This window comes from Peromyscus leucopus, chromosome 17, assembly GCF_004664715.2.
Source record: "Peromyscus leucopus breed LL Stock chromosome 17, UCI_PerLeu_2.1, whole genome shotgun sequence".
Lineage (NCBI taxonomy): Eukaryota > Metazoa > Chordata > Mammalia > Rodentia > Cricetidae > Peromyscus > Peromyscus leucopus.
Genome location: NC_051077.1, coordinates 23,970,613 through 24,241,730, shown reverse-complemented (window position 1 = coordinate 24,241,730; position 271,118 = coordinate 23,970,613). Strand labels below are relative to the sequence as shown.

The following is a 271,118-nucleotide window of genomic DNA, read 5'->3' as shown; positions in this document are numbered from 1 at the left end:
GTTTATTTTATAAGTGGGTTCTGGGACTGGCGGGACTTGGCGGCAGGAGCTGGAGAGAAATTCTCCAGCTACAATAAATTGTTTCTGTGACTCTAATCACCTCTAACTTACCCTGTGGTGTACTTACAAGAATGATAAAATATGTACAGAGAAACATTTGAAGATGATTGCTAAGAAACCAAGCACTAACAGCTAATAGCCTGTTATCTGAAATATCCACTGTCACAATTGATCTTAATTGTCAACTTGACTAGATTAAGAAACACAGTAGTTAAGCACACCTTTGCTTCTGTCTGTAGGGATGATTCTTGAGACATTAGACCATGAAACCTCTGATGCAATCAGTGAGTTAATGCCTTAAGTGTTAATAACATGATGGCATTTTCAAGAGTTAATGATAACATAGAGATGGAGTCTAACTGGAGGAAGTAGTTATACAGGGTGTATCTTGGAGGCAATAGCTTGTCCTTCTTGTTTTTATTCCTTTTCTTTTTCTTCATGATGTGAATTTCTCTGCTCTCCCCTCCTCACCATTATGGATGGAACCATTTAAAATCCTGAAACAAATTAACTCTTCCTCACTTAAGTAGTTTCTGCCAGGTACTTTGGGCAGAGTAATAACAGAAGTAACTAATAGACACACTATCCACACATAAATGTAGTTTCAGACTGAAAGAACTGACCAACAAATATTCTTTCCCAATTATCTTTAATCATCTCCACCTTTACAAACACTGTTTACTAATGTTTCTTTGACCTTTGAGAGAAGGTAAACTCTGTATCTACTCAAAAGAGTGGCTCTTTAACATTGACTAAATCTTGATGTCTGCTTCTGACCCTTGGACATTGTAATTTAACTGATCTAGAGTTCATCATGGGTACTGATTCTTTCAAAGGTTTATCAGGTGACTCTGATACAAAGAGAGGGGTGAAAGTCACCACTGCTTCCATCTGTCTATGGAAGTTGTACTCATTACCTACAGTAAAGAAAGCTGTCCCATTTGCCCAAGTTGTGTATGGTTTCAGTTATAAACCTCATTTACCTGTACAGACTCTATCTTTCAGGAAAGCTCAGAAGGGTCCAATGTACTTCAAGCTTGCAGGACTCATAGAGGCTCATAGAGACTGGAGCAAAAACACAGACCCTGTATTGATCTAAGCTAGATTCTCTGCATATATGTTATGGTTGTATAGCTTAGTATTCTTGTAAGACTCCCAAAAGTGAGGGTGAGGGTGTCTATGACTCTTTCCTGTGCTTAGATCCTTTTCTTCCTACTGAATTGCCTTATCCAGTCTTGATATGAGCACTTGTGCCTAGTCTTATTATAACTTGTTATGCCATGTTCAGTTGATATCCCTGAGAAGCCTACTCTTTTTTTTTTTTTTAAGTAATGGAAGAGGAGTGGATCTGGGGAAGGGGGAAGCAAAGAATGGACTTGGAGGATTAGAGGGAAGGGAAACTGTGATTGGGATATAATATATGAAAGAAAATAAAACATACAGACAAGTTTTTAAGAAAAAGAATATTTGGTTAACCAAATCATTTGAAAATTCTTAAACAGGCTTATTAAGTAGTTATTGAGCAGTCATATTTTGAACATGATTCAGTGTCAAATAATAGAAACAAGATGTCATTAAACTCCACAATGTCCCATTTTCAGAAAAAGTGGGAAATGTAGTAAGATGGGGCTGCCTTTGCTGCAAGAGAATATAAGGTAAACTAAGTCACAGATCCTTCCCTAAATTTAAGTTTATTGATGAGGGAAGTCCAAAATGAATTGTTACAGACAGGAAAGAAACTTTGCTCTCCATGTGAGGACAGCTGCTGCTCACATGTCTGGGTCGTGCTCTCCATGTAAGAATAGCTGTGCTCACATGTGCTCATAAGGAAATTGATTCCCAGTCCAAATTGACAGTGTTTTGTGCTGTCGTATCAGTAATGAGCAATTAGTATCTGTGCATCCATGTGTCCATTACAGTGTTTATTCCAGAAGTACAGTTGTAATTGGGGTTTTCTTCTCCCATCATCCTTCACGACTAAGTGTTACCTAACTGGGTACCTCGATGTTACCATGGTATTAGTGATATACCTGACCCATTGCCACAAAAAGGTCAAAGCTATAGTGTGGAATTTCTAAGCACATTCTGATCCTTGCACCTGAAATTATATAAATGTAAGACTTGGACCTATTTTTTTTTCCAAAAGTACAGGACACAACTGTATTTTGATCATTAAAATATTTCTACAAATGAGGTTTGCATTATCAGTTCATTTTCAAGTTATATAATCTCCCCAAGAAAGATTCATAAAAAGAGAAAACAGCCACTATAGAAGTGGCTACACTGACTACATGTCCCCTGAATGTCAAGTCTAAGATGAAAAGCAACTTCATTAATGATACATCTAATTATGAATTTGTTAGTATATTTATTAAAATATATTTAGTATGAATCAGATTATTTTATAGCAGGAAAAACTCTATGTCAATAGCCATTAATCAAATGTCAAATAGAAGGCACTCAAGCTTTCTTGCCTAGAGACGTGTATAAAAATTTAAAGGCACAATAGCTCTTACTACTCTTTATCCTGCTTGGGCAAACTAGTCTGGACAAGAGCTAATAACAATTTGGTTATTTTTTTCCACTGAGGTTTTCCATTTTTCTGAGCAGTGCAGAGTAGACAATTACATGCTTTAAAATGCTAATATACCAAACTTCATTATTTATGAATCATTTTCATAAACACAAAATAGATCCTTAAGGACAGGGTCACTGATGCTCTTCCTAAACTAATGAGTGAGAGTAACAAAGGATACAGGCCCAGTGTTGATGGGTACTTTGTTGCTCTATAAAACAGCAATGGAAGTGATTAAAATACAGAGGCTAATGAGCAAGGAATGAGCACAGAGACCTGATTTAATAATAGAGCTGATGTTCACAATTCTAAGACATCAGTTTTTTTTAAAAGAACCCATTTTATTCCTGTTAGAGTTGCTAAAAAACAAATAGATGGTATGCATTTCTGAGACTCAAATTTGATTGCTTTCAGAGGATTATGATTGTGACCAGGTGAATCACTGTAACTGGATCCATGTTGTCCACTCCTCCATCCTCCAATTCTAATGAAATGAATGAAAATGGTTAAGTCAATGGCAGACCCTTATAATCCCTCTAATATGTTTTATGAAGCTGAGCATGGTGACCCATGCCTATAATCCCAGATACTAAAGTTGCTGCAGGAGAAGGAACTCTTAGGAGTTCAAATCAGACTGAAATGCTTAACAAAATTCTCTCCAAAAGAAAGAGGAGGAGAGGGGATGCATATCAGTGACAAAGCACTTTCCTAAGATGCATAAATACCTGCATCTTAGAAAATAAATACACATAGAGACATACAGACACAGTCTCTCTCTCTCTCTCCCCCTCTCCCTCTCCCTCTCCCTCTCCCTCTCCCTCTCTGGAATACAGACCATAACTTCAGATGGCTAGCACTCAAGTAGCAGTCTTGCAAATAAACCAGTGCCCTGAATAATGCTGGTGACATACACTGAAAACACTATAGATGAGAACACTATACATGGTAGAGCACTTGTTGCTCCTGAGTAAGAGTTGAGAGCATGGAGCAGACATCAAATCCAACCAGAAAGCAGTTGGCTGCACATTATGCCTTTATTACACCAGTTGGTACATCTTGCCTCATGGGTCAATACTGTGACATGCAGTGTTCAGCACGGAGTAAGAACATCAATGTCTTTTCTCCTCAAACTCACAAAAATCCACCTGCCTCTGCTCCTGAGTGCTGGGATTAAAGGCATACATCACCATTGCCTAGCTTAGACCACTTCTTTCTGTTTTTTTTTTTTTTTAATTATGCTGGTTTTCAAATGCAACAAAAGCTTCTATCATACTGTGTCGAGCAAAAAAGAAGGTAAGTATATACGCTGTTCATATATTAAGATGTGAACTGTCTCATTTGTTCCACAGTGAGGTTTCTACGATCATTATATCATTACCATGGTGTGGTTGCTTTAAACGAAGATCATGTACAGCAATAAATGAAGAAAATGACTATGTCTACTATTTATTTGTCCTCTGTGTTTATTAGGAAGTTTTGTTAAATATGTCTGTGTCCAGTTGGCTATATAAAGGTAACATTAATATGATCTATTACTGCATTAAGAACATTGAGTTCAGAACAAAACTGCCTGATGTGTCTTTTCATATGCAAATTTTAGCAAAAGTTTCTTGCTGCTTTCTAATTCTCGCTGTTATATTTATGTAAAAGTAATAATTTATTCATATGTGAATATGTATGCATATTTTTTTTTCCTTTCTGAAAAATAAGAAGTAATGGCTTCAAGGTCTTTTATCCCATCTTTTTATTTTCTTAGTTAGACATCTGTTGCTAGATGACAATTAAATTGCTTGTTAGCGACTGGAGAAAAAGACCTTGAAAATATTTTAAGTGATTTTTATATGTTCATACCCTAAACTGGAGGGATAAATGATTAAAATTGTGCCATAGAAAAGACTGACTGTTTTATCAGCACTTGCACCTGTCTTCCTTGTCCTGTCCACTAGGGGCAGTCTTGAGCAAAGTTGACATATGAACCAAGGTTAAGGCTAGATTAGAGAGATGCCCTCTATAGTGCTAAAATTGTCTTTTCTGAGTGACAAACTTAAGGAAGATGCAGAATCTTATGCCCGAAGAATATACTTAACATTAATTTTTCTTATAGAGCATAGTCTCTTACTTGGGCTCTTAGCAAGAGGTGGCATCTTTGTGAAATTGTGGCAAAGCTAAGGGTCAGGAAGTCAGTTCAACTGAAGAAGCAGCTGTCTCCATCAAATCCAAAACCAGCAATATTGAATATTGAATAAGGTCAGCTCTGCTTAAAATCCCATAGTGGAATTTTAAAAGGAAAAACAAAAAGGACATTGCTAATTTTTCAGAATATTTATATTGTGAAGGGCATTTTCCATAGGTAGCTTTTATCACCACCACCATCACAAGAAAAGCTTATTTGGCCCACAATTTACCTGAAATAAAATATGTAGTCACAGAGTACTAAAAACTCAACCTCTCATGAATGGTACATGGGGATGGTTTTACTTGTGTTTGTGCTGTCTGCTTTTAACACTGGAAGTAGAACTGTCACTTTCTCATGCCTTAGGATATCCCATGGCATGATGGAATCCTCCAGCAAGGTCAATAGCAAGGACATATCTCTCAGAGAGCAGTATGTAAATACCTCTGATTGTTACTTACTCAAGGAAGCTGCCTGGGCATAGCTTGTCTGTCCTCTAAAGTTCTAATGATAGACTTAGCTTCCTTCATTTTTCTGGACAATTGTAGTATATAGAACCATAACATAAGAGCAGAGAACTGAAATTTTATTTTTTTGCTTAATACTTATAAAATCCAGGACAAATTTCCTAATCCATTAATACCCTCATTTCCAAAACAATAAAATAGAAATAATAATAATAATAGCCATTTAATCTGATCATAGTGATCATTCAATCAGTATGTGTAAAATTCCCAAAACATTATTATTTGCTATACTATAAGTACAAATTGTCAATTTCCTATCTTTTCATTTTAATCTATAGCAAAACGAACATTCATTTCCTTTGGGTGTTTGTGTAAAGGCAGAGTAAGAAAAAAAAACAAGAACTTATATAGATTATTAAAAGTGAATGTTCACTCTCTTTTTAAAGGCCAAGATAATGAGACCTGAACTGGATTACTGGTGAGTTTGGTGCACTTACAAAGAACGGGGTTGATTGGATAGGATTAGGGTGAGGCTCATTAGAACAAATGGTGAACTAACATAGGAGATGCTAATGATGAAAGACTAAGTGAGAACTATGATTTTCCCATGACCTTATTTGTCCACACTGCACTGTCTTTCAACTAGTACCAGGGTGATCTGACATGACATGGTGGCTTCAATGTAAAGAAGGATTGTGGTGAGGTAGAATGGTAAGCATTGGGTGTCTAAGAAAAATGAATGGGGAAAAGTAAGAAAGGAGCAACTTTCCCATGGCTAAAAAAATTTGAGTGCAATGACAAATTCACAGGTCAGTCGTGGGCTTTGGCAGTTCATGTTGCCTTTCCGTCATGATCCAAGTCTGACTTATACAGTTTTACATCTTATTGTTTCCAAAATAGAATCTTATAAAATGAATCACAATATCAAAGCAGTCACCTAATAAATTTTGGCACAGGGGAGACTGCAGAAGTCACTGTGAATCAAATGGTAGAAGTTTCCATAGAATGGTGGCATTTAAACCGGCCTTTACATTTAAATATTATGCATATATAAACAAGACTCTACCAGGTAAAAATATCTCCCTCTATTAGAGAAGAGGAAGAATGGTCAATTCTGAGTGGAATTCCTAAATGTGGTGGTTATAGAAAATAAGATAAAAACAAAAAAAAAAACACTGATTGGAGTGATATTGAAAAGCCTTTGAGGACACAGATGATACTTTCAAAGGACAATCAATGAGAAGTTCCTAAAAGTCTTAAGAATGTATTGGGAAGTCTACATTAGCAGCAAGCAAGAAGTGGCATGCTAACAGCAAAATGAAGCAAAGTCAATGCGGAATGTCAGGAAGGCACTGATAAGAAAGTCAGCTAATTCTGGTCTGAGAAGTACTCAAGCGTTGTAGTTAAAACTCAGGATTTGGAGTCATGGTGGACTCGGTTCAGTTTCTGGACACACTTCCTGTCCTTTGGCCTTGACCAAAATTAGCTGTAAAGTGAGGCAACCTCATTTGTGCAGGTTTGTGTGTTTCTGTGTGTAGCTCAATAAATGTTTGCTGTTTTCCATCAAATAATTACCGACTTCTTTTTCCTCTAGAAAATGAGGTCAGTAAAACCAAAGATTTTTGTCTCCGATGGTTAATTAATATATCCCAGCCTCTAGACTAGTACTTAACACATAGCATTTCTCTAATACTTAATGTGTTTAGCAAGTTATTTAACAAACTATAAAAATAGCAGTGTTTTGGTTAGATAGAAAAGTCAAAAGGGGAAACAATCTGGAGGCCACATAATGAAGTATCTTTCTAGTTCATTGAATTTGAGTTAGTATGAGTGTTACTTTCTAGCAAGCACCCATCCACTGACCTACACGTGGTCCTCTGCTTACCAGACAGACCCAGTTACCAAATCCGTCATCCACTAAGACCTAAAATGTCATGAACTGTGTTTTCCAGTCATTAGCAATCTGGGAGAAGCTGATTCTGGGCATGAGCACAGCTTTAATAACAAGGACACAGAGCAGAGATGTTGAGGATATTTTGGTTTATAGAAGCTAGATATGGAGCCATCCTGCTTCTGAAAAATACCCACCACTTTCTTTCCTGACTCATTTTAGTCCCAGTGACTCTTTTCATGGTGCCCCTTTGAAAATTAGACCGATCATTCACTCAGTATTTGTTGACAAATTATTTCATCTCATTCTTTTAATTAATTTGGGTTGGAAATTTAGGGAAGACAAATGGAATTTTTTTAAGTCAGCAATAATTTCATTCATTATTGCACTGAAATAGAGAAAAAAAGTTGGGAAGGAAGAACTGTTTCATAGAGTGATAAGGCTGAACATATGATACTATAAATGAGCAAATCAAATAATATTAGTCTAATAAATATCTCAGGAAATATTAGTTATCAACAATTAAAACTGTGTGAGGAACACAACTAAATTGAATAGGCATTTATAAAATCAACAGTGGAAGAACAAGTCTGAAATAGATTTACAGAGAACAAATGCTTTCTTACTTGAGTGAAGCATACATGTTTTATATGCATGTTAACATTATGCAATGATAACAGGCTTAACATTTCATAGTCCCAGAACACCATACACTTAATTGAGTGAAACAGGTTAAAATGCATGTTTCAGAGATTTAGTGTTTGTGAAACAAGCTATGGCCCAACCCTCTTCCCCTACAAGGATAAACAAGATGTAACAGCTTGATAAATCACTGTCACCTCTACAGTTGGGCCAAAGATAACAGATACGGAGGCAGAGGCCCCATAGGAAGTTGAAGATGAATGGTGTCAGATGTTACCTTTAATGGAAAAAAAATACTTGGAGTGCTCTGATACTTGGGCTGCTTCCTTGAGGCTCTCATGAAATCCTTGTTTTGAATTCCTCCAGTTCTGTGTAGCTCAGCCCAAGGGCTGCCACACAGTCTGTTTTCAAGATGTTTGTTTTCCTTTTTCAGGCTCCTATCCATAGGCACAATTCATTGAGACAGGGAAAAAGTTCCAGTAACTGAGCTGATAAACATAAGGGTCACTAGGCAAAGGCTGGCTCCATCCCAGCTACCCTTCTTCATGCCCTTACCCCTGACCTTATTCTGTAGGCTTACTTTCAGAGTTTATAGTATATGAAAAGACTGAAAGATATAGAGGACTGTGCCCAAGGATGCATGGTGGAAATCATATTTTGTTGTAAAAATGGTTCTATATTCTTTTATTATAGGTTTCTTTGATCTAGACTTTATAATGCTTTTATTTTATTTTACTCTCTGTGGATTTAAAAGTACATTTTCTCCAGAGCCAAATGATTGACCATTCAGTTCCAATTAAGTTTCTGTATGATGTGTCTTAGTTTTTCTTTATATATATATATATATATATATATATATATATATATATATATATTACTGTGATAAAGACCATAAGCAAAAGCCAGGACAGGAACCTGGAGACAGGTTTATTATTATTATATAACATTAAAATTCCTATAAAAATGTGTCCTTTCACTCTGATATACTGAGGCTGTATATTTAATCTCAACATGTTTGTGTTTAGTAAATCTATTTCCAGCTTGTTTCCCCACAGTCATATATTCTTAATTTATAATTCCCCCATATGCTAGTTAGTTTTTGATCAATTCGACCCAAGCTAGGGTCATCTGGGAAGAGGAGATCTCAATTGAGAAATTGTCTCCATCACATTGGCCTATAGGCAAGTCTGTAGGACATTTTAATGATTAATGATTGATGTGCAGAAGCCCAGCCCTGCTGTGGGATATCTTTCCTTATGCTGTGAATATGTGTGGCTTCCACTGAATAATAAATAAAGCTGTTTTGGCCTATAGCAAGAAAGCTTACAGCTAGGTGGGACATCCAAGCACAGATAGAGAAGAAGGGTGGAGTCTAGAGACACCAGTGGCCTCCGAAGGAGCAACAAGATGCCAGCAGACCGGCAATGTCACGGCCATGTGGCAACACACAGATTAATAGGAATGGGGATTAATTTAAGATGAAAGAGTTAGCTAGCCAGAAGCTGAAGCCACAGGCCATACAGTTTGTTATTAATATAAACCTCTATGTAATTATTTTATAAGCAGCTGTGGGATCGTGGGTGGGAGAGATTCATCCAGACTGCTAGGCAAGGCAGGACCAGAGAAATTTCCATCTACACAGCACACTGTGTAAAGTGCCTCCTCTAGACAGGTGGTCCTGGCTTATATAAAAAAGCAAGCTGAACAAGTCATGGGGAATAAGCCAGAAACAGAATTCTGCCATCGAATGTGTGTTCTGAATGTGTAAGCCAATTAAACCATTTCCTTCTCAAGTTGCTTTGGTCATAAAGATACAAATGTGGAAACTTATTTTGAAATTGATTGACTTACATTCTAAGAAAGTTATAAAGCTGTCATAAAGTATTTCCAAGATGTTCCAATTGTACATTTCTTCCATGAAATGATATTGCCAGTGTTTGATTTAGGTATAAAATCATAGATACAATATAATTAGTCTGGAATATTTTAACAGAATTAGAATAAATTATATTTGTATACTCTAAATTGAATTTTTAAGGGTTGACCAAATGGATTCCTTTTTTTTTTTTTTTGCTTTTTAAGTCTTCTTATAGTCTATTAAAGAAGTTGAAAACTTCGTGTTCCTCTTCCTCATTAGATAACAAGGACTTGCTATATTAATGGAGAGAGTTCTAGGCATGGGAGGGATATGGAAGCATGTGGCTGTGATATGCTTTCAGTCCATTTAGAAAAGACATAAGATACTCTGAATAAATTCTGCTAATAATTTACTAAACAAATGACCCTAATAGAAAGTACCCCTGGTAGCAACTACTTCACCTTCCTTGTTTCATGGAATGTCATATATTAGTCCCCAAGAAATCATGACCACAGAAGCACAGACCTGGTCAATGCAATGCATCCTACCTCCAAGGTAAGAGCCATCTACTCCAACCTTACAATTTCACTGTAAAAGCAACCTCATGGTACATAACAAGCTCACTGCACATGGGCTAACAGTCGTAGTGAACCCAGAGGTACAGAACACACACAACTACGTTACTTGCAATCAAATTTGTTACAGATACACAACCAACACCAAGGAACATAAACCTAGGACTCACAAGCCCATTCCTCATTGTTCAAAGAATTAGCAGGAGCCACATGGCACAGCACTTGTGCATGTCTGTCTTGAAGGTAACTAAGGGAACTCCAAAGGCAGTCTACGGAGCTTTACATCCCACTAGCTCAGAGCGTACTAGGCTAGAGCATGCAGGATATCTAGTTCCTAAGAGAGGACTGAGATATAGCCTGGGCTTTCCTAATCAGCTTCCATTGTGTCTTAGGATCTTGCATTTCCAACACATTCTATGATGATTCTGGAAATCCAAACATGTGAACGGGGTAGTCAAAGGCCATCTGGAGAACTGTCCTGCATGGGAAGGGGAGAAACAAAACAAGTTCTCCATCCATGACAGCTCAGGTGTTGTCCATTGCCCTGTGTTGAGCACAGGTAACATGAATTTCAGTTGGGAAAAGGCAGGTAGAAAAGAAGGCCAGGAATCATGCTAGGACCCAAGTGGAAGCCTCTGGTACCTACTACGAAAAAGTCAGAAGAGAGAAAGAAGCAAAAATTAATCTTACACATACTGTCTCTCTGACCACTTTCCTAGCCAGCCAGTGGGTGATTTCAGCAATTAATATTTGCTGAAAGAATGAATAAACACACTTATCTTCTACAATGCCATGTGTAGCTGGAGAGTTTTCTCTCCGTGTCTGCCAAGCCCTGGCAGTCCGACAGCCCACTTATAAAATAAACACACAGACGCTTATATTATTTAAACTGTTTGACCTAATGGCTCAGGCTTCTAGCTATCTAGTCCTTACATCTCAAATTAATCCACTTCTATAAATATATACCTTGCCACGTGGCTCGTGGCTTACCGGCATCTTCACATGCTGCTTGTCATGGCAGCGGATGGCATTGTCTCCCTCCACCTTCCTGTTCTCTCAATTCTCCTCTCTGTTAGTCCTGTCTATACTTCCTGCCTGGCCACTGGCCAATCAGTGTTTTATTTATTGACCAATCAGAGCAACACATTTGACGTACAGACCATCCCACCACAGCCATGACGAAATGATTACTCCTCACTTTACTAAGATGTTGAGGTCTCTCTGTTCAACAATTGTTCATTCATAGATTTGGGGGCATTAGATTTTGTGTTAGACACAGTGGCATAAAGAGGGTCCCAGTTTATATTCTGTGAGAAAGTAGACCTGAGAATTTGTAGGTATGCTCTGCCTTTGTACCGTACTCAGAACATTAAATAACATTTACAGGACCCCACCTTAAAGTAAGAGAAGTTAGATATCCAAATCAGAGCCTCTTAGAAAAAGTACCTTAAAAGCTCTGCTCTTTCTATTACAACTCTCAACCCAACAGTGGAGAAAGTGATATTGACTTCCAGAACCAATTTTGTGTAGAAATTCCAGGCAGGTAAGGAAGGACATGAATGGTGTGGGGGTCACAGAGGAAGCAGGAAGCCTAGACACTCAGCATGCCCAGAATAAGAACTCAGGAGATAGCTGATAGAGGATGATGCCACACTTTGAGATAAAATTATACCCACAGAGGAGGCTGGGAAATCAAAAGAAGCAGGGAATTAGAATCGAACAATAGAAATTAAAGCAAAATTAATCAATTGTAATCAATTCCCTCACCTTTATGACAGAATTCACGTAAAAATAGTTTTCTTTTTTCCTCTCTTGTCACACACCCCCCTCACATGCCAGAGTCCAGTAGTTCAAAATTCTCCTGCTAAGGGTCTGGAGAGATGCCTCAGAGGTTAAAAGTACAGATGACCCAAATTTGATTCCCAGGATCCACATTGGATGGCTCAAGACCACTTTCAGCTCTGGAGAGGTACAGTCTATTTTGTCATGGAGTACTATGTCTAGCAAAGCCTGATGAACCAATACCTCTAGCCTTTGCAGGCACCTGCACTCACATGCACCCCACCATGCATGCGCGTGCGCGCGCGCGCGCGCGCACACACACACACACACACACACACACACACACACACTTTGCTTCTGCTTCCTATTATGAATAGTTACTATCCAACAAACTTCAACTTCCCAGATGTCTCCTAGGAATCCCTGGGACAAAATAGATAACAGTATACATAATGTCAGGTATCAAGGGCTGTGCTCCCTACTTGTTACAGAATCCGACTCACACTGAGAAGCCCAGAGATCCATCTTGAGGATCAGAGTCTCTTGTGAATCTGAGAGCTGGGAATGATTATGCAGTGGTAAAAAGAAGCATGTTTTATTCAATTTTTTTAAGGGGGGCAGGAATTCTGTTGAAATGTGTAAGCTATTCTCTAGTGTTTTCCATTATTAAGTGTTACATGTTGTTGAAGAATTGGGTCATGGGTCTTTGTGTGGCACTTCAGACCTAACCAAACTACCATGAAGACTGGAGAAGTAGCTAAGTGCTATAGCACTTTTTTACCACGCTGGACCCTGGGGTCAAGCCCAGCACCTAAACATTTAATTATTACTTAAAAATTATAAGGAACTGGGATTATCCTCAGATGTTTTGAGAATATCTTACAAATGAGTGTCACCCCAATGGGGAGGATGTTTTCATATACATAAAACTGGAGTGAAAAAAAATTGATATGAGTAAAGGGCTGGTGGCCCCTCTGTTCATTTTTCAAGACCCTGAAAGCAAAACAAAATACTAATTCTTTCCTCTTTAAAAAAAAAAAGGATAACTCAAGTCTTCAAGTGCCTTAGTTCTTTTACAAGTCTTGTTTCAATCCAAATAGTCCCTGTGTCTGTAGAAAATATGACTAAAGTGTTCAGCTGTAAAATCACAGTCTCCTATGAGTGAGTACATACCATGTTTGTCTTTCTGAGTCTGGGTTACCTCACTCAGGATGATTTTTTCTAGATCCATCCATTTGCCTGAAAAACCTCATGATGTCATTGTTTTTCTCTGCTGAGTAGTACTCCATTGTGTATATGTACCACATGTTATTTATTCATTCTTCATTCATTCTAGATGAAGGGCATCTAGGTTGTTTCCCGGTTCTGGCTATTACAAACAATGCTGATATGAACATAGCTGAGCATGTGCCCTTGTGGTATGATTGAGCATTTCTTGGGTATATGCCCAAGGGTGGTATAGCTCTGTGTCTCGGGGGAGATTGATTCCCAATTTTCTAAGAAAGCACCGTATTGTTTTCCAAAGTGGCTGTACAAGCTTGCATTCCCACCAACAGGGGAGGAGAGTTCCCCTTGCTCTACATCCTCTCCGGAATAGGCTGTCTTCAGTGTTTTTTATCTTAGCCATTCTGACGGGTATAAGGTGGTATCTAAGAGTCATTTTGATTTGCATTTCCCTGATGATTAGGGATGTTGAACAATTCATTAAATGTCTTTCAGCTATTTGAGCTTCCTCTGTTGAGAATTCTCTGTTTAGCTCTATAGCCCATTTCTTAATTGGATTGTTGGACATTTTGATGTCTAATTTCTTGAGTTCTTCATATATTCTGGATATCAGCCCTCTGTCAGATGTGGGGTATGTACTCACTCATAGGAGGATACTAGATGTAAAACAAAGGATGACTAGACTCCTACTCACAACTCCAGGGAGGCTACCTAGAAAACAGGACCCTAAGAAAGACACAGGGATTACCCAATGACAGAGAAATGGATGAGATCTGCGTGAGCAAACTGGACGTGTTGGGGGGCATTAATGAAGGGCAAGGGTCGAAGGAAAGAGAGCTTAGGGTAGCAGGAGACCCCAGCTGAATCAAGAACAGAGGAAAAAGAGACCATAATAAATGAAGACCCCCATGGGAATAGGAAGAAACAAAGTGCTAGAGAGGTCCCCAGAAATCCATAAAGATACCTCCACAATAGACTGCTGGCAATGCAGTCGAGAGAAAGCCCGAACTGACCTACTCTGGTGATAGGATGGCCAAGCACTCTAACTGTTGTGCTAAAAATCTCAACCAATGACTGATGGAAGCAGACGCAGAGATCCACAGCCAGGCCCCAGGTGGAGCTCTGGGAGTCCAATTGGTGAGAAAGAGGAGGGACTGTATGAGTGAGAATTGTTGAGACCAAAATTGGAAAAAGCACAGGGACCAATACCTAAACTAGTGGAAACACATGAACTATGAACCAATAGCTGAGGAGCCCCCAACTGGATCAGGCCCTCTGGATAAGTGAGATAGTTGATTAGCTTGATCTGTTTGGGAGGCATCCAGGCAGTGGGACTGGGACCTGTCCTTAATGCATGAGCTAGCTGTTTGGAGCCTGGGGTCCACGCAGGGACACTTTGTGCAACCTGGGAGGTGGGACTGGACCTTCCTGGACTGAATCTACCAGGTTGAGCTAAATCCCCAGGGGAGTCCTTGCCCCAGAGGAGATGGGAAAGGGGGGTGGTTTGGGGGGTGGGGAGGAGCACGGGAAGAGGGAGGACCGGGGAATCCATGGCTGATATGTAATATTAAATCAAAAAATCACAGTCTCAAAGCATTTAGAGCCAAAGAAGTGTTAGAGGTCATCTGGTACTGTTGTCATTAACCTTTGGGGAATGAAGAGATTCCAAGGTAATTTAGGGGCTCGCTCCCTGAAAATGCACATGTGCATATTAATACTAGCTGTGCACAGAGGTTCAGGAAGTCAGGGAATGTCTTTATCCTCCTCTTACCTGAGTAAGAACTCTCTCATTCCTCTTTCTCAGAGTTCAATTTTCTTGCCTCTGGTTAAATATTTAAATGATAATGGAGCAGAACAAAGAGCAGGCATGTGAATATCTCACCTACATCCGATTAGTGTTAATACCACATTTCACCAACTGCAAGAGCCTAAGAATCCTGATTCAAGTCAACCAGCAGGGTTTTCTTCATTGTTTAAATTGTTGTATCTTCTTTTTTTTACTTTTATTGTATTTTTTTTTTGCCTTTTACATATGTCTGTTCATTACATGTGTGCTTAGTCTCTATGGAGGTCAGAAGAGAACATCAGATCCCCAGGAACAGGAGTTACAGGTAGCTGTGAACCACTGTGTAGAAGCTGGAAAACTAACTCAGGTCCTCTTTAAGAATAGCCATTGCTCTTAACCACTGAACCATCTCTGGAGCCCCACCTGTTGCAGGGTTTAATGAGTATGCCTCATTCAACCTCTCTAGTAACTTTTTGATATATTTACTTTTGAAGACATTATCAACTAGGTAATAATATTTTAATTAATTGATATTTCTGATCTCTTTTCTTAAAATTTTAAAAATAGTTTTATTGTTGCTTTGAAATGTCAAGGCAAAATATCCCTTTAAGAAAAGAGTCTGATAGAGAAAGATAAAGACCACTCACAGCAGGAATAATTCTTGAGTATCAGATGTTCATGCTACTCCATCAAATTGCTAAGTTTAGAGTAAAATGAGATCCTAGAATAGTTGTTAATATATCTAGGGCAGCATCACTTCCACTGACATCTGAACGAGGATAACCTAAAATAGGCAAGCATTATCGGGGTTTCTGATGATGAGGTACCATGCTTACCTTAAATCCTTAATACAAGGATTTAAAGAAAGTGTCTTCTAGAACCAGACAGCTATAGATTCGCCCATGTTTCCTCAAAATCGTAGAGATTATCTATGTATTAATATGCAACTACTATCTTTTTCTTACTTTAGCAGAGGGAAAGTGTGATGCAGTTCTAAGTGATGCACACATGGTCTTCCTCTAAGGCTCTTTTTCTCTTTTCTAAGGCAGGAGTCAGGATTGCCAAACATTCCCTCTGCTGTTGTTCTTTGCTGATGCCCTTGTCATTGACTGGGGGAAGCACTGAGTTGTTGTTGTTGTTGTTGATGATGATTTTTCTGTCATCTCAAGGAGACTCTGAAGCCTTGTTCTGTTGCAAAGCACAGTGGGCCACACTGAAAAAAGCTCAGTGAATACCTCTTGGATTACTAATAGAAGCATAGACATCAAAGTTCTGCCTACTTCATGAAGAGCAAGCATAACCAAAGAAGCACATAAAAGCTTTACTAAGAACTAATACTCTGGGGGATTTTTCTTTTTTCTATGCCTGCTTTAAAACAATTTGTCATGGTGACTTCTGCTTTACTAGCAAAAGAAAAGAAAAGAAAGAAAGGGAGAAAAGGAATCATTACCCCTTTAGAGATAACTAGATTGGGAAAGTAATAAACTTATAGATTCAGTGGACCTGATAAGGATATTTGAGAAAGGATATCTAATGGGTTTGACAGAAATTAAATTTCTCTTTTTATCCTTCAGCAAACCAAGGAGATTGATTTATTTAGCACAAATGACATAAATAGGGCTTAGATAGAATTGTTCTGAGACTTCATGCAGTATTTATAGGTGGTTTGATTAACATTCAGGACAAATCTTAAGGAAAGATATGTCAGAAATCTCAAAGATTCTGTGTGTCCTAAGATTCTTTGCCTTTTCTATGTTAAATACAATGTATGGTGCATAGTATAATGTGTGTGTGTGTGTGTGTGTGTGTGTGTGTGTTCATACACATACATATACACATGTACATCTTAGTAAGGGGTTGGGTGATGGTTTGAATAAGAACAGCCCTCATAAGTTCATGTATTTGAATGCTTAGTCATCAGGGAGTGGAGCTATTTGAGAAGGACTAGGAGGTGTGGCCTTGTTGGAGGAAGTGTGTTACTGGGGGGTGAGTGTTGAGGTTTCAAAAGCCTATGCCAGACCCAGTTCTCTCTCTGCCTGCTGTCCATAGATCAGGTTGTAGAACTCTCAGCACCTTCTCCAGAACCATGTCTGCCTGTCTTCTGCCATGCTCCCCACCAAGATGATAACGAACAAAACCTCTGGAACTATAAGCATGCTCCCAATTATGTTTTCTTTTATAAGAATTGCTGTGGTCATGGTGTCTCTTCACAGAAATAAAACAGTGACTAAGACAGATTATATGTCTGCAGGGGTAAGAATGCATATGTGCTGTCGAGGACAACCTCAGATGTTGTTGCTCAGGGCTCATCATCATGTTTGAGAGACATGATCTCATTGGTCTGTGTCTCTTTTATCTAGCTAGATGGGCCCCATGGATTGTCCTGTCTCTGCCTCCCCAAAGCTGTAATAGCAAGCAATGCCCCACCATGCCATCACCACACCATGCCCAGCTTCATTCTCATGGATTCTTGGGATCAAACTTAGTTCCCCATGTTTGTGCACAGCAAGGACTTTACTAGATGAGCTATGTCCATGGTTGATAGTTTCTTTTAAAAAGATTTGTCTATGAAGCTTTGTTGAGATATATTTATACTTATCCTATGTTCATATTGCTGAAGTCTATAGAATTGTCTTCTCCAGTATCAAGTGATTACATGGGGGCCTTTCTGTCAATTAGCTCTTCTTTTAATCTGCCGAAGAATTGGAGACCTCATTGCTGGAGATTTATTCTTTAAATTTACTTCCTTACAGTTGAAATTTTGAAAACAATGAATTAACATCTTTCAGAATTTCTTGCAGAGCAGTTTTATATACATGTTGGAGGATGTGTGCCACAGCATCTTTTAAACATATTGGATGCAGGTGTATTTTTAGTTATTTTTTTTAATTTTTGGTTTTTTGAGACAGAGTTTCTCTGTGTAGTTTTGGTGCCTGTCCTAGATCTTGCTCTGTAGCCCAGGCTGGCCTCGAACTCACAGAAATCCACCTGGCCCTGCCTCCCGAGTACTTGGATTAAAGGCATGTGCCACCACTGCCTGGTGCAGATGTATTTTTAAAGGCATGTTTTCAACTAGTATTGAAGACACAATTCATTATTAAGGGATACTCTCAATTCACTCACATTACTGTGTGACAATTTTCTTGGTACTTACACAGTCTGGGGATCAAGGCTCTCAGTGGTGGAGAAACCTGTGTGAAGGTACCTGAAGGAGTGAAAGAAAATCAAGAGCTGTGGAATGTGCTTGTTTTGTAAAGGATGGGTGGCATCCCCAAGCCCCGTCTCCTCTTCCTTTCTTTGAGAGACAGAACATGGAGCATATGCCATTATCCTTATGATGCACTGATAGAAGTCAAAGGAACGACAGTGGCCTTTAATAGTTATTGAACATAAACCTGTACATAGTCATGTTGAATACTTGTGTGTCTTCATGGCCAATGACTTCTGAGAGGAGAGTTGAAAAGGAAAACCCTTGAAAGCTAAAGAGACTGAAAAGATATAAGGGTATTGTTTTGCTTTGAAGCCATTTTTTTCACATTCTAAAGAGGTCTAAACACTGGAAGATCTGTCTATTCTCTTCCTAGAGACGGTCCGTTTATATGAGAGAGAGAAAAGGAGTCATCAGTTCCTTAAAAGGAAGGCTGGGCAAATGTCTAGTTCTAGTGTGAGCAAACAGGTATAATAGTTCACTCTGTGTGTGTGTATGTGTGTGTGTGTGTGTGTGTGTGTGTGTGTGTGTGTGTGTGTGTGTGTGTGTGTGTGTGTACACTTATCTGCTGACAGTTTGGCTATGCCAGCCTGCCTACCTGCCCTTGCCACCTCTTTCTCAGAAATCAAGCTACACCTCTGATCTCTTAGCTCTATGGAAATAACAGGAATTTGAACATGCTTATCTCTGATGCTGAACAAACTACTCTTGTCTGCTCCTGAACAGGCGTCTAACTGTGGCCAGGCTTCCCACCAGCTGGGAAAATGATAAAAGTATGGGTTCTCTCAGCTCTCAATCTTCATCTCTGACTGGCCTGCTCTAGGGTGCTGCCTCTACTCTCTTCTTTTCCTGCTCAAGCCCCCATCACATACTATCCATATCAGCTATCACACCTACTCTTCCCTTTAAATAATTCTATTAGTATTTTTATGTTGTATGTGATGCCTCCTACCTCCCGGCTTGTCATACCCCCTCTGGGATGATGTTCTCTCCCTTCCCATGCTGTCCCACCTTGAGGACCTACCATTGCTCCTGTAGTTGTATAGTAATCTTTCTCTCTCTGCTGATGAAGCTCATTTTGAAGGTTAATCGGTTTGCTTCTGATCCAGCAGGCTTTGGTAGCTGTCAAGATTAAATGGGCATTAGAAACTTACCAAGGCTTTATTAGGTCCTAGTTACTGTTTAGTCATGTGTACAATATCATATTTTTCTTCACAATAGCCATATAATGCCAACATTAGGACTAACATATAGATGAAAATTGTAGCTGGATTTTTCTCCAGCCCTGCCCAGCCCCACAGACCTCCACAACCGCTTATGAAATAATCACTCAGAAGCTCATATTAATTAAACTGCTTGGCCATTAGCTCAGGCCTACCACTGTCTAGCTCTTACACTTAAACTCAGCCAATTTCTGTTAATCTATATGTCGCCATGTGTTCCATGGCTTTACCTGCTGACTTTACCTGCTGCTCCCTGGATAGCAGGCTGGTGTCTCCTCCCCTCAGCCTTCCACTTCCCAGAATTCTCCTCCCTCTTTGTCTCACCTATACTTCCTGCCTGGCTACTGGCCAATGGGTGTTTTATTTATCAATCAATCATCCACAGCAGAAGATATTGAGGTTCAGACTGGCAGGTGATCAGCCCCAAATCACACACCCTGCACAAATTGCGATGTTCTTTTAACCAGTTGGACTGGGTCATCATCACAGTATTAAGCCATAGCTGTTCTCAGTAGGTACCAATTTTTCTGTTTGCCATTTGATGTATCACTAAAGTGGTCCTCACTCAGTAGGTGTTCCATAAACATTTCTTTTGACTGATTGCTGTTCTGCTCTCACAGTCAGGAATATAGATAAAATACTTGGAAACCAAGCTTCTGTTAAAAATTCAGTAATAAAACAGACAGATTTAATCCTATCGTTCATTCTTGTATACCTTTCAAAGAACATTTTAGGGGCGTATTTAGAAGCTTTGACACAGGTTGAAAACACTTGGATTCATTGTGTCTTATATGGCTCATGTTTCAGCCAAGCTCATTCTAAATTGAATGAATGAAAAGTGTCTGTAGTTATACACTAAGCACAAGTAACATGGCAAGACCTAATTCTTTGCACCACAGTCAATTTAACCTTTTTCTAAGAATGTGATAAACATTAGAATTTTTTGGCTTACTATAATACAACTAATGAACCAAATTTACAAATTGAAAGAAAAAATATTTAACTTTTAGTACTTGATAATTTACTGAAAATCCTCCCCCTACACACATAATTTAGACTTTCTGGACAGTGAGACACGTCTGCTTCTGGCAACACTGATTTACTTTAAAAAGAAAAATGGGCATCAAAGAAACTCCATATAGAATTTATCTTCTTCTTGACAAAAATAGCCATTTGGGCAAAAAACTGTTCTTGCCTGGACTGCTTGATTGACTGGACATGCAGGATCCATAGGAAGGTGACCACTGAACTTTGCTTGGCAAAATGGTCCTTCAGGTTCCTGCTTCGCAGAGGAAACTGCCAGACATTCTACAGGACACAGAGAGAAGTGACTGAGAGACCCTAGGCCTGTGGGCTAAAGACAGATGCTCCAACTTTACAGAGGAACTTTGGATGACTGTCAGGCTGCGGGCTGTCTCTGTCTACTCTTGCAAGACTCCCGAAAGTTGCTTGCATCCTTCTCCCATTTCTCAGGTAATATTATATCCTTCTGATGTCTTTGATGTAGTTGAAAAATAGATAGTTATAATTTCCTTAGTTATGATAAAAGACGAGTTAGATATTAAACCTTAGACTCACAAGTATAGAATAGATAGGATATCTTCTTTAATTTTGCCAAATACAGATAGACTAGATATTATAAATAGACTAGATATTGTAACTATAATTCTTGCTTGATCATTGTTTTGTTATATGTAATTTTACTATGTTAAAGTTAAAAACTTCCTCTTTGAAAAAAAAGGGAAGTGCTGGGAATGTCTTTCTGTATGCTGTGGTGTTGCTCTGATTGACTGATAAATAAAACACTGATTGGCCAGTAGCCAGGCAGGAACTATAGTGTAGGCGAGATAAGGAGAGAGGAGAATTCTGGGAAGTGGAAGGCTGAGTCAGGAGACGCTGCCAGCCACCTCCATGAGAAGCAAGATGTGAAGGCAGAACTGGGAAAAGGTACCAAGCCATGTGGCTAAACATAAATAAGAATTATGGGTTAGTTTAAATGTAAGAGTAGGTCAGTAATAACCTTGAGCTAATGGCCATACAGTTCATTAATAATATAAGCCTCTGTGTGTTTACTTGTGTCCGAGTGGCTGCAGAACTGGTGGGGGATAGGGATTTGTCCTGACCACTGGCAGGCTGGGACACAGGAAAACTTCAGCTACATACCACAATTAACTATGTTAAAATGTACAACTTAATCTTCAATCTAATCTATAGAATATAGAGTTTATGAGCACAGTTTGGGATATATACAGAATAAGACTAATTTTTAAAATAAATGCATATTTTAGTGATATGAAATTGTTCTATGCATTTCTAAAATTTACAGCAGCTAAACAACAGATGTATAATAAATTTAGATACTGGCTAGATGGCTGTGGTAATTAATGCCAATCTAGGGAACAACTTCAGCTAATAGAAAATATAAGCAGAGGTTTTAATTGGACTAGAGGGGCTCCTAGTGCAGTTAATAATAGATTTTTAAACACACAAGATAAATATCCTCTAGTAACTTCTTTCAATAAAACAATGAACACAAACATCTTTTTATTTAAAGGCAATCCATATATTAAAGGTTAATTTGTATTGAATTCATAACTTTAGTTCTTGTTGGTTGAAACATTAATTTAATGTCCATGGGGCCTATCTATATTTCTAATTAGTAATTTGGCATTAGTATGCAAGGAGGCAATTGTATGCAAAAGGGTATGTGTTTAATTTAGCGAGAATCATTATCATTTTTTCAAAAAGCAAAATCATAGGAGTGATGGGAATTTTTCTAGATGCACATACTTAAATTACTAATTTTAATGTGGTTTAGGATAGTGCTGGTAATAAATATAAACTTGACACAACCTAAAATCACCTTGAAGAACGTATTTATGAGTAATTGTCTAGGTCAGGTTGACCTGTCTTGAGAGAATATTTTGTTTGTTTATTAATGTCAGGAGACCCAGTCCATTATGGGCAGCATCATACCTATTGAAGGGGGTCCTGAACTATATAAAAATACAAAAAGCTACTTAGTGAGAAGCAATGAGGAGCCATGGGTGCGTTTATCTCTCTCTGCTCTTGATTGTGAATATGATGCTTTAACTCCCTGCCTTGACTTCCTTGAAATGATGTCTTTTTTTTCCACCAAGCTGCCTTTGATAAGGATATTTTATCACAATAACAGAAGTAAGACTAGGACAAGTAGGATCGCTCTCCCTCTTTATAAGAAATTATTATAAGCTATATTAATCAAAAGTACCACTAGGCTTAAAAATTTAGTGATCTGCTTACCTTTCTCCTTTTCCCCATACTATAACCACTCTTTACTTTTACTTATTTTAAAATGGTGTAAACTATGCAATGCTCAAATCCATTATTCCTAGAAACTCTCCCTTTGGCCATGGATGTCTTAATCTTTTTCATGATTTGCTTCAGTTATTGCACTTTTCCTGCTTCATCAAAGTTTCCCATTGAGAGCACTTTAACTTCCTGGAACTGGAACCGGATCGATATTTGGGTTTGGACATAAAAGCAAGGACTGAGTCATGCAGTCTAGAAAGAGCAATGAAGGAAGATGACTCTTCATGATCATGATCCATGGCTGATTATCTAAATGGAGCAACTTTTCAGCATAATAACTGTGGCTTGATTGAAATTAAAAAAAATCTAAACTGCAAATTATTTATAATGTCTTCTTGGTATTGATATAACTTGGGAGCAAAATGGGTCAGAGAGAGGGCACTTGTTTATATGACTGCATGAATGCCTCCAAGAATGAGTTTCAGAGACATGATTTTTGCAGAGACACTAAAGTAAAATTTACTGCTTACAATAATGGAATATGTGAGAGTGTTAGTGTATTAATCATGGTTCTCTGGAGTAACAGAACTTATAGAATGAATTTAGATTAGAATAATTTACAGGCTGTGGTCTAGCTAATTCAACAATGTCTGCCTGTAAACATAATGTTTACGAATCCAGTATTTGCTCAGTCCATGAGATTAGGTGTCTCAAGTGGTCTTCGGTATATACTACAATCCCAAAAGAGTAGATTCTAATGCCAGTAAAGAAATGGACTTCTTAGTAAGGTCAGGGCAGGCAGGAAGAGAGCAAAAGCTTCTTTCTTCTATGTCCTTGTTTAGGCTTTCAGTAGAAGGTATGGCCCAGATTAGATCTAGATTAAAGATCTGGATTAAAGGTGTGTCTTTTCTGCCTAAAGGTCTGTATTAAAGGCACATCACATCTTTCTACAGATCCAGATTAGAAGTGGATCTTCCTCTCTCTTCCTACTTCTTCTTTTTTTTTTTTTTTTTTTTTTTTTTGGATTTTCGAGACAGGGTTTCTCTGTGTAGCTTTGTGCCTTTCCTGGGACTCACTTGGTAGCCCGGGCTGGCCTCGAACTCACAGAGATCTGCCTGGCTCTGCCTCCCAAGTGCTGGGATTAAAGGCGTGAGCGACCACCAGCTGGATCTTCCTACTTCTAATTAAGTAAAAATCTCCCACAGGTGTGCCCTCCATTTTTGGGTTTTAGTTCTAGATATAGTCAAGTTGACATCAGGAATAGCCATCGAAGCTAGCAAAATATCTTCAGAGAACGGGTAAGACTAGGTGAGACAAGCCACATTCACAGACAGTGGTCTGTAGATGTGAAAACAGAGAGTGAGTCTTGACATATAAACAGCTACAGAAACTGGTATCTCCAATAAGTAAGAAAGAAGTAAAGCCAACAACAACAACAAACCCCTAGCTCATGGTTAAAATCCATGTCAGTTTGTAATGAAACCTTCAACTCTTCTTTGCTTTCATATAAACTTAGAGTAAAAATATGATTGAAAAAAATACAGTTTTATTCAAAGACAGATAACTAAAAACTACCTAAATGAAGGTGCTATAGAAAACCAGGATGTTCAAAATAATGCAAAAATGTTAAAAGTATAACAATACTCTCCAGAGAATGGTTATTATAGAACAGATATGAATTTTAATCACATTCCTTTCAGCAATGTTTTTAAAAAAAAAAGAAGACTCAATTTATTCTAAAACAGGAGAACTACAAAGAGAAAAACAAATTCAGATTCATGATAATAGTGTAATAAAAAAAAGATAAAATTTGAGTGGACTGGCAGATGTCAGAAAAAGAGTAATATTTCCAGAACCAGAACACAGGGAGATCTGGAACTAATACAAACGCAAACTGGCATTGTGGGTTAGAAATGCAGGAGTATAAAACAGCAAAACCAAATGGAACTTAATATAAAACTAAAGGAATAAAAATTAGACAGTAGAAATGTAAGTAAGATGCTATGTCTATAATTAGCCTGACAAAATGAAGCAACCACACAATAGAATGTTCTTTAGACATTGAAGGTTTCCATTTGTAAAATTCCACTGTGCATTAGAAAAAATAACATCAATAAATAACTCAAGAGTTATTTGATTTCTTTAGAAAGATATAATCCCTTTTCAAGTATCAGCAAAACAAAATTCACTTATAATGAAAAAACTTTATTACCCAAATCAGACTTACCCACTACACCATTCAGTGCTAGAAGCTAACCAGACAATAGCTTTCAAATGGTCCCCAGGGAAAAGACAATAATTGAGAATATTATACATAGTAGAACAATGGTAGGAGAATTAAAAACAAAATCAGAATTGTTTTGCTGAACATAGAAAAAGCTGTGGCTGTTGATACTAAATCCATCTGTAAATTTCAAGTAAACGGAAATTATAATTACATAATTGAATGGATGTCTTAGCTTTTACAGCCAAGAAATTATACATTGTAGAAGAGCGCAGAGAAAGGAAAGGAAAAAAATATAAATTCATGCTCATTCATCTTTGTACAATTATAATTAAAAATATCATTTAAAATGAGAAATCAAAAATAGAGTTGGAAATAAAAGCACACAATTAATGGAAGACTGGTTAAATAAGTTACAGTATATACACAATGAAATTATAGTATACACAATAGAGAAGCATACGATAACATTAGTAAATAACTGGCAAGTATGAGAATAATGTGTAAATGAAAATTTGTAGAAAATTGATAAGCAGTCTCCCATCCAAGTACTAACCAGGCCCGACCCTGCTTAGGTTGGATAAAGCACAGGGACAAATAACCAAATGAATGGAAGCACATGAACTATGAACCAAAGGCTGAGGGGCCCCCAACTGGGTCAGGCCCTCTGAATAGGTGAGACAGTCATTTGGCTTGATCTGTTTGGGAGGCAGCTGGGCGGTGGTGCCGGGTCCTGGGCTCCTTGCATGAGTTGGCTGTTTGAATCCTGGGACTTATGCAGGGACGCTTGGCTCGGTCTGGGAAGGGGGGACTGGACCTGCCTGGACTGAGTCTATCAGGTCGATCCTGGTCCTCGGGGGAGGCCTTGATCTGGAGGAGGTGGGAATGGGGGGTGGGCTGGAGGAGGGGGAGGGGGGAGAGCATGGGAATCTGTGGCTATTATGTGGAACTGAATGGTGTTGTAAAATAAAAAATAAATTAAAAAAAAAAAGAAAATTGATAAGCAGAAAACAAGACTTGGGAGGCTGACATGAGCTGCAGGAGAATTAGATGTTTTTCTAATTCAAACTTTTTGTCCAAGCAGGAAACTGCAATTTAAATATTTAGCACATGCATGTAGTGATGATTTTCCCTCTGGCGTTTGTTTGCTTGGCTTCTTTTCCTCCCTTAGTGGCAAAACAAATGGCATAATAAGACTTAATGTGCAAAGAAAGAGACAAAAGAGAATGTTGCAGCTTTACTGGGTTTGTTAGGCAGCCAGCATCTAGCACGGTTGCCATCAAGTTATAAATAAGTGGCATGCATGCCATGCCAACCTTCTGTCTCTGGATTACAGCTAACTGGAAGAGTTGAATATGAGGTATTAGCCTTCACTATGACTTGCTGTGTATTTTTCCAAAATAAAAAAGTCTAATTCCCATTTTCTTATATATTATTCCTTTGTAAACCAAAAGCAATAGTCAAGGCATGAGCTTCTAATTTAGTTTTTCTTAGAAAGAATGTCCATGTGTTCAGCATTGAATAAAATGAAAGCTAAGGAACACACTTCAGCTATTAGAAATTTGCAAGGACAACATGAAGAAAACAAAAGAATCCAGCAATCATTTCAAATTCAATAGCTGTGTGTGTGTGTAATATATATATTTATGTGTATAGTATGCATCTATGGAGGATAGATGCTGATGCTTGGTTTCTTTTATCGCTCTGTACCTTTTATTTTTTGACATAGCATCAATGAAATAAGAGCTCAGTGACTGGGTAAACTTACTGCCATAAGCCCCAGGGATCTACCTGTCTCTACTTTCCCATTGCCACCAAGCCCAGCTTTTACATGTGTACTGAGGATCCAAACTTAAGTCCCTAAGTCTAAGTATTTTATTGAGGCATCGACCCATTCTTGACTTCAATGGTATTTTTAAACAGTGAAAAGAACTAGGGCATTACATCAAAAGTGTAAGAGCATCTGCAGGTGATGGTGTAAAACTCAAGCTACAAACTAAAAATAGTATTAAGCTATAGATTAGTATTCAAGGGCTGCCATGATTAGGTGGTTTAGAACAACAGTGTGTCTTGTCTCATCGTGTTCTAAAGGCCAAAGGCAAATGTTAAGAGGATCAAGCTCCTTCTATGGGGACAGGGGATGTGTCTTGGGCGTCTTACAAAGCTTCTAGTTGCCTCCCATGATGCTTCACTTGCAGGTAGCCCAGCCCCCCTCCTGTCATCTCCACCCTTAGCGTTTCTGCCTCTATGTCCAAATTGCTCCCCATCCTCCTTTATGAGGACATCAAACAAATGGATCAACGCCTGCCTAAATGACTATAACAGAGATTTAATTTCCAAATTGCACTTGTCCTTCAAAACAGCATGGAATATCAATGTGTTTTAGGTGGTAAGTGACACAATTTGACTCATAGTCTATCCTCTATTTCCCAGATTCACAGCCCAGACATGCTGAAAATATGCCTACTTTATTCTAACATCACAAAAATGTCTTCTTCATCTCAGAATTGAGTTTCACATACACACTATCAATATCAAGTCAGTGTCCCAGATTTCATCATCTACATTATTCTCACCAGTTATGGGTAAAATTTGGGGTATTATTCACTCTGGTTTAATGAAATTATGACTAAATGATAAAACCAAGGAAAATGATTCTGTAAGAATTCCCATTCAAAAGATCTAAGGTCCAAGACCAAATGTACAATTCAGCAACATCTAAGGATGAAAAAGAATTTTAAGTACTATTACTGTAAGACAGTTTTAAGCCTAAATCCAGGATGAATAAAACTCATTTCAAACTCTGATTACTGTTGTTTGAACCCCAGTAAAAGGTAAGGATATAAGCATTGCCTCACCCTACCCAAGAGGTTCCACACTTAGACCTAGTTTTAACTACTTACTTAGAGAGAGAGAGAGAGAGAGAGAGAGAGAGAGAGAGAGAGAGAGAGAGAGACAGAGAGAGAGAGAGAGAGAAAGAGAGAGCCTGTAACACTATAATTTATTGGAACATATTATGAGAAATGCCTTGCTAGTACATCTTTTTTTTTTTTTTTAAAGATTTATTTATTATGTATACAGCATGTATGACTGCAGGCCAGAAGAGGGCACCAGATCTCATTACAGATGGTTGTGAGCCACCATGTGGTTGCTGGGAATTGAACTCAGGACCTCTGGAAGAGCAGTCAGTGCTCTTAACCTCTGCTAATACATCTTGTATGTCAACAGCTCTTGGTGTGAACATATGTGAGGCTTTATTGTTCAGTAAAATGCTTCCCAGTCTTGTACCTCAAGCGATGATGACCGATTCTATGCTAAAGTGGACTCTGCTTGCTCTTGTTTGGGTGTTCATTAACACTCACAGACAGCAGCAACACTTCACCACCAAAGCAGGAGAAAGCAGCTCAGATAAAAATCCAAGCCCAGGATCATTAACTGTTGAGCCAAGCAGAACACAGATGCCCCACGTGGGTGAACAGAGCTTTAAAAATAGCTGTTTTATTTATTGATTATGGATTTTATAAACCCAGAGGCCTACATTTTTAGGAAAAAATGCAATGGAAAAAGCGTTAAAAGATAAACTATGATAATTGATGTTTATCTATCATATGCTTACTGTTTGGAAGGGGAGATTATAGCTGAGGGACAGCCGGCTGGCTGAGTCCTGTTAAAGTCAGATAACCCAAATGACTCAGAGCTTCATGAATTTAAACATTGTCAATGTAGCCCAAAATGCTATTTCCTTGCATTGCATTCTTAAGTCCCTAAATTTTACAAAGAAAATAAAAGCACATATTTTTAAAAAATGTATACCATGTTGTGGACATGTCTTAATTAGCTTAGAACCAGGAAAGATGTACCTAAGATGTAATGTAATGTAGAAGATGGCACACGCAATTTATTGTCAGATAAAGCTGAGTCACATGAGAGAAATTTGCTTTAATGTCTAATGTGCATTCATTTTTTTTTTCCAACAAAGAGGTCTTCATTGTTTTAAATTCTTTATTTTGTTGCATCTTGAGTTAAAAATTAAACTCATGGCTATCAATCATTTTATTAGCATCATTCATTATACATTGTACATCCAAAAGAATGATCTTAAGATTATGGAATACTTGGGCAAAAGATAAATGGGAGATTCTCTCTGTAACCATTTTTTAATTCCTTTTATTGTAGATAGATTTTTTTCTCATGTAATATATCCTGATTACAATTTCCTTTCTCTCTACTGCTCCAAGTTCCTTCCAACCTCCCTTGCATCCAGATCCACCTTCTTTCTGTCTTTCATTAGAAAGCAAATGTGTCTAATACATAGAAATAAAATAAAATAAATGTGGCGGTTTAAAAGAAAATGATTCTCAAAGGGAGTGGCACTACTAGGAGGTGTGGCCTTATTGAAGTAGGTGTGCTCTTGTTGTAGGAAGTGTGTTGATATGTACTGAACCTCTGAACTATAAGTAAACTACCTTAATTAAATGTCTTCTTTGTAAGAGTTGCCATGGTCATAGTGTCTCTTCACAACAATAGAAACCGTAAGTAAGACAATATATTATGATAAAAACTAACACAACAGAATAAACAAGAGAAACAGGAAAAGAGCCCAGGAAAAGGCATAAGAATCAGATATAGACATGGAGACCCATTTGTTCACACACTCAGGAATCCCACAAAAACATTAAACTGGAAGCCTTAACATATACACAAAGGACCTATAGGGTAAGAAGGGAGAAGGAAATATATATATATATATATATATATATATATATATATATATATATATATATACACACACACACACACACACATACACAAAATAAAATAAATATAAAAACTAAAAATTGCTATTGTCATTTGCTTCTCTCCCATGGTAATAATTGTAATTCTTAGAAATAGTAACAGGAGAATTAAGAGGTCATAACAGCAAGAACATAAAATTTGAAGAAAGCTTAGTTACTAGGATAATGAATATTGATTAGCCTATTGTATTCAAGTGAATCATTATAGAGATGACTTTTCTCTCTAGTTCCTAGATCACATAGAGTCAAAATCTGGTTAAGTAAGGCAGGGGTCAGTTAAATTACAGATACTATAACCTTTCATTCTAATTCAAGAGTGGCAGGAAATGTGTTGCCTGCATTCAAGATGGGAATCTTCTGGTAACTATGGAATGGTTATGTAATAGTGAACACCTCCAAGGATTTTAAAGAGTCCCAGCACAAAAAAAAAAGAATATAATTTAAGTCTATTAAGTTGATCCTCATATATTGCTGATGAATTTTCCTTTTTTAAAGAAAACACATTATTGGTGGCTCACTTGATGCTCATGCAGAGGACCCCAGCTTGGTTCCTAGCACCCACATGGCAGCTCACAACTGCCTCTGACTCCAATTCTAAGGCATCTGATGTTCTCTGATGACTTCTGTGGGCAGTGTGCACACATGCTATATGTACATACATGCAGGGAAACATTCATACACATGAAATAAATAAACCTTTTTAAAATATACATTGTTGAGTTTTAAAAATGCTTATTTTGATTTTGCACATAAACAGATGTTTTAAAGTAATACATGAGATGATCATTGGGTAATTCATGAATTATATAATTGAATACTACAAATAACTATTTTTCACAGGCCCATACATGATTATTCATTTCTGTGAGATAATAAAATTATTCTTCATTCAACTGTGCTCTGAATTATTGTTAGTGTACATGTATTGGACTTCATTGGATTGCTCTTTCTAAAATATAGCTGACTTTGAAAGCAAATCTTTAATTGTAATAATTAACTCTTTTCTCTAATACCAAAATAATATAAAAGAGGGAAACTTGAATTTTTTTCCTTAGTGCTTAAGTCAATATTGAAAAGGTTTCATGTTCTTTTTTAAAATCAGATTATTTCTTAATGGAAAGAAAAATATATAATTCTTAGAGGAAATTTGTAGCAGAAATGTTTTGGGTTTTTTTGTTTGTTTGTTTGTTTTGTTTTTTTTAGTGTCCATATGGAAATCTTTAACTGGCTGCATGTCCAAATTCATTTTGATTTGACTACAGGATTAGAAACATGATTTTTGACAGTTAAGTCTATAACCAGTTACTTCTCTCTAAATAATAGAGGCTTCCTGCCTTGTTTGCACTTGAGTAAAAACATTATATATGCAGGAAATTTACTGTGTCAAAGATCTCTTTGATATTCTATATTTGTAAATGTTTCAGAGTTCAGATTTTGATAAACAAAATAATTCAATATGCCGTGAGAGTTTTTGTAGATAGATTTTTTTTTCTTTAGGCTGTCAGCTCACAAAAATTGACATAGAGATTTGTTATTAATTATGAAAGCTGGGCTATAGCTTAAGCTTGTCCCGCTAGCTCTTATAACTTAAATTAATGCATTTATATTAGGCTACATTTTGCCTCGTGGGTTTTTATCTGTCTTCCATCTTGCACCTCTGTGTCCTAGATTCATCTCTCCTCCTCTTTCTCTGTCCGGAAGTCCCACCTGACCTCTCCTTTCCTAGCTGTTGTCTATTTAGCTGTTTATTAAACCAATCAACTGGCGCCTTGGCAAAGACATATCTTCACAATGTACAAAAGGATCCTTCCATAGGAAGTTTTCATTTAGAGTAATCTCCAATAAGGAATGAGTTCTCTCTAGCACTATAAGACAATGATTCTAAACAATATGGAACTCTAGAAACTTGATAAAATGATGCTATCATATCACAAAAGCATCTTTTTAGACTTTTAAGTGTGAGCAAGGCTTTTGAAACCACACACTCCAAACTCTCAACTATGCATAAGATTCAACTGAGGTTATAGCCATGAAAAAGTAAAAAGAGAAAAAACAAAACTGGGCTCCAGAAGTCTGGATGTCAGTAAAGCCCATTGTTCTGTTCTACCATTGAATCCTAAAGGGTCTTATTAATAAAAACAAACCTGGAGCCAGGTATTGGGGTGAATGCTGGAAGATCAGAGAAGCAGAACAAGCCACAGCTTCCTCACCTCCCCAATTCCTCATCTGATCCTGTTTCCTCAGACTGGAAGCCTCTGAGTCCTCATCCAAATGGATCTCAGCCAAACTGCTGCTCAAAAGCCTAAAAGCTTAACCAGGCTCTAGTTCCTGGTTTTCATGCCTTATACACCTTTCTGCTTTCTGCCATCACTTCCTGGGATTCAAGGCATGAGTCACCATGCCTGACTGTTTCCAATGCGGCTTTAAACAACTCACAGAGATCATGATGGATCTCTGCCTCCAGAATGCTAGGATTAAAGGGGTGTGTGTGTGTGTGTGTGTGTGTGTGTGTGTGTGTGTGTGTGTGTGAGAGAGAGAGAGAGAGAGAGAGAGAGAGAGAGAGAGAGAGAGAGAGAGAGAGAGAGAGAGAGAGACCATTTTCTGGCCTCTCTATCTAGTAGCCTTTCTGTTCTCTGACCACAGATAAGTTTATTAGGGTGTACAATTTTTGGGGGAACACAATGGCACCACATTAAGTCTCAAGTCTGGATGAGCTCTAGAAATTTAGCATACTGCAAAACTAGAATAGATGATGATCTAGAGCACCAACGCAGGTTTAACCACCTTTTAAGTGACAGGTAACATAAGCAGAAACCAAAGTATTAATTTACATTTAAGGGTTTTACTTAGAAAGTCAACAAGGAAATTGAATTGGCTGATCTGTGCACTCTAGCACTCTTCAGAAAACCCACTGCAAACAGCATCGCCAAATGTAACTCTCCAAAGAGGGCCTTTTGTGACATGCTTTACTGGGCTACAAAGGTAATTTGTGGATTTTTGTCCAACATTTTTCAGTAAAACTGACACTTTAAAAGACCACCAATAGCCTCCCAAGTGGCATATGCCACGTTCTACTCTGTTTTTATTTCACTTGAATCATCAACAATAAAGGACAGTGGGTCACCACTCTGTCTTTGAAGCCATTTTTTTCTAGGACCCAATTTTCCTGGCTTTCTAATTGTACAAGATGTTCCAATGATTTGTTTGCTGTTCTTCATCCTTTCTCTGATCTCTTAACACAGGGTCCTAAGAGCCCAAGGACAAACCTCACACCCTGGGGCAGTGTCTCTCCAAATAAGGTGCTGTTTGGTTCCACACAAGTAGCCCACCTGGGAAACCTGTAAGGAATGCAAATTATTAAGTCTCTTCAAATACCTAATTAATCAGACCCAGAAATTGGGATTTTAACAAGAATCGTGATTCTATTAGATAATAAAGTGAAAAACATTTCTATTCAGGATCTTAGTGTCTGAACTTAGTGTACCAACTGAAAAATGTGTACTTTACTTTTATGTGTTTGTGACTTGGTCCTATGGAAATCTAGGTTTATACGTAGATTGCTAATTGGATCTTTCCATTTAGATATGTAATATGAATTTACCTGTCAAACTAATCTAGTGACAGTATGTCCACTTTCACTCAGTTTGTAGTATTTCCACTTTCTGTTAAAAAATGGATCTGCTTTCCAGTTGCTAAAATGAGAAATTTTAGAGGTATAATTGCTCCTTCCTTTTCCTACTCAAGCCCCATATCTGATTTAGCATATAATCCTGTTGGATTTCAAAAATAGACTCACAAAATGTCCATAGATTTTTTTTTTATCTCTGCTGCCACTGGCCATGTCAAGTGACTAATCTGTTACCGCATCTGTACAATAGTCTCATAATAGGTTTTATTTTTCTTATCCATCTGGACTAAGTTCAACCAAGCAGCAACGTTGATTTCCATAAAATGGAATTGTGAATTGAGTTGCACTTTGATGGTGTAAGTGCATGTATAAACTCAATCCTCCTACAGATACCATTGGTAAATTCTGAACACAAAGAACAAAGTAAATAAAAGGAAATAAAATTGTCCTTGAACTCTCTAATGCAAATGGAGGGGGTATACTGTGGGAAGAAATCCAACCTGGATGAGGGTTATTGCTTTGACCCAATGAAGCGTTTTCATCCAGAGCAGACCATCAGCATGGAAGGTTAAAACTCCTTTATTAAAAATGCATCTGAGATACAGTGGAAGAAATATTATGGATTAGAGGAAGGCAGAGAAGAGTCTAATCTAGTCTAGTCCTGTATGGGAATGAACACATGACTAGAAAAATGTTTTGAAGAGATAATGTATTTTTTTCTGTAATTTATTTATTTTATGTGCATTGGCATTGTGCCTGCATATATGTCTGTGTGAAGGTGTCAGATTTTGGAGTTTATAGACAGTTGTTAGCTGCCATGTGGGTGCTGGGAATTGAACCCAAGTCCTCTGGAAAAGCAGTCAGTGCTCTTAACCACTGAGCCATCTCTCCAGCCAAAGATAATGCATTTTAAATATGAAAAAATATAATTTGGTAGTTTATTGAAGAAAATCTAACATTAGATATCATATACCTCACACTTTCCACTCCTAGAAAACAAGATTCTTCCAAATCTCAAGTGAAATCCGCTCTCTCAATTTAAAACACTGTTCTTACCCCCATTTCCTGCCACCACTCCCATGCATGTCACTTACCTTTGTTTTCCCTGGGGATTACTACCTTATGACATTTACTATGTATGCAATCTGTAGAGCCTCACTAAACATAAACTTTGGAAATGTAAGAATTTTGATCTATTTCATCCCTCTCTTCCCAGGAACAAAAAAGTCTCTAGTAGACACAAAGTACTAAATAGAATTTGATGGGTAGATGAATATCCATCAAGAAGTAGCCTAGGAATCATGCACCACAAACCTGGATGAAACAGATAGACAATATATTTTCCTGTTAACTCTGCATGTCTCAATCAGTAACCGTTAAGCTGTTACAGGTGATGCAATTGGTCAGAGGCTACTTGTAGATGTAACCAACTGTCTTATTAAATAAGAAACACAGAACCAATGTAAAAGAGAAAGCCAAGAGGTCAGAGCTCAGAGCTAAAATCTCACCCTTCCTCCTGCGGTGGTCCCAACTTCCTGAAAGAGAGCTATTTCTCTGTGTGTGAGTCATTTCATAGTCCTTATTCCTTCTCATTGGTTGTAAACCCAAACACATGACTGCCTCGTCACTGTCTGTATGTACAGCCCCCCAGATCTTAAAGGCATATGTCTCCAATGCTGGCTGTATCCCTGAACACACAGAGATCTATGGGGTTAAAGGCGTGCGCCACCACTGCCACACTCTGTCTATGGCTCTAATAGCTCTGACCCCCGGGCAACTTTATTTATTAACATACAATCAAAATCACATTTCAGTACAATTAGAATACCACCACAGCTACTTTTCTCTGTTATAAACTTGGATCCATTGTGTTCTTTAGGTGTCTTAACTGAATTTGAGGTGGCAAAATTAACAGTGTCATTGGTGATAATAGGTAACATTTTCCCCTCAATCCCACTAGTGATTTGACAAAAGAATACCTTCCTTCTAACTATACCACAAATGAGAAAAAAAATGAGGTGTTGGGAGGTAAAATAGCTTGGTAAATGCCAAATAGTGGTTACAACTCAGTCTGAACTCAGACTCGCATTCTTAAATAGATTGCTTACTCTGTTAGACTTCTACTTACTTAGTCATATTAATTAACTTTTTTTTGAGAGAGGGTCTTGCTATATAGCCCAGGCTGACCTGAATTTGAAATCCTTCTGCCTTAGTCTTTTGTGTGCTTGGATTACAGGTATGTGCTGCCATGTTCAGCCTGGGATTATAGGCATGCACTGTCAGGCTCAGTTTGTTTATAAGCAGTTTTATTTTCACAAATTAATCTTCTAAGATTATAGAAAAGGAAGTACACTGCACCCTTTTGAGCTAAAGACAATGAGTGTAGATAAAGTCCACAACATCTACAATATCAAGTGACTAGTTGGTGGCAAGCCAACTGGGCCATTTTTAGTTGAAGAGTATCTGTCTATTTTTCCATGAACTACAATTGGTAATATTCATGATTTCTTCCAACATGAGTAGTTTGTATTTACCAAATGACAACTTATATCTTTGGCAGGCTTGTGACTAATTCTTGTTTATCCCTGGTAATCAAATGTGGTAAAAGCCAGGGCAAGTCTTGAAAAGAGAGCTGCAGGTAGAATGTAATGAGTCATTTTGAACAGTGAAATGTTCTTTATTGGCAATACATGTCTTCCTCTAGTTAAAATTGATCATTGATGTCTAACCCAGTAACATTCCATATAGAAGGATATAAAATTATAGTTATACATATACCTTCAGAGAATTCCTAGTGAGTTTTGGTGTTGAGGAATAAGGAAATAAACTTTACAACCAAGAATACCTTGAATTCCATCATGCAAAAGGTAAGTTCCTGAGACTAAAGAATTAGCTCTGTAGTACAGCACTCATCTCTCACAAGTTCCTGTGTTTAATCCCCAACACTAGAAAAAAAACAACATTGAGGAAAAAAAGGAATGATTTCTCCACATTGACTTGTCTTCAGAGGAAAAAAATAAACATATTCTACATTTAAATAAAGCCTTCTTCATTACCTTAGAAATTATGCACAAAAGAAAGAATACAAGTGAAGATGGGGTAAAGGAACAAAAATGCACATTTGTAAGGGAAGAAAAACAATAGTATTTAGTTCTGAAGAGAGAATATGTGGGTTTGTCTTTTTGAGTCTGGGTTATGTCACGCGGGATGATTATTTCAGACTCCATTTCGCTTCAGATTTCATATTTCTTAGCAGCTGAATAATATTTCATTATGTCAGTGTACCACAGTTTTTGTTATCCATTCATCAACTGATGGACATCTAGGCTGTTTCCATTTGCTGGCTATTGGGAGCAGGGCAGCAATGAACATGGATGAGCAAGTGTCCCTATAGTAAGACAGAATCCTTTGGGTGTATGCCCTACAGTGGAATGGCTGGATCCTGTGGTAGATCTATTTCTGACTTTTTGAACAGCCACCACACTCATTTTACAGAGGAGTTGCACCAGAGTGCACTTGCACCATCAGACAATTAATGATCCTGTTCCCCTACATCCACGCCAGCATTTATTGTCATTTGGGTTTTGTTTTTTGTTGCTTTTATTTGGGGGAGTTTCTTTGTTTGATTTTTGTTGTTTTTATCTTAGCTATTCTGACGGAGTAAGATGAAAATTTAAAGTAGTTTTGATTTGCATTTCCCTGATGGCTAAAAATGTTAAACATTTAAAAAAAAATCCATGAAATATTTGTATTTCTTTGTTTCGGAGCCTCCATTTAGTTCCATGCCCAATTTTTAAATAGATTGTTATTTACTTGGTCTTTAGGTGACTTTTTGGTTTGTTTGGTTTGGTTTGGTTTTATTGTTTGTTTGTTCTGAAACAGGGTTTCTCTGTGTACCCTGGCTGTCCTGAATTTGCTCTGTAGACCAGACTAGCCTGGAACTCATAGATCTGCCTGCCTCTGTCTCCATAGTGCTGGGATTAAAGGTATAAGCCACCACTGCTAGGATAAGTTGTTTTCAGCTTGTTTTACAACATAAATACTAATCATCTCTTAGATTTGTAGCTTGTTTAAAAAAAAAAGTCACATTCTGTAGGCTGTGTCTTCACTTGAATGATTATGTCCTTCAATAAACTGGCTTTTTTTTTTTTTAAGTTTCATGAGGTCCATTTGCAAAGTCCCATTTGTCAATTGTTGGTCTTAAGACCTGAAGTACTAGAGTCCTTTCTATAAAGTCCTTTGCTGTACCTGTAAGTTGAAGCATATGCTCAACTTTATAGTATAATGAATCCAGAGGATGATCTTATGTTGAGGTCCTTGATCCATTGGTGTTCAGTTTTGTGTGGAGTGAGAAATAAGGGTCTAGTTTCATCTTCCACATGGGGAAGTGTGGGTTTTGAGGGAAGGGGGAATAGAACTCAGGTGGTTTTATGGGGGCAAGGTGAAAAATGGGGCGAGAGAGTTAGTTAACTGTGGGGATGGGAGGGCAAGGCAGAGAGATTAAGGGGAAAGATAATTAACACTGAAATCCTTTGAAAGGCCATATGAAATCATATAGTACAAGCTTCCTGAAACATATACATATATCATATGTGTGTACATGTGCTTACACATGTATGAATATGTGTATATATTTTATCTATGAATTCACATCATGTTACCCGATAATACTTCTTTCAGATGTCATAGGCTGTCAAATAACAAACACAGCACCAGGTATAGGATAGGCCTTTTTGAGTTGTTGGTCAGTGTGGTACCACAGACCCACCCCCAAATATTAAAGGCCTTGCTCTTGATTATGCTGCAGGACTTGTTGGCCAGACCCTGTCTTTTGCTGTATATAGCACACAGAGGATGGAGAATATGTTTTCTTAAGGGATATAGGCTGTGAGAAGTTGTTCATGCTCCAGAGAATGATCATATATCTATGTACATATAAGCAGGAGTGGAAAAGGAGGTATGGTGCGGATTATGGGTGAGAGAATGGTGGGTAAATTGAAGAAAACACATTAAACCTACATACATATACATACATACATATATATGCAATTCTCAGAGAAAAGGATAAATTGATAAATAATTTAAAGCATTTGTTCCATTTCTATGCAATTATTACTGTTACCTTTTAGAAATTCAAACTACCAAGGAGAAATTGTCTCCCAGGTACTATGATGCTTAAATTTTCTTTTTATTATCCTTGGTGTCAGTCATGGGGATTTGGGGAACGGAAAGATCTCTACACCCTTGAGAGACTCATTTGTAATCACCTGTCAAAGGCAGTGGTTGAGAGGCAAGAATGAAGGAAATGATTAGATTCGAGTGTTACAATCAGTGTATCTAAAAACATTACATTTTGCAAATTTTGTGAAAACTAAAAAAGAATATATTGAAGTATTTCTGAAAACAGAAATGAAAGTACAATAATCGATACAAGTCAGCTTTAAGGAAAAGCAGAAAAGCAAGTTCAAAAGAGATTTCTACTGAAGTCACACAATAAGATGTGTAAGCTTTATATGAGGCTTGCCTCTGAACATAGGCTCTTTGGTCACTGAGAAGGATGATTACTATGTTCTATCAACTTAGAAAAGAAAACATTTAAGTTTGTCTTGATGTCACCTCATGACGAAATCTCAGAATATGTGGTTTCCCTATGTCTTAATGTGCTGTTGCTGTGACGAGGCAACAGGATCCAACAACTCTTACAAAGGAGAGCATTTAATTGGGGCTGGCTTACAGTTTCTCATCATGGCTGGAGCATGGTGGCCTGCAGGCAGACATGGTGCTGGGAAGGTAGCTGAAAGTTGTATGTCTAGATTTTAAAAACCTCAAAGCTCACCCCCAGTGACATACTTCCTCCAACAAGGCCAAACCTAGTATCCTTTCAACAGTACCACTCCTTGGTGACCAAGCATTCAACTCCATGAGCCCAGAGGTGCCATTTTTATTCAAACCACCACACAAGACTAATTCATCCTAACTTCATCTCTGTTTTTCTCTAAGGTGTAAGAACTTTTATCTGAGGTGTTACAGATACCATGACTGGTATTCATCCTCTGCTTTCTCCTTTCTTTGACTCTGCAGCTATCCTTCTCCATTCTGTTCCTGAGCCACCACCAGCATGAGTTGCAAGCTTAGACCTGGTTCTAGACCCACAAAAGCTTACCTGCTTTTCCTGCCTTTCACATTTCCACAATTTATTTTAGAACTATAGATTGGGTTTCTGGGAGAATTCCCTGAAACACAATTTAGGAACACAAGATCTTTAGTAGGGATGAACATCTGCCCAAGACAGCAGAAGCAGGCAGGATTACCAAGACAAATTATAAAGCAGGTCTGATACATCTCACCTGTGAGCATCATCTGTGAGAACAACTGCTTTTGACTTAGCTGACTTCTCAGCTCTTACCAAATGACAAGAAGGATGTTATCTTAGCTGAGGCAGCTTCCTGTATAGACTAACAGTTACATCCTGTCTAATGAGTCCATTGCCAAGGTAGGCAGCATCTGTGTTCACACCTTGACTATATTATTCACACACACACACACACACACACACACACACACACACACACACACAAACTTAGTATAGTAAGGAGGAGAAGACTTAAATAAATGACTTTCTGGCTACCTTGGCAAATTAAATATTGTTGCCTAGTCTCCTTTTTTTCCCAAGCCATAATCTCTTCACATCTTCTGATAGTGAATTGTCCTGGTTCTTCTATATCTTCAGCCTTTTTGTGACTTCCTACACATTCTTTATTGCCCTTTCTAATCTGTCTTTGGTCTGTTCTCTACAGTTCTCTCTTCAGCTCACCTCTTTCCTTCTGTGTTGGCTGTCTGATATGGCAGGATGGCCAAAACACAGGTATCTAGAGAATTAGAATCAGACCAAGAAAGAATCTCAGTACCAGTGGCTGGGAAACCGGGAAAGTGACTTGATTTTCAGCAACTCTGTTGATAAGATTAGTGTAACATTCAATTATAGATGAAAACTTTATACAATGAAAAGAAATTAAACAGTTAAGATTTGCTTAAGAATTTTTTTTCCTTTGATATAAACAAAAGAAAGGGGCTGGTGAGATGGTTTATGGATGAAGACGCTTGTTGCAAAGACTGACAGCTTGAACTTGGTCCCCAGCTTCCAGACAGGAGAAGGAAAGCTCTGATTCCCGCAAACTTTTCTTATTTATTTATTTATTTATTTATTTATTTATTTATTTGTTTGTTTGTTTTGGTGACTGTTTATTACAGCATTCACAGTAAGCCCTGCTGGATAAGAAAGGAAATGTAGCCTATAACAAATTTTACAGTCACAAAAATGTCAAACTAACGTTTTACACTGCTGTCATACTTGTGTTGGCAAGACAGTCCATTAACATACAATCCTTAAAAAAACATGTACAAGGCTCAACTCTCCAGGCTGTACCAGATGCTGTCCTGTTTACACTGAATTCTGTTCACCAGACACATTATCATAATCTAAATACTAAAGATTCTCATGAATCACTGCAAACTTTCACCCAGCTTTAACTCCATCCACACTTTAAATCCAATAGGATTAAAGACTGAATACTTCCAACCACTTATTACACAAAATTCAACAACTTTCTGTAAGAAGCCATGATTCCATGTTCTATCCATTAATAAAAACTAGTATCATAGGTGGCCTTGTTGGGATACAATCCCCAGCCCTTTGGAGTAAGATGGATGAGTTTGAGGCCAGGGCTATGTAATGACCTCACCTCAAAACACCCTAGTCAATACTGTGCATTTGCTTCTTTCGTCTGCCTTTTCTGGATGTTCACCCTATCCAATTTTCATATGCCAGCTAAGCCTTGTGCCACTGGTCACTCATTCTCCCAGGAGCTCTAGGAACTTTACAGGCAGCTGGCATTTCTATGCATTGGCATTCACTTAAAGTAAAAACTGTGAATACACCAAGTTTTTATTTTGATCTCCAAATGCACATCATGACACATGTGCACTATGGAATGCATATGCTCACACACACACACACACACACACACACACACACACACACAAGCAAGTAAATAATCTAAAACTAAAAAACAATTTAAATTTTAGAAATATTCATGTTTAATAGGTTTATAGTGAACAAGCACATCTGAATAATAAAGCCACATCTGAAAGTTGCAGAGAAATCTCCCAATTATCTTTCATATGCTCTTCTAAAATCTCTACAGTGTTTAAAAATGTATCTTCATTTACTACTGAAGGAAAATCTCAGTTCATAGTACCATCTCTACAAATTCTAATAAAGGCAGTGATAGTGGTCAAATATTGATACTTAAATAAAAGTTATTTGGGGACTAGAGTGATGGGTCAAAGGTTAAGAGCACTGGCTGCTCTTGCAGAGAACACTCTAGTTTGGTTGCTAGCACCCAGCTGGTGGTTTACATCCATTACTAACTCCAGATTTAGGAATGTGACATCCTTTTCTGACCACCAAGGACACCATCCATGCACATAGTTCACATACATGCAGAACACACAGTCAAGACACTCATATACATAAAACAAACCTTTAAAAAGATTAACCTGTAGCTAGAGTTTTCCTGCCTGGCCCACAGTCAGGATAAATCTCTCTCACCCACCAGTCCTGCAGCCGCTCAGACCCAACCAAGTAAACACACAGAGACTTACATTGCTTACAAACTATATGGCCATGGCAGGCTTCTTGTTAATTGATCTTATATCTTAAATTAACCTATTTCTATTAATCTGTAAGTTACCAAGTAGCTTGTGGTTCACCAGTATCTTAACATGTTGCTTCTCATCACAGTGGCAGGCAGCATCTTTCTGACTCTGCCTTCCTGTTTCCAGCATTCTTTTCCTTTGTTTGTCCTGCCTATACTTCCTGCCTGGCTAGTGGCCAATCAGCATTTTATTTCTACAGAGCGATATCCACAGCAACTACCTTTGTGGCAAAACTGACAGAAGTACTGAAATATTAGTAAAAGGCAGAGCATCTTTAAAAATATATTAGTAGATGTGAACTAATCAAGGAGAGGGAAAGTCAAAGAAGCCAAATGCACCAGGTAAAATATCATTTACCTTTATCTGAAGTCATGTTTATGAGGTCTTCTTCATACAGTAATTTTCTATACATCTAGTGTTGTGATTTTGAATTATAGTGTGAAACAGGCCATTACTTTTCATGTATCACTATTTGAAAGAGACATTTTTATCTGAATTACAAAATGGTGCTTTTTTGGGTCAACCTTTATGAACTGGTTTATTTATAAATACTCTGATCATTATGCATAAATATGGCTCACTTTGGCATTGTATTGGTCACTTTTGTTACTGGGGGAAAATACCTCTAAAAATGGTTTGAAGAAAGAAAGATTTGTTTACACCTATAGATTCAGAGGGTGTTAGTCCATGACCTATGGATTCTGTGGTTCTACCTTTGGTGAAGGTGTGCATCACTGTAGAAAAAAAAATCATTCACTCATGATGGCCATAGAGCTAAGAATATGACAGAGAAGAAAGAGCAGGGCATAAGAAACATCCTTCCATGGAACATGACCTTCTTCCTCCAGCTTAGTCACAGGAACTACTTTTCTCCTCCTCCAAAACAAAAGTCATCAAATATAAATCTATTAAGGATCTAATTCATTGATTAAGTCAGAGCCTTCGAGATCCACCAACTTCACCAAAGTTAATGTCATGTAGCAATCATCCCCAATGTTTGAACCCCGTGGGGGATATTTCATATTCAAACTATAATATTATATAGCTGTTTATCCTATGGCTACTTCATAATGCAAAATATATTAATTCCATCTTTAGAAGTCCCCCAAATGTTAAGAGTTGCAACATTTCTCAGGAAACTAAATCCAAAGTATCTTGGGAGTCTCAGTGCAAGCCTCAGCTAAGAGTCCTTGTGGAATGAAAAACAGTTCACAGACTTCAATACAATGGCATAGAGATAACATTTTCATTACAAAACTTAGGAATGTCATCATAGAAAGAAGGGATAGCAACAAGATGACAGCAAGTCCGTCAGGACAAACACTAAATTCTATAGCTGCAATTCTGATATCCAGGATACATGGCTGTGTGCTCAAAAGAGTTTGGGCAGCTGTCTGTCTGGACTTCCTGGATGCATGCCCATATGGCCTTTCTCTTGGCTGACTCTGTCTCTCTCTGTACTTCACTTGCCAGAAACTTATAATCTTGGCCTCTCGGACTTTCTGAAGTTCCTATTTCATCTTCCTTTTCCTGATAACATTTTCACACATTGCCCTTGCAACTACCTCAGCAACTACCAGAAGAGATCCCAATCCTGCTCCATATCAATCAACTTGATTACCAGGCTTATCCTCTTTGAATAAATAGTTCCATCACATTATAATACTTGCCATTTTGTATGCCTGAAAAATAATCATCACACAATAACAAGCTCTTTTGCCAACATAAGAAATAGGCAAGCACCTTTGGAACATGGCTATTGCAGTCCTTGGATATCTAGATGGATGAGCACTGGGGAACACTTCTATTCTATAAATGGTGTTATGCTACTACACCTTGGAGCTCAGGACAAACTCTTTCCATTGAGATAACACCCATGGCACCCTCAAGTCTGAAAATCATAGTTGGCTGCTAAGTTCAGAAAGCCTTCGTCTTTCTCACACTTCTTATGAGAATAATGGGGCTTCATTGTGTTACCCCTAAAATCATCTTTTAAAACCCCATCCTTAATTGACTCTAACTTTATCAGTGCTTCTTTTCTGGGAAAACTAGAAGACTTTCAAATTATTCCTTTCTCCTTTTGATTCTAGCATCACTAGAAACCTAGCTTAAAGCAGACAACGATAACCATGCACCACCTGAAGCCTTGTCAGTCTTGAAATTCCCTCTGCTATACCAGGTAGTTCATGTTGTTTAAGTTCAGATTCCCACAGGGTATGGTAAAAGTTCTTTATGAGAATATCATACACATGGCCTCGACTCATTCCCAATATGATCCATAATCCCACATGAAGTCTTCAAAGATAGTTATTACCCATTTTCTGATCTCCCAAGCTCTCACCAGAATGTCCCACTAAGCTCTGCTTATAGCACTGGGAGGGTGATCTAACTGGCTTCTGCCAACTCTTCCCGAAAGTCTGGTTCTGATGTCTTCAGAGCCACACCACCAAGAGCAGTGGAGACAGCCCCACTTCTTTGACACCACTTTTCTGTGTTAGTTTCTTTTCATTCCATCTTGATGGAGCACCTACCTGAGAACTTAAAAGGAAGGATTACTTCTTCTGACTAACACTTGCAGTGGCTTCGGTCCATGCTCACTTGGTTCATGGCTCTGGGTCCATGGCGAAACAGATCATCCTCACAGAAAGGATGCCATGAGTGACTGATTTTCTTCAATTAGGGCTTTCCTCCTATGTTTCAACCTCTTCCAATATATCCACCATATTATGGGTCCATCCAAAAATTAACCTGTTGGGTAGGCCAGAACCCCCACTATCTCATCTTTGATATGTGCAGAAGCATCTCATCTGACAACCAAATTCCCAACCCATAAAGAAAAGATGGGGCTGCCATTAGGAGCCAGGGCTTTAGTATCTGAACTATCTGAAGCTACAGTCCAACATCTCAGTTTACCAGCTTTGAAATGCTCAACAAATTGCTTCAACTTTCCTCTTCTGTCTCTTAATCTAGAAGATTGAGATAATACTCCGCGAACAGATTTATAAGGAATAGATCGAGGACTTGTGTAAAATGTTTAGCTAGGTTTGGACTACAGAAAAGATTTTAAGCTGCTTGTCATTAACAAATAATATCTATAAATGATATTCAATACATATCTAGTGAGTGATGGAGGGAATAGTACATTCTATCAGGGCTTCAAAATACACAATATCAATAAAGTAAATAGGAACCATCTACCAACACCATATCAGCCTAAGTCAACTGACTAATTTAATAACATAAGCACAGATACCATGTTTTTTCTTATCTTTATTCTTTCATGATGCATGTTGATGTTTTAGATGCTTCTGTATTATGTAGTTGTGCTTAATACAACATTTTATCTTGTGGACAGGGCTAAGTAAATGCTGAATGATCACTTATAAGACAGCAACAGATAAAATAAATACATTGTCTGCTCATATTATCTCTTGGGCATTTTATATGATTGTGTAAGTATATTGTATTGTTACCCTTTGAGGTTGTACTTTGCAAGTTCTGATTTCTTTATTCTCCAGTTCTATGCATATGGAAGAAACGAGGCAGGACAGCCAGGAGACATCATGAGCAACCAGGATACTCATTAACAATTTCACAGTGGATACTTCCAAATAACAAACAGAAAAAAGGTGTCTTGTGTTTTTACGAGTGAGAGATACCACACATACCTCTGTTAATAGCAGGAGTCTGCAGTGAAAAGCTGTCCCTTTCAGATAGTGACAAGATTATAAAAGGATTACAGCTTGATTTATTACCTCAAGTTCCAACTTACTAATTAGCAATTTCAGTCTCTGGCCTTCTCATCTTAGTTTTTATTTTCCAACCACATAAAAGAGAGAGAGAGACGTTGGGTGCAGCCAAAATAGAAATAAAGGTTTCACTCTTGTTCCCTTTCATGTGTAATAATATAAGAAAGCCAGTGCCCCTGGGTGCTGTAAATCCGCATCCTGCTATAAACACAAGCTCAGCATCCACTGTGACTGTCAGCTCCCAGCACCATAGATTTGAAGGATGCTGAACTATATGCTTCATGCCAAAGCATACAGCTACTCCAAGAGCTTTTAGGTGTTGGGGAAACTCTAAATTGAAAGTGTCTGTTTCTTTCCAAGTGCTAGAAATAAAAATTGTGGATCAAAGCCTTACTGGAACATCTTGTACTGAGAGCAGTACCAGTCTGAGGGAAATTACCATATGAATAAAGTCTCCCAACAGGTAGGGCCAGCAACTCCAAGGATTTCTGGACATGAGAAGACAATTCTTCCTCTCCCCTTTGGTCACCCATTACTGGGTGCTTGGAAGGTACTTTTGTTCAGTTATGCCTCATTTCCTTGCTGTTTGCTTGAATTTTTACTGCTAGAAATAATTTATAAGAGAACCTAAACTGGCCATTTGGTAGAATAGTTTGCTAGAATAATTAAAATACATACATTGCTATTCCTTCCATTATTTCCTCAACATTTTAAGTGTTCTCAGCCTCCACTCATACAAGAGGTAGGCCAAATCAACGAATGAGCCTTTCTCCTACCCTTCTTTAAACCTTCGTTTGACACAGTATCCAAATCTATTGAGATAATCTTGGAATATAACTCATTATCATTGGCAAAACCAAAGAGAAAGCCCTATAGGTTCTTCTAAGCTTCCCTAGGTTACACTTGTTCAAACAGTCATTCATCCTAATTGCCATTCGTGGTGACAGCTTGCCAGATGCAAGAAGAGAACTGCCTCATTGAAAGCTGGATTCAGTATGCTGGTGCCTCCTCTTCTTTTGACAGTCTTGCCTTAAAAAGCAATTCAATTTTCCCCAGGCCTTTCTATTTATGATCCCATGATGGCAGTTAAAGTGTACATCCTCCACATTCAGTATTCTATAATACAATTCATTCTATATTTTTCCCTAGAAATAATGCCAGGTTTGCTCTTCTATAATTTGTAGTGCTCACCTTTAGAAAACATTCAGAGACATTGTCTGTGAATTACTTAATAAGGTACTGAGCTGTAATTTATCTGAATCAAGAGATTTGAACTCACTGTTGAAAGAAAGAGAAAACAAATGAGCAGAATGTCATAAGAAACAGGATCTGCCCCATGCTATGAATCCACAATTCTGCCTAATGTTTGTTCTGGGAATAGGTAAAGATTATCCTGTGAAGATCACAGGCAGATAGTTCTATTCTGAGTTTTAACTGCTCTTCCTATGTCTCTCCTTGCCTCGGCTGAATCACCTTTATATATTTCTAGGTTTGAGCTTTAGAATAGTACTGATGTATTCAAGAATTTTCAGTAGCTCCTAATAGTCTGTTATTATATTCCTCAAATGCATATCTATTACTCATTATCATTGGCAGATTCAAGACTCAATCTTGAATACTAAACATCCTTTCTAATCATCTCACTAGAAAAGTGCATCTGATTCACAATATTGATATCTTCTCTCCTCCTCCTGTTCCCAAGTGCTGTCAGGATTATGTCTATGTATTGCTTCTACAGATTTCCCAAGAATTCTCTTATATCTATGTTAATAATCTCTTCATTCTTCAATATTACCTCACATGTAATATCTTCTGTAATGAGTCACAATCACCTTCCTTCAGAGGTTTTTATGTATCAAGCATTTACCATTTATCCTTCAACTAATATACTTTTATATTAATTTATTATATTGCCTCATTCCCTATGTCAATATTACCTTATAGTAGTAGCATTTAACTTGAATGTGTCTTTGTATAACTTGTTTCTAATGAATTTTACTATCAGTTCTGTAATAATTATAACTAACGCATAACTTATATTTCTCTCATACTCAGCAATAGTTAGCACAGAGCTAACTTGACTATTAAGTATTCAGTAAGTACTCAGTATTGATTTCTGGCCAACTCCAGTAATGTGATATAATATGACAAGATTCCACTGACTAATCACTACATCAAGGGTAGGTTGGAATATCTCTCTCTCTCTCTCTCTCTCTCTCTCTCTCTCTCTCTCTCTCTCTCTTTCTCTCTCTCTCTCTCTCTCTTTATTCTTTAAGTTTTTCAAGTCACATTTATTTATTTTTGTATGGGTGAACATAAACCAGGGCATGCAAATGGATGCCAGAAGGCAAGCTGAGGAAATTCATTTATACTTCTTCCACCTCAGGGGCAGCAGAGCTCAATCTTAGGTCTTCAGTCTTGGTGGCAAGTGCTTTTACATGCTGAGCCATCTCAACAGGCGTTGGAATATTTGATGTTTCAAGGGAAAGATTTTTGGATAAGGCAACTCTTTGGATAATTAAAACAGATGAACCAAAATGGTTGCTAGTACATGAGTATTCCATTTGAACATTAGCATATATTTTTAGTTTGATTCTTGGTCCAAATAAATAATGTGGACTTGAGCAAGTTAAATCTTTGAAAGTGCATAAGCACCAAATCTTCAGAAAGAACATGAACTAATTTATAATTAATTGTATATTTATTATCAATGCATTGTGTGACAGAATTTAAATATCCAGCATTTAGATTTGTGTCTTTTATGGAAAACTTTAACCCCTTTATTTCCACAAATGGCTAATCTAGATAGATTTTGGTTTTTTTTCCTGTGAAGAATAAAATAGTAAAAAAAAAAATACAGTAGCAATTCATTTGAATAGTTTGTGTCTTCCTCCATGCATGTAGGTAAAAGGCTTTGTTGTTGTTTTTATTGTGAAAATTAGTGTTAATATTACACCCACTCTAACACAGTCTACAAGAAAGTCCAGCATTAAATTAAGTTCTTAATTTCTTAATATTGATGAGATATATGTTACTTCTATAGTGTACTAAGTGATGCTATGCAATATTTTTTAGGTGAAGTCCCAAGGCACAGATAAAATGTGCAGTAGTGTAATATAGGGATGTTATTACATAAACTTCTATGTACAGGCACTGCTCTAAGTACTTTTCGGGTGCTGATTTCAGTTAGTCCTACCAATTTTCCAATACTAGATATTCTTTTTTTGTTTTGTTTTGTTTTTTTCTTTTATTTTATAATTTAATTTAATTATACATATCAGGCACGGATTCCCTTGTTCTCCCCCCTCCCCCTCCTTCCCCCAGCCCACCCCCCCCCATTCCCATCTCCTCCAGGGCAAAGACTCCCCTGAGGATTGAGTTCAACCTGGTAGATTCAGTCCAGGCAGGTCCAGTCCCCTCCTTCCAGGCTGAGCCAAGTGTCCCTGTATAAGCCCCAGGTTTTAAACAGCCAACTCATGCATTGAGTACAGGACCAGGTCCCACTACCTGGATGACTACCAAACAGATCAAGCTAATCAACTGTCTCATTTATCCAGAGGGCCTGATCCTGTTGGGGGCTCCTCAGCTATTGATTCATAGTTCATGTATTTCCATCAAGAAAGACACAGGGATTGCCCAATGACAGAGAAACGGATGAGATCTACCAGTACTAGATATTCTTAACATGAGAAACTAAGACACAGAAACTAAATTAGCTCCTCAGTGCCATAACAAATAGCAAATTTAGATTTTTACATTCAAGGCTACTGATTCCAAAGTCTGTGCTCTACTCCACTGTATGGACCCAGCATGATATGTTGCCAGTGATAAAACTAAATGATTGATGACTAATATCAAATAAGAAAAAGAAAACTCTTGCTTTGGGATTTAAAAGCTGCTTGATTTATTCCAGGAGTGTATATATGATAGGTACAAATAAACATATTGATTAAAATTATTCCATTTGCCCCTGTATGTCATAGATTAAAATACAAAGACAATAGATTTCTTAAAAATCATATAAATGATGACATTTTATGTTGACTTAACTCTAAGAATGAAATGTCTTTTAAAGTCCCAGCATCTTCCCATTCATGCCAGCAAACGGGCAGTGAGGCAATTATTGTCACCTGATCCAGTATGGTAAATTATAGAAACAGCTGATGTCCAATCTCTCAGAAGGGTTCCAGAAGTTCACCTGAAGAGGGAAAGGATATTATTATCATTACTGTAGAACTGTGAGTGGCACAGAAGGAACAACTCTCTCAAGTGGAAAGCTACTTCAGATAAGGGAAATTCCAAATTAGATCACTCAGACATTTTAGCTGCACTGATGAACTCTTGAAGCAAGTATGACATGTAAATCCCCCAGGGAAACCAGAACACTGCATCCTGGTTAAAGAGCATCATTTAAAATCATGGTGTGTCTTACGTTACAAAAGATGTTGGAATCAATGGGGTAAAGCAATATGTACTTAAGATAGCACCACAGCCTACTAGCAATACGTTTCTGCTGTTTTTCTATTGGGTGTTATTTGAATTCCCACTGCCCTCCACCCCAGCAGGCTGCCATTTGATGGATCATTGCCATTCACTGAGGCACAAACGGCTGAAAATGGAAACAGCTTTTCTGTAAGAAATTAAGGCAGAGAATGAGACAGCAGAATACCTAATGTCATCCTTTGGCCTCCAGAAGTACACACACCCACATGCATGTGCACATGTATGCATACACCCCACATATACAAAGTATTATTTTCAAAAATAAATATTTTAAGATATAGCAGTAAAAATAAAATCAACTTATGGTTACAATAAAAATACAGCAGAGCTGCAGCCTCTGTGCCTGCAGCCTTATTCCCTTGAGACAGGACCACACACTGAACCTGAGGCTCAGTGATCAGATAGGTTGGTTGGCCAGCAAGCTCCTAGGATCTACTCCTCTCTGTCCCGTGCCCAGCTCTAGCATTATAGGCCAGCTTTTATGTATGGGTGCTGAAGATTGAAACTCAAGACCTCACAATTACCCAGCAAGTGAGCTCACTCATTGAGCCTCTCCCAGCCTGAGAACACTTCGTTAAGGGGAAAGTAACTACATTATAATCCAATCATTTCTTTTTTCACAATTTGGTAATTGATAGGTATTGGTTGTGTTACAGACTTTTCCTAGGAAGTTGCAGCACATGCACATCCATTCACCCCAGATAAGGAGCCCACAAAAGAGCTCCTATCACCAAAGTGGAACTTGGTGAACCGATGAGTTTTATTATTGTCACTTACAGGAATATGGGTGAGGGGGTTACAAGAGTATGAATGACTCAAAGCCAACTGTATCATCGAGGCCCATCCCCACATAGACGACAGCTCACGAAAGTTGAACATCTGGAACATACTACACAGCCTGCAGGAAATTCAACTGGTCAGAGAGCATCCTTTGCAGGTAGCTCAGTTGGTCTGTACCTCTTCCAGGCACCTAAATTTGTCTCTGCTTCTTCCAGGCAACTTGGCTTGTCTGAAAGTGAGTCTCAAAAGTCTTTACTGTTTATATTTGGGAGGAAGGGGTCTAGTGAATCTGGTCAGTTTTAGAAACTTTCTGAAGCTCTTTTGAGTCATTTACTTTATGTCTTGAGTAGCTTCCCTGCAGGATGGAATGTTTTGCTCTCAGAGGAAATTGCTACACATTGTTTCAGTGTGCAAATTCTCCTTGATTTAAATATTGACTACAAAAAAAAATAGAAGATACATAGAAAATCCAACGGCTTATCTTTTTGCACGCCCCCCCTCTAAATTTGCTCTTTCAGATTCTTTTGAGCCTTTTAGTATACAGTGCTCTAGCAGAAGAGGTTGTTTTCCTTGCTTACTTATGTATTTGCTTTAAATACAACAAATATATTTTGTAGCAACAAATACATTTCAACCTAGTGTGTACTTTAACACTGACAATAAAATTAAAACTTTTCAGCTGAGTTGGATGTCCCCAAAACCAATGAAAGTAGTCTTGCATCCTGTGCATTTTTTTTTTTCCTTTGAAAAATAAAAGAATGCAAATTAAGGCCAGGAGAAGACCTGGGCAAATATTTTAATGTAATCATTGTCAAAGAGATCATAAAGCTCTGTGTTCATCAAGTTGCTTCATTTGTTTTTTCTTTTATGACAGAAGTCAATAACTGAGAAATAGCTTGGCCAATTCAGGTGGCAGGAAATTGGCCCCCTGGACAAATGTGGCAGCCGTCATTAACACTTTTACCTGAGAAAACTCTCCTAACACTTACTCTACTAGACAAGAACCATTCATATAAAAATTTGTCCATGCATCCTACCACTTCTTTGCTCCCCTAGCCAGTCCCTTCTTCCATTCTTCTCAAATGGAATCTCAGTGGCCTTTATCTCTCTGGTTGCTCACTCCTCTACTTCTTAGCTCTGACTGGCTCCTCTGGGCTCATGCTTAAGACCTGCAGGGCTGGTCAGACCCTGCTGACACTCAGCATACTACATAGTTCTTCTTCCCCAAGTGCCTATACCTCACTGCATTGCTTACATCCAACTTTGTAACAGTGAGTCCCAGGGTGATCCAAAGAAAACTGCTAAAGATTCACGTCATCGCTCCTCCCTCCTTCCTCAGCATCTGTTCCTCCTTTCTACCCACCTCCCTGCTGCTGGTTTTGCCTGAGCCCCAATTCCCTCTCTCTGTCTCAAGCATATTGTTCCACCAAGTCTCCAGCTTTCTTGCCAAGTACATCTTTCTACTAAAACATTCTCAACGGATCTGCTTTTATTCCCCTGTTTCACCGAGAAAACTGCTAAAAACACATACTGGTGCTTACTGTCTCTCATTCATCTCTTTCCAATTTTTCTTAAAAACATTACAGCCAGTACCACATGATATGATAAGTGGACAAGAAAGACAGGTTTAGATATGGAATTCCTAAGCCAAACTACAATGTATATCAGAGTCACTGGAGGTTTAGCGAAACAAACTCCTGGCCTCCACCCCAAGGTTCCTTAATCTCTGATTTGGGATAATATGGAAGATTAAATTTCCAAGCTTTCCAGTGATATATAGTTCCTGGTCCCAGGAGCACATTGGAGAAATGCTGTCCAATGATCACTACTAAAAGACTGGTCCTTCCAGGAACAGAAGCAGCCCTGGGAGTATGAAAGAAGCTCAGAATCTCAGACTTTATACCCAAACTATTTTATTTACTATATATATTTTGAACTGGGTGATTTAAAATGCTGCAGGTAGTTTTCATGAATAGTAGCTTTGAAAAGTTGATGTTCGTTATCTGTGTTCCCATTGAAAAGCATTCTAAAATATGAGATGGATGCAGTCTTTCTCTAGAAGACTAGGGAAGTCCTGAGCTGCCAAAAGTAAAGACAACCAAATTTGAGCAGCATTAAATAATAGTAAAATTAAATAGTATTAAATAATAGTTAAATAATTTCATTTCCATTAAAAATATTTTATCTGCAGCAATCAGGGCAACTGCTGGCTTTCAGCTTGGAGGTGGCTGCAGGTTTATTCAATTCCAGCTGCCTCCATCATGTCATCCTACTTTGACCTCAAAGCCACATACCTAAGGTAAGACTGGTGCCATATCTGCCTTGGCTCCCAAGATTCGTCCCCCAGGGCCTGTCTCCAAAATAAGGAGATGATGACATTCCCAAGGCAATTGGTGATTGGCAAGGCCTGAGGATGAGAGTAAAACTGGCCACTCAGAAAACACAGGTCCACACGAGGTGGTACCTTCTGTCTCTACCCTCATCATCCAAGCCCTCAAGGAGTCACCAAGAGACCAAAAGAAGCAGAAAGACATTAAACATAGTAGAAATAACACTTTTGAGGAGATTGTCAACATTGCCAGATAGATGAAGCACTACCCAAAGGACATTCTGCCACTGTCAAGGGGATCCTGGCTACAGCACAGTCCATAGACTACAGTGTTGATGGCCACCAATCTCATGACATCTTAGATGACATCAACAGTAATACAAAAGAATGTTCAGATAATGAAGCAACGAGAGAAAATATTTTAATGAAAGATCATCTGATGCCAGGCAGTGGTGGCATATGCCTTTAACCCCAGCACTCGGGAGGCAGAGGCAGGCAAATCTCTGTGAGTTTGAGGCCAGCCTGGTCTACAGAGAGAGATCCAGGACAGGCATCAAAACTACACAGAGAAACCCTGTCTCAAAAAAAAAAAAAGAAAAGAAAAGAAAAAAGAAAATCATCTGATAACCCTCCCCCAAGAAAAAACAAACAAACAAATCTTGTCATTTAAGAAGACAACTTTTTCAGGTTGAAGAAAGTAATCTCTGGAAGCCCTGTGACCCCAGAAACTTAAGACCAGCAAAGGGCAGTGGGCCAATGCTAACATAAATCAACCACCTGAGCCTAGACATGCCCAAAATGGAGACATCATCAAGCAAATGTCCAGCAGCTTCTCTGGCATCATAATTCTTGGGGAGCCAGGGAGACTTATGCATGGTTTGTTATTATTTACTACATTATCAGCCCCATGGAAGATGTAATCATGACATGGTCAAGAATAATGAAAGATGGTACAAAGAGTAAATTTACACAGTTTCATTAAGTAAATGACAAGGACAGAAATAGCTAAAGATACAAAGAAGAATGTTTTCTGCCCCTGTAGTTTTTCTTTCTAATACAAAACTTTGTGGTGGTTGAAAAAAATGAAAAGATATAATACACTGAAATATCAAAGTAAGGATGTCCATTTCATCCTCTGTCACTCAGAATAAATGGTTTTTAAAATTGATTATGTACTCATTATGCTTAGTAGCTTAAAGTAAAATGCAGTGTAAAAATAACAAAACAAAATTTATGTTAAGTCTATGCAAACATTCTTAAGTCGTTTAAGGAACATGTTTTATCAGGTAGAAATATATACTAAAGAGGTGGTTAATTGCTATGTAAACAATACTAATGCAGGTGGGAAAACAAAATATTTCTAATCTCTCCAAAAACATGGACTAGTACTTAAATAACACAATCAAGAGTTAGTAGATGTAAGAGGTTTTGAAGTTACAATAGTATAAATATTTTTAAACATTTATTTTTTTTATACTATTGGCTTTTTCACTTAAGTTTTTTATTTCAACCTAGCATAAGAGGTATATAGTTTATTTGTTTTATTGTCACAACTAATTCTTTAATTCTCATTTTTTGTGTGTGTATATGTGTACTTGTGAATGTTCTGGTATCTACAGGCACAAGGAGAAAATAATGAATTCCTAGAGTGGAGATGCAGACAGTTGTGAAATGCCTGATGTGGATGGGGGAAACCAAACTGGGGTCCTCTGTAAGAATAATGAGTGTTCTTAACCACTGAGCCATCTTCAGCCCCAATGATTTTTGCTTAATAGGACTTTTTATCAATTAGAAGTGTTTTTTATTTCAGAAATATAAGACTGAAAGAAATTATAGAATTTTATAAAGTTATCTTATGCCCTAACAACAGATTTATAGTAAGAAATTGATTTGCATATGCCTAACCAGAATAATAACACTAATGTTACTAACACAAAAGTACTTCAATGTAATACTTCCTTTTTTTTTTTTTTTTTTTTTTTTTTTTAATTTTTTTTTTATTTTATTTTAGAGCTGAACAAAGATGTTGCTATGCATAAAGTACCAAGGCAATACTTCCTTTTTAAAGGTTTATTTATTTTGATTTTATGTGTATGAGTGTTTTGGCTACTTATAGGTCCATGTACCATGTGCATGCCTGATGCCCCAGCAGACCAGAAGTAGGTGTTGGATCCCCTGTATTTGGAGTTACAGACAATTTTAAGCCACCATGTGCATGGGATGAAACCTGGGTCCTCTGGAAGAGTTGCCAGTGCTCTTAACCATTGAACAATTTCTCTAGCCCCTAACTGTAATATTTCTTATTGTATTTTCCTTTCCTGGGAAAGACTGATTAAAAATGGCTATAAAGGTAAGTTTCTGAACCCACCCCTCAAACAGAAATGTTTTCAAAAACTGAAGTACTTTTTGAACAACTAAAAATGTTTCATGCTTTGTTGTTCAAGCGGTACATCAATCATGGTGACTTAAGAAAAGCAAACACTCTGAATACAGAAAGAAGCATCAGCATTGACTGCATTCTTGAGTGTAATTCTTACATCTTCCCCAAGAAAATGTTTCTCTAAATTGCTTGCAAAAAAACACAAATTTACCTAAGTGAACCATAAGCAAATACTATTTTATCTAGCAATTGTTTATAGGACACAGTGCACACATGAAAATCCCATATTCTTTTTCCCCCCTTAATTTTAGTGCTGGAATGACCACTGACTGAGCATACCTGCAATTAGCAGTTTTCTGCTACATTTAGCAAAATCCTAGGCAAATGGTTATACAAATAGATTTCTCTTTTAAGAACATGTGTTCCATTTGAGTTACCTGAGAATTCTGTTGTCTGATTAATGTTCTTCAGAATGACAACAGAACTATATGACAAGGATATGTATATCTCTACACACACACACACACACACACACACACACACACAACACACACACACACACACACACACACACTTATTTGCTTGATGCACTTATACAGTTATAACCATGTCCTCATGTGAAGAAAATCTTGAGTCCCCATTTACTTTGTAAAGAGAGGAAATAATATTTGTAAGGATGTCTTATCACTCTTACTATTGTGGGAGCTACACAAATTTCAGTACCAAGGCTGGAGAATGTCCATGTTTCCCATCCCCATCAACTCCCCCTTGGCACCATCCTCAATCTCTCAGGGCCCATTGTTTGTCTTTTTAAAGCTTCTGCTCTGTAAACTCCATTCCTTCAAATGCTGCAAGCACACTCCCAGCTTCTATCTTGTTTGTTCTGCCTCCCATGATGCTTTGAACATTCTCCTCAAGTCTCTAAATTCCTCCAGCCCCATTTTGCTGGCTAAATCCAAAGCCACTTCAGCAATTTTCAATAGTTGTCCCAACAATACCCTACGTCAAAGACCCAAAGTTCAAATCCATTTCTTAAAGCTGCTCTAACAAATTGCCACAAAATTAATGTTTTGGTCATATATTTTCCCCTCCCCCAGCTCCCCCCTGTAAGATGAATTGTTAAAGGTCTTATTAATTAAAAACCCAGAGCCCGATATTGGGTTAAAGACCAAGAGATCAGAGGAATAGGAAAAGCCAAGGCTGACCTCACCTCACCAATTCCTCCAAAGAGACCTATTCCTTGTATATCCACACCTATATGCGTTTCTGTTCTGCCAACTCACTTCCTCTCTCTGCCCAGCTACATCACTTCCTGCCTGTCTGTGCAGGCCTCCAGACCTCTATGGCTAGTGCTGGCATTAAAGGTGTATGTCACCATGCCTAGCTCTATTCCCCAGTGTGGCCTTGAACTCACAGAGATCCAGATGGATCGCTGCCTCAGAAATGCTAGGATTAAAGGTGTGTACTACCATTGTCTGACTTCTGTGTTTAATATAGTGGCTGGCTTTTTCCTCTGAACCTCAGATAAGCTTTATTAGGGTACAGAATATTTTGGGGGATGTAATATATCACCACACCCCCAGCTCCTCCCCTCCTCTCTACCCACTCAACCTGGAGTTTTCTCTCTTGTGTCACTCTCTGTATGTCTCTGTCTGTCTCTGTCTCTGTCTCTCTCTCTGTATCTCTCTCTCTGTATCTCTTTCTGTCTGTCTGTCTCTCTGTGTCTGTCTGTCTCTCTGTGTCCGTCTGTCTGTCTCTCTCTCTTTCTCTCTCTCTCTCTCTCTCTCACACACACACACACACACACACACACACACACACAAACACACACACACATACACACAGTGTCTGTTTTGTGTTGACCAGCTATACCTTAGCATGGGGTCTGGCCTGCAGTGTGATTAATATACCTAATAACACTCCACATTTGTGTGTGTGTGTGTGTGTGTGTGTGTGTGTGCTGATTTTCCCTTTGATAGCAGATGTTAATTACAAATAGCCTCTTGTTTAGAAGGTGGAACCTGTGTCCCTATCTTCCTTTCAGTACTAGGACTCTGTCTACCTTGCACTGAGGTAGGTCCTTTGTGTGATGCCATAGACTCTGGGAACTCATATATGCATTAGTCCTGTTGTGCCTGGAAGACACTTTCTTTGTAGTAATCTACCACCTCTAGCTCTCACAGTTTTTATGCCTGCTCTTCTGCCTATATCCTGAGCCTTGATGGGGAGGGATTTGATGAAGGCATCCAACTGACTTAGGAATAAGTACTCCTAGCTCTCTCAATCTCTGCTCATTGTCCAGTTGTGGGTCTCTGTGTTAATTCTCACCTACAGCATGAAGAAGCTTCTCTGATAAGGCCTGGAAGGCACTGATATATAGGCATAGCAATATGTCATTAGGAGTCATTTTATAACTATGTTCATTTAGCAAAATAATAGTAATGGGTTTCACCTAGGCTCGTGACCTATCTAGTCTCTAGTTCTTTACCAGTGTCAGATATGGGTTCCATCTCAGAGTAGGCCTTAAATCCAGTCAAAAAGTGGTTGGCTAACCTCACAATAATTGCCACAATTGCACCCGTGTATCTTGTAAGTAGGTTGCTATAGTGGCTTATAAGATTTGGAGCTGGGTGATATTGGTGATTACCTCTGTTGTCTGGTAGTGTATAGAGTACCTCAAACATCATTAATGCTATTCAGTAAGAGTAAAGCTTCTAGTTGGGTACCAGCTCAACCATTTTTGTGTCTGAAGATGTAAGCATTGTCTTCAGCAATAGGACCCTACCATCAGGCTGTAGAGAGAAAAAAATAACCTTGGCAATAATCCATGATTTTTGGGAAGGTCCATGGCACTCTTTTTTTTTTTTTTTTTTTTTTATTTTTCGAGACAGGGTTTCTCTGTGTAGCTTTGCGCCTTTCCTGGAACTCACTTGGTAGCCCAGGCTGGCCTTGAACTCACAGAGATCCACCTGGCTCTGCCTTCCCAGTGCTGGGATTAAAGGCGTGCACCACCACTGCCCGGCCCCATGGCACTCTTTTAGTCAATGACTCAACACAATGTAACCTTTTCATGGTACTGGATGTTTTACCTGTTAACATAAGATGTCTAGTTGAGTGATTCTCTCCCCAAGCATATGGCGACACCATTTAAATTTAAATTCTTTTCATGTATGTGTATTTTAGAAAGATTCTACAGTAGTAGGTTTCTATCTTACTCTTTATTACTGTGAAGAGACATGACCAAGGCAGCTTATAAAAGAATGAATTTAATTGGGGACTTGCTACAGTTTAAGATGACAAATCCGTAGCCATCACGTCAAGGAGCATGGAAACAATCAGACAGGCATGGGTCTGGAACAGTAGGTGAGAACTTATATCTTATCTGCAAGTTGAAGACAGAGAAGGAGAGAGGGAAAGAAGGAAACAGAGACAGGGAGACAGACTGTGCATGGAATCAGCTTTGGAAACCTCAAACCCTTCCCCCAGTGACACACTTCATCCCACATGGCCACACCTCCTAATTCTTCCCCAAATAGTTCTACCAACTTGAAACCAAGCTTTCAAATAGATGAGCCTATGAGAGCCATGCTCATTGAAGTCACCACAATTTTCACAAGATTTTTTTTCAAAATAATTTTAGTGTTAATTGTCTCTCCCCATATCAGCTCTTTTAATTTACCCTGATCTCCTATTCTTCTCCCCATTTAATCCTAGTCTAATTTCCCCTTTATCTTTCCATACACAAGTACCTTGCAGTTTACAGGTTAGAAGTACAAAATCAGTGTCAGCAGGCGCTAATTAAAATGTTATCAAGATGTGTTCTACCAGGAGCTCCTAGAAGGAATTTCTCCCTTCATAAGCATTTTAGCTTTTAGAGCCCATCCAAATTCCTTAGTTCAGGGCTCCTTCCTGTCCCTTCTACTGATGTCCATTATGGTATCTTCCTCTCTGATGATCACCCTCTGAATTCCACCTATGTGTATCTTTACAATCACTCTGGTTTACAGAGAAAAATTCAGGGTAATCTTTGCATCTCAAGCTCCAGAATCATCTCTACATGGTCCATTTTCCCACATAAGGAAAGTGAATTCTAGAAAGTTCTTTTTGTTGAGTTATGGACCTTGTCTGACATCTGCATAGATGAGTTCCATTAAACTCACAAACTAAAGTCCTTATTCCCAATGGGATTAAATTGAAAGATGGAACTTTGTAGTAATTAGGTATGGGCAAAATGGTCACAGAGTGGAGCAGTTGTGATGAGGATAGAGCCCCATGAGAGGAGGTATCGGAGTCATCTTCATCTCAATCTCAGTCCTTCTTTCCCAGCACCCCTAGAAATCTCTTTAGAAATTAAGTGCAGTAAGATCTCCAATTTGCCATGTTTGTGCCTGTGCAATGTGTGTGTGTGTGTGTGTGTGTGTGTGTGTGTGTGTATCTACATACTTGAGATTTGTATTTTATAAACTATTCCTTCAAATGTTCCATGGTTACGCAAACTTCCTACCTTTGCTTGGCCTGTCATAATTTGAAATAGAAGAGTCCAAAGGATCAGTTTGTCTGTAGTCTAACAGATAAAAAATTTTTAAATAAACAAGAGTGACTTCTGAATAAAGAAAATTTTTATACTGTCCTTATGTAACCCAGACTGGTTTAAAATTCATGATTTTCCTGCTCTAGCCACCCAGCTGTTAGGAATATAGATGTGTACTACCATGTCTGGCTTAAGAAAAACATTTTTTGTTTTTTGGGTTTTTTTAAGATTTATTTATTTATTATGTATACAGAAAAGGCTGCCAGATCTCATTACAGATGGTTGTGAACCACCATGTGGGTGCTGGGAATTGAACTCAGGACCTCTGGAAGAACAGTCGGTGCTCTTAACCTCTGAGCCATCTCTCCAGCCCAAGAAAAACGTTTTATAAAGATTTTTGTGAGGGGCAAGAGAAATGGCCCAGTGGTTAAGAGTACTCAGTGATCTATAGAGGACCCAAATTCAGTTTTTACCACCACATAGCCATTCAGAACCATCTATAACTCCAGTTCCAAGGGATCTGCTGTCTTCTTCTGTCTTCCAGCAGTAACAGACACACAGGTGGTACACATTCACACGTTCATGGAAATAATCATACACATAAAATAAATGTTTAAAAATATTTGTGAAGACCCGAGATGTAGCTCAGTGCTGGAAAATCTTAACTGGGCATGTGGTACGGCCCTGAATTCCAACCTTAGCACTGCAAAAACAAAACAAGATTTTGCAAATATTGGTGTTTCTATTCCTTTTGCAGTCTACATAATAAATCTTTTGGAAGACTTACTAAAAATGTGATGGTATTCACATGGGGGCCATGGGCAGTCATCATTTATTAATTCCATGAACTCCTGCCTTACATGCTGACTGCCTGAGACTCTTCTGCCCTGACTGTGGGATTTCTCCTTGTGTCTCCCATACTTTCTAACACTTTATTAAAACATGCTAGAGTTGTGCTTAGTATTACTGCTGTCCACAGGCCCTAATTCCTTATTCCATGCATGTGTTAACTCAAGATTCTTCCCCAAGGACAGTTACTCTGAAGCAAGGGCTTAAAGGTAAGACAGAAGAGTCAGTCCGTTCATTGCCTCTCAGTTCCACACCACTAACTCCTCAAATCTCTACCCATCTTTCCACCTGCTCACAAGGTTTAGTGGCCTCTGAAAAAAGTAGTAAAAATGTATCTCTTAAAAGTTAAGGAGCACAGCAGTCATCAGAATCACTGGACTGTTTAAGAGACTGTGCAGCTAATTCAATGTCTTCATTAAATGCCTCTCTGTGGCAATCCTGGAGTTGATGGCTGTCTTGTGAACTGTCAGTAATTATTGTAGTTGCAATTTTATTAGTCTTGGGGAGCACAGTTATATTTTCTGCCATTTTCATTTGCAGGAAACACTGTTGTGGACTTTTCTCCCCCTCTTCCCCCCCCCACTTTGGTTTTTTGAGACAGGATTTTTCTGTGTAGCTTTGGAGCCTGCCCTAAAACTCACTTTGTAGACCAGGCCAGCTTCCAACTCACAGATTCACTTGCCTCTGCCTTCCGAGTGCTGGGGTCAAAGGCATACACCGCCACACCCAGCATGGACTTGTCTTAATTCATGAAATGAGTTCAGACCACCCCAAGCATTACAATTAATGAATCCACACCAGTCAGCAAGACCTCATTTACAGAATATGTGTGGTCCTGGTTCTGTACTTCCAGAATCTTACCAAATAAACTCAACTTCATGTTTAGTTATGTTCTTCACTGTGAATATTTACTTTTGTTTTTTCTAATTATCCTTATAGAATAATGAAATTTGGGTAGACTCAAACACACTTTAAATACACTCTTACAAAATTGTGCCTTTCGCCTGTGAACGTGGAAGCCTGAAGCATGTCTCTGTCACCGCCACCTGTGTCCCATGTCCACAAGCTTCCATATGGTCCCAAAATAGCACCACTAGCTTGGAACCACCTGTTTAAACATGTGAGTCTGTAGACAACATTTCATATTCAGACCGTAGCATCTCTTTCCCTCATAACAGTATAGAATCCACAGTCCTTTTTTTAAAAAAAAAATATATTTGTTATGTATACATCATACATCATATTGTGTGTGTATGAGAGAGAGAGAGAGACAGAGAGACAGAGACAGAGAGAGAGAGACAGAGAGAAATCAGTGGGCATCTCTTGCTTTTCTCCCTCTACCTGTGACCACTCAGATCATCAGGCTTGCCATTAAGAATCTTTACTAATTGACTAATTCACTAGCCCAAACCACTGTCCTTTAAATGGGACCAAGTCCAAATTGCACACTAGGAATTCCTTGTCTCCGCTGCACTGCGGTCAGAAAACTCACGTTGACAAAGGAAACACAGAGTCACATGGAATGGCATCCCGGGAAACGTCTAATCTCCTTACTCAAATCTAACCTTCATGCCCTCTGGCCCTCTTGGTATGTTTTCCTAACCCTGTTATTCTGATATTTCCTGCTGTGGTTCTGTCAGGTCATCTCTCTCTCTGCCTCAAACCTGAAACAGCTGATCTCCCATTCTCATACTGCCCTATTTCATGTCAAAAATTGTAGTAAGAGGAAGAGAATGTCCAAATATTTTGATTACTACCAGCATTGGTTACCTTTCACTACATCTCCCCATTGGGGCAACTGCTCTTCTCTGTCTCCCAAAGCTGAATGTTCTACTTGGACTATGGGTCCCATCCTTTCCCTCACTCTGGGTCCCATCCTCTCCATCACTCTGGGTCCCATCTTCTTCATCCCTCTAGGTTCCACCATCTCCCTCACTCCAGGTCCCATCCTCTCACTCACTCTGAGGATTATTTTAGAAATCCTGCCTTTCTTTCTCAATAACTGCATTCATATATCATTTATTCATACACACACATTTTCACATAGGTGATTATAGATAGATGATAAATAGGTTAGATAGATATTAGATGGATAGATAGATAAACACATAATCTCTTAACTTAGCATATCTTTCTAGTTAATGTCCATTTCCTTGCATCTTTAAGGGAAAAAGTTATCTAAGTTCATATTTCAAGGTACTGTTGCACTCTCTTGAGCTGTCATAACTCCAATTAAGATCTGCTGAATTTGTTCTTAATGAAGTGGTCAAGAATCTTCAATTTCTCAAATCCAATAGGCAACACATAGTTTTCATTTGACTAGTAGGAGGTAAAGTCTGTGTATTGTTTGAAATTGCACTTACCAAAATTGCTAAAGACAATAAAATACTTTTTGAGGTATTTATTACCCACTTTTATTTCTTCTGTTGAGAACTCTCTGTTCAGATCCCAAGCCCATTTTTTGAATGGGTTGCTTCTTTTTTTCACTCCTTTTTGAGTTCTTTATATATTCTGGACATTAATCCTCTGTCAGATGTATACCTGGCAAAGAGTCTTTTCCATTCTGGGCTTCCTCATACCTGCTTCTCTGCAGAAGCATTTGAATTTCATGGTATCAATCATTGGCCTTCATTTTTAGGCAAATGGAGTCCTATTCCTAAAATCCTTTCCTACACATACATCATGTAGGGTATTGTCTATGTTTTTCCCTAGAAGTTCCAGTGTTTATGGTTTCACATTTAGGGATTTCCTCATTTGGAGTTAGTGTGCAGGGTGATAGATACGGATCTGATTTCCAGCTTTCTTTCAGAGACTGTGCTCTCTGCCTGGGATACTGAGTGGCATTGCTCATTTCTAGGGCCCTTCAATGTCCTTCTGATGTCATTCTGTCATAGACAGCTGCCATGACCTCTCTATATAAAATAGCATCATGACCCTGATTCAGTGTCTTCTATTACCTTTAAATTGTTTATTTTCATCCATCATACGGGGCACTATATTTTCTTATTAATTTATTTTAGTTTTGCCTCCTGTAGAATTTATACTCCAAATATTTCAGGTCGTCACAGTTTTGTCCTAGGTGACCAAAATAGTATAGAACTAACATAAACATTTGTTTTATGCAATGTCAGATAGCTAAAGCAACTTCTAGTGATATTGTTTGAGATTTTAAATCAGGAAAGCTAGAATCTTAGGGTTTCTGTAAGAGCCAGATGGGAATAAATCAATAATGTATAAAATTAGGAAAATTTTACATTTTCACTTTTTAAAATGATTTCTGTATGATAGGGTCACAGCACTTCTGTTTTCAGGAACTGATGAAAAGACACCTGACATTTTGGGCATTTAGTATTACAGTTGGGCCACTTAGCAGGTAGCACATGCTGGGCTAGGAGTCGGGAAGGCAGCAGGGATATCATGTAAGCTCCTTGCAGGAGAAAGCATCGTGAAGGTAGGTTACAAGCAGCACAATCAAGGGAAAGCTACAAAAAGGCAAATTTCCCATGAGCCCCTTGGGCCTCTGTAAGTCTGTAAGCAAGCCATGACTTGTCCTTTGTCCGGGAGGAACCTTGGGCATGGAGATAGTGTTCCACTGTACAACAGAAGGCAAGTTTACTTCAGTTTTGGAACCTAGCATGTCTCCCTCAGTTTGTTTAAGCAAGGCTGCAGGGTCTGCTTCTCTACAGCCTACTGCATGTGCAAGTGCTTACTGGTATTCTTTGTGTTTGCCTGTGGGACAGGGAGAACAGGACATTGACAACGAGGTACAAATACTCTGGCTATTGCTATTGATTAAAAGCAACTGGCTTTTAGTAATGACCTTAAAAAGTCAAATGCCATCTACCCACATCCTTGAACTTGGGGAAGGCCAGTTTGTAGCTTGTATGTGGAATAAGATTTCAGAACCACAACAGTCATTGACAGTTTTGACCACAGGGGTAAGACACTGAAAAAAAAAAAAAAAAAAAAAAAAAAAAAAAAAAAAACAAAAAAAAACATGACTTTACTTTTCTTTTTTCCATGTGCATGTGTTTTCACATGTATATGGCACCTGTGCATCCATGTGCATATTCGGGTGGAGTATGTATTTTGAGAATATAAAAGATGAGAACTGTGGACTGGTAGTGAAGATTTGTGAGCAATCCATGGAGATGGTAGTAGACATTTTGACCAAATTGAAGGGGTGATGGAACAATAAATTTCCTTCACTACTGATTGTTGATGAGAAGAAACTCAAAAGTTAGATGCAGGCAGACAGTACTGGGAAGCAGGCTCTAAGCTATCACTAAAATGGGATGTTATTGCAGTTCACAACCATGTTTGGCAGAGAAACATGCTAGGCAATATGATGGCCAGCTCAGATCCACTGCATTGTAGAAACCCTTACTAAGCCTCACCCTAGGCTGGCAAACAGAGTAGGGTAAGTGTTTGAACTTTGGCTGGTTCTCTTGGAATATGGGAGATGGAGTATAATAAAGGAAGAATGACAGTGGCTGAGCCATTGTGCTGCCCAGTCTTTCCCAGTTCGTTAAGCTAGCTGGCTGCCAATGCACCTGGCTTGAGGATACTTTGAAAGCAGTTTAAGGACTCAGATTGTTATTTCTATTGTTTAGGTTTTTTGCTGTTTGCTTGTCTTCTGTTTTCCAGTGGATGCTGGTTTTTTTCTTTAAGAAGTATTTTCCCTCTCAAGAAACTTACTCTGTGATAGTGAAACTCCTCGGGAAAACTTGGAAGAGGCACTTGATGAATGCTCTGGTTTTTCACTGCTGTGATTTGACTTAAAAGCTAAAAAGGAACTTCTGGGGTGAAAGAGAACCAGACCTGATGAAATCTATCTCCCTGGGAAGTTTCCCTAATATGATAGCTGATCTTCATTGCCAGCCTGACTGGATTTAGAACCATCTAAGAGATGACGAGGCACAACAGAGTGTATCTATGAAGCATTTCCAGAGAGAACTAAAGGTCGGACAACTACGTGATGCGATTGACACCATCACACAAGACAGAACCAAAGGGGGAAATGGGGAAAACCATCCAGTTGTTGGTATTTACCTTTTTCTGCTTCTAGTCCCCCATGAAGAAACTTATCGTCTATTCTCTTGAGCAGTCATGGTGTTCTGCCTAAGCATATATAGTGGAGTACCATGTACTGAACCCTTTGGGACCATTCCCCACTTTAGTTGATTCTTTCAGGTATTTGATCACAGTGGTAATAAAAAAATAACTCATCTCGCCTTTTTGATTTAAAAAAAAAAAAAAGGCCAGAGTCTAGCCAATGTTAGTGGTACACAGAATTGCAGGAGGTCGCATCAAAATCAACTCCTTTCCAATGTTGCCTTGCTATACACCACAGGAGCCTGAATTTGTCAGAGGATGGGAACATGGTGGTCTTGGCTGGAGAGCAATGTGGCTGAGCTGCTGATCCCAGAGTTCTGTGATAGAAGCAAGAGGGTCTTGCATCACAATATGGAGTGCTAGAGAGAAGAAAACACTGGGAGCTAAGCTAAGCTACTAAGCTGCTGTGATGTTGCGTAAGGTTCAAGGTACAATGACTCCCCCACCTCTACCCCAATCTATCTCCTCTTATGTCTGTATGGCTTTCTTCTTCTTATCTCATAGAGCTTAAGATTGCCTTAAATTCCCTCTGTAGCTAAGAATGACCTTACACTCCTGATTCTCCCACCACCACCCCTAGAAGGGCTAGGACTATAGCCGTAGACCATTGTTCAAAGTTCAGTCTTTATCTCTTCTTTTACCTCAGCTGGATTAAAGAGAAAGCATAGTTTTAGTGGAGTTAAAGTGTCTCTGTCCTCATCATGGAATCAGGATATATAGAATGGTTAGAATTTTTGAAAAAAAGAAACATCAGACTTCCCTGGCATTCTCCTCTGCTGACCTATGGCAGAAAAAAAAATGTTACTGGATTCAGCTAATGGGCTTTGGAAGATGTTCCAAGTGGAAATAAGAAGCAAATGTGAGCTGCCAGGGTGTTCAGTGTTCTTTTGTAAGGTGTTTCCAAGTCTAAATGTATGGGAGACATTAATGTATTACATGATTATATTTCCTTGGTGGTTGGGCACTATATTCTTGTCTGTCTTGTCTGGGAAGAGCTGAATATAGAGAACATCTAATGAGGTACAGAAATTGTTATGACTCTTGCATCCCTCTCCTCCCTAAGGCAAAAAAATATCTCACATAGCCTCTTAGAAAAGAAAGGAAAACCATTTCCTTAATGAAGGGTTTGAGGTAGGAAGAATTGTAAGACATGCAATAGCTCAGTACAAAAACCTCTAATAGTTAGAATAAAAACAACTAACAGTAGTTCACAGAGAATTCAATCACCAGTTCCAGTCAGTTACTGCTCCCATAACCTGGGAAGTTGTAGACATTGTGTGTGATTGACCCCACTGAGCAGATTGCTAACACTTGCTGTGTGGTCTTCTGCATTGGCCATCTCTATTTTCCTGTATCCAAGGACCCTGGCTACGTCTCACTTACACGGCAAGGTCTCCCACTAATGCTGTTAATGCTCCCCAAGGTGAACTTGAACCTCCCCTCTATTTACCATTAGTCAGTGAGCCAGGGTTTATCACTAGTGCTTCAATATTCAATTTCCAAAGTGTCCCCTATATCCATGGTGTCGCCAGTCAGAGCACTCATAAGTGTTATGCTTACCGCCTCAAGTATTAACACACACTTCTTCCACCAGGGGTGATGGACAAACCCTGACAAAGTGCAGACGATTACTTATAAAGCAGTGGTTTTGAACTGTGGTTAGATTTACAGTGTTGTCTTGCAGTTGGAAAAACTGCAGTCTCTCCAGGGCCTAATACATTATTGGACACTTTAGGAATTGGGGCCTGATTGGGCTCTTTAGAGAATAGAGGCTGATTGCACTACTGTGCTTAGCCCTTTAGAAAGCCAATCTGTCAATCAGCTCCTTTTGAATAAGGCCAGAGTCAGCAGTCTCTGTCCGTTTTGGAGTCCTGTAACCCTAATAACAGCTTTGAATGACCCACGCTTTGCCACATTGAGCCTCTGGTGAAGACAAATGGCTTTCATACAGAAGTTCCTCTTTCAAGTTTTGTCATCTTGTCATTCCCTCACTGTCACATTTTCAATTCACAACTGGGATCCCCGCCACACCTGTACACTAATGGGTTGGCTGATTTGAGTCCAAACAGCATCTCTTCAATTACTAAGGCTATCCATTTTTGGTGGTCCTATAGGAAATGAGCACCATTCACTCCAATCTGTGGCTCTAACCCATGGCCAGTCTCTGTGCTCTGGACAGTAAATCCTTGGAGATCATTGTTACATTTTTACTGATGCCTACCTACACTATTTCAGTGGCCTAAATGTTTGACATGTCACTTAGAAAACTACAGGCCAGCAAATTCAAGATATCTCTCCTTGAGAGCTAGAAGAGGGGCAATGGTTCACAGCTACAAATTATAGTGTTGAGATAGGGCTATACAGCAAGGCCCTGATTTTTGGTGAAACCACTATAATTAAGCACCCAACCAAGTCTGCCCTACCCAAACTGTAATTTTTCCCATCAGACATTGAATGTGTCCACCAATAGATCCTATATTTCTGGTGCAGAGGCTGTTGCTATGAGGTTGTGGTTCCTGCTAACTATTGGTTAGAGTGTTGCCCATTGCTGGAAGACTTACGGATCCTCTTGTCCCTTTTAGACCTGCTGGTAGTGCTTTACCACTATTCCTACGATTGCAGGTAACATTATTGCCACTCTGACATCATCATTTCTGGCAAACAAATGCCATTTAGCTTGAAGAATGAACAGAAAGGACAGCTATGACTGACTGACTTTATACAAACTCAACAAGCACCTTCAGCCAGTTAGGAAGCCATGTGAAAAGTCCTAAGAATATTTTAACAAAAGCAATATAGGTAAGACTTGGCACCCAGACTGTAAGTAATGGTGTCTTTTCAGTGGGAACTCTCTTACTTTTCTCTTTAGACACAATATTTATGAGTAGGCTTTAGCAGTTTTCTGTATCTTGGGTGTCCTCCAATTAGAAATCATGGGACAAAATTGATCCCTGACTTCTGCTGAAGTGAACCATGAGGTTCAATGTGGTGCTAAAAAAAAATCATCAAATTGGTTTCTGCTCACTGACCATGGTTGCTTTAGACAGAAGGATTGGGCCAGTGTTTTCTATTTAGAGGACTATCCCAAGTCTGTGCAAATGCTAAGACATGCTGGATTAATGCCTTGAACAAGCCAAAAAGTCAATACAGAAGTGGATGGCTTTTGAGATCTGTTTAGCTAGTTGGGACTAGGAACCCAAGGAGCTTGTTTGAACTCACTAATTTGACTTGGAGCATATTGGTTACTGAACTCAATCTAATGCTACATAAGACAGATTGGAAAGGAAGTATCCCCAGCTCCTGTCAGTCAGGTTAAGAAGAATTGCTCTGAATTGGCCTCTTCATGAAACTTCCATCTGAAGCCAGAATGGTAAAGTAATGTGGAACAGGTACCCTAAGAAGAGACCCCTTCACAAGACCCTCACACATCTTCATATCTGGTGAGAAATATTCTAATTTACTCTGTCCAGAAAACAGGGAAAGTAGAGAACTTTGCTCATTCTGGTACAAAGGACAAACATGTTACTGTTTAGAATGGTAAAGACAGTGTCTGTTCTAATGCTGGCTACTGATTATAAAAACAGGGTTGTCAAAACTTACATTTCCTCTTCTGTATCTATGGCTACTCCTGTGAAGGTGTCCTTTGGTCATCCTTTGCTGCCTGTCATCTAACATTAACACTCAGGAAAACAGGAGAAAAATGAAGTTATTATTTTGACTAACAAATGTGGTTTATCTGACTAGTAGCCCAATGACTTCTATTTCCTTCCATGCAACCGTAGCAGGACAGCACTCACATCATTCAGAGTTCTTCACAAGTTCCAGTAGATGCAAGTTATATATTAGCCCGATGCCTCTACTTGAGAGAAGTTGTCCTGTTTATATGAAAGTGTATCATCTGGTTGATTTTAGAGGGGACTGTGGGAGGTTCAGTAAGAAACATCTCTAAAATGATGTTAGGGTAGAGGCAAGAATAAGAGTTTCTAAATTGGCTGTATTATTGCCAAAAGGTTTACTACATTTAAAAAAATGGATGAGTTGTCAGAAAGTAAGATGATTAAAAAGAAAAAAACAAGGACCGAAGAAAGAATAGTTCTCAGCAGCCAAGGTCCTGTTGAGATCCTGAGCAGTTCCATAAGGACCAATATGCAGCCAAGTTTCTATAGAGTTACCACACTCCTACAGTTTAGATGTGCTATTTGTTCAGTAGTTGATGTGGTGAGGACCCATCTAGCCTTACGCAGAAAAAGCATCAGGGTTCACCAGGATTCACTCAAGGAGAAAGAGGGGCAGTTATCAGTTTTCTGGTTTTGTCTTTCAGAGGAAGCATTGCAGACCACATTCACTAACCCATTCCAGCCACATCTGCTTGTTCTGTTTCATTCATAAAGTATGAACTTTCTCCCATTATAGGGGATCTCACAGGCCATTCTTTCAGTTTGATGTGTTCCTTCCTGTGGTCTTTATCTTGTACCTCCTAAGTCCATTCAACAATCCTTAGGCAAGATCCTACCTGTGACATTTGTTCTCTGTTGTTTAGATAAAGTAAAAGCTAACAAAAAAGCAACTGTGTGTTAATAAAAATTACTGTTCTCAAGGATGACTGGACCCTAATAGTTGTGCCAGAAACCCCATCCAAGGACTGAGGAATCTGGATGCAAGGCCCCGGGTGGAGCGCTGGGAGTCTAATTAGTGAAAAAGAGGAGGGTTTATATGAGTGAGAATTGTTGAAACCAAGGTTGGATAAAGCACAGGGACAAATAACCAAATGAATGGAAACACATGAACTATGAACCGAAGGCTGAGGGGCCCCCAACTGGATCAGGCCCTCTGAATAGGTGAGACAGTCGATTGGCTTGATCTGTTTGGGAGGCATCTAGGCAGTGGTACCAGGTCCTGGGCTCGTTGCATGAGTTAGCTGTTTGAAACCTGGGACTTATGCAGGGACGCTTGGCTCAATCTTGGAGGAGGGGACTGGACCTGCCTGGACTGAGTCTATCAGGTCGATCCCAGTCCTCTGGGGAGACCTTGATCTGGAGGCGGTGGGAATGGGGGGGGAGTGGGCTGGGGGAAGGAGAGGGGGGAAGGAATGGAGAGAACAAGGGAATCTGTGGCTGTTATGTAGAACTGAATAGTATTGTAAAATAAAAAAAATAAAAAAAAATTACTGTTCTCAAGTAATTTATACACTAGTGGAATATGCGAGCACAGACTATCCAGTACACAAATAAACGACACAAATGGTGTTTCAAAAGGTAACAAATACTACCAAGAAAAACGAACTAGTGTCTTGGCTAACTTATTGTCAGCCTGACACAAGCTTGAGTCTTTTGGGAGGAGGAACTCTTGAGGGAAAACAAAAGGCTTCATAAGATTTGCCTGTAGGCAAGTCTGTTGTAAATTTTCTAAGTTAGTGTTTGATGTGGGAAGTCCCATTGCATTGTTGGTGGAACCAACCTTAAGCAGGTGGTGGTCCTAGGGTATGTATGAAAACAGGCTGAAAAAGCCAGAAGCAAACCAGTAAACAGCATTCCTCCATTGTCTCTGCACAGGTTGCTGCCTCCGGGTTCCTGAATTTCCTGCTCTGACTTTACTCAGTAAAGGACTTTTAAACTGTAAGGTGAGAAAAATCATTTCTTCCCCCAAGTTGCTTTTGCTGGTTTTTCATAGCAATAGAAACCCTGAGTGTGATGGTTATTCTTAGTTGCCAATTTGACTACATCTGGAATTAACTAAAACCCCAAAATACCTGAACACACCTGTGAGGGGATTTTTTTTCTTAAATCATTTAAAAAAGTAGGAAGATCTACTTCTAATCTGGGTCTTTGAGTTAGGAACCCACACTTTTAATCCAGATTTTTTTTTTTTTTTTTTTGAGGTGGGAAGACCCACCTCTAATCTGGACCACATTTCCTGCTGGAAAACTATATGAAAATCATGGATGAGTGTTACACAAAATCTATAATGATCTTATAATAAAAAACCCAGAACTAGATATTGGGGTAAATGCTGAAAGATCAGAGAGACAGAGGAGCAAGCCACTGCCATGTCTTACCTCACCAACTCCACAAATCCTGTCTGAAAGCCTGAGTCTTCAGCCAAAAGCGCTCTCAGTAGAAAAGCTTTAGTTCCTGTCTCCTGATGCCATATATACTTTTCCCCACCCAGCCATATCACATCCTTCCTAGCACTGGGATTAAAGGCATGTGACTCCCAAGTACTGGGGTTAAAGATGTGTGCCACCACTGCCTGACTCTGTTTCTCTCTTAGACGGAATCAATTTCATGTAGTCCAGTGTGGCTTTGAACTCATATCTCTGCCTCCTGAGTGCTAGGATTAACAGTGTGTGCCACTACTGCCTGGCCTCTATGTTTAATCTAGTGGCTTGTTTTGTTCTTTGATCTTCGGGCACATTTTATTAGGGTACACAATATATCACCACAGAAGAGAGATGACCCCTCTTTTTGTGTGCTTCCTGCTTCTCTCACTAGCAAAGCATGTCCATTCCTTCTCTGGCATTAAAGCCTACTTCTTTGGGATTCTGGCATATATTGAAGACCAGCAGAGACATCCAGTCTCATGAATTGAACAATTACTATATTCTTGGACCTTCCATAGATAGGCCGCCATTTTTGGATTGCCTTGACCACAGCCCTTAAGTCATTCTAATAAATCTGTGTGTGTTTGTGTGTGTGTGTGTGTGTGTGTGTGTGTGTGTGTGTGTGTGTGTGTGTGTAGAGAGAGAGAGAGAGAAAATCATTCTATAAGTTTTGTTATCCTAAAGAACTCTGAGTAATACTCTAAAACAGCCAGAGGGAGCAATAGTAATAGGTAATCTGGTAGTTGAGGGCGAAATTCTAATAAAATATAGGAAACATCTCATGAGTAACATGAGAGCAAAGAGCATTACAGGTTAGGGAACAAGTGATGTATAGATATCTGGAAGAAGCCAGGTCAGGGTCAATTAAGTCAGAAGTACAGAGGTCTGTGCTTTGATGAACTTCAGGACCAGCAAAGGCATGAGGTAGAGAGAGGGATAGAGAAGGAGCAGAAGTCATGAAAGTACTGAAGCTGAATCACACTGAACCTCAGCATCCTTATAAAGAATATAGGAGTTCCTATGTACCAAATGGAGTAGAGTTCATAGATTCTAACAAGATGGAATGATGGGTGATTGGACTGACAAAGGAAAACAGAAAGCATGGGCAGGACACAGCTTCAGTTGTGTTCTCCTCTCAGAGAAAGTCAGATGGCTACAGACACAGTGCAGAAGTAAAAGGATGGCATATATAGGATTGCAGAAAGTTTCTCTTCCAACAGAAGGAAAGTAGCATAAACAGATTTGGATAGATTTGGTAATGAATAAGGAAAACTCCTCCTAATCACATCTACATTTTTAATGAAACAAGATCAGAACTCTCCGTAGATGGTGAGAAAAAAGTTGTAGAGCTTTGTTTAGAACTAGAAAGAAGTTGACTAGAAGGCTTCATACTGTTGCTAGTAGCATGAAGAGTCCTCTGGAGGTTTGCAATCCGTAGTTTCTTGAGTCTCTTTACTGAGGTAGTAGATTTTTTTCCAGGCTAAATTCAGTGCCAGGTATGGAATAAGCAGGTAATTTATAACCCACCATGGATATCATCCCTTAGAGATGTCTCTCAACACTCTGGAGGGCCACTCAAGAACACGAGCATACTTTAATTCTGTGCATTGTATCGAGTATTTTGTTGTTGACTTAGCTTTCCAAGTAATACGTTTTTCCTCACGTGGAAGGATGAGAGAAGAGCTGTTTGCTTCTCTCACACAGCAAAGTTTGAAAATAGTGCTGGAATAAAGTAAGTGTTTAAATGTTCATTCCCTTTAAGACTACATCGATATAGGTGTTATGTGAATACAATTTTTGGCTGAATAGAATTTCTCTTGTTATTTGGAAAGCATAATGTAATGGTAATAAATAGTCATTGATTCCACAGACCACCACACATTTCTGCTTATTTCTAGCTTTTTATATTCTAGAAAGGGAAAAAATTCACATGGACAGTTCATTATTGAATTTCTCCCTTAATGGATGAGTTTTTTTTTCCCCCACTGGGAAAGAGGAAGGGAGGAAGGTTGGCCAAACAGGTGATAAGAATGGATCCATCTGTGGTTGGAAGCAAAGGTTGTAAGCTAGAGGGGTAGAGTGATAGATAGGCCCTTTTCCTGCTGTGCTGATAAATTGGCATGGTAGAAGCCAGGTGCAATGGTTCAGGCCTGTGATCCCAGCACTTGGAAGGCTAAGGCAGGAGCCATGATTTTAAGGCAAGCCTGGACTACAGTGTGAAACATAAGCTCAAAAAAACAAACAACAACAAAAGACCTATTAACATCTCAACCTAACCAAGTAGCAAACATTTTTAAAAGTGAAAAGCATAGCTTAAATGAGCTTTATTATTTTTTTTGTCTTCAGTTATTTTCCTATGTATAAGATAAGAGAAAGGGATTTATAGTCCAGTGTTAAGGATTTAGTAAAAATATATTGGTAGGACATGAGACATAGCGGAGTCCCTAATCCTACCATGCAAATAGGAATTGGACTGGATGATCTTTTATTGAGTTTGCACTTACATCAATGCTGGATAAACATGGGCATGTATACTAACATTAAAACATTCAAAGGGTACTTTCTACCATTAGTGCATAAGTGATAGGATTAGTTCTGTTTATCATTATAAATGTATACTTAAAAGCAAATTATTGGATTTGTCTGTGTAAGTATACATGACCATATTCATGGAGCTATCCATGTGAATACATGTCATCTTTGAAATTTCCTTCTCTAAAAGTGTGCATTGGTATCTCTACCATGGGATGGGAAAAAATAGAACAGATGGTAATGGTGAGTTCACTGGTAATTCTTATATAATATTTATTAGAAGCAATTTATGAGCATTGCTCTAAAATGAAATCTTTATTCTGTCAATCTCTGTCAAGAGCTGAAACATTTTCTATGCCTACTCTCATCTAATCCATTCTTCACATGGTGGTCAGAGGTCTGTTTTAAAAATGGAAATGTTCCTTATGGCTGAACAATACTCTGTGTGTGTGTGTGTGTGTGTGTGTGTGTGTGTGTGTGTGTGTGTGTGTGCAGGCATGACCACACAGGTCAGAACAGAAGGACATTGGACATCCTGCTCTATCATTTCCTGCCTCATTCCTTTGAAGCCAGATATAGTGGTATGAATGAGAATGTCTCCAATATAGGCTCATATGTTTTAATGTCTGGTTCCCAGTTGGTGGACTGTTTAAGAGGTATTTAGGAGGCTTAGGAGATGTGGCCTTGCTGGAAGAGATGTGTTAGTGGGTTGGGAGGGTGAGGTTTCAAAAATCCATGCCAGGAACACACTTTCTCTGTCTCTCCATCCATCCATCTATTCATCCATCCATCCATCCATCCATCCATCCATCCACCCACCCCCCCATCCATCCATCCATCCATCCATCCATCCATCCATCCATCCATCCATCCATCCATCCCTTCTCTCTCTCTCTCTCTCTCTCTCTCTCTCTCTCTCTCTCTCTCTCTCTCTCTCTCTCTCTCTGTCTGTCTTTCTCTTTGTCCCGTCCTCCCTCCCTCTCTCTCTCCTGCCCCCACCCCTGTCTCTATCTCAAAGATTAGATGTAAGAGCTTAGCTACTGTTCCAGTGGCCTGCCTGCCTGCCTGCCTGCCAGTCTGTTGCAACGCTCCCAACCAAGACAGTTATAGACTTAACCTCTAAAACTTTAAACAAGCCCCCAAGGAAAATGCTTTCTTTTACAAGCTGCCTTTGGTCATGGTGTCTTTTCATGGTAACTGAGACATTAGAGCTAGGCAGGGCCAGTAAGCCCCCATAATCCTCCTGTCTCAGACTACTACAGCTCTGGGGTTACAGGCACATGTACCTCCACACCAAGCCTTCTTTTTCTTTACCACCTTCTTCCTCTTCTTCTTCTTCTTCTTCTTCTTCTTCTTCTTCTTCTTCTTCTTCTTCTTCTTCTTCTTCTTCTTCTTCTTCTTCTTCTTCTTCTTTTAGACCAGGTTTCTCTATGTAACAGTCCTGGGCGTCCTGGAATTCACTCTGTAGACCATGCTGGCCTCGAACTTGGAGATCTGCCTGCCTCTGCCTCCCAAGTGCTGGGATTAAAGGCGTGCGCCACCACCTCCGGGCCACACCAAGCTTTTCATGTGTGTGCTGGAATCTGAACTTGTTCTCATCCTTATGCAGTAAGTATCTTACCCATGGTGTCATCTCTCCAAACCCTAAGAAAATTTCTAGTTTAATATAACTCTCGGTCAATCCTTGCTTTTCTTTCCAGTGCTATTAGAGTTCTATGCAGGACATCATCTATGCCAATATACTTAAGTATGCTTTTCTAGTGCAGTGGTTCTCAACATTACTAATGCCATGACACTTTAATGCAGTCCCTCATGTTGTGGTGACCCCCAACCATAAGATTATTCTGTTGATATGTCATAACTGTAGTGTTGCTACTGTTATGAATTGTAGTTTAAATATCTGGTATGCAGGAGATCAGATATGTAACCCTCACATGGGTCATGACCCATAGGTTGAGAACTCCTGCTCTAGTGGTTTCAAGGTTTCAGCTCTTAAATGAAGGTCTTTGACCCACTTTCAGTTTATTTTTATCCAGGGTGAGAGATAGGAATCTCATTTCATTTTCCTATATATGGACATTGAGTTTCCTCAGCACCACTTGTAGAAGCTCTTTTTTCATCATCATCATCATCATCATCATCATCTTTTTTTGGCATCTTTATCAAGACGATTGTAGCCATTTACTTCTAGACTCCAATTCTATTCCATTGGTCTATATGGCCATTTTTGTTCCATAACATATCCCCCCTCATTGTTACTCCGTTTTTATAGCATATTTAAAAATCAGAAATAATGATGCCTCCAACATTGTTCTTTTTGCTCAGTATTACTTTGGCTGTGGGGGTCTTTTGTGATTCCATATGAATTTTAGGATTTTTTTCCCAGTTTGTTCTCTTACCCCCTTCTCTGCCCTCCCTTCAATTTGTCTTGTTGCTTATTTAATATTTATTTTATGTACAATCACATGTGTGTATCTTGGGGGTGGTTTATGCATGTATAACATTGCTGGGAAGGTAATGTCTGATCCCCTGAAGCTATAGTTAATGGGTGATTGTGAGCCACCTGACATGGATGTTGTAATCTGAATCTGAGCCCTCAGCAGGATCAGTATGTGTCCCTAACCTCTGAGACATCTCTCGAGTTCCCCTTCCCTTTTGTTGAAGTTCTCACTCTGGCCCAGGCTGACTTGAAACCTGTGACACTCTTACCTCCTCCTCCTGAGACCTGGCATTATAGACCTGTAGCAACATATCCACATTCATTTATCTCCTAGTTCTTGGTATTTTGATGGTGAGTGCATTGAATCTGTACACTTGCTTTTGGTGATATGGTTATCCTGGAAGTATGAGTCATTTACAGGAAAATTAATGAAGTAGAGATCATTATGTTAAGCAATATATACCATATGCAAAAGACAAGTATCACGTGTTTTGACTAATAGTGAAGCTAGAATAGTTTTTCAAAAGGTGATGTGAAAATAGTAAAATAGCAAAGGGGCTACTAGGGTTCAAGGGACCGAGGGGAAAGGGAAGGGAGGAGAGACAAAAAGAGCATTGTGGAGATGTTAGGTATGACCCAAGCATGATATGTACATATATGAAAATATCAAATTGAAGCTCACTAATATGTACAGTTACAGTAATAATTATAATAATAAATTCAAACTCAAATCTAACGGTGCCAGTCTCTATTTAAAAGCCTCAGCAAGTTGCTCAGTAGTGATGCCTTGAAGATTTTCAGGATCCTTGATAGTATGAACCTCAACCCTGACTCCACCTCTGTGGCCCGCTTCTTGTCTTACCCAGGGGGGACTAACTTCATTTTCTCATCGCTGCACTCTTTCCTCTCGTTTAGGTTTCTATGAAGAGACCTATGGTCTGGCCATTCCCAGGGATCCATCATGTATCACAAGGAATTTTTCCAGTTCTCCTTCCCAGATGCTGGATGTTCATATACTCACAAGCAGCCAGAATTTTTTTCACTGTGTCCCCTTTTCTTTTTATTCTTAAGTTCTTTGAAAACAGGGACTATGGTCTGATATGTTTCTTGTAATAACCCTAATGTGTTCCATCAAGCTTAATTCATGGTAAATGTTCCAGATACCATTGCTGAAAAGTATACATTTTGCCCATTGTAAGAGATTTAAAATAAATTATTTTAGTTACCATTCCTGTCCATAGAGAGATAATGGGCACATATAGGCACAGATTATTTTTACTACTCTTGGGATGGTTTGAATGTTTTGAATGTTTCCAGTTCGTATCTCACAGCATCATTTCATTAATGGCTTCAATTAGGCATCTGTGTGAGATCCTGTCAGGTTGGTAAACAGTCTCTTAAGATTTACTGGCTGTTAAACCAAGTGAATCTACAGTTAAAAGACAGACCTGATGTTAGCAAAATGGACTGGGCTTCAAAACATGAAGAACCATTCTTAGAAATGCTGTGTTCTATTTCCTCATGTGGCGGTGCAAGGCTTGGCTGCTCTTCCTTGTGGGATGGCAGAGGTTATGAGATCTGTTCTACAGTACGCTGAACACTGTAGACAGCTTGTGGTATACATACTTTCTCCCTCTGAGCCAGTGACATGAGCTGCCTCAGTGGAACCTATTACCACATTATGAGTGACACAAAACAGAGAAGGATTTTCACTAAATGATCTGAGACTGAGGGTGACACCGTTTCCTCGTGGTTCCAGACATGCTCAAGTGATGACACTGATTCCATTTCCATGAATGACAGGAGGTTTTTAAACAAGCATATGTGAAGCTGAGCTAGAGGGTTGAAATTCCTGGCAACAGAGGGAACGGGAGGTGCAGTTTGCCAAAGCCATCTGCTTAATTTCCCTAATAATCTAACACCTGCTAGGGAGACTCATCTTACACCCCAGTTGGCTGAGAACTGTGGAAACAGTAAAAATAATTTCTCTCAAGCCCACACCCTCATCACCAGGAGAGTGGCTTCCAATTTACCTGTTCAAACTAAAAGGTCCTCATCTCTCTTAGGAGCATCATCTCTGAGTTGTTAAGCTCTGGTTCCTGTGTGCCTGCGGGGTCTTTGGAACATCCTCTTTGAAAGAAATGACTGATTAAATGGCAGGCATTTGAGAACAATAAACCATTCACCTGGCAGGACTCCTCATCCATGTTTCTAGCACTCATGACTGGAGATCTGGAGGAAGTCCAGAGTAAAAAGAAAGCAGGTTCCATAGATTACATATTGACCAAGATCAAATATGCCCTTCACCCAGACATTTTCTCCCATGGTCGAAGTCTGGAGTGAAAGAATGCAGGTGATATAATGTAAAATTTATCCTTACTTAGATTACATAGTGACCAAGATGAAATATGCCCTTCACCCAGGCATTTTCTCCTAGATATTTTTGGCTGGTTTTCAAAGATCCTCATAATCATAGTTTGTTAAAGACCCAATCACCCTGTGTGGAGGGGGAAACAAGGTTAGCGGACAGACAGGGTGAGCCAAGGCAGTCAGCATGCTTGGAAACATTCCTTTTCTGAATTAGTCTATATTTGTAGAAAATAGAAACACTTAAGTAGCCATAATTTACCAGTTCTGACTGCTTTACTCCATCCAAAGGATGACATTCTTTAATTGAATTTCAGCCTGGCACACATTAGTTCTTTAAAAAAGGACAATAATTATATGAACAGTGTTTATTAATATCATTTCTAATATTATTTATAACTGATGCATAAAAGCACAAATATATATATATGTATATATAAAACGTGCCATATATGTTCCCTTCACATATGAGCTGCCTAATGTCTACATCTACATCAGGTTAGATATACTATCTTCTTAAACATTTATCATTTCTTCAAAGGTTTTTTGAATGAACAACACATTGGTATACATAAAGCAAATTTTATATTTAATACTAGTGATGGGAAGAGGATGTTGAAGGGGAATGAACAATTTAATAATAGGTTTTTTTGTTCTGATTGATTTTTGTTGTATATTAAGACCCAATATAGGCAACAGCTCCTTGGAGGTAAAAGCACTGAATTCTATTTTTATTTTTGGAAATATATGTCACAGAAGTAAAATTATTTGGTTATTTTGAAGAATATATATACAACAGGGATTGATAGTAAATTTTTTTCTAAAAACTGTTTTCACAGGCATCATAAAATCATTCAATTTATCATTGCAGGAAATATAACCAAAGATAAACATATAAAATCTACTGACAGGTTTTCACACAGATGAAACCATCATCTATTGCGATTTTCATTAGACTTTATATCCATGCCTGTTTCATTGCCAAGGATTAGTTGGGATCCAGTATTAACCAGTGTATTCACATCATCATTCTATGTAATGCATGATGGTAAGTATAAAAGCTACTCGTGAGAATGCCTTTTCAAACCATATTGAAATGAGTCTGGACCAACACATCCTCTGCTATTTTGGTAATAGCCATTTAACAGCTATAAGGTGATACTGTGGTTTTCTCCTACATTCAACTAATGACAAGTAACTAACACATTTTCACATACCTCTTGGCCTTTTATAGGCCATGCATTAGATGTGTTCATACAGATGTTTGGTCACTTTTTTAAATAATTATGTTTTGAATTATAGATTGAATTGTACATGTTTAGGATGTAACCCTTGTTCTGACATATGACTTTCATATATGTTGTTCTATGGATTGTCTTTTGCTGTTGTTTCTCTCATGCAGGAACTTCCTGGTGTGATGTGGTAGGAGGGGGCTGTGTTTGTTATCTGTGCTTTGGGATCATGATCAATAAGTCACTGCCCAGAGCAACATCACAGAGTGTTACTCCATGTTGCTTCTAGTCTTCCAGTATTACTCTTACATGGAAGTTTGTAATCTACTTTCAGTTGACTCCGTCTCTGCATGTGGATAATCTCTTCTACTCGTCCCATAAATCAAAGATACTGTTCTTTTCCCATCATGCACTCTTGGAACCTTAGATATGTGGTTTTATCTCTGTGTCTGCTTTCATGTTAGTACTGTGTTAGATTGATTATAAGTTTATCTTATGTTCAAAATCAGGTATTATAATGCCTCTAGCTTTGTTCTTTCTGTCTGAAGTTGCTATACCTCTTCAGATTTACTGTTTCTGTTCAAATTTTAAGATTGCTTTCCCATTTCTATGAAAAATAACACTGAAATTTTGATAGTGATTGCATTGTCCCTGCAAAGAGCATGCTATGGACATATTAATAATATTAATTCCTTAAGTCTATAAACACAAGTAGTTTTTCCATTTACTTGTTTTTTTTTCACATTCCTTCTCGATCTTTTATTGTCATCAGTATACATATCACTCATGTCCTTAGTGACATTTACTCTTAATCATTTAGTTTTTGATGCCACCTTATAAGGGTTTTTCTTAACATCTGTTTTCAGAAAGTCCATTCTTAATCTCTCAAAATATTCCTTTTTTATTTAAATTTATACTACTGATTAATTTATCAGTTTTGCCATAATGAGATTGACCATGTGGTTTTTGTTTGTTTTTTCCTTTCAGTTTGTCTATGTAGTGGATTACATTTCCTGATTCTCAATATGTTGTACCATCCCTGCAGTTCTGGAATGAAGCCTGCTTGATTATGGTGGATGATCTTTTTGATGTGTTTTGGGATTCTGTTTGCAACTATTTTATTGAATATTCTTGCATCTATGTTCATAAGGCAAGTTGGTCTGTAAATCTCTCTCTCTCTCTTTTTTTTTTTTTGTTGAGTCTTTATGTGGTTTGGATAGCAGGGTAGCTGTGGCCTCATTAAATGAATCGGGCAGTATTACTTCTGTTTCTATTTTATGGAATAATTTGAGGAGTATTTAGTGTTAACTCTTCTTGAAAATATGGTAGAATTTACCACTAAACCCATTTGGCCCTGGGCTTTTTTTGGTTGGGAGACTTTTAATAACTGCTTCGATTTCCATAGGGGTTATTGGTCTATTTAATTGTTTATCTAATCTTGATTTAACTTTGGTAAGTGGTACCTATGGAGAAATGGTAGAGTTTCCAATTTTGTGGAGTACGGGTTTTTAAAGTATGACCTTATGATTCTCTGGATTTTATAAATGTGTTAATTCATTTCTAGACGTTAAAAATAGTGTCCTCTAAATTTCTTGCTTTCTCTTTAGAAGGGAAAACTCTATAATTGTTACAATATAAACCAGGATGATAATTTAAATAGTATTTTCACATATTTTTATTTTGTATGGTATTTATCAATTAACATTATCTTTTTCTATTGCTCATGCTTTTTGAGAATATATTCAATACTGGAGCAAAAGTATGATTAAGTAGAAATTTCATTAAGTGTAATATTTGTTTTAAAATTGGACTTAATTAGTTCAATTTGTGGCAGAGGAATAGCTAAAGTTTATGGTAAAATGACGAGTATTTTGGAAGTCATATGCCCAAAAACTATATTTGATTTGAAAGAAGATATTCTTTGAGTTATATCATTTGATTAATGGAAATTTTAAGCTATTCTCTATTTTCATATTCAAAATGACAAAACGATGGCTGACAAAACTGAATAGTTGGAGACTAATTTATTCTTTACTAAATGCTAATTTAGTGTCCACCATCTGCTAGGTGCAGTGACATCTACTGACTGTATGAAACAGTGGAAATAAAGGGACATTTTCGACATAAAGGAGGGACATCAGACTTTGCATATATGCTGTGGAGAGCATTTTCTTATTTTCCATACACTAGTAAACATTGAATTTTTTTTATAAATAACTTGTTTATTTTTATTTTATGTGCATTGATGTTTTGCCTGCGTGTATGTTTGTGTGAGGATGTCAGATCTTGGAGTTACAGACAGTTGTGTGCTGCCATGTGAGTGCTGGAAATTGGACCCGGGTCCTCTAGAAGAGCACTCAGTGCTCTTAATTGCTGAGCCCTCTCTCCAGCCTACCATTGATGATTTTAAAAAGAGAGAAACATGATCTTATTAGGATGAATTGTGTTGTTGTGGGCACAGTTGGAGAGGAGAGTAAATTAGAGCATAGGAGTGGAACTGAAAGATGGAAGTAGTAGAAGGCACTTCAACATCTAAGTGACAGACAACTGTGATCTGGGGTGGGCTGAGAAAAATGACACTCTTATCTGTTCCTTTCTTTTTTCAGTTACAAACTCTATATTTTTTCCTGGACTTTAGGTTTTCCAATTTGGTATACTTCCTATCTTTAAAGTATGTCATTATGATTCTCTGGAATTCCTCGCTGTCTGTTGCTATTTGCCCTTTTTTGGTCTCTAATTTTATTCATTTGGATCTTCTGTTCTTGCCTTCCAGTTAATTTAGCTAAGAGTTTATCAATGTTATTGATTTTCTCAAAGAACCAACTCTTCATTTTATTGATTTGTAGTTTTCTTGTTGTTGTTAGTTTGTTTCGATTGATTTCAGCTTTGAGTTTGATTATTTCTTGCTGTCTATTCCTTTTGGGTGCAGTTTCTTTTTGACCTAGAGCTTTCAGGTATGCCATTAAATTATTAATATGAGATCTCTCCAACTTTTGTATGTAGGCACTTAGTGCTACAACCGCCCCTCTTTGAACCATCTTCTTTGTGTCTTCATTGGGTATGTTGTAATTTCATCTTTAATCAAGTCTAAAAAGTTTTAAATTTCTTTATTAATTTCTGTCTTGACCATTTTTCATTCAGTAGTGAGTTGTTCAATTTCCATGAGTTTGTAACTTTCTGGTTTTTTTTTTTTTCTGTTGTTGTTGATGCCCAGATTTAGTCTGTGGTGGTCAGATAGGATGCAGGGGGTTATATCAATTTCTTGTATTTGTTGAGACTTACTTTGTGTCTAAATATTTGCTCAATTTTGTTGAACGTTCCATGAAGTGCTGAGAAGAAGGTATATTCTTTTGTGTTTGGGTAAAATGTTCTGTAAATATCTGCTAGGCCTATCTGACTTATGGCATTGTTTAGCTCCATCATTTCTCTGTTTTGATTTGTCTGTATGACCTGTCTGTTGGTGAGAGTGAGGTGCAAAAGTTACCCACTATCACTGTGTAATGGTCAGTATGTGATTTACCTATAGTAGCATTTTTAATGAACATAGATGCCCTTGTTTTTGGTACATAAAGGTTTAGAATTGCAATATTGAACTTGTCTTTTGATGAGTATGTAGTGTTCTTCCCCATCTCTTCTGATTATTTTTGAAGTCTATTTATATTTGAGGATATTAAAAGGGTGACATTGGCTGGTTTCTTGGGTACATTTGTTCAGAATATCACTTTTTATCCTTTTACCTTGAGATGATGCCTACTCTTGATGTTAAGGCATATTTATTGGATGCAGCAGAAGGATAGATCCTGTTTTCACATCTAATCTGTTAGACTGTGTCTTTTTACTAAAGGTTTGAGGCCATTGATGTTGAAAATGATCAATGAGCAGTGTTTATTGATTCTTGTTATATTGTTATGGTGTGAGATTTTTCTCCTTCGTTTGATTTGCTAGCCTTGTGTTTTCTTAGGTATATTTAACTTCTTCAGATTGAAGTTTTCCTTCTAGTGCCTCTGTAGAGTTGGATTTGTATATAGAGACTGCTTAAATATGGTTTGATCAAGGAATCTTTTTCTTTCTTCATCTATTGTAATTGGATGTCTGGGCTGGCATCTGTGGTCTCTTAGAGTGCTAGAACATCTCTGCAGGCCCTTCTGGCTTTTAGAGCCTCCACTGAAAAGTCGGAGACTATTCTAATGAGTGAGTCTGAAGGTATGTTACTTAAGTCTTTTTCCCTTGCAGCCTTTAACATTCTTTCTTTGTTCTCTACATCTAGTGTTTGCTTATTACCTGTTGTGGAGAATTTCTTTTCTAGTCTTTGGTGTTCTGTATGCTTCTTGGAACTTGATAGCCATCTCCTTTACGTTAGGAAAATGTTCTATGATTTTGTTGAAAATATTTTCTGTGCCTTTGAACTGGGTTTCTTCTCCTTCCTCTTTTCCAGAGGTTCTCAGTTTGTGGGTTGCAACCCCATGGAGTCAAATCACAGAAGTTGCCCAAGACCACCAGAAATATAAGATACTTACATTATTATTTATAACAGTGAAGTATCAGAAATTTACATTATGATTCATAACAGTAGCAAAATTACAATAATGAAGTGGTATGGAAATAATTTTATGATTGGGGTCACCAAACCATGAGGAACTGTATTTAAGTGTTGTAGCATTAGGAAGGTTGAGAACCATTGCTCTGTTTATATCATTCATAGATTTAGTCTTTACGTGGTGAACCAAGGTTCCTGGATATTTTATGCCTGGATTTCTTTTTCTTTTCTTTTCTTTCTTTCTTCCTTTCTTTCTTTCTTTCTTTCTTTCTTTCTTTCTTTCTTTCTTTCTTTCTTTCTTTCTTCCTTTCTTCCTTCCTTCCTTCCTTCCTTCCTTCCTTTCTTTCTTTCTTTTCTTTCTTTCTTTCTTTCTTTCTTTCTTTCTTTCTTTCTTTCTTTCTTTCTTTCTTTCTTTTTCTTTCTCTTCCTTCCTTTCTTTCTTTCTCTTCCTTCCTTCCTTCCTTCCTTTTTTTAAATTTAACATTTTCTTTGACAGAAGTAGCTAGTCAATCCTGACTTCAATGCCTGAAATTCTCTCTTCCATTTCCACTACTCTATAGGCCAGGCTTACCCCTGAAGTTTTTGACTTCCTAAATCTTTCATTTCCAGTTTCACCTTGGTTTGGGTTTTCTTTAGTGATTCTATTTCTACTTTCACGTCTCGAGCTATTTTCTTCATTTCATTCTACTGTTTGTGTTTTCATATATTTCACTAATGAATTTATTCCTGTCCTCTTCACAATCCTTGAACATACTCATATAGGCTATTTGAAGTCCTTATCTTGGGCTTGAACTATGTTGAATTTTCCAGGGCCTATTGTAGTAGGGTTGCTATGGTCTGGTGGAAACATATTTTCCTGTTTGTATTACTGGCTGTATTTTACTCTGGTGTCTAGGCATCTGGCTTTGAGATGATTGTAATTCTAGGTGTTTGTATATGGTCTTGTCTTTGTTGGGTGGGTGTTCCATCCCTTGGTTTCTGTTTTGCTCTCTAGATCTTTTGAGGGTGTTGTGGCTGTTGGTTGCTTGACAGGAAGTACTTCTGATTCCCTGACAGTTGTTGCCACTGGTGGTCCTGGTTAGAATGTATTGGGAGCTGACTAGAAAGAATGAAGAGAGACTAAAAGGTGGTTGGTGAGAGGGTTCACAGGAAGGAGGAAAGCTGGGTCTGTCACTAGGATCTGTGGATTTCCCAGGGAGTGAACTAGAGACTGAGGATTAGACCCCTGCAGATGGTCTGCTACACAGCTGGGGATAAGACTTGGGAATTTGCAATGCAGGACAGGAAAGAAAGTCAAGATGGCCTTCCTGATTCACTGGCCTACTAGTCAGCTCTTCCTAGTAGAGCGTGCCTCACATAGAGGGATGGGGTTAGGAATAAGTCTGGGTCCTTTGAAGGTCTGAGGAGTCCAAAGGGAATAGAAGTAGCACTGTACCACATTTTCATTATCCATGTGTTGGTTAAAGGCATTTCTATAGCTTCTATTTCATAGCTATTGAGCTATTGTAAGTAGATTAGCAATGAACATGGCTGAGCAATTATCTGTGGAGTTGTCTGGTCCTTTGGGTATATGCAAAGACATTTAACTTTAGGTTTTTGAGAATTTTCCACACTGATTTCCATAGTGGTTGCATCAGTTTATAGTTACACCATTATACCAACAGAGAAAGAGATGTTGTCAGTTATTTTGTTGATATTGCCATTCTAACTAAGGTGAGATAAAAATCTGTAAGTTTTCATTTGCATTTCCACAGTTGATGGGAACAAGGAAAATTCTTTGAGAAATTTTTTAGCCATTTTGTAATGCATTTGAGAGGTCATTATATGTTTAGATAAATAGCCCATTATATATTTTGGTCATTTGTTTTCTTCACATCAAGTTTCTTTGGGTTTGTTTGTTTGAATATACACATATATATGTATGCATATGTATGTATGTATGTATGTATGTATGTATATGCATATATATGGCTTCTTCTGCACTTGATTTTGTCCTTAGCCGTGCAGAGCTTTTTAGTGTTATGAGGTCCCACTGGTCAATTGTTGATCTCAATTTCTGAGTAAATAGAATTCTATACATCTAAATCATGTAGAGTACTGCCCATGATTTCTTCTAGTAATTTCAGCATTTGAGACTTCACTTTGAGGTTTTTGATTTACTTGGAGTTAATTTTTGTCCAGGATAATAAATAGGGATCTCATTTCCTTCTATATTTAGACATCCCATTTCTCAGCACCATTTGCTAAAGACACTTTTTTTTTCTCCATTGTATGTTTATAGCATCTTTGTCAAATATCAGATATTTGTTTGGGTCTTATACTTTGTTCCATTGGTCTTAGTGTCTGTTTGTGTACTGGAGACATATTTTTTTATTATTATAACTCTATTATATATCATGAACTCTGGAATGGTAATCACTCTAGGCTTGTTTCTTTTTACTCAGTATTGCTTTGTATATCCAAGATATTTTGTGGAGTCATAGGAATTTTAGGATTTTTTTTTTTTATTTTTCTGTGAAGAATGTTGGGGATTTTGACTGGGATTGCATGCATCTATAAATTGCTTTTGTCAGAGTGGTCATTTTCACAGTATTAAGCCTACCAGTCATTGAGTTTGGGATGTCTTTCTACCATCTAGTGTCTTCCTCAATCTTTTTCCTCAGAGATGTCAAGTGTTTTTGAATGGTTCTTTCACATCCTCACTTAGGTTTATTCCTAGATATTTTATTTTCTTTGAAGCTATTGTGAATTGGAAATGTGTCCATAACCTCCTTTTCAGTGTGTTTGTATTTGATGTATAGAAAGGCAACTGATATTTGCAAGTCTGTTTGGACCCTGTCATTTGTTTTTGTTTTTTGATTTTTTTGAGACAGGGTTTCTCTGTGTAGCTTTGCGCCTTTCCTGGAACTCACTTGGTAGCCCAGGCTGGCCTCGAACTCACAGAGATCTGCCTGGCTCTGCCTCCCGAGTGCTGGGATTAAAGGCGTGCGCCACCACCGCCCGGCTGGATCCTGTCATTTGGTTGAAGCAGTTAATCATTTCCACAAGTTTTCTGGTAGAATTTTTGAGATCCCTTTGTTTTCCTTCTCTTTCCTTATTGCTTTAGCTAGTGCTTTTAGAACTGTATTGAAAAGGAGTGGGGATGGTAGGAAGTCTTGTTTCATTCTTGATTTTAATAGTATTGCTCTACATGTTTCTCTACTTAGGGTGATATGTTCTATGACTTTGTCACTTACAGCCTTTATTATGTTGTGGTATGTTCCCTCTAGCCCTGCTCTCTATGGGCCTCTTATGTAGGCATGTTCAATTTTGTCAGAGGTTTTTTCATTATTTATTGAGATGATCCTGTGATTTTTATATTTAGGCCCACTTATATGATCTATTACATTTATTGCCTTGTTTGCATAGAGCCATCCTTTGTATGTCAGGAATAAAGCCAACCTGGTCATGATGAATGATCTCTTTGATATATGCCTGTATTGTTTGCAAATATTTTATTTAGCATTTTTGCATCTGTGTTCATCAGGATTACTAGCCTAAAGGAATTTTGTTTTGTTTTGTTTTTGTTTGGGAATAAAAAAAATCTCTACGTATTCTTTGACTTCTAATTGAGAAAGACCAGTGTGATTCTGAGAAGGAATGCCTCACTTAGTTATTCTTCTGTCTGCTGCTGAATCTGAAGCTTACCATTGCAGCTAGACTGACTGCCTGGGAGGTCTCAGGGATCCTCATATTTGTCCATCTTCAGTGCTAGGGTTTGGGCTCAATTCGGCCACCACTGCCCTTCATATAGGCTTTTGACCTGCAAACTCAGGCCCTTAGGCTTTCATAGCAAGCGCTTAACCCACTGAGCCGTCCGTCCTCCAGCCTCTGCGTTGTTTTGTAGATGAAATATTTTATTCGAATTCTATTATCTTCAATAAATAGCAAAAAGAACTGGGTATTGAAAATAAATAGCCAAGGCATAAGTTTTAAGAGTTTTAGTTTTCCAAACTCTTCAATGGATTCTAAGGTGTACGCCTTTAATCCCCAGTACTAGGGACTCAAAGGCTGGTGCATCTCTGTGAGTTCAAGGCCATCCTGGTCTACATAGCTAGTTCCTGGACAGCCATGGACACACAGTGAGATCTTATCTCAAAATAATAATTTCCTTTTCACACTGGCCTTGTGTAGTCACTAAATTAAACCACTTTGAATTACAAGAGTAAATCTTCATTTCTTGGTTTTGTGTATTTAAAAGGTTAAGGTCTTATTAGCATACTCATTTACAGTTTTAGTAAAACTGATTTTTACCACCTGTGACCTGATGCTATCATAATGTTTACCGTTTATGTTTTTTAAACACATTATTCCCATTTTTCTTATTTTCTGTCCACTCTTTTGATGGCGTTAGATGGTCTGTATCATCTAAAATGATATAATTAAGTGATGCTTCTTACTGAATTTAACTGTTCCAAAAATTCCATATGTATCATTCCTAAAGTTTTATTATATAAGTCATAACTTAAAAACATTTTTATAGAAATGTAATGTGGTAACTATTTCATTTTTTGCTTAGTTTGTCAAAATTTGATAGAGGTGTTAAAATCTATTGCTAAAATTTTATTTTTAGTAATTTCGTTTTTATTTGTAGCAGTTGTTCCTTGATGTGCCAAATAAAATATCGTAATACACAAAGTAGCAAATACACTGTTATTTGCATTTTACTGTTTTTATGTTTGGTAAAAAATTTGCTTGTCATTTAACTTTAAATTTAGTTTTTTTATTTTCTTTGTACTTTGAGAACTATATTTTATGCAGCTTTCTAGATGGATAATTGATCTATAATGCGCTACACACATTGGAGGCACACAATTTGATGTTTTTGCCGTGTGTTCATTTCCTTATGCCCCTTTCTTTATGCCTTTCGTCCCTGCTCTTCATTTCTTCTTACAAACATCACACACTTTCTGTTATTATGGATAAGTATGTTTTCTTGATCTCTACTGTCGTAGAGTTTCCATTGCTGTGATAAAACACTATGGCCCAAAGCAATCTGGAAAGGAAAGGGTTTATTCCACCTTACAGCTTGTGATTCCATCACCTGGGGAAGCCAGAGCAGTATTGAAGAGCAGACCATGGAGGAGTGGTGTTTATGGCTTACTCAGCCTGCTTTTTTTTTATAGCTCCTCGGACTACCAGCCCAGAGGTGGCACCACCTACAGTGAGCTGGGCCCTTCCACAACCATCATTGATCAGGAAAATACCCTACACACTTGCACACAGGCATTTTGTCAATTAAGATTCTCATTCTCCAGATGACCCTAACTGGTGCATGTTGACATAAAAACCTAGCCAGTATATCTATGCATATTTCACAGTTTCTTTTCTTTAGGTTTACACAATTCTTACAAAAACTTCCCATATCCTGTGTGTAGTAATGGTTTACCCCTTTACACTGTTCAGTTGCATTCCAATGGATAAATGAATAAACCAAAAATTGTTTATTCATCTGTCTTCTCATGGAGAGTTTGGGTTATTCCGTTTTTATCTATTACAGATAAAGCTGGTGGTAACATACATTTTTATATACCTGCACATTTTCACTTCTCGAGAAAATACCTAGAAATAGAATATCTGGAATATATGGTAACTTTAGGTTAGACTTAAGCAAGTGTGAAAATGTATTTCAAAGTGGTTATATTATTTTAATGTACCCTAGATATGAATAACAATCTCAATAGTCTCAATATTCCTTAATGTTTCTCCCAATACTTCTATGGTTGATTTTGGGAATTTTAGTCATTCGTTATCTAAATTAATTATTTTTATTTTTATTTTATGTGTATGGATGCTTTGCCTGCCTGTATTCCTGTGCCCTACTTGGAAGCCTAATTTCTGTAGAGACAAGAGGGCATTGGATTTCATAGAACTGGAGTTATGAACAGTTGTGAGCTGCTCTATGGGTGCTGGGGATCAAACCCATGCCATCTAGAAAAGCAACAAGTGTTCTTAATCTGAGCTATTTCTCTAGCCCTTCTTTTTTGGTTTACATTTAAAAAATTCCTACCTATGTATTATATTCACATCAATTCGGAAAACTGAGATCACCTCACATAGATAAGAAAAGTGGAAGGTAATTTTTTAAATTTTCTTTTTTTTCTTTTATAATTTAATTTTACATATCAGACACAGATTCCCTGTCCTCCCTCCTCGTGCCCTCCCCCCAGCCTTCCCCCCCCCCCGTTATTAATGAAAAAGAAAACAATTCTTTGTTATTGAGAATAGGAGAGAAGAAATTGGCTTAGAGAAATGTTTTGTGTAAACACTACAGCACTTATTTTAATGTAGTAGCTTTTGTTACAGTTTACGGATATGCAGTTGCTCCTCCCAAGAATGTCTTTAAAACAAATCATCTTGGTTTGACATAGGTCTGAGTGTTGATACCAAGTTATGTAATCAACTTATAGTGTTCTATTTCTTCACCTTTTTTGGTACCCAGTATAACACTATTTTTAAAATTTTTGTTTTGTAAATTTGGTGTTATATTTCCTTTGTTTGGGGCAATATAATTCATTCATAGGATCTGTGATATTTTTCTTATAAAATATTGTAACAGGAGTCAGAGTTACTTATTGAGAGTACATTATCTCATTCAGTGTTTCTTCAGGGTTGCTACTCAATTTGACACTATCCTCAGACCTCCAACTGTTTAGCTTCTATCAAAGATGGGCTTTCCTCCACCATACTGAGTGTTTCTAAATATACAATCTCATGAAGTATATAGTTTCATCATTTTCCTGGTACTTTCATGATAAATGCAGCTATAACTGAAATGGGATGTCCCCACTTTAGTCTTAGTGCTAAGGTATTGCTAAAGTCAACTTTATGTAGATAGAATACAGTAAATGAAATATTCCTTTGGATTTTGTCTTAGTTAGGATTTCTACTGCTAGGAAGAGACACCATGACCACAGCAACTCTTATAAAGGAAAACATTTAATTGGGGCTGGCATATAGTTCAGAGGTTTAGTCCATTATCTTCATGGTGGCTGGCATGGTGGTAAGCAGGCAGACATGGTGCTGGAGAAGGAGCTGAGTGCTCTGTGTCTTGATCCACAGGCAACAGAAGGGGACTGTGAGCCATATTGGGCATAGCTTGAGCACATGAGATCTAAAAGCCCACCTCCATAGTGACACACTTCCTCCAAGGTCACAACTACTCCAACAAGGCCACACCTCCTAATAGTGCCACTCCCTGTGACTAAGCAGTCAAACATGGGTGTATGGGGGTCCATTCCTATTCAGACCACAACAGATTTGATATTCCAATACAATTAATGTAAACTAAGAACAGAAAATTTATCTTTAGTTGTTCTTTAACAACCATGTCTGTCTAACATGTTAACTTCCGACAGCAGCTCAGCTCTTTATAGGCTTTTCAATAAAGAAAAGGTACATTTGGAAATATACTTAACTATTTTGGCATAAAATCTCGGTACATAATTGCTCCAAATGGTGGCCCCAAGTCTCTAGAATTATAGTTACATATGTATATTAGGATTAAAAGGGAAGAGACAACTTACTACATTAACATTATTTCTGAGTCCTTTTACTGGATTCAGCATGGTGATGATAAATGTTGGAGTGGATTCAAAGAGGGTCTGTTTTTGTGTTTGTAAACACATAGTTTTCTTCCTTGAGTTGGATTTGAATTTAGTGCCCTAGATTTCAGGTGATGATTATTCAATAAGTACCCAATATTATTAGAACCCAAAGATTTGTCACTTGTCTCCTTGTTTTTTATTCTCTGTATCTTATTCCATTTTTATTATTAGAATCCTAGAAGAATAGCACTGTTCAGGAATAGTTAGCAATATTGGTCATACTTTCTTATCCAGGTCAATGAACAACAGTATTCATAATGGATGGAATCAGTCAGGGCCTCTGTAAATCAGGCAGCGTAAGTAGAGGCAGAAGCAATTTCCAATTATTTGGGAGTATGGGTGGTGGCAGAGTTTCTCTTTGTCACTGTGGATTTGGAATGCCTGAAGTTGATATAAAGGCATGCTCCTTTGGGGATGGGCCAGGGCAGGGAAATGAAAATATTTTGCAGGGCCTTTTGTATTTATACTACCGCTGAAGGATATCACCAGACGGTTGGGGCTTTATGCTTTGAGGAAATAGGCATATATTCCTTGTTGACTATTTTGAATTCAGTTAATCTGTACTGACATTACGCTAACTCTTCTGAGAGATACATAAACTATACTTTGATAGTTCTTATTAAGAAATTTCATGAATTCATAGTGTTTGATCAATTCATGAATTGTGTTTATATACATATCTAAAAATAAAACTACCAAAAATTAAAAGGAATAGTTTTGAAAGTGGATGGCTGGCATCACAACCCATCAGCTTTCAAATGTACCTCTTTATCACTGTCTTTAGACATGTAATGTTATACTTATATCATCATTGTAATGTAGTGAGGGTCAAGGCTTCTATTTAATGGTGCTAAGCTCTTTAGTAACTGTAGCTATTTTGTGTTGACTGCAATTTTAAACTCATTCATTAACCCACTAAATGGCACAATTTTTCTTATCTTTTGTAACATGCTAAATGGTCTTAATCGAAAACCCAGAGCCAGATATTGGGGTGAAAACTGAAAGTGAGTCAGAGAATCAGAACAAGCCACAGCCAATCTCACCTTACCAACACCTCAGCCTCTAGAGCGAAACTTCTGTTTACTCATGCCTTACATACCTTTCTGTGCCCTGCCATCTTACTTCCTTCCCAGTGCTAGGATTAAAGGCATGTGTGCTTCCCAAATACTTGGTAGCAAAGGCATGAGATCTCAAGTGCTGGGATTAAAAATGTGTACCACCACGCCGTGCTCTGTTTCCATTGTGGCCTTGAACTCAGAGAGATTCGGATGGATCTCTGCCTCCTGAGTGATAGGATTAAGGGTGTGTGCCACCACTGTCTTGCCTCTGTGTCTAATCTATTAGCTGGCTCGTCCTCTGATCCAAAGACAAATTCATTAGGGCACATAATATATTGGGGTACACAATATATCACCACAATCTCTCTTCCCCACTTGTTGCTCCCTCTCATTGCAGGTCTGACTGAATAAGAGCAGTAAGCAGTACCCACACAATAGCCTCAAGTTACTCTGTCTCAAAATTTCTCCCACCAAACAAATGACCCCATTCCCTGTGCTTTCAGTCACTCAAATCCTTAGGGAATGGTAGGGCTCAGTGAGGTTCTTTGCCAGCATATAATTCAAATGGCCCCTATCCTAATTCCTGATAGTGTCCCGTCTAAAACCTCCTCAACAGGACCTCTACTGTTGGTGCCTCAGTTATCATTCTAGTCTTAGAAACGCACACCAGAATGGCCCATTAATTGCCATTTACATCATTCTAGGACTCTTGTAGCTTGGAATTTCAAATTATTCCACATCTCTTCTATAAACCACTTCCAAAGTCTTACTAAGAACCACATGGTCAGATTTATCCCAGCAACAATTCTGTTGCTGAATATCCATTGGATGTTTTTGTTACTTTTTTCCTTGCTGTGGCCAAAGTACCAGTCAAGTGTTAACTTATCTTGGCTTATGGTTCAAAGGGTCCATCATGGCAGGAAGACATTTTGCCATGAGTTTGAGGTGGCTGGTTCCTTTATGTCCATAAACAGGAAGATGAATGGCGGGGCTCTGCTCATATTCACCTTTTTTATTCAGTTTATGAATTCCCCAGCCCATGGAATGATTTTTATCATATTCAAACTGGCCATTCCCAGTTAAAGCTTCCTGGAAACTCCCTTATAGACACACCTGGGTGTTCTCATCATGATTCTGTAGCTAGTCAAATTGTCAATGCCTATTAACAATCACAACAACCTAGTTCCAAAACATTTTTCCCCTTCAAGAGAAACCCACAAATAATTAAGCATTTACTTCACATCTTCTCCTGTTACTAAGCCCTACACTTCCCCCCAGGGGCCCCCGCGCCCCCCCCGCCCCCCCAACACCACTCCCCCCCACCGGTTAAGTGCTAGTCTAATGATGAAAGTAGTGGTTAGTTTTGTCAATTTAGCACAGCCTGGAATCACCTAGGATGATAGTCTTAGTGAGTATTGTCTGGATCAGAGTGACCCATCAGCATGTCTGTGGCCGATTGCCAATTGTGTTAGTTGAAGTGGGTAAACCTGCCTATTGTGGGTGGCACCATTCTCTGGTTCAGGGCCCTGGAATATATGTGACTAGAGAAAGCTGTTTGTTACAGAACCACACACTCGTGCATTCATTTTGCTCTGCTCTTGTGTGTAGATGTGACATACCCAACTTTGTGAAGCTCCCGCACTGATGGACTAGAACCTGAGGTTATGAGGTAAAAAAAAAAAAAGAAACCCGCCTCCCTTATCAGTATATCAGTGCCTCACCCTAATATTTACTGCTGAGTAGTCTTATACTTGTCCCAATACTGGATGGATATTTAGGTTATTTTATGTGACTGGTATTTGTGAATGCTGTACTTTTTGTGCATAATTTTTTGTATAAATTATTTTTAATTCTTTTAATGAAATCCAAGAAACAGATTTGATTGCTAGGCCATATGGTAATAATATGTGTATACTCTTGAGAAATCACTGAATTATTTCCAAAGTAGATCACTGTGACTTTCCCACTAGCAATATATGAAGGCTCTTATTTCTCCACATTGTCCTAAACAGTTCATGAATTGTACATATTTTGTAGATTGCAAAGTGGAATTTATTGTAATTTAGATTAAAACTTCCTTAATAAATAATTACTACAATTTGTATATTGTATAATAATGTTTAATAAAGTTGATTGCTCATTTTATTCCTTACATCTTTTGCAACAAAGTAACTAACACAAATTGGATGGCTACAAGTAATAAAAACTTAAGTTTTATTATTTTAGAAATTACATGTTGAAAGTCAAGCTCTTAGGGGTGCCATGTTTCATGTGAAGTCTTTATAGGAATCCTTCACTTCACTGATTGGCTTTGGGTGCTTTGCTGGAATTCATTGGAATGTGGATACATTTGCCAAGTGTCTGTTTTCTGAGAGTGTCCTCCATATCTGTCTGCACATGAATGTCTTCTTATAAATTACATTGGACTAGAAGCCTACCCTCTTTGCCATCACCTCATCTTTCCTGACTATAACTCTATCTCCTGTCTTCAAATAACATCACATTCAGAAACACTGAGATTAGGATTTTATAGCATCTTGGGGCATGTGTTAGGCAAAGACTTATACAACTCAGTCCAATGACCAAATGTGGTTGTCTTTGTAAACTTACCTTTTCCTCTCTAGAATATCTACAGTACAGAAAGAAGTGGTGAAGGCGAGAATCCTTCATATATTGCTTTATATCTCTCACAGTTGAAATGTGATGTCAGCTGCATGCTGTTCAGAAATGTCCTTGAAAACATAAATCGAAGCTCTTACTTTGAGTTTCAAGCATGTTGAATTTTTACTTTTATTAAGATCGGCTATGGAGACTCTTCAAATGCTTTTTATCGTGAACTGAGAACATCATGAGGGGGCTTTCCCTGGGTTCGGTCCTCAGCTCCGGAAAAAAAGAAAAACAACTGAAACCCAGAAGCTAAGTTAGCACAAGTCCTTTTAATCTTAATTCTTGAGAGATATGTTCACGGGTTTCAGTGTGCATCATAGCTAAAAGAAAGCTTTGTTTGTTTGTTTGTTTGTTTGGTTTTTTGAAACAGGGTTTCTCTGTGTAGCTTTGTGCCTTTCCTAGAACTCACTCTGTAGTCTAGGCTGGCCTCGAACTCACAGAGATCCGCCTGCCTCTGCCTCCTGAGTGCTGGGATTAATGGCGTGCGCCACCACCGCCAGACTTAAAATAAAGCTTTAAATATGACTTAAAGTTAGATTAAGATGTTTTTGCTAATAGCTTGGAGGTTAAAAAACAAACAAACAAACAAACAAAAACCTTGGGAAACAAACTAAAGTTTAGCAAAGTATATAGCTAAACGAGGGACCATAGCATACACAGCCTAGTTAAGGTCAGGGATAAGAACAAAGCAGCCCAATTATTATTAGCTGATGTGCCTTTCTTGTTAGAATGGGATGGTACTCAGAGATGATGATTAATTCCTTGTACCCATTTCTGCCCTGAGCTTCCTGATATAAAAAGCTATTGATGGATGGGCATGTACCCTGAGGATTTAAAGTAGAGATGACTAATTGTTTTCATATATAAATGTTTAGATTTATGATCCTTCTAAGATTTCTTGTAAGATTACCTTTTGAGATATATAATAAAATGATTGTTCTTTTCTTTGTAACTGCAAAATGCAGCCTGCCAGCAAGAACTGGCTGAGAAAAAGACCTTGTTTTCTTACACTGTCAGTCTATCACAAGTTTCTTGGATATGAATGCATGTGGGTTCTTGGGATAATTTGTTTTTCATCTATAATATGTAGGATGTTTAGTCATGTAAGGGAAATGAGAAACATGTTTTTAACCTGTATTGATTATATCATTCACTTGAAAAATAGAATGTAACCATATTGTAATTTTTATATTGCCTGAAAGATTTTTTTGTTGGGATATATAATCTGTAAAGAAAAAAGTAAAGACATGGGAAGAGAGAAAAAAGAAAGAACAGAGAAAGACCCCAAGAATGTGTGTGTGTTTTCCCAATTTTGCCAGCCCCAGACAGTTAAGTTGAGTGATAGACTCCACAGGATCCCACTCAAAACCCGAAGTGCAGGAGGCTGGTCCTCATGGCAGCAATAGTCACCCATTCTAATACCCTTAAGTCTCAGTTTAAAACTTCCTTTTCCATTCTCCTGGTCCCTTCTAGTTTCATGACCTATACTCACACTCACTTTCACAAATCTACATGTAAAAATCAGAAGCTAGTCTACAGTATGTGTATTTCTGTGCCTGGGTTAGTTCACCTGATATACTTGATATAGTAAGTTCCTAAATCCATCCATTTTCCTACGAATTTCATACTTTTCTGGGTGAATACGATTCCATACACTACTTTTCTATCCTTTCAGATATTGATGAATGTACAGGATGATTACATTTCCTTGCTATTGCATAGAGCAATAATAAACATACATGTGTTAGTATCTCTGGTGCAGAATACAATCCTTTGGGTATATTCCCAAAAATAATATAGACAGGTAGGTCATGGTCTAGTATTAGTCTTTTGAGAAACCTCCACGTTGTCCTTTCTTTAAACTGTCGCTGCCTTTTAAGCCACAGCTGTCTAAATCAGCAACTGCATCTGCCATTAACAGCAGCAGTCTGGCTGCAAAGGTCACAGCTGGAGAGGATTGGATTCCCTCAGCTACTTACACTTTCAAAGCTACCCAGGGAACTTATCTAAATCTGTCTCTCTAAAGAACTCAAGATGCAAAGGTTGAGGTTGAATTCTCCCCAGAGAGGCTGAATAACAAGTCGCTCACCTCCCCCTCCTAGCTCTCATCTCCCCAAAAAGCCCTTGTCCTTCTCCTGGCCCCCACTTAAAAGCCCTTCTCCACCTGGCTCCTCCCTACCACTTCCTGTCAGCTAGTTGCTGACTCAGCCTCCTGACTACAGGTGAATTTAATCAAACTAATGTTAACACATCTTTGCATCATTAAACAGATGTTCCAGAGCATAAACAAAATGCACCTTAAAATAACATTCTACAACATCTCCACGTTCATTCCCATAGAAGATGTACCACTTTATATCCTCGTCTACTGATAACAGTCATTCTGAATAGTGTGAGATAGAATCTCAAAGAAGTTTGAATTTCCACTTTCCGGATGGCTAAGGATGGAGAACACTATTATTTATTACCGTCCAATTGATTTTATTCTTCAGAGCATAGACTGTTTAATTCAGGAGCCCCTTTCTTGATGAGCAGTTTGGGTTTCTTGTATTTGCACTTTTTTCAGCTCTTCCGATATTCTATATATTAGCCCGTCTCAAGTCGTGTTGACAAAGATCTCCCATTCTGGCCTCTTCTCTATGCTGTCAGGTTTTCTTTCTCATCCGCATCTTTGCTTCAATTTCAAATGCATGATTCTTTTTATTGAAAATTTCCTCTTAGTATTTTAAGACTATGGTTGAGTAATCCAATTGTTCAATTCTTAGGGTTATTTTCTAAGCTAACAGTCTTGCATTTAGTTTTTGTCTATGTTGATACCTTGAAATGTGTTACCTATGTTCTTCTTGGTATTTCAGGTTTTAAGTTAAACATTTTGATCACATTTGAATTTTGATCATTGATATGGATCTAATTTCATTTTTTTTTCAGGTGGCTATTTGGCCAATACCATTTTTTTTCAACAGGCTCTGTCCAGAATGCTCTTTGACACCTTTGTCAAAAACTGGGTGACCATAGCTGTGTGACTTTATTTTTGGGTTCTCTATTATGTTTCACTGGTCTATGTCTGGTTTTGTGCTATCACCATACTGTCTTTGTCACTAAGACTCTGGGGTATAATTTGAAATCAGACAATTGTGATACCTCTAGCAATGTGTAATTCAGCTCTCTAAGATTCCTTTGCTGACTTTTCATTTGGAAGCTCTATCTAAGTATCAGAACGGGGCACTGTAACTTCCCGTTATAGGTTCAGGACCTATGGGTCCTTTATCATTTGCTTTCTGAAATCAGTAGCAACAAGATTTGGTGCATATATATTATTAATCTTCATGAATTGCTCTTTCTATTAATATGCACTGATCCTCCTTTAAAAATCATTGTTTTTATTTATTTTTTATGTGAATGTGTGGGAAGTGCTTATGTGTTTGTATGCATGTTCTTCCATGTGTGTGTAGGCCTAGCTGATGCTGATAATTTTCCTTAATCACTCTTTAACCTTTTTCGTCAAGGCAGGGTTGTTGTGCCCAGATCGTGACCCCCAGAGAGACCACCAAAGACGAGCATGCCGGAATGCAAAAGCAAGGTTTAATTCTGGATATCCAAAAGCAATACAAGCCTAGGCAGGGACTTCGTCCAACAGATCCAACTCAGTGGAAGCTGGAGGAAGCGCCCACCTGTCTGCAAGTTCAGTTTTTAAAGGGAAAAGTCACAAGGTTACATCATTTAGGGGTGCTAGTACAGGTACAATTCTGATTGGCTTGTGTCTAGGAATTCCAGAAATCACAATTCAGTTTTCCTTCTAAGGAAGTAGTTGCCCACCACCATTTTTCATTGGCTGCCCCCAGATGGGGGCATCTGGTGATTACACAGTCACTATGGAAACTAGGGTTGGGACATTCTATGGTCAAGCAGTTGCCTAGGGGGCCAGGGAGAGGACATTCCATAGTCCGGCAGCCATTACCTCCTGACTCTCTTGTGACTCTGTACTTTTACACTTCCTGGTTTCTGGAATCTGAACTGACTGGTTTCAGTAACTAATGGCCTATTCCTAAAAGGAGAAATCTTAGGCCTAAGTTTTAGGGTGAAAGCATTCATTTTGGTCTTATTTCTAAGATGGCTCATTTTGGTCTCACAAGGGTCTCCCAATCAATTCAGCTTGCTTTGGGGATTCATGGCTCTGTTTTCCAAGGCTGAAATTACATATGGATCCCTCTACCTACCTAGCATTTATGAGATGTCTGGGTATCTAAGCTGTACTCCTCATGCTTGGGCAGGAAGGGTTTTAGCAGCTGAGCTGTCTGCCCAGCCCTGTGGCAGTCCTGCTGTGGATATTGCTCTATATAAATAAAACACTGATGGCCAGTGACCAGGCAGGAAGTAGGTTGCCAAGAAGGAAGTAGGTGGGACAAGGAGAGAGGAGAATTCTGGGAAGCAGAAGGCTGAGGAGGGAGACACTACAGCCACCGCCAGGACAAGCAGCATGTAAAGACTCTGGTAAGCCACCAGCCACGTGGCAAGGTATAGATTTATAAAAATGGGTTAATTTAAGATATAAGAACAGATAGCAAGAAGCCTGCCATGGCCATACAGTTTATAAGTATTATAAGCGTCTGAGTGATTATTTTATATGTGGATTGTGGGACTGCGGGGCTTGGGGAACCTGGAGAGAAGCCCTCCAGCAACAAATGGTGCCCAACGGATCGAGTTTCCACCTTAAACCTGAGAATATTTAATAACCAATTCTAAACAGAGCCAAAACCAGGTTCCTGTTTCTTGTCTCATACTGGCAGCTAGACGCCGCAAGATGCAGGTTTGAACACTGGCGGGTTCCTGGTCTGTGCATTTGACTGGCAGTATGGCGGGAATGAGGCGTCTGCCAGCGGCACATTACGCTGGGTGGTAGATTTAGTCTTTACTAGTGTTTAAAAAAAAAAAAAAAAAAAAAAAGAGGTTTCTGGGCTACATGCTGTTTTGATAAAAGCTTAGACCCACTATTTCTGAGAGTTGATGACTCCCAGAGCTGGCGGAAAATGTACCACTGCCATGTTGGGAAGCTGAAGTGGGCGGAGCCAGCAGCCACAGTGCCTTTTCAGTCTTAGAATGGTGCAGTTTAAAGCAATAGGCTCAAGGTAATATAAAAAATAAGCCACGTAAAGATGGCTACCACACAGAGAATCTGGATTATGTTGTCTTTGATATTCGTAACTGAAGAAAAACATTTGATTACAAAAGCTGTTGAGTTATGCCAAAATGTATATTTTAAAGGTACCTTGACTTCAAAATTTGGATTTAAGGATATGTTGCTTTGGAAAAGAGGTTCTGCTTTTGTTTCCACAGAAAGCCAGAGGCTGTGGATTTGTTCCAGATTAAGATACACCAGGTTTCACCAGCCAAGACCCCCTGAAAGGTCTCCGATGACACCAAGGCCCAGATGATCCAACATCCAGAGCAGTTTCAAGGCAACTGGTTCACACAATACAGCCTCACAGACTACCCAATAGGCCTAAAATTTTCTTTGCGTCCCCATAAGATACAGCGCCCCCCTCCAGCAGGAAGTAGTAAGAGATGCTACGCCCAAATTCCCAAATATACCAAGCTGGCTTTAGAGGTGGAATTGGCTTACTCCTCCTCTAAACCCAGACATATTGCTTAAAAAAAAAAAAAAAAAAAAAAAAGGTTAAGAGATTCTTGTGTCCCAAATCAGAAGAGCCCTCTGGTGTGGGACAGAGAAAAACCAATATTTTTATTTAAAATAGGTTGATTATAAATGTGATCTCTTTCTAAAAAAGAAAAGGGGATATGATATAGATATATAGGAGGATATAGAGATGATAAAAGGGTAGATTAATGAACCTACTTTTAAAGAACAACTTGTTTAAAATGTTTTACATTGGTATAGATTTTAATGTTTTACATTGGTATAAATTTTAGTTTATTGATACAAACTTGAAGTTAATTTTGTTATACTGTATATATATATTTCTATTCTTGTTTGAGGTATTATGTTTAGGTAACTCATTTAAAATTGTAAAGGATAATTAAAAAATAGATTAATAATTAGTCATCTATGATAATCATATCTGTAACCATGTTAGTTAAGTCTTCTAGGTATACATAGATATATTTCAGATAGATAGGTAATCTTCAAACACTTCATAGACCTAGAGAATATGGCATTTAAATAACTTAAAATTCTGTTGACGTGAGACACAATTGCTCCTGGCTGCACCAATTGATCCCGAGAGAATGTTGGGCTTCTAAGACATTTCCATTTGGAAGTTTGTCTTTTTGGCACAAAATGGCCTACTGGGCAAAGAACTGCCCTTGCCTTGACGGCTGACAGTACAAATGCAATGCTGTCCTTTCTGGACAAGCGGGACACAAGGAAAGCGACTACTGTACTCTGCCAAGACAGGGTAAGATGGTCTTTCAGAATTCCTGCTTCTGAAAATGGTCTGTCAGATACTCTAGGTCTGTAGCCAATTTGAATGCAACAACAATGCTGAGAAACATTAGGTGACTGTCCAGGCTGCCAGCTGTCTTGGTCTACTTTTGCAAGATTCCCAAAAGTTGCTTGCAGCCATCTACCATTTCTCAGGTACCATTATGTTCCTTCTCAGGTCTTTGATGTGGTTGAAAACTAGATAGTTGTAATTTCCTCAGTTATGATAAAAGATAAGTTAGATATAAAACCTTAAACTCACAAATATAAGATAGATAGGACATCTTCTTTAATATTGTAACTGTAATTCTTGCTCGATAATTGTTTTGTTATATGTAATTTTACCATGTTAAAGTTAAAACCTTCCTTTTTAAAAAAAGAAAAAAAGGGGAAGTGTTGCGGATATTGCTCTATATAAATAAAACACTGATGGCCAGTGACCAGGCAGGAAGTAGGTTGCCAGGAAGGAAGTAGGTGGGACAAGGAGAGAGGAGAATTCTGGGAAGCAGAAGGCTGAGGAGGGAGACACTACAGCCACCGCCAGGACAAGCAGCATGTAAAGACTCTGGTAAGCCACCAGCCACGTGGCAAGGTATAGATTTATAAAAATGGGTTAATTTAAGATAAAAGAACAGTTAGCAAGAAGCCTGCCATGGCCATACAGTTTATAAGTATAAGTGTCTGAGTGATTACTTTATATGTGGATTGTGGGACTGCGGGGCTTGGGGAACCTGGAGAGAAGCCCTCCAGCAACACAGTCCTTTTTATCTGTTCTGAATAGTTGGGCATAACTTTATCAGATGAAAATCATGACTTCAGCTTGGTTGTGACTTCCATTTGCTTGATATGGTGATTTCAACATTTGGTTCTCAATTTTTAGATTCCTTTGGAAATTATATGAGCTTCAAGACAATACATAGGGATGCCAGTCCACTTACCCTACATATTCAAACTCCTTAATTATTTCCTATGACTTTATAGATTGATTGGCCTATTTGTAGTCCATTTCTTCCTATTAGTATTAGAGCTTTGCTCATTTGGACGTGGTTGATTCTTTCCTGCTACTCTCATTAAAAGTCTTTTCTCTTGTATTCTGTAAAAAAAAAATGCTTTTTCTCCTTGTGTTCATAATTTTATTTTAAAGTTGAAAATATGTTAAGAATTATTTGAGAATATCATACAAAATCTTTTAGTAATTTTTACCTCTTGCCATAATTCTGGACAGATAAATCCTCTATCCTCCCCTTACCTTTCCACTCAACTTTGTGTTCTTCTTTCATTGAAAAATAATCAAAACACCGATCAAGTCAAACTTGCTTCACATAAACTCTTTGGATGTGTGAGGATCCACTGTATTGTGGCTGACTTATCAGGGCTACACCCTTAGAGAAAACAGATCCTCTCTTTGAGCAGCTATTTATTGCCAAAAGCTCCTTAAACAAGAATAAAACTTTGACCTATCTACCTCCACTATACTGGAATTTTCTCTCGAGATTGCCCAAGTCTTGTGCATGCTGTTGCCACTCCTGTGAGTTCCCATTGCAATTTCCCAGTTATGTCCAGAAAAAGACTGTTGCTGCAGTCACCCATCACATCTGGCTCTTAAAACCTTCTGGACTCCTCTTTTGTAGTGATCCTTGAACCTGGGGAGGATGGTGTGATATATATTCCATTTAGAGCCCAATAACCCTAAACTTTATATTCTCTGCCCCTTGACTAGTTGTGGGTCTTAATTTTAATCTCTATCTACTGCAAAAAAGAGTTTCTCTGATGAAGGTTGCGAGATGTATGGATTTATGGGTATTACAACACATCATTTGAGTCAGTTTAATGCCAAGTTCATTTACCATAATCAATGTAGGATCTCCCTTAGGGTCTTCGACTTTACTAGTCATGGTTTTGGCTCTAGAAACTATGCCAAGTATGGGTTTCATCTTGTGCAGTGGGCCTTAAATCCAATCAGTTTCATCTTGTGGAGTGGGCCATAAATCCAATCAGAGTGCTTGGTTACTCCCATGGTATTTATAGTACCATTGCACCAATGTTCATGTTTTGCCAGTCTGGTCTTTAGTGTAGTTTGTACATTTCACAGCTGGTAAGATGGATGATCACTTTTCTCCTCTACTGGTGTGCAAAGCACCTTCCAGCACTGTGAAAGTTAGCTAGTTGGGATGAAAAATCCAGGTCAGTGGCAGATTAGTTACTTGGTTACTTCGTTTCCTGTCATTGAAGTTTGTATTCCCATGCTTGGCTCAAAGTGTTTATCAGTGGTAGGTATGTGTTTTCTGGTAGTCTTTGTGGTCCTTTATGTATAGAACCATTCCATGTACAAGAAAAGGACTGCTTACTGTATCTTTATCCCCTTTATCTCCTTTGGTCTTACTAAAGGAAAACTTCATATGCTATTTTTGAACAGGAGTCAGGAAGAGTGGCTAGCCTAGACTTGTCAATGTTTTTAGCTGAAATGCTTTGCAGTTTTCTCTAATTCATGTGATGTTGGCTATGGGCTTGCTGTATACTGCCCTTATTCTGCTGAGATATATACTCTGTATCCCTAGACTCTCTAGGAAATTGATCATGAAGAAATGTTGGATTTTGCCAAAGGTCTTTTCTCCATCAAATAAGATGATCTTGTAGTTTCTGTCCTTGTCCCCGCATCTTCCTCTCCTCAAGACAGTTCTGAGTTAATGAAACAAAGGGAAGACTCTTGGCACTTTCTTAGGAAGAGGGATTGTTCTGTTCCTTCCTGAACTGGAAATCCACATCAGAAATGCAGGCTGCATCTTCAAACATTACTGCCAACAGGGAACTATAAAGGAAGAGAAGTAAGATGCAATGCTGTTATCTATTCTAATGGGTTCAAGTTGCTGCTGGATTGATTAAGGTATTTGCTTGGTTGCTAAAAGCCTGTTTTCTAAACTTCCAGCCAAACTGATCCTGGTAGTTGTGTCAATTTTTCTAGTGTTTAGTGGAGGCACGTATCCCTTGAGTTTCCTACCTTTCCTTTTCTGTATCTAACACCCACTGGGTAGTATACCAATGGCACAATTTTCCTGTCTTACTCTTAATGTATTTTAGTGTTTTTTTTTTTTTTAAACACATTAGATTCTCTGGCTACATGATAAAATATATGCATTGGTTCCCATATATGTGTTCAATTGGAATGTGAGAAAACTCAGAAATAACAGATCCTCATGAATTATAGGGAGTCTGGGGGCTACATGACACACATGTTTGCTTTAAGTGTGAGTATTTATAATGCCCACCCTTTTTCAATTGTTAGTAGGTATTACTAGATTTACCATTGATCTGATACAGTATCGGTTTGCTAAAATATGACAAGTACTTGTTTTAGTATTTTAACCTTAGTGGGCTATTTGGATGTCAAAAAACATTAAGACTTTAACTGCACATTGAAATGTTTTGTGTCCAGATGGTCTGGCTAATGTGTTTGCCCCTATGGCCAGAGAGTCTTGAAATACAATGTATATTGTCACTGATCTTAAAACAATGATACGCCTTCATTTATCTTTAGAGGTCAACACAAGAATATGTGTTAAACTCTCTGTTTACAGCCAGGTCTACTTTCTCCAAATCACCATGCCTGTAGAATTATAACTGATGAGAAATATTATTTTATTTGTAAGAGAAATTTATGGCTAGTACATACTATTGGGTTTATTTGTTTGCATACATAATACAAGGAGCACTGTGCTGAAGGAAAATCCAACAAGTTGACCAGCAAATGCCATCATAAAATGAAACTCCTTGAAAGGGGATTTTTCTATCATGATTTTTCTCTCCTAGAAGAAAAGTCATTTTAAAAACTTTTTAAATTCTAGTGAGAGATTGTCAAATGTATGATGACTTTTAATGAAAATTTTCAATACAGTGAATATAGGCTAAAAGTGTCAGACCCCTGGAACTGGACTTATAGATGGTTGTAGGTCACCTGATGTGGGTGCTTGGAACCCAACCTGGATCGTCTGGAAGAACAGTCAACACTCTCAACTGCTGAACCATCACTTTTGTTCCACCTGTAACTTTAAGTTAGGAAATTAGGGAAAAAAACTTTAACAAAATAGATTTTTTGTTATGTATCTATGTTTGAGTATGTGCACACACGTGCAGGTGCTAGGGAGGTCAGAGGCATTGAATCCCCCTGAAGCTAGAGTCGGCTCTTGAAAAATAAACGTAATTAACTGACTTACTTTTCATATTGAGGAAATTGCTAAACTTTGCCTGGAAAAACTCTTACAAATATAGGATAAGGAAATACCTACCTCCCACCTCTATCACATGAGCTGAGGGTGACCTGGCTGTGCTCATGGATATAAGGTCTAGAGCAAGCAATGATTTGTTTTGCCAGTATCATTTAACTAACTGCATAAGTAGATAATTTTGGGATTTAGGCAACAATTAAATTTAATTATAATAAATATTTGTTATTTGTAAAGTTTGGCAACAAATTCTATTTACATTCTCTGAAGTTCTGAGTCAATTAACTTTAAAACTATAGAAATAATAGATGGATACACAATCACAATTACAATTCAAATGATAACTAGGGATAGGCATCAAATAGATGCTGACATTTTTCATAAATGACATCAATACCGAATTTATTGTCTGTGAACTGAACTAAAGAAATTATGGTTTAATAATAGATTTAAGACTATATAATAAAGTTAATATAGTTCTGACTATGTAATTTCAGAGAATATTACCATGTTTTGAAAAGATAACATACACAACTCTCCTAGGATATAGCTCAATAAACTTGTATATTTCCCACTGTTTTAGAAACTCATAGGTACAAAATAGATAAACTCAGTGGCTATACACCATGTTCCTATTTGTGACTATACAGCTGAGATTGCCAGTGGACAAATCACTCCACAATTCTGTTATTCAGATCTTAGTGAAAATTAGTTAATAAGCTTTTAAAAATGATAAAACTTACTGAATCAAATAAATATCTCCTGAATTCATCTCCAGTTGTAGTACAGAGTGAAAAAAATAGGCTTTAAAGTTTGAAAATCTGATTATAAGCACAACTTATATTTTGGTTTTCAGCTGCAACGCACAGAAAATTTCTTGTATTTCTGTCCATTTAGAAGATGTGAGGAATGAACACTGTAATGTATGTGGATGTGCTGCATAAATTTAAGTCAGTTCCAAAGGTAACAATGGTTATATTCCTATATTTGTTTTTGATTTTTTTTTTAAATTTATTTGAGCCATTCTAGGAAAACTGTTAATGGATCCCCAGGGCATTCATAAGGCAGATGCTTTCACTAAACAAAAGGAAAATGACCATAGAAGATTAGGTTTGATCTCCTAAGTCAGAATTTCTGAACAATCCTTCAAGAGATGGAGAAACAGTAGGTGACAGTCATGATGTTCCGGTTCTACTGCCTGATTCCATTTGAGTCATGGTGACACAGTGCATGTTTGAGGCTTGGGTCCCCCAAAGCTCCTTTCTCGAGGATAAGGATCTGAACTGGCATTGACATTATCCAGCCCTTTGCCCTATATGCATCATGGTATAGTTATGGTAAGAAGAACAAAACACTTTTGTAACAGTGCACGTCCTTTATAAGTGGAACAGCAGTAAGAATGTCCACACGACATATTTCATGCAGAGGCTCTATCCTTGTACAGTACTAATAATTCTTTTACATACATTCCATGGATTCCTTTACTAACATGTGGTTTCTTTACTAAGGAGCAAACATAGTTCTAAAACGTGAATTCATAGTTACACTGTTATTTATTTCACTCCAGTGGCATACACTGAGAATACTGAAAAAACACTTTGATGTTCCATTGTGGATTACTGAATGTTACATATCCACTTTTATAAATTAAATTCTTTAGGAAAATCCACAGTTTAAAAAAATTTTACAAGAATAAGCTAGCGTATCACAATCAACAAAGAATGAATTCAAGAGTTCCAAATAAGATAGCGTTGGGATCCGCTTCTCTTCAGAGTAAACACTCACTTTATGCAAATCCCACTCGGCTTCATTTAATTAAAAAGCTGAAAGAGAAAGAAAATTATTACACAAGGAGCAAAAGAGAAGCACAACAGCTACTTATCCCATTCTAAATGAGCTCACACAATGTAACAATGCCATCATCATCTTCAGCTAATTGAAACTTTGCTATTAGGATCCGTCTGATTTTGAAACAAGTTCCTGTGACAGGGTCAGGCTTCCAGTGAGGACTGGGTCAGAGGTGACCAATATGTGCTAGGTGAGCAACAGCAACATGGGCATCTAAAATGAAGATTTAGGGGAAATAAAGGGATGGACCTAAATAATACCTACGTTTGAACTTCTTGAAGGAATTTTACGTTCTACTGAATTTATAATTCATTTGCTTATATAAAATAGTAATTAATTACAACCTTGCATATAAGCCACTCTTAAACTAAATATTAAAGCAAAAATGAAATTAATGATTATTGCAGCTGAGATGTTAGAAAACTGTTCAACCTAGTAAGTTTAATATTTGGATGTTTAAATTATATCCTGGCTTTGTCTTTCTGAACCTTTGTTTCCTCGTTAGTGAATAGAACACTTGTTGTGGTAAACAAAGTTCTGTCTAATGCTAATGATGTTTATAAATGCTTAGATAAAACGTACTGAGAGATATACTAAATTTATGTATATATAATATCTTTACATATACAAGTAAAACATTATATATTGCTTTGATATTATTTTATAATTTCTGATTCTATAAATTGCTGTGGGATGTTCTGTATGGCATATGTGTTGCTCTGATTGGTCAATAAATAAAACACTGACTGGTCCGTGGCTAGGCAGGATGTATGGGCGGGACTAACAGAGAGGAGAAAAGAAAGAACAGGAAGGCAGAAGGAGTCACTGCCAGCCACTGCCTGGACAAGCAGCATGTGAAGTTGCTGGTAAGCCACAAGCCATGTGGCAAGGTATAGATTTATAGAAATGGATTAATTTAAGATACAAGAACAGTTAGCAAGAAGCCTGCCACGGCCATACAGTTTGTAAGCAATATAAGTCTCTGTGTTTACTTGGTCGGGTCTGAGCGGCTGTGGGACAGGCGGGTGACAAAGATTTGTCCTGACTGTGGGCAAGGCAGGAAAACTCTAGCTACAATAAATGTAACGTACATATAGTAGTTGTAAGGTTTAATAGTTTTTAGAGAATTGTTAAAGACAGAAAGTATGTGCTTTTGTTTTGGGGGATAGCACCTGATGACTGCAGTAGACAAGTGTCTCCTCTGCAAGGAAGTGATTGGTCATCCCTCTGGGTACAAACCACAGTTGCCACTGAATCCACACAAATGTCAGCAGCAGCTGGCCAGGCAGAGCTGTGCTACGCACATGCACATGCCCTCACTGGCACTCTCTGTCCTCAGTGACAACTTGTTCAGAGGGTAAAGCCACCTTGAGGAGTGAGAGCTAACAGAAATCTTTATCGGATATTGTGTGCATGTAGTAAACTTGTGCTTGTATGCATATCAGCACATGGGTATGGGGGCCAGAGTCTGACATTAAGTCTCTCCCTGATTCACTGTCTCTCTTAGTTTATTGGCTCTGGGGAATTCTGTCTCTGCTCCTGCAATGCTGGGGTTACAGACAGCCCCCCATGCTTGGCTCTGTATGTGGGTGCAGAAAGCACTCTCTTTGCCACAGACTTTTAATTAGAATTGAACAAGGGGGACCTCAAATCTGAGTTAACTGTTCTTTTCCTTCCTTCTCCTCCCACCTCTCTGTGTACAGAAGCTGGAAAACAGTCTCAGCGTTCCTCAGGCACTGTACGCCTTTTTTGTTTTTTCAATTGAACAGCATCTCTCACTGGCCTGTAACTTACCAAGTGGCTAGGCTGGCTGGCTGGGTAGAGAACCTCACAGATCTGCTTTTCTCTGCTAGCCCCACCAATGCCTCTCCATAGCTAACTCTGGTCCTGCTACCCACTTCACCCATCAGAAACGGCTCTCATGACTCTCACATGTCTGGAAGTCTCTATATTCAATTCACCAGGACAAGTACCCACCACCATGTCCTGATTTGTTTACATAAGTTTCCGGGCTCAAACTCCTGTCCTTAAGTTTTCATGGCAAACAATTTACTGACCAAGCCTTTGTTTTGCTTTTAAAGAAATTATCTGAAAATTTCAACATATAGATCAGCTAAGTTAACATTTTATTATTGCTAAAAATATACCTCTATAAAGGCAAAAACAGTTAATATCACCCTTTATATTTCTGTGCCCTTTTAGAACCAGATTTTAAAAAAAAAAAATCTATGGTACTTAGATTGACACATTTTCAGAGTAAAAGTAATTCTGTGATTACACTATTTTTCTTAAATTTAATTTTTACGCATATTTTGCTTGCATCTATGAATCTCATACATGCCTGGTACCCAAGGAGGCAAGAACAGGTGTTGGATCCCCTGGGACTGGAGGTGCAGATAGCTGGGAGCTACCATGGTGCTGGGAATTGAACCTGGGGCCTCTGGAAAAAGCAGCTAGTGCTCTTAACTGCTGGGCCATCTATACAGCCCCCTGTGATTACATTCTTACTATAAAAATTGACTCATGACCGAAAGATACTATCTGTTCACTCTGGGGTTGTTTTTCCAATGATCACAGTTAGGTATCATTAGGAAATGACAAGTGTAACCAAACTAATCATTATTAAATGTCTTATACTAAGCAATAAGTCAAGTTAGTAAAATATTTGCTTGTTTTCTACATATGAAATATTCATTTTCCTTAAAGAATTATAAAAATTATACCAACATAGTGTTCAAGTATTAGAAAAACCTCAGTTCAACACTGACAAAACCTGCTCAGGGGCTGGAGACAGGGCTCGGCCGTTTAGAACACCTGTTGCTCGAGTTTGGTTCCCAGCAACCATATGGTGGCTCACTGTCATACATGCGGAACTCCCGTTCCAGGGGATCTCATGCCTTCTTCTGAACTCTAGGGTTACCAAGCCCGCATGCTGTGCACATATACACATGTAGCAAACATTCATACATATAAAATGAATCTTTAAAAAATGCTTCTTAGAAAAGTACCAGCTGTTATCCTCTGGGTAATCACTCAGAATTGAAGATGGAATGCCCAAGATATGTTTTAACATGAATGCAGCATACTGAATACATCACACTGGTATCAACATTCCATGGTTAGTCTTAGTTCTATCTAGCTTGATCTGATGTATCTTTTTTCTTTTATCTGTGCCTGCCTAACAATGTTGATATATTATCAAACAGTGTAACAGTTCTTTTACACTTATACTTTGAATGGTGCTTAGATATTTTCCCTTACATTATTTATCATAAAGATGTATAAATGTTTTTATATTGTACTTAAGGCTAAATTACCAAATATTGAACATATTTCTCTTATTTGTATTCTCCAGGGCCATTAGTTTTCTGGAGGAGCAAGAAGCTGCCTTGGGTGCCACCTTATGCCCTGCTGTCCCCGTAGTACTCTCCATCAGGAACAGATCTCACGGTGGCAACAGGACTCTGCATTTTCAGTGTTGACTCCTGGCTGGCTGGTAATGATTGAACATACACTCTGTCAACCGAGGCAACAGTATAAGCTAGAAGCTAATGAGCAAGGGAGTGAACTGTTCACATGGACACTGAACACCAGGTAAGAGACTTGTACAGCTATCCTTAAACACTTCTGTTCCTTTAGCCTCAGGTATGTAGCTATGCTCACACTGTCTCTGAAGCGTTACTATTGCTCAAGGTATGTACGGGACACCGAGAAATAACAGATTATAATGTTGAATGGGAGGATGATCTCAAATGCATCTTTCTTTATGTTGGTTCTTTTATTCATATCCAGGATACAGAAAAACAAAACAAACCAACAAACACTGCCCTTAGCTTCATGAAGGTAACATTCCAGAAGCACACTAGTAAGTTCATTACTTAAAATTCAAAATAACGTTTTATAGAACATGATCCAAATTTTCTCAAGTCACAGCCTCCCCTTTTAAGTCACTTTTAAGCAGCAGTTAGCAAAGTGCTACAGATCATCACTGTTAAGGACTTGGCACAGAAGGGTGCTACAGGAAGTGGAATGACAAGCCATGTTCCTCACACTTTTCTCTAGGGAGAAAGTCCCAGGCACAGAGAGTGTCGCTAAAACGGCAGCAGTGAGAAAAGAATATGAGGGGACCAGTCCTTTAACAGTGTAGGACAAAGATGTGGGCTGAGTACAAGGACTCTACCGTTTCCAACTCCTACGTCAGGGAGGAGCTGGAGAAAACATCCTTTGGGATGCAGAGATGATGCTGAGTTGGAGCATGTAGAAGCAGCTGCTCAAGTAATTATTTAGTGCTAACACATCTGGCAGTGAGATAATAAAAAAAGAAAAACAGAGGCATGATTGGCATGTTAAAAATACAGGGCATGAAGATTGAAAGGAAAAACTAGTCACTTATGTGCTATAAAGGTCAAAGGTTTATCCCGATAGTCACACCCCCATGAGTGCATTCTAAAATGCTAGGAAACAGTGGTTCACTGTTCCTCTTGGTTTTTACCTCTCCACCTCTTCCTGATGTTTTGAAAACCCAAGATGTACACAGTGTTTTGGACAAATGCATTTTGGTCCAACTGGGAGCTAATGAAGTATTGAGATCTTTGACTGCATGTAATTCCTCATTCCCTGCTCTTGATGTCCTCAAGGCAAGGGAAGAGTCAGGAGCTCTGGTGGCCGGGGTGGAGTCTCTGACAAGAGTCACATCTGTGCTAAAAGGGATGCTATCAGGTTTCTCTTCCAACGTGTTCAGGGGGAAGAAGGACCTCAGGTCTCCACTAAGTACAGTGAGGGTTGGCTCTTTTCTTTTTTCTTCTTCTTCCCTGACTTTTTTTTTTTTTTTTTAAATTTTTGAGGCAAGGTGTCACTGTGTCTTCAGGACTTGCAATGGGCTCTTGATCTCTTGATTTTCCTGTCGCCCTCACAGTGCAGGTGGCAGGTGTACCATACCCGACCACTAGTTCAACTTCCCTTCCCTGGAGCTGGTGCTTTCTTTCACTGAATCAGGTTTCTAACAGTATGCAATCTTCTACATTTACAAGTGTTAAATGGGGATGCTATCGAGAGTAATTACTGTCCTTAGCCAGATCTCATTAGCCTAAAGTCCTGAGGCTCGTTCCTTACTAAGAGTCTAGGGAACCCGGGAAAGTCTTCAGCTCTGAAACAACTTATCCCTTGAAGAGGTCTAAAGAAATTCTGGCCTTTATTAGGAATAAGAGACCCCAGGGAAGGAAATTTCTCTATTTATAGTTACAGAAGGTAATAGCTACCAAGTTTAACTACTGCAAGGTCAGTTCTGTACACAGTTTGTACAGAGAGGCATACTCAGTAAGAATTTGGATGACCTGACTATTAATAAAGCCGGCATGTGTGAAATACCTTACTTGGACCAACTCCTCTCTGCATTAGTATTGGTCCATGGGTGAAGCCCCGGGTAGAATAAGAAGCTCCAGTGCACCACAGAAATAACTTTCTAGGGTACTCCTCTGTTCTGAGATTTGAGTAGTTAGAATGTATGGTGAAGAATTCAGACACTATTCTGAACTTTTTATTAAAATGATCTTGGACTTATTTTTATATTAGTACTAGATATTAAGAATTGTACTGTTAGCCGGGCGGTGGTGGCGCACGCCTTTAATCCCAGCACTCGGGAGGCAGAGGCAGGCGGATCTCTGTGAGTTCGAGGCCAGCCTGGTCTACCAAGTGAGTTCCAGGAAAGGCGCAAAGCTACATAGAGAAACCCTGTCTCGAAAAACCAAAAAAAAAAAAAAAAAAAAAAAGAATTGTACTGTTAATAACAACAGGGATTCGGCTACATTTTTTTCCCTAGGTGGAATTAAAAATTTTTGTTCACCAATTTAGTTTTATATCCTGTAAAGTGACAACAAAATAAGTGAACCAAAATGGAGGGGACATGTTTGTACATTATTATTCAAACAACACATGTTAGTTTGGCGGCAAACTAATGACTATTGGTGTCATCGGAGGACTTGTCCTGGTAGCTGCTAAGTAAGGCAGTGTCAGGCTGCACTCAGCTTATCTCAGTACCTACTCACAATACAGCATCTAATGTAACCTAAGTGTTTGCAGGGTGGGAAGAGGCAGGCTCAGAGGGGATGAAAAGACTAGCCTGAGGTGAGGGAGTTTAAGTGCCAGGGTCCAAATCACATCTTCTCACTCAATGTCCAGATCACTTTCCTGAACACCACAATGAAATGTAACAATACGGAAAAAATAATCCTTAAGATTTGATTTCCATCTGCACATTATTCTTTTAAGATTTAGACTGAGTTATTAATCTAGACAAGAGAGGCAACAAAAGATCATGAGAGCATCCCCTCTTTTTCTGCACCATCTGCCTGGGCTCTTACCCCACTCTTCAGAGCTAGAACTCAGCCTGAGAAGGCAGCACCACTACAATTCGGTCACTATCATGCAATCTACGCAGAAGACCTTTCTGTATGTTTACAGCTCCGGATTGTGCATTTTCCTTGTAGATGAAAGGTGGATATCTGAAATGTATAAATGACTACAAAATTTGTCAACCCTATATATTACAAGCCTCTTCCCCTTGCTAAGCACATTCAGGCTCAACTTTCCTCTAATTTTAAGTGTCTTTCATTTCTAATTGCTACTATGAAGTTCCTCAATGGAATGTCATCACACACTTTAATGGTATTGATAATAACTCAAAATCAACTCCAGGTACCTTTCTAAGATGAGAGGAATTTTTTGGGCCCACTATATATACCAAAGTAACAGACAGTCTGCTTGTTATTTAACTATCTTTACATAAATTCTCTTAGTGGTGTGGGGCAAATGTACATCTCCAGGTATGTGACTCGCATGTATGAGAGCTCCTAGAGTGGGACACAGTTCCAGACCAGTGCTCTTCACTCTGTTCCATGGTTCCTCTGTATTACCTTAAGGTAGACAATGTTTTGAGGAAAACAGGTTGAATTAACAAGTATATGATAGCACCTACTATGTGCATAGTCCTCTGTAGACACAAAATGTGTCAAGAACTGTTCCCCAAATAATCTTCCAAAAGGGAAAGAAATGAAATGTGGATAAATTGTATATAAAAACTTAACAAAACAATGGAGTGAAGCGATATAAAGTAAATGCTCAAGTGCCTGGTGCAGATGAAGAGAGGTGAGGTGAAGTCACTGAGAACCAAGAGCACTTCAGGGACTTTACATTTATCCACATACAATTCTGAGGTAGGTATGTATAATCTCATATAAAGAAATAGCTAAAGATATCAGAACAGGTGCAGAAACCAGACACTTTTAACTATCTACCTGTCTCCAACCCCCTAAAAGTACATCAGAGCTGAGCAAAAATGACGAGGAAGTAGCTAATTCTAAGACTACATTAGTAAAGAGATCTAAGGTATTTTAACCAGATTTTGTGCAACTATAGAGGTAGAGCTCTTATTTCAAGTGCAAAAATGAGCCCCAACCTTGCATTCAGATCTTCTGCTTCTAATGATTATTTTCTCATTATGCTACTGTGTCACTCTGAGCCAATTAAGCCTCCTCAGACAGCTAACTAACACAGTGACGGAATACAGAGATTTCATGCTTTCTCCTACTACAGTAGAGACTTTGATGATCCACAGACGTTTCTAAGAGACATCTACAGAAAATACTTGTGAGTCTGAGTGCCAGGAGAAAAGGCTGAGAAGGTAATTATCTCTAAGTAGAGACCACCATCCATCCATGCCAGCATCCTCTTCTTAGAGAACAGAGCAAGGGGGAAAGTCAGTTCTTATTCAATATATAAATGAAGTCAGTGCTATCAGCAAAATGGCTTCAGAATTATGTCTCAGATGGTAATTAGATAAAATCTCTAAGAATCTTGGCATTTCACTGGCAAGTTTCAAGGGACTCTGGAGCCCAATTAAATTCATCAAAAGGTTCAGTGAAAATCTATTCTTTGCTCAAATGAATTATGTAAATATGAACCAAAGCTGTTTGGTGTGCACTGTGAAGAAAACTCCTTTTAGAGAGAAGTAAAATATGAGTGTCAATATTTATATCAGAATTAATGACAATTAGCATTAAACATTTATAGAGTAATTAATTACTACTATACACTGGTATTATAAGTGATTTACATATATCATCTCATATAAATAAAAATGTGGTCTATAAAATTGTCTTTATTTGTAAACAAGATCACCTAAGGTTAAAAAAGTTAACAATCTGCCTATGGTCACAACCAGACTAGGATTCAAGGCAAGTCTACTTGTTAAGGTTTCAAAAGCGACCTGTGAATTTAGTTAGTATATGGAACAGGTTGGTGCTGCAGACCACTCTTAATACTAACAAGAAGAAGCCTTAAGAAAGCAAGACAGGTATTTAAAGTAGACTTTTATGCTTTAAGCAGGTACATATGAAGACAAAGAAAATAGAAATTTTAAAATTTGTGTGAAAAAAATGTGTTGTGTGGGCCCACTTCATTTAAAGTACAAATGAAAATGAATAATCAGGAAAGGATCACTTCACATAGAGGAAATGAAAGGTTATAGAATATAATGGAATGAATTAAAAATTGTGAGGAAAGGAGACACTGGAATGAAAGGCAAAACTTGTAGGAATTCCTAAAGAAGACACTGAAAAAAGAATATTATAACATACACTCAAGATAGTAATTTCCTTCTGAGTATCCATGAGTGGGCTGACCCTCCTCCCCACCGCAGCAGCACATTACAGGGCTGGGTGCTTGGAAAGGCTGCCTCCTGCTCCTCACTCAGACCTCTCGCCAGGACACCCTGGTTCCCAGGCCCTCAAGCTTGCCAGCTTTCTTTCCACTGATTCCTTTGCTTGACAGCAACTCCACAAGTGTTTTCATCTAATCTACCGGATTTCATACTCACACCACCAATTCTTTAGTATGATTTCTACCTCTGAGTCATTTTAAGAGAGTTCGTCTACATTTCTAGCCACATGAGTCCAATTCTAGAATAGTGGAGCCTTCACAAGGAATGAGTCACCGTATAGAGTGAAAGCTCAGCTTCGCACTGGAAACAGGCTAAGCAGGCAGGGACTTGATTCAGATGGTCCTACTGTGTGCAGGATAGTATAAAGGGAAGGCTTATGCTAAGCGTTCGAAAACCTTCCTTCCCCAGTAATTTCTACCTTTTGCCTAGTTAAAAAACAAACAAACCAACCAGCCAACCACCACCACCAAAGCCTAAACCAAACCCAGAGCAGTGGAGAGTTACTGTACTAAATAACAATCCCTTACAAGTGTGCGCACTGGAAAACTACTCGTAGTAAAAATAGTGCTGTCAAATCTAACGCTGTTATAAGTAACTACATTTTTTTTCCTTTTCGTAGACATCACATTTGTATCTACATAGGATATAACCTCTGAATACAATTACATGCCCTGATACACAGGGAAGCTATATTAATTTTCCCTTTACACTTCCTTACTGTTAACTAAGTAAGGTTGAGAACTTCATGACGACTCCTGCTAGCTTTTATAATTTTTAAAACCAGAGAGGTATTCTGTTATTGTTTTTGTTTTTTTGATATATTCTAAATGCTACACAGATAGGAATCAATTGATTTTTAAATACTTCTGCATTCTAGATGAAAGACCAAAACATTGTTTCTTTTCATATTCTGCATCCCTTATAGACCACACATGACAGAATAATATAATTAATTTAACCACCTCACACACAGAACTGAAACTGATGTCTGATAGCAATACAATGAAGAAATGAGAGATTCTGTCTGTTTCACTTTTTCTTTTAGAATGTGTGTTCCTGAAAATGTCTAAAGACAGATGATCCTACAAATCACATTTAATCCTCACGTTTCTCCTCCTCCCTTAATAGATTTCTTTTCAATGATTGAGGCAAGAAGAAAATGAACGAGAAAGGTCCAACTGAGAGACTAGTGTTGTTGCTCTAAGAGTGCTACAAATCTTTGGTATGGTCTAAGCAGAATCATTCTCTGTCCATGCAGGGTAAATATGTAATGTATGATGAGGGTTTATTTTCTATCACAATATTAGTTTTCCTAGCACCTCAGCAGACATGAGCATCAAACTCTCTAAGGAAGGATACAGAGGGCTTTTATGTTCTCAGGAGAGAGAGAGAGAGAGAGAGAGAGAGAGAGAGAGAGAGAGAGAGAGAGAGAGAGAGAGAGGAGAGAGAGGAGAGAGAGAAAGAAGAAGAAGAAAAGAAGAAGAAGAAGAAGAAGAAGAAGAAGAAGAAGAAGAAGAAGAAGAAGAAGAAGAAGAAGAGAGAAGAAGAGAGAGAGAGAGAGAGGAGAGAGACAGTTAAGTTTTAAACATGGTTCCTAAACAGGGAAGAATATGGTCAAGAGACAAACACTTAGAAGTAACCAAAATGATAGCCCAGCACAATGACCGAAAGATGCTTTAGTGACCGATACCCAACAATAATTCTTAGAGTGAATCCCCAGTTCTACCCACTTCTAACCTTGACACTTGGTGAATTGAAGATCTTACATGATTTTCAGGATGATGACTTAAGAGTGGCCAGAGGTAAGGTTTTAATTTTTACCTTTCAAGTTGGATCTTCTATTTTTGGAAAAGTTACATGTCTGTACTGTTCAAAAGATGTTGCAATGTTTAAAGGACACTGAAAAGTAGATTATATGAAAAAGCAATCTTGAAAATGAAGTCCCAATTATGCAAAATAACAAAGAGAAGTGATTGTGTCAAAGTCTGTTCCTTAAAAGTCATTTTGCTACCTATGTATATACACATGCACATGCATTCTAAAATGAAAATACATTGGTACCAAGAACTGTCTGATGTCTCTGCACAGTTCATGATGCTAAAGAAATGTTGAGTGCCCAGACCTTGCTTAACAGTGTTTAAAAGCAGAGGGCTAGTGATTTGGACCCTTACATTATTAACCCCAATTAACCACTGAAACACAGTTTAAAAAGAAAACATCCAGATTACTATAAATGTCTCACCTGTATGGATAGCCGTGATACTTTGAACGAAAGATTGAAAGTAGAAAACTGAAGAAGAAGACCACCAGGCCTAATCCCACGAGACAAATTACTAGGAAAAGAGACAACATTGTTAGGGGCTTAAACATGCAAATGTCGGTGCTTCTGAAATGCATCCAATTCCAAAATACTTACAGGCAATAGTTCAGGCACATACAAGGACCACAAATCAGATAATCCACAATACAACGTATTCATTATTTTCCACGTTCTTCTCAATGAAAATGTACTATTTGGGGCATGAAAACAACAAAATTGACTGATCTAAGACTTGTGGTGATTTTATTTTATAAAGTCCCAGAGGGATCAAAACAGAACCAAATGTGAGGACAAGCCACAAACACGATTTGCTGGCCAAGACAGCAGGAACATAGCACTTAGCAGATGCTAAAAAAAAAAAAAAAAAAAAAAAAAAAAAAAAAAAAAAACCTCTTCCCAGACACCCTGCAGTCTTCACACAGAAATATAATTTTAGCTATTGGTTTCATGATTGTCTCAGTAGAGACCATGTTACTTAGAAATACTACATCTCAGCAAACAAAAGGCTAGGAACAAAATCCTATGGGTAGGAAACTGTCCTTAGTGAAAGCCAGGGAGGAAGAGACCATCCAGAGCATGTCTCGGTGTCGGAGTGAGGGAGCTGTGCTCTTTATGACAGAGCAGAGGCCATGTTCCATGTGCAGGCTTTCAACACTATTGCAGTACTGGAACCGGACAGCAGGGACAGTGCTTTCTCAGTTCCCATTTCCTTCTATTATAACTGGGATAGGTGACTAATGAAACATATTAGTTGCCCTTTGCATATACATATAATATTTAAATAACAGTCACTGCTATTAGTACAATTAAAATCTGCTTCTAAAGTTTAAGCTGTATACCCAATTAAATGTAGACATACTTAGAATAAAAAAGGAGGTGGTGGCCCACGCCTTTAATCCCAGCACTTAGGAGGCAGGAAAATCTCTGAGTTTGAGGCTAGCCTGGTCTACAAAGTGAGTTCCAGGACATCCAGGACTGTTACACAGAGAAACTCTGTCTCCTAAATCTGTCCTATAGAATTAGACATTAGTGTTACCTAAATATCAGTTATGAATAAAACATTTGAAAGATAATTAATATACATTTGTTAGTCTGAGGGAATATTAAGAGAGTGACACAATGAGATTGAGACGTTAAGTGAGAAGAACACCGCAGTCAAACAGATCCCTGCTTCGACAGTGGGGAAGGAGCCGGGAGGAAGGGTCTGACAGCAATCCTGAAATGTGAAGTGGTCCATGCAGTTTTGTTAGGAATATGAACAGCTGTTCACAGTACAAATGATAAAACATCAGGAACATTTAGTAGCAGTCAGTCACAGCTTCTGTTGTGACAACATTGAACTGTTAGCTTCACATGACTACTACCAGAGAATAAAGTAAAGCACCTTTTAAAAAAAACTGTATCATCTCCGAGTATGATTCATATCAGACCCAGGATACATAGCATGTAAATTTCTTACAGCTATCTCACTGAGCTTAGATAGTTTCGTTTCATACCTTCTCAAATACAGTATTGACCACATACTCTTTTCTTTCCTACTTTCTTAGGGTACCATTTAGAAGAGGAATGGAACAATGGAGAACGAGGCTCCACATCTGTGATCAAGCAAAGCTGATGGACCAACGTGACTCTCTGCAGTGAGAGCAAGGCGCTACTCCTTGAATGGAGGAGCCCGTGAGATAAGAGCAGGAGGAAGGCCTCACTGAGGCCCGCACTCTTCTTCTCCAGGCAGAGTGACAATCCCAGCAGTTGTGCAAGTCAAAACCCTCTCTTTCTTTCTCACATGCATCCCAGCCTTCCAGTCCACACATACAAGTTAATGTGGAGGTAAGGGGAGCAGGGGTTACACACGGACAAAGCTTTCCTAAACTCTGTATCATAGTTGTGAGATTAAACAACTCATTACACAGCTCTTACTGTAATTTAGATGGGGAGAAATAACATTACTATACAACCACATTAAGCATATGGGCTCATAAAAATGCCCTGCCAACCCCAAGAACAACATTTGTTTATGTAAAAGATGTTACTATGCTTAAGGCAATGTGCTCAGTTCTGAGTCTTTTTGTGTTAGTGTAGATAGCATCAGAGTACCATTGAGGCCAGGCTCAACTCTATACTACCTCCAAACATTTCAATACTTCATGCTTGTAAGTATTCAGAAGTCACTATGGCTCTTTTTTTTTTTCTCCCCAAGACAGGGTTTCTCTGTGTAGTTTTGGCGCCTATCCTGGATCTTGCTCTGTAGATCCACCTGGCTCTGCCTCCCCAGTGCTGGGGTTAAAGGCATGAGCCACAGCCGTCCAGCCACTATGGCTCTTTTATACACACTCATAATACTTCAAAGTACAATAAGAAAAAAAAAAATCTAGATTTTTATTTTAAATATTTTAATGAATTAATATTCTTTTTGGGACCCACATGCTTTTCATATTTAAATTTAGGTTGTAAAACAAGTTCAGCAATTATACAACAAAATGGGTTGCTGCAAACTATAGCTGTATTTACTGAATGATCTGTTTTAGAAAGCCATAATACTAACTCTGAAAAGTTCCAAGGAAGGACACCAAGACTCAAGCCTTGTCCTGTCCTGACAACTTTCACAGGGCAGCAGATATTCCCCATATTCTGCCGTGTTTGCATCAACATCCTTCACTTTAAGAGTTAATTTCTGTCCACAATCCTTGGATACGGAACAGTCCCAACAAAGGACAAAAGCTAACTTGCTTAACCTAAAATGCTGGCATCCAACAGGGTTGCAAATTATGGGATAGCAACAGAAGAGCAAAGTCCCTGGAAAGGGAAGTTCCTGCCTCTCCTGGAACAGAGATCCCTGTGGTCTCCTAAATGTCAGTAAAAGACATGGAGGGGATTGGAAGGGAATCAAGTATCTGTGCACAAAAGAAGCTTCAGCAGCAGCTCCCCCATCTGCACCAGCTTCGGTGAGATACCTGAGTCTCATGACATAAAAATGCATCGCTGCCAATAAAATCTCTGAAGACTGACCATCTGTGCCGTGAGGAGGTGCCAGCACAGAGCGGCTGTAGCAGAAATGGGACAGAGCAGCTCTGACAGGGTGACGCCACCTCCCCGCCTGTGCACGCAACTCAAAGAAAGCACTCAGATGCCATTTTGGAAGAAATGTTTTCAAGTTCATTTTGCACACATCAAATAAAGAAAAAAACAAGTAAACCAAAATCTTAACTTCCTTCATCACAGACCTCTCGTCCTAGGGAAGTCTGTGTTTACAAAAAGTTGTTCTGTGTCCCCTTTGAATTAAATAAATCCTAAGACTAAAACAAAACAACAGATATGGCAACATAAACTTACTCCGTCTTTTCCCGACATCCCCTTTGGAAGTTGCTGCTTCATTTAGAAGAACCATCCCCATGGTGATAGCAGCATCTACAGTAGTTGTCAAGGAAACCATAGATAGGTACGAATAAAATCTGCTATTCTTTTTTTCCTGGGTCTGAATATAATGTTCCAGAACGGATAAAGGACAAATGTGAACAGGTGATTGACAATCAACTCTTTGTATATTACAATTACCAATCTTGGAGTTTGCTTTGATTTTTCAGACTTTCATTAGCATATATGAATTATATAGTTTTTAAACATTATAAAATTTCATGTTTTGCGTAAAATATATTCTATGTTTAGTTACAGTGACACACATTATTGGCAATTCTAGATTAGAATGTACTCACCAGGATTTCTTTTTCGTTTTTCTCATTGTTACAGCATGTCTGCATAGGTCTGTAGTTCTTGAATTTTAAAAGTATTACTCCGTAGAGTCTTTAGTTCAGGTACCAAGAACAGTCATTTATACGCCTTATACAATCAAGCAAGCATATTAGGATACAATCTGACCAATTGAGAAGGACCTTGAGCCACTCACCTGACATTTTCAGAATGAAAAACAACCATGCTGTTGATATTCCTATTCACTGTCAACTTGACTAGGTTTACAATCACCACGTAGATAGCCATAGCCCATGGCACAAGGGGGGTGGGGGAGTGGGTGTCTTCTGAGGTCTAGTGGGAGAGAAGACCCACTCTGAATGTGGCAGCCCCATCCTATGAGCTGGGATCCCGAGCAGAATAAAAAGGGAAAAGGAAGGAAGCTGGCTGAGCAGCAGCAGTCACCTCTCCGCTTCCTGACTGCACATGCAGTGTGGCCCGCTGCCTCATGTTCCCACTGTCCTGCCTTCCTTGCCATGATGGACTGTGTCCCCTCCCAAAGGGACTTAAAGTAAAGTCCTCCCTAAGTGGCTCTCATCAGTTATTTCATCACAGCAGCAAGAAAAAGGACACTACTCACTGACTTAATGTCTACTTACAACTGTTAATTTACTCAGACCAGATGCCAGGTGTTAGAGTGATGGGCATGTCATACCATTCAAACACTTTTGAGATTATCTACTGCTAAGATTTTAGACCTTACCAACTCTGGAAATATACAGTATGCATCTGTTCAAATGTCAAATCAATTTTAAAAAGTTAGAGAAAAATAAAAGAATTGTAGCTCAGAATTTTTTTTCCATTTCCTTAATTATAACTTCCTTGTCTTCATTTTTCCTATCATGTACGTGAATATGGCACCATCAAGTATGTCTCTTGATTCATCCCTAAATAGCAAAAGCACAAAGGGTACTACTTGGCTGTGTCTATACAAATAAATGGAGGAAGTCAGAGAAAGTTAGGTGGAGTATTATTCCCACACTGAGTTAGTTTCCATAACAACAGTATTGAAGTTAAAGTTATATTATTAGTATTTGAGTTAGTGCCAAGACTCATTACCCAACATCTGGATGATAATACCCAAGTCTTCAAGTTATTCTTTTATGTTACCATGACCTCTCTATGTAAATGATTGTCAAACTGTTCCAGCTATTATAGCACTGGAACCTTTTCTGGAAAAATAAACTAGCAGACAAAACTTTGCTAGAGGCTGAACATTATCAGAGATGTATCCCCCCAGCACTGGGTAGTGCTGTCTGTCCCACCCGACACCATCATACACCATGTTCCCTCAAGCTTTCAAGGGAGCCTTAGCACAGAGGCATGAGTCGGCTCAAGTCTGAATGTCACTGAATTCGGAGTGTCAGTCACAGATCTGGTCTGGTCATGAGAACTGTCCTACAGAGTTAATGTGAGAGTCAGTCTACAGACTGTAACAATTCATTATTTTTAAAATGTTTTGGACAATCTACTGTGTGAGATCCTCTTACTCTGTAATTCCAGAGTGCTAATAATACATAATGGAAAATGAATTAAAACTGTCATTTCTGTTCAGAGACAGGGATTTCTAGTGTTTGGCTCTGCTTTTTGTTATAATTATTTTAAAAATACTATTGTTACAAATGAATATGACTGATGTTGATCCTTAAGGGAGTTTTATTTTAATCTTTTTCTATAACACTCATTTATATTCAAATATAAATTATATCCTCTACATTTACATATGTATTTAATCAAAAAATTCATACAGAATTGTGAAGAATTTTAACCAAAATAAAACCTTTGTGAATAGTAAAAATGTAACTATAATGTTTAGAATTCTATAGGTACTCAAACCAAAGCCAATATTAATTTCACAATTATATCTGACAAATAGCAATCTCAAATCTGTCCATAAAATTGTGCATAAAGTGATAGAAAATTATGTCTTCAAAATGAAAACCCAGGCAATTTTAATGAACATAAAGCTATATGTAAAGACAGTCTCAGGGTCAAATGATACACAGAGAACACAGATGTTCACTTGTGTTTCACAGAGACATAACCTCAGTAGAGAGTGTATCTTGGTGGTATAAGGACCTGTACAAACTACAACTGTCCACTTGTGTTTATAAACACCCACACACTGGAACCTCCATGGAAAGTGTATCCTAGTGGTGTAAGAATGTGCAACCCTAGCACTAGGGAAGCTGAGCAGTAAGACTGTGACTCAAAGTAAAAGAGCAACAGCACTTGCCTGCTGGGTTCACCCTACTGGGCCCGGGGTTCTGTCTTCTGTGTGAGAGAAAAAAATGCAGGATGTTAATTCGATGAGTTTTCTTTTATTTTTACTATCCTTTACAGTGCCGAACACTGAATACTGCACATCTCATCTGAAAAGCTTTTGGATTTCTTACAAATTGAAGATTTCCTGATAGAAGATTCTAAGATTTTTTTAAGAGTATAAAATACTTGATTGCTGTGTCTCAAGGCACCAGGCTGTTCCACCACCACCACCACAGTTTCTCTTACAGACAGTGCTGCAAAGGATTGCTCTTTACAGGACTTTTTACATGGATGCACACATCCCCTGCACCCAGCCACAGGGCATTCGAGGCTAGGCATGTGTACTTTCCAACTTGTTAGCTGTAATGCTACTGCTCTGGAGGAAGAAAAGCGTCTCCATTTTCCTTACCTGGCATGGAGTACTGCTGATACCAGCAAGCTGTAAGGAAGCAGCAGCAGCACCACTCGAGGCTGGGCATCTCTGCCATGCTTACTGCTTCTGTCATTTCTCTTCTGCCCAGTTAAGCATCTGGATTTGCCAATGGCTATGTCTCCATTTTGTTCTGAATACTAGTTGAACAAAGTGTTATACACAGACTCTCCTACTTTATGTCTTTGGCGTTTATTTCATCACGCAGAAGTTTTTACTTTTAATGTGGAGAAATTCATGTTTTGCTCGTTTTCTTGCTTATGAAATGACTTTCTATCTCTAGGTCTTCAACTGTTCCCTAATCTTTTCTTCTCAGAGCTGTAAAGGTCAAGCCACCCCACTGTCCTGTCATGTCCCATCATCCTGTGTTCCCCTACCACTGCAACCCTAGACCCCAAGGGACAGGAAAACTTCTTTTGTTGAATATCTTACAGATGTTGATGCAGGTACTATTACCAGTTTGTAAATAAAACAACTGAAGCTTACAGAAACTCTAAGTAAGTCACTCAAAATATGCAAACTGGGCAAACTTAAAAACAGAAACAAAGTGACAGAGAGGTCTGGGACAGTGGGAAAATGGTGATAATGGGGGGAGAAAAGCAAACAGACCCAGCATACGATGATGCTGAGTACCAGCGTAAGATGCTGAATGCCACACTATTTCCATAAACACAAAAACGTATTTCACTATCTGAAAACATTCATATTAGATTCTTAGAAATCAATTTACAAATATTAAATTCCTTCTGAAACACATAGACTATGATCTGGCATTATATGCTTCTACTTCACATTGAAATCAAATTCTCAAAATATTCTGCAGACTAGAGTGACAGAGTACTTACCAGATAAATTATCTAAGAGTTTCTATGTAGAGATAATTCCTATTAACCAAGCAAGAAGGGACTAGAAACATAAGGTTTAAAATTCCTATTAACCAAGCAAGAAGGGACTAGAAACCTAAGGTTTAAAATTCTCAGGTTTCAGGATGTTAGAAATTTAGTGCTAAGTGTATACATAAGGAATTACTATCACCTCCATAAAGGGATTCCTATGAATTCCTAGAATTATTTACTATAATCTAAAAATCTAAAATACCAGAAGTCTTAATATACAAGTGACAAAGCTTTAAATGTCAAAAGAATGAGGCTGAGGGGAAGCATGAGGTATGGACCACAGTGAGCAAGGTTATTCTGAGAGAGCACCAGAGCTTCAGCCAACTCCTGAAGATGGTGACTGCATTACAAGCACCTTCCACCTCTCCTGCAGTGGTTTCCCTTGATTGTACAGCCTATTGAGCCATGTGTGACCAACCTCTCAACAACGTGGGTGGTTATTCCCCAATCTAATTCTATTGATTAAATATGTTCTCTGACAGGTTTCCAATGTGCACATCCTTCTGTTTTGTTTTATAACCCACTGGCTCATCTGTGACCACAGGTTTGGAACACAGTGGGCATACAAGTGAAGACAATGACCGTCTATCTCCAAAAACCCATCAGTAGCCAAGAGTTCACCAGGAAGGGAGAACCTCATGAGCCCCTCCCTAATCCATAACCAACTCCAACTTACTTCTTAACAAACTCTATGTCCTTGGACACCATTCAAAGCCCTTCTTCTGGGCATCACAAATACATAGTTCCTGGCTGATATCCTCAATTGACTTTGAATAAAGTCTCTTTGCTTTTCTACTCACATTGGATTTCTTTCAACATGCCTTTATGTTGACAAAATGAAAATACTTAAGGATAACTTGTAATATTGAGATACTAAAAACAGAAAGTCACCTACAATATACAGTACATTTATATGTGGAAAACTAGTCATATAAAATAAAGTGACAGAAGTTATTACTAATAAAGCATAATTTTTTCATGCTAAATGAAAATAAAATATTATGAATACCTAACTTCATCTCGTTCCATACAAATTCAGAGAGATGATGAGGAAGAGAAACATAATTTTTAAAAAAAGCTAATCACATCTATTCTTGGGGTAGTAAAGTTGTAGGTCTTTGTTTTCTTTACTGACTACAGGTTTTCTGTAAGGTATAAGGCCTAAAGATGTAAATACTATTGGCTATGCATCCCACATAATGTCTGTTGCTACTACTCATCTAGCTGTTTTAATACAAAAAATGGTCACAAAAGTGTGACTGTGGCCAACACAGCTTTATTCAAAGGGCTAGCAGGTAGGGTAGATTTTGCCTACACTCGTCCTAGTGTGACACCAAAATAATCATATAGACTTAGAATTTAGGACCACTCTTTTCACTTGAAATTCGAGTGTCTGTCTTAGTAAACCCCTGTGCGTACAACACTAAGGAAGAAAGGTTAACCCAGAGGGATGACTGAAAGCACGTTGTGCATAAGCCAGAGGTCAACTACAGTGACAGCATCAGGTCGCAAAGAGGGACAGCTGCCTTCTTGGGTTTCTGTGAAGGCTAATTTTCTAGGCTTTTAACAGAACAGAGGAGCTAGACTTAAAATTTGCTGGTTATAATGAAGACATACAAATTAAAGGACAATGGCTATAAATCTCACCAAGCTCCATCCTCTCTATCAGAACAGTTCATGAAGAATAAGGTAACTCTCACTCTTTATCAGAGAAGCTTCTCTATGTGCAGGTGGAGACCATTACAGAAAACAATTCCTACATAAAACCATAGCTCTCATCATAAAGGGAATTAAAGATAGTTTACTATGGAAACATTTTTTTGAGTGACTAAAGCCTGAGAACATAGATTTAGATTACCCCAAATTCTCTGTTCCAATATGGAAGAAATTTCACAGTTTTACAGAACAAAGAATGTCATAGTAAGGCAAGATAAAACTAAATAGTGGGTACATCAGATTGACACAGCAAGAAGCTTTTCTATAGGATGAAGATGCTACTCAATGACATTCTTAGCTTACTTTCTTACCTAAGGCCACTCTAGTAAACAGCAATGTTTTGCTTTTGAAATTAGACATTACTAAGTCAATGAACACAGTAAGCTGAAATTACATGCAATTCAATGTATGGATCCAACTGTGTCATCAATAGAGAGGATAACATGACACAAACAGATGCAGAAGATAAGATGGTCAACATGGTTTGGTGAATTTCAGAAACACAGCGTTTCACTTTCCTGGCATAATAAACTAGACATTTAAAAACTCTTTTCGAACCTGTTCTAAAAGCTTAGGCCTATAAACAGTGTCTTTTTTAAAACTAACCTGTAAGTGAACAATTGGAAGCCTTCCATCTCATCCTAGAAGAATGAAATTATTTCAGCATTTTCCAGTACAGATTTTATGACTATAATGATACCAAGGGCTGTATTTTCCTAATCATCTATTCTTTTGTCATTTAGACCAATAAAATGCATCTCTGTATTCAATTTGTGACTAGTGAAATTCTAAGGGGAAAAATGAAATAGAGATTAAACTAGTGGGTTTTTGAATCCTATGCTTTATGTGTGCTATTTCATCTAGTACACATAGAAGAAAGTAATATATTTTTGTCCATATATATATATATTATATACACACACACACATATATATGTATATATATATACAAACACACATACATTCATACATACATATATATCCGACACACATTTTGCCCTTTTAGTAAGCTCCCATTAGAGGAAAATCATTTACACACACACACACACACACAGAGAGAGAGAGAGAGAGAGAGAGAGAGAGAGAGAGAGCATAACACCTAGGCAGAGGTAATCAATGAAGAGTAAAATCAATACTTTGAAATTTAATAACCAGTAAGAAAGAGAAATTTATAATCTACAAATGATTCAGCATAACAGAAAATACAGTGTTACAGGAAGTAATTACATGGAATTAGAAAAATTTGTTTTAAGGTTCATATATTTTAAAAGCCCTGATATTTACTGCCACAAAAATAGCAATCTGTTAGCATGCATCTCTTCTTTACCTTTTCCAGGTTTTCCAGAACCTCATATTTTAAAGGATACTCAGTACCAGAATGATGTGTGACTCTGCCACAAACTGGGCCTGGCTGCTCCCATGGATATAGCTCTGAAAATGAAGAAAATTAAAAATCACAAATGGGGAAAAGTAACTGGTTCACAAGTCTGTGAGGCATATAACCCATACAGTAATCTACCAATTAAGCTCCTACTTATAATTCTTTTGAGTAACTTCTAGTTAACGGGGAATAGATTATAGAGTTTAGATGATGTTACTATAAACTGTAGAAAACAACTGGATAGCAAGTCATCTCACACGCATAAACTTTACTTCTTAATAACACTACACACACACCAACACATGAAGCAGTGACTCTAGCAGAGTTCCTTGGAAAGACACTGGACAGAGTAACGAAACAGTCAAGCAAGCAAGTTTTTTGCTTCTTACTGTTTTTAAATTGGCCTGCACAATGTCCAGCCATTATTTGCTACATCACCAACATTTGGGGTAAGGAGTTAGCCTTAGAAAGGAACATACGTTACTAGCCCTGAAGCACTCTCTGTTATGATCCCTTATGAAGGTCACTGGTTTCTGAAGTTGCATTATTATTTTTAATACTTTTGTCGGCACTAATACAACGGATTTCATTCTGGCCTTCTCATGCATGTGCCGCTGTACTCTCTTCTACCAAGCCACCCCAAATGCCTTCCCTGTCCTCTCCACCCCCTATTGCTAGTGCCCCCAAATAGTTAGCTCCCTTTTCTGGGTAGTTGCTTTAAATAGTAGTCCTTGCCTTGTTTTTTCATGTTGGAGGAAAAAAAATACAGCATCTTGTAATACAAATAAGCATTCTAATTTTTTATATCATATATAACACACAATTATGTTATTTGAGTTTCAAGAGGTCCTGCAATTTCTTTTGTTCAATTTTGTTTTGTGACAACCAACAGCAGAAATCTGTGTGTTTTAATGAGAAGTACACTTAACAAGGGACCAGATTATTCCTTCCTGGTGCTTATCTTTGGATAACTTACAAAATAAATTCAGTATTCTCCCATCAGTAAAATCAGGAACTCTTATTAGATACCTCCTAGGTCTTTTGAAGTAAAACTTACATTGTGTCATCAGTGTTGTTTTTTTGGTACTTTATTCTAATTTCTCCAGTATTTTATTTTTTACTGTTGTTGTGTGTATGTGCATGCGCACACAATGTGTTGGGGAGGGACCACATGTCAGGGCACACTTGTGCAAGTCAGAAGACAGCTCTGTGGAGGGCGTTCGTTCTTTCCATCTTTGCCTGGAGTCCGGGTTCAAACTCAGATCACCAGGCATGCTCTGCAAAAGCTCTTACTTGCTGAGCCATCTTGTCTATCCCGTATTTTCAAGTAGTCTATTTTTTGAAATTCTTCTCTCATACATTACATCCCAACTTCAGTTTCCTGTCCCTCCACTCCTCCCAGTCTCCCCCTACTCCCTCTCTTACAATCACCATTTCCCTCCAGAAAAGAGAAGTATCTCCTGATCTAACACATCTGTTTCTACTTCTCATTCTAAGTACTTCATAACAGAACTGCCTCATTTGTAGATGGGTTGTTGTGTGCCGATGTATTCTTCAAGCACAGTCTCAGGAAAGTCCTAATATTAGTCACTTCTAATTCACTCATAAGATGATCTCTAAAATACTGTCATTTATACTCTTTTCTGACTCTATTTAATATTCTTACGTGGAAACTACTATAACTGACAAACATAATCTACGTGCTAATCATATAAGACGAATCCTCACAAATATGTGACACTGGCAAAAAATTACTTAAAAAACAAAACAACCATCCAAATAAATACTACAAACTGTAGTTGACATCAAGTCTGACTAGAGCTAAGATTCAAAGAACCAACAAAGAGTAAGTTTTTATTCTTTTATTAATTTAATCATAAAGATAATAAGAATTATATCCATAATAGTATAGTAACAGCTACTTTTATGGACTACTCATTCTGTCTAAGGCATTTAAGAATTCTACCTGAAGCTTGCAGAGGAGTTTTAACAGCCCTATAATGTACCATGATTTATTACAGCCATTTTATACATTTTATAGAAATCTCCAGGTTTTTGCAAGCTTGGGGAGTTGAACTTTGGTCTTTGTGATTCAAAAGTTGGGCTTTTATTCTACTGCAATACACTGTCATTTGCTGCATGTGTGATAAAATGTGTAATTTCCTACTTTAATCTTTTAACAACCAAATAAAATAGTTATTACCTGTCATCTCCCTATGATAAAATGGAACTTAGAAATTTAATTCTTTGCTCAACATTGTACAATTAGTAATTATCTTCATTATATCAACAGAGTTAAATTTTTTTTAAAAAATTAATCCTTACTTGGCAATCAGATAAGCAATTGTTGAAACATAAAGAAATTAAAGTCAGTATTTATATAACTGCCTAAAATAACTGAATATATCAGTTTAGTACAATATGCCCCAACTTATGTAACAGTTATTGCAAGGCACCATGTCTATTTTAGAATAAAATGAGGAGAAATTCAGGCATTTTTTAAGTGAGAGATTTTAAAACTCTCCTGCTTGTTCTAAGAAACAGAATCTTCTCCAATAAAGTTTCTGTCAGGGTCACTGAGGAGTTCCCACCGAGGAGAAATGACCCCATGGTCACATAACCCCTCTCCATCGGATCACCCTGTCCTCTCGAGGGACTGTCTCCACTCATTTCTAGGTTGCCACTCTTGATTCTGCTCCTCCACTGGATCTCTTCCTTGAAGATTATGGCAGCCCCTGCTTTCCAGTACTCAGTTACCTCCAAACTCTGGGTGTCCCAGAGATCCAGAGGCTTGGCCCCTGCTTTCCAGTTCTCAGTTACCTCCAAACTCTGGGTGTCCCAGAGATCCAGAGGCTTGGCCCCTGCTTTCCAGTTCTCAGTTACCTCCAAACTCTGGGTGTCCAGAGATCCAGAGGCTTGGGCCTTTCTTCTGTACTCCCAAGGCATTTTTACCCAACTAAGTACTTCAGTTATTAAATTTGTACACATGGCTCTCGCATTTGCTTGCAGACCGATAAGATATCTAATTCCACTTCTACCAATTGCCATTAATAGATCCCACCTGGAGATCTGAAACTTACAAAGGACTAAACAAACTCTTGTTACACTTTCCTTTCCACTACAGAATTTGCGATTTCTCTCATCTCAGGAACAGCAACTTGATTTCTCCAGTTGTTTAGGCTAAACCCTGAAACCATCTTTGCATCCTTCCCCCCACTCCTCTCCTCTCTTCCCATACATCCCGCCATTCAGAAAACACACCGGGCTCTACTTTTTAACATCATTCCCAATCCAGCACTGTCAGCACGTACAGGAGAAGCTGCAAAGGTGCCTATGGGAGAGCCTAAGATTTACTGTCAGCTTACTGCAAGGACACCTTCATTCTCTTCACCGCACCCCATCAGTCTACCTGCCAGTCAAATTAATCCCGTTTAAAGCACACCAGATCCTACCATTACCTTGCTCAGAATCCTTCAACACTTTCCAAAATATGTGTAGGAAATCTTACCACAGAATGCACTGTTTCCAGTCACAATACAAAGACTTGTGTACTTAACTCCAACTGTATTGGAAGGAAGGAAAGAAGGGAGGGAGGGAGGGAGGGAGAAACCAAACAGGTATACTTGGGCCTTAGAGTTATGGATTCATAATGGATATGCAGCATCTGAGGACTTCAGAGAATGTTCTGAATCTGCAACTATCTATGTACTTTACCATAAACACGTCAACTAAACTCAATTATCTCAACTTTAGGAAGAGAAAAGGAGAATGAATAATAGATTAAATATAAGAATAATAAATATAAGAATGTTCTATTAAGTTATTAATATAGTATCTATCTCTCTAGAGCAAATAAAAATACTCAAGAATGCACCACTAAAACAGCTTGTAATTTACAAACATTAAAGAAACATGTTTAAGTGCTTACAATTGACAAATTCATTGTATTTTTCACATGTGAAATTAGTGGATTGAATTGATAATATTAAAACTTTAGGATTTAATTAACTAGAATGATCATCAGGCATTGATTTAGGCTCTTAAATTCACACATTCAACTCCAGAACATGGCCAGGAAAGTCCAACCATGAGAGTGGTGGCACCCACTGAAGACCACAAGGCAAAAAAAGGGACATAAAGACAGATATGGATTCTGCCACTCTCTCTAGAAACTCCAACTCATGTCCTTTGTCTATAGATGGCTGTCATCATGCTTCATTGTGATTAAACTAAGATACACAGCTTTAATGGTTCTAAAGATTTGTATTTAACTGGTGCATGCACTTTCAAACTCTCTGAGAGAAAGACCATCAATCATGATTCTTTTCAAGCTAAAGCAAGGTATCCATTTACACAGTTTTCCTCATTTTGAAGAGAGAAGTATCACAAGCTAAGTGTAATTTACTCCAAACTGTATAGTTAACTTACGTTTATAACGGTACTGAATATGAAAGTCAGTTGAAGAAAAAACTGTACTATCTTTGCCATTATACATATCCATTTTACCAGACATTTGCCAAAACATTAGAAATGTTGCTCACTCACTGAGAGTACTGATAGTTCACAGAACGTGTAACATAAAATTAAAAGAACAGTTCATACAGATCATCCACCATAGTCATATTACAGTGGTCCTAGTCTTATTTAGAATAAAAATTCATCAGCCTTAAGTTTGCACAGCAAAACATAAAAAGACATGGGATTATCTATTTTCCTAATTTGAAATTAGTTTTTCTATTTTAGTCACAGGATTCAAATGGAAACTATTGACCACTGGCTTATGTATATTATTAGACATATAAAAGCAGATTTAGTCTTGGTTCAACTCTTTTTAACACAGAAAAACATATCCTTTTAAGTTTACTCAAGCCTCCTATACCAAGTTGATATCACCCATGCAATAAAAGATAAGGATTTAACTACTCTTAGAAACCTCAACAGAATCTGTTTTAGTTAAACAGGTTTTAGAAAATGTTGAATATTACCCTTAAGAAGAATGCCAAAAACTATGTGGAAAAAAATACAGGCCAACATCTATTTCTTTTCCTAAATTCTTTACTAGAAAAAAAAAATCTGTTTAAGCCAGTATTGAGATATATGACTTTATTTTCTTCATTTGTATACATGTGCTATATTTTTAAAGATACATTTAAAATATCAAGGTTACACAACTCTCCATGGCTATGATGCTAGTACTTAGGAGGCTGATGCAGGAGACAGTTGGAGGCTAATCTGGGTTACACAAATTCAAAAACCAAACCAAAGCCTACATGATAGAAATAGTTCAACAATATTAGGTTACTCAAGTAACAGTTTGTCTTATTTCCAAGTTAAAAAAATCACAGAATATCTTTGTCGTGCCTCCCCTCCCCCCACTTTTGACTTTTTGAGATAGGGCCTCACATAGCTAGCCTCAAACTCACTTCACAATGTAGGGGAGATGATGACTTTGAACTCCTGAGCCTCTTGTTTCCATCCCAAGTGCTGGGATTATAGGTATGTACTTCTGTGCCTGGCTTACTCATTTCTTTTCTTCAAAAGCAGCTGATGGCCAAAGGACCCAAGTACTTGTCCAACACTGGAAGCATTGCTGTCTTTCTTTCCTGCTCCACATGAATTCTTCCTGTGTAATCTGATGTAATTTTCAGTCTACCATGACATAGAAGTTCTTTCCTCCTCTTTGGATGCATCATGCCAAGTATTCCAGTGAATTCCTGTAGCCTGTTACAACTGCTTATTTAATACCTTACAATACAAGGGAATCTTAGACTCAAATCTAGACTTGAAATCTAAGAAAATCTATCAGCTACCTAGCATGTGATTTAATTTCTTTGTCAGTATTGAAATTATTACAATAGCGAGAGAGAGAGAGAGAGAGAGAGAGAGAGAGAGAGAGAGAGAGAGAGAGAGAGAGGAGAGAGAGAGAAACATATCCAATAGACTTCAAGGATGTCAGCTCTAGTTGCACGGATGTGGAAAAATAGATTGGCTTCTAATATTTAAATTTGAACTTAAATTCATTGACTTTAATCTTCTGCTATTTAAAACCTTTGGAATTCACTTTGGTTGCTGGGAATTTTCTACTAGGAGTGTCCCAGCATTGCTGATGGACCCCACAGCCTATAGAAAATGAAAGGCGTTTTTCTTTGTATGAAGGAATTAGACTTATTATGTGCCTCAGTGTGCTCAGAAAGCCCAAACAAACAAACCATCATGAACTGGGGGTCGGGGGTGGGGCAGAACCACAGGGGCTGGAGACTGAAAAGTCCAAGATCAAAGTACCAGGAGGACTAATGTGTAAGAGGCAATTGTCTTGCCTCGGCTTCAAGAGAGCCACCTTCTCACTGTATGGTCACACGAACTCCTCGGTGAACTGTTAGTTGTGTGTGTGTGTGTGTGTGTGTGTGTGTGTGTGTAGCTTCTTTCTGCTCACAGAGACACCAAACCTGTAAGATAAAGGTCCTCTCTTTATGACCTTCTCACCTCTACTTCCTGAAAACATGACTTCTAAATATTGTCAACTGACTGCTGTTCATACGTCAACATAGGAAGCCATGCGAAGGGCAGCATTCAGAGCACGGTACTTACTGGTTCCATGTCAGGACACCATTCCTAACTACCATCCAGGAGAGATGCAGGATGACTCTCTGGTCTTCAGATTCTTTTGTGTGCCAAGTTATTCAGAATACATAAAATAAATAATACTATTTTCTTTTCAGTTTCTCAGAATACTAGAGGTCAAGAATGGATACTTTTGTTCTGTAAAGACCGGGCAGACAACTGATTGCACTTTGTGCTAGCACTTTTAAAAACTTTAAAGGTAGTCTTAGAATGAATGTCCCACTGTGTCTAACTATAATCCTGCCTAAGGGAGAACCAACTGAGCCTTTAGTAAAAAGCATGTAAACATAAAGCAAGAAAGAGAGGAAGAAGAAAGACAGGATGGGATGCAAGCAGGCAGGGTTGAGGACACATCCTGGGTCACCAAGATCACTATGCAAAATACGCCCAAATCCCTCACTGGTATTCTAATATAATGTTCCTTTATCTTGTACAGCTACACATTTCCAGCTCTATCCTTGGAACCTCCTTTGTATTCCTCAAATGACATCAACTTCTCTAGGCAGGATTAATTTTTACTAGGGAGCTACAATGCAGAGCAGATGAGCCGGAGATAATAAAATGGCCAGGTCAAGTCCTTCTGGGTTCATTTTAAAAAAGAGGGACAAATAGGTATTATCTACCTTCAGTGTTTGATTTCCCTAGAGGTTGTTCATACCCTGTGCTTGAACTTTCTATGCATTTCATTAAATAATGGGCCCAAACTAAAAGTGATAGAAACTGTAAAATTAAACAGTTCATGAAAACTGTGGTAAACTCCAATTATTTGCCACTAGACGTACTTTATAACTGTCAACTCTTAGTAATAATCTCAAATCTATTGTTACCTGGACATTTAGAGGCACTTTTTATTATTCTTCCGAGCTAAATGACCACAGCACAAAACCTGACTCAGGCATACTCCCAAAGGGTTCTGTAATTTTAACATCCCCCCCTTGATGACTAAAAAGGCTGATCATTTACTTAAGCAAGTATTTCTCAAAAGAAGTCTCAAGTTGTGTATGCATGAAATTTACCTGAGATACATTCTAAAAAAATATTATGGGTTTTTATAAACAGGGTAGAGCATTTAAGAAATAGTTGGTGGTGGGCCAGAGTTAACATTTCATTATGTTAGAGGCTTTCTGGAAAGGGGCAATGTTATAATCATGTATTTTAGAAAGGTTAGAAACTCAGAAGAAACATTTTACTAGTACATTCTTTAACACAATCAACTGTCATGGCAAATGTAGGAATTTGGAGTTCATATAGAGTGATGGTTGAAAATTGAATAGAATCAACAGTAGGAAACTACCTGACATAAATCAGAGACGTAATATTGTCTTAGCTAGGATTTCTATTGCTGTAACGAAACACCATGACCAAAAAGAAAGTTGGGGAGAAAAGATTATTTAGCTTACACTTTGATCTCACTGTATATCATCAAAACAAGTCAGAACATGAGCTCAAACATGGCACGAACCTGGAGGCAGGAGCTGATGCAGAGGCCATGGAGGGGTACTGCTTACTGGCTTGCTCCCCATGGCTTGCTCAACCTGCTTTCTTATAGAACCCAGGACCACCAGCCCACAATGAGCTGGGCCCTCCCACATCAATCACTAATTAAGAAAATGCCCAACAGGCCTTTCTTTTTTTAAAATTTTATAATGTAATTTAATTTTATATATCAGCCATGGATTCCCTTGTTCTCCCCCCGACTGCCCCCCGCCCCGCCCTCCCCCCAGCCTACCCCCCATTCCCATATCCTCCAGGGCAAAGCCTCCAACAGGCATTTCTACAGCTGGATCTTAGAGAGGCGTTTTCTCATTTGAGATTCCCTGCTCTCAGATGACAGCAGGTTGTACCAAGCTGACACAAAACTATCCAGTGCAAACAGCAACCGACAAATCTCTAAGAATTCTGATTTCAGTAATCATGTTTAGTGTTCAGATTTTCTAGCATAGTATAAGAGACAGAGTGAAATGGCAGGGAGTCAGAAAGCAAGCCTACTGTGGACTGAGTCCAAAGGTACACTAGACGCTCTTAACAGAAGACTAAAGAAATCCAATGTCTGCTTAGCTGTTGCCCTAAGTCAGGCAGGATCTAATTCTGACCCCTCTATGGAAATGTGTTGGCCTAAACAGGGAAGTAAATAACGCTCACTCCTTTAAAACTTTACCTGAATGACAGAAACAGACTAGCCACACAGGTACTGTGAGTAAGAGAAAAGCAAACTCCAACAACAAATAAACAGTACTGGAGAGATTCTAAGCAGAGTAAGCTCAAAAAGCCAGAACCTGTCTCTCTTGAGACAATCAGTCAATAAAGACAGGCAGGGCTAGAAAAGTCCAGGGAGAACAGAAAATCCCGAGCTAAATGGTCAAGGACAGCTGGAGGAAGGAGCTGTCTCTGAAGAGCCATTTGTCCCTTTTGAACAAAGCAGGAGCCACGGCCATGTGAAGACCTTCTAGTCTGCAGATGAAGAGACAAGAGAAGGCAGGTTCATCGGAAGAAGAAAGGTTCAACTGCAAAGCACAAGCTGAAAGGCTGCTGTCTCTGAGTCACCTTCCAAAGAGTTTGAACAAAGAACTTTGTTGGGGACACTGTTCTCTACTTACAGATTTCATTTTAGTCAGTAACAAAAGAAACTTTGAAATGTATTACATCCTTACTTTCATAGAAATTTCTTTCTTTACTATTGTAATAAAAAAACAAAAATGACTTGTTACATTTCTTTGCATTTCAACACCTAACTGAATAGCTAACAGTGAAATACTGTGACTATGTAATCAATAATGTAAATGATTTTATAGCTTTGTCACATCAGGGATTCATGACAAGTGTAATTAATTAAATTTTGAGTTTTAATAACCTTTTTATCATGGAAAATAAACAACTATGGGAATTTCTGTTTGTTTAACTTCCATCCCAGGAAACCAAGGGTCTAGCAAGCAATCTACCACTGAACCAAATCCCTAACTTTGATCTCCTTTTATGGACCTGTGAGTAAGGATTTCGGCCAGGTTCTCAGTTTTCACCTCACAGTGTTCTCTCTATGGGGAAAGTCATGTGTATAATGAATAATGCCTGGGTGGTCAGGCAAGTTTTTTCTTAATAGTAAATCATTTATAGTAACTGGTAGATGGCTCATGAATCATTACTTTGATTTGTATTTACTGTTGGCCGCTGCCTCACTGACTACAACTTATGCCCAGTGTTTGTCCCATCACACCAGGCTGGACTGTCTGCTACTGTACGTCTCCTATTACAGTACTTCAGGTAACCGGGTTGTACTGTTGAGAGTCCTTATACATTGTCTTAAGAACAACGCTCCTACATTTTACACAAAGCCAACTGCTTCCAAGATCCAGTGTCATCCTTTTTTTTTTCCACCTAGTTAGGACTACTACATTCTGGTTAACCAGTGTGTGAAGACACCGCCTCTAAATATTGACTGCAGATTCACCCTGACATTTCATGTGAAGTACAGTGTGACAGCACGGTAGATGAAACCTGCCTAAGAAATGAAAATGACACCAACAAGGATTCAGACAGTAGACTCATAAGACAGTCGACAATGTCACAGCTTTGCAGGTCTCCAGACTAGATGTATCTAATAATGAATGTTACTGGTTGAGCCTGCTAACCTACCCAATGAAACCTTACAGTATTGACATGGTTTTCTGTTTTTAAGGCTGCCTATTTAAATGTTAAATATTAACAACACCAATCTTTGCTTTTGCCTAGTACACCATCAGTAAGAATCCATATGTATGAGTAAGAGTATGAAATAGAAGTTCTGCTTCTACCCTAAAGCTATAGCAGTGAATGCAGTACTTACCTTCAAGAAAAGTTCCACAGGCTCATTATTAAAGGGGTTGTGATCCTATACCAGACAGTATGGAGTAGGCATGCTCTATAACTAACCTAGTTTCCTCACCTGTAAAATGGGGATAAAAGACTTTCTCATTCATATGATTGTTTCAGTGCCATCAGAAGCTACTGCCAAGACTATTGGTTATTTATTTATGGGAGGGAACATAGAGAAAGTAAGTTGTTGCCCACTAGAAATCTCACCCAATAACTAATATTCATGGTGCAAGAAGAAATTTTGTATGTTACTAGAGGAGAAAAATAATCATCAGTATTACCCAGTTACATATCCTGTGACTTAAATAAGACCTGCCTGCAAGATATATGGGGGCAACAGTAGCACAGATATTATGGAGTTACCCCTTTTTACTGGGTTTAAGGCCCAGTACATGAAATGGAACCTATAACTGACTGCTAAAGTGATCAATAACCTGAGACTAAGATTGCTCATGGGCTTGGGGGAAAATCTAATACTATCATTCTGCTATAGAACATAATAATAAAATGACTCCTCATCACATATCGCTCTACCTATAGAGCAAAACATTGCTCAACACTCTTCAGACAAGCTTCTTTTTGCAGTAGATGTTAATTACCAGAGATCTAAAACACCAGAAAGCACAGAGAGTGATATACTTTGGAGCACTCAATCCTAAACAGGGTGTCTTTATCACACCCCTTCCTTCAAGACTCATCTATGCAGAAGACGGGGTCGAAAAATTTAAGAGCCTGAGGTGATAGATGATTTTAACGAAAGGCACCCTCTCTACACAACAGCACTAATATAGATGACCTCAGAAACTATGACAGCATGCACAAGACCTGCACAGGTTCAAATCAGATAAGATGCCAACGCTAAGAAGGAAAAACAGACACAAAGTGACATACTTAACCAAGAAGCTTACTGCAATTGGTATCTGCAGAAAAAAAGGAAAATAAGTTTTCTCTAAAGGAGTGTTAGTGCATTTTTCATCAACCACATTCCAGGAACAGGAGTACTTGGCCAATACACACACAAAAAAGACACTCTTTTTGGGGGTTGCATCTTTTGTTTTGGCATTTTGTTGTCTTAATCAATTTCTGTTTTTAGTTTATCTGTTTGGTTAGTTTGTTTTTATTTTATGATTTTTTTTTTGAGAGAGACAGAGAAAGAGAATGAACAGAAGTTGGTATGTAAGTAGATGAGGGAAGATGGAGAGAATGGACTGAAGTTGGGTGTATAAGTAGATGAGGGAGGAGTAGAGAGAATGGACTGAAGTTGGGTGTGTAAGTACATGAGGGAGGATGGAGAGAATGGAATGAAGTTGGGCGTGTAAGTACATGAGGGAGGAGTGGAGAGAGGAGAAAGAACTCAAGAAACTAGACATCAAAATACCAAACAATCCATTTTAAAAAATGATATACAGATCTAAACAGAGAATTCTCAATAGAAGAATCTCAAATGGCCAAAATATAGTTAAGGATAATTTTCTTGATCTATACTACCTACCAAAGTTAAGTCAAGATCAGACAATCAATTTAAACAGACATATATTCCCTAAAGAAATAGGATAAGTAATTTAAAGTCTTCTAACAACAACAAAGGACCAAGATTAGATGGTATTAGTGCATAATTCTACTAGATATTCAAGAGGACTTAACACCAATACTCCTCAAATTATTACATAAAGTAGAAACACAAGGAACATTATCCAATTATTGTAATGAGGTCACAGTTACCCTGATATATAAACCACATAAAGACCCAATAAAGAAAGTCAATAAACCAATATCCCTCATGAACCTACATGTAAAAATTCCCAATAAAATACTTATAAACCAAATACAATAACAAACAAAGATCATCCACCATGATCAAGTAGGCTTCACTGCAGAGACACAGGGATATCTCAACATATGTAAATCAATAAATGTAATCCACCATAGAAGCAGACTAAAAGACAAAATCCACATCATCTCATTACATACAGAAATGGCCTTTTACAAAATCTAAGACCTCCTCATGATAAAAGTCCTGGAGTGACTAAGAATACAAGGGATACACCTCAACACAATTGAGGCAAGCCCACAGCCAAAATCCACCTGAATGGAGAGAAACTCAAAGCAATTCCACTAAAATTAAGAACAAGACAAGGTTTTCATTCTCTCAATGCCTATATTATATAGTACTTGAAGTCTTAGCGACAGCAATAAGACAACTGAAGAAAACAAGGGGATACAAACAGGAAGGGAAGAAGTCAAAGTATGTTTGCCAGTCTTAAGTGCTTCTGTCAGTAATGACCTAATGACAACCCCCAGCTATTACCACTCTCCATCTAATCAACCACCAAGTTATCTTGTTTAGATTTCTCACTTTAGAGGAAGACTAAGCACTTCCACACAACTGATCCTGTCTCAGTGCCGAGCATATTAAGCTTGGAGTAAGGGTTCTTTAATATATATTCTGAAATCTCTTGACTCTTACTCAAAGTTTCCAGGCGACCATGTTCATGAGTCTACTGCTCAACAGATCCTGAAAATAAAATGCCTCACACAAGCCACTCACAGACCTTGGCAATCCAGGACAAATATCTCTTAATTAATGACTCAATAAATTAAAGGTCTACTCAATACCTGAGAAGGGCTATACTTCAATGAATAAGAAAAAAAGGAAACATGAAACAGCACATTTGCAGAAAAGCAGCATGTAGGTGTAAGTTAACTAATCATGTAAGGCATTCACAAAATCTGTGCTTTTTGGTGTTTTTGAAACAGGGTTCCTCTGTGTGGTTTTGGTGCCTGACCTGGATTTTGCTCTGTAGACCAGGCTGGCCTTGAACTCACAGAGATCCACTTGGCTCTGCCTCCCTGTGCTGGGATTAAAGGCATGCGCCACCACCACCCAAAACCTGTGCTTTAAGAACTGTATTTGGTAAACTGAATTTTGTAAGACTTAGATCCAAACCTGCTCTAAAAAAAATTGTCGCTTTGTGTCGCGTTGACTTGTAACCCCCATTTTACCTCTGCCAAGGTTCTTCAGGTTGTGTCATAGTTGCACTGACGTTTATCATGGAATGACTTATAATCTAATCATTTCACTATGTTTCATCTTGATTTTAAGGTCAGAACACATTTACCTGTTTCAGCAAAGATTCTCCATTTGTCCATCTCCATGATATAGCATTTATTGTTTTAAAAATATTATGATACTTAGTCCTTGTAGTACTAAATTTCTACTTTAGTCACAGCTGATTTTATGTCATAGTGATGTCTGTATGAATCTTAAGTCCATACTGCTATCAATTTGGGGGAAAGATACAATTTATATAGTCTGAGTTTGAATTCTTTGTTGCTTTAAATAAAATAACCTTCAAATGATTGTTTGGTAGTGTTTTGTGACAACATAAATATAAAATTATCTTATGCAGCATAAAATAAAATGATTACATAGATATATGCATACTTAGAAAATATGAAAGTATCTTCTTTATTTATGAAAACAGTTCAAGAATGGTGATGCATACTTTAAGTCCAGTACTCAGGAGGTAAAGACAAGTAAAACTCTGAGCTGGAGACTGTGGCTACTACATGCTAAACGTTGAATCAAAAGTATATTTTCACAGATGTTTACAAAGCATATTATATTATTAGTAACTAGTACTTTTGTATATTAGTATAGTTGAATAATGATTTTCAATTAATATTTTACTCAACTGGATTTAGTGAATACAGTTCACTCTTTAAAGTCTTTTCTTTATAGGCTAAAAGATTACTTACATAGTTCATACTTTAGACACTGTTTAACATTAGTTAATATAATCTTTTTTAACGTGTTTTCAAATGGACTGAGTCTTCAGAAAGTTGATTAAACTGAAATTATCAGAGAAAAAAACATGTGTGCACTTATCATTCATGCTAGGAAGGAAGTACAGCCTTGGAAATTAGTCAGCATGAAATATCTGTTTAGGATTAGCATCAGATGCCTTAGGGGAGCTCACAACTCTTCACTAGTATAATGATTTCACAGTCAGATTCTGTCAGCTCGAGGTCTTGTCCTACAGACAATTCAGTATCTTTGTGATAATGTAAAAATCTAAGGAGATTAAACATCGTATGGCTGGAAAGAAACCGAGAAGCTGCTACTCACTGCTCAATCAGCAGATGATGGTGATAACATCAATAGATTGGTAGATTTCAAAAATGAAACTTCAGAACAAAATTATTGTACATATTGTTATAGTTATTTACATAAAGTTACTTCATAGGTTAATTAGCCAAATCTTTGTGTTTGAAGAAAGGCCTAGAGAACAATGTTAATCTTCCTATACACAATCATGGCATCCTTTTGGAAATAATTATGTAGACTAGAGACACAATGTAAAAATATACAATGGAATTAGTATATGCATTCTCTTTCAAGTGCCCTTTATCACCAACAAGATGCAGAATGAGCTAGGCAAGTTTACTATAAGGTACTCTGTACAAAGTTGCTGCAGCTCCCCTGAGTAGGTACCTAACTCCCTCCCAGGTAAAGCTTCATCAGGAGCAATTTCATGAGGAAAGCATTAACATGCAACAAGAGGAGGGAGGGAAGGGATGAGGAACCCAACACTACTGACTGCAATTCTTACTGTTACCTTCCAGAACAATCATGATCATATCTGATTTCACTGTTCAAAGGAATCATCATAACTATTGCTGGATGTATGTACAGAAGAGCACAAAGAAATCTGAAAGATTCATATAAAACTGATAGAAAATGAGCAACCAAAGTGACACGTTCTACTATTCGCAATTTTTGTTATTTTGTTTTAAACTTTAAAAAAGAACATAAAAAGGATTCTTTAGGATAAATTTTTCCTCTTTTTTTCTTTTTTCTGTCCTTGTTGGTCATAGAGCTCACTTTGTGCATGCCACAAAACCACTATCCTACTGGACTATATACTCAAGCCAACATATTTTCTCAGACAGGTATATATTATTACCATCAATATTGACAATAGTAAGGCATAATAAGAATTGTTTACAAATGCTGCAGATAAATTACATTTTTTAAATGACTGAAAAATATTAATCAAAATAAATTAACCTAGAAATAACCAGTATCGGCTTGATGGTACAGACAACTCTTTTAGGGCTCATAGAGAAGATAAACACACCTAAATTGACCTTAAGTGAAAAATGAGAAGGTAGGACAGTGGTGTGCAGTCACAAACTTCAAGAATATACATGGGATATATTAAATTGAAATCTTTGTTTTCTCAAATATTTCACAAGTGACAGTTAAGAAGACAACAGAGCTTAACAGGATGAGGGAAGGGCAGGAAGGGATGGTGGACGAGAAGGGAAGGTCAGGAAGAGATGGGTGAATGGGGGCAGAGACTGGAGAAAGAGACTTAATAGTCAGTTGGTATCCATCTGAGTGAGGGGGGGGGGAGAATAAGAGAAATAAAAAAAATCAGGTCAGGGTTGAAGATCAGAAGAGGCTAATAGCAAACAAGACCTCACTTCAGAACTCTACCTTTCAAGCTTAAGGCCTTGTTGTTGGAAAGTTACAGGATCTGATGAGTGTCAGGAAGTTTCTAAACATGTGTTTTATACAGTGGGAAGGCAGGTACAGAATTTAAGGGAAAACATTAACACAGAGACAGCACACTAAATGTATGAACCTATGGGTCTGCCAAGGAAAGGGAAAGATCTGTTTTAAGTGAGAGCATTAGAACAATTGGCTAATCTTTACTAGCTTTTAAGACCCCTGGATCATATTTTTTCAATTAAGTTATTAGGAGATTCATTCAGATAGTATATAGAACAGATCAATCACACTTTCTAATGTGAGTACAAATGATACAACATATTATTCAATCTAACCAATATAAATATGGCAATACAAGGAAACTGCAAGTCAACTTATTTTTTTCTCTACAAAGGGCTGAACAATTTTCACACATTTACTGGAATTGGTATATCATGTGTTTGCTGCTGCCATTGTTTTCTTAAAGTACAAAAAATTAGCTTCATATATGTTTTTCTGTAGATTCCCTAAATATTTTAAAACTGACTATATTAAGTTGAGAAAAAAAGTATTCATTTTACATATATTCTCATTTACATATATCCTTATCATTTTAATTCCTATTGAAATTTTTAAATGAAAAATTCTTTTAATATATAGGTAAATATCTGTAAGCAACATTATCTTTATTGATATAAACTCAGGATGATTATATAGTTTACAAAAAGAGACTTTTTATCTTACAGTATTTTTCTGGCCTGTCCCATCTTCAAGAATGCCTATCCTGATCCCTTGCCTAGAAGAGCAGGTTAAGTAACAACTGCCCCAGATCCATCGGTACACAGTAACTTGCAATGGGGTTTTATTTGGAAGATGTAGACAATGGTCAAGTATCCTTGGAAGAGAGAGCAAAGGACATTATAGTAAAAGAAGAGCTGGTATGAAGATGGAGGCAGAGACTGCAGTGGTGCATCAACAAGTCAAGGGACGCCAAGAACTTTGGACCACATCAGGAAATAGGCAAAGCTATGATTTCCCCAGAACCTCCAGGAGAAGGCAACTTCGCCAGTCTACCTGCATTTGCATGTCTGGTCTCCTGAACTCTAAGAACACAGGCGTCGTGTGCTACACTATGCAGTGAATAGTACTTTGGCATGGCAGCTTTAGAGAGTCAATACATCATCACCCACTTGCAAAATCCCAAGAAATGTAAGAATCTGGGCTCTGACATTTCTCCTTCCTTGCTTTCTGTATTCACATGCAGAAAGCTGTTGTTCCAGTTCTGCTAGCACAGAAATAATTTCAACTTGATGTTTAAGTATAAATGAGCTAGAAGGTGGATGTATATTATCATATTCTTTCCACCCTAAAACTGTGAACACATCAAAAGAAAGGGTCATCATTCTTTAGTGCCCAATATTCAGAGGGGTTGGTATAATAGATGATTAACTATTACTTGCAGAAGGATTAAATATGACAATCTACACATCTTAGAAATTCTTACTCTGAATTCAGTCAATGAAAAGAGAGTATCTGAAAGGCCTTTCACAGGACTGAACATAAGAAACCAAAGTCCAACAACTTCAAACCAACACCTGCATTTTCAATGTGTACTTACAAAACTCACTGATAATGTCTTGGGATAATCATCTTCTAAATAGCCATGCTTTATAGTCAACAATTATTTAATTATTTTGTAAGGCATTATGAAAATGGCTGAATCTCAAAGATAAGAATACCATCTAAAATTAGGTTAGCTGAACAGACTTTTAGTATACTATTAAACAATGGCATTGGGCTTTTGGAAGTACAATACTTAAAACCACAATAAACTAATTATTCTGGGAAAAATATAGAGCCAACTCCCTCAAAAGACATATCTTTACTGTTTTTATGTTGTTCTGTGGGGCTGAATCAATTCACGGGCTTCCTTATACCTTCATTTCAATTTCAAATGCATAAACTAGAAAATAATGTTCATTTGAGCATAACTTTCCTCAGTATTTTAGTTTCCACAATGTTGAAGTGATCATTCTTAGGTCATATTCTTGTGCTTTCAAGAGTGCAGTATAGTTGGGTTTCAGCCACACAAATGGAAGCTATGTAAAATTTACTACTGTATTCATATTTTATATTACAACCCGCATTTCAACATGAGCAATTCAAACTGTCTACTCTCTTTAAACAAATAACACGTTCTACTTTTTTTCATGTCTTATAACTGGAAGTGCCTCTACTGACAGTTGAAACCATTTTCCATTATCTGCTTGGAGGAGAAGAAGAACACAGTCATCAAGAAATATTCGAAGGGCTGGAGAGCTGTCTCAGTGGTAAGAGCACTGTTGTCCTTGTAGAGGGCCACATTTGAGTCCTAGCAGCCACATGGTGGCTAACAACTGTCTGTAACTCCAGTTCTGGGGGATGGTGAGGCCTTCTTCGAACCTCTGTGGGCATCACGCATGCGTGTTGTACACATGCATACATGTATGCTAAATACTGGTGCACATAAACTTGTTGTAGGGAGGTTAAGCAGTTTTCCCTAATAGGAAATAAGATTTAAGAGCATGAAAGAAGGGGTCCCAGCAGAAAGATAAGCTGCCCTCACATTCACTGTCAGTGTGACCGCATGCATCACCACTGGCCCAAAGCAGTGGCTACAGGAGAGATACACCAAGCTTATTTTATAACATATTACAAACCATTATGCTGTACAACACTTACATTCAGTCTTCTGAGACACTTTCGACCAGAACATGTTAGAGACAGCCTAATAAGAATTATTTTAAATGTAATTTGTTAGTTGTAACATTACCAAAAAATAGTGACATAGAAATTTTCATACAAAGCTGATATAAAATAGGTTTATGTAAAATAGCATACATTATATTATTTCTTGATAGTCAATTAATTTAGTGGAATACTATATTCCTTCTAATTTACCTATAAATGGCTTCATAATACTGAGATGATGAATTAGTTTCAATAAGAATGGTTTAAAATTGTAAAAATTACAGTTAGTGTGTACACATGGAGGGGGTGTACATGCATATACACAAACAATATGGCATATAGGTGAAGGTAATGAGAAAAACATATAGAGTTCCCCCTTCCACCAATGGATCCCGGGGACTGAATTAGGTTGTCATGCTTGGTTCTGAGTATCATTACCTTCTGAACCAGCTAGCAGGCCCTCTTTAGCAATAATTTTGTTGGCACAGCATGTATAAGCATAGTTCCAAAGTACGTGATTTAAAAGTATCAGTTGCACCATGCAGCTCTAGTCAACTTCACAGGCAAAGAGCAAATTCATGCACACTTCCTTGCATCACCCAAGCCCCATCTCTACATTCCTCCCCTCTGCACCGGGTGACTACAGCTCCAAGGCCTCTGTTCATGGAGGGCACAGAAAGAAAGCATGCAAATGGATCATTTCCAGGTGTCCAGAAAGAGACGGGTCATGAAAATATAAGTATCAGTAGTAATGTAAATAGTAGCATGCTAATGAAATTAAGTCCCAGGGTATACAACTCCAGGAAAACCTAGGAAATTATGTGACAAAAGATAGAAATAATGACTTAAAAACAAAAAGGCAAGAGTCACCAGACATTAAAATAAGACAGAAAAATAAACTGATTTGAATTTAATTGTTGTGTGATAAACTCGTTTTATGAATTTAAGGATATCACTTAATCCCACTAATTCCCTCTAGACCTGATATTTCAAGTGATTGGAGTAAAGACTTACAATTGTAAATCCTACAGTAAAGTTTAATAATGTGAGAATTAAAGGTGTGAGGCTGTAGATATAACTTTGCAGGTAAGGGCAATTCAAGGCTGAAGACCTAAGTTCAAATCTCAAGCATTCACATAAAAGCCCAACTCATTAGCCAAAGTGTCTCTGATTCCAAGAATATGGGAGCTGGAGAGAGAACATTCTCAATAAGCTTATGGGACAGTTGGCCTGGTTTATGAGAAGGGAAGAGACCCTGTCTCGAACAAGGAGGAGAAGCAGAGGTCTATATATATGCTGACCTCTTGCTTCCATATCTGTATGACTACATCCACATATATGAACAGACATGAGCATGTGAGAGTACACACACACACACACACACACATACACACACACACACAAACTACGCTGTGGAATAATCATTTGTACACTGTGAAGATTTGTCACTCGGATTGGTTTAATAAAAAGCTGATTGGCCAGCAGCCAGGCTGGAATATAGGTGGGGCAACAAAACTAGGAGAATGATGGGAAGAAGACAGGCAGTGTCAAAGGAGACACCAGCCAGCCAGCTACCAAGAAAGCAGGATGTGCAGAAAATGAAGTAACAAGCCATGAGTCATGTGGCAAAGCACAGATAAGAAATATGGGTTAATTTAAATGTAAGAGTTAGCTAGTAACAAGCTTGACATATCGACCAAGCATTTATAATATATATTAAGTTATTTGGGAAGCGGCTGCTGGTTATTTGTGAACAGGTGGTTGGACAGAAAAACTCTGCCAACACACACACACACACACACACACACACACACACACACACACACACACACGATGACCCAGTATCACTGTACTAAGCTAAGCATATTAAATTGGCAAGGCGTGGAGAGGGAGAGGGAAAAGGGGAAAGGTAGAAAGGGACAGAGAGAGAATGGAAAGGAGAGAGAGTTGGATGGGAGAATGAAAACACAGGAACACTAACATGAAGGGCTGGAGGCAGAGACATCGATGATGGAAAAAGGAAGGGGAAGCCAAAGAAAAGCTCTGGAGCTGTCCAGCCTCTCCTGTGGAGAACCAGAGCCAGCAGTTAGCCAGCTGCCAGTGTGGTCTAAGAACAACAGGCTCTGAGGCCCTCTTTTTCAAGGGGAGCAAAAGGGGAACACTTTTGAAAGTATTGAACCATTACCATGACTTCCTGTATTTCCCAAATCACTTCTGCCTCACTTAAGATTGAAGCTCGTCTTTCTGACAGTACTCAAGCCCTACTCCAGTTACTCCTCTCAAGGAAGGCCCACCACTTGCCACATCTACTTGTCTGTGCAGGTCATCTGACAAAAATAAAAGCTCTGAACATGGCACACAGTGTACTTTTTATTAACTGCTGTTGATGAGACAATTAAATGAACAAATATCTGAATAGAGGGTTTCCCAAAATTAGTGTTCTCAGCATCATTAATCAAGTACACATACATTAGGTACACTAAAAAGTCAAATTCTATAGTTCAGAACCCAGAAGACATGAAATGGTGAAGGAACACCCAGTCAGTTAAGAACAAGGTAACTGAAGGCGTAGTTTCTTTTCCCTCCGTAACACTACAGACTATACTGAATTAGGCTCAACTCAAGTCTTCAAAATTACACCTATACTAATATCCCCTGCCGTGGTACCCCTGGTGTTTCTTCTACAACCCTGGGTTCAAAGAGTTTAGAAAACACTCCTTTCTCTACTCCAAGCAAGCCCCGCAACTACATGGAGACACAGTAGTCACTTGGTGGAATCTACATGCAGGAACCCGTTTATCTCCGTGCTGAGGATCTAGTTAAATAATAGCGGCAGAGCTCAGGGATGCTGCATTGAAGAACTGCCTTCCGTTTCCGGAGTAGAGGGTTTGTTTTTCCCCAGCGAAAGTTAATTACCAAGAACAGAGGACTCCCTTAGTAGAGATTCTTAAAAGATACTCATGTATTTGCTGACAGTATTTTCAAGTTTAGTTCTGAAGCCACTAGGTCTTCAAAGATGATTAATCACTTCAGGGGATGGTTTTCTGTTCTAGGGTGCAGAAATCTCTTTTGTCACTTACACACATTTCCCAACTCACTTTCAGACAGTGCACACATGCTCTCCAACACACAAAGCTTTCTATAGCTGTGCTGATTGTCTCATGAGAAAGCAAGTTCTCGACCATCTCAATGTAAGAAGTGGATCATCATTACAGTTTAATAAGGGAAGTTGTAAAAGCTTGTTGTAAATAAAGTCTGATTTTTGTACCATCTAGATTCCCTACCATTCATAAAATGTATTCACAAAAAAACATGAAGGATAAATTCAAAAGTAGGCAAATACAGAAAGTAAGTCCTACATGGCCATGAGAACACTAACATTACTGCTCCGTAAGGTATGGTTCTTCTCTTCTCATATGGTGCCTTTATCCGAAACTAACTCTGACAACCTGAAATCCATCAACAACCTCCTGAATTATCGCTGAGAACTGAGAACATCTGTGTCAACATGACGTAGTAGTTTGTTCAAGGAAATCTTTGCCTGACAAAGATAAGATAAGCCAAAGAAAGAATGATAGTGTTTGCTTCAGGAAATCTGTACGAATCAATTTATCATAACAGTCCACACACCTGGGTAGATAGCTTACTTTAAGAGTCTTGCCTTACAGTAGCCAGGAAATGCAAACTGGTACATCATACTCTTTTTCAAATCCACATCAGCTGCCTGCCTGCCTTGGAAATGTCCACTTATACCATTTAAGGCCAGTCCCAAAGCTCCAGGAAGATTCCATTTCTGCTTCTTTCTGAAGCACAACAAAGCCCTTGTCCTCAGTAAGTTCATATTCAGGTTGTCTGTTGACAGGGAAGTTCAACACTGACATGCTCCGACATCTGTCCTAAATGTCAACTACTGCCCTCACTCCCAAACATCTTTACTGTAGAAGATGTTATATATTTCTTACATGCTTAGCTACAGAATAATAAATATTTATGTAATTTCCTATAGAACATACAATTTTATATACAAGAATTTAAGTAACCGTCTAGCTTAAAACTTCTCATAACAACGGTATACTCAAGCAGCAGTATATTTTGTATGTAACATAATATGTAAGCTCCTAGCTCAATGTTCTTCAGGAGTGCTGTGTTTGTCATACAATCTCATTCCTTGCTAGAAACCATTTGGTCCTCCGGTTTAATTACCGGTTAATAGATAAGGTTCTAAAATCATGGGTCACCTTCAGCATATTTTAAAACACCAAGTTTATTAAAATGCACCATGATGGTAACTAGAAACTCCTGAGTTATAGTAACCCTTCCATGATGTATTGTTTACGGCACTCTTGTTCCTAGAGACCATCTTTCTCCTACTATTTCCAGGCAACAATTTTGGTTTCTGGTTATTATTGAGTACGTGCAAAGAAAGTGTAGGGATTTGAGTGCACAGGGAACTGAACTGGAAATGGCAGAATGGGTCCCAGAGAAAGAACAGAATGGCGTGAAACAATCAGATAGAAAGAGAGATGCATTTCTAAAGATGGATAGTTACATTTGGAAAACATGACATAAACATTTACTAAATGTATAAACTACACATCTAATATCAGACACAACATATAGCTATTGCATATTTTACGAAGTTTCTGTTACTGTAAAAATGACTTTCCATTCTTTCAGTGGAAGAGATACATAATTTTGCCTAACATTCTGGGCTCCTGACAGAATTTTACAAGATTTGATGTAGGACACAACCATTTGATTTCATGAAGAAAATGTTTCTTTTCACAGTAATTGTTCCTTTTGGAGCACCATTCACACAGCAGCTCTGTTGTTTTATCTAGTATAAAACTCACTGTTGCGAACAAAGCTTACTTTGCATACTGTACATTTCAACAGTGCGTATCTTTAAGTGTACATTCAGGGAATGAAGTAAAAAAAAAAACATTTATTTCATAGGCATTTAAACATGGTATGGCATATATAACTATATTTTGACACAAGGGTTCATTTAAGTCTGAACTGAGCATCTTGGCCAAATACCAAACTTTCCAAATGGATGAAGTTTTAGTATAGTAACAATTATAAACTACTATAGATAATTGACAATGCAGGATAAACAGTTAATGTTACAAAGCTAGAGATAGTTTTGTAAATAATAATCTATATATTCTGTGTAGTCAATGTTCTACTAATAAGTAAAATGTAATATATGTAATGCTTATTATTATTCCAAAAGGATTAAAAAAAATCAGTAAAAAAGTAAAGCTCAAGATAATTTATGAATTCACAGGTGGAAAACAACCATACCGTGAACATTAAAAAAGAAAAAAAAAAGAATGAAATCTCTCCAGCCTAGTTATTTTGGATGCATCTTCTTGGCACATTTTTTTTTTCATTGAAGATGTCTGCACAGCCTCATGTGGAGAATTACAAAGATGAAGAATATTCTGGCATTGTGATCAAGATATTTTTACTTCATTAGTGGACATGATTATGAAAAAATGTGATTAAATTAAAAAATTACACTAAGCAAGATGATGCCATTCAGAATAATTATATTCACTCAAGGAAACAACTGACTTTCTCGAAAAAGTTATAGATGACCTGTGTCAGAAAAAGAGGGACTTTGGGAATGAAGAAAGGAGGAATGCCATTCCAAACCCACAGCATGTAAGAAAAGAAAACGTGTTTTCGTTACTGTGAATAAGAATTAAATTAAATACAATATATTGGACTCCATGATATTCTGGATTACTTGGTAATGTGAACACAATGATAATAATGGTCTGATAATATCTGAAGGAAGAAGGGAACAAGTGGCGAGTTGAGGCCCAGAGAAATCTATTGATACACAGATTTTGTTCAGTGTTATTTACACACAGACATGTAAAAATGTCCCAATACATATCTATTTCATCCCCACAGTAGCATTATTTTGAAATTCTAATCTATAAACTAAAGCCTAATTTGGCCTATGGCAAAAGCAAATTATGCTGCTTTTACAGTTATTTTAGTAGAAGGAAGTTAACAAATATTTTTGTTTTGATAACATGTGTAACATATAACATGGGGTTAAAGTTTACAGAAGTCCTTAGGCATATAAAAACACTAAAACTATTTTAAGGCAAATATTTAAAACTTACTCTAAATTTTCATTTTAATGAATACAGAAGTAACATAGATAATATGAATATTAAAGAGATGGGTTTTGCATGTTTATTTACTTCAGATTTCATTACTTTTATGAAATGTTAAAAGGTATTATACTTGGTAGCATTCACAGAATAATGTCAATTGGTGAAGTTTTTAAGGTCTTATTCTTAAATCTAAAGATATACATTTAAAATGCTTTTCCTGCCGGGCGTTGGTGGCGCACGCCTTTAATCCCAGCACTCGGGAGGCAGAGCCAGGCGGGTCTCTGTGAGTTCGAGGCCAGCCTGGGCTACCAAGTGAGCTCCAGGAAAGGCGCAAAGCTACACAGAGAAACCCTGTCTCGAAAAACAAAAAAAAAAAAAAAAAATGCTTTTCCTGGATTTCAAGTTACATGCTTATTATTGAGTCATTAATATATTAATATGACTCAATAATATTGAGTTATTGAGAATAATCTCTGGTTTTTAATGACAACTGGGTTCTATTTAGCACATTAATTTTTGAAAGCTTGAAATAATTTTCCATAATTGGAAAAAATTAAGCAACGTTACGAAGTTAATGAGTAACTCAACACTTACTCTGTGGGAAAGTGGATTCTTTTAGCATTTAATTTTTATGTAATATCAAATCAGTTCTGGGTTGTATTAAAGTCTGACATATGAAAATACATTCTCATTTTGTAGTTCTATAATGTGTGTATGTGGGAGTGGTACGCTGTGTGTGCTTGTGGAGGTCACAGGACAGAGGGCAGGGACTGACTTTCGTCTTCCGGTGCGTGGGCTCTGGGGAAACAAAGCTCCAGCCTGCAGACTCGAGAGTAAGAGGCACTAGCCACTGAGCGACCTTGCCATCTGTCAAGGTTTTAACTAGTAAACTCTCATTTTCCTGATACACTTTCAGAGTTAAAGGCCTAGAATTACTATTTTTTTTTTTGCAAAGTAAAACATCTATTTGTCTATAAGTTATTAAATGTCTATTGTGTGGACTGACTGCCCTGTAAGGAAGTCCCTCTAATAGTCCCTTTTAATGACTTGTGAATGTGGTGCACAGAAATCCTTGAAAGAAAGCGGTTTACACTGCTCAAAAATTCGACAAGACAAAGCTAGAATTTTGGCTGATAATGCACACAGGTAACGGTGGTGATGAAAATAACTAGGAAGTAGGTGGAGAGACAAGGGAACCCATGAAAATAACAACGGAGGCAGGCAACTTTGCCAAAACCAGCCAAGTAGGCAATGCTATCAAAAGTAACAGGGAATATAGGGAGGTATGTGGAAAAGACCAGACAGATCAGGGTCACTGTCATAAATAACCACAGAGCACAGTAAGAAGCAAGGTTCTACAGATGAGACTCTGCTGACCCACACTTCACTATACAATTCCTCTCTAGTTCCTGAGGTCTCACAGTGGAGCTGTACCAACCATTACAGCTGACATCAGTGCACTCTCAAGACATGTTCACTGCACTGAAAGATAACGGGATGAATCAACAGGACAGAAAGAAACCTGGTTCTAATCCCTAATACAAATTTCCTGCCTATCTTTTATATATTAACTGTATTTAACTTTCTGGGTTTTATTATTTTTTTTAAATAAAGATAAGACTAACATTCTTATGGTAGATGGTACAGCATTTGTAAGTATTTCTAATTAAAATATCACAACAATACTTTAAGTACATGCAATCTCCAACTTATAATTGGGGATGGGATTACAGGACTAAAAAGATCTTCAAACATCTACCATGGGTAAAATCTGAGACATGAAAGTGATGCATGTGGAAATATATGAGTATAGTCAGTCACTAATGTTGACTCCATCAGCAGCAGGACCACTTTACAACCAATGCTTCTGCATATGTAAACACATGGGTAGGACACTTGGAATATTCATAACTCAACTGCAAAGCAGTAACAAACCCTGGGTTATGTATGAGCAATGACGGTAATCCTAGGCAACAGCTTGTTGGCATTCTGGCCTGCTCCTCAGGACCTACCCTGTGTCCTGACATAGAGCCCCCTTTAAGAGGAAAAACTCTCCCCCTCCTCCTTCTTCCCCTTCTCCTCTCTCTTCTCCATGAGGCTGTGAGCACCTCTGCTTTCCTTTCTCTCTCTCCATCCATCTCTCTCTCTCCCCATCCCTCTATTCTCTCTCCCCTTTTCCCAAAATAATTTCCAGGTGGACATGTGTCTGCATGGTGTGACTGACTTTCCACCGCTCCACAATGCAGACTACTGTTGTGTCTGTATGGCGTGTCTCCCTCACCCACCCAGGGCACCTTGGCTCAACCCGCCAGAGCCTCCTGCACACAGTATCATTACACAATTTACATCTAAATCTCAAGAGAAACTGCAGCATTTGTTTACAGTAGGAGTAATATCCTAAGTATAAGCTTTCTTGTATTTGATGCATTTTTCTTTAAGATGACTGTTTATCAACAGAAAGGCTTTTGTGTCCCATATAACCATGAGTTGTATAGTTCCCTTTAGCTACACAGTAATGATTGCTTTTATGATGACTTTCATGCTGTTAAGTGGATCATTAGTGCTTGACTAGTGCAATTACATAGCATCTTAACAGTGACAAACAAACTCGAAATCAGCTCAGCACTCTCCTCCCGCACTATTAATTCTCTCACATTCCTCATATCATTTACACTGAAATAGAACTTTGTTAATTTTTCAGCTTTTTAAAGTATGTGTTATTTCACAATTCATATGTGATGATGTGAACAAAAACATTGTAATAAAGATAGCTTTTATTTATAAAGCATTGAAAATGAAATGAAGAAGTCAAAGCATATCCCAAAATGCTATTTTATTTTTATTAAGCTTGTTTTGTCCAGTCTGATTAGTCTAGTTAAAAGCTTACATGATTAAAGACAACATAAGTTCAGAACTGACACGTCATCTATCAATGACATGTACTTTCTTTATATTACATACTGCTATAGTATTTATGTGTGTGTGTGTGCATGTGTGTGCATGTGTGTGTGTGTTCCCAATGAGAAACCACTCCACACATACAGAGATTTAAAAATAAAAAAAATTTTTAAAAAAAAACAACATAATCATAGCACTTGACTATTCTAGCTAATGCACACAAGGAAACCAGCCCTGAATAGACAATTTTACCAACATATACGGGCTCATGTGTTCCACATAAGCTATCATCAATACATCTCTTTCAGGTCCAGGCCCCAGGTTACACTTTGAACAACTGAAACAGTGATTGGAGACTGCAAGTCTACCCTTATGGGCAGATGATATTGTCAAAATGACTTGTTAAGCACACCAGTGTTGTTCTCTTCCAATAGTTGTTATCAGGCTCAACTTGCCCACCTTGCAACAAGCATTATGCTTCTCCTGATAAAAACTTATGGATGGATGGCTGTTACAGGCTGTGGCCTGCTTGAGCTTCAGGTGTTCTTTGAAATGGGGTAGGTCTAATGGCTGGTTGTAAGTCAGGGCTGTCTCCTTTTGTTAGGGGAATGGAGCCCAACTTGAGATCAGTCCCAGTGAACACTTGCAGAAGTGGTTTCCCAGCAAGCCTACACTTCATTATAGTACAAACTTTTCCAACAAACAGGCTCAGTTGACTCACTACTTAGCTTCACTCTTAGCAACAGCAGCAGCAGGATCAGTCCTTTAGCTAAATTCTACGTTTTGTAACTTAATCTTTCCAAAGCAAGTTGACTGCAAATCCTTGACAGCCTCAATTTCATTACTTCAAGGTCCCCCTACAGTAAGACAACATATATAATATACTCTATTGAAGGTCCAAATGATGTACAAGGGAAACGGAAGGGAGAGCCTAGAGGACCAGACTACCATGGGTACCAATTCTGAAGAGCACAGTCCAAATACAAATCCTACAAACAAATTGTCAGTGATGAAATTTCCATCAGGGAAGAAACTTTCCATGTATGTAAAAATATTAAAATGTGCATAAAAATAAAATTATCTATAATAGAGACACATCTTCAATGTATACACCTCTAATACTTTTCTCAGCAGGATTATTTATAAAACACAATAGTTTCCTGAAAAAAAGAACTCATCATGATAGATATTTTAATTATTATTTTAGCTAGTTTGTTTTTTCAGAGCACAGTAACTTAATACTAACCTGAAGCTGTTATTTTTTTTTTTTTTCCATATACCATTCCCTTTTGTTTGGAATCTAAAAGGCTAGCATGTTAGGGAGCTGAAGGAAGCACTGTTTATGAAGGTACTGCCATGCACAACCTTGCCCTCATTACCTCACTGCACTCCAGCCTGACCTGCCCCCAGAACCTGGAGCTCTGTTTGCTTGGATTTCTTTTGATGAAGTTCGTCAGTGTCGAGAGAGCAATGCTTTATTTAGATAGGGGACAAGCGCTCAACAAACGTCTGACAGGAGGTGTATAAATGCCTCCTATTACTACATGAGAACTAGCATCTGCCCCACATGGCTGCAAAGACACCCCGAGGGACGACTCTCGGAGAGGCACCGAGCGCCAGCGGCTCACAGGACTAACTGACCTGGGAAAGGAAACTTTTTAGCTGTCTTCCCTTCCCTATTTTCCATCAGGTCACTCCCTCACTGGTAAACACGCTTGCACAGCTGCTGTCTCTTGTAGCCACTCTCCACTCCCTGCAGACTTCTTTCCTGGGGGCCTGTGGCTTGTCTGGCTCCACTCATTCCATCGATGCCCCTAGAAAGAACCTTTTGCAGGCCAGTCCCTGGTGAGGGTCCGGTGTCGTCTGACCCAACCTTCCTCCACTGCTCCCCAGCACTGCTGTTCAGCAGGTTTTTAGAAGCCACACATTGGACTTCCTCAGACCTACAGGGGAGCTTTTCCCCTTCAACAATCACGCAGTGTAGAGTGGGTAATTTTCCCATATCTGGTTACAGTTTCTATTAGGGGACATTGAGCAGTGGCCTGCCCTTCAGCTATGTGGCATCAGAGCTGCCATGCAGTTGTAACAGCCACAAATATACCTGATCATTCTAAACACCATGCTAGGCTGCATGACTTGACTGCTACAGTCTAGACATCTTTTCATGAAATGCAATCTGGCAGGACAGCAAAGTCTGATGTGGTACAGAATATATCCCTTCACATGTTCTCACAGAGTTTCACAAATTGAGGAAAAGGAACATCCTGATAATGTTCGCCTACTGTTTCAGATTCCAAAGTTACCAGGTGTGGAAAACCTAATGGGAACATTCAGTATAGGACTGCAGAGTATGCCTTAGTGGTGCTACACTGAAAGACTGAGTTGTTTATGCTGGGGATCTTCTAGAAGGCTACTATATCAGCCCATAGTGCCACATATACAGCAGCCCAGAACACGAACTATGGTAAGACAAGAAGACATGGCATGGGAACTCAAAATACTCCATGGAACAACAGATGGAAGTACTGTTGAAAGATACCAATTAAATCTTGAGAAGTTTGTATAGAACACATTTTTAAACATTTACTTAAAGCTTATTTTTTAAAAGGAAACTTTTAGTATGTATGCAAAAGAAAAGTTCCTAATTTATCAATTTATGCTTAGAAGCATTCTCATAGTGTAACCTTGTATGTGCCACATGGATTAAAATATGCAGGAAGAAGTCACCAGATGACTTACTGTAGTTCCTCCACCCAGCATGGAAGCTGCTCTCTTGAGGACTAACACACAGATTAGTTTTTGAACATCAGTAAGTGAAATCTAAAAATGGACACATTTATGTGTCTAGTGTTACTTTACACTGTAAAGATGAGTCATTATTGTTACAAGTAAAAGTAGCTTTATTGTATATGCTCCACTCTCTCATCCTGCAGCTTCCTTACTTATTCTGCTGATGGACCTTTCAGGGGTTATTAAGAGTATTAAGAATGGAGCTATTATTATTGCACATCTGCAAGTCATACACATGTGTGTGTAAATCTATGATTTAAAAACATAGGACCATGGAGTATGAGTGTGATCAATACTGTTACCAATTTTAGCCTTTAACATAGATGAAAGTGTTTACATCCTATGTGGTGAAACTGTGAACAGCATCAATATTACTTACTGTAGTGAGTGTATGTTAGCATCTAATCATAGTTCTAATAGTACGTATTGGACAGCTCATTAAGACTGAATTCATTTCCTATGTTAATGGCCTATTGAAGAATCTTTTTTAAAAAATGAGAAATAAGGCACTTATTAGGCATTTTGGTCTCAGCAGCACACAAATAACTGTTATATGAAGTTAGTACCAAGATTGTATCGTTTCTGTGGCTGTACTGACCACGTGACTCTCAGCCTTTGTAGCTTATCAGTAAGAATGGAAATGTGAAGATGTTTAGGTAAAGGGACCCATAAAACACTACCACCTCTACTAAATGGAAGATACTAGATTTCAGAAGACCACAACATGGACAAAAGCACAGACAGTAACTTGGTCCTAAGGTTCCAGGGGAGAGCAGATTCCATCAGGACCTGCACTGGAGGCTAATATATTACATTGTGTCAAACAATCTTCCTATAAAATTTGAGTGAGTATAAATCCTAAAGTAATAGACTAATGGTCTTGCAGCACTCCAGCTTTGGAATGGTTATTTAAAAAACAGCACAAAGACGTGGGAGCAAAAACTGTGGCAGAGAAATGTAAAATACATAAAATTTGATAGAAAGGAGTGCATTTAATATGGGCAAAAAAGTACAGGAAATAAAGCATCTGTAAGCCTGATACAAGGGAAACTCCCACAAGTCTACAAGGATGGCCCCAGCTAAGACTCCTGGCATCAGTGGATGCATAGTCTGAACTGGCCATCCCCTGTGATCGGATTGGTGACTACCTCAATTATCAGCAGAGAGCCTTTATCTGGTGACTCATGAGGCAGATTCAGAGACCCACAGCCAAACACTGGGCCAAGCTAGGGGAGTTCTGCTGAGGAGAGGGAGGAGAGATTGTAGGAGCCAGGGGTATCAGGGACATCACAGGAAAAACCACAGAAACAGCTAACTAGCCTGCCTCATGTGAACTCAGAGTCTGAACCAATAACCAGGGAGCCCTCTGCATATATGTGACAGTCATGTACCTTATTATATATGTGAGACTCACGACAATGAGAGCAGGGGCTATATCCCAGGTGCTTTGACTGGCTCTTGGGAACCTATTCCTCATGCTGGATTGCCTTGGCCAGCCTGAATACAGGGGGGAGGTACTTGATCTTACGGCAGCTTGATATGTCATGCTTTGCTGATGCCCATGGGAGGCCTGACCTTTTTTTGAGTGAATACGGAGGAGGGGTTGGTTGAGGGGAGAGGAGAAGAGAGATGGAAGGAGGGAGTGGGAGGAGAGGGGGGAAGGGAAGCTGTGGTGGGATATAAAATATATTCATCAATTAATTTTTAAAAAGCATCTTTAATCTTTAAAGAGTAAGAGTAACATCAATAAAGAGAAACTGTGCTGTTTGCAATAGGGCAATAAGAAAAGCATCTTGAGTGCAAAACTCCACCCACTAAAAAAGCCAGGGTATAAATCCATTTAGACGACTTTCATTCATAGAGAAAGCAGCAGGACCACCCTACTTGTCAGGGCCACCCAATCAAGTACTTTCCTGGTCACGATGCACAAGCACAGAGAGGATGCAACAACGGGAGTCCAAGCAAATCTAGATACTTGTTCATGTGGAAACGGAAGCTGCTGTTGTTCATGAATGTTAAGATTCACCTGGATGCGCAGCAGAGGATTTACAGGCCTGGGAGGTTTGCACCAAGACTGCTGAGAAGAGCTGATGGGGCCAGGCAATGTGTAGTAGCATCACATTCCAGCTAGGGATCCTTCATGAGTCAGTGCATGAAGATGTGAATGGCAGCCTAAGACAGAATGGAGACCTCTGGAGGGCAGAGATGCCAGAAATAGGAGACACCAGCCAAAGTGGACAGCCCCAGAGGAAAACCACGCATGAACTGCAAGTAACAGGGCCACACATCTGAGGCTGCCCAAGCTATGTCCCATGGCATGACGGACAGATTTAATATCAGCCTGCTGATTTTCAGCTGTTCATATTCTCACATTACTCCCTTTTAGAATGGGAAAACTGACTGAGTCATTGTATTTTTTACTTTTTTTTATGTTTTTAAATTTGGCTAGAGCACATCCAAGAGATTTCCTTGAATGTCCATAGAAACTTGGGACTTCTAAATAGCCTAAGGAATTTTAGGACACAGGAAATTCTTGGGATTGAATAAATGCATGTGATGCTTAGAGACGGACATAAGGCTTTGGATGCCAAGGTTAAGTAGTATGGTTGGATGTCTTCCATAGAGTCATGTTTTGAGCATTTGTTCCCCAATTAGTGGCATTCTCCTGAGAGGCTACAGAATTTGAACATGTGTGGGGTTCGCTGGAGGACACCAGGTCACAAGAAATCAGGTCACAAGGACCTTTGAGAGGTCCAACTGCCCCTGCTCTGGGGCCCACTTTCTCCGTTTCCAGGTCTGCCACAGTGTATGCAGCCTCCATCACATGTTCCTGTTCTCATGGATTAAAACACCCTCAAACTGTGCGCCAAAGTAAAGCTTTCTTCCTGGAGATGTTTCTGCTGAGGGTTTGGTTATGGCAACACAACAGTAACTGTAACTGGTTACATAGTGAAGTACTGACTTATGAGAGGAAGTAAGAGTGAGCACCTGTGTGAAATATTCCACCTGGTCAAAGGACAGGGACGGGTGCAGGGACCTGATGTCCACTGACCTGAAAGACATCACTATGTAATCCACTGAAAATCCTTCTATTTTCCCAAAGAACAATGGAGGAAACGAGAAAATAAAGCACATCTCTAAATATTTTTAATACTCAGAAAACTAACATTAAACTCCAGGGTAGAAAGTGGCTATGTTGATCTATTGCAGTATTTCCTTCCCACCAAAAGAAAAGATGTCTAATAGCCCCATTATGAGAATTTGGGACCTGTTACTGAGATAAATTCCACTATGAATTTAATATTTATTTAATTCTACAATGTTTTCAACACTACTTTTAGTTCTGTAACAAAGGTTTCTTAACACTCTAATATGATGTTAGAATTTTTAATGATATTTAAATTAACTCCTGAAGGTTAAACTTACTACTGATGGGACACTAGATACTTGTTCAATTTTTCTCATGTTGTATTTCATATTGTTGTCACAGTAATTTACAAATTTGTACAAATATTGTATGTGTACATTCTGTAGTGGGCACAATAATTTTTAGGATGTCAACATCAAAGTGGTCTTTACTCTAAAGCAATATATATTATGTGTTTATGCATGTGTGCATATATGAGGCACAAGCAGTAAATGAAAAGATGTGTTGTTTTATAAAGAAAACCTATTCTTACTAGAGCATAATCATGACTTAATTTAAGAGGGAGAATGTTTATAGCATCAATGGATAGAAAATACACTTACCACTTGTCCATTGTGTGGGTTCTTATGAGCATATGGAGGTCCACGGATATGATTCCACATCTGGCCAGACGTCATAGCAAAGACTATACACTGCAAACCAGGGTACAATATTTCAATACATAAGCCAGGGAATGCCAGAATAATGCATTTAAAAAGTAACGCTCATCATTAAACTTCCATTTAAGAATTATGTATCAGCTCCCGCAATAAAAAAAAAAAGTCAGTTTACTATAAGATCCTGAGCACATTCCTTATTCTAGCTTCATCTTGAACTCCACAGCTATGAAGCTGACTAGTTCTCCCCAAGAGATACAGTGATGGTTAAATGAAACGACGTGTTATGCCCCTGGCAGAGTGACGATCTAACAGCACTTGTCAAAGGAACAACGGAGATATGAGGTAGCGATAAAGACCATGATCCTCTCCACATCTTCCCAACTTCATCTGCACACTAGCTGGGACCATGCAAAGCTAATGTTCCTGGGTTACCATAGGCCTGTCTCTACTGCTACTTAGCTGTTTCCGCAAAGTGCCTCACTACAAATCCAGACCTGGAGAGATGGAGGAAGCTACGAAAAGATGCATTCAAGAGTAACTCCTACGGATCATTTTCATAACTGTTGGCTCTATACCGGAAAAATTTATTTGGCATGCAATCTCGATGATAACACAGCATTAATGGAGGGGTGGTAATGAACAAGGAGTCACAGATTGGTCATGGTAACTTATGGCTACGTGAGTTATACTGAAATATTATTTTAAAATCCATAAACTCAAACACACCTCTAGAATAAATCAGAATGTTACTCTTTTGGCCCTGTAATGTGCCCAATTACTCAGCTGCCTAGCTCTGGTAACTATTTGTCTCAACGAGGATTAAAAATAGCAATAAACAACAATCCTGTTTTGTGAGGTTTGATTGGGCTTTTTAAAAAAAGAACACAAAGAAGAGCACAACATGGTACATCTTTGGAGGATATAAAAACTCAGAGAACTAAGTTGGATTATGTTCTATAACTTCGTGTAAAATAGTTTCAGCAGAAAATGGTAAACTAGTTTAGAGAGGTTAATCTGAATTTTCTACTTGCCTTGTTGAAGGTAACTTTACAATAGCTTTTGTTTTCTTAGAAGCCACAACTGTTGTGAGCAAAGTTGAATAGGACATTTTCTGAAGCCAAATATTTACAAATATTTGTACATAAACTTAAGACAATATACTAGAATGCTAGGTCTACTAGAGGTAGAGAACATATTTAACCATCTAAAAATACAGCTTATGATGCAATTATGTGAGAAAAATAAATTCTGCATTTAATTCATATATTAGTTTTAGTGAATTTAGAGAGACTGGTGAGTTAAAATTTTGTGTTAAAAGACATATACTGTTTCAGGCAGAATGTATTTAGAAATCCACAGAAAGATATATGAGGTGAAAAACCACATTTATAGTAAGACAGGTGACCTCTGTTCATTTAATAGCTAGCCAGACACTAGAATTCCGCCGGTTTGGGGCATGGCCTTCACATGGTCTAAATCTGCAACTGAAACCCCCTGATGCATCTCCTTGTTCTTTGCCTTCGAGTGCTAACTGCTTTGTTAACCCAGTTCTATTATGGTTGATGGAAAGACATGGCCAAGGTCAGACTTCAGGGAGATACACCACGTGCAGTATGGAGAACAGTTTGGAGAAATTAGCAGGTGAGATTACAGTGGCCTAGCTTCTTACAGTGGTACTGTAAGAAGTGAGAGAAGGACAGATGTGTAAGTGGTGGAATCAATGGGCCCTGATGGTTGACTGTCCTGACAGAAAAGACTCAGAACTAATACCAAGAACCCAGGTATCTGGTTTCTTCTTTATCCTTGAGGCAGGGTCTCACAGTCGGTGTATAAGCTCTGTTTGGCATGGAAATAACTACATGATCCAATCTGGCTTGTGACCCATGGTTTCCACCTCCTAGGGTCTAGGATTACCGTGGACACTATGCATGGCTAGGTTACTGGTTTCTGAATTGAGCAATAGGGTAATTTGAAGAGCTACTCAGAGTGTGAGGATGAGGCATGCAAGAATAAATAAGGAGGCAGAGAAGACTTGGAATTAAGTTTAAAAGGGTAACCACAATATGCCTTCAAAGTACTCATTTCTGGAGCTGAAGCAATGGCTCTGCAGCTAAGATCAATTGTTGCTCTTGCAAAGTACCTGGGCTCAGTTCCTAGCACCCACCTGGTATCTCACAGACACCTGCACCTGTAGATAACAGGGATCTCATGCTCTCTTCCATCCTCCATGGACAGCACCAGGACATACATGGTGCATATACATACAAGTAGGCACTCATACAAACACATAAAATCCAATCTTAAAAAAATTCATTTCCAAAAGACACTAAATATATAACAATGGAAGTAAAGAGAAAGCTACCAGGTTTCATTACTATAGTATGAGAGGAAATTAAATTACCCAAGAACACTAGGTAGGATGAGATTAAAACAAGGCCTAAGAAGAAACCCAGAAGATGACTCAGAAATACAAGTTATCACAGAAATTGGAACCCAGAGGTCTGATGCAGGTGGAAAGTGTTACGTAAATAGCAGGCGACCAGTATTTTAGAAAATGAGGTCATAGTGGTCTGCGATCATCGTAGTCTGGGTCAGATCAAACATAAAGCAACCTGACAGGCCTCAACTTGAGGGTGGAAGGTATTCACCTGGGACATCTATATCACCTCTTCCCAGGCCCAGGGAACATCACAGGAGAGGAGTCAGAAAGAACACAAGAGCTGAAGGATAGACAGGAGTGCTGTGAAAAGCTGTGTGCTGGACATGACATGAAGCTGTACCAATGAACTCAACAGCTGAGCGGCATGCACAGACCAATATGCACCAGGCCAACCAACATCCCATCACGGGATTTTAGAGAGGAAACTATTATACTCCGGCCAGCTGCATTGCTAGGGAATCAGTTACAAAGGGGAGACTTTACAATGATAGTGAAAGAAGAGAGGATGGCTGGAGTACTGCTATTGAGTAAATGAGAAGGGGAACAGTCTAGCAAATGAACGAGAGGTGTGGGCCTCAGACGGTTGTAGAAATTGTTCGGTGTCGACACAGTCAAAGACACAGGAGGTTCATCTATGAAACATGGTGCTGCAAGGGAGACTGGGAATCTACATCAGAAAGAAACAAATCTTTATTTGTAATCATAAAAAAGTACATAATCACTGTCAACTGTGCATTTGGCTGCCAGATCAAAACCATTTTTGTGGCATGTGAACTTCTCTCAATAAGACAAATACAGAAATTATCCTAAGATTTCCACATTATAGAATTTAGCCAATATAAGAAAATTCAGAATTACTTCTAAATTATGAACATATGAACATATTAGTATAGCATTAGATACAAATGTAAACATGTTTTTGTAGTACTCAAGGGAAAAATGACCAAATTTTCTTAAACTTTAGATACCAAAATTAAGCAACAACACCATCTACGGTAGGTTCCTTAAATTTTACAAATTTCCTTTAGTTAGTATTTATTCAGGAGTCCAGAAGCTGGAGTAATAAACATAATGGAACCTTAAAGAAAGGATTCTCTGCTGAGCAAGCTAAGGTAGTGACAGACATAATTACAGAAATCCAGGACTCAACAAAGTTGTGGCAATTTTCACAAGACACAAGAAAATCCTGAACTAACAGTCTTCTAAAATGCAAGACATGCCACTTTTATGCCAACCAGCCTTTAAGTATGACATGTTTATCTCTCTGGTCTTAACTGCTAAAATGTCATCATTTCAGTATATTTCTTAATCTGGATATTTCATTTTTGCCATTAACATAAGAGGGACTTTTACTAAATGATAGATTCAGAAAATGCATGATTCATGAGAATAGTCTCTATGAACCATCACAAAGTGAACACTCTTGTAAATTACAAAAGAACACTATAGAACACTACAATCATAAGACAAGAGTCCTCTATGTCACTCAGATGGCTGCCCAGATAGATTCCAGTGGGCAGGCAATTTCTTGAAAATGCTGCAGTAAACACCAGTGCAGGCTCTCCTTCATAGATGCAATGAAGCTTTACCCAAGAGGAAGAACTAACTGCACATATGCCAAAGCAGCTGCAATGCTAAGCATCCTCTTCAACACTTGCGATTAGACGAGGATGCCTGCATATCCTGGGTGAGGCCTGGAAGTGTCACACAGCAATTTAATTTTACAATGCTTAACGATTAAGGCGGATGAGTGTATTTTCATATGTTTAATGAAATTTGGACAGGAGGTGACACTGTGAGTCTTTTGTCTTCTTTTAACATTTCGTTACATATCCTACTGTTACTACCTTGAAGTTCTTTATTTTTGTGGATCCAGAGACTTCTTTAAATATAGAGAGAACAAGTAAGACTTAACAGGATGGTTTTCCCTTCGTTTTCTTAAGTGCCACTTAGCAAACAGTTCTTAACTTTAATGTAGCTCATTTATTTCTTCTATTACAGTTACTTCATCTTTCACTCTAAGATATTCTTGTCTAATAATGAATACCTACACCTTCTGTTGAAAGTATTATGCTACTAATTACATTCAGAATTCAGTTTATTCTCTTATACATGGCTAGAAGTGAGAGAAGTTCATGTTTTTCACAGTTCTATGCACTGTAAAACCTATTTGTCTCAATAGTCAAAATGCATGACTGTATAACTGTAAACCTGTTTATAGACAACAACTGTATTCTATATATCTTGCTATGAAATGAACATTACAAAAATTTGGTCCAGGATCTACAGTTTATGTTGGTTTTTTGTAAGTATACATTTTCGACCATTCTAGCTTTTCTTTCATATAGTCATGCTTATTCTATTCTTTGCCCTTCTTGTTTTCAACTGTCACAAAAATTTTCCAGAATTTTCTCACAGTTGAAATGTATATTCTTACAGTGCGGAGTCATCCAATCTGTGATCCCATTATACCTTTGCTTAAGTCTCTCTTATTTTAAACAATTTCTTTAAGTATAGTATAGTAGTTGTCGGATAGTTTACTTACTATTTAATGGACTGACAGAGGAGTGACAGTCTGACAATGGATCATTTCTTTAAAACTTCATCTTCTTCAGTTAAAGTACTGAAACACTTTATACTGTTAATTTATGTAGGTCAACTATATCAACCTTGCTGAACTATGAGTATAGCTCTAATATTGCTATTCATTCTCATTCATACTCTTCCCACCTCCACTTCTGCACATCCAGAGCCCACAATAAAACCTCCAATAAAGGCATTTTATTCTTCATCTCAGAGACGTCAAAATTTGTGAACTAGGATGTTTACAGGTTTCCCTGTCTGAATAACTGATCCCTTCCTACCTAGCTTTCATTTTATTTTATTACAAATGAGTGCTGAGCCTAGCAAATGCTCATATACATAAGGTCATGACTTTTTTATGTTAGTGTAGAAAATTGTATTAAATTTTCATATTAAAGTAGCATTCTATTATTGAAATAAATATGATAACTTATATTACTGTTATTATTTAATACTAAAAAATAAAGATTTTGTTTGAAATACTTCCATCTATATTCATGAGGACTGACCTATTATTTTCCCATTTTTAAATGTCTGTGTCATAACTAAAAATCAGTTACCTTGTTTCAGAAAGCTGAGAATATTTGCATTCTTATTCATGAAAATCTTTATATGGTCAGAATATTTCTCCTAAATTGTCTGGGAGAATTAGCTACCAATTATTTTAATGTGAGGGTTTTAAGAATGGAATCAATAGCACACAATGCAGACATTCTCTCTCTGATGCCTTGATTTGGTTTACTAAATTCACTCATTTATTAATAATTGCCAGTTACATTGTTGAAGTGTGACCTCTTAATCTAACAAGGTATCTATTGGGTCATGGCTACATTATGACCCTGACAAAGCTCAAATCTATGTGTTATTAAGCCTCTGCCAGACAGAAACTAGATCCCCCAATTGAATTGTCACAGCACAGTATTAAAGAGGAGTTTACCTTGCTTCTGGGGTTTTAAAATTATTGTATTCTTGGCAAATGTGTTAAGACACTACATGTGTGAAGTTTTTGCCAAATTCTTTACTTATTTTTCTGTTTCTCTATGGAATCAGATATTTGGGTATTTGAAATTTCATATATTGAGGCCAAAAGTGAGGCTAAAAGTGACACACTGTAAACAGCAACAGCAAACGTCACTCGGAGAAAGCTGCTCATCCCAGGAGCAGCTTCAGAGGTGGTTCCAGCGGGCACTATTTCAGGCTCCAAGAGCTGTATGTGAAATCAGTCGAAAAAAGTTCCATCTTGGAAAACTAAGAGCTGAGCATGTTATCAAAGCACTGGCATTGCATTAATACACATAGCTGCCTGACCTTCCTAACTACACAAGGAAGGTTCTGAAGGCAAGGCTCATGTCCCAGTTTTATCATGGCTTATCTTTGTGTCACCCCAAGGTTCTTGAAAGTTCTGAGTACACAGTAGATTTTCAGACTCACTTGATAGTCAATAAATACCTGAATAAAGGAAAGATAAACACACTGAAACTCTTAACTGTATTTCTAAAACTTGTCTAAGTAATGGAGCAGAAGTCAATAAAGAAGAAAAACTAAAATGTACTAACTCAACGGGAACCTTAATGACACAATACAAGTGAAAATACCATGTCTTAAAATTCCATTATATCTAACCTGTCCATTCATTTAACTTCCACTCATTCAACAAATCCTTACTGAGCATTTTCATATGCTAAGCACAAGTCTACTAGGATACAATTCCTATCTCACAATTGTAAGGGATACTGACTTTTAGTCTTTGTATACCTGGTAAGCATTCAATAGAAATCAACATAATGTGGCATCTTTCTCATAAAGAGAAGTTTCTAGAACCCTGTGATAAACTAAGAGCACTCCTTCTAACATGTATGTTTATGCTTTTTGAAATGGGCTACTCTGCTCCTGAGGCTCTCCAGGGACAAGTGTGGTCCATGCCACTATATATTTAACAACTCTAAGCAATGGGCTTTTGTAAGATATTGTGCTTGGTGAAAATGTTTCAAGTATTTTCAAGCCTTAGAATCAACCAAATACTAATTGTTATTGAAAAAAATCAAATATAGTTACAGCTCTGAATCTATGGGTATCACATGAAAATTCAGTTCACAGAGATCAGAAACATTTTTAAAAAATTTTGACTACTCTGCAACATGTAGACATGTTTTCCATGGTATTTGTGCCTAAGGAGTAAGATGTGATAAGCATTTACATGGTACTTTATAGCCTACAAAAATGGTTTCAATGCAGATATTTAATCAAGAACATGAATACCTGCAGTCTGTGCTACCTAGATAAGTCCTGGAACCAATCTTCCACAGTTATGAAAGAACATAAGTATTCAGAATTCTAAGAGATTCAGAATTACAAGTAACATTATATGATTTTAATATTAAATTTTTAAAATAAAAGAATGCAGCTGAATATTCCCAGCAGATTACACAGCCTTCTCCACCATCCTATCTATCCCTTTGTTTCTGCAACCAACTCCTTCAGGCACCCTTCATGCTCCCTACTCCCTCCAATTCCAATTCCCAGCCCCATGCCCCATCACCAGCTTTGTAGACCACCTACAATGGCCTCCCCTTCCTCTCTGCTCCTATCTATTCCCAAGAGATAGCAGTGACCTTCTCATATAGCCTTCCTCTAACACCGCATGCATCCCTTTGTCTCAGCTACTAACTCTCAGGCACTTCCTGGAATCCCACCTACCATGCTGGGCATGGAATCAGTTCATTAACTCTCCCTTTTCTCTACCAATTCCAATCCCTGAGTCTTAACCCCAGCTTTGTAGCAGACTACTGCTGTGGCTTTCCTCTCTGCCCCCATTCCCAGAGGTCTATACAGATCCTGGGGCCACATCCAGCTTTCTTCCCTCTATCCTTCAACCCCCCTCCTTCTTCTAGGCCATCCCCATTCCTTAGTGCTAGTTCTCCATACCTAGATCCCCATTCTACCCAGGAACCTCATGGCCACACCTGGCAGGATCAGAGAAGCATTCCCTACTAGTAAATATGCAGTTACCACACTCTCCTAAGAACCAGAGAGGGTAACAGAAACCAAGGAACTGAACACACACCCAACAAAGGCAAGAACAGGTATCAATACCTACAATTACAGTCACTCCAAATCCAGATGCCTAGACACTAGCATAAAAATATATTCAATACCAGACAGAACAATATGTTGCTAAATGAAATGAAAAATTTAGGAACTTGAACAGGAACTTGAGGTGAACCACACCAAGGAAGTTCAAGATATGGAAAAGAGAGTATCAGGCATTTAACAAGAGACAGATGAAATGGATACCCTAGTTAAAGAAAATGTAAAAACAAACAAACAACAACAAACCCTCTAGGCATAAAACATCCAGGACCTCTAGGAAACTTTGAAAAGACCATGTGAGAATAATAGGAATAATGAAGAAGAAAAAGAAAGGAGGAGAAAAGGAAGGTAGGGAGGGAGGAAAAAGGAAAGGAAGAGAAAGAGGAGAAGAAGGAAGAGGAGGAGGAGGAGGAGGAGGAGGAGGAGGAGGAGGAGGAGGAGGAGGAGGAGGAGAAAGAAACAACAACAACCCAGGTAAATGTTACAGAAAATATTTTCAGCAAAATTGTAGAAGAAATTTTCCCTAACCTAAAGAAATAGGTGCCTATAAAGGTACATGAAGCATACATAGTACCAAATAGACAGGACCAGAAAAGAAATTCCCCACAGCGCATAATGGTCAAAATACTAAATTAGTTCTCCTTAGCAGAGAAAATTAAGAAACAGGTTTGAAAAAACATGCGTTCTAAAGATATAAACTCATTGTAAGGAACTTTCAGAATTCTCCACAAATATCCATTAGAGTGAATATAAAAACGACCTACTTGCAAAACAGGCACAACTATCTTCCAATGACTCAGTTTTGATTAACAAAGTGTTTGGGGCTCTGCTCAAACACCTACGTCACTGAAAAAATTAACATCAACAACTGTTTGTTTCTCACTTAAAGGTGAGCAAACAGCAAACCAGAGAGGCAGCATTAGATCAAAAGATACAGTTTTACCAAAATACATATGGTAGTGGCACATGCTTTTAATCCCAGCATTCTGAAGGCAGAGGCAGGCGGATATCTGAGTTTGAGGCCAGTCTGGTCTACAGAGAAAGAGTTCCAGGACAGCTAGGGCTACAAAGAGAAACCCAGTCTTGAAAATCTAAAATTAAATAAATAAATAAATAAAATACATAGGGAGGGGGGAATTCTTTCTACCCTCTGTGAAATCAGAGCCACCCTATAACTTTCAATGTTTATTCCAACAAATCACAATGTGCTTAAGGCTTAAGGACCTTTCCTGAATGTGAAAATTGTCTGGGAATTTATACTAATCTTCAGCCTTTAAGCTTCTCATAAAATCTAAGTAATTAAACTGATATAATTTCTTTGAGGCAGGAGAAACATTAGAGTGTGAGAACCATCTACAAGCACAGCTCATCAGTGGGAACAGGCAGAAAGAGCTTCTATCCCACTGTGATTTACTGTGATAATAAGGCTGGCTTATTAGACTTTTAATGATGTCTTATCTTTCATGTTTTTAATTGCACATCTTTGGGACGTTTTCTTTTGTGTCTGAAATGAATGTTACTATTCACCAAACTAATATTGCCTAGGTTAAAATGACAGTAATCGGTGAAAACCTATAGGTGCCATGAAGCTCTGCATTATGGGCTACAAACTACACAATTTTAACTCATTCTAGTATTTCAAGCAACATTGCTTTTTGAAAATTACAATGTTTACATTTGTCCTACGTTCCATGAAGTTGTATACTACTATAATTCAGTATTTTATTCAATCACTCTTTAACCACATCATAAATCAGGATACAATTAAGTCTCCAAGTAAAAGGAAAGTAGAATAAAATGAGAACCAATCAATGACCTGTATTCTGTTCTGTGAACCATCACTGCTTTTATGAATAGAAAGTATTTAAGAATCATTTTTTTCTGCTCAAGAAGCTCAAGAGAGCTGGACAGTGGTGGCGACCTTTAATCCCAGCACTCGGGAAACAGAGCCGGGAGGATCTCTATGAGTTCAAGGCCAGCCTGGTCTACAAAGAGAGATCCAAGACAGGTACCAAAACTACACAGAGAAACCCTGTCTCGAAGAAAATTAAAAAAAGCCCAAGAGCCAGTAAAATCTACCTCTCACTTTTGTAATTTAACTTAGAGCCTAGGAAGCTATGAAATATGTATGTAGCAATATCTCCAGAGCTCATTTCCTCTTTGCCAGGAAGTTCAGATCTTCCTGACTATCCTATACAAGAACAATGATGAGTAATTTCCTCGTTCTTACGATTCTTATTCTAGCTATGAACCAAAAGTAAGTGTAGTAGTAAACATAATTACTATCCTTACAGGATAGTTTATTCAGCGGTAAGGGCTTATAACACTAATTAATTCCTTGGAAAGTATGTTTTTAAACAAAGCAAAAAAATTGGGTGGAAAGAAATAGAAAAAGATACCCAATAGCAGACTATGGTCTCCATGAGAGCCCCTATAAACATGTCTACACAAACACATGAGTGTACACACACACACACACACACACAAGGAAAGAAATGGCATAGGGAAAGATCCTATAAGCACTATTTTTCTGGATAATTCCTTTTGCATTACTGATGTATTTCCTATATAGCTGATCAGTACTTCAAGAACTCCCTTTGCCATGCAATCAGAGACATTTAATAGAATTCCTCCAAATCAGATACTAATATTTCTGCCAAAATGGAAATGTATAGTCTCACTTCCAAAGAAAAAAAGACATGTCACATATTTTTTTTTTTTTATTTTTCGAGACAGGGTTTCTCTGTATAGCTTTGCGCCTTTCCTGGAGCTCACTTGGTAGCCCAGGCTGGCCTCGAACTCACAGAGATCCTCCTGGCTCTGCCTCCCGAGTGCTGGGATTAAAGGCGTGTGCCACCACGCCCGGCGACATGTCACATATTTAAAACAAATAAATATTTGGGAAACCAAGACAGCATTTTAGCATAGCCTCCTTATTGTCTAAGGAAATCTCCAAAACAGGTTAAGAGAATATACAAATGAACAATCTATAGTTACACACTATAAATAATTAAGTTTGGGACAGTAAGGATGATAATAATGGTGGGAGAAGAGAGAAAATCATATTCAAAGTGAAAGACCCCAGCATACTAGCTTAGCCTAACGCCATTTCGAGTAAGGTCTGAAAAGCACGGGGTGTCTACGGCCGGCCACCTGGCCCCAGAAAAGGGTACTAAAGGTCAGAAAAACAGCTTGGAGCCAGACAGCAGGCGTGTCGAGCTCGGGGAAAAACCACGAGCTGTCCTGAGTTTGAACCTGGCCTCATTTGAATCGTCCAATCAGAACCCTGTAAACCATGCTCCTCGTGCTCCTGCTGCCAGACCCTATAAAAACCCTCCACTCCAGCCTGTCGGCGCGCCAGTCTCTTGAGCCTCTTGAGGGACTGTGTCGCCCCGGGTACCCGTGTTCCTGAATAAAGCCTCTTGCTGTTTGCATCTGACTTATGGTCTCGGTGTGATCTCTGGGCGAGGGTCTCTCCAGAGGGAAGACTACTTCGGGGTCTTTCATTTGGGGCTCGTCCGGATCGGAGACCCCGCCTCGGGACCACCGACCACTGTCAGGAGGTAAGCTGGCGGTCTTGGTGTATGTCATCTCTGTCCTGTCTGAGTGTTGTCGGTTCGTCTGAATGTTAAATGTTGTCTGTTTGCGCGCCTGAATCGGTCTGGAGTCAGTGGGGCTGAAGGAGCTGACGAGCTCGGACTTCGCCACTGCGACCCTGGAAGACGTTCCACGGGTCTCTGAAGTCCCTCTGGGGCACGGTCTGTAGTCCCTCTGGGGCACGGTCTGAAGTCCCCTCTGGGGCACGGTCTGAAGTCCCCTCTGGGGCACGGTTTGAAGTCCCCTCTGGGGCACGGTCTGAAGTCCCCTCTGGGGCACGGTTTGAAGTCCCTCTGGGGCACGGTCTGAAGTCCCTCTGGGGCACGGTTTTTCGGGCCATCCCGAATCAGAAGAATACGTGGTGTTGGTAGGGGACGGAGAATTCAAACACTCCGTGACCCCATCTGAGTTTTTGCTTTCGGTTTTACACCGGAGCCGCGCAGCGAAACTGTTTCTTGCTTGTGTTGTCGGTTTGTTTTGTGTTCTTTGTCTAATCCTTCTCCATCCAGGAATTAATATGGGACAGACTGTCGTTACCCCCTTGAGCCTAACTACTGACCATTGGTCGGACGTCAAAGGCCGGGGAGAAATGAAGGTGTAGTCATCAAGAAAAATAAATGATGACCCTCTGTGAGGCTGAATGGGTCATGATGAATGTAGGATGCCACGGGAAGGGGCATTTAATCTCTCTCTCATTTCCCAGGTTGAGAGGAAGGTGTTTGCCCCAGCCCCATGGGCATCCAGACCAGGTTCTCTACATCACCATTTGGAGATCCCTGGTTGAAAACCCATTCCCTGGGTCAAGCCCTTCCTCCCACAACCCCCTCTCACTCCCCAGCCTTCGCGCCTCCTAACCCCTTTCTTCTCTCTACCCAGTCCTTCCCCACAGGGAGCCTTCCAAGCCCCTGTCCTTCCCCTGACCCTAACTCTCCTCTCCTAGACATGCTGGTAAATGAACCGCCGCCCTACAACCGACCCCCAGCGTCACCCGCGACCCCTGCGCGGCGCCGGCCGCGCCCCTGGCGGCTGCGCCCAAGGCGGCCCTGCCACAGTGCGGCCGCGGCGGCTTTAGTCGCGACGCCGGCTGCGACCTCCCGGCGGCCGCGCCCCCGAACCCGCCGCGCGCCCCGGGTGGGGGAGGAGCGCAGGGACGGGACAGAGGGCCCCCCAGGGCAGAGCCGCCCTGCGCCTCGTCCCTGTGCTGATCCCCGCCCTCGCCGGAGACTGGAGCGCAGACCCACTCTCCCGCCGCAGAACCACGACCTCCCCGACACCCGGCGACGCCCCACACCTCGCCGCCAGTCCTCGCGCTGTCCCTGCGCCCGCTGCCATCGGGACGCCGTACGCCTTCCCGGGCTCCTCCTCGGAGCAGGGAGAAGGAAAAGATCGCGCCCGCTCACTGAAAGCGCCAGCGGGCGGAGCGGAGCGGACACCGCGCGCGGGCATTGTGTGTGCGCGTGAAGCGTGGGGTCCGCAGGGAGCGCTCATGGGAGGTCCCGTCCCCAAGGGGCGGAGCGCGGGGCATCGAGCTCCCGGCTCCGGGTCCCGGCAGAGTCCCAGCCGAGCCCGACTGCTGCCGAGGCGGCGGGACGGCGCGCCTGGCGGCCGGGAGGGTGCTCTGAAAGAAGGCGGCCAGCTCTGGTCCCGCGGCTCCCGCTCGGGTTCCGCTTCGGTCCGCGGATCTGTGGAAGAGAGGCTCGACCGCCGACCCAGGGCGCGCGGAGCCGCCGCCCGTCGAGGGAATCTGCGAGTTCCCGTGGCTGTGTGTGGCGGTTGTGCCCAGAGCGCGTCCACTGCCTCCACCGACCCCTCCGGTGCCTGGCCCTCGAGCCCTCACGGCATGCACCATGAGCGGCGGCGGCGGCGACGACGTGGTGTGCACTGGCTGGCTGAGGAAATCGCCTCCCGAGAAGAAGTTGAGGCGCTATGCTGGAAGAAACGCTGGTTTATACTGCGGAGCGGCCGGATGAGTGGCGACCCAGATGTTCTGGAATACTACAAGAACGAGCACTCAAGAAACCCCTGCGGGTCATCAACCTGAACTTGTGTGAGCAGGTGGATACAGGCCTGACCTTTAACAAGAAAAAGCTGCAGGACAGTTTTGTGTTCGATATCAAGACCAGTGAGCGTACTTTTTACCTGGTGGCTGAGACAGAGGCCGACATGAATAAGTGGGTCCAGAGCATCTGCCAGATCTGCGGCTTCAATCAGGCTGGGGAGAGCACAGACTCCCTGAGAAACCTTTCTTCAGCCAGTCATGGTTCCCGCTCTTCTCCAGCTGAGGTCAGCGGCTCCACTCAGCACCTGCTCCAAGAAAGGAAGTCCTCCGCCCCTTCACACTCTGGCCAGCCACTCTGTTCACGTTTGAGCCCCCTGTGTCAGGCACATCCAGCCTGCCTTGTCCACCAGTGCACCTCAGGAGTATCTCTACTTGCACCAGTGCATAAGCCGAAGGACAGAAAATGCGAGGAGTGCCAGCTTCTCTCAGGGCACCTGGCAGAAGAGTGATACAGCCATGCAAAAACTTGCCAGGGCAATGGACACTGTGTCAATGGAGTCAGCGGTCAAGTCCATGGCTTCTATAGCCTTCCAAGCCAAGCCGACACAATACAGAATTCAAAGACAGTACTTACGACCTCCCCCGTAGCCTGGCTTCACAAGGCCACACCAAGGGCAGCCTCACAGGGTCCGAGACAGACACTGAGGATGTGTACACCTTCAAGACACCCAGCAACACCCTGTGCCGGGAGTTTGGAGACCTCCTAGTGGACAATATGGATGTTCCAACCACCCCTCTCTCAGCCTACCAGATCCCTAGAACATTCACACTGGACAAAAACCACAATACCATGACAATGGCCACTCCTGGAGACTCAGCCATAGCTCCCCACTCCGCCCCCCAAGCCAAGTCAGGCAGAAACACCTCGGTGGGGCAGTCCTCAGCAAAGACCTCCAATCAGCGAACATAGCAGATCTGTAGCTGCTACTATCCCAGACGCAATACCTCCCGCAATGGACAACAGCCGACTCACCGAGCTTCTTCCTGTGAGACCTATGAGTACCCAACTCGAGGCGGAGAGAGTGCCAGTTGGTCTGCTGAATCTCCAGGGAAGACTATCGTGGGTCGATTAGACAGTGCAGCTCTGATGACAACTATGTGCCCATGAACCCAGGTTCTTCTACCCTGCTGGCTATGGAACGAGCAGGGGACAACTCCCAAAGTGTCTACATCCCATGAGCCAGGCCCATCACTTTGACCCGCTTGGCTACCATCCACAGCCCTTACTATCCATAGAGGTCCCAGCCGAGGAAGTGAGATCCAGCCACCCCGGTCAATCGCAACCTCAAGCCTGACCGGAAAGCAAAGCCAACACCCTGGACCTGAGAAACAACACTGTCATCGATGAGCTCCCTTCACCAAGTCTTGGTCCAGGCTCAACCACACCGCTAACTCCAGCTCTCCCAGTACTGCGCCACCAGTACAGACTCGGGAGACAGCGAGGAGAACTACGTCCCTCATCCCCTGTTCCCAGTGGCACCAACAGCCCAGCTCCAAAGAAGAGTACTGGCAGTGTGGATTACCTAGCCCTGGACTTCCAGCCAGGCTCCCCGAGCCCTCACCGCAAGCCATCCACATCATCTGTCACATCGGATGAGAAGGTAGACTATGTCCAAGTGGATAAGGAAAAGACCCAGGCCCTGCAGAACACCATGCAGGAGTGGACAGATGTGTGGCAGTCTACTATTGTCAGTTATCCAGAAACTGTCTTAAATCTTAAAATGACAACTAGATTAAAAGCAAATCATGTTAATGGCAAATTTCCTCTTCCTTTATAATTTTTACTCCTAATATTTTTATTGCACACATGACTAACTTCATGAGTAAAATGAAGAATAGTGAAACAAAATTAAGCATGATTTTAATCTTCACTACAAAGTTATCTACTATGGCTTTTGCTAGATAAGCACTACCTAATTAACAATGTTCATATAAATTCATAGTTTATTAACCTTTTGAAATTATAATTGATTACTATTTATGTGGCATCTAATCATATTCACAATCACGATCTTATTTCTCCTCTAAACAATCATTGTGATGTTTTACAATTAACAAAACTCGTAACACTTAACCTTTCCTATGACATACTGCCTCCTATTTTATGCTTTTTATTTTAAAATTCTGGTGATAATTTGCAATACTTCCTATAGGATTTCTGCTTTTATAGTCATAAGTGCAGTTTGCAACATGCCTGGATACACTCCTATGTTTTAGCCTTCTCTAAATTCTCATATTCTTATGAATATTTTTGAAAGCTGTAGCCTTTTTATTACCCACAGAATAACTGCTACAATTTCTATAAACTGTGGCACATTTATCTATTTTATTTTTCCGATGCAAACAGTTTCCTTATTTAAAACTCATTTAATACTACATATGTGCATATATTGCTGTCTTTTGTTCACATTATCTGTACAGTTTGTATATGAATATGGTTTTCTTTTCCTTAACTAGATATTAGCAAAAGTTTACTCTGAGACAGGAGCAAAGTTCAAAGCTTGGTAGTCCATTTTTTATTTTAAGAAATCTGCTGTTTCATTAAAATTCAAAACCTCAACACAGCCAGGTACAGTGGCATACACTATTAATCCCAGCACTCTAGAGGCAGAGACAGATGGATCCTTTTGAGTTCGAAGCCAGCCTGGTCTACATAGTGAGTTCCAAGACAGCCAGAGCTACACAGTGAGACCCTGTCTCAAAGGAAGCAAAAACAAAAACAAAACCTCAACAAAATCATACCCCTTTTGTCTATCAGAACCTATCTAGGCTCACTGATTTTCACTCATTTGATTTCTCCCATTGTTAGGCCCAAGACTGCTTGACTTTCAAGATCAATGGAGATCTGCCATATTCAGAGGGGTGTGGCTCTACCATAATTAGAAAATCATGAAATATTTTCGAATAATAACCATGAGTTAATAGACTCAATCCTCAAATCAAAAGACTAACAGACTGGATTAAAAAAACAAGACCCCCTCAACTTGTTGCCTGAATACAGACCTAAAATTAAAAGCTGAAAAAAGTTATTTCAAGCAAATGCTGCCAGAAAGCAAGCATAAGCATTCATACTAGTATCTGAGTACCTCAAGTCAAAATTAAAGAGATAAAGAGCAGCTCAATATAGTAATACCCCATTAGGACCATATATGACTGCATATGACAGTTCTAAATATATACACATCAAATATCAGCCCAAACAACTTTATAGAATAAACACCACTGCACATAAAACCATAGACTGATCTCCACACATACCACTAATTGTCATCAAGACAATCAATCCATCAACGAAGAAGTTATCAGAAGTAAAGGACAATGTGTATCAAAATGATGTAACAGACATTTAAAAATATTTAAACCACAATACTGCAGAAGACACCTTCTCAGTAGTGGAAGCCCTTTAAAATAAGCCATACCTGAAGATATAAGAAATTGAAAAAAAAGTATTACATTGCACTTGATCACAATGAAATAGAATTAGAAATATGAAAGAAATTACAGAAAACGTATGTAAACTCAGAGAGACAGAACAATACATCTCCAAGTAGCAAATTGTTCATTAAAAAAAAAAATCAGGAGGCAAATTAAAAAATCCAAGAAATGAATGAAAATGAACGCATAAAATACTTTAATATACAAGCTGTGAGATACAATAAAAGGAATATGTATTGCTACAAATCTCTAAATTTAAAGATTAGAGAAATAACACATCTCAGTGATATACTTTAAGGTCTTAGAAAAATAAGAATAATCCAAACTGAAAATAAATATATAGAAAACAATGATGATCAAGGCAGAAATTGAGGAAAAATTAAAATAACAATACAATGAAACAAAGGGCTGGTTCTTCAAGTGATACACAAGAATGACAAAGAAAAAAATAACAAAAAAGTTCAATTAATAAAATTTAAGGTGAAAAGGAAAACATTACAACAGATACTAATGAAATAAAGAGGATGACTATATTTCCCAACAATTGGACAATTAAAGAGAAATAGGCAAATTTATATAAGCAAAATTAAACCAAGATAAAACAAACAATTTAACAGAACACTGAATTAGTAATATACATGGGAAAAAAAGCTTCCAAATAAAAGATGCCAAAGCTCAGCTAGATGCATTGCTGAATTCCACCACACTTGTACAATAACCAACAATGCTCCTCAAACTATTACAACAGGAAGGAGAGAAACATTTAAAATTATTTATGAATCACTCCAGTATTATTTTGATATCAAAACTAAGAGATAACAACAAAAAAATATAGGCCAACCACTGATGAAACCACATGTAAAATTGCCAGTAAGTACTGGAAAGATATAAACAATCACACATCAAAGGGATTATTCACCAGTCAAGATGTTCAAGGATGCTTCAACATTCACAAATTTATGTAAGGTAACTATGCTATAGGATAGAAGTCACATGATTTGAATAGCAAATGCAGAAAAAGTCTTCAACAAAGTATCTTCAAAATAAAAACTCAGAAAAACTAGGAACAGAAAGAACTCAGCTCAAAAGTTAATTGCTATACGTGGCAAAATACATTCAACTTTACACTTATTAGAAGAAAATCCAAAAATATTTCTTTAAAATCAGGAATAACACAAAGATACAAACGTTCTAAGGTCTTTTTCAATGGTCAAAATCTTAGCTTAAGCAATAAAATCAAAAGAAAAGGTAATCAGGAATGGAAAAAGTCAAATTATCCTTATTTGCCACAATACCATTCTATATGTAAGAGAGCTTACAAACTATATAGACGAGTCTTAGAACTGATGAACATTTTTAATAGAGTAGAAGAGTATAAAAATCAATAAAATCTCACTATATAAAATGAGAGAGATGGCAAAGATAGACAGGGATAACAACCAACCACCTAGGTATAAGCCATTCAGCTGAGGAGACCAAAGACCTCAACAATGAAATTTTAAGACACTACAGAAATAAACTGAAGACAGTACCAGAAGATGCAAAGTCCTCTACCTCCATACATCAAAGGCATGCTCCTTTATTTGCAGAATTAACAGTATGAAAATGGCTATGTTACTGAAAGCAATCTATGCACTAATACAATTCCTATAAAAATTCCAATGACAGAATTCACAGAGAGAGGACAACAATTTTAAGACCAATATGCCAACAAAAAGTACTTTAGACACTCAATAAATTCTGTGCAGAAAGAACAATGCCAGACACACAATACCTGACCTCAAATAATACTACACAGTCATAGTAACAAAAATAGCATCATACTCACACAAAAACAGATCCACAGATCAATAGGGTGAGCGGATAAAGAAATAAACCCACATGGTTACAGCCACCCAACTGTTAATAAAGATGTCAACAGAATATAATGGAAAAAAGATAGTCTCTTTTACTGGTACTGGGAAAACAAGTTCAACATGGAAAAGAAATGAGACAATTAAAACTGGATCAGATATATTAGTTATGGCAAGAAACTGAAAATGTCAGGGGAAAAAACATGGAGACCATACATCAAGACATGAATATGTGCAAGAGCTTTCTGAAATAAACTCCTGTACCTCAAAAATTAATATCAACAATTTACAAATGAGACTCCATAAAATTTAAAAGAAAAAAATGATTAAATAGACAGCATACAGATTATGGGAAAACCATCTTGCCAGATATACATTTAATATCATGTAAAATAATATTCTATATTATTATAAACAATCCAATCAAAAATGGACAAGTAAAAAACAGTTCTCAAAAGAAAAAGTACAAATGCCCAATAAGATAAAAAAGCGTTTACCGACCTTGGCCATCAAAGGAAATGCAAATTGAAACTATACTGAATGACCAAAACCCAGTCAGAACAGCTATGATAAGAACACAACACACAGCAAATGCTGGCTGGGAGTGAGAAGAAATGGAACCCTATTTTTTCAGTGCTGATGGAAGGGTAAACTGGTACAATCTCTATAGAAATAATTTAAAAGGACTCCTGGGTACATAGACAAAGGTGTCGAAGTCAACATACAGACATGTTCCTTGCACCTCTGTTTACAACAGCCAATTTATGGAATTAGCCTAGATGCCCATCAAGAGATGCAAACAATGATGTAGGGTAGATACAAAGTGCAATCTTATTCAGCCATAATAAAGCACAGAACTCTATCATTTGCAAGTCAGTGGGTGTTAACTGGAGAGCATCATATTAAATGCATTAACAGAATCAGGAAGAAGAGTATCCTGCTTATAATATAAACCACATATATGACATTAATGAAAAATAAGGTTGTTGTGGGTATTAAAGGGTATAGATGGAAAAAGGAGTGAATGCTGTCGAAGTATGTACTATGCATGCATGAGAAATATCATTATGAAGTCCATCACTATGTAAATGAATGTGCACCTTTTAGGAACAAGCATAAAAAGTCTACACTAACAGAAATGTAACAAAGAATCCATATTACAATCATTTCAACATTTGTAGTCCTCATAAGAAATGCTATCTTCTGTTTTTAATACTATATTATATCAGTTCTACCTTCCTTTCCTCCCTCCAAACCCTCCCTTGTATCCCTCCTTGCTCTCTTTCAAATTCATGGTCTCTTTTATCATTATGTTATATTCATATATATATAAAAGCTGCTTCATTTACATCATATTACTTGTATGAATGCTTTCAGGGCTGACCATTTGGTATTAGATTCGTGTGTTCTTCCCTGTTTGACTTTTGATGAATTTTAAGATGAAATTTTCTAAATGTCTCATGTAAGCCTAAAAGAATGTGCAACTTTCATAGGGTCTAGCGTTTAGGTCATATGTTAACTGGTATTAATGTATCTACCTATAACATGTAACACGCTGCTGCTCCATTTAATTTTGTTTTGTCAGGTATCTCTTTTTAACAGGATTACATTAAAATCCTTTACAATGGATTACTTCTATATTTTGTTAGTAACGTAGCCAATCTTTCAGTATGTTTCAAACAATTTTCATAGATGCATAGTATCTTTTTGATGAATATTAAATAGTTTTATTTTGTGTGTCCAGGGAGATGATTCATAACAGACTTCTGTAGCAAAGTTCAATGGGCAATAAATTACTATTTATTCTAGACCAGGATACAAATAAGGTATTAAGAACTTATTCATCCTGTATAAGCAGAACCTGTACCCACTGGCAACATATCTCTCAATTTCCTCACAGCTTCAGCCTCTTACAACCGTCCTTTACTCTTTGGCTCTACAAGTTACAATTCAAATGTTCTACACACAAAGGAGATGATATAGTATTGGTTTTTCTCTACCAAAATGTCTTACAGATCATTCACAATTTTACACATGGATTCTCTTCCTTATAGGTATGGATATTCAATTTTGTGTATACTTTAAATCTTGTTTATCTCATCATCTATTCACAGACAGTTGATGCCACATTTTAGTTATTGTGACTAATACTGCAATGAAGATAGAATTGCAAATGTCTTTGACACACAGACATCATTCCATTAAATGTATCCTCAATAAATTTCCTCGATCATAAGATAACATCTTTGGAAAATCCCTTGCTAGTTGATTAATAGGGTTATCTATTTTTAGATGCTGAATAACCTCTTATTTGACTTTTCCATAGGCTATGTGGATTGTTTCACTGGTTGGGCAGAAGTCATTCAGTTTACTGTAATCACTATGGTTTATTTTTTATTTTGCTTACTCGGCTTCAGGATACAAATCCAACATTTCCTTGTCCAGACTAATGTTATCAAGTTTTGTGCATATACTTTCTTCCATTTGTTTAACATTTACAGGGGTTATAGTAAAATATTTAATGCTTTTGAGTTTTACTGTATTGTATGAAACTGGTCTCATTTCATTACTTGACATGTTGATGAAGAGTTTTCCCAGCACCATTGTTGAAAAGACTATCCTTTCTCTAATGTGTATTTTTGGCACTCTTACTGAACATCAGCTGACTACACAGATGCAGAATTACTTCTAAGTTTTTTTAATCCATTTCCACTATTCCATTCAACTGTTTTCATGTTAATAGCTTACTCTTTTAAATGTTAACAGCTTTGAAATTTTTAAATCAGGAAGTGTGATGCCTACAGGTTGCTCTTTTGTCCAGTCTTGTGGTTCCATAAAACTTAATATGTACTATTCCATTTCTGTGAAAGAAAATGCCATTGGGATTTAAACAAGTTTTTTGTTTCTTCAGTGATCTTTGTTTTTAAGTATTTTATTCATTTTGATACTATGAAATTATTTTCTCTTTTAAATAATTTCTTATTAAGTGTGCAGAATCACTATTAATTTTTGGAAATACTTCGTTAATTCTTTAAATCACTGATTTTGAAAGTTAATTTTGTGTTCTATAGTTGCAAATACTGACTAAGGTATTTTGGTTTTGGTGTCTTTAGTTCTCTGTATGGAAGCTTACTTCTTTGTGTTGGTTTGTTTGTATAAATATTGTCTATTTATCGCTCGCCTAAGTGCTCTGGTTATCAATGCAATGTTGAGAACAGATGGCAGGGCCAGCATACATGGCCTGTCCTGCTCTCAGAGAAGTTTTCATTCTTGTCACTGAGTAGGAGTAAGTTCTAGTCACATTAATTCATTAACATACTGAGGGACTCTCTTCCTATAGTAATTTTTTGAGATTATATAATTAAAAGACATTCAACAGAGAAATAATTACAAGGGTGTGAGTCTCCATTCTTTTAATGTTACTTATTTTTATCATTGATTTCCAAATAATGAACCCTATTGCATCTGGGGACAAATCTTACCTAATCACATTGTGTAGTCTGCTAAATGTAGTATTGGTATTTGGTCTATCAATAATTTGAGGATTTCTGAATCTATGTTATTGAGGAATATTGGCCTGTAAGTTTCTTAGAGTACTTGGTCTGACTTTGAGGGTACTGTTGGTCTTACAATTTTTTTTTTGAAATTTGTTCTTTTTTATTTTTAAAACAAAAAAATGGTAGCATTAATTTTCTTCATGGTTAGTAGAATTTAGAGAAGTCGTTTGTTATTAGTATTAGTATTGTCTTTTTTTTTTTTTCATATTCTAGACAGCTGATGACACCCATCTACTTTCTCATTACTGGTGTGTTCAGACATTCTGTCTCTTCCTGGTTTAGCCTTGGTAGTTTCTATGTGTCTAGAACCATTCCTACCTCCTTTAGGTCATCTACTTTGACAGTGTGCAGTTCATAGTGGTTGCTTATAATCCTTCCTACTAGCAAAGTATAAACCATGATGCAACCTGTCTTTATTGTGAGTTTTCGCTTATTATTGTTACTTTATCAGAAAAACTGTTTTATTGATCCCTGTACTGAGTATGCCATCTATTTTACATCTTGTCAAAATCTGCTTTCATCCTTTGTTAGCTTTGCCTTTACTTCATCCTTTTTCTTGTCTTCACAGTAGGTGCCAGGCTGTTCATTTGAGTCCTCTGGCTTTTTCAGGATTTGCTCAAGTTCCGTCTTGAAAGGGTTCTTTTGTGTTACAAAAGTTTGGCTATGCTTTACTCATTGTTTTTAATTAAAATATAATTATATTATCTTCCCCTTCCATCCACCTTCTAACCATTTGGGTTGGCATTTTCATTTTTAAATCTCCTTTTGAATTTCTTCTTTCATCCTTAATTGTTCAGAAGTTAATTCCCACATATTTGTAAATTTTCTGATTTTCCTGTTGCTGATTGCTAGTTTCACACCAATGTGGTCAGAAAAAATACTTAATATGATTTCTGTATTATATTTATTAAGACTTAATTTTGTGTCCCAATATACAATCTATCTGGGAGAAAGTTTTCTGAGAACTTGAGAATAATCTGTATTCTGCAGCTGCTATGAAGTATTTTCTGCGTATGTCTTTTGAGTTCTTTTGTTATCTACATCAACTGTTTCCTTAATAGTCTTCGGTCTGGTTGATGTCTCCATTGCTGAAGCAGGGAGCTGAAATCCCCTAAGGATGGCTGTCTATTTCTTCCTTTACTTCTACTAATCTTTCCTTTGTGTACGCAGCTCCTCCACATGTTACACAAGCATTAATGAGCCGGCTCCTTTCTGTTATATAATATCCATCTTTCTTTTGGATTTTACACATTAGTATAGCCACTCTTGCTCTCATTTGATCATCATTTACATACAGAACCTTTTAAGTACTTTACTTTCACCTACATGCAACCTTAGGGCCAAAGGCTTAGACTCTTCCTCTGCATTTAATCATTGCATAATAATATGTCCAATTACTTTCTATACACTTAAATTCCATTTGCCTTCCAGCCATCTTCCCTTCCTCTGTTTAATATTTGAAGACTCTGGTTTAAATACAACCAACCCTATGTGCTCATCTTTTAAGGTTGAGATCAGTATTCAAAGGGCTCATAGCAGTGGAGAAGGGTAGAGTGATGGGTGATGTCACTCTGTATGCTGTGAATGTGTTATTCTGATTGGCTAATAAATAAAATGCTGATTAGCCAGTAGCCAGGCAGCAAGTATAGGTGGGATAAGCAGATAAGAAGAATTCTGGGAAGAGGAAGGCTGAATCAGGAGATGTCAGCCTCCCCTACAGGGAACAGCATGTAATGGCACATAGGTAAAGCCATGGAAAACATGGTGACATATAGATTAACAGAAATGGGCTGCTTAAGTGTAAGAGCTAGTCATTACTAAGCCTGAGCTAATGGTTGAGAAGTTTTAATTAATATAAGCCTTTGCGTGTTTACCTGGGTCTGAGCGGCTGCGGACCAGGTGGGACACAGGAAAACTTCTGACTATAGTAGAGTGCCCTTCCTAACATTGGTATACACAGTTACTCCATCCCAATGTCCTAGAGGGATTTGCGTCAAGGACGTCAATACTAAGCCACCTATGGTTACATGAGTATCAGAATTCCTGGTCATTTCAGGGTCCTCAGATAAGGCATTTATCAGTACCATGGGAACATTATCAGGAGACCTGTCTGAGAAGAACTTAGCTGAGTAACTAACTTCCTCCACTCTCACTCAGGACTTTTTTCACTCCTAAACCCTGCCTAACCACCCCACCCCCCAAATGCATTTCCCTTTTGTAAGGCTTCTCCAGAGTAAGACAATTCCTTTGCTGAGATGTGTGCCACATGTCCTTTGCCCAGTGCTGTTCTGTTGGGGGAAACATCCTACAGCTGGATCTGCCTCCATTATCTGGTACTCACACAGATCCACTGAGTAAATGCTGCTGGGCACAGCTCTGTTACCTCACACAGGTCCACTGAGTAAAGCTGTTATGCACAGTCTGTTGCCTCACACAGGTTCAGTGAGTAAAGGCTGCTACAGTTCTGTTACCTGTCTTAATAGATGTGACACCCGGAATCTCAACAAATTAGAAAGGGAAGATGTCAGTAACTGGGCAGGATGCATTTCCTGAAGAGTAAAATGCATCTTTTAAACCCTCTTTGGAGTTGCTACTGAAATTATGAATTACTCTGAGGGGCTCATGGACACTATACACTGGTCATAGCGACTCAAAACACACCTCACCAGCAGTGTCAGCAGGCTTCGGGTAGTTCTAGATTGTGTATCAAAATTTTAGGTCTGTCTTTCCCTTTAGCTCTACATTCCTAGTCAAGTTTGCATACTAGGTATATGAAAAACCTAAAAAAAAATGAACTCTAAAAATGGTGGGAAACAACACAAGCCACTCTCATAATCCTCTGACAACAGGCCCCAAACCCGTCAGGAGTTCCCAGCCTTATATCCAGGGACCACTGGACCTTAGACACTCCATGATACGGACATGCACCTACCTAAACTTTCAATGAAGGAAAAATGTAAAACTAATGATGAAAAAACCCAAGAGAACTTAACAATGTGATCAGCTCCCTTCCAAAATCAATGTGCAATCTTGACAAACTCAATGAGAGATGCTCTATGGGGTGAGAAGTCTACCGACTTCCTCAGAGCATCCTAAGTGGGCAGTTCTAAGTCAGCAGCACCAAAGGCTGAGGCAGCTCTTCCTCTGTATCATCTGGAAGATACTTAAGTTTGGCTTCAGGATTTAGTGGTGCATCAGGTAGATTTCAAGGATGCCTGCTTCAAATATGACCTGTAGAAAATGAGGCATATGGGAAGCAACCAGATCCTATCCACAAACTTGGTTTGTTTCTAACCAGAACTGGGAATGGGGAAGACACCTGAATGACCTGCTGCCTCAGAAATGCGAGATCCTTTCCCTACAGAAACAGGCTATAAGAGGAACTGGTCCTTTCTGGGCCTTGTCCTCAGTCTCCATCTCAGCCAGGAAGCTGTGTGTTCCTCTTCACTGGTTTAGAACATTCCTTCTTTTAAAAGGTCTAGTCACACAAAGCCAGCTAGCTACTTAGCTCCTTTCACACACACACCCTCCCACTCTGTATTCAGGAATGGGGGGTGGGTGTGGCATAAGGAAAGAGAAACACAGGAAGGAAGCTTCAGAAGCAAGCTGAGCTGTCCGAAGACTACCCTCTACTCTTTCAGCTTTTCAGATTTCCTTACCCTCCGCTCCCTTCTGATCTGCACTAAATTCCATCCCATAAATAAAAAGTTAGCAATGCTCTGCTAATTAAACACCATTTTGAATGTGGGTACTCCTTTATGGTCGGGCTATTGACATTTACTTTGTAGAAAAACCAAACACAGGAGTCTCACAAAGTCTCCAGCTTTTACAGTTTCGTCATGGTGAAGCAAATGGTAGTAGGCATCTATTCCATCCTAAGTAGAAGCTGACAGTCTACGGTTAAACATGAGAGCACGGTTTTCTTACCACCAGGGAGCTTTACATGTAAGTATGGGTCCTTATCATAGGCTTTCCAAATATAGTCATTTGGCCTATTGTATACAATATGTATACAATATGGATTATTTTTCAGGGCATCTTTAAAGAGCAGGAAGTTTTAACCTTAGTAGTAACTCATCCTTTTTCACTTAACTAGTCATTCATCTTATGCTACAACAATTTTCTGTGATCTTCTGGAAGTGTCATTTAAGCTCTTATACACAGAACCATAAGCCAGGTAGTACATTTCACAGATGTGAGGTCAGTTTAACTGACTCATTATTTGCACTTATGTGTTTTCCAGCATTACTTGTGCCAGCCTGTATTTCTCTTCTTTATTACTCAGCACCTGTGTTCAAAAGTGAATTGAACATGTACGTGTGTAGATTGTTTCGGTCCCCAGCATCCTGTTCCAATGATGCCACAGGCCAATGCCACACTATTCCAATTGCAATAGCTTTAGGTAAGACACAATCAGCTAATGTAAGGCCTTTGATTTTCGTCTTTTAAAAAATTACCCTCAATATTCCAAAGGCTTTGCTTTTCTATATGGACTTTAGAACCAGCTTCTTGATTTCCTCTGAAAAAGCCTTACAGGAATATAACTGTCATTTAGATATGAAAGAAATGTGATACATAATACTAAATCTTATGCTCTTGAACACACATACTTCTCCATTTATTAAGTAGCTTTTTATGTGCTTATATAGCTAATACTAAGTGCCTTCAAATTGTTCTTCCTGTGGCAGTATCTAGGCCAGTTTGATACTGAATTATTAGATCCAGTCTGGCAATCTCTGCTTCTTCATTACATTCTAAACTCATTTACATGTGATGCAATAAATACACTGATGAGACTGAACTTATGTGTCTCATTATTTACATGTCACATGGTTTTCTCCCTCGTTTTCATATCTGCTTCTGTACTAATTACATTAGTTTCCACTTCAACCCTTACCTTGGATTTCTACCTATATCTCTGATTTTTTTTCCACCTATTCCTCTGAAGATTACAACATGTATCTTAAACTAATCCCCATCAATTTAAATATGATACTGAACCATTAAAGACATAGTAACAGTGCATGAGTCAGTACCAAGTTAGCCTTTATATGTTATTCTTACCGAACGCAGAAACACACATATACAAAAAAATCAGGCAATCCATTAATCCAGTGTTACAAATTCTGCTTTCCAATCATATGTTTCAAATTAACTGAGAAATAAAAAAATTAATAATCCTTCTCTTCAAGCTAGGCACCTTCCCTGTGTATTCCTACAGCTCTCCCTGCTGATCTCCATAGTAGCCTGTACAACTTGGCACTGTATGTGTGTGGTGACCAGTTTGTACTGCCACCACCGGTTTCTCGCAGATAGGTAGGTGTCTCATTTTCATATAACCAGTGTATAACAGGTATGACAAACACACAGTGGAGCTAGAAGAACAACTCCTGGCTGGGGGGCGAGGACATGACACTGGATGAGTATATACCCAAATCTCTTTAGCTAACCAATTAGTTCAAACTGCTAACTCTTAATAATTTATCACCATACTTATAGATATGTTCACAATACAGGTCTTTTTACATTTGGAATGTGACTCACACTATAATCATTATATTTTAATAGTAAAAAATAGAAGAAACCATATACATGGCTTAAGCTGAGTGATAAATTTAATCTATTTTACTTATAAAATAACATGTCATTTGGGTTATTTTCATGGTAGAATAATCGGGCCCATTCTGTTATTATCAGACACAATTTCACAAGGAGCAGAGGCAGCAGGATGTGTGATAACATACCAGAGACACCATGGCCCAACCAGTCTTATTATAGATGAACTCCAAGTTGTTCCTCCTTAGATAGAGCAGGCCACCAACAAGCGACACTAACAGGGCCAAAGCAATGGTGCCAGAGTAGTTGGGTGGCCTGAAAACGCGAATCTGCAAAAATAAAGAGAATTAGAAAAGTGAAGAGTAAACACTAATTCTTCTCTTTTGGTCATATCCTAGTCAGCACTCCCCTTAATTAACTAATGTATAGTTTTCTTTGAGAATTACATACAATGAATGTATTTTGATCATATTTATGCCCAACTCTTCCCTTTAACTCCTCCCATATCATTGGTTGGTTTGTTTGATTTTTTTACAATAACCTATTAACTCTCTTGGTGCTGTCGATCTCCTTTGTGATGTCTGTATACTACTGGGTTGGGGCCATCCACTGAAGCATAATTGACCTATAGTGCTCCTACCTTTAACACAAAGAATTCAGAGAACTGATATCTTATTTTTCACATCAAACTTTGACACTACGTTTACTGAGCTCTGAATGAATCAAAATACATGCTGTCAACATCTTGGGTGTACAGAGATACTCTCATCCTTTTGTTCATATGCTGGAGTCTATGCAAATGCTACACATGAAGCCCAGAGCTGTTCTGGATCACACAACAAATCAATTCAACTAGCTAGTACATTGTAAGGTAAAACATGGGCACAAGTAAATTATCTCAACTAGAGACTTCAGATGCTATGTTTAACAAAGTTACCCACTCAAGCATGTGTATGGTAAATCCAGTATTCTCCTGAGTTGACCTCTTCTTGCATAAGCAACTACAGCATGCACATGGAGATGGGCCCACTCACACGTATTTGCAGGTATCTATGCTTTCATTACTCTTTCACAGATAACACAGAAGTGCCAAGTTTAATTGAAGAATGACAAGGCTGTTTTTGAAGTGCCAGTACCAGTATACATCCTCCAGGAGTACAGTAATGCTCCAATTATTCTACTTCTCTGCCAACACCAATTATCAACATACTGGCTCTAGACATCCTCCTGGGTATAAAGTGCTATCTCATTGTGGTTGTGGCTTATAATGCCTGTGATGTAATGATGAAGAACATTTTTCTGTGTACTTATGGGCCATATGGATATTTTCTTCAATGAACTGTTTACTCAGATTAATTTTTAATTCAGATTTGGTATTTTGTTTTTGAGTTTAAGAGCCCACAAAAAACCTAGATATGAGGGTAGGTCTTCAGAAAATATGATTTGCGAATAGTTACTCCATTCTGTAGGCTGTCAACTCACATCTATGCTATTGTACTTTAACATATAAAAGCTATATTTACTAAGTGATACAATTAAAACAAATTCATGATTTATAAATTTCAGATCTTGGTTCTAATAATGCTTTTCATGGAAAGGACCCAAAATACTCTATGACATGGTTAACTGAATGCTAGGTAGATTACAGAGCAAAAACAAGAGCCTAGAGAAAATTATTGTACCAGAAAATTAGCGCATACTTTGAAAACAATTATGGAGCCATGTCTCAGGGATTAGGAGCCTTGGGGAAAAAGTGGGGGAGGGATGGGGGGGATGGGAGGGAACTCAGATAGTCAAATCTCAGACAATTTTAGCACTCAGCTAATTAACAATAGCAATAAAAAAAAAGAAAAAAAAACATTGTGAGAGGGAGAGGAAGAACAAGGAAGGGACAGGTACAGGGAGGGGAGGGAAGGACAGGAACAGGGAGACAGGGGGGAAAAGACAGGGAGAAAGGGAGGGAGGGAAGGAGAAAAGAGGGAGTGAGAGATATCAAGTAGAGAAAGAGAGAGATATTCAGTGGCAAAAAGATGGAGCCAGGGAAAGTTCAGGACCTCTGATGTGTAGTTTCCCTCAGGAGGGAGGGAAGGTGGCCACAATTTCCTCCCTCAATATGCACAATCTAAATACAGGGAGATCTCAGCTGTCCATCCTGCATCCAAGATATGGTACTGGTTGGACCCTGTCCGGCAAAGAACCTCCAATGACTAGTCTCAGAAGTAGCAGTCTCTTCTTATGTTATAAAAAAAAAAAAAAAAAAAGTTGTATTTGAGATACCAAACCACACTACTAGACAATATTCTAAAAAAATCACTACAAAAGAAATTCTGAGGTCAGTAATAAACATAATTAAAACACAAAGATAGTAGGTCCCCCACAACCACCAGAGTGGTGAAATCTGACAAGGAATTCTGAGAAAGAGCCAGAAATCTAGTCATTATTATGGAGCCATCGCGGCAACAAGTCAATCTGGCAAGGATTGGGAACAAATACTTATCTAAGAGAAAATCCTGGTGAACAGGAGGATATTTATGGACGCTGTCTTAATGTATCCAAGCTATCAGATCTAACAGGATCGAGAGGCTATAAAACTGCTCCAGATTAAAGGAGATTGAAAACACACGACAGCTAAATGAATGACTTAACTGAATCACAAATGGGAAACACTAACATCAACTGAGAGGATTCTAATATGTACAGTGTCACTTTTATAAAAATGAATCTTTGTGAATTCTTCAGACTCCTATCCTTACTGTGCTTATAAGAAGTATAATTCATCTTCTATAATTTTCAGGGGAAAGTGAATTTGTGTATATAATCAAGGCACAGGGACTGGACTTGAAAACTGGAATAAGAATAAGAATCACCAAGTATAACTGCTACAACGATAACAGATCAATCTATGTAAAGGATGCATTGTTAAAAGTCATACTATTTCCATTTTTAGCACACTTTCAATTTGTAATTATCTTCAATTTGTATTTTATAATTAATCCAACTAAAGAACTAAATGCATTAGTGTGGTAGGTAGTCAAGTCAGAATCATTTCTAATTAGCAGTATATCTTTAAACAAATTGGAAATATTTAGTGTGTGTGTTGTTGTGTGAGTGCACATATTCATGAATGTGGTTTCAAGTGCCCAAGGAGGCCAGGCGGGCATCGGGGCCACTGGACCTAGAGTTACAGTTGATTGTTAGCTGCCTGACATGGGTATTAAGAACTGAATTCTAGTCCTGTCTAAGAACAGGAAGGGCTCTTATACTCTAAGCCTCTATTATTTCTTGTAATGAACTAATAAGAGTACTTTAGTATAATCCTTGATGTCTGGCATCAACTAGACCACACATTGTTAGAACATTATAAACCAAAAGATTTTTTTTTAATGAACAAATTTAGGAAACAATTTATTCACCACAGTATGATTAAAGCCAATGACACAGGTGATAACATTGTATAGGTGACATATCTTGTCTCAGAAAAATGTGTTTATATATTAGTAAAAACTCAATGTGTTTGAATAACTTTTAAAATATCTGCTTAAATAACTAGAAAAAAAAACAGCCATAAGCCTTCCACAAAGAAATTAGTACCCATAAATTATCTGTCTCAATCTATGCATATAATATTGGTTGGGACAAAACCCTAGATCAGGGTGTCCATATTACTTTTCTAACTGACATTTTTACTTATTAAACAATGCTTTTTGTTCAATGTCAAAGTCTTTTTTTTTTTTAGGAATTTGATTTGTTTCCAACTTTTTCCATTAAAAGGAGTGTTAAAATTTTTTTCCAGGGCTAAGAGTCTGAATCATCCTTAAGTCCCAATTCCTAAAAGTGGCACTGTTAAGTTAAATTGCACAAGATAGACATAGGATACATGCTGGTTGAATGGTTAGACCAATTGCCAGTCTCAAGAACAATACATGGTAGCAGGGGTTTTCTACAGCCCTAAATCTTTCTCTATTTGTAGAAAAGATTCATTATTTCCATTTTACTTCTTGCTTCTTAATTAGAATTTCTTTGTTTGCTAATATTAAACTATTTTCATTGTATTTTGCGTTCCCTGAAATCATACTGTACCTAGCTAATATACTTTTTAGTGTTTGTTTACAATATCAATTAATCATTATGCAGCAATGCATTTGAATCGAGTACTAGTTCAATAACCAGTTACAGCTGCCAAGTCCAGGTCTCACGGGCTGGGAATATAGCTGAATGGCAGAATACATACTCAGATATTCTGACTACACAAGTCCAAGGTTCAACCCAGCATGGAAAAAACACAGTTTTCTTTAAGCAAGGAAAAGTTAAAAAAAAAAAAAAAAGCCACAGATAAACTATAAAAACCCTGTTGCTTCATTACAACAGTCTAGCAAACGAAGCTAATCAACATAACATACATAAGTGTATGCATAACACACTGTCACACAGATATATTTACTGTAGTAAATAAAAACATACATGAACATCTGTTCTGTCTGCAATCCATTTTGCTAGCTGTTCAGCTGCAAATCCAATTCGTTGAAGGTCAAAAGTATCAGCTCTCTTGGGTCTGCCTTTTGAAGGAAAATGCATGAATGTGGGAGCCGAGTTCATGTTGAGCTGTAAAGCAAGTGATAAAATGCCAATTATAACAACACCCCAATATTCTATACTATTCACCCAACATTTTATGTTTTTATCTGAATCACTAAAAGAAAATTTATTAGGAAAATCTGCAAGGCTCTGTGGCACTTAATTTCTACTTTTCTTCATCTTGATGCACTATTAACTGAAGCAGGATGGCTGAATTTGCTGCCTGTCACATTTAACGTACTATTCATATCCCCAGTTTGGTATTTTGACTAGTTTCATTCTTTGTGTCTCTAGACGTTTATGATTAAAATGGTGCAAAATGCCTGGAAGAGCAAACAACGATACTGTGACCTGTCCGCACGTGGACCACTCCACTTCTCCAGCAGTTCCTGCAACAGAGCAAAAGTGTGTGTGTGCAAAAGTGTGTGTGTGTGGAGGGGGGTACATTAAGTAACTGCTTTCAAGGACATTACAAGTACATCGAATTTCTTGTTAAAATTCAAAGATTATTCTTCGTCAGTTGATGGCTATTAAACAACAGAAACAAGTACTTTTGTTATAAACAGTTTAAATATATCAGAGATGAGAAAAATACCTGGTACAGTCGTGTTCTGTTCAACTTCTTAATAATTTGTCTTAAAATAACTAAAGCATGGAAAACTTTTCTAAAGAAAATGTCTCCTCATAGAGTATACAAAAGAGAACACTGCTATAGTCTGTGTTTATTAAAAATGTGTTCAAACATAATAGAATAATTTGACAGGAGAGCTAACTCTAATATCAATGTATTAAATTTCTGCTATCTGGGGGTTATATTAAAAAGATCTTAAGGTAAAAGGCAAAGGAATTCACTCAATGAGAATGAAAATCAAAAGTCAAGGAACTTGTTGGATGGCAGAGGGCAACAGGGGAAGATATCACCGAAAGTTTGGCTGCCAAGAATGATAGACAATGTTTACAGTCAAGGCAAACCAGCTCCTGGCCCATAAACGAATGCTACCTGTAGCTGTGTATTCAATGATAGCCCCCCAAATAACTACAGAGACTTTAGAGCTTAGCAAAGAAAATCTGAACTCTCCAAAGCAATATATCTGTATCAAATACTTATCTGTGCTACTGCGAATGCCATCAAGCGACCATTATTCACCTCCACATTACCGTAATGCTTCAGGTAGACAGGGAATGCTTGGTCTCTATTTGCCCGCTTTCTATTTATTCCCTCAACACACACACAGACACAGACACACACACACACAGACACACACACAGACACAGACACACACACACACACACACACACACACACACACACACACACACCACTCATGTTAAATTTCAACTGTCACTGTAGAAGTGGGACCTCCGTGAGGTAATAAGGCCAGGAGAGCTCTACCCTCACGGGAAAGATGGACACCTGCAGAAAAGGCTGAGTTTCCCTCTTCATTCCTGCTGCTCTCTCTCCTCCCACAGCTACAGAGGGAGCTCTCCATATGCTGACACTGTTATATTCGTCTCTGTACATTGGGTTCACTTTAAACTCCCCAGTCTGAGTTATTCTTACACTGCACATTCTAAAACAGCATTTAGGTAATTGAATTTTCCTAAAAGATACTCGGAGATTACAATTTTGCTGTTTCTTTTCATGGTATTCATTTGTTTAGCCTAACTTTCTATTTTTCTGCACAATTTAGATAAAAAATAATGCAGTGGGAGGAGGATGACAAATGAATGCCGATACTATTATTAATTAATAATACAATAGCAATCATTTAATAAACACATATTTCAGGAACACAACTAAGCATTCTCACACATTAATATCTCATTCTAGTCATCCCAAATGTGTTTTTTTTTTCTGTCTACCTACAGAGACAGAGCACAGTAAGATGGGGAAGTCTTCGAGTCACTCAACGAAGAAGAGGTAAAGCTATAACGTGGGCTAAGACCTTCTGACCCCATGTCCCAGCATTACCACTCTAGCACAAATCTCAGAACTCTTCTCTTTTGAAAACAACTCCATACTGACTGTTTAATAAATAATCTTAATAGAAATTTTGAACAAGTTCATTATAAAACTAAATTATAAAACCAGTTCTTACAATATGGTAAAAACCTGACAAATTCCAACATACCACAACATATATCACACAACACACATACCATTAATACATTGTATAAGTCCCATATATGTATATATGGACATACACTGCATATGTCTCATGGGTATACATATGTCATACAGGAATCTTCTCTGAATTAAAATAATACCTCCTGGAGAATAGAAAGAGGCTTGTGAGACCTGAGCAGTAAACAACCTTAAAAGCCTGGAGAACTGAAACTCAAAGGATTCCCAAGAGCCCTTCAGAAGGTTATAAAAGCAGAAAGCATCTGCTGCAGAAAGGCTCTGGAGCTGTCTGCAGGAGAATGTCCAGCCGGTTGAGCTGCATGCAAGTCATGCAAAGAGCTCTCAGTTTACAGCTTTCATGTATCATCACTGATCCGGGATGTCCCTGCAAGGCACTCGTGTGCCTGCAAGGAAACCCTTAAACATGCTCCTAAGCAACCCCAATAAACACCTGGTTCCCAAGTTTTGTGTAGACTCATTAACTTGGTCTGTTATTAGTTCCCTAACTGGGGAGTAGATGTTCATTTTCATTTCTCCCCCAAAAGTCCCACACATAGGATGATGCAAACTGTGTTTGTGTACCAGGACTCTATCTTATTCTACAGCTCAACAGATGATTACTCTAGACAAGTGGTAATTGTGGAGACAATGATTTTGTTTCGGACTGGTTCACCGGCATCACCGGGAGCATGTATGAACACCCAGAGTGCAGGGATGGTAAAAGAGGCGCTCATGAGTGTAGATGTAACCAACCGTCTTATTAAATAAGAAACACAGAACCAATGTAAAAGAGAAAGCCAAGAGGTCAGAGCTCAGAGCTAAAATCTCACCCTTCCTCCTGCGGTGCTCCTAGCTCCCCAAAAGAGACCTATTTCCTGTGTGTATGTCTTTAAATAGTCTTTCTGTTCTGCCTTCTCATTGGTTGTAAACCCAAACACATGGCTGCCTCGTCACTGCCTGTAAGTACAGCCCTCTAGGTCTTAAAGGCGTATGTCTCCAATGCTGGCTGTATCCCTGAACACACAGAGATCTATGGGATTAAAGGCGTGTGCCACCACCGCCACACTCTTTCTATGGCTCTAATAACTCTGACCCCCGGGCAACTTTATTTATTAACATACAATTAAAATCACATTTCAGTACAAATAGAATACCACCATACATGAGGGCACAGCTGTGACGGCACCTCCAGTGGTGACCAGCATCCTCATGCCCAAACGCAAGGCCTGTCCTCTGAGAAGATCTCCATTTGAGTACTTTACAAGTCTCTATGTGCTGTTGTAACACAACAGGTCACTTAAAGTGAGTTTATTTTCTGAAATTTCTGGGGTTTAAAGCGCACAACTGAGGTGAATGGTGAGGTTGGGTTTCTGAGGAAGCTTCTCTTCCTAGCTTACAAGAGACCGACTCATTCTTGGGTTTCTCATGGCCTGACTCTGAGCACATGCCCTCCTGGTAGTCCTTCCTCTTAAGAATCAGTCCTACTGGATTGGTGACTCATCCTCTGGAGTTCTTTAATGTTCTCTCTTACAAATATGGTCACAGGTGGTTTACAGCTTCAACACTGGTCGAGATCTAGGCCATAACAGACAGAAAACACTTCTGATAAATATGGAATATTTTACACATAAAATTCTATCTGCTGAAGTAGAAAATAAGTAACCAGGCAAAGAACTAAGTGGCAAAGCACACACTGCAGAAGTATGAAGACCTCAGCTCAGACTACTTGCACCTGGATACAGGACTGCATATTTGTAGCCCCAGCACTGAGGCTGGGATAGAGACAGGTCAATGCCATGAGCCAGCTGTCCAGCTAACCAAGCTGAATTTGCAATACTCAGGGTCAGTGAAAACCCCTTTCTCAAAAACAAACAGGATCAGGAAGATGTCTCACCGCATAAACCAGGCAACCTGAGTTCAATCTCCCTCCCCTCAAAAAAGTGTAACAGTGAAAACGGAAAATCAGTTTCACAAAGTTGTCCTTTGAAATTGACATGCAATGTATGGCATGTACACCAACACACATACCATGCATACATGTACACAAAATAACAATAAATAACATGGAGAGCAAAAAGAAAACACTCAGAGTCAACTTCTTGCTTTCACATACACATATACATGTATACCCTCATCCACATATGCACACACATGCATATACACAACACACACATAAACAAAAAATAAGTAGGTTGCACGTATACAATATGAAATGTCATAAGCCTGTGTAAAATACAACCTAACCACTATATATCATAGTAAGATGAATGCACAAGTATGGTCACTGGACGCTAAAAAGCACATGTCCTCTAATAGAAATCAAAGTGCTTTTACTACAGTAGAAAGATGGATCAGCAGTCTCCAAATATGAACTCTGTTTCAACCACATCACAAAATTTACAGTCACTACTTACTATACTCACTGACTCAGTGGGTTGCATTTTACCTGGCCATCAAAAGTGTATCAAAAATAACCAACTCAGTTATACATTTAAATAACATATAGAGTTTTTACCTGTTGAAAAACATCAGTCCCTTCATCATAGTCCACCATTCCAAAAAACAGTTTGTTGCAGAAAGCAGATGAGTAACGCCAGGAATTAGCCAGGATTTGATATTCTTCATTAGCCTGCCTGGAACAGATAATGGGCAAAACAAAAACATTTTTGAGTATGCAGTGAACAGTGCCATCAACAGAATGAGTAATTCTGGGGCAGAGTTAACCAATTACTAAATGGACTATCATCTCATTAATCCTTGTACAAACTGCAAACTAAACTGTTGTATAACATAACAAGATCAACAAATACTTTTTAAAGGGAATAAGTACATCAAACTAAAAGTTTACGGTTCATAAACAGTGTAACTACAATACAGCCCCACTTATTCATGTGCATGCAACTGAATTCCTTTTATTTTTTTAAACCAATCTATATACAGCTAATAGACTAAACTGTTTATAGTATAGGCTATAAATGCTTCTAAATATGGTAACACTAATGAGGGCTGGGCATGTCAAAGTAGAGGATATAAAGGGAAGTAATTGGGGTGTTCACTAAACTGTTGGATAGAAATCACATAATCTGGAAACATCATCTATATTTAAGGGACAGGAAACAGAATGATGTTATTTGTACTGTTAGTGTTCATCAAATAGAACTTAAAGATCATAACTATTCTAATGATAAGATGAGCTGAATCTTTACATTTCACAGCAAGAAACTTAAAAGATCAATTCAGTGTATGAATAATATAATAGACACATGGGGCCATCAAATCATAAGAAACACAGGGAGTAACAGTAACAGGCTCTGGCTAAATGTCTGCAAATAGCTGATATGGGACCCATATCATTAAAGGGATGACACTGTGATCGTATATAAACAAATTGCATAATTCAAGTTTTTGTTAAAAAACATTTTGCTATAAAATTCAAACCTAGGAAATGTAAAATCATTAAGAACTGATTGGCATTCTTGTGATAATGAGATACATTATAGATAGTGAGAAAATGCACCATTATAAAATAAAATAAAGAATAAAATCATATTTTAGGAAGAGAATCAAGATGGCGGAGACAAGCAGACACAGGTAGGCCTGTGGCAGCGGCCCGCGGAGGTGGACGGGCCCAGCGGCAGCAGCTGACAGAGACATTCAGGCCCAGCAGTGGCCCACAGAGGTGGACAGGCCCTGCAGCAGAGTTAAGCAGACGGAGGTGGACAGGCCCGGCGGTGGCGGCCAACAGGGACATACAGGCCCGGCGGCAACCAGCAGAGACATTCAGGCCCAGTGGCGGCCTGCGGAGGTGGATGGGCCCGGAGGCAGTGACAAGCTGAGGTGGGTGGGCCCACTGTGGCAGCCGGCAGAGACATACAGGCCCGTTGGCGGCCCGCTGAGGCAGACAGACCCAGCGGCAGCTGACAGGGACATACAGGCCCGGCGGCGGATACAAGTGGACGCGGGTGGGCCTGTGGCGGCGGGCCACAGGGGTGGACAGGCCCGGGGACGGAGAGGGGCGGACGCAGCCTAGAACGGGGACACCCTAGCCCCAACACCTGGGGGAAGAGGCTATCTCCATGGGTCAAAACCAGGGCGAGTCTGGGCACTCTGTCTGGGGGACAACCCAGGGCCCAACTGCTGATCCTGTGAAACCCAACAACTTGGAGGTATTGGTGAGACTACCCTGCTCAGCTGAAACCCATCTCAGAGAGGATTCAGATGCCTACAGTTTGAAGTCTGAAGAAACAAGATCAGCTGAGGAGTTGACAAATGAACAAAACGTGACCTGGGAACACAGAAGAAGGCGCTACCCAGCCACTAAACCAGATCACCAGAATCATAAGTATAAAATTCACCGACTGAAATCAGCTGTCCCTGAAGAAACAGCCCAATAGTACCAATTTAACCAAGAACCCCTACTAAACCAAGACTAAATATTAGAACAAGAGAGGCACTCTCAGACACAGACACCACCTGCACCGCACAGAGAAAAAGATGAGTAGACGCCAATGCAAAAATACAGGCAACAACATAAAGACCTATATGGCAACATCAGAACCTAGTGATTCTACACCTGCAAGACCTAAACATACTATGACAGAAGAAATAGAAGAAATCAACCCTAAAAATGACTTTAAGAAGATGATAGAGGCCCTTAAAGAAGAAATAAAACATTCCCTCAATGAGGAAATAAAAACTTTCCTTAAAGAGGAAATGAAAAACTCTCTTAAAGAGGAAATAAAAACTTCCCTTAAAGAGGAAATGAAAAACTCCATTAAAGAGGAAATAAAAAACTCCCTTAAAGAAATGGAAGAAAAAACGAACAAAAAATGGGAAGAAATCAAATCAAGCCAAGAAAAAGCAATTAAACAGATGAAAGAAACATTCCAAGATCTGAAAAATGAATTTGAGACAATAAAGAAAGCACATGCTGAGGGAATGCTGGAAATAGAAATCCTGACAAAACGAACAGGAACTACAGAAACAAGCATAACAAACCGATTGCAAGAGATGGAGCAGAGAATCTTTGACACTGAAGACACGATAGAGAAAATAGATTCGTCAAAGAAAACACTAAAGACAAAAAAGTCGTAACACAAAATGTCCAGGAAATTTGGGACACCATGAAAAGACCAAACCTAAGAATAATAGGGATAGAAGAAGGAGAAGAATACCAACTCAAAGGCACAGAAAATATATTCAACAAAATCATAGAAGAAAACTTTCCTAACCTAAAGAAAGAAATACATATGAAGATACAAGAAGCTTACAGAACACCGAATAGGCTGGATCCAAAAAAAAAAAGTCCCCTCGCCACATAATAATCAAAACACTAAACACACAGAACAAAGAAAAAATATTAAGAGCTGCAAAGGAAAAAGACCAAGTAACATATAAAGGTAAACCCATCAGAATAACACCAGACTACTCAATAGAGACTATGAAAGCTAGAAGATCATGGACAAATCTCATGCAGACACTAAGAGACCACAGATGCCAACCCAGACTATTATACTCAGCAAAACTCTTAATCACCATAGGCGGAGTAAACAAAATATTCCAGGATAAAACCAGATTTAATCAATACCTGTCTACAAACCCAGCCCTACAGAAAGCACTAGAAGGGAAAATTCAACCCAAAGAAGCTAACCACATCCATGAAAAATCAAGCAATAGATAATCCCACACCAACATACACCACAGAAGGACAACACAACCACAAAAAATAACAGGAATTAACGATCACTGGTCATTAATATCCATCAATATCAATAGTCTCAACTCACCTATAAAAAGACATAGGCTAACAGAATGGATAAGAAAACAGAACCCATCCATCTGCTGCATACAAGAAACACACCTTAACTTCAGATAGACACTACCTCCAAGTAAGGGCTGGGAAAAGGCTCTCCAAGCAAATGGACCTAAGAAACAAGCTGGTGTAGCTATCCTAATATCTAGAGAAAAAGGATGTTTCAAAAGAGAAGAAGTCTTGTGGCAATGCCTCAGTGGTCCAGGAAACTACCAGAACTCGGAAATCCGAGATGGAGACTAAGGCAGCAGAGATCTAGAGTGGAGTGCTGAGTTCTGGCAAACAGCTGCATCTTTCTTCCGGTGGGTGCCTGGCAGGGCTAATGTGAATTGTGTACAGTCCAGATTTTGAGAATCGTGCTCTCTCAGGGATCTCCACGGACTAGTGGGTGTCCTCCCTCACTGCCCCTGTGGGACAGTCTCTGTGCGGGAGAGGCCTTGCGTGACTTTGTCTCTGGTGTTCCTCTGGGGACACCTGTGTGAGAGATTGTATGCTCCAGAACCAGCTCTCGTGTCCTTTGGCCAATGCCGGAGTGTGAAATAGTCCAACGTGGGAAACAAAAGATGATCCCAATCGGGAATCGTGACATTTTTTTTTTTTTTTTGATAATGGTCATGTTCTGTTTTGAAATAGCCTCTGTGTATTTCATTTGTTTTCTTTTACCTGGCGATCTCTGAGCAGGCTTCAGATTTTGACAGTTGATGAAAGATACAACAACCATTAATGTGTGGGTGAAAAGCTTGGTGAAATTCTGAGTGAAGTTTTGGTTAAAGTTGGTTGAACTTGGATTGACTGGGAGGCCAAAGATTTAAGGAGCGGAAGATTCTCTCAAGACACAGGTTGTGTGATAATGGTGTGTTTTGTGTGTGTGAATAAGAATTTGTGAATGTTGAATTCTGGGCTTCGACAATCATTGTCAGTGCAGATCAAGCTGCAAGTATTTGTGTTTTGGAACTTAAATTATAAAGCTCGTTACGTCTTTCTGACAGCTAGTTTTGGTGTTTGTGAGCATATTTTACCTACATTGCCTTTTCAGGATCTTGAGAAAGATGCATCACGGGCACAGACTGGAGGCTGGGGGCTGGATGGTTTTGAGGAAGAGGTCTTGGTGGACTCTTTCGTGGAGCAAAGGGAAGCAATGCCTTCTGGGAAATGAGCTGAGTTTTAATCTAGTCTTTAAGATTAGAAGTCAAAAACAAAAATATTAAGGAAAGGAAAACCTGATTGATCTTTGAAGTATTGTTATGTGGAATTGAGTGGGACTTTTGAGGCCTTTCTTCCAGAAAGCAAGGACTTGGTTGTCAGGCCTATGTTAGGCCTAGGCCATGGTGCCATGTAGTTGTACTTGAATCATTTCAATGGAAAGTGTCTTGGTGATTGGAACTTCTAGTGCAGTTTGGAGTTCTTCCATTTGAAAAATGTGGTATTTGCATGGGATTGTTTGAATCTCCTTTTCTGGTCCCTCCCCATCACCACCCTCATAGTCTGAAGGTAGATTTTTCTCTTGATAAAGGAACAAAAAAAGTGAACATCTTGTTTGTAAATAGGTATCTAGTAACTAGTGGTAAACTTGAAATGGTAGAATTCTTTAAAGCCTAATTCTAGGTAGCCTTAAGAAAATGTATCTTAATTATTTTTGAACCTGTATTCACCTTGTTTTTTTCAAATATCTTAAGTTATATTTTCTTTTTCAGAGCTGCTTCTTATTTGGGGCTACTTTTTTTTTTTTTTTTTTAATTGAGGCGTAATTCATAAAAGAGTATATTGTTTTGATGAGACTTTTTACAACTGTGGCTGGATGTCTTTCTTTAGTCTTCCAAGAAGGGCCATTTTACTTTTTTAGAGTTACTTTTTAAAGTCATAAGGTCAACAACTTGGACTACTATGCATGTAAGTGCTAATGCAAATTAAAACCCAAGTTGACCTCCAGCAGCAGTTCATTCTATGTTGACAGTGAGAGAACACTTTGCCTGTTAGGATACAGTTACTCGTGGACTGAAATGCTGAAGAAACCCCTCCCCGTATTTTGCTTTTTGCAAAAATCAAGGTATATTCTAGGGTTTCCTGGTTGACCTCAACAGATAAACTGAGATGATAGTCTTAGTTCAGAAATGATCTGAATGTAGATTTACAGTCTACGTGTACAGCTGGCTAAGTGAGATCGCTTTCACAGTTCTGCATGTATCCCATTGGCTCCCCATTAGTCACTGAACTCTTGGAACTGGTATTGTAACATTATCACAATGTTTTGCGCCAATTTTATAAACTTTACAGTGCAATATGTGTTCCTTTTCTGAGGCAAACCAAAGGTATATTTCTAAAGGTTCTGCTGCTAACAGCAGCGTTGATGGAGGATTTTTTATACATTTGTAATAGATAGAAATAAACCAGAAAAAAAGAAGAAAAAAAAGTGGTGGAGGAAAAGGTAAACACTGAAAGAATACTCAAAAGGGCTGAGAGTTGCAAACGCCAAGAATGGCTTTGCATAGTAAATGGAATAGAACAGCTCTGAACTATAGCTTACTTTTCCTGGTTTGGTCTGACAGAATGATTGAATGCTTTTGTACAAAAATCAGAGCCTTAAAAGCAAGGATTTGGTGAGATTGTAAAATGGTGTGCCACTTTGGCAAAACAGTTTGGTGGTTGGTCAAAATGCAAAACATTGTTACTCTGTTACTCAACTATTCTACCCTTAGGAATATATCCTCAAACTACTGAAAATGTACACCTATGAAACATGTACATGAAAGTTTACAGCAGTGTGTTGCTAATAGTAAAAAAGTTAAAACAACTCAAATAGCTATCAAATACTGGAGAAATAAAATGTGGCTTATTCATACAATAGAATATTATTAAGACATAAAAATGAATGAGAAACTGACAGATTAAATGACTTTGGTGAACCTTCATAATTTCATTTGTAGATCTTTCCATTTCTAATTTATAAATACATTTGGGGTTATAAATTATAAATGTACTGCCTCCTGTCAACATTGTATACTTCTATTTGATGATTTCTGTGTCAAACATTATATGGAAATGTTCCCAAGTATTTTCTGTATTAATTGTGAATGAATAGAACAAAATAAATTGCCTGTGATGGAAAAAAAAATCATATTTTAGATTTTTCAGCATCTGTGTATATAACAGCTTATGATGAAACATCCTAAAACAAGGATGTGGTATTTCTTTTTCTCATAATGTTTAAGTAGATCTAGGCATACCATTCTTTTAAATATGCATGTATGGACTCATAATTCAATCCACAAACCCACATGAATTGCAAAACAATGTGCAGATGACAAATGCAAAGTCCCTGACTTCAAGAAGCTTCCTTTCTAGGGAGGAAGCTCTTATCCAAACACAAATTATCAGATAATTTCTAGTTCTCTCAAAAGTTTTTAATGAGTATGTGTTAAAAAAAAATACGAATCAAAGGTGAATTGTCTTTGCCTTTAAGTTCTGTACTCCACTGTCATTCCACTTTTCTAGAGTAGTTTTCTAATAAGCACGCTGTAATTCCATTACAAAATCCTCCACACAAGATCCTCCACACCACAACCACACCCATACCATGGCTCTAGAAGCATACCACATTTGGTCTACTTCACGAAAATATCATGGTCACTCTTAAAATATGCATTAAATATTTTGTTTAGAATTCCCTCTCTTCCTTCAAAAGTCAGTACAAAACCTGCCACTTCTTTTGAAAGGCACTTCCAAGTCTACACTTGTAATGCATGCTAATGCCACTGTCTGCGACAGAAACCCTCAATGAAAGCACAGGAGGATTTACTGGATGTACATTATCTGTTCTACTTGGCAGTACTGACTGTCCGATGGCTAGAACCTGTACTTTTATCAAGTTTTGCTGTTAGTAATGATGAATAATAATAATACACTTTCATCCCCGATCACTATATTATAAATACTTTAAAATGAATTTTCTGCATTAGAGATTCTCAGCTCTGGGATTTATTTAGATTTATTTCACTATTTAGGGGCTCTGGAGGAAGAACATTGAACTGTCTATCTATCCCACTATAAATAATATAATTATTCTCATTTAGACTGGTTTCACTGAATAACTTGATTCATTTCATTATTATAAAACGTAACTATACAGTGGATTGGAGGAAAGGACAACGTGGTAACAGCAGAGATATCACAGCTCAAGCCATCTTGTTACAAATCATCTCTGGGTTGTACCATCTTCAATAGAGCAAACCACCAACAAGTAACACTAACAGGGCTAAAGCAATGTATACTACTTGGCAAATGCTAACTCTTTATGACTCTCACCATTATAATGAATAAAGCACTGTGATATATGTAAATAATGTCATTTTTATAAGCAAATGTAGAATTTAAAACAAATATATTTATATTCAGCATTTTAAGTAGATGCTGCAGTAACAGAGAAATGGCTGACACTATCTACCTAAAGAGGACTCCTTAAAATAACATGCAATGATAACACATAAATAAGAAACAATGTGGTTTACACCTGCATACATTAGATGGGGAAAATAGACTTGAACCAAAGTTTGTAAACCAGCAACTGGGCTGTGTCTGACAACCATGTCTGAGGGCAAGTGACATAATGATATAGGTCTGGAGACCCTTGGAAATGCTAATGATGGTAGAGTTGTGAAAACACAGGTTACTAAAATATTATATAATCTTGGGACCTATTTTGTACATACTCTTCTTGGAAATCTAGATGGCCAGAACATCCAACTAAAAGTTCTGTACATCCTCAGATGGCTGGTTTTGATTGAAGACTTCATACACAGTAGAATCACCTGGGAGAGAATCTGAATGAGTGATTACCTGGGGAAGTATGGCCTGGATACATGCCTGTGAGGGGTTTTCATAACTGAGTTAATGAAGATGGGAAGACTCATCCTCAGTGTGAGCAGCTCTGTTTCTGGACTGGACACTGAGCTGAATGCAAAGGGGAGTGTCTTAGTATGGGAGTCCACAGAGCTTTCCTGGTGAGATCTGAGCTTGCTTTATCAGCAGGGCTGCATAAGAGGATGACTGGATCACTGGCCTGGGTACCAGGTGTTTGGAAGGGTCTGCACTTGGCTGTATCTAGCAAGGGGGAGGTCTTCTGCCTCATCCCTTGGCATTGCTAGAAGCCCTTTTGCATAAAGTTCTGGGCCATTGGGTACTGACCCAGGTCCTCCTGAAGCTATCCTGAGTTTCTGTCTTTTTTTCCATCTTCTCGGCTAGGCCTATCATTCTATCTATCATTCCTTATTCCCCTCTCCTCCTCATAGAACCCTATAGAAGGTGGGAGCAGGTTCCCCACATCTTAGTCACTGTTATATTGCTATGAGGAAACTCCATAACTAAGCAACTTATAGATGAAAGCATTTGAGGGCCTGCTTAGTTGCAAAGGGTTAATCCATGATCGTCATGCTAGGAAGGAGACAGGTCATGGTACAGGAGCAGTATCTGAGAACTTCACATCCAGTCCTCAAGCAACAGGAAGGGCAAGGGGAGAGAAACTGGGCTTAGTAGCATAGGGTTTGAAAACTCAAGCCAACCCCCAGTGACACACCTCCTCTAACAAGGCCACACCTCCTAATCCTTCCCATAGAGTTCACTAACTAGGTTCTAAACATGCAAGCACATGAGCCTATGGGGGCCATTCTCATTCCAACCACCACAGGGAGTGAGTTCTGCATGGCACACAGGTATTCATTCATTTAACTACTTTCTGCTTTTGCCTTTGACACAAACTGACTAGCTGCTTCAAGACCATGCTGCCTTGAAATCCTCACAATGACAGACTACAGCCTCAGACTATACACTGACCCGTTCTGGCTTATTTTGTTGTCACGTCATTTTATCACAGCAATAGGAGAAAATATTAAGACAATCCCTCAGAAATATTTCTAATTTGAGTAAGAGATTCTACAAAAACCAAAGCAAATTACAATTTCTGAACTCAAATACAAAACTTTGAGCAAAGGTACTATTGGCAAAGTAAATGAGCTTTTTTCCTGTTTGGGTGTACTGCATAATAACAGGACCAATGAACAATTTTATCTCTAAAACAAAACGAAAAATAATAAAATATGCTTAATAAATATGTACTATTAATGCTGTATATTCAACACTCAAATAATTTATCAGAAATAAATGTGTGCAATAATGTAAAACTAATTATCCTCTATTTCCACTAATATTCTAACTATTTAACAGGGAATTAAATCCAATAACAACAAAGAAGAAAAAGAAATCTAGTGGAACCTCGCGCGTTTATCAGTTTACGTTTAAAGAACACACAAATTACTAGTGTTTTATTAGCACACTCAGACTTCATAGCTATTCAAAATTCTAAAGTGAAAACCACAAACACCAAGAGCACACAAATAAATAACTATACATGTAATAGAATCATCGGGTAGGGAGGTGGTTCACAGGAAAATGAACGTTGCAACCTTTGGAACTGAGGGAACAATATGAATGGTTCTAATATACTCATGTGGAGCCTGAAGAGGGCAGCCAAGCTGCGTGAGAAGGATCTAGCAGTGTTAAGTCATAACTGGAGGGCACTGTTCTGTGAAATCTCTTGTATTAAATCGCCTCCATTTTTTTTTTTATTAGAGAACAGGAAAAAAATCACTTAATTCAAATGCTATAACTTTTTACATTATACTCTTTTTTAAAACGTTATGTAAAACTAAAAAGATTATTAACTCATCTATAGTTCTATATATTTTATATTTCCCAAGATGAATGTAATTTTCATCTTTAAAGCATTTTAAGGAATGTTTAAGTAGTTTCTCCTCATAACATTATTCAAATTTCCTATCATATAATAGATTCATATTAAGAGTAAATGTCATTATAGTTATGCACTTATGATGAATAACATATACATAAACATATATTACATAGTTATTTCAAAGTATGTCTTAGAACCTCAAAAGATTTCAACAGACAGTGATTTGTACCTACTTGACATAAGCCAACTTGCCTATTAAAAAAGCTTCTGTATTACGGTTGTGGAGAATAAAAAAAAAAAAAAAGCACTAAATGGCATCTTTCAAAGCTTGTAACTGTTTTGCTGGCCGTGCTAAACTGGTTAGTGTGTCAGGCTTTTTCTCACTAACCATAATACAACCACGTTAAGGGAATATTTACTCTCTGGCTCACAGTTTCCAAGGTTTTAGTCCATCACAGGTTGATTACACATTACTTTGGGCCTAAGGGCAAGAAGAATAAGACAACGGCAGAAGCAGATGAAGAGGTTATTCACCTCAAGATGGCCAGCACCATGTACAGAAAGAGGAGACAGACAAGAAATACTTCCAAGACCAAACTCTAAGTGGCATATTTTCTCCAATCAGGTTCACCTGCTATTATTATCCCACCAACTACTTATACAAAGTTTAAATGCAGCAACAGATTTATCCATTCAGGAAATCACAGCTCATAATCCAATCACTTTCCCAGAGCCAGGCTCTAAACACTGCTTGCATGAGACTACATGGGTCTTTTTTTGAGACATGTCAAATCATAAACGTTTACATGTCACTGACATAGCCAAGGACAACTCCTCAGTTCTTGTATATCCACATTGTCTCCCTTTAGCAAAACAGTGATTTTGATTCCAATACAACTGCATCTTAAATCAGAAATGTATAAGAATATAAAGTACACATAAATATATATAGTACAAACAGTTGAGTAACATAGAAATGCTTAAATATGGATGCCAAGATAAGTAACAAACAGATAGCAAAGAAACAAAACGATATACCACTTGTTCACTGAGCAATCTTTTTTAAAGCCATCTGTATAATTCAGAGGAAGTTTATATTATATATAAAGTGAAAAGAGTAATGAAGATAAAAAATAACTAAATCAACAGATAAGTTAATTTGATGTCTGAAAAAGTAAGAAATACTTCCTTGTCTCAAGATACTCCAATACCTTCTTCTTCTTTTTTTTTTTTTTTTTTTTTTTTTTCCAAAACAGGGTTTCGCTGTGTAGCTTTGCGCCTTTCCTGGAATTCACTTGGTAGCCCAGGCTGGCCTCGAACTCAGAGATCCACCTGGCTCTGCCTCCCAGTGCTGGGATTAAAGGCGTGTGCCACCACCACCCAACTCCAATACCTTCTTATAAGCACAAAATTTAAGTTAAGGATAGAAAATAATCAGTGAACAAGTTAAAAATAACGCAAATTTTCTTTATGATAACATACCCACTGTGATTGTTAGTCTTATCCACTTCAGTACATGCTTAAATAGCCAGTAAACATACTTCCAGATAAGTCTGTAATGGTATTTCCATAAACATGCTTACAAGAAAGATCCAACCAGGTTTGGTAGCACACATCTTTAATCCCAGCACTTTGGAAACAGAAATCGGTGGTGCACCAGGAATTCCAGGGCAGTCTGGTCTACATAATGAGTTCTAGGACAGCTAAGTCTACATAGTGAGACCCTGCCACAAGAAACAAACAAAAAGGAGGGAAAACCCACCCTGAACATGATTTCTATTATCCCGCAGATTGGGGACTAGAACAGAGAAAAAGGGAAAAAGCACAAAGCTCACTAGCAGATCATCCCTGCCCTCTGCATTCCCTGCCACCATGATGAGATGCTCTGCTTTGCCACACTCTTTCTCTCATTGGTCAAAGTACAGTTTTCCTCACATAAGTTACTTTTCTCAGGTACTTGTCACTTAGACAAACAGGCTAGCTAGCACTAGAAGAGTAAAGCCAACTGTGGCATGGTTATTGCTAAGTTATTTTAGCCAAGTTTATGGTGAGAATTGTCAAAAACACCTTCAAAAGATTTCTTGTGTCTGATTATTAATATGAATCTATCTGGTTTTGCTTTAGGAGAGACGTTGATACACATACTGAGTTTATTCCTGTTCACAGGAGAAATGTGAACCACAGAAACTAAACAACTTATCTGTGTCTCACAGTTAGGAATAAATGGAACAAGCCAGATCTCAATCTCAATCGGCGAGATGTTTATAACTACATCTTTGGCTATGAGGATACAAATATGTTCTCAATTCTCAGAATCACTCTTAGCCCTCATCAAAAATCAAAAATGTTCACTGCAAGTCCATTAAACCTGTGTCATGTTAAGTTACCCTTTCTAATAATGTGTTTTGTAATGCATGCATGTATATGTATATGAATATTTATACCAATTTTCCAAATATTATTTATGCACATACAAGTATCAAGAGAGTAGCACAAAAGAATGCTTGGAGAGAGGGAGGCTTTTACATGATCCAGTCTAGACTGTAGTCTCAGAGATCAAAGTTTGGTCTGTGTTAAAAACAAAAGCACTGTGCAGAAGTACAAGTTGCTAAAAACACTAAACTATAACACTAACACCTACCAAGTGTAGCGAGAGTAGTCACATACTGCAGGCAGCATTGGAACTCTCAAGATCTGAACTTGAGTACAAGCCTTATAATTCATGATGTACAAACCTAGAAATGTTGTAGACATTTTATTTCCATGTTTTTGCATGACAATATGAGTAATTCCTCCCTCAAGGTTTGCTAAAAGGTGAAAGCAAGCAGCATGGCAAATTCCTAGCGAAGTGACAAATGGTTATATAAATCTCTTTGTGTCCATCAACGACCGAAACAGTTGATTATTCAACCTCTTCAACAGTTACTTCTCCTCTCACTCTATGCACCAAATCCCGAAGTCTCCTTTAATTTCCCTCCATAAACTAGCCTGATTAACGACAGGAGTATTTCAGCATGTTCTTCTGTGCTTCTCCTGAACTTAGAAGCACACGTGACACAACAAGCACACTAGGAACATGTCAAATAACCCAATCCAACAGGCAAGAGAACATGAGCATGGCGTGTTCACTTCCAGACAGTTTGTCCATCTGATTAACTCATGGATCCCCTTCCAAAATATGGTTTCTCAATATTCCAATTAATAAGTAATAAAAGGTCTTGTCGTTGATCTCTCTACTTTTCTTTCCTGGTATTTATGAGCTTAGGTAAGTATCAGTTTAAGAAATATGTACTTGTCAAATGTCCAGAATTTCAAGTCTGTTCTGAGATGGAGAGCTATAGTCAGATGCATCCGTTCATGGTTATCATCCCGGTATCCAGCTACATACCTTACATAACAACTGTCAATGTCCTTAAAAGACAAATTATGAACTCAGCAGAAGAATTTTGTAGTAATATCAAACTCCACAGTGGTCTATGAATGTCACCAAAATCAGCTCTCATTCATTCATTTAATAAATGAATGAACTAAGTACACAAGTACATACAAAACCTTGAACTTCAAGCCAAAGTTCTCATCCTTATCACCACACCATCATCTTTCCATGTCTTTATACAAAGTGCTTTCATATTTCGTTCATATTTTAAGTTTATTTCCAAAGAATAAAGCTATAAGTAGAAAATTACATATCACTGTAAAATGAAAGTCAACAATTAATTCCTTAAAAATGACTATTCTACAAAATCAGCAAATAAAATGATTTATGATGGTAAAGAAAATGCTATACACATCATATATGACCACTCTCAAAGGTAAAGGGGGACAAAGATAGGGAATTAAAAGTAAGCAGCAATTTTCAGTTCAAATTCAAAAGAACTTCTTGGTGATGTGGGTGACTAATGGGATGCAGAAAAGTTCAGTACAGGACAGTCTGTGACCTGAGAGACTCCAGAACTCTAGTTTTGGGATGCAGTGAAAAAACACATCAGCACTGTACTCACAGCTGCTCAGCAGTGTGTGTGTAACTGACAGAAGTGTAGAGACACAAGAGGCCAACCTGAGAGATAAATACAAAGGTCGTCTGAACACAGCTGATCTAGAAGCTGTATTTTAGCAGCACTTGAGAATTACTCTGTGCTTCCAGGGTTAAGTCCTGTAATCTTGAGAAGGTCAGACCCACAGTTGTTGCTTTGGAAAATTAAAGATCATACTTTTCAAACTGGGTGTGGTGGCACATGCCTTTAATCCCAGCACTAGGGAGGCAGAGACAGGAGGATTTCTGTGTGTTTGAGGCCAGCCTGTTCTACAAAGCAAGTTCCAGGACAGCCAGAACTACACAGGGAAACCCTGATCATATATTTTGTTTGTCACACCAAGAACTGCCATGCTGTCCTGGACACCATCTATCATGTGACCTCATGTGGCACTGGTGGAATAGTGGGATCTGGTTCTGGGACATGAGACACGGTGGCGCTTGCTTTCCTCCTAAGATCCAAGGCGCAGATGATGATGGCCAGCTTTAGAGGATCCAGAGTCTGAGCAGGGACATGCCATTGCATCAGGAAATGAGTGGGAGAGGCAAGGGGCTTGGGTGTTGAGAACACAAGCCCCGGTCCTGTCGATCATCCTGCACTCGGCAGTGTGCTGGCTCATCCATCACGTGGGCTCCTCCTTATGCTTCAAAACTCTCCTTCTCCATCTGCTCTTCCTTCTCCCATCCTTCTCTTTCTCTCCACACCTTTCTTTATAATTCTTTAATATTATTTAAAATTTTTGCCTTACCTCTTCCTTTAATTCATCCCAATTTTTAAATTCCACTTTTAAAACTTTTTGGTTTAAAGCCGGTCAGATGGCACCACCAGTGAGGTGTTCGCGACCAATGCTGACAACTTGAATCTAGTTCCTAACCGCAGTGGAAGCAGGGAACCATTTCCCATGAGCTGTCCTGTGATGTAAACTGTGTGCTGTGGTGTGTGTATGTGTTTGCACCCTACACACACACACACACACACACACACACACACACACACACACACACACGTTAAACCTTTCTGGTTTATAGCACTCCTGCCCTTACTGTATCAGTTGTTTTCAGAGCTATGGAGAGACATGGAACTTAGGCTTCCTCTATTTCTGGTTCACTTCAATTTGCTGCTGTTCCTATACTGCTCCCCTGCTCCCCTTTCTCCCAACCTCCAAGGCTAGAACACCTAACTCTGGAATACACCGTGCACTGTGCAGGTACTCCGCTGATGCTCTACAATCCTACCCACCAGAGCCACTACTCTTTGCTCTAGCCAGAGCTCACCTCTTCAGCACAAAGCTTAATTCAAAGAATGAATGACAGTCTGATATTAGTAAAAGTGAAAAGACAAATAAATAGCCAATACTATGATCCAAGCAAGCATGGCTAGACAGTTTGGAAAACCCATTCTTCATTCCTGAACACATACAGCAAAAACAGAGAGAAAACCAAGTCTGGGGACAGTGCACTTGATTAAAAAACTAGATATGGTACAAACAAATGAAAATGGTAATTAAAAAATACATATATTTTTTTCTAGTATCACTTAATTTCAGTATACATGCATTGTGCAAAGTAACATCCCTCACTAAGATAATATTCACATGTTTATAATATACTCCAATTCATATTCACCTACTCTTTGATCCTCTTATCCATCTCCCTTCACTAACCCCATTTACCTCCTACATTCCTACAGTCCCTAATTTACTTTGATTTCTGTTTATTTCCTTAAATGCCACCCACTCATGGCTAAAACATGTAACATGTCTCCTTGTGAGCCTGGTGTATTTTACTTAACATGCGGAGTTCTAATTCTCCCCAGGTTCCAACAATTTCCTTGAGTTTACTTTCTCTAACTCTGGAACCACAAACCTGGATGAACTCCACTTCAATCTGCCTTAGTCATGCTGTTCTATCACAGCAACAGAGAAGTAACAAAGACAGTAATTAAGGATCTTCCTTCCAAACCCAGTTATCACTCTGGGATATATATGACAACAGAGATAAGGAAACCTACTGGATGATACACAGGCCAGAACAGCATCTCCTATGGTCAATCTCTACACTGGACTCCAAACAACCTACCATTATATGCCTCTTGACATGATGAGAATGGACAAATGACCTCTGTGTCACTCTAACACTACATAAATACCTAAATCTAGCGGTAAGAAAACTGGGAGTACATGCGACAAGATCTTGGATTCCTTTAAAGAAAAAAAAAGAAAGAAAAAGCATCAGTATCTTTAAAACAAAACAAACATTTAGCACGTGAGAATGACACAAAGGAAAAGAAACTAAGAGGTGTGGCAATCAAATACAGCAGATCAACACCGACTAGGTCAAAACAGACCAGAAAGAGGGGCTCGCACTGTGTTAGGACAGCTTCATCCTTCAAAGCTTTCTACCGAATTTAGTCACGGCACTGACTGACTGCTCCAGTTCACAGACACCTCTGCTGATGTCTGACTGAGGTTATTTGACCTTTACATGAAAGAAAAAAAAAAAGAAAATCAAAGGTGGTAAATGTTACCCATTTGTAAAATCTCCGTAAAGAGTAACACTGGTGTCAAATATTCTACTGTCCCAATTTCTTGTACGTTTGAAATTACAATAGGGGTAGGGATGAAAGATTAAAGCAAGACCTTACATGCAGGATTCAGGAAACAGAAAAGAGCTCAGGCAAATGCTACAGTGTCCCCTCTATCAGTGAAAGGCATGGTAACCGGTACAGGAGCTGACAAAGAAACTCATGGAGAATACCAATAGACTGAAATTACAACATGTGCCTTCAACGTAAAATTAAATTGCTGAACTAGCAACAACTCCGGCATCATTTCTACTATTAAATTAGTTAACACTGTGCCCCAAGACTAAAATATTTCTCATCTATCAATCAATATATGAGACAGGAAATAAGTGAATGGAAGTGGAGTTTTCTAGTCTTTGACAAAGAGAAAGATCTTGTTCTAGGAGATAAACAAATGAGTGAAACTTAAAAACTAAAGCCCACAGGGATATGTTATTTAAGGAATAAAAAAATGAGTAAGGGTTGAAGCTTCCAAATCATTCGTAAAGTAAGGTACTTACAATGGCTTCTAGATAACATGCCGGCATAAAGTCATTTAGACATGCTTTTCATCTTAGCTGCCAACGTGAGAACCTAATCCTACAAGTGACTTCACTCAATCAACAGAAGTCTGATGAGTTCTGCCCTGCATGGCTTTGGCCCAGTACACTAAACACTGGACCTTTAGGAGCTGCTGCTACCTTAAAACAAAGCTTCCAGGACCATTTGTTTAGGAAGTGCTGGCTGATGCATCTAGACCCAAAAGAGACTAATATCTTAGTGGGATATGCAAAGGCAAGACACAAGTCACAATTCTCAGGGCAAGGACAATGATGAACACATGCACTTAAGAAAAGCATTACATTCCAATAGCTCTCAAGTAAAAAATCCTTACCCTGGCAGGTATTAGCTATATGATTTCAGACAAATTAGATAACCTCTCAGCTTTAATGTCATTGATAAAATGAATTTTATCAGATATAACTTTCAGAATGAGAACAAGTATATATGTGTGTGTGTATAAAAAATAACACATAAGCTCATGTTTGTGTGTTCATATTTGAATATACACATATATATATATATATATATATATATAAAGTCAGTTAACATCTAATCAAAATATATTTGTAATTTACTATGTTTTAGTTGAAGTTCAATGCTACATTAACCTCTAGCATATCATCAGGATTTTGTTTATATATAAACTTTGCTTGAGTCCAAAATGAAAGTTTTTATTTTCCTTCAATTTAAAAAAAAAATCTACTGATCCATAACAACCTTAAAAGAGGCTACTTTGTTCCTAGAAGAGAGTCAATTCTGGAGATGAGTAAATTTGTGCAAGAACACATCTAAGCAATTATGGGAATATACTCTACAGTATTATTTAGCAAAGGAAGTTTGGAGTTAACACTTAAAGGAGGTGAGAATTGTACTGAATAGTCATAATTAGCAATTTCATTTGGCTAAGGTCTTTGACGTTAACCAGGAGGGAGGTGAGAATTGAATTTTGAAGTCTGAGAATAAACTGACTGAAGGAAGAGCAGGATAACTGATAAAGGGCTTAAAGGAAGCCAAAAGCTCAGTCACCAGCCTCTCTGCAAGCAACCATACATCTAAACAGGACTTGCAGCTACTAGAAACTTCTCTGCCTTAAACGAAAGAAAAAGGTAGCAAAGGCTAAAAATGACAAGCATGTATTTTTGAAAAATAACTAAGAACCTTTCGAGGCCTGTATAGAATTGTAAAATATTACAATGGCAGTGTAGAAACCATCCAAAATTATACTGCCATAGAAAGAAACAGAAAACTTCATTCATGGAGGCAGGTATGGAGAGAAGTCACTGCTTAAAGAGTAACTTTCTCAAAGGGTCTCCCTTTGAGATTCTTTATAACACAGGTATATACAATCAGGCATGAAGACACACACTGTAATCCTAACACTACAGACTGCAAATTGAAGGTCAGTCAAGACCGCACAGATAGTTTTAGGTTAGCTTTATCTGCATACACAGTGAGCTACATACACACACAACACGCACAGATAAAAAGTGGCAAGAACAAACAGCAACGGACAAAAAACATGAATAGGTATTTCATCAAAGGTATCTCATAACAAACACAAAAAGATATTCAAGATTAATATGCATAGAAGAAGGCAATCATCATCACCAGCCATCAGGAAAATGTTCAGAACAAGCTGAATATGCTTTATCTACAATGCTTGTTATATTAAGTGCTTTGGGTTTATTTCAAATTTTTAAAATATATACATAGATATTGTAAAAACTTGGAAAGGTGAATCAAATCTACACATGAGATTCATTTGTTTCATAATATTTTGCATATATCTGACACACATAACCTTCAGGTAATTTTTCAAAACAGTGTGCCTGCCTTTTGACTGTGGCCTAGCACAAACACACTGATAAACTGCAGAACATCTGCACTATGAAATTATTACTCAGTAATAAAAAGAACAAGCTGTTGATAAATTTAACAGCTTGGGTGGCGTTTGAAGGAATTATGCTAACTAAAAAAGAAGGGCTACAAAAGATTCTACAATGACTAAATTTCCATAACATTCTTGAAATAATAAAATTATACAAATGGGAAATCAATCAGCTAGCTGCCAAATTCAAGGCACAGAATGGAATATGGAGTAGATAATGCTACAAAAAAAAAAAAAAAAAGATGATCTAACCTCTCTGTATCTTGACAGATCAATGCCAATTATTTGCTTAGAATGTGGTATTGTACCTTTGCAAGATGTAACTAGTAAAAGGTGCTGGAGAAACCATCTATAGAAAACTATGGTTTGATTATAGATGTCTTCCAGACTCGTATGCAGCTGCTGGCACTATTGAGGATTTACTAGATCATGAATGTTCATAACTTCACATGTGTTTGTGTGTGTGCATATATAGATACGCGCACACACGCACACACATCAGTGGTTTGATCCACTGATAAATCCAGAGCAGAAAGGGCTATTTGGAGGTGGTTCCTTATGTGAAAAAGAAGGTTGCAGGGGTATGCCTTTGAGAGTGTTGTCTCAGCCCTGGATCCTTGATCTACATTTGGGCCGCCTCCATCAATGACTGCAGACCCCAAAACAAAACCAGGTGAAAATAAACTGCAATCTCTGAAAACTTGACCAACATGAATCCTTCCCTGATTCATGTCAATTTTCTCAGCTAGTCTGCCACCGAGATGGAAAGTAGCACAAAGAGTCTCTGTATTACTTCTAGCAATTCCTCACATGTGACTCCTCTATTATCTCAGTATGTGTTACATGCACATGCACTAGATTCGTCCTTCCCAAAATGTCTTTCTGACGAACACTTCATTCCTTTCAAACTATTTACCTCTGTCATCTACTAAGAAGTTTTTAATGATTAGACCGGCCAAAAGTAAATGGACTTCTCTAGAAGATGAGAGTCTCCTTTATAAACATTTTAAAGGAAGTACATCAGGGAACTTCTTCATAGACCACAGATATTACCTACTGACCTATAAACAAAAAGTTAACATACCACAATGAGAAGTCAGCTTTAACAAATACTTGTGACATTGGTCAATATCCTGATTTACAGCTTAATTTTTCAATTCAGTTATAGTTTACACTAAAATTTGACTGAGTTTCCTTATACATGTATATCTTCACATAAGCATATAAGCTGGGGTAGTGCTTTCTGCAAGTGTTTCAATACATAAATTACCTGCAAACAGAGCATTGCCGCTGAGGCTGGAGAGCAGTGAACATAACAATCATAGAGTAGTTTCGAGGTGGAGCCTTTACGAACTTCCGGAACTTGTCGCCATTCATTCTGAAGATGGAGCGCCGGGAACTCCATTCCATCAGCTGTTCTACTTTTTCAGCCAACAGGTTCTGTAATTAAATAGAACTAAGAGTTACAAGGGTGTTCATCCCCTGGAGTCTCTCCCATTCTTGGGTGTTCTCCTCAATTTCCCTTAATAAGTCTACATTTGTTGTGCTATAAAAATAATTCATGAGAAGTTAAAATTTTTCAGATTACATTTTATATAAATAGAATTATTTTGAGGCTATATTATTAACAAAAATTGATCTTTGTTAATGGCCTTTATTTGAACAAATAAATTCCTTATTGACCTAACTAGCACAAAATATTTTATTTTTGCAAATGACATTAAAGTCTGTAAAATGGTATTAAAGAAAATCAAATTTCTGCTCTCAGAAAAAAAATAGAATATATTTCCCTAATCTTCACTCTAAATACAGCCAAAATTTCTCTTCATTCTATAAAAAGCCAGGCAGCCAAAGAAGCCTATAACCAGTGGAAGGTACGCAGACAGGCTAGAGACTTGAAGACCTGAAGAATGGCACAGCAACAAGTTCCCTGCAGGTTTGGTTGGCGATGTCCTAGGCTGCTGGGCAAGAACCCAGAAACACAGACTGTGAATGGTGCAGACAAAACAGACATAAGAAAACTTGATCTACTACTCAAAGGGCAGGGAAAGGACAACCCAGTAAGGTCAAGTTAGCACATGTGCATACATACACACACACACACACACACACACACACACACACACACGCACGCACGCACGCACACGCACACGCACACACAAACCACAGACATGCATGCACATTTTCTCTTTCTGTCTGTCTCTGTCTCTGTGTGTGTGTGTGTGTGTGTGTGTGTGTGTGTGTTTGTGTGTGTGTGTGTATGTTTTCATTACCATCCTCTCTAACAAAGAGTGGAGTGGGAGCCTCTCCTTGACTAAATTTCTCTTTAAGCTTTTAACATACAGCGGCTGAAAAATCTTTCAAGTATAAAACTGCACGAAAAGAGCATTGTATAATTTTATTTATAAAGGTCAGAAACAGGAGAAATGAAAGTGCAGTGGCAGAAGTAAGGAAGGTGATGGATGTGGGGCAGGCAGAGGGAGAATGGGAAAGGCAGAGATGGAAAGATAACAGAGACGAGCTAGAGGTCTACTGCCTTTCTCCTGCAGAGAGGGCACCCAGCTTCTAAGCAGAAGCCTCACCTCAAAAGGGATGTACTTCTAGAAGTCAAAAACTGTACTTGCCCTTGCAAAGCACACAAGTGTCAGTGGTCCTAGCAGACTTGAAGTACTGTATCTAAGCCAGTGTACACATTAGGGAGACAGGCACTCTCTCCACTCCTTGTCAAATAGAACGCTCAGTGGCTCCCTATGAACTCTGCACAGGTGGACATAAACGGAAGCAGGAAGACAGGCATCTTACCTGCCTTTCAGGAAAAAACAAGCAAAAACCTCAGTGAAGTACTCTGTGCCTACCAGAGCAAAGGGAAATGATTAATCAAAAGAAACGGAAGGGACAGAAGGAGGAAGCACAGCCTGGCTGGAGAGTCAGCGGAAAGTAGAAAGTTGGCATAGAACAACTGTATGAAAAATCATTATGGCTAATTATTGGGTTAATTATTTGTTTGTTTGTTTGTTCAATGAGGTGATTTGGCTAGAACAAAAAGGCAAGAACTGACATTAACTCTAACTTGAAAATAATCTATTTAGATGCAGATAAATTGAACTGTTAATTCCTCCTGAAAGTCTGAGTACATTTTTATAAGGAGGCTAATAATCTTATTAAAATGAAAAAACAAAAGTTAAGTGGGAAGAAAATGTTCTGCTCATCAACAGCCCCAAACAGTTAAGAACTACACAGGCAGGGTCGTTCTTAGTGTTAATTCTGAGGAGACAAATAGGAATCCACATTCAGCTCAATGTTTGCCTTACAGCAAACTGTTAGATACTCATAGGATTCATGTGAAAGTCTTCAACTCTTCACTCTAGTGCTCAATGAAATCAATGGTACCCAAAGGTTCTTGTAAGTTTCTGCAGTTTAACTAATAGGTACAATATAAATGTAAAATGTGGCTTAAATATTTAAGAATTGTAAACTTTAACCATACAGTCTCCAAACCACAAACCAAGCAGAGCAAAGTCACTGACAGAGAAGAGCAAACTGGTCTTAGAAATTACTACCTTTCTGATTCCTAGGGGAGTTTCTAATGAGACATGCTTTCCTCATTAAACACAAATATTCACAGCACACTTGGAATTTCTTCAAATTACAGGTGTGGAATGGTTCAGTCACATAATTATACCATTATCTATCAGTTAAAACAACTGTTAAAACACAAGTTAAGTGTCTCAATCTACTTACAAAGTATCATAATTTGCAAGACAAGAAGAAATTCCCAGAGATATTTCTCTGGATGAGACCTTAATGATGCCATTTGCATCCCAATAGGAACCAAGTGACCCAAGTGGATGATGTACAATCAGGCAGTCTATTTGACAGCTCAAGAATCCAAGCTTAGAAAGCTGCAGTCTTTTGTGTGTGTTTGTGTATGTGTGCTACAAGCCACAGGAAAACATAATGGAATTCAGCTACTATCACAAAAGCTACTACTTAGAAAAGTCAAGGACTTCTCCAAAGGTCAAGCCACGGCTTAAGAAGTCTTCGTGATATTTTAGCTTCTAAAGAACTCCTACCGGTGTATTTATCTAAAATGCCTATCAAAAGCATCCAAGGCTATAGGAAACAATACCAGTCTTCTAGGTCAGGGGATAGCTTTATTTCTTGTGCAGTTTAGGGTGAAACCCTCCTTTCTTAACCACTTCTCAGAATGTAGACTGAACACACAGACCCCCTTTTTCATACACTAAACGGTCATTAGCACTCAGTTGACCTCCTCTTTTACCCCTCCCATTTTGGATTGTAAAAGAAAGCCTGGTGGTCACTGCCTGAGGAAAATTCTTACCTACCTTTATGACCCCATAGAATTCAAGCCTGGTGACCTTGCTTGACTAGGGGATTGCTATTGCTTGGGTTTATATCTGGATTCCTGGGAGACTTAGGAGGGACGTGTAGAACTTAGAGATGGAGAACAGAGAGGGTTAAGGAGGATTTTGACCACTGAGAATGTGTGGACAAGATGGAAGATGAGGAAGAGTCAGATGGGGAAGTACTAGCTGGGTAAAAACAAGATGAAAAGGACCTAGATGAGACAGAATTAAGACAAGAGAATTAAGATAGAACTTAGAGGGAGCAGTAGATAAATAAAGAGAGAAATCAGGCAAGGAAGGAGCTAGGCACGAGAACAGAACTGAAAGTTGTGTATAAAGGATGTTCTCCCAGAGCAATTAAAGCAAGTGGACTATAGAGCTCAGTGTGCTGAGAATCTATTTCACAAAATCACTCCTCGCCATTCGTAGTTTCTCTCCTGAGCCCCTGGAAAGTATTAATATTAAGGCCGGTCCTCTAATATTATACAAGATATGTGGGGCACACATGTTTATGTCACCAGGTGCAGGGGTGGGTGTGACTGTGTGTACTTATGGTGTATGTAGAGACTAGAGTATGGATGGAGTACTCTATTTTTTGAGACAGGTTCTCTCACCGAGTCTGGAGCTCATAAGTCAGCTCGGTTGGCTGGCGCTCTATACACTGTCCCATTTCGTGATCACCAATACCCAGGACACAGGTGTGCGGGTCCACACTCAGACTTGCCTAGGTGCTGGAGTGTGGAACTCAACTCCTTATGCTCCCACACCAGCTGCTTTACTAACTGAAGCAGCTTCCCCCTGCTGTGGAAACACCAAGCTTTGAAAGGAATTGCTAGCAATCTTCCCAACATTTACCCTGGAAAGAAAAAAAAAAGTTTCTGTTTTTATGGAGAAGTACCCTCTGGCCAGGAGGGAGCTGCTACCCCAATCATCACAGCACTTTATGTAACAATGTCCTTGCAGAAACAGCACACCACCAAACCTGTTCACAATTGTGCTCAGGTATGGAGGAACATGAAACAAGAGCGGTCCATGGAGAAGGGAGGACCATGAAAACAAGAGCGGTCCATGGAGAAAGGCCTCCTAACAATATCGAGACATTTAATCTTTAAAATAGGCAATTTACAGACATGACTGAAAATTTTAAAACCTCAAATTTAGAAATTAAAGTTCTAGTTCTGCTGTGTATTCTTGAAGGGAGTATGGAAAGGTTAAAAACATGAGTGGAAGGGGGGCATCTGAACCCCCTCATTCTCAAAACGGGGTTCCAAGACAGCACTGTATATGGCTTCTCATATTACGTAGCCTCAAACAGCCTTGGCATCGCTGGATGGCTTTGAGGTTGTTTTAAGGTTTCAAGATTTCAAAGGCAAGATCCATCAACTACTCACCACAAAAATATTCCCCCATCTTAATAAGCATTCCACTCGGACCTGCGCTGAAGAAAACAAGGATGGAATCTAGGTTTCCCTGTGCTGTCCACCTTATAGAGAACAGCACCCTCATTATCTGACCTAATCACCAACCAACAGAATAATTTCTACTCAATGACAAAGAGACAAAATAAGTTATATTGACTTTAAAAAAAAAAAAAACACACACAATAGTGGTCGAATGTTTTCCTAGAACGTTCAAAGTTTATGGCTTAACCAAATGCCTTTCAACAGCACACTTTCACAAATTTCATTGCTATGAAATTAAAGTAATCCTTCAGAATCCTACAAATGAAATGCCTTTTTCTTATTGTTGACATTCTACAACTTGGCAAACTCTATGGTGCAAATGCTAGGGCAAAAGAAGAAAAAAATAAGACGAATAAAACTTTTACCTATCCATGCTTTGAAAAGAAGTGGAACTGTAATCATATAGAGTTTTCTCATTACAAAATATGGTATTTTTTAAAGAAACACTCATCAGTCTGTGTCATCTGGCAGATGAATTATTGATGCTTTGGGCTCCAATTACAATACTGCCTCAAAGCTCTCTACACTGTATTGGTGTGTTAAAATGTGAGACTCACTATTCTCTGGCCAGATTCTGGCATTAATTCTCATTTTCTCTTATACATGTCCATGTGTGTACACCTCTGTAATAAAGAAAAATTATCTCAACATTTTAATCTGCATTAGTATTTTATGGCAAAGTATTTCACATAGTTATGTTCTAATTTACTAATTATATTGTGCCCTTAAATCTTTCATTTACTCACAAATACAATTTAAATTTTTGCATTAGCATATTTTCATTATACAAAGTGATGGCTTTCAAGTGACATTTTCATTTAAATATATCGTGTACTTTGATCATAGCTATCTCGCTATGCTGATTCCTGCCCTATCTCTGGATAGTTTGCTTCCTGTTCCAAATAGTTCCCTCTTCTATATTCATGTTTTATAAAACAAGAAACCAGACGCAGGAAAGTGGGGAGGGGGTGAGGTGGGATTTACCTTTGTGAATCTGGTTTATTTTGACTAATGGATTAATTCCCAGTTCCATTCTCCCACAGACGATATAATACTGTTCTTAGTATCTGAAGAACACCATACTGTATGTGTGTGTACATGTGTGTGTTTATCATGCATACGTTGATAGAAACCCAGGGTGAATCCATAACTTGTAGTACTCAATAAATATGGAGGAAAGCTAAAAATGTAAGGAGGTTCTGGGAGATCCAGCAAATACAATGCTAGGATACAAGCAGGAGAATTCAGAAATGCAACACACACATAATGTGTAAGGCATGGTATACTGCATGTCCCAACTCCAGTGTTGGAAGGCAAAGACAAGCAGATTCCTAGAGATCATTGAGCAACTTGTGCAGACAATCTGTGCGCTCCAGGTTGATAAGCACTGTATGACATGGCACTGTAGTTATCTTTTTTATTATCTACAGTGACTGTCCCTTAAGCAAGGACTTTGGCTGCAAGGGCCGCAGCCTGAGGGGATTCTGTTCTCTCAGGCACTGACTCTTTCATCTACATCTAAAGAACTCACAATTCAACCCTTGAGGTGAAATTCTGCTCCCTCAGAGAAGCTGAATAGCAAGTAGCTAACCTTCTCTCTTTGGTGGCATCTTCTAAAAAACTCAGAGTCCTTCTCTCAGCCCCCACTTAAATAACCCTTGCTACACGTGGAAACAATGGAAAGTATGCAAATGTTGTTTACTCTACCTAAGTCAAATAAAATGTGTCTTACCTTATTAGAATAGGAAGTATTATATTGCCATTACTGAGTGTCAATGACACTTTATTGCACAGGTAACAAAAATTGAAACTTTTTTTTTTTTGGAGCTGAGGACTGACCCCAGGGCCTTGTGCTTGCTAGGCAAGCACTCTACCACTGAGCTAAATCCCCAACCCAGAAACTTTGGGTGGTCCGACTGTTTGCCCGATAACACAAAGCTGAAAACCAGGAGAAATAAGTAAATTTTTTCTGAGCAATTCCAACCCACCAAGGCAAGACACTAGACTAGTCAATTTTTCAGCATGCTGGATAGCACACCAATAGCTTACTCTACAGAGACAAATGCATCATTACTCATCAAGAAGCAGTTAAATGTACTACTTAGCCTTTATGTAACATGGGTATTTGTGTTGCACATATCAAGCAAATTTTATAATGGAGAATATTTAAGCAAAAGTAAACTTTTATAGTAAGAAATTCTATTAAGAAATTACTATAATTTACTCCAAGACATATCTTAGACAAATTATTTATCAATTTACAACATGTATAAGCAAACTAGGTCAGAAAAACAAGTTTTTAATGAGTCTATTTTAAAAGCATCAACATACGAACAATAAACTTGAAGCTCCTGATTGCAGAAATAGAAGCTCCTAATTACAGAAATATTAACTATCAATCAAGAACACAATTGCAGAGATGGAAATGTTCAAAAGGAAATTCCATTAAAAATCATTTTAACACAATGGAAAATAAACTCGGTATCAGTTCTAACTCAAGGGACCTGGTTTCATGTATCAACTGAGGTATCACAGATTGTCAGTAGAAGAGAATGGTAATTCAAATTATGACATTCAAAACAATTTACACATTTTTAAAACCATGATTTTTGTGCTTATGTGTCACAAAACCCTAAACATCTACTAATTGCTTAATGAATAAAGAAAATGTAGCATCTCCACATAATGGAATGCTGTTGAGGAAGAAACAGAGGCAAAATTCATATAAACGTTTAATATGGATAGTCACCAAAACTATTCCCTAAAAGCAGATACCGGAGAATACAATAGTGCGTGATTCCAGGACATGTGTCCGAAAACTATCTCTATAGATACAATGGTAAAGAAACCATTGGCTGGGGCTGGGGAACAGAATAAGAGTGAATGATAAATGTGTATGAGTCTCTTACTGAAAATACATAAATGCTATAAAACTTATTTCTGGGATGAACATACCATTCCTGAAAGTTACTAAATCACTGAATTACACATTTGAATGAGTAAGTTTATGAAATGTAAAACACATCTAAAAAATAAAAAAGCTCTCTAGCATGGAGCAGGAAGGCTACCAAGCATGAGAGGGCAGGGTGCAGTGCTGAGCACTCAGATCATAATCTAGACTACTTGTTCTGTACCTGTCCTCACACAGTGCTTCCACGAGGTGATAAAAATGACAAATCGTAATGAAAATGTGTTAGGAAGTAATATACAGAAAATGCTAGCTCCCCTAAGAACAATTATACTGATGTTATGCAATCTGAGGATCTCAGTCTTGCAGAGGAGAGAACATAATTTTCTGCATTATTCATGGTTTTTACTTGGGCCTACCTTTAAAATACAGCTAAACAAGCAAAAAATAAATAAACAGAAGTTTAACAAGATGCACACATGCTAGGTACATATGAGACAACATAGAGAAATAGTCAATCTCTAAAGCATATTTCAAAGACTTGAACTGCTGCTGAGTCCCTCATGGTCTCTTTAACAGAATGATGATCATGAATTTCCACCCTTATTTCAACCAAGGAATCAAATAAGTGAAAATTCTTTTATGCCTATGGAACTTAATGTAGTAATTAAGCAAACAAATGTCTGTGAAATAAAATATAATGCAACCTGTAACTAATGGAATTAAAGAGCTAGAGAGATGTTTGGAGATTAAGAGCACTTGTTGCTCTTTCAGGGGATCCAGGTTTGGATCCCCGCACTCACATGGTGGCACACAATCACCCTTGACTTCAGTTCCAGGTGATCCAATGTCCTATCTAACCTCTAGGCACCAGATTTATATCTGATACACATATATGCATGCAGGCAAACGCTCATACATATAAAATAAATATATCTTAAAAAGAGAATGCATATATTAATTTTTAAAATTGGCAAAGTAGTTGATAACAAGTTCAAAATATGATTGAAGTTATATGTACTGTGATTTATACAAATTGTTTCTCCAATCTTTTTTCACATACAAAATTCAAACAAAATCTTATAAAGATGTTGGCAATATTAAATTAACTAACACTGGAAAACATTTATACTACAAATGATAAGAGAGCGAAATTTTGTTCCCATCTCTTCAGGTAAAACTCTTTCAACAACATTGATAGAAAGCACGTAAGAGAATATTTATACTTAAGAAAATCTAGTTATTACTTTAAATCTCAGACTTTTCCAATGTTTTGAGTACTTACACTACATGAAAAACATTATGCTAAATTCACAGACAAAGTGAGAAATTGTTACATAATTAGTGTTTTGTTTATGAAACAGCAAAAATCATGATGTTTTTTGGCATTACTTTCTAAAGAGTAAGATAGATCGTAGCAAATACATTTTAGCAGTGATATGTGGTGACACAGTGATATGTGTTGGGGCTTTGGCCCTTAAGAAAATGGCTGTATGACTATAATTAGAAAAAGATAGTAAAGATGATTTTATTTCTATGACTACTATTCACAGTGGCTACTTTCAATTTGCAACAGATTATTCTACACCCAAATTAATTCTACCTAACACAGGTGCCATACGTTTATCACAAGAAAGAATTAAGAAGTCTGTAACTTAGATGGTTCAAGTCGGAAACACTACAGAGTGCTCTGCTTTCTGGTCCATATCATGAAAGCAAGACATTTGCAGGCTTGAGTCACTGCGAATGGAGAAGTCACCACGCCTTCTAGACTTGAACAATACCCATCAAGCCATGGGCCAAAATAAATGGTCCTTTCCTTAAGTTCATTCTGCCAGGTATTACCACACTGATATGGATGTGCATGTGTATTTCTACTTCATAAAGGTCAATATTGTTGAATTATTTTACCTTTATCACTTCACAAATAACAGAATTGGGCCCAGGGTGTCTTAGTGTTCTATTGCTATGAAGAGACACCAGGACCAAGACAAAGACAACTCTTACAGAGAAAATATTAATTGAGGCTTGCTTATAGTTTCAGTGGGTTAGTCAGTGAGAGAGATCCTGTCTCAAAAACAAAGTAGAGTTGGGACTGAAGAGGACAACCAGCATCTTCCACTAGTCTCTAAACACACATACACACAGCCATGTTTACATACACAAATAAAAAAATCAACACACACGTACACAGAGAGCAAAGCAGTTAATGGCCGATTAAGAGGGGACAGTAAAAGATAGCTAACAAAGAACAGATGAAAGCCAAGAAATAATACTGTGTCCTCTAGTAAAGAACAAAGGCAGGTGTAGGCATCCGCTCCCAGGATCTCGGTGCCCTGTGCTCCTTGCACATCACTGCCTGACTCCTCTCTTGGGGGCTATACTCATCTCAACACAACTGAATTCTTACTTTGGGGCCAGGAGTGTTGTCTGAGAAAACAACGAGTTTTCATAATATTACAACTTGAACAATTTCTACTATGTTTATCTCTGTTGACTAAAACTGTGTCTTCTTTCAGTAAGAAATGGCTTAGAGAATGTGCCAGATGTTCTTCAATAACATAAGTTATACGTACATCTTTGCTAAGAAAGTGAAGAAAGCAACTAGATATTTCAAATCTAATCCAGCTACGCATTAGAAAGAAGATACAAGAAACCAATATAAGTAGAGCAAACAACACCACTTTCCTGGCATTACTAAGTAACATGAAAAAAAAACATTAAAAATGGACAAATTAAGGGTTAAGTTACTGCAGAGCACCTAACCACATTAGTGCTTGCCCTCTGCCTCCATAAATAACCACCTGCTCAAAGGCTGTCTGACCTTCCAAACAGAAAAGCAAGTCAGGTAATATCAGAAATCCTGTGCTTCAGTCCAGGAGCAGCACACAGAAAACACAGGGCACAGCACAGAAGTTAAACTCCTTTTTAACTACCTGCTAAGCCAACTTGGTAGCACTCCCATTTATTAGAAAGTTTATAATAAGATACCTTTGTACTATAATCATTACTTTGAAAAACTCGTGAATTGTTTTAATTTAGACAGTATAAAATATAAAAAGCATGACCAAGTATGTACCATTACAAATAGAATTACTGCTCATTATGCTCAGTGACTTGGGATCTTCTGGTTTGTTCCTAAGCTGCTGGTTTGCTTTAACACGAACAACTAAACTAAGCAATTACGTGAATTCATCTTAATCTCTTCCATCTTTTTGAGCCTCTTTTACTGAGGTGATGTTTATTTAAAAACAATAAAATGTCATTTGTTTTTAAATCTGTATTGCATTATCTGTATTACTTTTAAAGACAATCAGGCACATAATTTAAAATATGCAATGATTGTTCACATATCTTTAATTTGTATAATATGTTCTTAAAATATCATACTGAAAATTTCAAATACATTTTCTGGATGAGAAACATAAGCATGATGACACCCATGGGTGTGTGACTCCATTTTCTCCACTGATATAGAACACTAATTTAATTCACCACATTAAATCCCTCCTTTTTTATTTTTCCATTTAAGTTTTTGAGGTGGTCTTCTTGTACAGCTCAGGTAGGCCTGAAGTGCCCAGGCTGGCCCTGAACTTCCTTTGTAGCCCAGGCTGGTCTCTAATTGGCATCAATTGACTTGATTTGCCCACATACTGAGCTTGCAAGTGTATGTCACCATGTTGGCCTCATTTCTATTAATAATGATCACTTGGGGTTTGTTTTTCTTTTTATAAAGAGTGCTAAAATCATTAGTACTGTTCATAAGTGAAACATCCTAAGAAGGCCCTTAAACTTGGTCTACAGTTACCGTGGATGTATTACAGGAGTGGTGAATTTTGAAGGGGTGGGAGGGTCCCTTCATTTTTACAGCTCTCTACAATGTGACATCTCAATTATAAGTAGGGGCACAAAATGGAGTGTGAATAGCAGTTTCTGTGTCTTTACAACCAACAGAAATTACAACTGTTTGCTATTCTGTTCCTGATGTTCCTGAGAGCTCAAGGTATTGTTCACACTCAGCACTATTTTGAAATCATAATATTTATCAAACTTATTACTGGATTCTTGCTAGGAAACCTCATAAAAGTCACATTATATTCTGAGAAACACATTTCAATGTGGTTATCTCCTATAATATATATCATTTTGTATATGCATTTAAAAATGAGTATGCAAGCCGGGCAGTGATGGCACATGCCTTTAATCCCAGCACTCAGGAAGCAAAAGCAGGCGGATCTCTGTGAGTTTGAGGTCAGTCTGGCCTACAGAGAGAGTTCTAGGATAGTCAGGGCTACACAGAGAAATTCTGCCTCAAAAAAAAAAAAAACAAAACAAAACAAAATGGAATTAGTATGCAAAGGCCCCATCACCAGATTGCCCATTATGCTCAATCACATTTTTTTTCTTTAAAGTTAACAACCAATTAGAAGATGTTGCCAAAGGACTTTTCTAGAAAAAATAAATAAATAACAAGGACTCCCTTAATATGTGTATGTGTGTGTGTGTGTGTGTGTGTGTGTGCCCACGCGCATTCATGTGTGTGAGGGTGCACAAGCCAATGCATGTGGAAGTCAGAAGTCAATATTAAGCATCTTCCTTAATCACCTCTCACTGTTGCTGGAGGGCTTCTCTCCAGGTTCCCCAAGCCCCGCAGTCCCACAATCCACTTATAAAATAATCACTCAGACGCTTATATCACTTATAAACTGTATGGCCATGGCAGGCTTCTTGCTAACTGTTCTTATATCTTAAATTAACCCATTTTTATAAATCTATACCTTGCCACATGGCTGGTGGCTTACCAGAGTCTCTACATGCTGCTTGTCCTGGCGGTGGCTGCAGTGTCCCTCCCCCCTTCTTCCTGTTTTCCTAATTCTCCTCTCTCTTTGTCCCACCTATACTTCCTGCCTGGTCACTGGCCATCAGTGTTTTATTCATATAGAGTGATATCCACAGCATCTCACCTCATTTTATTTATTTTGTGTGCATAGGTGGGCAAGCATGTGTGCCACAGCAGGACTGTGGAGAGCAGAGGACAACCAACCTGTGGAATTAGTCCTCTCTTTCCACCTAGTGGAATTCAAGAAATCAAACTCGGGTAGTCAGGTCTGGCAGCACATGCTGTGACCCGGTGAGCCATGTCACTGTGGCCTACCCTACCTTTTTCTTTATACGAAGCAAAATATATCAAGTGATAATAAAACCTAATAGAGATTAAATAAACTCATGTTCAATGTACTCTTCCGTGTGCAATGTGTGCACACTCATGAATACAATATACATATAAAAATTGAATATTCCCAATACTCCAGAAAGAGAGTGAGTACTACAACTCCAACTGGTGGTCACAAAGATAGACCCTGAGATGCTGTCTACCTAGAAATTGCATACTCCTTATGTAAGACCACTGCTTTGCTTCCTGAACCACTGGGAAAACCCTGCCGTAAATAAAGCTAAAACAATAACAAAAGACATTTCTCAAGTACATGTAAAATGTAAGATGTTAAAGGCACAACTCACTTGGGTCACCGAAAAATAAAACCTAGGAAGTTTTTTCACTATGTGTGTATTATAATTCATTTAATGTAGGTTGTATCCAAAAATGTATATTGTAGTAGAATCAGTAAGATATGAACAGCTCTGAGTGAACAGCAGGAAATAAATCCCAGTAATTCATAGACAATTAAGTCCCACATAATATAAATCAAAACAAAGTTAAATGCTGGCTCTGCACTGCAGTTAAGTCCAAAGATCGTGAAAGGCAGACTACAATTTTAAAAAGAAAATCACAGGAGGTGAATGAATAAATCCTTCTATGCTTTATGTAGACCAAGTATTATCTGTAAAAACTGACACAAAGTGGGCCTCAACATACAGTAAGTGGTGTAAAGGTCTAAGCATTGTTCCTAAAACTCTTAAGTTTTCTTGGTGCATATGTTTATTTAGAAGAGAAAAAATACTGCTCAATGAATAAAGAACTGCATCCCCTGAGAACCTCAGCCTACTCACATATGTAGCAAGAACAAACGCTTCACTGAGCACATGTTGCAGCTGAAGAAGAGAAACTAACTCATTCTGGTTGAAATTCACCTAGATCAGTGGTTCTCAACTGTCCTAATGCTGACACCCTTAATACAGTTCCTCATACTGTGCTGACCCCAACCAAACGATTATTTCGTTGCTACTTCATGACTGTAATTTTGCTGCTGTTATGAATTATAATGTAAATATCTGATGTGCAAGATATCTGACATGCAACCCCAAAGGGGTTGCAACTCACAGGTTGAGAACCACTGCTCTAGTGACTAGCATTACTACAAACTAGAAGCAGAAATATAAGACTTCTTAAGTACCCAGGAAAAAAAGCATCCTCCTCAAGCTCTCAAACGCATCACTATTTAGACACTCAGGCAGTCTCTTACTAATGAGGAACATTCGCCACGTTAAAATCATCATTGCTGTCTTCAAAATGCTAAAGTATAAACTCTATTTCCCTTTGAAGCTACCTACGGCTTAGCTTGAATCCCATGTGGCAGTGCTGCACCTTCTGCCTCAGAACCACCGATGTTATAGATGATAAAAAAAATAAAAAACAAAGTATGCAACTTAAATCTATATCGTTATGAAATTAATACAGGTTCTACCCTGATCAGCTATGGCCTATAAACTGTTATTTATTATTTAGCTTTTCTCACATAATATTTATATTGATTATTGATTATTTCAGAATTTCACATCATGCACCCCGATCACACTCATTCCCAGTCCTAAAACCACCCAGCTTTTAAACAGCAAGCAAATCAAGTCAGGACCTCCGCTTTGCTGATATACTGAGCTACCAGACTCTGCCACTAGGTGAAGAGCCGCATGAAGGTGGTGTTCAGTGGGCCAAGATGTCTTCATAAATCCCATTCAAACTTTAAACCACTTTATACATTTCAGCCTTCCCTTCTTTAGGAGAATGCACAATGGTAACAAAACAGTTTGGGGAATAATTTATTATATAATAGTTTGTGGAAAAAAAATACTATACAATTCCAAAACAAAAATATAAGGAAGATAGCCACACCAAAAAAAGAAAAAAAAATGTACATGAATGCAAATACTGCCTATTAAAATAGTGGATAAAAGATCCATGAGAACAAATACATATACCATTCACAAAGTGAATTCATACACTGAATTCCACGGTGTCACAGATTTGCACTTTTAATTGCCTGTCTCGATTTCACTGAACGTGTGTATTTTCTAATAGCTTCACTAAATGTGTAACAGTCTACCATACAGCTGGACACAGTAGTTCAGACAATCACTAGCACTAAGTAATCAGATTAGTCATTTCTATCATTAAGCAATGTTAAACTGTCAGTCCATTTTAAGCAAACAACTGGGAACAAAACTCTGTGTGAGAGTGAGCAACAGCACTAATTAAACAAATACAGAGAAATTCAGATCACAGCACACGAACGGTTCAATGAATTCCATACTGGAACAGCAAAAGATCCACTGCCTCACATCCCAGAACCACACTGCGCCCCTCCTCGAATGTTCATGCTTGTCACCCCTCTTCCCCAATCACATCCCATTCATTTTACCTGACAACCCATTCAGAAAAAGGAATCAATTAGACAGTATTTCCTATATGCCTAGCCAACAGTTCCTTTACCCTGACACATTTCTGGCTATGAAAAACTTAAACACAACAAAAAGAAAAGCATAAGCCACAAAACAGCCCAGAGCAGCAGGGATGCTAGAAGAACTAAGACAAAGAATTCACAACTATGATCAATGTGCTAAGGCCCTGACGAAGAAAGCAAAGAGCTGGAATGGAAAGACAAACAAGGAGGCCAAGACGTGGATACCGTAAGAAAGGACCAGAAGAAAAAATAAAGACGATAATTACTATGTATTTCGGAGAGGTGGCGGCAGGAGGGGGATATGACGTGCTCCTGATGAGCTTATTAGCAGACTGGACACAGCTGAGGAAGGTCTCCGATCATGAGGCTGTATAAACAGGAACCTGAAACACTGAGGAGCAAATGAGACTGAGCACAATTCGGCACAATCCCCAAGTCCTGTAAGACAAGTATGAATCGTTAACAAATACTGGGATACAAAGGAAGAGAAAGCAAACAGAAGAACATGTGAAACAGTAATGGTGAGGAATTTCTCCAAATTCACTTCAGACATAAAACTACAAATCCAGCCGGGCGGTGGTGGCGCACACCTTTAATCCCAGCACTCGGAAGGCAGAGTCAAGTGGATCTCTGTGAGTTCGAGGCCAACCTGAGCTACCAAGTGAGTTCCAGGACAGGTACAAAGCTACACAGAGAAACCCTGTCTCAAAAAAAAACAAAACAAACAAACAAACAAAAACCTACAAATCCAAAAAGCTCAGAAAACTACCAATTAAGTTTAACACACACACACACTTAAAAGGAAAGAAAAATCAAAGATAAAACACTATAGGGAGGGGATGAAACATTAGCTAAAGAAGTCTAAAGGTAAGGATTACAACTGACTTCTCAGAAATTCAAGAACTGGACTGAAATATGTCAACCACTGGGGGTGGGGTGGGGATTGAGAATTCTATGCCCAAAGAAGAGACATCCTTCAAAACTGAAGTGAATAAAGACTTTCTCCACGAATATAAATTGAGCAAGTATTACCAGCAGACCACCCTTGCAGGACATAGGACAGAAATATTATATTCGTGGTGAGCATAGTCCCCTTCGAAGATATGCTACAGAATGTTCTTTAGAAAGAAGACAAGTAGTATAGGTTCTACCCTCAATTTACTCAAAGAAAGGAAGATGACCAAAGATAGAATAAAGGAAGATAGCATTAAAACATAAATAAAGATGCATCACTGCAAAAATCCTGAGGAAGGCCACATGCAACCCAAAACAGGAGGTTAAATACACGTTAAAGGAGAAAAGACATTAAAATACAGCAAAGTTTCTTGACAAATGATACTAGAACAAATGGAAACCTGTATTTAAAAAAAGAGTGAACCAAACACAAATATCACATCCACCACAAAAATTAACAAAATGTGCCACACACCTAAATATAAAGTGTCCTACAAAATTCACAGATGGGAAAGTGGGAGATATCTACATGACCTTGGCTGTGGTGAGAATTTTTAGATATAACACCAAAGGCATGATCTATAAGAAAAATAACTGAAAAAGTCATACTCTGAATTTCATTAAAATGTCTGTTCTGCAAAAAAAAATATTGCCATATGAATGAGGAGATAAGGAATGGTTAGTGAGAAAATATTTATTGAAAATGTGGCTAATAAATTAATTAATTAAAACATACAAAAAAAACCCTAAGGACAGGGATAAGAGTACAAACTGGTTGTTTTAAATGACAATCACTAGAGAATATATAAATAAGTATATGAAAAGATGCTCCATATCATATATCTTCAGTTAATGCAAATTAGACAAAGACCCATCAGAATAGCCAAAATCCAGATCAATGATAATACCTACTGCTGACAAAGATGTGAAAGAACAAAAATTCTCATTCACTGATGGAGCTACATACATCACAGCCTCTTCAGAGACAAATGGACACTTCTCTAAGAATTAACATTACCTTTGAGCACATAATCCAGCAAATCACATTTCTTTGCACCCGCACAAAGGAATTAAAAACTATGTCTACAGAAAAACCAGTAGAGTCATTAACAGAAACTTTATATTGCAAAAACACCAAAACAACCAAATGCCCTGAGCTCAGTGACTGGATAAACAGTCATGTCATATAGTAAGAACTTTAGGTGATAAGAGGAAATAGACTGTAAAATAAAACAGAACAAACAGCCTAGAAGAAACTTATATACACCTATCACTAAGGAAAGAACCCATCTGGTAAATCTACTTATTGTTGACTAACTACAGAACTTTCTAGAAAGGAAAAAAAAAAACCCTACAGAGACAATGAAAAGACCAATAATTTTCAGGAGTTGGGTAAGAGAGAAAAGTGAATATGTGGAACACAGGATTTTGACAGTTGCCAAACTATTTTGTATTAATATTGTAATAAAGGATACAGTCACACATCTGTCTAACTAAACCACAAAACATAAAACACTAAGAGTAAGCCAGTGAAATCTTTGGACTTCGCTTGTTTATGGTACTTATCAGTGGTTACAAATGTCCCATTCTGGCAAAGACTGGGGAAGTGTGTGGCAACGAGGGATGGATAGCCCAACTGTGCACCACCTCTTTATTTACCTGTGAATTTCATCTCCCCACCTAAAAAGTATTACTGGGCAAGAGGCACACATTGTGTGCATGTGCATCTCTAGGCCAGAGAATGAACTTTGGTAGTCTTCAGGCACTGTCTTTCTTCTTGCTGATTCTGGAGAAAGGGATTCTCACTGGCCTGGATCTTACCCTAGAGGTTAGATTGGCTGGCTAGCAGACCCCAGGGAGCCACCTGCCCCCAACCACCAAGGACCAAGATAACAAGGCATGCTATCACATATAGCTTTTAACGAAAAACACATTTAAAACCTAAGATTTGGAGATTTAAATCAGGTCCTCATGTTTGAAAACAAATATTTAAATGAACTATCTTCCTAGTCCCTCCAAAATGTATTTTTTAATAAGAAAGCACCATGAAATTAAAGTATTTATAGAACAAAACAATGCTAAACAATTTAATATACAAATTAATAAGCATTTGACTTATGTATGGATGTGAGGAAGAAACTGAATTCTAGATAAATATAAATGTCACACAAAATAACAATTTAAATTAAGTTTTCTAGACCTTTCTCCCAAGAACATTTATTTAACTAAAAACCCACAATTAAGATGTAATTTCATGCTCAGGGGAATTATTTAGACTGAATCTACAAAGAACCACTTTACATGAAAAGCATCATCCAAAAATGCCAATGCTGGGCCACAGGTTAAGAAAGAAAAGACCCATAAAACCACAAGTGAGTGAGTGTGTGTGTGTTTAAAAACAATGCATACGTTTACACACACATACTGGAAAATAAACATTTACTTCAAAGTATTAACTGAAAACAATTCACAACATAAACTAAATTCTAAAGCTAGAACTCCAAATGACTTACAATCTAGCCCATACTTATTTTGACAAGTGACTGACTATAAAATGTCAAAAACTTAATAAGGTTCAGCCATGTGCTTTTAGTATATGCCCTTAATTGCTTCTCTTGAAATGGAGAACCTGAGTAGATCCCCAGAATTCAGTTTTTGTTGTTGTTGGCATTGTTTTTGTATTGTTTTGAAAAGGTGCATGTGGCAGGATGCAGAACAATCCGCTAAGAATTGTCAATCGAAACTCCTGTATATTTAGCTTATTACACACAACCAATGTTCTAGATTTATGTAAGTAATATCTTAGACTAATCACAGTTTTACTATTTTATATACTTGACTGTTTATAATTAATGGAGGGAAGGGGCAGAGCTCATCATAACAAAGATAATGATTTGAGGGAAAAAGGAAGTTAGAATTTACTCAAAAAATTATCTTAGAAAACTGTAAGTAGGAACCCGGGCACTAAGCTAGAAGTGGCCAAGGAGCACTTAGAACCATCTGTCACTCCCTAGGGAACAACTTCTCTACAGAACATGGGCAGTTTACAGTGCTGCACAGAAAAGCTCTTCTCTTACTTGAAAAGGCTCTTGGGTACAATTAGAAAGTGTCTGTGTTTCATAAAACAGAATTATCAATAAAATTTTATTCAAACCCAACCTAATATTTTTGTGTGCACTTATTTGAGCACTGTACTTTTCTGATACCCATATACACACCTCACTTTTCACATCTTTATGGCAATAAAATTAGTCATTTTAGAAGGAAAACAGAAGTACAATAGATATATAAGGGTTCAAGTCGGACAGTACTGTGAAGAATGAGGCTACAACTTAGTGTACACTGTAATAAGCTCAGAACTACTAACGTACCAAGCATGTTAATGAAACAATCAGATCATTTTTTAGTAAAAGCCCCCTAAGAAATAGCATATTGCTTTTTCTGTGTGTATCTAAGCAAATAATATCAACTTTATAAAGAAACCCTTCTCTGTTTTAGAAACGGCCTCATTTTTACAATACACTCAACTAGGACATTTAACTGTAAAGGGAATGACTAACAGACTTCAGTATGCATCTTGTAAAATCACGATGACAAAATGAACCTGTGACAATTTAGACACAAGACTGGAAAACTCTGAAACCACAGCAAGGGAGTAAACACTAGCTGTCACCATGAAGCTGGCTTCTCTATCCTAATTCTAAGGATTACTCTAACTAAATACATTAAAGATACATCCTTTAGACATTTATTATTCAATTAATATTAGCAATTATTAACCACTAAAGTCTCTATAGCATACAGCAAATGAAATGATACTGAATTTAATTTAATATAACAAAGCAAAGAGCGATGCAACCAGGGAAACACAAACATACATGCATGCATGTACACAGGTGTGTGCACACACACATGCACAGCACCTTAATTTTTATTATTAAGAAATATTTTTATTCATTTTACATACCAATCATAGATCTCCCTCTTCCCCCCCACCCCTCCAGCCTCTCCCCCACAATTCACACCCCAATTCCCTCCTACAAGAAGGTAAGGGCTCCCAAGCAGAGCCTGGTACATTCAGTTGAGGCCGGTCCAAGACCCTCCCCTGCCTCAAGGCTGTGCGAGGTGTAATGGGCTCCAAAAAGCACACTCATGTATCAGGGATGGATCCTGATCCTACTGCCAGGGGGCCCTTAAACAGATCAAGCTACACAACTGTCTCTCACATGCAGAGGGCCTAGTCCAGTCACATTCAGGCTCCACAGGCAACACCTTACTTTAAATCCAGTTTGACACATATATACACTTTAAAAAGGAGAAGGTTATACTTAAGTTCTGAGAAAAATGTATAAAAATGCAAAGCTAAAATGAGTGCTGTCATGCTGCACTGGCTTTACAATGCAAGTGACTTCTCCCTTTTAAGGATTTTTCTTAGCTGGCAGGTGGTGGCACACACTTCTAATCCCAGCACTCAGGAGGCAGATGTAGATGGATCTCTTCGAGTTCCAGGTTAGCCTGGTCTACAGAGTGAGTTCCAGGACACTGGCAATATTTCTTACTCTCACATTACTTTGGAAAACAAAACACTAAATGTAACTCTTCCATATCTGGAATAACATAGTGTATTAGTTTGTTTCTCCACTGTCATAAAACCATGCCCAAACCAATTTGGGAAAAAAGGGGATTTATTTATTACATCTTCTAGGTTAGAGTTCATCATCAATGGAAGCCAGGCCAGGAGCTCTGCTGTGGGATGTCATTCTGTATGCTGTGATATGTGTTGCTCTGACTGGTTGATAAATAAAGCTGTTTGGCCAATGGTGAGGCAGAATAAAGTTAGGTGGTACATTCCAACTGGAGAGAGAGGAAGAGGAGAGGAAGGCAGAAGAGACGCTGCAAGCCACAGCCTGGAAAAGCAAGATGTGAAAGTACCAGTAAGCCACAAAGCCAAGTGGCAACTTTTAGATAAATAGAAATGGATTAAGTTATAAGAGCTAGCTAGTGAGAAGCTTGAGCCATAGGCCATCCAGTTTGTAAATAATATAAGCTCTGTGTGTTTACTTGAGACTAAGCAATCCCAGGACAAGTAGGAGAGATTTGTCCCAACTGTGGGCCAGGCAGGACACAGGAAAACTTCTGACTACAGACCTCAACCTAGAATCTGGAGGCAGCAGCTGAAGCAAAGACCATGGAGAAACATTGCTTACTGGCTTGTTCTCCATGGCTTACGAAGACTGTTTTCTCATACAACCCAGGACCACCTGCACAGGGAGTCTCCACCCACAGTGGGCTGGGCCCTCCCACATCAATCATAAACAAGAAAGTATTCCACAGACATGCCACACAAGTCAGACTAATGAGGCAATTCTGCTGAGGTTCCATCTTGCCAGGTGTGCCAAGTTGACAGAAGCTAACTAGCATAGCTAACTCTTTGACAACTTGAAATAGGCACATCAAATTAATTCATAATCTTTCACTTCTCTGCCCCAATGATTTCATGTTAATATTAATATAACAATATAAAGCACAGTACAAATTTTATACTTTTCACACTTTAAATACTTCCACACTTCCAAAGCCACAAGTCTCAAGGTTGATGATGGATCAACTGTCAAGAGCCCTTGCTGCTCTTGCAGAGGACCTGCGTTCACTTCCCATGACCTACAAGCCAGCTCACAAGCATCTGGAACTCCAGGTCTAGCAGATCCAATGTCCTCTTCCAGCCTTTGTGAGGACCAGGTAGGTACACATGAGGTACATATACATGCAGGCAGGCAAAATACCATACATATAAAATAATTAAACTGACAATCTTAAAAAGAAAGTGTAGCACAAATCTTAAAAGGTCTTATTAATAAAAACAAACCTGGAGCCAGGTATTGGGGTGAATGCTAGAAGATCAGAGAAGCAGAACAAGCCACAGCCACCTCACCTTGACAATTCCCCAGCTGATCCTGTTTCCTCAGAATGGAAGCCTCTCAGTCCTCATCCAGAATGAATCTCAGCTAAAATGCTGCTAAAAGCCTAAAAGTTTAACCAAGCCTAGTTCCTGGTCCACATGCCTTAAATACCTTTCTGTTTCCTGCCATCACTTCCTGGAATTAAAGGCTCTTATTACCGTGCCTGGGGGTTTCCAGTGTGGCTCTGAACTCACAGAGATCCAGATGGATCTTTGCCTCTGGAATGCTAGGATTAAAGGTGTGTGTGCCACCATTTTCTGGCCTCTATAGCTAGTGGCTGTTTTCTTCTCTGACCCCAGATAAGTTTATTAGGGAGCACAATATTTTGGGGAACACAATATCACCACAAGAAAGCCTCTTAACTGTGGGTTCCTGTAAATTCCAAAGGAGTTACATACTTTCTTATTTCAAAAGGAAAGAAACAGGGCACAGCTACAATCAGGTCATGCAAAATCCAACAGTATAAACTACTGAGTGTTAAACAGCTAGGATTCACTCTGATCTTCTCGACCCAAAGGGCATGAACAGTTCCACTTCTGGTGCCTCTGCCATCCTCAGGACACACAGCTTGTCTCAGAGGTTCTGGCCAGCTCCACTCCACACACGACACTGGCTTTGATGGTCACCTCCAATATGCCGGGGTCTCCACAGTCACTTTAGGCTGCACCTTCGTCAGTGCCTCCCCTAGATTCTCTTTAGCCTCTGACCCTGCCTGATGGCGGAAACCTTAGCTTTTCTCTACATAGCTCCTTTAATTCTGGAGCCTCCACTACAACTGAGACTGCACCTTCATCAACAGCCTGTCCTCTCTCTCTTCAGGCAGATGCTGACCTTGCCACACAGTACCAAGCCTCAGCTGCTCTCCATGAGCCTTCCAGGCCTTCAAGTCAGTACCATTTTGTGAGTATTACACATCATTTGCCCAGGAGTACTGTCAGTGTGATGGGAAGCCTTGGATCCCTCTGAATCATAGCCTCTACATGCTGACTCCCAAATTTTTATCTCAATGATGCCAACCTCTTATTAATCACAGCTGATTCTTCATTCCCAGGTAACCAGCATCCACTGTCCCAGTAAAGCAAAGGGCTTTACTTCCATGGTTCTTAATTCAAAACATTTCATGAACAGCTGTGACCATCTTTGCTTCCCTCTGAAACTTCACAAGCCAGGCATTCATCCTCTGTACCTCACTCAACGTTCTATCTTCCAAGCTCCCAAAACAGATCATTAAGCTCAAAGTATTTTCTAGCTAAAACTCCAAAATCCTTCCAGAATCCTCTAAAAAAAAAAAAACACATCTGGGTTCATCACAGAATACCCCCACATTCCTGATACAAGTTTCTGTTCATTTCCTTCCCTGCTGCTGTAAAAAAAAAAAAAAAAAAAAAAAAAACACTGCCTAAAAACAACTTAGGATGGAAGGGGTATTATATTACATCTCCTAAGTTTCAGTCCCTCAGTGAGGGAAAATAAGGCAGGAACTCAAGGCAGGGAACTTGAAAGGACTACTGAAGCAGACACCAAGAGGAATGCTCAGCTTGCTTTCCTGTACAAGCCAGGACCCCATGCCCAAGGGTGGTATCACACACACTGCGCAGAGCCCTCCCATACCAATCATTAATGAAGACACTGCCCCATGGCAATGCCTACAGACCACTCCTCCTTAGAGATCCAGTCTACCCAGGTGACTCTACAGTTTGTGTCAAGTAAAAACACTAACCAGCACAGAGAAAAGTATACAGATTTATCTTCCCAACAGAAGCAAACAAACAAAAATCACAATGAAACTATAGGACAGTGCACATCAGGAAATAAAAGGCATTAATATTGAAGAGACAGGAAACACACTGAGCCTTACTTCCTTCAGAGAGACTGATACAAGGCTGAGACATGGAGGCCATACAAACAGAGAGGCCAGGTACTCAAAGAAACCAGAACCAAGGTAAAGAACTTTTGAGTTAGAGAGAAATCTGAAAAACTCTAGATCTTGAATACTTACCTAAATGCTGATCATACCCTATATTTGAAGATGCACCTGTGGCCAGGAAAAGATTTAACCCAAACTACAATGACTGGTAATTTCCTCCTTAGGAATGGAGGTCTGCCTATGATTGCTATCTTTCCCTGAGCCGAGGACAGATTGCTTCCTAGGGTTCACTCTAGTGGTACAAGTGGGTACATATAATCAAGAGTTGATCTACATGGGTACCTTTGCTGAGCCCTGTGAATGGCAAACTAGGCATCTATTGTCCTTCCTGGCTCCCTGTAACAACCTGCTTCATATAACTTGTCACATGAGTATATTCCATCTCAGGAGACTCAGACCATGGATAATCAGTACACAGCACATGTGTTTAAGAAAAGCAGTTACCTGACACTCACAGTCAAGAATAGCAGCCGTTTCCACCAGCCACATGGAACAAAACTCGTAATTTAAAATGCATTAGTGAGTACTCAGAAGGCCCTGCCTCAGTAGAAAAATAATTATCTCTCATATGGAATGCTGTTCTGGTTCTGCCTAATAAATCTTATACAAAGACTTCACAGCATCAAAATACTTGCATCACAACCAGAATAAACCTCAGTGATACTTCGAAGAAGACAAACATATCCTGTAGCCATCTGTAAAACTTACAGTGTCGGATAGTCATTCAGGCACTTCGAAGCATAAAGCAAAACAGGACACATTCCAACATAAGGAGAAAAGTAATCAATAAAACCCACAACACAGATGGCGAAATTAGCAGGGAATGACAATGAACTGCATTCTACATGCCCAAGACGTCAGATATAAAAAAAATAATAATAATTAAAATAGTCAATTTAAATTCTAGAGGCAGACTACAATATCTAAGACGAAAATGTAACTGGAAGAATTTATGCAGAATGAGACAACTTTGGATGGCATAATGAATGTATACTTACATTTATAAGTAACTGTAACATACAAGCTGGTGAGAAATGTATCTTCGTTAGGGTTTTGATTGCTCTGATAACACACCAAGACCATAAGCAATTTGGCAAAGAGAGGGTTTATTTCACTTACACATCACAATCCGTCTACACAGGAAGTCAAGGTAGGAACGCAGGCAGGGCAAAAACCCAGGAGCATGAATGATTCAGAGGCCAGGGAGGACAGCTGCTTACTAGCTTGCTCTTAAGGCTTGCTCAGCCTGATTTTTCACAGCACCCAGGATCGCCAGCCCAGGGATGGCCCACCACAGTGAGACAGGTCCTCCCACATCAATCACCAATCAAGAAAATGTCCCACACACTTGCCAACAGGCAAATTCTATGGAGGTATTCTCTTAAGATTCCTTCCTCCAGATGACTCTAGCTTGTATCAAATTCATATAAAAATTAGCCAACACAAAAGGCTATTCTAAGACACATCTCAGCCAGGCAGTGGTGGCACACGCCTTTAATCCCAGCACTCAGGAGGCAGAGGCAGGCTGATCTCTGTGAGTTCTAGGCCAGCCTGGTCTATAGAGAGAGATCCAGAACAGGCACCAAAACTACATGGAGAAACCCTGTCTCGAAAAACAAAACAAAACAAAAATACATCTCACCATGCTATCAACAGTAAACACCAAAATTGGCAACAGATATAATGACAGCATCAATATTGGAGATGATAATCAGATATGTGAAGTATTATGCCTCTATATAATTGTCTGATAGCACATGGAAGGGTTTTTAACCACTACAGTCACAAATACATAAAAAGCATGTTATGTCTGGCATTACAATGGCTAAACCACAATTTTGGTAGATGAGAATTTATAGTTCAAGTTCAATGCCCACATTTCCCCTATACCAGTTACCAGTACCACCCTGCCATTGATCTTTCCTCACTTCCAACCACTAGAGTAGAATCATTTCATTAATTTTCACTGTCCTTTCCTTTCCATACCCAACATTTTAAGTTCTTTATTCTTTATGCCCGTGTATTACTGGTTACTACTGTCCATCTCTCCTTCCCTCTAGTGCCTTCTTTTAAATCCTCACCAAGTCTGAAGATCTACTGAACTTACCAATCTACTTCAGAGAGGCAGTACACAGAATAATCATTACTACTGCAATACACAATGACAGGTGGATGGGAAGCAGGGGAGAAAAATGAATAGAACTTTGAACACGAATTTCTTCATGTTTTTTTCCATTTTATGTTAATATACTTTTAGTCAACATGTTTATTATCTAGTAATATGAAATTAATGACCCAGAGAACAAACTATAGAGTTTATTTACTAGAAGTATAAATAGAGTCCTTTAGCCTTTCACTGGAACTAAACTGGATCCACTAGTTTAAATATATGGCTAGATAGATGGATAGGCATGATGGATACACACATACTAACAGACACACAGTGAAGCAACCTACAACACACATGTATTATGTATGCATATGTATATATATATTAAGAGAGACACAGAAATAACTAGACACAAATATTTGTGTATGTGCCTCAATTTACAAAGACTTCAAGATTAAGAGAAAAAGATAATTTAAAGATCATCCCATTGCATTTAGGTAGTAAAAATAAATTTTACCATTTTTAGTAGAATAACTATGGTTAACAGAAATTAACAATATACTTCAAAGTAGTAGAGAAGTTTTTTATACTATCAATAAAGAAACAATAATTTTTCAAAGTGATTAATATCCCTATAACCCTGGATTTGACCACTATATATTATACACTAATATTATACACATATTGACCACTACATATTGTATACAAGCCATCAAATATCAGTGTTCTAGTATCAAAATTTGGATACTGCGTTGGCTCAATCATTAAGTCACTTGTAGCAGGAATCTTAAAAAAGTTTATTAATAAAATCAAACCTAAGGCCAGATATTGGGTTAAAGCTGGAAGATCAGAGAAGCAGAACAAGCCACAGCGACCTCACCTCGCCAATTCCTCAGCTGATCCTGTTTCCTCAGACTGAATGCCTCTCAGCTGAACTGTGCTGCTCAAAAGCCTAAAAGCTTAACCAGGCCTAGTTCCTGGTCCTCACGCCTTAAATACCTTTCTGCTTCCTGCCATCACTTTCTGGGATTAAAGGCTCTTGTTACCACGCCTAGCTGTTTCCAGTGTGGCCTTGAACTCACAGACATCCAGGTAGATGTCTGCCTCTGGAATGCTTGGATTAAAGGCGTGTGTGCCACCATTTTCTGGCCTCTATATCTAGTGGCTGTTCTGTTCTCTGAGCCCAGATAAGTTTATTAGGGTGCACAATATTTTGGGGAACACAATATCACCACAGTCACTTTTAGTGCCACAATGACTATATTAAATTTTGTTTACTCACTTTTAGGATAATAATAAAGATAAGTATCCTATCAAACAACCCAAAAGAAAAAAATACTGAAATAATACTGTTCTTATTTTAATAATACTGTATAAATATTATTTTAAAATTCTATTTACTATTCCTTTTGAATTCCATCTTCAGTTTTGAAGCTTTCAACTTAAGTTTACACAGATTGCCCCAATCTAAGGTCATAGCTATAGAGCGCAGAATTCTATGTGGAGTTTTAGTAAGGATTAATTAGTACAGGCTATAGCAACACTAGCTTACACATCTGCCCCACTTGTTATGAATATCAATGTGGAGAAGCCGAGTAATTTTCCATCTCAAGGTAAATTTAATTGGTTTCATTTTAATTTTTTAATTACCCACTACTAATCTAACATTAAGGCTTTCTTTGCACTCTACATTTCCCTCCGAAACCTCGTGCTCAGTTTTCTAACTGATCAATTATGAAAATCAATCCGCATCCTAATCTTATTCCATCTGAGAAGGCCGTAGTGTACATATGGATATCTAGGCTTCTTGACAGAGCACAGGCTCTGAAGCAGAGCTCCTGGAGGGCAGTCTGCGACACTGCAGCTCTAAGCTCCTCTGGTGAGGCTGCTGATGCCAACAATGGACCACAATGAACAAAGGGTATGAGTACCAACAATCTCAGAACAGTTACCTGTGAAGAAAAAGGATTGGCTGTGAGGTAAAGTATTATGAGAAGTTTGAATTTGAAAACAATAAAGTCAAGTGGTCATTTATTTGAAATAAATTAGAATATTTAAAGAATTCAAAACATGTTGAAATAATGATGTAAAGACATTAGTATGTAGTTATACCGCAGCATCATTAGCTTACGCCATGTTTACTAACACAGTTCAGGTTGAAAACGTTGACAGACTGAGCAAAGCAGTCCCCCAAACGTCATTGTCACTGCACTCAAATACTTCAAACAGTAGACACCGGAAAGGTACTTTCAGCAAGTTTATAGGGTCCAGAAGGAAAATGAAGATGCCGTAACAATGGCTGTTCCAAAGCCATGTAAGTACAACTGCTGTAGGGAGAGTGTGAAAAGACTATAGGTCATTTTCTTTAGTATCTACCAGACAGAAACAGGAACAAAACTCAAAGGAGTAAAGACTCATTAAATAGACAAGATGCGTTTCTGGAATGCAATGGATCTGTAACGAGACTTTTAAAGCATAAAGGTCAGAAGCAAAAGCATAGAAGATCCAGACAGAGACACAAAAATCAGCTTCATCAGCTTCAGTTCTGCACAGCTAGAAATAAACCGTATGTCCCAAGCTCAGCATCTCCAATCCCAAACCCTGAAATCCTGAGTGCTCCAAAATCTAAAATCCTTTGCATGTCAACAGGATCTCCTAGACTGAAAAACCTTCATACCTATTTACATGTGACAGATGGTGTATGAGTTTTCCTGGAGAAACATACAGAACCTCCTACTGGCATCGGACAGGATACTAACAAACCAAAGAAACAATTCCATGCAAGTCTAATTCAGTCAACCAATCAATATATTGGGACTACTTACAAGAGAATGGATGACTGACAGCTGCCTCATCCAGCACAGGTTTATGACTCACAACAGGCACATCACCTCGATCCCCTTCGTAGTCACCCTCCACCTCTTGTGTACTCTATTTCTAGCACCTCCCCAAACCCCACAGATGCTGTGGCAGGATTCCATGATGCTGAGTAGACATGACAGATTTGATGATCCTCCCTAGTCCCTCTTCTAGGAGGGATGTTAACAGCACCAATAGTGTGAGGACATCCTACTGGAAAAAAAAAATCATAACAACTGAGGTTTCAAGATAGCAATCATCAGGTCACACCAAAGGACAGCATTCCACAATACCACACACAATTTTAAAAAAAATACTAAAATTAAAAATGTAAAATAATATTTACATTATGTATATAAAAGCACCTAACACACAAACAAATCATAAATGACATCCAGACAGGCCTATATAAGGAAGTGAAGGGAGCTAGCTACTAATACATGAAGAGCAGTGGTTTTCAAAGTATAACTGCCCAACCAGCAATTCCCAAACTTTAGCATGGACCAGAATTTGTCAAGGAGCTGTTCTTTATTTAATTGAACATTGCAAAACCAGGTCAGTAGGACCTAAACTTTTTCACTCTAACAAGCTCCACTAAAGCTGGTTTTGCTGGTCTAATTGAGAAGGGTCAGAGAGACCTATCTCTCCCTGCTGCTAAACTAAACCAGCATGATCCCTAAGTACACTAAATGCTTCTCCTTCCCACAAATACATGTAGTCCTCGCCCTTCATCAAGAAAACTTCTCTCTGCAACAAACACCGTTCTAGAAAACCACAACCAATCAAAATGGAAAATTGTGCAGCCCATTCCCAAAGGATACAACTACAAAGCATTCCTACAGTAAGGCTAGAAATGAGGAAGAAAGTGGACAGGAGGATTTTAAGAGCCAGAGGATCAGGGAGTTTGCTGTGAAGCTGTGCCCCCAAGGTGCAGGTGGCCAATTTGCTACTGACAGTTTTTTTCTCTAGTATTGGCATGGTGGGAATGGGAATGGGGACATCCCCACTACCTTTAATGTAGTGTGGGTATCTCCTGGAAATATCTTGTCCTATTGGGTAATTTTTACCTGTGAATTGTTACAAAGATGATTTCCTCTTAAGCTGTACTGTTTAAAGTGTTGCCCTCCCCCACTGCCCCACCCCTGATAGAACAGAGGCTGCAGAGGATAGAAAATAAGAACAAATAAGTGACACACAGCAAGTCTCTCTTGAGGAGCCATATAGACTGTGGCTTAGGTTAATGATTAAAAAAACAAAAAAACCTCAGTCCCCAAAGCAAAGCTAGCACAAGTTCTTTTAATTTTAATGTTGAGAGACGTGTTTACAGGTTTCTGTGTGCATCATAGCCAAGACAAAGCTTCAAAAATGACTTAAGGTTAGATTAATATGCTTTTGTTAATAGCTTTGAGGTAAAAAACCTTGGCAGACAATCTAAGGTTTGGAAAGGCACACAGTTGAGTGAAGGACTCGTTGAGGTCAAGGAACAAGAACAAAGGAGCCCATAATTATCAGCTGATGGGCCTTCCTTGTTAGGATGGGTTGGTGATCAAAGATGATGATTAATTCCTTGTGTCCATTTCTGCCCTCAGCTTCCTGATATAAAAAACTGTTGATGAATGGGTTTGCGCCCTGGGGAGTTAAATAAAGATGACTGATTGTTTTTCATATATAAGAGTTTAGATTTGTGATTCTTCTAAGATTTCTTATAAGATTACCTTTTGAGATAAATAATAAAATGATTGGTCCTTTCTTTGTAACCACAAAATGCAGCCTGCCAGCAAAAGAACTGGCTGAGAAAAATACTTTGCTTGCTTACACTCTGTTTAATATAAAACAAGTTGCTTGGGTATGAATGTATGTGGGTTCTTGGGATAATTTGTTTTTCACCTGTAATATGTAAAATGTTTAATCATGTAAGGGATATGAAAAACATGTTTTACTTGTATTTATTCATTATAATCATTCACTTAAAAATAGAATATAATCATATTATTTTTATACTACTTGAAAGACTATGCTGGAATACATAAGCTGTAAGGGGAAAAACAAAGTTAATTAGAAGGAAGACATCAAGAGAGACCGAAAGGGGGGCTGGAGAGATGGCTCAGAGGTTAAGAGCACTGACTGCTCCTCCAGAGGTCCTGAGTTCAATTCCCAGCAACCACATGGTGGCTCACAGCCATCCGTAATGAGATGTGGTGCCCTCTTCTGTCCTGCAGGGGTACATGCAAACAGAACACTGTATACATAATAAGTAAATAAATCTTTTTAAAAAAGAGAGAGAGAGACAGAAAGGATACATCTGGATAGAAGTAAGAAAGGAAATAAAGAACAGAGAGAGAAGATAATAGAAAGACCCTAAAGGTGTTGGGGGGTTTCCCCTTTTTTGCTGGCCCCAGAGAGTTAAGTTCAGCCCCCCTCAACAGCATTTGACTCTCTCAGATAGAAAAGTCAAGTTGAAGGATTAGTCCCATCTACTCTGTGGTTCTCCTTCAGCCCTTGAGCTGCTAAAGGCTGGTCTTCACGGCAGCAGTACCAAGGAAGGTCAGAAGCAACGTCAACATGACTGCCTAAGCATGAGCTAAATAAGACCACCACCGGGCAGGCCAAATGGGACAAGGAAAGCAAAGCCCAGGAGACCTCAATCCCACACAAAGAACTACAGGCAACTAAGAAGTGCTGAGAACAGGAGAAATAATCTTACCCAAGGAAGAGCGTGCTGATTGGTTATCAAATACCAAATAGCCCTGAAATGAGTGGATCTGAACGAGAGCAAGGAGGGGTATACGGAAGGGTCTGGAGAGAAGAAATATATTACAATCTCAAAAGTTTTTTGTGTGTGTGTGTGTGTGTGTGTGTGTGTGTACTGTTCTTAGTGCCAGTGGTAATTTCTTTCTGAGACAAGGTTTCTCTGTGTAGCTTTGGAGTCTTTCCTGAAACTCGCTCTGTAGACCAGGCTGGCCTTGAACTCACAGAGATCTGCCTGCCTCTGCCTCCTGAGTGCTGGGATTAAAGGGCCAATGGTAACTGCTTGAAGCTTGTGTATAAGCACTGTTTCTGATATTCATGTCCTGTAAATAAGCAAAGGAACAGGGATTGGGCAAACTGACTCCCTAGTTAGCAGCTGCTGGGCTCTCCCTTGAGGCCCTGGCCACTTTGAATAAAAGGGCTATCAGTCTAACAGCCTGCCACAATATCCTGCTGGCACCAGCTGTTTGGAATAGTACCTGAATACCTTAAGAACCTATTGCTCTGGTTATTCAATGTGCAGTCACAGCTGGGATGTCTGAAACAATGTTCACCAGACAGCTGGCCACAACAAGCCTCAATGAACTCTAGATGACCATGACCCTGCAAGCATTTCCACCTTGGCAGAAGGAAGAGCATTTCCCCTGACCACATAGTAGCAGAGACTCTGCTGTGGCTGGTGTTTTCTAGAGACTAGACTGTGATTGGTCCAAATCAGAGGTTGCAAGGGCAGTGACAGTGTGCTACACAAGCAGGCTACTCAGGCTCGCTCAGTGAATGCACTTGAAGACACCTGTGCCGCCTCCCTTGGTGGGACATCTGACTTAATAAAGAGAGCTCTCTCCAGTGGCCTTCTGATTGGCACAGCAAAACCGGTAACATAAGGGAGCATCAGAGCTGGAAGAGAACAGTGGCGACAATGGAGCTGTGGCCGTGGTAACGATGGAGCTGCGGCAGTGGTGGTGGCAATGACTGAACTGACAGGACAAACCGTCAAGGCAGCAAGGCAGGTGAGTGCATGTCAGCCGAAGCAGCAGCAGCAGCAGCAGCAGCAGCAGTCCCTAGGGTGGTCCTGGTTGCAGAGATGGCAGCACTCACTCCCTAGCATGCCAACATGCACTCTGGTTTCCACGCCCTGAGGAGGAAGCAGTCTGAGAAGGCAGATACCCCCGGGAGTCCTGGCATGGTCAACCTATGGAAGGAGCGGGGCATCCTGCTCCCTGACAACCTGAGAAGCTACTAAACAGTTCCAGAACTAGGGAGGAAAGAAGAGAGGCAAATGTAAAGGAGAAGGGAAAAGCAAGCAAAGAGTCAAACTTAACTGGAAGAGAAGGTGTATGAGCTAGAGAAACTTGGTGCCAGGGGAGGTTCACAGCGCTGTCAAGTTGTCAGACTCCATCACTGGCCTTGATGAGAGACACAGGAGATACCAAGGTTGCCTGAGGACTCTTAGCACTACAGGCTGCTCTATGCTGCTGCTTGGGCCTGTCTACCTGCCTCTGTTTGCTGCTGCTGCTGCTGCTGCTGATGATGATGATGATGATGATGCTTGGGTCTACCTACTGCCTCTATTTGCTGGTGCCAGAAGGAAAGCCAAGCTGCTGCAGAGGCCCCCAACAGCTCCTCCTTGCCTACCCCATATTTACACAAGCAGAGCAAAAGCGCCCCAGCCAGCAGCTGAATGAGGACCCCAATGAAAACCCCTGTATTAAACTAATGCTAGTATCATTTAAGTAAATGATACACTATTGCCCGGCTGCTGCTTCATGTAAGCCGAGATGCACATGAGATGCACAATCTTTGAATGACAAAGATTCAAGCTGCATCTAGTTACTTGACTTCTACCTCATAGACTGAAGTAAAATATACTGCCTAAAATCCCTGAGCATTTCACTCAAATGCAGTGTAAAACAGTACTCACCTCTGCTCTACAAGTGTGTGTCCCCAGTCCACCTGAGAAACAACCCATTTAACTGGTTTCTAGAGATCCAGTCTCCAAGTTTTCCTAATTCCCTCACCACTTCCCAGCCTTTTTGATGGCTTTTCTTGTGAATTCTGTTTTCTCTGCTCTCTGTTCTGTACGAATTCCTCGGGCACTTTTTCATACTTTCATGAATTTAGCTCCTGACTTACATAACTATGACACCTACCTACTTCAATCTCAAAACTGTGTCTTTCAACTTCTGGCACCTAACACAGCTGGGTAACTGTATCTTAACAGCAGTGACTTCAGGGGTTGTCTAATCTACAATTTCTGTTTTAGTCCATCCCCTTCTCTCCACTGTTTTAACAGCAGACTTTCATGGTCTTTTCCAAAAATAGGACTATCATACCCTTAATTCTGAGACTTATTTTGGAGCATATGAATATCTTTCTACATCATTGCAACAATTACACTTTGTAAGTAGATACATAGTACCTCGTGTGTCTGCATATTATCCTTTGAAATCTTTACATCTCCAACAATATATACTCCAAATATTATAACGTGTCCCACAGTTATTAAAATACCTCTAACTTACACCTCTCCAGCCTCACTCCATGCTGATCCCAACAAAAGCCTGAACACACACTGAAGTCTCTAGCAGGCCTGAGCAGGGCTAACATGGCACTGGCAGGTCTTGTCCTGTCCCCTTCCTCTCCCTTGCTTAACTGTTGACTATGTTCCTACAGCTAGCCGCCAAGGTCTGCTCCCTTATTTGGCCACATTGTTATGCCTGACACATTCCTGAGGCTGATCTCCAAGGCCCAGTTATCAAAACATCAAGGTCCAGCTATCAAAATTCATTATTTTGCTGGGCAGTGGTGGTGCACACCTTTAATCCCAGCACTCGGGAGGCAGAGCAGGGTGGATCTCTGTGAGTTCGAGGCCAGCCTGGTCTACAGAGTGAGATCCAGAAGAGGCACCATAACTACACAGAGAAACCCTGTCTTGAAAAAAATAAAACAAAACAAAAAATCCATTATTTTGACTGACCTAATTAAAAGACCCAATCAGAACTTACCAACATGTCCTAGCTCATTCTAATACAGATCTTTTTTCCCTCTTAAAATTAACACTTGCAAAGCTATTTGCTGCTGTTTCTGCCTGATTCAGGGTCAGCCACATTGTCTCTGTCCTACTTAATAAAGGATGACTTTATGTTTGGTTTGTGCCTGGACACTGGTGTTTGGGTGTGGTCTGTGCCTAATCCAGGGTCCAGAGGGGAGCACCCTGCTCTATCCTAGTCCCTTTATTTTTATGCTATGACTGGGATTGGCTAGTAACACCCTCTCCCAACCCTTTTCCCACACTTTCTAGTCCACCTGATGCCTGATCTACTCATCCAACAGCAGCCAATTGGGAAGACCCCCACCCTTGCTGTCCTAAACAGTCCCAGGTCATCGGGGAAGGCTGTTCAGGGTCTAGTGTCTGTGTGGTCTGTGCCTTATCTGGGGCCGAGAAAGGAGCACCCCGCAGTAGACAGGCCCCTTCATAAATGGTCTTACTATTTTGAAACCCTCTAAACTCATCTTAATTTAACATGGTTGTTCCTTGGGAAGGCATTCCCACCTGAGGTTCTTCACAGACCTTTCTCATTTATCAGCACCACTACAAGCACACATACTCCAGATTGAGTCCCCAGACCCTCATGGATCTGTTCTTTGTTGGCTTTTAAGGTCTACTAAGTGGCTTTTTTGTTTTGTTTCCTTTTTTTAAGTTCTACTGACTGGCCAATTCCATAACTACAAACCTATACACTTACTCTTTATCGGCTTACTTAAACAAAATAATACTTTATAAAGTTCACAACTGAGAATACTAAAAAGAAAAAAAATTCAAAACCTCGAATATCAGTAAAGCATCTAAACATATTTAAATTGCCACACAAAAATAAGAATATTATAACTATTAGGCCACCACTTGCATTGTAAGTTGCTGTTTTACATCTGCTTCAAAAACGTCCCCCGCGATGGACCGGGCAGACTAGTTACACCACTGGTCAAGGGACTTGATTCCACATGTCCTGCTGAGGTGAAAGACCCTTTCCCAATTTCTCTCAAAAACTGTACCTCCATGGAGAGACATTTAACATATGTAATATGTTCTTTCAAGAGCTGTCCAAGGGAGAGAGAAAAAAAGACCACAGTGGTTTAATAATTAATTATAGTTCCCCTCCACAAAACAATATAATTGGTATAGTAATTAAAGCAATTTAATTAAAATCTCCAGATAGTGTGGCATGTGGAATAAACTTACAGTGGATCACCAAAGGTGAATACTTCTAGTAAAAATAATTTGTTCTGAAGGCTGGTAAGATGGCTGACGGAAACCCGGCAAAGTAAGTTTTATCCTTTTAGCCAATAAAGGGCGGAATGAGAAAACCAACCCCAGGAAGTAGTCCTCTGAACACCACACACATGCTAGGGCACATATGTCCGCATACACATCATGCACATACACAATAATAAAAACAGCATGCTCTCACACTAGGAAGATAATTCCACTCCAAAACAGTAACAATTAGAAAGACTTCCTTAAAGTAAATGTATGCATCAACCTAGGTAACAACCATACACCAAGTGAAGGCTGCTTTAGTACTTGTTTCCTGTTGGTGTCCTAGTGTGCTATGCAGTAAAAGTCTTTGCTACACGTGATATATTTTCAAATATTCAGAAATCCACCATGAACGCCAACCTTTCCTATTCTAAGTGAAGTTTACTACATAACTTGCAGTACACCCCATATAATATGGCTTTCATTGTTAGCATCTATCAACCTTCTCTAGCTTTCAGATCCAAAGGGACACCAGCAATCCAAAATGACAATGAATTCCGTAACACTGTAAGTATTACATGCTCCATGTCCTACTTCACCAAGGATCCCAGCACTGACCTTGTGTCTGAACTGAAGCAGTGTTCAGAGCTTACAGCAGTACTGGTACAGAAGTGCAGCATACATCAACCTGGACCCATAAATGCTGGCTTCAAAGAAACAAACAGATGCGCAGCTGCATCAACCACACTCTGAGCTATTTCCACCTCAAGACATGTCAAAACATCTTAGCAGTGCATTTTGATGTTAATAATGACTTAAGAAATACTACATTTATGGAATGAAATGGAATAAAGGCAGAGAAAGAAAACAAGGTCAGATTCATTGCCAGTTGGCATGTGTCATCTTTAAGACATTTAAGAAACTCCAGTATTAATTCCATCATCTGACAGATGCACAATGCGTCTCTAAGAGGCTTTCTAATGCCATGATTTCCAGGATGCTAAAGAAAGGAGCTCATCAGGCCACCTTGTCCAACAAAACACACTTTAGCAGAAAAGGAACAGATTGTCACCAACTAATGGACTCACGGCAGAGTTCTGCACACGTCTTTCACAAACTTTGATATCCTGCTTTAATACAAAAGCTTTCTTTAGGAAACTCAGATGGAAGCTTTGATGATAAATTCAAATAACTGTCCAATTTGAAATGTTTAAATTTTAAAAATGAGAGAACTCTCAAAATCTGAAATCAGTGATCTTAATGGCTGTGTCATTTAATACATATTCTAACAAAGAAAACATACACTTCTGATTCACTTTTACAATTCTGCCTTCAATTGAAAAATCCATTTCAATCTTGGACAGTAATAATGTTGTTGTTATTATTACTATTATTATTATTATTTTGGATTTCGAGGCAGGGTTTCTCCAGTAATGTTATTTTTTGAAAGTATAAACAAAATTTTTATCAGTAATGATATTAACACATACCTCCTTATCTATTAGGTGGTTTGATAATGCTTGCTAGGTTTGAAGATGCTTGCTAGACGTCTAACACCATTAAATAATACTAACCTCTAAATTACTACCTGCTGTCCTGTACATTCATACTGATAATGTTTAGTTTATAAATTAGGTACAGTAAGAACTCAGCCATAACTGGTAAAATCAGAACAATTAGAACAGCAAAACTGTAATAAAAGCTCTGTGGATGTTACCTCCTCGCCATCCCTCTTTCTCTCTCCCTCTCCCCTGCCCCAACCATCTGTCTACATCTGTTTCCTATGACATAACAACTTCAACAGCTAGTAAATGACTGGCTAGTGAGAGGCATATACAGTGTGGATATACATATACAGTGTGGATACACATATACAGTGTGGATACACATATACAGTGTGGATATACATATACAGTGTGGATATACATATACAGTGTGGATATACATATACAGTGTGGATACACATATACAGTGTGGATACACAGGACAAAGGGAAAACTCACATCATGAGAAAGAGGTAGGACCATAAGAGACGCTACTCAGACAACACACAATTTAAAACTATGAGTTACTTACAGCTAAATTTTCCACTTAATATATATTTGAACTGCGGTTGAGCATGAGCAACTGAAACCATATAAGACAACAATGAAAGAAAAGGAAAATCCCTGCATATCTCAGGAAGTATTTTTGAAATAAAACATATGCCATTCTCTTATAGTAAATATATATATATATATACATGAATGCATGATATATCTAAATTATTTAAACTAGTTCCATGAAAAAAATTCCATTCTACTTGGAAGTTTGAGTATCATTATAAAGTAAAATCAAATACTTTCAGTTTATGCACTGTCCACTTATATGTTCCATTATTTATACAATTTAAATGGCAATGTGGTGTTAAAAAAAAAAAAAAAAAACTCAATGCGTGTACTGGGTACTTTGTTTCATTTTGGTTTTCTGCAACACTACAAACTGACCCAAAGATATTCCCCCATCCTCTTTTTACTTAAAAAACACTGAAACTTGGGGGCAGGGTTTCTCTAAGTTGCCTAGATTGGCCCAGGAGTAACTCTAGCTCAGGCAGGCCTTGGACAGTTGATCCTCCTGCCTCACCCTCCACAGTAACTGGGATTACTAATCTACTTGGCAGGACTAAACCTGCTTTTTAAAAGTAATCCCCAAACTAAAATTTCCTAAAAAAATGAACTCAAGAAACATTCCAATAAAAAACAAAGTACTCCACAGGCAGTAAGTAACCTTACCCAAATTAAACTATCTTTTCTTTCAAAATAGCCTGATGATGTAATAACAAGAGAATAGTTAATCTCTCAGGAGTCTTCCCACATAACTGAGATTGGAGTAGAACAGGTTTCTGAGGTTTTAAACTGGCTACACTTTCTGTTTTCCCAATGACTAACACCTAGATAAAACCTCGTGTGGACACAGAGTGTAACAGCTACCTTAAAATCAAGTTTAGGGGCTGAGACACTGCACAGTGCTTAGGAGCACTGTGTTGACCCCTGAGACCCTGAGTTCAGATCCCAGAAGCACACAAGTAACAAGAGGGCATGGGTCTCACAGACAGCTGCACCTGAGCACTGATGAGGGCAGAGACAGGAATGCTGGTGTGTGCTAGATTTGAGACAAGCAGAAGAACTTCAAGCTTCAGCTTTAGGGAGAGACCCTGCCTCAAAAGAACATATACATTATACACAGACATACCACATGCGCGCACGCACACACACACACACACACACACACACACACACACACACACTCATCAAAACAAATTCACTTCCCTGAAACAGTATAAATTCAGATATGTTAGGCCAACAGGACAATCTGTAAAATGAGAACCACTAACTGAAACAACCATGGGCCAAGATCCTAAGTGTGGCCCTTTGTAAGGCACGTTACCAAAGAGTTATCAAAATTATATTTTAAAAGTCTAGAATGACTTTGAGAAATAAAATACCAGAAAATGAAAGAAGGAAAGAAAAAGAAAGAAAGAAAGAAAGAAAGGAAGGAAGGAAGGAAGGAAGGAAGGAAGGAAGGAAGGAAGGAAGAAAGAAAGAAAGAAAGAAAGAAAGAAAGAAAGAAAGAAAGAAAGAAGGAAACAGACATGCTTAAAAAAAACAGACATGACAGTCCCTTCTCAACTCTGCCTTCCACCGTGAAGGTAACTTAACTGCCTTTCCCTCTCCTGTAAGAGACTATCAACAGTGTGGAGATGGCATGCTGTGAGGAAGTGGTGCTCCAAGTCACGTCTGCACTTCTCTCACAGCTTTATTTTGAAATATCTGTAAATAATTATTTGCATAAAAGCTTCCAAAGCAGGGCTTCCCTCTGAGTCAAGAGCACAGACTCTTTCCTTACCAGAAGGATGGAGCTGTGGCTCCTGCAGCGCCCAGCTGAAGAGGTTTAAAGGGCTCACTGGACAGTCAGCCTAAGCACAGGGTTTCCCGCTGTGACAAGAGACTACTGAGTAGGTGGTGTGTTGAGGCTCACCTGTGTTGTGTCCTGAGTAAACTATGACCCTGAAGCCCTTTCGACTCACTGTCTCCCTGGCAGCAGAACCCACACAAGTGCAGGCAGTTGATCCAGGGCTTCTACCACACTCCTTCAAAATAGCTGCTCAAGTGCCGCAAACACACAATCCTAAAGCCGACAATTACTCTAACAGACGGCGGTGCTGCTGACAGAACCATCCTAAACCCCTCTGGGGTAAACAGACAGCATGCCAAGAAAAATATACCGTACAATCCTAAAGCAATATAACCAATAAAGAAACAGAAATAAATAAATGAAACACATGCTAAAATAACAGAGAATGAAGAGAAAGCCAAGTCTGCCAAAGGTTCAATAGAATTAAAACATAAGATCGCAAAGCTATTGTGAGCAGTCAGCTGGCTTTACACTGTACCTCCTGATCCCCAGAGACTCACACATACAGTCACTCTCTCCTGCAAGTCTCAAAAGCACAGAGAGGGACGGTTAACTAGGAACCGCTTTGGTGTCAATTCTGAACTCAGTGGCACAGCTGCTAGGGTCCTGATTTAGAGGAAATCACCCTAATCTACACAACACTTTAATTTACTTAGCTCATCTGCAAAACTAACTCACACTGAGGTGCGTGGTGAGATAATACAAAATAATTAGAGTATGGCATATTGTGGGAAGTATGTTGAGCATACCAACAATAAGTAAATTATTACATGCTTTAATAAAATCTATACAATTACATGTTTTAAAATTACCCCTGTGATGGTTCATCTTGACTGTCAACTTGACAAGATTCCCAATCACCATGGAAACCAGTTTCTGGTATGCTGTAAGTGATTGCCTAGATTAGGTTAACTGTGGGAAGACACTTGGTAACTCTGAGTGGTACTATTCCACGGGCTAGGATTCCAATCGAATAAAAAGAAGAAAGGTGAGCATAATCAGTAACTGCCCTCTGCCTCCTGGGTAGAGACACAAAGGAGCAGCTGCCTCCTGCTCCTCCTACATACATTCCCTGCCATGATGCACTGTATTCCCCACACTGTAAGCTAAAGTAAGAGTTACTTTAGTCTTGTACTTTATCACAGCAACAAGACAAGAAACTAGTATAATTTACAAATTAAGGAAGGCAGGCAGGCATAAACCCATTTAAATTTATATAGCTTTATATGTTATAAACATAGTCACGGCATATTCAAACCAAAGAATACATTTTTTCATCTTCTATCAAGCCTCATCAGGAAGATCAGTCATCATTCAATGGCATAAGTTTACACACACACACACACACACACACACACACACACACACACACACACTGAACTATAAGACTATTGTTTTAATACTAGAAAAACAGTAAAATGTATGCTAATGTGTTCTAGAACATAAATTAACTTGGGAAAAGGAAACATGGTGTGCTGAACCAGACTTTCCCCATCCTGCAAGAGGAACCCATGGGATGGGATGAGCAGTGCTGACCCAGGCAACTTTTCTTAAACTGGGGATGCTCTGGAGAGTTCTTTTTAACCACTGTGTTGTACACACAATCCGAAAACTCATCTTTACAAATAACTGGATATAAAGTTTAATTTAATTTTGAATGGAAATAAACTGCTTCTTCAGTAATGAAAAGGCAGAAGTGGTATAATAAAAGTGTAAAAGCTAAGTTCAAGAACTGTAGAAATCAGCAGCAGGAAAGCAATCAGTGTGAGACACCACCCCTGCTCTGTGCGACCTGAGCAACAAGCCACGCCCATCAGCGACACAGTGCTGAGCACGGAGAAGCAGCTGATAAAACTACACTAATTCTGCAGCGAAATTACTCAGATATGTGCATTCACTGCAAAGCCCTTTCCTGCCTCTTCTGTCAGTCGCCAGATCTCACAGCTACCCCAGGGACAGCCTCACCTTACTTCAGTTATCTCAGCAAAATTATTAAACATATCCTCTCTTTCACTCTCAAGTGTCCTGGTTTGAACGATAAATCACACAGTCATCTTCCTCCTAAATAGCTGGCTCCTTCTGGCTATAAGCTATTAACTTTGCCCTCATCCAGATGTCAGGGTAATTATATAGATATTCTGAGATGAGTTAAATAAACTTTATGTGTCTGTATTATGTGGCTTCATTAGCATTACGCTACAATTTGTTATCTCAAATTCATATGAGGAATTTTCCTCTGATTCTCACTTTAATTGGTCGACACTAACAGGGTATATATGTTTTCTATGAAGATAAATTGCCTGTATATCTTTCAGCAGAGACTGGGGAAAATGATACAAATGGAAACAGCAGAGTGGAACAGATGAGTGACTGAAGAATTAAGCTGCTTATCTGTCTTACAGTACTCGCTAACACAATACAAAAGCATCTCCGAGACATTTCCGCAAGAGCACGATCGCAAACAATTTGTCTCACACCGTCTTAATCCACTAGCACTAGTTTTAGAACTATGCCAGTCACTCAAGGTTGCTCATGAGTGTAATCCAGCACTCAGGAGACTGGAGTGAGAGGCCTGGCTCAAAGTCAAGGCCAGCTTAGGCTCCAACCGTGAGCTCCACACCAGCCTGCGCCACAATGTATGGGCTGCTACCTCAAAAACAAACAACTATCATGAAACTTTTATTTCTCTAATTTTGCTCATTCAATATGCAAGTAATCACACAATAAGAGATTTGCCAGAATTATCGGATCTAAAATGGGTCTGCCCAGCAGCATTTACTTAATAGTTACATCTTCTTGCATAACTACAGAAAATAGCCAAAATGTTTAACCAGAAAGCCAAGAGGCTAAAAGCCTGAAATGGAACATGAAGATGTGGTGTGCTGGCTAGTTGTATATATCAACCTGACATGAGCTAGAGTCATCTGAGAGGAAGGAACTTCTAGGGCATTTTCTTAATTAGTGGTACATGTGGAAGGGCCCAGTCCATTGTGGGTGGTGCCATCACTGGGCTGGTGGTCCTGGGTACTATAAGAAAGCAGGCTGAGCAGGCCATGAAGAGCAAGGCAGTAAGCATCACTCCTCAGTGGTGTATCCATCAGCATCTAACTCCAGTTCCTGCCTATTTGAATTTCTGCCCTGACTTTCTTCAGTGATGGACTGTGATAAGGAAGTGTAAGGAAAATAAGCCCTTTCCTCCCTAGGTTGTTTCGATCATAGTGTTTCATCACAACAGCAGTAACCTGAACTAAGACATGAGGAAATAAAGAACAAGGGGTTCTCCACTGACAAAATCTAAGAAAAGCTTATCTAAACTTCCACATCAGAATCCAAGAAGTTTTGTGTTTTGAATATCATATTCTTATTGAAAGATAAAAGAAACTAAAAATATGTATGTTCATATTTATCAATGGGCCTGGAATTACAAGGCATATAAACCCAATTCAATCTAGTTTGATAGGGGTATGGGTAGTTCACAAAACAGGGAAGCAGAGCCAAAACTGGGTTCAGGGATGTCTAGACTTGACTACTGCTGTCTTACTCCCCTAGCTACCCTGAAGGAGCACAATTCTGCTGCATCTTATTTATGTTCTAGCCATGCCTAAAACAAAGAGTGGCACAGACTAATACCAAGATACTCACTGGATGAATGACAAACTCTTTGGATTCTGCTCAGCTTCTATATAGCAGTTTTCTATGCCAGAAGTGATAGACAACGGAAGAGTACATCCTTCCTATTTCATAAGCCAATTAGCAAGGCCATCTGCTGGCTATTTCCATTTTGACCATCTCTCCTCCTCCACCTCCTCCTCCCCTGCACACACACACACACACACACACACACACACACACACACACACACACACACATTTAAGTAATATATATTTACAAACACAAAATGTGTATGGACACTTAAAACCCGTTCATGTAAGACACACAAAGGACCGACTTCTTATAAAATGTACTCTGTGCACGAACAAACATTCATCTTTATTCCCCCTATTATCTAATCAATCAATCATGTAACACAATTTTTTGGTAACTGCTATACTTAACTAAAAACATATTTAAGAAAATGACAGAAAATTGCTCAAATTAAACGCAAAGCAAATGATAAGAGAGCATCTGACAGGGTTATAATAATTAACATAGGAAAAGGGAAAAATAGCAAGAATGAAGATGCTGTGTGCTTCAGAAGAGAATATGGGTATTATGAAACCCTGGTGAAAATACAAGTATCTGTTCAGAAATGACTTTAGAATGCACATCAACTGCAATTATAGTCAATAGTGCAACACTTGCCAAGTGTAAATATGAGACCACAATTCAATCCCCATATAAAAACCAAACATGCCACCTGCACCTAGAATCATGTTCAAAATCTAACATACACACAATAACTGAAAATTACCTACCCTATTCTCATACAATTTCACTGAAAAATAATCACCAAAAAAAAAAACCTATCAGCTTTATTTATTCTTTGTTGATTTCCAAAAATCATGAAAGTTTATAATTACAATTTCAAAACCATGACCAATTATGAGCTGGAGAGAAGGCTTAGCAGTTAGGAGTATTTGCTATTTTCCCACAGGAATCAAGTTTGCTTCTCAGCAAAGCACCCAGGTCAGACAGTAATTCTGTCATCAGGAGATCTGACACCCTCTGCCGGCCTCTGCAGGAACCCATAAACATGTGGCATCCACACATACCACCCTACACACACACCCATACATAAATACATATATCAAATATTTTTTAAATAGCTATGGGAATAGTTATAAGAATATGATCAGCTAGAAATGTAATTTTGACATCTTTTTACAAAGACAAACCAAAGCCTTTTTTATTTTTCACTATGAAATATTATTAGTCCTTTAAATTACATTTCTAAGCAGTTCTCTTACAAAGTACTATTTAAAGAAAAGAGAACCTAGTATATTTGAGGAATAGTTAACTAGTCCTTTAATATTAAGTGAATAAGTACCTAACTTTGGGCACAATAGCAAGTTTCCACGAAATATTGGAAGATAAAGGACCGTAAGCTATAATTTAGCCGAATTTAAGAAAAAAAGTTCTATGAAACATTCACTGGACTGTGCTCAGCAGGGTTAAGTTAATGATCACAAAGTTGAGCCATATGTATAGTGAAAAAGATGTTATCTTCAGTCCTGTTTGGAAAGTAGGATGAAACTTAAATAATATTTCCTAGACTGCCATATCGAATTTTTCAGTATTTTCACAGTAAGGCTAGCCACTGAAATTTGCTCCTAACCCACAGAAACATTCTTTTACATGCCGTGATAAAAAAATATTCTAGCAACACAATTTCTCACGTAAGAAGGGGACATCCATTAAATAGTTATTGAGTCCCAAGCTTTAGTCTAGACATGCTAAAGAGCACACTGTAGGCAAATCCTCCTCTAAGTGCTCAAACATACCATGTTCTGACAGTGTCATCCAGAGAAGACACTGAGAATGCATGCCAATAAGTCAGTTTGGAGGCTCAGTGGCTTTTAATAAATACTAGACAAAGGTGAGTGTTCTCCATGTACAGTATCTCCTGAGATGCACAAGCAGGGAAAATGCACTACTCTAAAGTGAGCATATTTAAATACACAGAAGAGGTGGACTTGTCATCGTGTTTTATTTTAATAACCTACCTAAGTAAGAAACTGAATATTCTCCTCAGTGCCTTCAAAGAACAAACTCTACAGAGAGCTATTTGGTCAGTGAGGCTGAGTTTTTTACCTCTCACCTCTAGGACTGTGAAACAGTAACTTGTCATTGTTCGGAACCATAAAAATGTGGCACTTTGCATTAGGAAACAAATACAAAAATCAACCGGACTTGTGTGTGTCCCTTCTACATTCCTAGTCTCATGGGCACACTAACATTGAAACTCAGAGGAAGCCTTTAATACAATACCGGTGAGACTCTTGCAGTGGACGGGAACGGTGAAGGGGAGGTCTCATGGCCAGAGGAAGATGAGCAAAGCTCAAATTGTGTCTGTGCACTCTCACGGCACTAGGCGGACAAGGAAATGTCACCTAGCTTGTGCCTATAAAGAGAAAACTGATAATGATAATTATCTTTGGCACATGATTAAGACAATTTAGGATAAAAAAAAAATACATAATGCAGTATATTGAATGAAATGATAAGCCACAGCAGGAAAATGACTTGAGAGGTCTTTCTCTACAACTGTTCATAACATGTTCATTCACATAGTCATTATCCATGCACAAACACTGGTTGCTAAAAAGACATAAGCTCGGGGGCTGGAGAAATGGCTCAGTGGTTAAGAGCACTGGCTGCTCTCTCAGAGGAACCAGGTTCAATTCCCAGCACCCACGTGGAAGCTGACAATTGTCTATAACTCCAGTTCCAAGGGATCCAACATCCTCAAAGAGTATATACAGGCAAAAACACCAGTGTACATTAAATAGATAGATATCTACGTAGGTAGGTAGGTAGACGATGGTGATAATAGATAGATAGATAGATAGATAGATAGATAGATAGATAGATTTTTAAAAAAGAAATAAAGAAAAGAAAAGCATACATCCACTTCCACTATCTCTCTCTGGAGAGCAGTAGGAGAAAAGCAGGCAAGTCATAGGAACAAAGTCAGGGACCCTTCCTTCCACCCAGCCTCCTGTAACAATGTTACCCCATGAAGATCAGTCCAAAATCACCATCTGTGAAAAAGTCCCCTTCTCCAATCAAACAACAAATCTGAAGGCATCATGACTGTGGACACCCAAGGCCCCAGACCGTGAGAAATCTACTTCTACTGCTTTGAAGCTAGTTTCCACTGTCCAGTGGTCCCCATCGACTAAGGCACTACAACATATATGTAAGAAAGCCGAGTATCTGAAAGCAGCCCTGAGCCACCACATCTCTTTCTTTTTAAGACTAATACACCTCTTCAATTGGCATTCCTTCATCCTACCCTTTGTCACCTGCTTCTATCAATTTTCTCTTCTTTTCAGCTTCGTTCCCAGCTACCATCTGCTAAATTCTGCTCCCATTAAGAGCAAGATTGCTTGCTGCCTTGCTCTCTTTTCCTCTCAGCCTACTTATTCACTAACTGGATGCATACTGATCTCTCCAATAAAACTGATCTTGCTAAATCCAAAGGACATTTTTTAACTATACAGCAGCCACCAATCATTGGAGATTTGACCTTGAAATGCTCTCTTTTGTGACATTTAAGCTCAGGCAGTGTTCTTCCTAGCTCTCTAGCAATACAATCTTTGGTTCTTCCACATGGATAATACTGGTACAATACCAAAATACTAGCATGTTTCAGGATTTGGTATTAAGTCTTCAATTATCAACAACCATGAATTCACTAACAATTATGCTAATGATTTCTAAATCCATTTTATCCACTCAAGTTCCATACATATTCTACTGTCACCAAACATGCAGCTTTGACTTTCACAGAAGCATCTCACAAATTATAAACTGAACATATTATCTTCCTTTCCATTTACTATTTCAGGAAACATAATTGTGCTTTGATCAAAAGCTAGAATCACTATTCTTGACTCCTCCCTTACCCTCCTCCTTCACAATTAATTACCAAGCGTGTCTAGTCTGGTTCCTAAACAGCTCTGCAATCCATCTTTATTTCCTTACTTCATTGCCACAACCAAGTTCAAGTCAACACTACCTCATACTTTTGCAATACCCCTCGAGAGGCTACTGTTACTTTTTCTAATCTCGCATCCCCATCAAAGTTCATTTTCCATATCATACTCAGAGAAACACTTCTAAACATAAAATTCATCTCCAAAATACAAAACCCTACCAGTCCTCTACTGATTTTTAGAATGAAGCTGTATATTTTACATAGCCCATGGGTTTCCCTGGACTTTACCCCAAGCTTCCACTCTAATCTCAAGCCATGATTCCTCCATAAGGGTGCTTATTAGTCTTATGAACTACTTCAAGTTCTTCAAATCTGCCATTCTTTGTCATATTTTGAGTCCTTTATCAATGCTTTTTTTCTTCCATTTTGCCTGGATCCCTCTCCCTCTTCACTAGCTTATTTATATCCCTTGGGTATCTGCTCTTGGGTATTCCGCTTACCCTATTTCTTAGTTTGATTTTCTGTTGCTGTGATAAAACACTGACCAAACCAACTTGGGGAGGCAAGGTGGCATTTCAAATTAGAGTTTACATTACCCTTATGAAGGGAAGTCAAGGAAGGAGCCTAGAGGCAGGAACTGAAGTAGAGAAGACAAAGGAGTGC

The 271,118-nt window shown here is 38.6% G+C and overlaps 1 protein-coding gene, 1 long non-coding RNA gene and 1 pseudogene across 2 annotated transcripts; 2 read left to right on the top strand and 1 right to left on the bottom strand.

Moving 5' to 3' along the window:
• The first annotated feature begins 66,713 nt into the window (after positions 1–66,713).
• On the top strand, positions 66,714–123,786 carry LOC119089220. The gene is made up of 4 exons (XR_005093093.1): positions 66,714–66,785; positions 71,910–71,977; positions 112,799–113,037; positions 122,027–123,786. It is a non-coding gene; the product is annotated as an uncharacterized LOC119089220 (long non-coding RNA).
• Tusc3 (tumor suppressor candidate 3) lies at positions 106,988–223,115 on the bottom strand. The gene is made up of 7 exons (XM_037211686.1): positions 222,981–223,115; positions 197,871–198,011; positions 193,598–193,738; positions 130,897–130,960; positions 123,810–123,884; positions 120,402–120,492; positions 106,988–109,418 (listed from the first exon to the last, which is right to left on the bottom strand). Exons 1-7 carry the CDS (start codon positions 223,113–223,115, stop codon positions 109,403–109,405), a joined length of 663 nt encoding a protein of 220 aa, XP_037067581.1. The 3' UTR covers positions 106,988–109,402.
• On the top strand, positions 178,797–180,786 carry LOC114695168 (annotated as a pseudogene).
• Positions 223,116–271,118: the final 48,003 nt, after the last annotated feature.

What these genes read in the sequence shown, in the direction of transcription:
- Tusc3 (XM_037211686.1), bottom strand. Translation starts at nt 223,115, where the DNA reads ATGGAGTTCCCGGCGCTCCATCTTCAGAATGAATGGCGACAAGTTCCG. An exon ending in CAGACAGAACAGATGTTCAT is followed by an intron (nt 193,739 to 197,870) that starts GTATGTTTTTAT and finishes TTATTTTTGCAG; the next exon opens with ATTCGCGTTTTCAGGCCACC. An exon ending in ACACATCATTCTGGTACTGA is followed by an intron (nt 123,885 to 130,896) that starts GTATCCTTTAAA and finishes CAACTACTGTAG; the next exon opens with ATGCTGCTATCACCATGGGG.